Source organism: Rhinoraja longicauda, chromosome 12, assembly GCF_053455715.1.
Source record: "Rhinoraja longicauda isolate Sanriku21f chromosome 12, sRhiLon1.1, whole genome shotgun sequence".
In the NCBI taxonomy this organism is placed as follows: domain Eukaryota; kingdom Metazoa; phylum Chordata; class Chondrichthyes; order Rajiformes; family Arhynchobatidae; genus Rhinoraja; species Rhinoraja longicauda.
Window position 1 is genome coordinate 33,562,028 of NC_135964.1, and position 237,152 is coordinate 33,799,179.

A 237,152-nucleotide genomic window follows, 5' to 3' on the forward strand; every position below is an offset into this window, starting at 1 on the left:
GATCTGTTGGCCGGTGGTCGAAGGCGGGCCACGTGGGAATCGGAGGATGTGCTGCCAGGAACAAAGGAGGACCCAGCGTGGGGGACTGCCGTGAGGAGGGAGGGGGGCGGGGGAAGAACAATGGAGGACTGGTGGGGAGAACATAGGTGGATCTAGTGCGGGATACTTTGTAACTTTGTCAGGTCCCCTTATGTGGTGACTATTTCATTAAATCTCAAATAATTTTACTGTGACTTGCCACATGTGTCACATGTGACAAAAAAGTATTCAATTCAATTCAATTCAGTTGTTGGATTGGACATCGCTGATAAAATGTGCTTGATAAACTGTGGCTATTTTGTGTGTTCCCGGACAGAGTTCATCAAAATTAAGAAGGGTTTTGAAGGGGCAGATGTGGAAAGATGATTCCACTTATGACAGAAGGAGTGGAGAGCAAAAGCCCGAATCATAGCTGCAGGTAGTTAGGAATAACCCCAATAGGGGATGTTTGTGGAGAAGCTGGGTGAATATTGCGTGTTTGTGGAGAAGCTGGGTGAACATTTGTAGGCAGAAGGCAGCAGGGGAAAATAAAGCTGAAAACTTTCTGAAAAATACTCTCAATGGGTCAGGCAGCTGGTCAGGAGAGAGAAACAGACTCAGGAGCACAGTAGGCATGCATTAAACCAAATGGAGTGGATAATGTATTTAAATAAAATCTCCCCTCATGTTTTGTAGAAGAAAGCCAACTTATTTTTTGAATATTGTTTCTTTGACTGGGTTTGTTTATTAACTTGAAACATATAATTCAGTTGGCTATTTAATTGAGCACGACAGCTTGGAGATGGAGGTCTTGAGGTAGAACCACCTGGGCTGGTGACTAACGTGATGCCTCCACAATCCAAGCAGCGAGCAGGCAGCTGGGTTCATGTTCCCTGCCTACGTTGTTCCACTCTCGTCCACTAGAGGAGGCCCTGGAGCAGCATGAGCACAGATTGATGCCTGAATATGATGTGGATTACAAACCAGACTAATTTTGCAGTGGGGTTGATCCAAATAAAAAAATTATGTTGTCCTTGGACATCTCAGACTTTTGAAAATGTGAATTAAAAACAGGGAATCTGGTGAAAATGGGTGCCTCAGAGGGCTTGTTCAGTTCAAGTTTCTCAGGCTGAGTCCCACAGAGATCATTATCCATCCCCTCTGTAGCTACTCCAGTATCCTGCACCCAGGACTTACTTGACAGTTGATGGTGTTACAGATGATAGACACAAAAAGCTGGAGTAACTCAGTGGGACAGGCAGCATCTCTGGAGAGAAGGAATGGGTGACGTTTCGGGTCGAGACCCTTCTTCAGATACAGATGAGCTGCCCTGCAGAAGTGTGACCTGAATTTGTCAATGAGATAACATAACATAACATAACATAACATAACAACACTTTATTGTCATTCGGCACAAACACCGAACGAAATTTCAGCAGTCACAGCAAAAAAGAAAAGAACACAGGACACACGACCCCAACACAAACATCCATCACAGTGACTCCAAACACCCCCTCACTGTGATGGAGGCAACAAAACTTCCACTCTCTTCCCCCCCGCACCCACGGACAGGCAGCTCGACCCCTACCGAGGCAACCGACACGCACAGCCCCCGCAAGAGGATGGAAGGCCCCGCGGCCGAGCCGCCCCAGGCACCGAAACGTCCCGCGGCCGCACCGGGCGATGTTGTCCAGCGGCCGAGCCGCACCGGGCACCGAAACGTCCCGCGGCCGAGCCGCACCGGGCACTGAAACGTCCCGCGGCTGAGCCGCGCTGGCGATGTTAAGTCCAGCGGCCAAGCCGCGCCGGGCACTGAAACGTCCCGCGGCCGAGCTGCACCGGGCACTGAAACGTCCCGCGGCCGAGCCGCACCGGGCATTGAAACGCGCGCGCTGGCGATGTTAAGTCCAGCGGCCAAGCCGCGCCGGGCACTGAAACGTCCCGCGGCCGCACCGGGCGATGTTAAGTCCAGCGGCCGAGCCGCACCGGGCACTGAAACGTCCCGCGGCCGAGCCGCGCCGGCGATGTTAAGTCCCGCAGCCGAGCCGCGCAGGGCGATGGAAGGCCCCGCGGGCGAGCTGCGCCCCGGGGAAGAGACCTAATAAAAGAAAGGTTTCCCCCCACCCCACCCCACACCCCACACCCCCACCACACATACACAGCCAAAAACAGAAACAAAAACCATCCCAACACCGACACAAACAAAAAAAAAGAAAAAAAGACAACAGACTGCCAGAGAGCCGCAGCCGTTAGGCGCAGCCAACTCCTCAATGGCAGGTTTCCAATGCCCCCTGGGCCTCTTAGTTTTGGACACCATGATGTGGTTTGAGCTGACATTTCCATTAACTGCCTGAAAATTTTCACTCCCTGACTCACTCTAACCTCTCTCCTCCTGAACGTACAGCCCTCTGCTCACTCTGCAGCAACCCCGACTTGGTTATCAAACCCACCGACAAGGGAGATGCCACGGTAGTCTGGCACGCTGACCTCTACCGGACTCCACCAATTCCGGCACTCTGCCCTCGGATGCCTCCAAACGTATCGTTCCCCAGCCCCGCACAGCCCGATTTTACCTACTACCTAAAATCCTAACCGCCTCCAAGCCTTTTTCCATGGGAAGGAGTCCTCACCCCCCAGTGATGACCCCTTCTCCCGTCTCCAGCGGACCCCCTCCTCTTGGACTCCCCCAGCTGGACAACTACCCTCACTAGAACCTTTCATCTCCAACTGCTGTCGTGACATTAACCGCCTCAAATTCTCCACTCCCCTGACTCACTCTAACCTCTCCCCTCCTGAACGTACAGCCCTCCACTCACTCTGCAACAACCCTGACTTAGTCATCAAACCCACTGACAAGGGAGGTGCTGTGGTAGTCTGGCGTGCTGACCTCAGACACCAGACCATGACCCCATAGACGAGCACCAGGCCTTAATCTCAAACACCAGTCCTGATCTCATAACTTCTGGCTCTCTGCCCTCAAAAGCCTCCAACCTAATTGTTCCCCAGCCCTGCACGGCCCGATTTTATCTTCTCTCCCAAATCCACAAACAGAACTGTCCTGGCAGACCCATTGTTTCTGCCTGTTCATGTCCCACCGAATTAATTTCCACCTACCTCGACTCCATCCCATCCCCTCTGGTCCAATCCCTTCCTGCCTATCTCCAAGACACCTCACATGCTCTCCGTCTCCTCAATAACTTCCATTTTCCAGGCCCCCACTCCCTCATCTTTATCATGGATGTCCAGTCACTCTACACATCCATCCCCCACCAGGAGGGTCTTAAAGCCTTCTGTTTCTTCCTCGACTGCAGAACCAGCCAATTTCCATCTACCAATACTCTCCTCCGCCTAGCAGAGCTGGTCCTTACCCTCAACAACTTCTCCTTCGACTTGCATGGGCCCTAGCTATGCCTGCCTCTTTGTAGGGTACGTCGAACAATCCCTGTTCCAGGCTTACACTGGCCCTATCCCCGAACTCTACCTCCGCTACATTAACGATTGCATTGGTGTTACCTCCTGTACCCATGCAGAACTCACTGACTTCATCAATTTCACCACTAATTTCTATCCTGCTCTTAAATATACTTGGACCATCTCCGACATCTCCCTACCGTTTCTGGATCCCATCATCTCCATCACAGGAGACAGACTAGTGACCGACATCTACTACAAACCTACTGACTTCCATAGCTATCTTGACTACACTTCTTCCCACCCTGTTTCCTGTAAAAGCTCTACCAACTCCCAATTCCTCTGTCTACTCCGCATCTGCGCCCAGGATGAGGTTTTCCATACAAGGACATCGGAGATGTCCTCATTCTTTAGGAAACGGGGATTCCCCTCTTCCATTATAGATGAGGCTCTCACTAGGGCCTCCTCAATATCCCACAGCTCTGCTCTGGCTCCCCCTCCCCCTATTCATACAAGGATAGAGTCCCCCTTGTCCTCACCTTCCACCCCATCAGCCATCGCATACAACATATTACCCTCCAACATTTCCGTCACCTCCAACGGGATCCCACAACTGGGCACATCTTCCCATCTCCACCCCTTTCTGCTTTCCGCAGAGATCCTTCCCTCCGAAACTCCCTGGTCCATTTGTCCTTTCCCACCCAAACCACCCCTTCCCCAGGTACTTTCCCCTGCAACCGCAGGAGATGCACCACCTGTCCCTTTACCTCCCCCCTCGACTCCATCCAAAGACCCAAACAGTCTTTCCAGGTGAGGCAGAGGTTCACCTGCACCTCCTCCAACCTCATCTACTGTTCTAGGTGTCAACTTCTCTACATCGGTGAGACCAAGTGCAAGCTCGGCGATCGTTTTGCTGAACACCTCTGCTCAGTCCGGTTTAACCAATCAGATCTCCAGGTGGCTCAGCACTTCAACTCCCCCTCCCATTCCCAATCTGACCTTTCTGTCCTGGGCCTCCTCCATTGTCAGAGTGAGGCCCAGCGTAAATTCGAGGAACAGCACCTTATATTTCGCTTGGGTAGTTTACACCCCAGTGGTATGAACATTGACTTCTCCAACTTCAGATAGTCTTTGCTTTCCCTCTCTATCCCCTCCCCTTCCCAGTGCTCCCACTGGTCTTCCTGTCTCCGACTACATCCTATCTTTGTCCCGCCCCCTCCCCTGACATCAGTCTGAAGAAGGGTCACCTATTCCTTCTCTCCAGAGATGCTGCCTGACCCGCTGAGTTACTCCAGCATTTAGTATCTACCTTCCTTTATAATGCCATGTTGCTTTAACCTCTCAAAATGATAATCCATTGTTATGGTCTGTCGATTATTTCCATAACTTAATTCATTGTGAATATTCCAGTTGGGTGCAGAAAGTGACCTGCATTTCTTCCTCCATCTTCCAGTGGTCCCCCTCAGAAATCATTGTAACCTTTGTAGTCCCATCACCAGTTCAGCTTACTCATAACCTGATCTCATCTGACTCACTCATCCACACGATTGCTTTGGCAGAGAGCAGCTGACGTTTGCATAGAACGATCCCAGCAATAATGGTTAGTCTGAGCCAGCATGAATGGAGGAGAATTTTGGCAGGGGTTCTTGCTGCTATCCTTCCCAACTCCATCACATGATCAGTTGAGAGGCGATGATGCAGGACCTCGGGAATGGGGGAATGGAAATGTAGACAAGGAAGAAAAGGTCTTGTTCTGGGTGGAGCTAAAAAACACTGGTAGGAGTAGTTTATGGGGTTCCTAATGGTCGTTGTAACGTTGGGCAGTGCGTTTATTAAGAAACCAGGGAAACATAAAAAGTGTTATACAGTAATCGCAGCGTACTTAGTTTTCTTGTCAGCAAACAAACCAAATTTGCAAAAGTGGTGTGGCAAGTGCTCACGAGAAGGCAGTCAAGGTAGTTTTCAAATTTAGTAGATTAGATTAGTTTAGTTTAGAGATACGGTGTGGAAACAGGCCCTTTGGCGTGCTGTTTTACTGTGAGGTTAAATATGAAAGAGGTCTTTTTTGATCGTTATGCATATGAAATGGTTTATTAATAACATTGTTATAAGTGATCATGACGTGATAAAATTTCGAGGGTAACCTTAGTTTTTCAAAATTAGAGCCTTAAAATAGAACAATGAAAATTCTGGGATGAATTCTTAAATCCTCAGCATGACGATTCCTTTTCAAAACATTATGACCACCGTCATTCACTCTAGTAATAGTAATACCTAGTATTTCACTAATCACAGTTGTATCCTCTTGTTTCCCACAGGATTTTTATTCCTTACATTATTTTGATAGAAAACTAGGATTAAAAACAAAAGTTTGCCTTTCCTTATCTACCCTTGTATCTTTTCATCTAACTCTAACCCTAACCCAATCTGCATATGTGCCTCCAGATATGAAAGGAATCTGTAATCTTCAAAAAGAGCACATTCCCCTCAGGAGTAAAGATCCCCTGGGAAATGGATGAGGCCATGGCAAGTAAAGTATCAGGTTCATCATAGGACTAGATCAAAGAAGGAGCTAATAAATGTCATTGAAAAGGTTACGCCAAGGATTGTGATGATTATGGAGTGTATAAAGTATGATTGACAAATTGATTAAAAACAAGAAAATGGACTATGAGAATAAATTTATATTAGTCATAAAAACACAATGTAAACATTTATTTTGTTATTTAAATAGGAAGAGATTAGCAAAAAATGTGGACCAATCTTTCTGTTGTTTTATTCACCAAATCGACAGCTGGCTAACTGGTCGTTATGTGGAACCCTGCACATCTCTTCCTTGAGCAAAGGGCAAACCTGTCGTGTTGCACAGTCTGCCCTTCACCACAGTTGTATGTCTCGGGTATTTTAGCACCGCCCCATTTTACCATTACCCACCAACTTGTGTAGGGGGTGGTTGGAGTCTTCTATGACTTCCTTTTCCTATCGGGCTGGCACAGTGAAGCGGCGGTAAGTTGCTGCCTTACAGTGCCTGAGACCCACGTTTGATCCTGACCACAGGTGCTGTATGTCTGAGGTTTGTAAGTTCTCCCTGTGACTGCGTGGGTTTTCTCCGGGTGATCCGGTTTCCTCCCACATCCCAAAGATATGGAAGTTTGTAGGTTAATTGGCTTCTGTAAATTGTCCCTCGTGTGTAGGGCAGAATTAGTGTACGGCTGATCGCCTGGTCACCGTGGACTCAATGGGTCAAAACCTGTTTCCATGCTGCATCTCTAGAACTAAAACAATGTGCCCATTTACCCTCTGATTCTGAAGGAAACAGCAAGATGCTTGAATGCCCATGCAAGTTGAAGGAGAAGTAGTTTTCCACTGTGATGTAACAGTGCAGAAGCATGTCTGCCATCCTCAATGCTGCTTCCTCTCATCCTGCCTGACCGATTCTCTGCTGTGATACACTGATGAGATGCAAACATTGTTGGCTGAAGGCACCCAGCGATGATATCATGGCTTCACTCAGCACTGGGTGAAGGAACGGATAAGAAAACCGCAGAGATATTTGACAAATATTTTGTGTGTTTCTTGACAGGAGAAAGCATGGACATCATTCAGGAAAGAGCAAGGGACTAAGAGCAAGGGACCAAGTGAAGCCGAGGAACCAAAGAAAAAAATTACTATCAGTGGTAAAGTAGCACTGGAGACAAAAGCCAACACGTTCACTGGGTACGACCACATGTGAAAGGTGGCCTCACCAGATGCATAAGGTTCGATCTTCCAGAATTCTGTAGATTTTCAAGTAGCCCATAGTATGAAAAGAACAAATCTAGCAGTGTAACATTTTCAAGAAAGTTGGGAGAGGGAAAACAAGTAACCAAGGGATAGTGAACTTGATATCAGTAAGAGAGGAGATGTTTGGATGAAGTATGGGGAAAATGATGATAAGGTATGTGGAAATTCTAACATGATTGATACATCGCATCTTAATTCTGTTGATGCTCCTGAATTGTCCAACAGTGAAAAGGTTCCAACCCTCGAATCTGCGTGTGTGGCCAAACTTATGTGTGACCTGGACATTGGTTGGTGGAGATACTTCACAGAGTCTCATGGTGGAGCCCAAATCGAGTTTCATCTATATCATCTTTATATCATCTTTTGTGGACAGGAAGTAAGAGCAGGACATTCACCCCATCCACTATGGCATCCTGTTACACCATTGCTGATCTGCCACTTGCACAGCACCATCCAGGACTAGCCTAGGCTACTCCGACACCACCTCCCAAACCTGTGACCACCACCAAAGGCTGCAGGTTCATGGTACACCATCACCCGCAGATTTCCCTCCAAGTCATGCACCATCCTGATTTTGAAAAGTACAGATGCTCCTTTATGAATGAATGAATGAATGATTGAATGAATGAATGAATGAATGGCACATTATTGTCATATGACAAGTCACAATGATATTCTTTGTTGTCAATGGGTATAAATCTTGGAAGGTACCAAGCAATAGCACTTTGGGACAGTCATCACCATAAGGAGTGAAACAGTTCAAGAAAGTACATGACCATCACCCTCTGAAGGTGGTCTATCACAGTGGAGTCCAATACTGGAGTCCAACAGTCACAGATTGCATGCTTGGGTGAGAGAGGGAGACTTAATTAAGTATATCTTGAGTTAATAATCAAACCCAGTATTTTAAAAAAAAACCCAGATTAAAATACTCAACAGGTCAGACTGCTTGTGTGGGAAGAGAAAGAGTTAACTGTGATATTTTGGCTTAGTTTCAGCGGATTGGACCAATGTTGTTTGCGGGTACAAAAAGGGAGGCAGAGACACATGACAAGGTTCTTCTAAGTGGATCTTGGAGGATGGGTATGATGTATGCATGTTATTATGTTGCATTTATCCTCATGGTCACAGCTATTAATTTCTCCACTTAAATCTTTACAAACTGTTTTCTTTAAATTGAACCTTGCTGTTTGGGGTGAGCAGGGTAAACAAAGTATCTTGGGTCTGAGAAGCCTCCCAACTCCTTGGTAAGTGAACTTGTGACCTTTTCAATAGAGGTCAATTAATTAGTTTCAGCTGATTTGGGCCAACAGGATAAAAAGAAAGGCAGAGAAACACACTGTTATTTTTCACAGCAGATGGCAGAGAGTGTGAGTGTGAGTGAGGCCTTAGTGGGGGATGATGGTCTGTCACATTGCCACAATACTGGCCTTTGGTTGCAGTGTGATGTTGGTGCCAGCCAGTCAGATAGGTGGTGGGTGAGTATTTTCATTGTTTTATTCTTCATATAAAGTGTAGGAACAAATTGAAGGGGTGCTCTCAAAATTAAAAGTGTGTCAAGTGAGCTCAGTCCTGGATGTTTTATTGCTGCCTGTATGGATAAATCCTTGGATGCCCCCTATGGTCTGGATGACTGTCTATGGCTGGTGCCTCCAGCTTGAGCAACAGGTTTCTGAGCTTGAGTGTTGGCCAGAGGAACTGTGGTAAAGTTACCTGGAGAGCAGGTTTTTCCAAGTTGTTACCTTGCAGCTTACAGTGGTCAGGGAACGAATGTGTGATTATCAGACAAAGGAAGGAAAGCAGCCAAATTGCCTGGAAAACGTTTGAGTGCATCTTGCTCCAAAACCATTACTCTGGAAAAGTTGGAGGTGAATATCTCAGAGAAATTGAGCCAGAACTAAGATCACAGTATTATTGGTGCACAAAGGAGGAACGATGTAAATCTCCAATAGTGGTAGGAGAATCAATAGTGGGGTTGTAGATGTGCCTCTGCATTAGTTGTGAATCCATGATGGCATGTTGCCTCCCTCATGCCAGAGTCAAGAACGGTTGTAGGACATTCTAAATGGAGAGGGCGATCAAAGGCTGTGATCCACATTGGTAAACAAATGACATACGTAAAAGAGGGAGGAGGTCCTTCAACATGATTTTGGTGCTGCAGATGAGAGAATAGATTTAATATAATAAAAATAATATATTCCTTTATTCATCCCACACCGGGGAACTTCACAGTGTTACAGCAGCAAAGTGGATAGCAAGAGAGCAAGAGATCATTCATTATAAATAAAAGATACATAAATTGTCATCAGTTTTCTGTGTGTTCTTAGCTGTTATTGTTGACTCATCTGCTGGGAGCAGTGCTGGTTGTGCAGTCTCACAGCAGCGGGAAGGAAGGACCTCCTATATCTCTCCTTCACGCACTTGGGGTGAAGGAATCTGTCACTGAAGGAGCTACTCAGTGCAGTGACAGTGTCCTGCATGGGGTGGGAGTCGTTGTCCAGCAGCGATGTTAGCTTTGCCATCATCCTCCTCTCTCCCACCACCTGCACTGAGTCGAGGGGGCAACCCAGGACAGAGCTGGCCTTCCTGACCAGTTTGTCGAGTCCCCTTCCGCCGCTGAGATGCTGCTGCTCCAGCAGACCACTCCATAGAAAATGGCTGATGCAACCACCATGTTGTAGAAGGTCCTTAGGAGTGCCCCCTGCACTCCAAAGGACCTGAGTCTCCTTAGCTGATAAAGTCTGCTCTGGCCCTTTCTGTATAGCGCATCGGTGTTTTCAGTCCAGTCCAGTCCAGTTTATTGTTGTGGTAGACACCCAGGTACTTATAAGAATCCACCCTCTTGAAGTCCATTCCCTGGATGTTCACCGGTGTCGGGGGGACCTGGCTGCGCCTGCGGAAATCTACCACCATCTCCCTGGTTTTCCCCACGTTGATCCGGAGGCAGTTCCGCTGGCACCAGTCCACAAACTCCTTGATCAGTTCTCTGTACACACTGTTCTCGTCCCAGCGATGAGACCGACGATGGCAGAGTCGTCAGAGAACTTCTGTAGATAAGAATCTGCAGAGCTGTGCCTGAAGTCCGCTGTGTACAGGGTGAACAAGAATGGAGCTAGCACTGTTCCCTGCGGAACCCCAGTGCTGCAGACCACCCTGTCCGAGACCAGGTCCTTTGTCCTCACATTCTGTGGTCAGTTGGTGAGGTAGTCCAGAATCCAGGATGTGAGGTGGTGATCCACTCCTGTGCACTCCAGCTTGCCCCCCAGAAGCCCCGGCTGGACGGTGTTGAATGCACTGGAGAAATCAAAGAACATGATTCTCACAGTGCTATCCGACCTCTCCAGGTGCGAGAGAGCTCTGTTCCGTAGGTAGATGATGGTATCCTCCACCCCGATGCAAGTCTGGTAGGCGAACTGCAGCGGATCGATTGATGGTCTCACCAGGGGGCAGAGATGGGTGAGGACCAGACGCTCCAGTGTCTTCATCAGGTGTGATGTCAGTGCCACCGGCCTGTAGCTGTTGAGTTCCTTCGGGTGCTGCGTCTTTGGTACCGGTAACATCCATGCAGGATGTTTTCCACAGCTGTGGAACTCTCCCCAGTTTCAGGCTCAGATTGTAGACATGCTCCACTATTCCGCACAGCTGGTCTGCACAGGACTTGAGGAGCCTCGAGCTGATGCCGTCCGGACCAGCCGCCTTCCTCGCATTGATCTTCCTGAGTGCTTTTCTTACATGGTCTGTGGAGAAAGACAGACTGGAGCACAAGGGCTGGGTGCTCAAGGGTGTGAGAGGAGGAGGGGGTGTGGGGGGGGGGGGGGGGGGGATGATGAGGGGGGAGGAGGTGGGGGTGGTGGGGTTGGGGCAGGAGAAGCAGAAGCAGTGGGTGGTGACTGACCCAAGTGCTGGGGAGGGGAGGTGGGGCAGTGTACTGGACATGCAGACAAGGGGGGCTGCAGCAGGGGTGACTGGACCAGGAGAGGGGTAGGTGACTGATTGAACCTGTTGAAGAAAAGGTTCAGATCGTTCATTCACTTCTGGTCCCCCACGGCCCGGGAGTCCGGTTCCTTGTACCCAGAGATGGTTTTGCGGCCTCTCCAGACTCCACTAACGTTGTTCCTCTGCAGCTGGTCCTCCATCTTCTTCCAGTAGCTGTTCTTCCCCTCTCTGAACTTCCTCCTCGACTCCTTTTGCACAGCCTTCAGCTCCTCCTGATTTGGATAACCTTTGGATAACCTCTGGTGTCGTAGGCTAAATCGCATCTTTTATAATACAAGGAGTGAAGTAGATAAACTTAGCGTGTTCATCAATATATGGAAATTTGATATCGTTACAATCAGAGACCTGATTGAAATGGGGGCAGAACTGGTAAGTTAAAGCACCGGAGTACAGAATCTTCAGTCAGAACACGTATGTTTATGAGGAGGTGGAATTGTAATATTAATTAAGGAGTTCATTACTATGGCAATGAGAGAAGATATCTGAGAAGACTCTTTAAGTTTGGCTAAAAACTAGAGCTTGAAAACAAAAAGCCATGATCACTTTGCTGGGGTGCGTACTATAGGCTGTCTAGTAGGAGGAAATAGTGGAGCAGGTATGTATATACATCAGGTGTATTAGGAATAGGATTACAGTAACAGAGGCTTTCAACTTCCACAATATTAACTGGGTGGTTTTATTCTGGAAAGATATGGAGGAGATGGGATTTTGAAAGTACATTCAGGAGAGTTTTTTGGACTGATATGTAGATGGGTGCATTACTGGAGCTAATCCTAGGGAATGTAGCTGGGCAGGTGGCTAGAGTGTCAGTGGGAGAACATTTTGGAGATGGTGACCATAAATTTCCAGTTGGTTATGGAAACAAAATAAGGATGATCTGGAAATTAATATACTGAATTGGGGGAAGGCTACTTTCAATATTGCAACACAGAACTGGCAACCGTAGACTGGAGACATCTACTTGCGGCTGAGTCTGCAATACTCAAATGGGAATCATTCAGAAGTGAATCAACGAAGGTTCAGGGTCAATAATTCCCAAAAAGCTAAAAGGTGAGGGCAGCAAGTCCAAGGAATCCTGGACATCAGGGGATTTTGAGGGGTAGGGTAAGGAAGAAAATGGAAATGTATGGCAGGTATAGAGAACTGAAAGCAGGAGAGACCCTTCAGGAATATAGAAAGTGTTGGGGCTACTTGTATAAAAGAAAATTGGGAAGGGATGCAAAATATAATTGGCAGATAAGGCTAAAAAAATCCCAAGACATCCCAAGGCAAGATGGAAACTAGGGAAAGAGTAAATGACAATCTGTGTGTGGAGACAGAGGACGTTGGTGAGGCCTTGAATGAATATTTCTCCTTGGTATTTACCAAGGAGAAAGATGTTGCAGTTGGAAAATTCAGTAAGTGGACAATGAAAGTTTAGAACACACAATCATCAAAAAGGAGGAGGTGCCAGATGTCAGAGTGGGCTTAAAAATGAATAAATCCTCATGGTCTAAGATATATCCCAAGTTGCTAAAGGAGGCCAGGGTGGAGATTGCTGGAGCAGATATGTTCATTGACTACAGGAACGTGTCAATGTGCTACCTTTTATTCAAGAATGCCAGCAGTGATAAGCTGGGTAATTACTAGCCAGTGAGCCTTGTGACACTGGTAAGGAAATTATAGGCAACAATTCTCAGACAAGATTGATCGACACTTGGAACAGTGAGGAATTAGTCAAAGATGGTGTGGTTTTGTCCACAGAAGATCCTGTCTGACTATTTTTTCTCAGCTAACAAATGTATTGATGAGGGCAGTGCAGTTCTTGTCCTCTGCATGGACCAATAAGGTATTTGACAATGTTTTACATGGGAGAATAAATTGGATCCAATAAATGGGACTACATGGGATACAAAATGCCTTGGTAATAGAAGGCAGAGGGTGATTTGTGGAGAATTGTTTGGTGATAGGAAACCTGTTCCTTGTAGATGAGGGGGCCACTGAAAGAGGTGTACAAAATAATGATATGGTGGATAGTGTTATATTATTCCCATAGAAGTGCTAAGACTCTAAGTTTGTTGCATGCATTAATGGTTGAGTATGAATATAGGAATTGGAGATATTGTTGACAGGGAGAAGGATAGTTGTCGGCCACAGGTTGATATTGATGGGTTGGTAAGAATGGCAGAATAATGCAGATGGAATTTAACCATGACAAATTTGAGACAAAACATGTTGGGAATACTAAGGGCTTGGACTAACACAATGAATGGTAGGGACCTAAGGTATATTGAGGAACAGGGATCACGGTGTTTAAGTCTAAGAAGTCTAAGCATCTCTGAAGTTGGCAGCACAGGTTGATAAGGTGGTGAAGGCACACAGGATGCCTATCTTCTTTAAAACAGGACATAGAATGTTAACAGAGGGATTATGTACAATTTTATAAAATGTCGGTGAAGCCACAATTGGTGGTCACCACACTATGGGAAGGATGTATTTGCACTGAAGAAGATGCAAAGGTGGTTCACCAGGATGTTGCCTGAGATTAAGCTTTTTAATTATAAGGAGAGACTGAACAGGTTGTGCCTGTGTTCCTTTGGAGCGCAGGAGGTTGAGGGGGAACCTGAAAGAGGTGTGCAACGTAATGATGTGGTGGATAGTAGTAAATTATTATCATAGAAGAGATATCTGAAACTAGAGGGTGTAGGATTGCAGTAAAGGATAAGAGGTTTCAGGGGGATCTGAGGAAGAACCTTTCACCCAGTGGGTGGGTGGAATTTTCAATGCATTGCCTGAGGATGCTGGAGGTACTCTCTCGATGATTAAGAAATATGGGGGTGGGCACTGGAGGTACCAATGTATAGAAACTGCTGGACTAAGTGCTGGTTAAGTGGGATTAATCTATATATATAAAATTAGAATGGTAGTAGTGAGCTAAAAGGCCTGATTTTCTGCTGGATGACAATTTGGGAAGGGCAATAAATGTTGTTACCTGGCAGGAATGCCCAAATTCCAGCAAGTGAATAAATAGAAACCCTTTTTTTTCCATCTGATTCACGAACTGTAGCTCAGCTTTCAACCCAATCATCAACCCCTACAGGCATCACCAAGGGGTCTGTAACTACCTTTGCAATTGGATCTTTGGCTTCCTCATCAGCAAGCCTCAATCAGTGTGGATTGTGAATAACCTCTCCTCCTCACTAACCATTGGCCCAGCTGTATCTCAGGGCTGCATGCTTAAACCCATGCTCGGATCTCGTTACACCTATGTTTGTGTGCCTAAGTACATCTCCTATGGCATCAACAAATTTGCTGACGGCCCCATTGCTGTTGGCTGAATCACCGGTAATGTTGAGTCAGCGTCCAGGAGAAAGATAAATCATTTGGTAGAGTGGTTCCATGACAACAACCTCTTTCTGGATGTCAATAAAACCAAGGAACTGATAGTTGACTTCAGAAAGGAGAAGTCGGGAGACCGTGTGCCAACTTTCACTGGTGAGTCAGCGGTGGAGTGAGTTAGCAGCTAGATTTTAACATCTTGGATCACTTGTCATGATGCAAAAGTTTTTTTTCACACAGAGAGTGGTGAGTCTGTGGAATTCTCTGCCACAGAAGGTAGTTGAGGCATGTTCATTGGCTAAATTTAAGAGGGAGTTAGATGTGGCCCTTGTGGCTAAAGGGATCAGGGGGTATGGAGAGAAGGCAGGTACGGGATACTGAGTTGGATGATCAGCCATGATCATATTGAATGGCGGTGCAGGCTCGAAGGGCCGAATGGCCTACTCCTGCACCTATTTTCTATGTTTCTATGTTTCTGTCATGGGCTGAGTAAATCGACGTAATCACAAAGAAGGTGTGCCAGTGCCTCTACTTTCTTTGAAGTTTTAAGAGAATCAGCATGTCACTGAATACTCCAACAAACGTCGACAGATGCACTGTAGAAGTATCCTGACTGGTTGCATCATGACCGGGTACATAATTTCCTGTGCACAGGAATGGATGAATCTGCCGAGAGTGGTGGACAGCCCAATCCGTCACAGGCACTGTCCTCCCCTTGATCAAAAGCATCCACATGAGAATGCAGCATGTTATCAAGATGAATCTGCATCATCCGGCCCATGCCATCTTCTTAATTGCTACCATCAGGCAGGAGGTACAGAAGACTGAAGAACCATACAACCATGTTCAGGAGCAGCTATTTTTTTTTGCAACTATCAAGTTCTTGTACCAACCTGAACTCTAATCTTACCTCGACAACAGAACACTACTGTCCATAATCTTGGACTACGATGGATGTGTTTTGTTTTCCAATTTAGATTTTGCACTAACATCTTGCTTTTTTGCCAGTCACCTTTTTTTTAGAAATGTTATGTGTCATTTATGTACAACTTGTTTTGTGTGTTGTCTGTGTCTATGTGCCTGACGCTGTTGGTTTTCATTGTACCTGTAGCTTGCCGCACCTGCACAAATGACAATAAACTCAAATTGACTTAATCCACCAAGCCAGAGACAGCCTCTCCCCAGCAAAGATGAATTGACTTTCAGTGCATGAGGCTTTTTGGATCGGAGAATTTCACACTTCCATTATCTCTGGGAGAATGTTTCCTGATTTTCCTCCTTTTAGCTTTCTTCGTTTAAGATTGTGTCAACTCATCAGTAACTCCTGAAATAGAGGACGTAGTTCCTCTGCCTCTACCTTTCGAATCATTTCTGTATTTTAACCATCTGGATTAGATGATTGCCCAATATTCTATATACACTGTTAATATGATGCATATTGTACTGCACTTTAAAGCATTCTGTTTCGGGTAAATATCTTTTCACTGTTTTCCATTTTCACCATTTCCTCGCTGGCTGGAGATATTGGCAGAATATGAATATTTGGCATTGTTGGGTCCCTTACATGTATGCATCAGGAGCGCCCCAAAGCCCTGTGTATACAGCAGAGGCAGCACAACACCGCCTAGCCATTACTTGCCCACCTGCCCCATCTGTGGAAGAATTTGCAGTTCCCACAATGGCCTTGTCATTCACCTCACAAACTCATAGGCCCAGAGTGGTTGTTGCAAGGTATCATTGATCCCGAATGACTGCATGAGAAGCAGGTTGTGGATTCCAACCAGAACCAATACTGAGTTCAAGTCTACATCTCTCAGCACTGTGAATGAGATGTTAAATCAAGACCCAGCTTATTCACTCTGGTGGATGTAAAAGATTGCATGGCAGTATTTCAAAGAAGAGGATGTTGTCCCCATGAACCTGGATAATGAACCTGGACAAAGAAACCAGTTATCACATTTGCAGTTTATAGGAGGTTGGTGTGCACAAATTAATAGTACAAAATAAATACAAAAATATTTAATTGGGTTGCCCTGCCTCCAGTTTGTGCAAGGTTCCATATAGATGTAGAGTTTTCTTTATTTCATTCAGTAAAACCCACAGCCATCCCATCGGTCACACCTAGCCTGCTGGTTGCGTATGCATAAATGCCAATCTTCTCCATCACATACTAGGAAACTAATCCTGGTGCTTTGTAGATATAGATACTGGGTGTGCTTCATCAATATTCTTGCCATCGCATCTAATTGCAAACCCTTTTTGGATGCAGAAGACAAAAATAGATTTGGGATGTGTTAGCTTTCCTCGAAGGATATCCTGCAGGCTAGAGAGGCTGAAGAACCTGGGAAGACAGAGTGCTGGAGTAAATCAGCAGGTCAGGCAGCATCTTAGGAGAACATGGTAGGTGATATTTCAGGTCGGGACCCTACCGCAGACTGCTTGTAGGGGTGGTGGTAATAAACTTAAAAGGAGAAGGGAGGGGCAGTACAAAACCTGGTAGGCAATAGGCTGACACAGGTGAGGAGGGTTATTTGACCGGCAGATTATTGGCAAAAGTCAGGGATGAAACAATAAGGTTTTAGACAAAAGGATTGAAGAGGTACAAATTGTGAAGCTAGAGGAAGCAATGTAGTTGGGAGGAGAGAAACAGGTGAATGGTCCATGTGGGAGAGGGGGGTGGGGGGGGGGGGGTTATGTGGGAAGGAGAGGGGGCGAGTTAAGGTGGTTACCTAAAATCGGAGAATTTTATGTTTATATTGTTGGGTTGTAAACTACCCAAGCAAAATATGAGGTGCTGTTCCTCCAGTTTGCATGTGTGCTCGCTGGCAATGGAGGAGGCCCAGGACAGTCTGGTCAGTATGGAAATGGGAAGAGGAGTTAAAATGGATAGCAACCGGAAGATCCTGCAGGTCTTGGCAGACAGAGTGTAAGTGTTTGGCGAAATGGACACTGAGTCTACGCTTGGACTCACTGATGTACAGGAGGCCACATCGGGAACACTGGATGGATTAGATGAGATGCACCTCCAATATGATCCCACCACCAGTCACATCTTCTCATCCCCACTCTTTTCCGCCTTCTGCAGAGACTGCTCCGTCCACAGGTCCTTGGTTCCTCTCATCCCTTCCCACTAAAACCACTCAGGCCCCAGGTACTTTCCGCTGCAACTGCAGGAGATCATGAGATGTAACACCTGTCCCTACTCCTCCCTCATCTCCATCCAGGGACTCCCAGCATTGCTTCCAGGTAAGACAGATGTTCATGTGCACCTCGATTAACCTCACCTACTGTATCTGCTGTGTCCAATATGGTCTCCTGTACATTGGCGAACTCAAGCGTAGACTCCATGACCATTTTGCTGAACAGTTGCTCTCAGTCCACCAAGGTCTGCAGGATCTACCAGTTGCTTTCCAATTTAAGTCCCATTCCCATACCGACGTTTATGTCCATTTCTTCCATCCCCCTTCCCTTACATCTGTTCCTTCCTCTAGCTTCACAATTTGCACCAATCCTTTTGCCTCACACCATCTGTCTTTTCATCTCTGGTATTTGTTCAGCCATCTGCCTATCAAATAACCCTCCTTACCTGTGACAGCCTATTACATGCCAGGCTTTGCCCTACCCCTTTTCTCTTCCAGTTTCCCTCCCCCCATCCACCCCACAATTGGTTTGAAGAGGGGTCCCAATCTGAAACATTGCCTATCCATGTTCTCCTGAGATGCTGCCTGACCCGCTGAGCTGCCCCAACATTTTGTTTTCTTTTGTAAACCAGCAACTTTAGTTCCTTGTTTCTACTCTGAAGAACGAGGGACTTTGGGTGTTGAAGACATAGCCTCCATTGACCAAAGGAGGCTGAGGGGTGATCTTATAGAGGTGTAAAAAATCATGAAGGTAATAGATAGGGTGAATGCAGTCTTTTACCCAGAGCAGGGGAATCAAGAACCAGAGGGTATGGTTTTAAGGTGAGAAGGGGAAGATTTAATCGGAACCTGGTGCAACTTTTTTACACACAGGGCAGGGATATACGAAACAAGCTGCCAGATGAGGTAGCTGAGGCAAGTACTATAACATTTCCATTTGGACAGGTACATGGATTGGAAAGGTTGAGAGGGATATGGGCCAAATGCAGGCACATGGAGCTAGTGTAGATGGGGCATCATGGTCAACATGGAGAAGTTGCGCAAAGGAGCTTGTTTCCACGCTGTATTAATCTATGATGGTGTGACAATAACTAGGGATCATCTGAGGATTCACCACAACACAATAGGGGTTGTAGCGCCACTTTCAAAATGGTCTTAATTGTATCCCCTTAAGTGAAGATATTTGATTTGGGGGGCATTGGACTTGGAACAAAAAGTTGCATTTACATGTAGGTGTGATGTAGAAAAATAACCCAAGGTGTTTTGCAGGGCCATTATAAAATGAAGTAGCAAGACATTGGGTCAGATCACCAAAGGAAAGAAGTATAAAGGCAAACTATTTGTTGAAGGAATTCTACTTTTAAAGAAACACAAAGTACTGGAGGAACCCAGTGGGTCAGGCGACATCGGTGGAGGAAATGGATACGTGATGTTTTGGGTTAGAACTCTCGAAATAGTGCCTATCCATTCCCTCCACAGATACTGCCTGACCAGTTGAGTTCCTCCAGAATGTTGTATTTTACTCGACACTCTAGCATCCGTAGTTCCTTTACGCCTCCAGATTTAAACAACATGGCGGTAAAGGTTCAGTCACCGATGGTGGAGTGATTGAACATGAGGATGGTCAAATTTGGAAAAGCACAGATCTGATTATGGTATTTACAATGATAACTGAGTCTGATAAGGGTAACTAGAGGATGGCTATTGCCTCCTGATGGGGGAATCCAGAATAAGGGGAAACCACTATAAAGAACCAGGTCATTTAGAATGAATTCAGCAAGCACATCTTCAGTCTGAAGTGCAGGGCATTAATTGTAATGTTAAAGACGGAGCTCAATTGATCATCTTTATTGAAGACCCAGGACTTACATAGGATGAGTAGCCTTTCAATACACATACCTGATCTTAATTTTTTCCCCCCCATCTCTTTGACAGTAACACACCCTCGTGACATTGAAATCGCAAATGATCACAACAGCTTGTATTTCTGCATGTGCACAGGTAGTTAGTGATGCTAATATGGGTGTAAGGTTGCAAGACTGTTCACTTAATTATTGCTTCTGGATCATAAAGGAAAAGATTCAACTCCCAAGCATGACTGTCCTGGTTATTGTAGGAGCAGAATGTAACAAATGGTTTCAGTTTGTTGCTGTGCTGTACCTGTCTGAATGTTCCGAAAATAGATTAACAAGCAAAGTTTGGCACAGAACAGGTTTATGGTGCAAAAGGGAAAAAAAAGAGTCCGTTTGTTTTCAAAACATTGCAAACCATTTGAAGCAGCGATCAAACCAAGAGCGGTTCTATCAAGTATGTTTTTCTGGAAATAAAATCACAACATATTGTTCTGCATAATACAATACAATTTCTGTGAAAATTAAGACAACAATGAAAATCAAGAACAAACAGCATGTATAAGAAAATAACTGCAGATGCTGGTACAAATCGATTTATTCACAAAATGCTGGAGTAACTCAGCAGGTCAGGCAGCATCTCGGGAGAGAAGGAATGGGTGACGTTTCGGGTCGAGACCCTTCTTCAGACTGAAGAAGGGTCTCGACCCGAAACGTCACCCATTCCTTCTCTCCCGAGATGCTGCCTGACCTGCTGAGTTACTCCAGCATTTTGTGAACAAACAGCATGGATTGCTAAATCTGATATTTCTGTTTTGGATTACACCGTCTGGTTAACCTGTAACGTACAGAAAATCACGGACAAATAGAATGCCATCCAATGGTGTGGAACACTTGTCGGGGTGATGGTTTTAGGGGCTGCAGTCATGATGGAATGGTCCCACAGAAATATGTTTCCAGAGTGCTTGAGACCTGCTTCTACTGACTGGGGTACCTCCCTGAGCCATGTCCCAGACTACATCTCAGAAACTCTCAGTTAGGTCCTCCTTAGGTTATTTAATGAATGGCTCATCTTCCGGCCTTCCACCTAAACCCCTCCTCGCCCCCCACCTAGCCAATGGCACTGACCACAATACACCTCCTCCAAATTCTTGCCGACTCCAAACACCCATTCCACCAATCAACCAACTTGATCCACAGGCAGTAGTCACTGAGCACCTGGCCCCTCTCTCTGCCCCCACACACTGATCACATGACCACCAACCTCACCCTGACCTTCCAAGTGGTGATTTAAACCCCTAGATCTGCCAACCCACACCCTCAAAGAGCAAGAGCAGGGTTCCCATCACACCAATTGGACTGCCATCAACCAAACCCCCCACTGCTGGTGCTTGGCCTTCATCTTCGCATCCCCCCCCCCCCCCCACCAACCCTCCACCCCCCCCCACCCCCCCCCCCCCTCCCTTGGATGTCTCTCCTGCGAATACCTGGGCCTGGACAAAATTTCCAATGCACTGGGGAAAAGGCCTTACCTTGGGTAAGCCAATTCAGTAGCGTCCGAGGCCTTGGAGCTCGGGTGCTATTGAATGTCCAAACGATTGTTGGCCCAGACAGTTTAATCTGCCGTTACAAACTAAGAGGAAGTTTAGGCTAACTGGATTGTAAAGGAGACCACATCTACACTTAGACGTACTCCACTTTATACCACAGTTGTCTCCTCGCAGTTTGTAATGGTAGCTTCAGTTGAAATTTGCTCTTGGGTTTTCTGAAGCAGCACTGGGCAATGATCAGCAAAAGACCACCGGGCAACAGAAGAAAGCCACCAGCCCAACCAACAAACAAAGCCTGGCCAAACTCCCAACGTGGGACAAAATCGGGGATGTCAGCACTCCAGAACTTCAGCACTGTCAAGTGAGCTACATAGGACACCGGGATGAGGGTCGTAACTCCAGCCAGAATAGCGAGAACTCCACCGCAGACCATTAACCTCCCCTTTTTGACATTATCATCATCATCACCACAGCAGGTGACAGACGTTGACCCGGATAGCGAGAGCACCAAGCTCAGCAGGCCAAAGGCAATGGACGTGCACATGAAGATTCGAGCCAGTTGAATGTCCTCTGGTAATGTGAAGAGACTATCATAGCCCTTGCACTGGACATTTCCTTCCTCTTGAGCAACGCACGTCTCCCAGATGCCAATGGAGAACTCCTCCGTCAACACTAAGTCATGGTTCATTGTCATCCAATCGCGTAGAACCGTGGTTGCCAAAGAGCACATCCAACCAAGGAACGACAGGCAAAACCCTATACATTGAAATACACAACTTCTTGACTTAATCCGGTTGTCCCTATCTTCAATGAAAGGCTTTTTAGCATCATAGATTCCTGCAAGGCATGGCTCAATGACTGTGTACATCCGCTCCTTATTAGAGGACAGCACTTCTGAAACTTGAACCCGAGGAGGTGGACTGAGGTCGCTGCGAGCTCTTGACATTCCCTCTTTACTGCTTCTACTGTATGTACACATGGTGCGTCTAGGGGAACTTGGAATGGAGGACCTGCAATCAATAGAAGACATTAGTGTTAAACAACACTTTTGCTTAAATTAACTTTATAAGATTAATCATGAACACTAAAGAGAGACAGCTCAATATCTGTGTGGTATGAAGTTGTTCAAATTGGGAATTGTATTGGAATTTTTTAATTGACTTACCAGACATTGTATTATTTATACTTCCTTAACTTGAAGTATCAATTTCAAATGAGTTTAATATAATAAAAAGAACTGTGGACCCATGTCAAACCATGGTTACAAAGGGCATACCCAACCAAGGGACAACAGGAAAAACCCAACATGTAACTTTGTTACTTCAACCTGTTGTCACTGTGGCCATTGAAATACTCCTGCAAGCAGCGCCGACCAACCAGCAGTAATATTCACAGACATGTCCTCTAAACTTACAACCCTCCCATAATATTTGGGTTCTTTCAATTCTGGCCACTAGGTCATCCCTGATCTTAAACAGTCCCTGATCTTAAACAGCTTGTGCCCTCAATTGCTAAGGACCTACAGTAAGCTCTGGAATTCTCTTCTTAAACCTGCAGCTCTCTACTTCACCATTCTTAGGACTGACATTTTTGGCCAAGGGCCTGATCATCCACTATTTCCTGGGGGGACAGGGCTTTCTCCATCGCTGCTCCCACACTCTGGAACTCACTACCCCAAACCGTCAGAGACTCCTCCTCACTCACCACATTCAAAACATCACTGAAGTCTCACCTGTTCAGCACTGCCTTCAATCACTGACCGTTACCTCGCCTTCTGTCTCCTTTTCTCTTCGTTTACTTATTTATCTATTTATTTTCTTTTATGTTTTAGCAAACCTTGTAAAGCGTCTTTGAGTGTTTAGAAAAGCGCTTATATAAATGTAATGCATTATTATTATTATTATTATTATTATTATTATTATTATTATTATTTCCTGATGTATCTCACTGTTCAATTTATAACAAATTAATCTCTATGAAACACCGTTGGACTTCATTGCTTCACATTAAGAAACCTGCAAATATATTCATTATTGCAAGTAAATCCCTGTGGGAAGCTTTAGAGCAAGCTCTTGAGCTGGAGTGGGATGGTTTCATACTCGGTTGGGTAAGTGAGGTAAACATAAGCAGGAGGTAATTGTAGCTTTTCCATGATGTGAAATTTGGAAGGTTAGGAGTCTGACCTGAAAAGTTTCAGAAAGGTGTCCATGCACTTTGTCCATGAGGGAAAGGTGTTTTTCTTGATTCCACAATGTATTGTACTTGCCCTTTCCCACCCCAGCAACAAGGCAGAGTTAAGATCCAGATGTGTGTCAAAGAGCCTGGGAATGTCAAGGAAATGGAAAACAATAGTGGAGAGTTGGCAATTATGTAATGAGAATAATGCATGGCTCATTGCCATTGCTCCTGCCTCTGACTCAGAGGATTTAATTCTTTCATTCATGGGTTGAAGCTTCACTGACGAAACCAACAATTGCTGGAAATCCCTAGCTGCCCTTGAACAGAGCATCTTGCTGGACCACTTCAGTCAGCAGTTGAGTCAATCATTTGGTTATAGTTCGCAGTTGAAGAGCAGGGTGGCAGATTTCCAAACCTGCAGGTTATGATTGAAGTAGATGGGTCTTCATGACAATGCAGATCACTTTCTCCAACTAGATGCAAGGAACTGCAGATGCAGGTAGGTCTCTGCAGTCGGTCGGGCAGAATCCTGACTTGATGCTGCCTAACCCACTGAGTTATTCCAGCACTTTGTGTTTTTTAAACTACTTTCTCCAATGATACTTTTATTAACCCCATTTATGTTTCTTTCCCATTTGAACCCTTGCCCTTGGGTTACAAGCTCATTCACTTTTATACCATATCTCCCAAGATCAAGCATCTACCCTCTCAAGACTGCTCAGGATCTTACTTCTTTCCATCATATCACTTTCCACTGTTCTCTTCTTCCAACGAATACAAGCCCAGCCGATCTAACCTTTCTCTATTAGACAACTTACTTATTCTGAGCATTGGTCGAGTGAACATCCCCTCCATACCAATCCTCTTAATACCTGTAAGGATCTTATATCTTTCAACCAAGTCTCCTCTAACTTTTATGAAACCTGACCCTTCCTCATAAGGCACCCATTCCAGATATTAGTTAAGTAGAGGATTTCAATTCCACAAATTTAGACGAGATGCACTCAAATGTATGAGAGACAGAATTTGTTCATAAAATGCCTAACTGTTTAATGACACAGACCCATCAAATGTTGTGGTTCAGCTTTTGTAATTGTTGCTCCATTTTGTAATTGCCCCTTCTAGAGAGAGGCAGAGACATCGCCAGGTGTCTGCAACCATAAGATAAACTAATATAATACTAGTTCCATCCTTGCTTGGGCCAAGACCTGGGTATATGATTTATAAAGTACAATCATAAAAAAGACAGCAGGAAGAGATAAAGCTGATCAAAGGAAGAAAGTTGTTTGGCAAAACCTCAATTAAAAGTGTAAACGGAATAACTTCCAAAGCCCTTTGTTCAAGTGAAGGACACATGGCTTTCAATAGAGATGTTCAGCATCATGGATGGTTTTAATAATTAAGGATAAATTGTTTCCAGTGACAGAAGGAATGGTAACCAGAAAACCTGGAAGGCTGGAAATAGAATCGGGAAACATGAGGGAATACTTCTTTAACAGAGTAAGTTTTTGTAGAGTGTGCTGCCTGAAAGGGCAGTAGAAGGAGATTCAATGGTTGTTTTCAAGACAGAACTGAAATACTTGACGAAAAATGCAAGGATCAAAAAGCAAGGGAATGCGATTCATTAGATAGCTTGTGCCAACAGCGATGTGAAATGGGCTGAATGGGCTCTGGTGTTATTTGATCCATGATTCATAAATTTTGCTTCAAAGTTGTACAGGGAGGTGAGTATTAAAATCAATTAAGTGCCCAATTATCAGTTGGCGTGGATAATGTCTGACCAAACCCTGTCAAAGCTAAAACTCGTGCTCTTACTTTAAAAGGGGGGTATTTCCAACACAGTGATAACCTCGGATAGGCAGGTTCTCAGATACAGAACAAAGGGTAGAGACTAAGACATCCACTGAAACACCAGCAGTATATTTTAGGGTTCAATCCTGGTGAATGATAACTTAGACCTCGTGATAAGAAGGACCTTTGCATTGGGAGAGAATTTGCAGCTTGTGACATACTCCATATGCCTTCTGCCCTTGTCCTAATAGAGAGTATGCTTTTACAATCCAAATCTCTTAATGGTGGAAAGGCTTTGGGAATTCAGGAGGTGAGTCATTTAAGGAGTCATTTCAGTACTGTACACAGGCTCTGATTTGTTTTTGTAGCCATAGTGTTGAAGTTTCTGGTTAATGTAATCCTTAGGATATGGACAATGAGGAATTTTGCAATGTCAACTGAAAGTATTCACTCTTGTTTACAGGCAGTGGTTATTACTTTGATTTTGTGTCGTGTGATTTATGTTCTGATGAGCAAAAGAAAAGTGCTGGAGAAATTCGGAAGGTCATGCAGCATCTGTGGAGGGAAATCAACAGACAATGCTTCATCGGGACCGACTCTAACAGCGTCTGAAGGGTCCTAGTCTGAAATATTATCTATCCATTTTCAACTACAAATGTTGGCTGGCCTGCTGAGTTCCTCCAGCAGTTTGTTTTTTTGCTCAGAATTCCAGCATCTGCAGTCTCTTGTGTTTCCGAAGAAAGTATGAATTTGCTTTAATCAGACAGGGTTGACTGCAAGAGGACTTTGGAAGTTTCCAGTGTGAACTGAGATAACATATTTTAAAACTGCCTTGATTCTTTCCCTCAAGGGTGGAACAATTTTTTTTCATGTTATCACAGATGTTGAAGATAAGTGTAAAATTTACATGAAAATTAAAACATTTTAAAGATGATTTATAACACCTATGAGTGCCAGGGAGAGAGATGCACACTGGCAGAATGAGAAGAACTGTGAACACTTAGCTCGGCAGATTTGAAAATGTCAATTGTTCCACCATGAAATTTACAAAGGGTTCAGATATTTGAAGAGGTGCGGGGAATGTAAATCTTATTATCCCTCCACGTGTTTACATTCGTGCCAGATGTTGAGTTTTGCACACCAAATAGGTCTGAAACATGAGCTATCTCCATACTTGGAGAATCTTTCATCTTATCTGGCTCACCATGCAGTGTGTTTTTCATTTGCTGAAGTAGAATTGGTCAATTACAATTGCAGAAAAAGGTACAAGGAGTTACAGATATAGTTTGAAACAAAATAATACAGGAAAGTTGGTCTATGTATACTTTGCAAGTCTCCATTATTAACACCACTACTTATCTGCGCAATATACCAGGTTCAATCCTGCCATCAATACTATCGCGTTGGATATCACGACCAATGCTCCATCCCTCAACACTCTATTTTGGATCCAACAACAACATTCTCCAGTAAACCTATTTCTTGAATCACTTAGTATTCTATAAGTGATCCACTTGGTCTCACAACATTCCACAATGAATCCACTCAATATCCTAATATTTCGCTCAATGAGGTAGAGCTCAGCCCCCTTATCCATCCGAAGCACCACACTTTCAGGGGGACTTCCTGGGGGGAATTTCAAGTATGCTCTCATAATTTTGTCCTGATTAAAGGATGCTCCAGACGATGAATTCCTGGAAAATCGGTGGTGGGCCTTTATTGATTTTCAGAATGTGAATGTAGCTGACACGGCTGATGTTTAAGGTCATCCCCAATTCTTGAAACTGGTGTGATTTTCGTTCACTTCTGAGGCATGTCAAGATCAACCATGTTGGTGTGAGACTGGAGTAACATAGAAGCCAGAGGACAGCATGTTTCTGTCCCTGAAGAATGTAAGTGAAGCAATTAGAGTTTTATGACTAATGGACAGTTTCATTTAATGGATACCAGATTGGGTTTCTAAATTTAACAAAAACGAAGTTTAAAATCCCAAACTGTTGCAGTGGGAAATTGGACTCAGCAGTTTCTGGATTACTAGTCAAATTATTTCCAAGACTGACAGACAATGACTGGAAGTGGGTTAGAAAATATTGATGGGGATCGGGCAGAAAAGTGGACGTGGCCCAAAACAGCTATGATACATGGAGTAAGCTCGAGTGGGCACCTGGCCTCTCGCTGCCTTACATTCCTGTGTTCATATAACTGCTACAGCATTGCACGTATGACAGGATCTAGAATGGGGTGAGTAGAATTGGGTGGGTTTGGCAATACAGATGGAAATGATAACAATACGGTACAGAAGTCTGACGTTCCATGCCACCAGGTTCAGGAACAGATTCTTACCTACAACTATCAGGTTCTTGAATCAACACACACAACCCTAATCCAACTTCTGTTTTCTGCTGCACAACCGCCAACAGCTGGGCTATCTTCGACAACGGAACACTACCTACTATCTCCTGCACTGCCGTGGACTTGTTTTAAAAAATATATAATTGGGGTTTTCACAAATGTCCTGTTTTTTAACATAGTCTTTTTTTCTTTTTGCTGTTGTACAGAATTTTAAGTGTAATTTATGGATAATTTATGTTTGCTGTGCTTGTCTGAGTCTATGTGCCTGTGATACTGCTGCAAAGATTTTCATTGTACCTGTACCTCACCTATACTTGTGTATATACCAGTAAACTTGACTAATGCCCATTATCCAAGTGCTTTAGTGCAGGCAAAAGATCCATCACACTTTTTCTAGTGTACATAAAGCCAGTTTGCCCCCTTCATCCTACCAGGCTAGAGCAGCAAGGACTGTATAGACTCCAAGATCAAATTCTATGTTGGGTTATATCTGCGGTTGAATATAATAGTTGGAAATGCAAATTTAAGCCAATTATCAATGCATTGCTACATCAAATGCTTTGGGATCAGATAGATTCTCAAGGTAGGGGATGAATAGAACCAGAAATAATGAGAGTTCATTCTATCAGGAGGAATAGTAAAAGGCTAGAAGTGTAAAGAAGATTGGATTGTTTTTTTGCTGCTGTCATTAATAATATAAAGCAGGTTGCATTCTGAGCCACATGGTTAATATCAAGATGATCATATGTCATCAACCAACTCACAGTGTTTCACCATTGTGTAAACAAGAGTTTCTTTCTGTTTAGGATCTTCCGTTCTCTCTAAGTTTACATTGAGTTTTGGAACTCTTCAATCAACCCGTGGGTGAGTATTGAACAAATCATAAATATAACAAGGCTATTATTTAAATATTTAGGAGGAATTCCATTGCACAGGCTGAATATGCTGTTTGAACATTAAGTAGATAAGAAATGATGAATTTATAGGAAAGGCTGCAGAGGACGAAAGGAGATGGAGGGGGCAGCGTGGGGATAAAATAATTGTGTTTCAGAAGATAAACACAATATGGTCTAGATGGGCTGAATGGCTTGTTTCTCCACTGTGGATTCATTGCTTACACCATTTACCCTCATCTACTTAAATATTTGCATTGACCATCATTTGTCTAAAATACATTAGTTGGGGGAACCCGCCATCTTTTAATTGTCTGTAAAATTTGCACCCTCTTTTAAAGAATCTAAAATTAGCAAAGGACTTTTAGAACATTTTGTTTTGCTTTACAAATTGAATGATAAACATCATTACTTTTATTATTTCAAGTGCCTTAGAAGAATCAGAACGACTCTGCACAACAGTAGTGGGAATATTGAGAAGATCCACTTGAAGCAGGTAGGAAGCATTAGATTTTGTCCGATTATCGTTAACAGGCATTGTGATCTGAGTGCTGACCTCTTGTGTATAAGTAAAGCAGTAAAGTGGGAGTAATTAGACAGCTCCGATAAAGAGGCTGTACGGTTATGATGGGCCAAATGGTAAGCTCATTCTGTTTTTGACATGATACGATAAGCGTGCATCGCAAAATAAGCTTTGCATTGCTTGTTGAATCTTACTTCATGTTCATAACTCAAAATAAAATTGCATCTACATATCCTTTCACAATGACTGCAAACCTTTCCAGTGATGTTCATATCTTGTAATTGAATAAAAATAACAAATCGACTATCAGTCATATTTTTTACCCAAGTCCGTATATATTATCGAGCCAAATCATTCCTATCATGTGTCTGAAAGATTTTCTTCCATCAAACAGAAATTACTTCTTTCATTGTTTGAGAAATTCAGAAATGAATAACTATAATGTTAAAGATAACCAGAGACAATTCAACCCTTGCATTCTCTTCATTCTAAGCCGATACTTTCCCATCACCCGTGAATGGGTTATTCCTGGTTCAATTCAATTTTTACTTTGAAATTAACATTCCTACACTATTTTTGATAGAATGTATCCTTTCAATGTATTATGTAAGGGTGCATTAGCCAAGTCCTTGCATGTAGAAAGGTACCTTGTAAAGTTGGAAAATTAGGTTTTCTCTCCTTTGGAGATCTGTGTGTGGAAAATCATGCACAGTTGTCCCGTGATACTTTAATGCCTGCAAGCAGTATGTCAGGAATATAAGACGTACTCTTCCTTTCATAGCCTCAGGGTTTCCCACAGGACTTTACAACCAATGAAGCACTTGTGAAGAGTAGTCACCATTGACAGCATGATACACGGTGGCTAATTTGTCACAGAGCTAGTTCCCAATGCAACATAAGATCGCCTGTTTCAGAGGTTGAAGAATACATGCAGGGGATGTGTTCTTTGTTATTGTGAAACAGGGCTCCAGATTAATGTGCCGTGCCGACAATGGCACCTCTACGCATTGTACCCTGAACCCTGCACTGGAGTATCAGCTTGGGTTATGTAACTGGGTCCTTTAAGATGTGATTGACTAAAACCTGCTGGTTCAGAAGCACGAGTGATATCACCCACTCACAGGAGGCAGCTTCCCTATGTGGAAACACTTGAGTTCAAATTTACCCTGCAAAGATTATTGCACATTTAGCAGATGTGATGGAAGACAAAATTCTAACCCTACTGTCAGTAGTAAATCTAGACAAATGCCTCTGTGAGATTGTATGGCACTGTTGTCTCACTGCTGTACAGGGGGCTTTGACAGACTAGGCGTACATGGGGCAGCACTAGAGCTGCTGCTGCACAGCTCCTGTGACCTGGATTCAATCCTGATCTCGGGTGCAGATTGCACGTGAAGTTGGCATCATTGTTTCCTTACTATAACTTTCTCTTCCTTCCCCTGCCTGTGCACATCTTTCTTTCTAGTTCTCCCACTCCCATCACCCAGTTACTTTCTTCTCCTCTACCTCTTCCTTCCACTCATCTCCCTGTCCCTTTCTCCTCTCCCCCCATTCCCTTCTTCCCACCATTTCTCCCTCTGGTTTTACATTTCACTACACACCTTCCTTTCTTATCAGCTCCCATGATCTTCACCCTTTCCTCTTCTCAACTTAGCACCTCCAACCTTCATTATTATCTCCACACTTCTCTCTCCCACCTGTCTCACCTATCAGTCAATCCCTCCTCATCTTCATTCACCTATCACTTGCCAGTTCTTTTCGCACCTCTTCCCCTCGCCAGTTTCTAGGAACTCAGAAAGAGTTCCCACAGAATTTTTTTTTTCCCTCAAGATTTTACCTTCTGCTGTCTCATTTTTTAATCTATCCTCAATTTCCCCTGAACTAAGCAGCTTGCTGAGCCATTGAAAGCCAACAGCGTTGCTGTAGGTTAGAATTTAATATATGCTAGACAGAGCAGGGGTGTCAGATTTCAATCCCAAAGAACATTCATAAAGCAGATGGGTTTTAAAACTATCCAGTAGTTTCATGGACACCACACTGGCACCGTGATAGAGTTGCTGCCTTACAGCACCAGAGACCTGGGTTCGTTCCTGAATATGGGTGCCGTCTGTACGCAGTTTGTACGTTCTCCCTGTGACCAAATGGGTTTTCTCCAGGCACTCCAGTTCCCTCCCACATTCTAAAGATGTGCAAGTTTTTAGGTTAATTGGCTTCTGTAAATTGTCCCTAGTGTCTGGGATAGAACTGAGTGATCCTCAGTCGACGCAGTCCCGGTAGACCGAAGGGGCTGTTTCCACGCTGTATCTCTAAAGTAGGTTTTTATTGCTTATACATATAATTACTCTAATTTACACTCCCCAGCTGCTGTGTAGGATTTGATAGAACATCACTTAATCAATAGTCCTCACTACTTTATAATAATTCACTGATTTAACTACAATTAGGTGGCAGCATCTCTTAACCCGCAATACTTTCCTCCGAGTGGAAGGGCAGCAGGCGCGAGGGATCCCCTACAGAATCCTCTCTATGATTAAAGAAGGCATCTCACCATCACTTTCTCAAGGGCTATGAGCCAACGACCTCTCATCCACAATTGCAATCCAAGGAATTGATTAGTTCTCCCCAATGTTCTGGTCAATATTTCTCTCTTGGCCAACGCTTGCCAAAATAGGTTGTCTTCCCATTTTATCTCATCAGCAAAGCAGAGGTTCCCAGTCTTCAAAGATTGACTTAGTCTGAAGCATCATCATTCAGAGAATGATGTAAATTATCAATCCACTCATCATCATGATGAAGGGAATACTTTAACACGCTCTGTCATTTGAACGTTGCTGCTACTCATATGTGATGAACTTTAGCAGGTCTGCTACACAAACATTGCAGTTTCTCAAGTAATATGGCACCCTTGCCAAGTATCAAGCAAAGGATGCAACATCTAAACATTTGGCAAAGACATTGGACCAATATTCATACTGGGTAAATGACAGAGTATTTTGCATGTATGAAGCCAGTCTAGAGTTGTCATTGGAGATTACTGCAGGTGACAGTCTTGATTTCCTTGCGATTTTCCTCCTGGGTCAAATAACAAGGGCAAGGTGGATTGTCTTAAAATAGGAATCGTGGCCATTGCGATGTTATTGGAAAATGGCACTGAAGTAGAAGGTCAGTTATGATCTTGCTGAATGACAGTGCAGGCTCGAAGGGCCGTACAGTCTGCTCCTGTTCTTGCGATATTCTTGTGTAGAGGAAAGAGCATTGATCTGTGCAGACTTTGTACAGTTGCTCATGGATTATCAGTACATTAATACAATAGTTGCCATTTCCACTAATGCACCATTATTTTATGCAAATCTATTGAGGCTACTTGCGCAAATGTGACAACCTGCACTTTGGAAGAACTAAAACCCCCCCATAAAACAAGAGTTCCTCATTTGAATAGAGCTTGTTGTATACAGAAAGAGTGCTAAAGTTGCTTGCTTCTCTCGCAACTGACACGTCAGTCGCCTGCCTGATACATCTGCGCAAGGCAGATTTACTGATGTCTACCGTGGAGTTGAGAGTAAGTGTGAGGTTAAAATATTTAGGCTTAAGCTGATACTGGTACTTATCGACATTTCCATATCTTATCTTGAGGTTTTCCCATAGATTGGCTTGAGATGCTTGTCACAAATCTGTAAATTATGTTATTTCTCCCGATCTATATTTTTGCCTTATGTCTGCAATGCAAGGCAAATCATGGAGTTCTTTTATATTTTAATCCATCTTGGCTTGCATTATTCATAGAACATAGAATAGTTCATCATGGGAACAGGCCTTTCAACCCACAATGCCGAACATGTGGTTGTTAAACTAATCTCCTGTGCTTGCATGTGACCAATATGCCACCATTCCCTGCACATCCATGTGCCTATCTAAAAGTTTTAATGTCACAACCATTTCTGCATTTACCACCACACCTGACAGTGTCATCCAGGTGCCCATCACTCTCTATGTAAAACAAAAACCTGCCCCGCATATCTCATTCAAACTTTCCCTTTATGACCTTAAAGCTATGGCCTCTAGTCTTTAATATTTCATATCATATCATATCATATACATACAGCCGGAAACAGGCCTTTTCGGCCCTCCAAGTCCGTGCCGCCCAGTGATCCCCGTACATTAACACTATCCTATACCCATTAGGGACAATTTTTACATTTACCCAGCCAATTAACCTACATACCTGTACATCTTGGAGAAAGGGTTCTGACTGTCTATCCTATCTAAACCCCTCAAAATGTTATAAAGCTTTACCAGGTCTTCCCTTCAATCTTTGATGCTCTGGGGAAAACAATCCAAGTTTTTCCAACCTCTTCTTATAGAGTAATACCCTATAATCCAGGTATCATTCTGGCTCTACCTCCTCCCTCGACTCTGTCCAGGGACCCCGACAGTCCTTTCAGGTTAGGCAGAGGTTCCCTTGCACCTCCTCCAATGTTATTTACTGCATCCGTTGTTTAAGATGTGGACTCGTACATCGGCGAGACCAAACGCAGACTGGGCGAACGTTTCGCGGAACACCTTCGCTCAGCCCGCCTGAACCAACCTGATCTCCCGGTTGCTGGACACTTTAATTCTCCTTCCCAATCCTACACAGACCTTTCTGTCCTAGGTCTCCTCCATTGTCAGAGTGAGGCTAAACACAAATTGGAGGAACAACAATTCATATATCACTTGGGTGGCTTATAGCCCAGTGGCATGAATATTGATTTCTCTCACCAGGTAGCCCCGACATTCCCTCTCTCTCTCTCTCTATCCCTCCCCACCCAAGTCGTACTAGCTTCTCATTTTCACCCTACAAACACCTGCTTGCTTTATTATTGTTACTTTTTTGCATATCTTTCATTCATTGTTCTTTATCTCTCCACATCACCGTCTATATCTCTCATTTCCCTTATCCCTAACCAGTCTGAAAAAGGGTCTCGACCCAAAACGTCATCTTTCCTTCTCTCCAGAGATGCTGCCTGTCCTGCTGAGTTACTGCAGCTTTTTGTGTCTATCTTCGGTTTAAACCAGCATCTGCAGTTCCTTCTTACACACATCATTCTGGTAAATCTAATTTTCATCTTCTCCAAAGCTTCCACATACTTCCTGCAATGGGTGGATCAGAACTGCACACAATACTCCAAATGTAGCCTAACCAAGGTTTTATAAAGCTGCAGCATGACTTCCTGATTCATACTCGATGCCTAGACCATTGAAGGCAAGCATAGCACGCACCTTCTTTGTTGCTCTACAGTGTGAGGCCACTTTTTGGAAGCTATAGACTTGGAACCCAAGATTCCTATGTTCACCAATGCTCTGAAGGGTCTTGTCATTAACTGCGTGCCTTCCCCTTACATTCGACCCAAAGTGCATTCACACATGCTTGGATTAAACTCCATTTGCCTTCTGCCCTCCATAGCCTAATAGTAAAGTGTGCTTCTGTAATGGTCGCCAATCATGTAAAGGGATAGAGTGCATCGGAAATGGATGTCCTTGAAGGTTCTGAAACCCAATATCCAGAACAAAATGAAAACAAAAGGACCAGCAAATGTAGGTAAAAAACAAATCTGACAGAAATTGCTAATCCCTTTAACTACGTTTGCATTAAAAGGCACAATCTAGTAACTTGAAATTGGCAAGGTCAAGAAACCATTGAAATCTGACACCAAGGTAAAGAAATACTGTTGTCATTGCTTCTCTCGTATTCCAATTTCATGAAGAAACATTGTCCCAACACAAGTTGATCTTCAGCTTTCTTAATGGAATTCAATTTCCAGAAATGTGGAGTGGTTGAACCTGGCTCTACATTTTGTCCCCACATCGTCCTCATTACTTGGGAGTCAAGAAGGTCAAAAATTGCCTTCCTTCTACCTTGTGATTTGAATGAAGCAATTCAAGTTTGCATGATACATGCAAGTAAATGTTCTACTAAATATCATGAAACTGTTCCACGCTGATGTCTAATAGTGTATTTTACAAATGTAACAAGTAAATTTACATTTTGAATATATTTCACCAGACATTAAATAATGTATATGTTTACCTAAAGCTTAAAAAAAATTAGAACCATTAAATGGAGAGTGTGATTTATAGACTAGAATTTATAGTGCTTATTACAATTGGTAAATAATTAATGACACCTGGAGTATTTTGCAATCTGATTTCCCACAGAGCAATTTATGGGTCTGTAAGGCTCATGAGTACAAATGTGTGTTGGCACACATCCAAGTTACTGTCAAAGTACACAGCTTAAGTCCTACAGCCTGGATACAATTCCTCAGACCCATGGTTATTGAATAACTGGATTTGCTTACATATAAAAATAAAGATCTACTGATGAACAATTGCAAAGGTAAACTAAGGTCACAGAATTCTGACGGAGTAGGGAGGTGGATACAGGGGCGTTTGGTCATAGTGGGGAAAAGGGAGTGAAAGATGGATTTAGCAAATCACTGCCATAGTGATTCTCTTCTCCATAATTCTCAAAGGTAGTCTTTCATTTGCACTCCTAATTCTAAACTAGATGAGGAAGAAATATTGGGGACTGGGGGATCGATGTGATGAGGGTATGAATTGAGACTTTTACATTTCTGCTAAGCCTGCTATCCAAATTTGAGCTCTCCTTGGTTGTGCGTCAGGTTGCAGGTGCTGACCCTGACCTTGGATCACCTCCCAGTGGAGGCTCAACACTGCTTTAAAGGGCTTCTCCAGATTATGAACACCCCATTTATGTACAATCCACACATATGAAAAAGTGTTTGGAAGTCCGGAGGGATGGATTTACCAGCTGCTGAGGGACTGCAGACATCTTCCGCTGTGTAGGAACTTGGTTTATGGCATTCTGTCCTTGATTGGCCTATGTTCTCCCTAAAGATATTTCCATGGTGACCACATTTCCGACTTGCGAACTATTCGGGCTACAATCAGTTCTCAGGAACGGAGCTCCGCCGTAACCTGGGGTGGACCTGCATACAGGTTTGTGGGGTTTGGATGGCTTTTGTGGTAGTGGGTGCTGCACTACATGCAAAATTTCCTCCTAAGGGTTTAAGGTTCCTGGGCAATTCTGCTTGCAATGTTGTTTCTGTGAGAAATGTGGCACCGCTGCATACAAAGCCGTATACTTACAGAACCACTGGGCCAGTTCTTGCCAGCCCACTTCCTCCTCCTGGAACCATTGCCCCACTGGCCTCTCAGCTCACAGTGTCTGTACCTACCTTGCTGGATGGGCTTGGCTAAACTCACTGGCCTGACACCTCCCGGACTCCAGCTGCAATTGTGGCTGGAGTGCCTGCCGTGAAACAGAGATACCATGCCCCCAAAATGCTTTGAAAACTTGGGCAGCCAACAATGCAGATTATTGACTATAAAAGCTATAACTGATTAAAAAAATTGTGTTGAACATCTCTGATAGAGATATTTACAATTGTAGACATTTAAAAGGAATAAACAAAATTGCAAATAATATTAAAGTTCACTAAAATACTTAAAACTACAAATAATTAAAAAAATATTAAAATAAAGAAAAATAATTTAAATTACCTTCCCTTTTTGCACATTTGTCCAGCACTGCAATCCCTATGGTAATCAAAAGGGTCTTGTTGGGTTCTTAATTTCTTGTTCTACTGCCTTCCCTCCCTCTGTTTTGGGTGTTATAGGCCTCCATAATCACTGGCAAAGAACAGCCTGAACTGTTCTTACAAGTGGAGTTGTTCTTCATTAATTTAATATGTTCCCTGTCATTAAGAAGATATTTGCTGGCAGACACTGCGGAGCAATTATAAACAATTATATCCAAGTACATACTTCCTCCCAGAAGTCGGAATATTTGGATGTGAATATCAAATATTCCAATAGCATTTCACTCACATGTCTATTTGCCTGTCTGACAGATATTGTGCCATGTTTAAAGTTCTGAAAAGCACACAGATACAATAAAAAGTTCTTACCTCCATTGTAAGTAAATTATACGGCTTTAAGGGAAGTTCAACAAAATAGAAATGGAGCCTGCACGGGCATGATGGGCCTAATAGCTAGTCTCAGCGCTGTGAGATTGTGTTATATGAGTGGAAATGATATTTCAGATGAATGTATACCTTTCCACTTTGTTTCATAACATGCACATTATGGAGATAAAACAAATATTGACTCTGTTATAATTGGAAAGTAATATTGCAACTATTACCACAGTCTGCAAGGAAAAACACACAAACTACAATGAATTTGAGATATTGCAACCCATTAGAGGAAAATACACGGAATGGTTAAGGAGGAAAGAAGGCAACCTCAGTTCACTCAATTAGGGAGATCCTGCCAATGTGACTTCCAGTTACTCTTGCAGCTACCTTGTCTTTATACCACATGACTACCAGCAAGACAGTAATAAACATTATCAATTTCTTATCAAGCGATTCCTACATTTCTATGTTCTTAGCTTCCTCAGTGATTCCAGAGAGTTTACTTCTGCCAATTTATGAGATACTTATTTCACGCTTACATTTATGAGGATGTTGCCAGGACTTGAGGACCTGAGCTATAGAGGCTGGGCAGCCTAGAATTGTACTTCTTGGAGCACAAAGACTGGGGTGATCTTATAGAGGTGCATAAGATCGCGAGGGGAATAGATAGAATGAATGCACAAAGACTCACCCAGAGTAGGGGAAATCAAGAACCAGAGGACAAAGGTTTAAGGTGAGAGGGGAAAGATTGGAACCCGAAGAGTAACTTTTCACACAGAGGGTGTTGGGTATAAGGAACGAGCTGCCAGAGGAGGTAGTTAAGGCAGGTACAACATTAAAAGACATTTGGACAGGCATGTGGATAGAAGGCTATGGACCAAACGCGGGCAGATGGGACTAGTGTAGATGGGGCATCTTAGTTGGCATGAGCAAATTGGGTTGAAGGGCCTGTTTCCATGCTGTATGACTTTGTGACTCTGTCTTGACTTTTCTCACACCTATCTTAAAGTCACGTTGAATGGCAGAGTAGACTTGGTAAGTTTCATGTAATTTATAATTTTCTCCTTCTGTTAATTTAAATGCATTGAATGGATTTTAAATATTTTCTCGTATTTTAAAAAATATTTCCATTTTCCCAAATTGTTAAAAATTAAAAATATTTCTGAGTATGAAAAAAGGTCTCAACCCGAAACGTCGCCTATCCATGTTCTCCAAAGGCGCTGCCTGACCTGCTAAGTTACTCCAGCACTTTGTGTCCTTTTCCATTTTTAACAGGTCTTGAGGTGTTGAAACTGATTGATGGTCAGTTCAACCTGAGGCAGGTGATTATAGTCAATTCCACTCCAGGAGTCCTGTCCAATATTGCTCGAGCTGTTTGGATTGGTGGCTGTTTCCCTGTCGAAGTTTGTACCAGCCTACCCACTCCAGGTAAGTTTAGATTGGTGAGCAAGGGCAGCAACTCCCCAGTGGCTATGCATTGAATACCTTAAAGGCTTTCTTGATCACTGCTGCTCAGTGGTTAAATATATTTAGTGTTGGATCCATGAAGCTCGGCCTGCTCCATTGCAAGAGAGAGGGCAAACACATTGTAAGAACAACATCTTATATTCCGTTTGGGTAGCTTATGACACGATGGTACGGACACTGGGAACATAGAAATTTTAATTTCTTATTAAAATTCTAATTAGAAAAATAGAATTTTCTCATTTCAGGTAGCCCACATCGGTGTTGTTCTTTTCCCACACACAATCACTTGTTCACCTTGGTTTCTTCTCCGTTTCTTCACCTTTCCCATCCCGTCCCCACTTTGCCACCTGGCTCCATCTGCCTATCATCCACCCGCACCACCTCATCTGATTCTACCCAACACCTCCCAGCCTCTGTGCAATTTCCCCACGCACGGCTGTATATTGGCAACTTTTCCTCATCCCAGTCAGTCCTGAAGCGAGGACTCTGCCGAAAACATGGATACGTACCGTTTCCCTGCACAGATTCTGTCTGATCTGTTGAGTTCTTCAAGTGTTCTGTTTTTTGTGTCAGCAACTGCAGTTTCTTCCTTAGCTATTTGAGCTATTATGAAACATGTCTTTTATTTATTTTGTTCTTCTGATGTGTGGGACTTCTACTGGTAAATTCCATCTGCCATTATCCTGCCCACTTGCATTCCTCAATGCATTTTGTAATTTTTTTTAAACCACCTCCTCTTACTACATGACATCTATCCCTGCAAAAATAACCACTTAGAAAAAATTCTATTTTTCCAATTAGAGTTTCCAAACCAAGTGGTGCAGATTTAATGCTACCCCATCAGCTGCAATGGAAAACTAGCACGTGGTTGCTTTCAACACTGAACAGCTTTCTTAACTACACATATCCTAATCATTTTTTATTTAAATCCATAAGATTTTGCATGTAGATGAGTGTCCACTTAAATTGATCCCGTGTCTTATTAATTTGTGCAGATGTGGGTCCAGTAATGTCAGTCAGTCGTTAAAGAGACTCAATTTAAAACATTATTTCATGAGGGTTATAAGGAGCAGGATTGGGAACACTGTGGTCTTGTCTGTCTCTGACTCAAGCTGTTGAAACCCCTTCTATGTCAGATGGGCAGCTAAAGGCTTTCCGACCTTGGCCAGTCTGCAAGTGCTCTGTGGCCTCTTTGGGACATTCTGGGTAGGAAGTAAACAAACAGCAAATAACTGAGGCCCCTTGGACTTCTGCCATTGAAAATCCCCAAGCCTGAAAGTTAAGTTTGTAAGTGCTCTTATCTTGGCTCTCACCTATGTTAAACCGGCTTCAGGTTAAAGCTAATCTCAATAAAAATCATAACTAGTTTGACACTATTCTCCACTCCAAAGTAGCATGGCATGTAGTTCACCTGACACAAATAATCATTCACTTTTTTTCTGCTGCTCAGCTGAGCTATTGTTCCCTGAATTTCCAAACATTTGATTCCCAACTATTAGTCTTTGCATGGATCTTTGTCAAAAGCCAGTTAAATATCAAGGTACACATATCACAGTGCTTCCACGTCTAAGAAGGTGTGTGCTTCCTCAAAGAAACCAGGGGGATTGACCAGATAGTTCCTGCCCCTTCTAGATCCATGTTCGCTGCTATTAAACGATTGTTATTAAGAGGTGGCCCACTCGATTAGGTCAGGTCATAACAAAGAGTAATTGGCCCATTTTGCTTTTGCCTCCTGTCATACTTTATAGAAAATAGGCACTGCATTACCTTATTTGCAACCTATTAAAACATCCCCAGTCTTCAGTGACTCCCTCAAAATGAGATCGGTGCCACAGGTCCTCCCCCTTCTTTTGCAACAATCCAGAATGTTAACAATATTTTAACAATGATGTTTGAAGGATAAATGCTGACCAAGACACCGGGACACACTTCCTTCCCTTTAAATAATACAGTGGACAATTTATATCCTAGTAGGAGGAAAGAGATGCCCCAGTTTGATGCGTAGGAAGGAACTTCAGATGCTGGTTTAAACCAAAGATAGACACAAAATGCTGGAGTAACTCAGCGGAACAGGCAGCATCTCTGGAGAGAAGGAATGGGTGATGTTTCGGTTGAGATTCTTCTTCAGACTAGCTAGTTAGTGAACCAAGAGCTCAGGTTATATGCTTGGACCATAGGCTTAAAGGCAGACATGATTTCAGTGACTGAAGCTTCATTATATGCTCATAGTGAAAGCAATGCAGTAACTGTTATCAAGCAGGAAACGCAACATCCACAGAAGCATTGAGGTAGATTATCATATAATATGTTTAACGATTAGCTGAGAGCCAGACACACACAACGCTGCTCCTGCTTTTACTTGAATGTAACTCTGGCATCCTTTGGGTCCACCTGAGAGGCCAGATGGAGCTTCCGATTGACATCCTAACTAATCCGAGATATAGTTCCTGTCTCTGTTATAAACTGTTTTCAGAACTGTTCCTTGCAAAGTGGGTACATAGAACATTGCAAGATGGAATGTTAATGTCATCTTTCTGGCAAGGAGTTTCATTTCAAGAGAAGAAAGCATGTTTAAATGTACATCTGCAAGGGTTCACATCAGCAGTTTGTCCCTGCTAAATTCATTTTGTATTTTTCTGGTCTGCTTGATAACTCAGTGATTATTTAATGAGGAATTGCATAGCCAAGAAGTTCCTGTCCTAGAAATTCTTTACCGCCACAAAAGGTATGTTAAATTGCCACAGCGCAGGAAGCCCACACCCATAGTTGTGCTTGGCAGCCTGCCAACTATTCTATCACAGGCAAGGTCCAAGACTTTTCCATTGAAGAGCAAGCAGTGGAGAACTGTTAGCCCTTAGATAGCAGACAGGAAGGGTGGGTGTTGTGTGGGAGGATGGGGAGTGTGTTGGGAGAGTCCTTTGGAATGGAATGGGCAGAGTCACACCCGTTGGGACTGAGTAGATTGGAAAATCAAGGGTTAGGTCAAAACTTCAAGGGTCATGGACATGACTGGGTGGGGATGAGAATAGTGGGGTAGTAGGTAGTGCTACTGCTTCACAGCGTCAGCAGCTCCTGTTAAATCCTGACCTCTGGGGCTGTGTGCATTGAGTTTGCACACTCTCCCTCTGATCACTCAAGTTTCCCCTGGGTGCTCTAATTAGTTTAGTTAATTTAGAGATACAGCACGGAAACAGGCCCTTCAGCCCACCGAGTCTGCACTGACCAGCGATCCCCGCACATTAACACTATCCTACACACACTAGGGACAATTTACACTTATACCAAGCCAATTAACCTACAAACCTGTATGTCTTTGGAGTGTGGGAAGAAACCAAAGATCTTGCAGAAAACCCACACACGTACAAACAGCATCCATAGTCGGGATTGAACCTGGGTCTCCGGCGCTGCAAGGCAGCAACTCTACCGCTGCGCCACTGTGCCACCCCTGATATTAATATTAGGATATTAATATTGTCCCATATTCCAGAGACATTGTATGATGTTATCAATTACAAGACCCCAGCAGCAGCCTCTGTAATTATAGTCCGTGGCGCAGCGGTAGAGTTGCTGCCTTACAGCAAATGCAGCGTCGGAGACCCGGGTTCGATCCTAACTACGGGTGCGGTCTATACGGAGTTTGTACATTCTCTCCATAACCTGCGTGGGTTTTCTTCAGTTTCCTCCCACACTCCAAAGACGTAAAGATATGTAGGTTAATTGGCATGGTAAATGTAAAAATTGTCGATAGTGGGTATAGGATGGTGTAAATGTGTGGGGATCGCTGGTCGGCGCGGACCCGTTGGGCTGAAAGGGCCTGTTTCCGTGCTGTATTTCTAAACTAAATAAACTAAACAAAACTAAATTAGAACAACATATACTGGCATTATTAAGGTAGTTGGCCTATTTCATTGTCCTTAAGTTAAGGATGACTTTTAATGCCTCAGGAAATGTAGTGGTGGTACTAGTCTGTTAAATGAGAGGATTAAAGGGGCATAAATATTCTCAATGCTGAGGCTCCAAGAATTCATAATTTGGGCAACAGCATCAATTTAAATGTGTTGTTCTTGAGCCTTAATGAATATGCAGTATATTATTTTTCATGTGAAAACATGAGTGCCTTTGACTCCATCTCGGTCCAGCTTTGCCATCACTCCTGAGTGACAAGCAGTCAAGAGGACCATATCCCATCTCGAAAATAACAGGGCCTCAGGAGCAGACAGGAAACTATCTCAAATTTTAAAACTTAGCAGCGAAGTGCTTCAGGCACAAATTCATTGTTCATGTCTAGGAAGAGGTGGGTAATCATATGGCTTCAGAGATGCTTTAAATGTCTGCCAAAAGAAAAGTCCAGCTGAACTGTCTTTTCTGGGTGTGAAGTTTCTTTTTGAATCGAACAGGGTAATCTGTACACATTAGGCTCAGTGAACACACATTGTACTCAGCAATAACTCCAAGAGGATTGCAGGCCACAATACCGGCAAGGATACATGGCTCTTATCAATCACACTACAGACTTTGACATCATCAACCAGAAGACATCATAGAGCTTCCAAACTGGGTGACCCGGATAAATTCATCTCCATCTTACTTTTATTTCGTGATGGCATATGAACCCTGATCCTCACCAATGGCTCCACAATGGAGCCAATCTCATTGAGGAGTGGTGGGCATTTCTTTACCCAATACTTGTCTCAATCTTTCCCATTGCAAGTTGCACCACGCCTCCAACCTACCTCCTCAGGGAGTGCAGCTAATCTTCAGAACTAACCATCTCCCTCTAAACCTTTTATATCCATGTACTTGTCCAAATTTCTTTTAAATGTTGTTATAGTACATGACTCAACTATGTCCTCTGGTAACTCATTCCATATACCCACTACCCTCTGTGTGGAAAAAGTTGCCCCTCAGGTTCCTAATAAATTTTTCCTTCCCACCGTAAACCTTTGAACTCTGGTTCTTGATTCCCTACTCTGGATTAAAGATACTGTGCATCTACCCTATCTGTTCCTCTCATGATTTTGTACGCCTTTAAAAGATCACCCCTCATTCTCCTGCTCTCCAAGAAATAAAGCTAAAGATAGACACAAAATGCTGGAGTAACTCAGCGGGACCGGCAGCATTTCTGGATAGAAGGAATGTGTGACGTTTCTGGTCGAGACCCTTCTTCTCCCGAAACGTTACCCATTCCAGCATTTTATGTCTGCCCAACCTCTCCCTGTAGCTCAGGCCATAAGTCCCTGCAACATTCTTGTAAATCTTCTCTGCATTCTTTCCAGTTTAACAACATCTTTCCGAAAGCAGAGTGACCAAAACTGAACAGAATACTCCAAATGTGGCCTCACCAACATCTTGTACAAATCAAAATAGAGTGCTATAATTCAGTAACAAGTTCACCACACCCTCAGTAGTTGAACTGCAATATACATTCACGATTGCTTGTAGGCTGCCATCATAGACTCATTCACTGAGAGGATAGTCAAGAGAAAGGTTGCCTGCCCCACTGAACTCAGCACTGAGGCCCTAATTGCACTCAGTTGGCTACATTGGGCAGTCTATGCTACTCACAAAATGGATATGATGCTCCTTATACTTAATTATTTAATGATTTAGTAGCAGACTAGAGACAGAGAAGGGTGTGACCATGAGGAATATTAAAATGGAGCTTCTGCTTAATTTGGGAGCTGATGTCGGTCAGGAAGCCCAGGGTGAATGGGGCGTAGTGCATGTCCAGACTCATAGATACGTGGTTTGGTTGTTCTTAAGCTTACAAAGCATGGAATAAGAAAAGTTTACAATGATTTGTTTGGACTAGTCAAATATAGAGGTAACAAAGGTATAAGCGATTCAGCAAAAGATTAACTGAGGTAGAAGTGAAGTATGCAGTTGGAAATTGGTGGTCTTAGCATTGTACATGAACTCAATTTGAAATAGATTATGATCATGATAACGAACTGTCATTGTCAGACATTTAGCAGGGATCAGCACAGATTTTTAATGGGTACGGAAGATGATGGCTTTGGTCTTTCCAATTATAAATTGGAGATAATTTCTGCCTATTCATTATTGGTTGTTGGACAAATGATGTGTCAATTTAGAGACAGTGTAAGGATTAGGAGGCATTGGTGAGGTAGAGCTGGGCATTTATCACATGAAAACTGGTAATGTGCACCAAGTGTAAGGAGCACCAAGTGTATGGAGCATCCAATAATAGATCTATAGCAGAGGAAGAGAAGCCACAGAGGGTGATTGCCTGGCCTAGAGAAGGTCGGTAAGGATGGAACCAGTTCCACTCAGCTGGATAACAATGGAAAGGCAATGGAGGAGAATGTGTAGGAAAGAACTGCAGATGCTGGTTTAATTCGAAGAAGTGTCTTGACCCGAAACATCATCCATTCCTTCTCTCCAGAGATGTTGCCTGTCCCGCATCTTGTGCCTACCAATGGAGGAGAAAGTTCTATTCAGAAGTTCCATACTGGTTAAGGAGGGACTGATTACCGTTGTCACAATCAGGCAGAATATCATCAGTGACTTAAATAAGAGGATGTTTGGGGACAATGGAAGACTGGAAACCCGATCGAAGGAATTCTAACAAAGTGCTTTGGAAAAGGGAACTATTTCCCTTTGTGCTGACACAGTAGCCAGGAATGGGATTGGTTGCTCAACTAATTTGAATCACTGGACCGCACAGTTTTACAAGGGTTAAGAACATCAAAACAGGAGATGTGGATGATACTATCCGATTAATATTTGCATGACGTGCTTTGAGAATCTTGAAAGGCATGAGTGTGTTCACAGGTGTTGAATGAGGGATCAATATTGAACTAAAATTTTATGTGTAACTTCCCCTTTCTTGCCATGGGAGCATTCTGGGCCAACTCAGGGGAAACTGTTGAAAGATGGCACCGAGGGCAGTGCTGCAGTCCCTCAGTGTGGACTGAAATGTTAGCCAGCGTTATAAAACCAGCTCAGTAGTCTGAATAGTTGCTGGAAATAAAATTAACAACAGTAATAAAGCAGCAAATCCTCTGTATGCATCAAATAAATTAAAAACAAAACTCCAATGAAATGCCCTGGTGTCCCTTCCCTAAATGGCATTGCAATTTCCAGACAAGACACGTCCAAATTCCAATTTGCTTTTTTTGAGTTTTTCTTCCAAAATGAAGTCTATTTTTTTTTGGTCTTAATAATCGTAACTTTGTATCCAAAGATAATTTAAGACGACAGGAGGATGGAAAAGATGCATTTTGTCAGAAGAAAGGCGGCTTAACAGGAGGCTTTTCTTGCTTTGGGATTGGCTCTGGCAGGCCAACATATTAATAATTAATTACCTCACGGAGAGAGAGAGAGGGAGAGAAAAAAGTTTTATGCAAATAGCCATACCAATAGGGAATGAGGCAACGATCCTGGCCCGACAGCGACCCAACATGGAGGAGCAGGGGTAGAGTGAGAGCGAGAGCCATGAAAGCGGCGTCGGGCGCCTGGCGCGCGCTGAGTGCAGCCTCGAGAGCCGGCGGTTTGGGACGAGGTGATTAGGGGGGGCAGCGAGATGCCGAGGAGGAGGTCGAGCGGCGAGCTGCCCCTGCCCAACGGCTGGGAGGAAGCCCGCGACTTCGACGGCAGGGTCTTCTACATCGACCACAACACCCGGCTGACAAGCTGGATCGACCCGCGGGACAGGTAGAGGCGGCGGCGGCGGCGGCGGGGAAGGGGTTGGCTCGGCTCGGCTCGGCTCGGCCCGGGGTGTGGGGGTTGTTGAGCGAACCCCGACATGGGACACGGGGGCTGATGTCCCCTAAAGTTGAGGTGTCTCCAATCTGGGTATATATGGGGCGGCGGGTCTCGTACACGCGAGCCGACTGGGCGCCAGCGATCGGCTCGCATTGACAACTCCCAGGCTGTCACTGTCGGCCGCTGTCTCTAACTTCTTTTCCAGTCAGACTTCCATCACATTTTTTAGTTTGGCCTCTCTCCCCCTCTCCCCCTCTCTCCCCCTCTCTCCCCCTCTCTCCCCCTCTCCCCCTCTCCCCCTCTCCCCCTCTCTCCCCCTCTCCCCCTCTCTCCCTCTCTCTCCCCCCCCCTTCATTGGAATTTGGTTGCATCACCCTTCCCTTCTAACACTAACTTCTCTCTTCACTTTGGTGCAATTTTTCCCGATTGTTCGTGGCGATTAGCTTCTCTGCCCACTTTTTAACACAAAAATAGTTTCTCTTCCCTGTTGAACAAGTTTCAAATTTTGCTGGAATTGCCCGTTATCACGTTGTCTGATCTGTTCTGCCAATGCTGGTTATTGTTTGAAAATTTTCCTCTTCCCCACTACCCACCCAAATAGAGGAAATTCCACATCCACATCCTGCTATTTAAATTTGTGTGTGTTTATTTTTTCCCCCTTCTGAATTCTGTGCTATTCATATTCAGACTGGTGCCAAAAGTTGTAATGGGATTAGAATATTCTGTAGTCTTTATTGGGAGAAAGATTGGGAATGGCCCACAACAATTCGGGCACATTCTCAGCCTGTCCTGTCCGTTCATTGTTAATTTTTGGATCTAAAACAGATTTAAATTCTTTATGCTGCTTACACTGGCTAGTGTTTTTTTTCCCTGTGGGGTGCGGTGGGGTTGTGCAGAGATTTCTTGTGGTAATCCAATCTATGGAGCTGTCTGGAAGATTCCTGCTATCTGTGTAGGTGCAGATTCTATTCCTGACAGAGAGAATTTATTGCAAAACTGAAGAGAACTATTTGTTCAGAAAAACCAAAGTTATGAACAACGTGTACAAATTGTCTAATGTACATGGAATACTTTGAGCAATGGCAACCTTCCAGCAGATGTTTTCATATCATTTTTTCATGGTGTCAGCTTGTCAGTGTGTAACATGGTACAATCGAATGGTATGTTTAAAAAAATAAAAATTAAAAATAAAGAACTTTTTATCGTTCAACATGACCTTGGGATGGCCTACAGCTCTTAACAGCGAATTATTTTTTAAAGTATGTTTAACTTTTTCTTTTGTTATATGGGTCATGGGATTTTATTGAGAGTTCATATTTAGTTAAATTCTTTTATAGAAGCTGCCTTTCAATATTTTGGAGGAGGTTGTGATTGTTTTCAGCAAGCATGCTGTATATAAATTAGCTTGTGCATTTTCTCCATTCTAGAGCATCATATAGTTGAAAAGTACTTTGTTGGATGTGAAGTGCTTTGGGATGACTTCAGGTTGTGAAAGTTATGGTGCAATAAAATTACTTGAAAATAAAATAAAAATACAAGTTCAAAATAATTCTTCAATTTGCAGCATCATATAACAACCATTCATTATTGTTGCGAACGTATTTCAGTGGAAACTGAGGACATTATATACTATGACCAAGACTGATATCAAGTGAAAAATATATTTTACATTTTATCCCTGATGAAAACAAGTTGTCTCTCCTGCTCATCTCATGTGAAATCCTAATTAATTGGAGATAACAGTTGCAGATAGACTTGGAAAGAAAATATTAATTTAGTTGTACCTTTTGTGACTTTAACTTTTCTGAGTTAAATACAACTTTATCTATTCAACTCTGGTGACTCTTACTATATGCCATCAACTATAATCAACAAGGGATCTGAACGAATTATTCAGATCAATAACTTGCCTAAACTTAGAAATGATCCTGTATTACATTTCAAAAAGCAGATATGTGGTTTGTATGAATTTAAAAAAAACCTGTGTCCCTATTTAGCAATTTAAAAATAATACATTAATCAAATGCTTCTACCCTTTTTAATCATACATATTACAACTATAAAAATAAATCTGTCTTATGTACTTCAGGTTCATGTTATATAATTAGAAATGGATTAGAAGATACTGTAATGCAAAATATAGGCAATGTGCAATACATGATGTGAGCATGATACATGTGTGTAACTCATGTGCTATGAATTGTGAAATTGTATCAAATTACATTCAATTATTTTTTGATATTTGTTTAGCTCTGCTGAACAGAAATAAATTTCCATCACATTATTAACAGTATTTGCAATGAATTATGTTTTTCCAAGTTGCATTAATAAACTGTCTGAAATATTTTGAGGATGCATTGATATGGAGGGTTTTGCATATCACATGTGTACGACTGGGTGAATTCCTGGAAGGGATGCTTGGATCTGTTGTGCTGGGAGCAGAATATAAAGGCCTTGAAGGGGCAACATTGGCAGGGCTTGGACTCTTTCCAGTTTTGCCTTGATTAAGCAGGTGGATAAGATGGCTTCTGGGCCAGTAGCAGGCAATGTCAGCCCATTGTGGTTCAGGCTTGTTTGGGTAGGAGGTAAGAGGGTTATTATATGTTCACTGAAAAGACTGGTTACATTTGGGACCTAAGGGACTTGATAGAAACTCTGGTACTGAGGTGGAGAGGGTGGGGAAACGGGCATGCATTCTGTACTGGCCTAATTGAAAATGGTTAACCAAGCATCAAGGTCCAGAATGACCAGAAGGGTCGATAAGGGGCTCAGCAAGCTGGCTGGGAGTCTCCCTGGTTCCTGATCTGATTGGTTCCAGCTGACCGTGCGGCTGATGAGATTACACGTGAATTAATCAGCAAAGCCCAAGGGGGATCCCTGGTGTGGGACACAGATAGACATTCCGACTGGCAGAAGACTTTCAAAGGGACCGATCTCCCCAGCACCCCTGTGCTGTAATTTGGAAGTTATCAATAGTCTGTTGAGGAATTACCCTTAATTACTTTGCAGGGTAAAAACATAATGTTGGGCGGTGTCTCCCTTTCCATGTCACTTTGGTAGGTGGACCCTTAAGAATACAGTAGTAAAGCCACGCACAAAGAAGTTGTGATTTAATTTCCTTTGTGGCTTGCACTCAGTTATTTTGTAAGCAATTTTTTTCATACATTTTGGAATATTGGTTCCTCAACGACAAACAATTGCCCGTGAGAAGCATTAACCACAGCTTTAAAGGTCTGCTTTACAAATACTTTTACTAATTTGCAGCTTATAAGCAGCAGATGCTGATGAGTGTTCACTGGTTACCAGGCAACTTGATGCATAGTATCTGATGTCATGGTTGCCTGTGCGTGAAGTGAAGTGTGCATTTAAATGCAATGCTTTGGTGTTTGAGGCCATCGGCTCGCTTTGACAGCTGCTAGTCTGGCCTCGAGATACAGATGTCACTATAATAGGCCAGTGTCAACATTTACAATGATCGTAAATAGGTCGGGATATTGGAACAGAAGGCCATTCAGCCTGTTTCCAAGGTGCATCAGCCAGGACCCCATGTGGCAAAGCTGTGCGTGAGGTTTTGTGTTATGATGGTGAAGTTGATGAGGTCGGTTGTAACTGTTCCACAGTAAGGCATCTCAAAAATATTTGGTGTGTTACAACAGCAATAGGTCTTCACAAATACTGTACAGTAGCAATGACTCAGGACATCTTGAAAGGAGCAACATAATCATGACCCCTTTGCCAGAGAATTGCCATCCCTTTTTACGGCCATCCTGCTCTTTGGTATTGGTTTAATATTACAGATACATGTTAAAAGTTAGTCATTTCAACATATTTCAACCTGTTTAGAAAGAACTGCAGATGCTGGTTTAAATCGAAGGGAGACACAAAATGCTGGAGTAACTCAGCGGGACAGGCAGCATCTCTGGAGAGAAGGATCAGTATGAAGAAGGGTCTCAACCCGAAACGTCACCCATTCCTTCTCTCCAGAGATGCTGCCTGTCCCGCTGAGTTACTCCAGCATTTTGTGTCTACTTTCTATTTCAACCTGTTGCAGTTAGTGATTTGCTCTATCAGGACATTCTGTCTCCATTAAATGCCACATATAGTAGACATTGTTGTTGAATTAAATGAAAAAAAAAGCTGATATGAATGGCTTCCCTTATCCATTGCAAATGATCCCTTATCCATTGCAAATGATCCTTTTTCCACATTATGCAGTTCTGTCCACTTACATCCATCCTGATGTTCTGTCCGTTGTCACATATCCCAGTCTTTCATTGATCATTATTTGCATTGCTTTTGCCAAATCTACACATGAATATCTTCATTGGTGCACGTAGTTCAACTAATATCTTTGAAGATTTTTTAGGCAATTTTTTTTTGTGGAAAATGCTATCTTAGTTCAAAATTTAGCAGTGAGTGCTTAAACAAACCTTTGTAGGATTCTTCCATTTTCAAAGGCAAAATAAAGTTTTTAAATAGAGCATTTTCCAAACTACATGACTTTAGTGTAACAATGGAAATGTATGGATTTTTCTTTAATTGTTGACTGTAATTGGAGCTCCTGTTATGTTCTTTTACTGGAACATTTCAGGTGAGTTGTGGTTGCGTTTTGCCTAATTCAAGAACTCTTTCACTTGGTTTTAAAAGATGTTTGTCCACCGAGGAGATTCTCAACTCCTCCAGGTGTTTATCCCCACAACCAATGGCATTTCATTACAGGCGACCCCTGCATGATGGCCTTTCGGGAAAATCGCGCTTCCTTAATTCACCAGTCTTTAGTTACCCTGATATTTATTAGATAGAATAAAGTTTACTCTCTCAGAATTTGGACAAAATCCTTTTTTCAATCAGTGTTTCTTTTGCATATATGTGCATATGTGTGCATTGTTATGAATGGTGGGCTGGCCTTGGGGTACAATCTCTGCACCTGAAAAGTGAGGTCCAAAGCATCTTGCATGTCCACTAGTGCAGTTTAGAAATAAATCACTTAACACATTTATTCAGTACAGTTAAGATAGGTTGGTGTGTACATGGAACGAGCTGAGAGATGAAGTGGAAAAGGCAGGTACAGATTATGGCATTTAAAAGGCAAGGATGTTGTGAGGACTTGAAGGTCTGAGCTACAGGGAGAGTTTGGGCATGTTTTATACCTTGGAGTGCAGGAGGATGAGGGATGATCTTACAAAGGTGTATAAGATCATGAGAGGAATAGATGGGGTAAATGCAGAGTAGGGGAATTAAGAACCAGATGACATAGGTATAAAGTGAGGGGGGGCAAAGATTTAATTGGAACCTGAGGGACAACTTTTTTTACACAAAGGGTAGTGGGTATATGGAACGAGCTGCCAGAGGTAGTAGTTGAGGCAGGTACTATAACAATATTTTAAAATTTAAAAAAACATTTGGACAGGTACATGGGGAGGATGGGGCTAGAAGTATATGTGCCAAATGCAGGACTAGTGTAGAAGAGGTATGTTGGTCGCCATGCTAAAATGGTGCTGAAGGGCCTGTATCACGGTGACACTTGAACAAGTACATGGATAGGAAAGGTTTTGAGGGATATGCTCAACAGGGACTAGCTTGGTAGTGAACATGGTAGCATGGACAAGTTGGGCAAAAGGGCCTGTTTCTGTGCTTTATGGCTCTTGGATTATAAATAGACCTCTTAAACTTCCTCTGTGGTTGATGAGGAATCATTTATTAAATCAGGAAAAACATACAGCATGGAAATGGACTCCTTGGACCACTGGTCATTGGTATTAGTTTATTATTGTCACGTTAAAAAGCTTTGTTTTGCGTGCTATCCTATCAAATCATACTATACAATGAGTACAATCAAGCCACACACAGGTACAACATAGTGCAATGAGAAAAATGACTAATGTGCAGAATATAGTGCTACAGTTTTACAGTATTGCAGCTGTAGAGCAAATGTTGAATAAAAAAGTGAAACGACAGCAGTGAGGTAGATTGGAATTAAACTCTTGGATTATGAAGATTGGAAGTTTGAGATTCCACTCTTAGTTTATGAAGATTGGGACATCGGGATTACACCCTTAATTAATGGGTTAAATGATCTGTTTGCACTGTACCCCTCTGCTGTCCAGTGAGCTGGATTTGGCTTTCTTATGATGGCAATGCTCTTTGCCCATGCAAGTGAGAATTTGATGTTGGTTTGGATGCTCACTAAAACATTGTTTTGTTCCAAAGGTACTGGTTGCATTCAAGAAAATCAGGTTTATGTTTTTTGTAGAGTTTCAGTTTTGGGGATACGGCGTGGAAACCGGTCCTTCGGCCCAAAGAGTTCAGGCTGATCATTGATCACCGGTTCACACTAGTTGTATGTTAACTACTTTCGCATCCACTCCCTACACACTAGGGGCAATTTACACTGTCAAGTCAAGTCAATTTTATTTGCATAACATATTTAAACACAACCCACGTTGACCAAAGTGCTGCACATCAGTCCAGGTACTAAAAAAGAACATACAATAGCACACAGACCTAACAACACAGACATAAACAGTTTACTGTGCCCCTTCAGAGGGCCTCAAACGCTAGGGAATATAAGTAGGTTTTGAGCCTGGACTTAAAGGAATCGATGGAGGGGGCAGTTCTGATGGGGAGTGGGATGCTGTTCCACAGTCAATAGACAATAGACAATAGACAATAGGTGCAGGAGTAGGCCATTCAGCCCTTCGAGCCAGCACCGCCATTCAATGCGATCATGGCTGATCACTCTCAATCAGTACCCCGTTCCTGCCTTCTCCCCATACCCCCTCACTCCGCTATCCTTAAGAGCTCTATCCAGCTCTCTCTTGAAAGCATCCAACGAACTGGCCTCCACTGCCTTCTGAGGCAGAGAATTCCACACCTTCACCACTCTCTGACTGAAAAAGTTCTTCCTCATCTCCGTTCTAAATGGCCTACCCCTTATTCTTAAACTGTGGCCCCTTGTTCTGGACTCCCCCAACATTGGGAACATGTTTCCTGCCTCTAATGTGTCCAATCCCCTAATTATCTTATATGTTTCAATAAGATCCCCCCTCATCCTTCTAAATTCCAGTGTATACAAGCCCAATCGCTCCAGCCTTTCAACATACGACAGTCCCGCCATTCCGGGAATTAACCTAGTGAACCTACGCTGCACGCCCTCCATAGCAAGAATATCCTTCCTCAAATTTGGAGACCAAAACTGCACACAGTACTCCAGGTGCGGTCTCACCAGGGCCCGGTACAACTGTAGAAGAACCTCTTTGCTCCTATACTCAACTCCTCTTGTTATGAAGGCCAACATTCCATTGGCTTTCTTCACTGCCTGCTGTACCTGCATGCTTCCTTTCATTGACTGATGCACTAGGACACCCAGATCTCGTTGAACTCCCCCTCCTCCTAACTTGACACCATTCAGATAATAATCTGCCTTTCTATTCTTACTTCCAAAGTGAATAACCTCACACTTATCTACATTAAACTGCATCTGCCATGTATCCGCCCACTCACACAACCTGTCCAAGTCACCCTGCAGCCTTATTGCATCTTCCTCACAATTCACACTACCCCCCCAGCTTAGTATCATCTGCAAATTTGCTAATGGTACTTTTAATCCCTTCGTCTAAGTCTAGGAGCTGCAACCACAAAAGCGCGGTCACCCCTGACCTTAAGTCTAGACCACGGGACAGTCAGTAGTCCCAAGTCGGCCGACCTGAGGGACCTGGAGATAGAGTGGTGGGTTAGAAGATTTTTGATATGGGAGGGCAAGCCCGTTTAGGGCTTTGTATGCAAATAGGAGGAGCTTGAAATCGATTCTGTACGGTACTGGGAGCCAGTGGAGAGAGGCCAGAATCGAGGTGATGTGGTCCCTTTTACGGGTACCCGTCAGAAGTCTTGCAGCGGCGTTTTGGACCAATTGCAGGTGGGACAGGGATGATTGGCTGATCCCAGTGTATAGGGAGTAGCAATAGTCCAGGCGGGAGGAAGTGAATGCGTGGATGATTTTTTCTAGATCTCTGGCCAATTTCCTAGATTCACTGGACAATTAACATCCAAACTTGCTTGTATTTGGGATGTGGGAGGAAAAGGTGCACCTGGAGCAAACCCACACGGTCACAGGTAGAATTTGCAAATTCCATGCAGACAGTACCCGGGTTCAAGATTGATCTCTGGTCTAGCAGCTCTACCAGATGCACCACTGTGCCACTCCTATGTGTGGCCTTACAGGTAGATGAGACTATTTGAAGAGCCTACTAAATCTCTCTGATTGATCAGGTCAATTTAAAGTGTGTAAATAAACTGATCCAAATGAAAAGCCAGGAAGATCAGATGTACTCATTTCACAAAGATGTCCAGTATGTAACTAACCTAACCGAGACTGCATTCAGTAATCATATAGCATTCTAAGTTCTTTGTGTTGGAAGGCAAATTAGAATGTGGAAGTTACTGAAACCGTGGCACTCTGAATCTGCTGTGTTCAATCTAAATGGGATGTCAGTGAAGTTAAAGGCTCCAGAGAATGCCTTCTGTGAGTTGCAATAGTTAATTGCTTCCAACCTGAGAGGGAAAGCAGGTAGTGTCGTCTGTCTGTCTGCGAATGCAGTACCTTGAAAGCAATCTGCCAGATTTCAATCGCGCTTTCAGCAAGGTTTCAAGAATCAGAACCTCAGCTAGGCATGTTACTGGACTGTGTCCAATAACAACGCCATGGCATGTGATATCGACATATACGGGAGGTTATTGTTTCAGTGATTAATCAAATTTTGAGTAGTGACATGTTCTTATTACCTTGTTAGTGGTCCTTAATCTTTTCTACTCTTTTTATTTTAATAAGGGAGTACTTGAAGATATGTTGAGAATGTTACCAACCCATCCATGACTGATACCAAGTGGCATGGATGCTGCTCTAAAGCCTGTAACAAACATTGCATTGACTTTCGTTGTGAAATGTCAGTGGTTTTAATGCTGATACAGGCCTTATCCATTTACATATCAATCCTCAACCATGACATTACATGAAAATGTTTAAAGTTTAAACCTTTTTCAAAATACCCATATGCTGAGAGAATATTTTTTGCATCTTTTATTTTATACATACTAGTTGTATAAAGCTACCGTTACGGTTTACCTCACCAGTTTATACTTAAGCTTAATTTTATTTGCACATTAGATGTCAGCCTAGACCAAATGGCTAGACCCTTTTTCGAGTCGCAGAGAAGAACAGCATGGAAACAGACTCTTCAGCCCACCAAGTTCGTGCCCTCCCCCACATTCCCATCGTCTCCCCTGGATTCTACCACTCGCCTGCACATTAAAGACAATTTACAGGGGCCAATTAATCTACCAACTTGCACATTTTTGGGATGTGGGAGTTTGGTGGAGCACCCTGGGGAAAGCCACTCCATCACGGAGAATGTGCAAACTCCATGCAAGCAGTGTCTGAGGTCAGGATCGAACTTGGGTTTCTGACACTGAGGCAATGGCTCTACTCGTTGTACCATTCTTCCGCTTTGAGTTAAGAACAAATGGGAGTAAAACCTCTTTGATTAACAAGCTCATATTCCAGACTGAAACTCCAGTGTTGCACTCTGACAAGTGATGCTATCCGGAGAAGGTTTAAGGTAAATGTTTCCTCACCACAATCTGGAGTGGGTTTGGTGTAATTCAGTGCCTGAGATAATATTGGAATAGGCAGCAAGGCAACAGATTGGTCCATTAAGCCTACCTATACTTATGAAGTCTAGGCCATCATGGCAAATGTCTCCTCTCTTCCACAGTCATCTAGTCTCCAAGAAGGAGCAGTGGAACTATTTAAAAAGTGAAGTAATTAAACTTGGTGCAGATGGAGTGAATTTCCGACAGGCGTAGGTGATTACAACCAAGCCAATCGATAGTTTTGAAATATAGTAGCACATATCTATTGCAATTCATTTCATAAGTTATTTCTGATGATATTTTGATATCTGTGGAGACCATTCAGGCAATAACCTTGCATTTATTGTTCTAGTCAGATATTTTATAATTTAAAAAAAATGTTGTAACCTAAACAATACCTGCAGCCAAAAGATGCTTTGATCAGGAAAACTTTGTAATTGGTTGATTAATGGATGGTCAGATTGTTTTATGATCAATCATCATTTTTTTGTGTTTCTGATTCTTTTGGTAAACCATGATCTAATTCACTGCGTTTCTGGCCCAAGAGTCTGAAAGCTTTGGGGAAAAAATACCTGCCATAGGATATTGATAAACCCTGTGGATGTAACTCACTCAGGACACTTCATGGGTAAACTGACGTATAAACCTTTTGTAGAATTTGAGGGATTATTTTTTTTTTATCATTGTTGGCGGACTGAACACTTCCAGCTGAAAACTAGTGTGGTTTAAGGAGACACTTGTCTGTGTTTTAGATTCTGATCTTTATGTTATATTTGCATATGTAATCGCACACATGCGGCACACAAATGGCTGTTATCAGGTGCCAAACCTCATTGCAGTTCAGCAGCATTATGTCATTTGGGACCATGCAAACTTTTGTCAACTTTGCGTCCCATCACTGCAGCATTAATAATAATCAGAATAAACTGGAAGCCGCAAGATATGTGTTAGACTTGAAGAGGATCCGCCTATGGAGTGTGTCTAATATTTTTGTGTTTGCACGCACTTTGTCAGATAAGAATGACACAGGATCTGACTTTCATAGTTCCTTTTATGGCTTTGGTGTCTCATAGTGTTTTGCTTCCATTGAAATATTTCCAGCGTTGAGTGGCAGTTGTAATGTTAGAAATCTGGTAATGACTTAGTGCACATCAAAAACTGCAATGAGCTAAAGACCAGTCTTCAACAGGGAAATGCTCACCACAGGATAAAAGATAAGGGATTATTTGAGATTGGACAGAGGTGGGCTGCTAAATTGTTTCCAGCTAAATAAGACTTTTCTTTCCCTTCTTGCAGCTTCAGTTATTTGGAGAACTAACTTCGCGCGCTGTCTTTTTCTCTAAATCTAATCTTTTATCCAGACTCTCAACTGTGGAAGACCTTGTCTCCCTCAAATTTACTTCCCTGTTTGCACAGGTTGTGTGTACAGGAAAACTTGCAAATCTCTTGGGAAATTACGGACTTTCAAGGAAGGAATGGGAACAGCCTTCTACCTCCACCAAGCTCTGCCATGGCAAGAGATTTCAATACAGTGTCTATTTTAGAAGTCTGCTGATGTGCAAGCCGGCAATGTGGTCTGCTCATCGAACGTCAACTGAGTGCATGTAGGATCCCTCTGTTGTTTCCACAGTTGGATTGCCTCCTTTCTTAAAGGATGTGGGAGATGAGGTTGTGTTTCTGCGACTGAGGTTCCTCTCTAAGGTTTTAGATCTTCAGCCGGAGTGCTCTCTGTTCTTGAAGCCTTGTTTCTCATGGTGCAAGGTGCTTCCATGAGGTCTTATGCTTATCAAATTATGCACCAAGCCAGGAGGTAGATAGGGGGGTTAGGAGTGCTGGTGTATGTTCTCCACCCAGTTACTGTCGGGTGTTCTGGAACACAACCCAGGGAATGCCGCTCAAAGATGGCACTTGGCTAGAAGATGGGCTATTGATGGAGAGTGAAAGATGACTTGCAGAGGGGTGGGTTGCTGAAGTGGGACACAGAAGGTGTGGTGGCTTGACAATTGTACTTTAATTGTACTTGTACATCACTACACTTGTGCAAAAACCTGACGTGGGTGTTGAGAGAACGTGTGTGTAAGGTTTGGAGGGAGCAATCTGAGGGAGGGTGAAAGCCGATTTGGGGGCGGAAGGGCCCCCCTGTGGAGAGATTCGGGGAAAGGTTTGAGTCAAAGAAGGAGTCCAGCGGTAATGGTTGAGAAGTGGGTTTGGGGAAGCTGGGAGGTTACATGCCTACATGTATGCACGTGTTTCTGAGGGACTGCATGCATGTACACATGCCTACATAAAGGTTAATGCCCATGGAGCAATGCCTAATCTGCAATCAATCTCCTTGTCAGGGGACCTGACCTGACTCTGTCAAGCCTCCAACTAACAGACATCTTATGCTAAAATAAATTGCCTACAGGAATCTTCCTGTCCGCCGTGTGAAGATCAGTTGCCTTGTGGATAGTCTCAGCAGAGACAGGGTTGCACCTGCCTTTGTTACTGTAGCCAAAGAATCTGGATATTCTGGCCTCAGAACGACCTTCTCAAAGGAGTGCACCTTCTGGAAGGATAAACTGGAAGAAAGACTTGTGCGGTTAGTTTTGCTATCAACAGTGATCTAAACTGGCATTTCACAACCTCTCTCTGTGGGATGTGAATGACATGTACAGTCAAGTCAAGTCAAGTCAAGTCAATTTTATTTGTATAGCACATTTAAAAACAACCCACGTTGACCAAAGTGCTGCACATCTGATTAGGAAAAAAAAAAGAAACTTGTGTATATTGTGTAAACTTTTTTACTTTGGCAGCACCCTTTTGTGGCAACTATTTGCATACCTTGTGTATGCAAGCAAAGAATCTCACTGTGACTTGTCACATTTGACAATAAAGTATTCAGTAAAGTATTAATTCATTCAGTCATTGCATCCTCGTCCCTGTTCACTCTAAAATATGGATCAAGCATTTTAGTGCCATCAGTAGATCTCCAACTCCTGATATACAGATGTGGTCAAGGAGGTCTTCTGTCCTGATCCACATCCCAGAGAGCAGTGGACTGACTCCTAAGGTGGACCCAAAAGCTGGAGTAACTCAACGGGACAGGCAGCATCTCTGGAGAGAAGGAATGGGTGACTCTCCTTGCTTGCTTCATCGCCAGGTTCAGGAACAATCTAGTGCTCCATGACATACCTGCTTTTGAATCATCTTTTGAATGAGGTTGCTTAGTTCCTAACAATGGGTGGAAAAAAATTGATGGGTTGAAAGTCATGAATCATTGACATGGATTTGTAGAGAACTGAATCAGTCCTGTTTGGATTAATTTCCTCACTGTCATTTAAGAGACTAGTGTTCCACTGCTCCGGGTTGATTTTCTCCCAGGGATTTGCATTAATACATCATTGAATTTGAAGTGAAATAGCTGCCACTTGGTTAAAGTTTGCAGGACATTGCAGGCTGTGCACAAGGTAGAAACTTTTATTTGTAAAACTACATGGTTTTAAATGGGAAATATTTGGATGGAGAGATGAAGATGTTGGGAATCTGGAATAAAAATGAAAAATGTTGGAAGTGGAAGTGCTAGTTAGCGTATGTGAGGAGGAAGATCATGCATCTCCTGGTCAGATTAATCATTGTGGTCTGTTTTTCCTCCTCCCAGCTGCTATGCATTTTCACTGTTTTATGTGTGTGCTGCAGACTTTATGTACATTGTGAAATAAAAATATGTTCCGGCATAAATGAAGAATGCATCACTGAGGAATATAATGGGTGAACAAAAATATTAGTGGTAGAAAGAGCAAAGGTTAGGAAGTTGCATACATACTGGAGACAAGGAGATATACCAACAGATTTGCAATCACCGGATTACTGTTAAAAGAGGCAAGTATAGCAAAAATCACAAGCAACTAATTGCATCATGGGGGGGGTGTCATAGATTCATTGAGTTGTACAACACAGAACAAACCCTTTGGCCCAATTTTGGGCCATGCTCATTGTGGTGCTTATCTATGTTAATCTCATTTGCCCAAATTAGGTATGTAGTCCTTATCCCTTTCCTTTCCAGGTAACTGTTCAAATGCTTTTTAAACATCGCCATTTCCTCTGGTAGCATGTTCTATATTAACTGTTCTATGTTACTGTGGGGAAAAATTGCCGTGAGATCTCTTCTAATTTTCTCGCTTTTCATTTGTCCTCTGGTTTTAGATTCCCCTATCCTGGGATAAAGACAATAGCTATCTATCCCATTTATGCATCTCATAATTTTATAAACCTCTATAAAGCCACCTCACCTGTGCTCCAGTGAGAATAATCCAGCTAACCCAGGAATTCAGTGAGTCAGGCAACACTTGGAAAGAGGAACAGACAGTTGACTTTCAGGTCAAAATCCTTCATCTAGACTGTCTTTTAAAAAATATTAATTTATTTATTTTTAGAGATACAGCGTGGAAACAAGCCCTTCGGCCCACCGAGTCCGCGCCGCCCAGCGATCCACGCACACTAACATTATCCTACACACACTAGGGACAATTTTTACATTTACCCAGCCAATTAACCTACATACCTGGCTTTCCATACCTCCAATTTCCATCCTGCCCTTAAATATACCTGGACTATCTCTGACATCTCCCTCCCGTTTCTGGACCTCACCATCTCCATCACAGGAGAAAAACTAGTGACGGACATTTATTACAAGCCCACCGACTCGCACAGCTATCTGGACTACACTTCTTCCCACCCGGTCCCCTGCAAAAAGTCTATCCCCTACTCTCAATTCCTCCGTCTACGCCGCATCTGCGCCCGGGATGAGGTGTTTCAGACTAGGGCTTCCGAGATGTTCTCGTTTTTCAGAAAACGGGGCTTCCCCTCCTCCATTATAGATGAGGCTCTCACTAGGGTCTCTTCTACATCCCGCAGCTCCGCTCTTGCTCCCCATCCCCCCACTCGCAACAAGGACAGGATCCCCCTCGTTCTCACCTTCCACCCCACCAGCCAGCGGATCCAACATATCATCCACCAACATTTCCGTCACCTACAACAGGACCCCACCACTGGCCATATCTTCCCATCCCCTCCCCTCTCTGCATTCCGCAGAGACCGTTCCCTCCGCAACTCCCTGGTCCACTCGTCCCTTCCTACCCAAACCACCCTAACCCCGGGCACTTTCCCTTGCAACCGCACGAGATGCAACACCTGTCCCTTCACCTCCCCCCTCAACTCCATCAAAGGACCCAAACATTCTTTCCAGGTGAGACAGAGGTTCACCTGCACCTCCTCCAACCTCATCTATTGCATCCGCTGCTCTAGATGTCAACTCATCTATATCGGCGAAACCAAGCGCAGGCTCGGCGATCGCTTCGCTGAACACCTGCGCTCGGTCCGCATTAACGCAACTGATCTCCCGGTGGCCCAGCACTTTAACTCCCTCTCCCATTCCCAGTCTGACCTCTCTGTCATGGGCCTCCTCCAGTGCCATAGTGAGGCCCGCCGGAAATTGGAGGAGCAGCACCTCATATTTCGCCTGGGCAGTTTGCGGCCCGGTGGTATGAACGTCGACTTCTCCAACTTCAGATAGCTCCTCTGTCCCTCCCTTCCCCTCCTCCTTCCCAGATCTCCCTCTATCTTCCTGTCTCCACCTATATCCTTCCTTTGTCCCACCCCCGACATCAGTCTGAAGAAGGGTCTCGACCCGAAACGTCACCCATTCCTTCTCTCCCGAGATGCTGCCTGACCTGCTGAGTTACTCCAGCATTTTGTGAATAAACCTACATACCTGTATGTCTTTGGAGTATGGGAGGAAACCTAAGATCTCGGAGAAAACCCACGCAGGTCACGGGGAGAACGTACGAGCTCCGTACAGACGGCGCCCATAGTCAGGATCGAACCTGAGTCTCTGGCGCTGCATTCGCTGTAAGGCAGCAACTCTACCGCTGCGCCACCGTGCCGCCGTCTTGACCCAAAACGTTGTCTGTCCATTTCCTTCCATAATTGTTGCCTGACCTGCTTAATTCCACAAATGGTAACTTTTGTTGCTACAGATTCCAGCATTTGTAATCTCCCAGCCTAACCAATACCTAACCTTTAACTAAGGCCCACTCCATTCCTGGAAACATCCTGGTGAATCTCTTTGGCACTCTTTTGAAAAAATGTTACTACGTCCTTTCTTTAATGTGGTGATCAAAACTATATATAATATTCCAAGTGCATCCTAACCAAGGTTTTGTGCAATTGCAACATGACATTGCAACTCTCATACAGTGGTCTGGCCGATGAAGGCAAGCATACCATGTGCCTTCTTCCCTACCCTATCCAACAGTGTCGCAATTTTCAGGGAGCTGTAGACTTTCACTCTAAGGTCAATGCTCCTGAGGTCTCTGTCATTTGCTGTACATGTACTGCCAGTATTTGATGTCCCAAAGTGCATTACCTTCCACTTTTCTGAATTAAATTCCCTGCCATCGCTCTGTCTAATTTTCCAGCTGATATACCTCCCTCTGTATCCTTATTCAACCTTCTTCACAATATACAACTCCATCTCTTTTCATGCCATCGGCAAACTTACAAATCAGACCACCTACATTCTCATGCACCAAACCTTGCTGCAAATCTATATTTACAGACTTTGCATCAGAAAAATGCTCCACCGCCACTACCCTTTGACTCCGATCAACAAGCTAATTTGGATCCAGTTTGCCAACATACTTCAGATCCTACAAGCAATCTACTGGAGGAACCTGAGAGGTCAAACAGTGTCTGTGGGGTGGGGAAAACCCCTTCAGGTCAAAAGCCTTCAACGGTACCTGAAATGTTGACAGTACCAACCCCCACACCCCACAGATGCTGCTTGACTCTTTCAGTTCTTCCAGTAGACTTTGCTGCAAATTCTAGCATCTGCAGTCTCTTGTGTATCATATGCTTTAATCTTCTGGACCAGCCTTTGGTAGAGGACTTTGTCACAAATCTATGCTGAGTGTTTCTACTACTTTATGTTTATAATGGTGGTGCATCCAATCCAGCTATAATGTGCGGGCACTTAGATTGGGAAGATGTGGAAAGGGCAGGGACGATTTTCTGAGCTCCACAATGTTGGGTATGGTAATAGGAGAAATGATGTGAAACTTCAGAGTCAGGAGATTCTTTCTGGATAGATTTGATATCTGTCTGTATTTTGACAATATGTGTTGTATGAATGGCTTACACACCTGTTGGTTTACATTGCATTGTGCAAGTCTCAACCATTCCGATTGCATAAATCACTCCTTTCTTTTTGCACTGATTTGTACTGTACTGATTTGTGAATGTTTTTTTAAACTTTATTAGTACCTGTATGAAATGATATTCCATATAGCTCTGGGAAATTTGTAGTCATCCTGCAAGAATGTGGTCAAATAGGATTGTATCTCTTGTCCACAGTTGCAGTATGTGTTGTATTTGCTTTGCTTGCCAAGGCTGTGGTTGTTACTCTAGAACATGTGCGTCACAAGGACATAACCAAGTTATGATTTCAGCACCTCTGCACCTTAAACAATTGCTCATTGTCAGGATGTGGTTAAATCAATGATTCACCTCTAGAGGTATATTTGAAATAATCAACATATTTAAATGTGCAGGTGCAGATGGTTCCCAAAATATTTTCCTTGTGAAGACCATCTCTAAATGCCCATTTACAAATTGGGTCTTATCAGGCTGCTAATCTGGTAATAGAATGGTGTACGGTTATGTAGAGTTGCCAGTGATCATACAGTGCTATTAACCCAGAAAGACATCTCATTCAGATGAGGTGCAATAAAAAAGGAATTAAAAAGAGGACATTAAATTAGTGAAGCACAAGTACTAACTGGTTTCTAAAATATCTTCTTAATATATGCCCTTTCTAACTTCTAACCGTACACCTTTTTTAAAAATTTGCTGGCCGGTTACATTTTGTTCTGAGGCAGTAAAGTCAGTCCCAAGAGGCAAAGCGAAAATGGAAAAATTAAGCCCAAATACCAATGTGAAAGATGAAGCAATTATAGCTGCTGGGACAATGAATAACATAGAGAACAATAGTTGCCTGGAAATTAAATACAAGTGGTTCCGGTAATATTGTAAACAGTCGGAGTTAAACTCGGTTGCGTGTGTGCATGCTTTCATACGATTGATTTAAGCGGTGGTCAACTGAATAGAGGACAATACATTTAGTTTGCTTGACCTGCATCTGATCAATTTTTCATTTTGTGCAACAACTTGACTGAGTATATCCTTTAGGTCAACATGAACTCCAAGATTTCAAAGTAAAGACTTATTAATTATGCTTTGTCATCAATGAGATAACATTGAACAACTGTTATACTGTGGGACTGGCCACAAGGACTGGCTTGGTAGATTAATTGGTCACTGTAAATTGCCACAAGTGTTTGGGTGAATGGTAGAATCTGGAAGAATCAATGAGAATGTGAGTTGAATAGAATAGAAAAGGAATGATTATAAACCGGGTGGTCAATGATCAAGCTGGACTGGATGGGCCATAGGGCTTGTTTCCATGCATCATGACTCTGTGACCTCTTTCTACCCTCTGAAGTAGATCTAATTGATCCAATTGCGCTCTTCAAAAAAAGAGAAGAGTTAACCAGATGCCCTAGCTAACATTACAAATCATTGAAGCAGTCTTGTGCTACCAATTTGCACACAGGCCATTTGTGGATCTTTGCTGTGTGGAAATTAGCAGTGTCATTCCTAGTTTAGTTTATTGTCATGTGTACGGAGGTGCAGTGAAAATCTTTTAGTTGCATGCTATCCAGTCAGCGGAAAGACAATACGATTTACAGTCAAGTCGTCCACAGTGTATAGATACAGGATAGTGCAAGATAACATCCGATTAAAGATAGTCCGAGTATTTCCAGTGAGGTAGATGGTAAGTTAGGACTGCTGACTAGTTGGTGATATGATGGTTTAGTATCAGTAGCCTGATAACAGTTGGGAAGAAACTGTCCTTGAATCTGGAGGTATGCGTCTCACACTTCTGTAGCTCTTGCCTGATGGGAGAGAGGGGGTGGGAGTGTCAGGGTAAAACTCGTCCTGATTATGCTGGTGATCTTGCCGAGGCAGCGTGAAGTGCAGATGGAGTCAATGGAAGGGAGAATGATTTGTGTGATGGTCTGTGTTGGGTCCACAATTCTCTGTAATTTCTTACGGTCTTAATCTGGGGATATGCTGAATTTCTATAATTCTAGAACTTTTACAGTTTGAAATGATCTTTTTAGAAAATGCATTGGGTATAGGGAACTTTATGATTGTAAAAGTTGTTCTATAAAACTGAATGAGCAGTAAATTATACATACCAACACTTGGCTGTGTGGTCAGGGCTGGCTCCTCAGCGTTTGGATCTGAAGTGCAAGTTAGCATCCTCCATTGCAGGTACAGTGTTTCTGCTACATTTTTTACAGTAAAGTGCAATTTAATCAGATCTTATTTGCTTTTCTGTTAGAAGGTGTAGTCATAATGTACTTTGGTAAGAAGAGTTTGTTTGGTTTAGGTTTGGATAACAAAAAGAATGGCATTTGTATGCTGTTATGAGATCACTGACACGACCTGAAAAACTGTAGATCACAGACACGACCTGGACGAGTGACTGGTTTGTTCATTAATTGTTAATGTCCACATGTTAACATTGCTCAGCAGAAATGTCTCTTTGCAAATGTCTTGCGTGGGTTAAGCATTTAATAATGTTATGTTTGCAGTTGCAATCAGGAACAAGAATAGAAGCCTGAATCCTGGTGTTTTGCAAAAGGCAAGTAGTGTGCTGTTCCAAACTAATCTCACACAGTGACGCACAGAGATTTTGGGACTTGAATCGGTATTTGTGGGATATTGCTATTCAGTACCCAATTGTGTTCCAGCTGTTTTCTACATTTTGAGCAATCGGTTTTGTTTAAGTAAAATTTGTATTTGAAAATCTGGCATTAAATTTGGCATTTTAAACTAAATGTTCATGTAAGTTTAAGTTTGAATAGTTTTAAGCACATCGTACTGCATTCATTTGTGAAACTGTTGAATCTTCGTAAATCCCCTCCCAGCACAATCTCAGGCCCGGATGGAAGTGTATGACTTGCATTCTTGAAACACTGTAGGGGTGGGCGGAGAGTTGAAACAAATGTTTAACTATTTGAGAGGAGGATTAAATTAATAATTTAAACTTTTTAAAAAACCTACGAAGTTCTAGCCTCCACAATCCTCCTGGATGGAGAATTCCAAAGATTCGCCACTCTGCAACAGGTTGTTCCTGCACAGTTTTAAATACACAAATAGTAAAAAAATGTGGTTAAAGCAGCTTTATTTATAACAAATGTAGTTGTCGTCACAGCAATCAGAAATAAATTGGATTTGCATTTCATGATTGTATAATTTTGAGGCAGTTATATTTCAGAGCAGCAAAGCAACAATGCTTACCCCTCCTTTCTAAAAGAAAATGCGTTCACTATTTATTTCAGGATATTGAACATACTGCAACAATTATGGTGAATGATAAGTGCAATTATTGGGCAAGGAGGTGAGAACAGAATATAAGAACATTAGGAGCTTTAGTAGGCCACTCGACCCCTCAATCCTGCCCTACAATTCAGTGTGATCGTGGTGGATCAGACCTAGGCCACATCTCCTCTGCGCCTGTTCCCCATCGCCTCAATTCTTTGACCGTTCAAAAATGTATCAATTTCCTCTTTAAAGTCCCCAATGTTCTAGCCTCCACAACTCTCCCTGGTGGAGAATTCCAGAGATTCACCGCCCTCTGTGTTGTTTTTCCTATGTTGGTTTAATTGTCTGATCTTGTGTCTCCTTGTATGAGATTCTCACACAAGTGGAAACATTTCAACATGTAACCAGTTGTTGACCTCATCCTGGGTCCTATAGGTTTCAGCAGATGTGCTGAGGTACTGGATAAGTTCATGTGATTGTGATATTATAGCTATTACGGAAACATGCTTGAGGGATGGGGACTTGGAATACTGTGTGCAGTTCTGGTCACCAAGCTATAGGAAGTATGCCATTTAGTTGGTAAGCGGACAGATGCGATTCACTAGGATGAACTTGTTATTCATTTATGTTCTGCTAATTTCTGCTGACTATCTGGAGGGCTTCTAAAATAAAAAGTGATCACTCCTTTTATATCTGCTCTATCCACATGACACCAAAAGAGGAGACCCTTCGTCAGAACTAAAACATAAACCTGTTATGCTGCAGTGAGGTTGGGTAGGGGGATGTCTCTGACAGGGTAAAACAAGGGTGACCAACGTGACATTGACCAGCTAGACATAACCATTTCTCCATTATCGTCATCCAGACAGCCATGGACCTCATTTCATCACGTGGCCTTCCCTCCACAGCTTCTGACTGTGTCCCAGCTCTGCACAGCCTGTTTCCATCTCTTGCCCAGAATTTATTTCTTCCGATTATCTTTAAGTCTATCTTTTCTCCTCTGGACCAGTCATGGAATGTAGAATAGTACAGCGCAAGAACATGCCCTTTGGTCCACAATGTCTGTGTTGAACATGATGTCAAGAACATTCTTAACTGCTTGCACATAACAGATATCCTTGCATATCCGTATGCCTATCCAAAAATCTTCTAAATGCCACTCTAGTATATGTCTCAACCACCACCCCTGGCAGCACATTCTAGGCACTAACCACTCTGTATGTTTTAAAAAAAACTTGCCCTGCACATCTTCTTTAAACTTTGCTCCTCTTATCTCAAAGCTATGCCCTTTAGTATTTGATTTTTCCATCCTGAGGAAAAAAGTTATGATTGTCGACCCTATCTATGCCTCTCATTTTATATACTCATATCAAGTCTTCCCGCAACCTCCGGTGTTCAGAGAAAACATTCCAAGTCTTTCCAACCTCTCCCTGTAGCTAATATCCCCCAATCCAGGCATCATTTTGGAAAAACTTCCTCTTTCCAATCCTCCACATCCTTCGTGTAATGGGTCAACCAGAACTGCACACAATACTCCAAATGCGGCCTGACCAACATCCTATAAAGCTGCATGACTTCCTGACTAATATACACAATGCTCTGATTTATGAAGATAAGCATACCATATGCCTTCTTTACCACTATCTAATTTATGCAGCCACTTTCAGGGAGTTAAGGATTTGGACCCCAAGATCCATCAAGGTACATAAATGCTGTTAAGGGTCATGGCATTAATTGTATATTTCCCCCTCACATTTGACTCCCCAAAGTGCAACGTCCATACTTTCTCGGATTAAACTCAACCTGCCATTTTTTTCTGCCAATTTTTGTAGGTGATCTTTATGTCCTTTCCACTTGTATCCATTACACCCCTGAGTCTCCTGTTTCCCACCACTTTAATTATCCAACCCACTCCCACTCTGATCTATTGGTCTGTGGCCTCTGTGCAGTGAGGCCCAACGCAAGCTTGAGGATTAGCACCTCATCTACTGACTCTGCAAGTTGCAGCCTTCTGGGCTTAATACAAGCTCTGGTAACTTGATTCCCTGGTCTGGATCAATTGGCCATCTCTCATATTAGCTCAGCTTGCTTGTTTCGTTCCATTTTTTATCTTCTGTTTTCTCTCTGGGAGAAGAAGACATGCCCAGTCTGTCTTCCACATTTTGCAACTTTTACATTCATTTGTCTGGGTTCTTCTGTCTGTGCTCTCGATCTCAAACTGCTCCCATTCACTAATTGATAAGATAACATTGTTAACAAGTTATTCCCATGGTCACCCGGTTTCACTCTGTCAGAGGCACTCTCCATCCCCGCCTTCCCAGCAGGTTAACAGCTTTTTTCTCCTTTTCAATTCTGACAGATGGTCCCTGACCTGAAATGTTGATTCTGTTTCTCTTCCCACAAACACCTGCTGAGTATTTCCAGCATTTTCTTTTAGATCCTGTTTTCATGCCGTTCTGGTATAGTTCTTACTGTGGTTAGTACTAGTAGTGTAGAAAATTAATTGGATATGTCCTGTTTACACAAAGCAGGACAAATGCAATATCATCAATCATCCATTAGTCTACATTCAGTCATCAGCAAATTGATGACAGTGTTTGTTGACAGTGCCACCGAGTGCAGCCCATTCACTGTAAACCTGCTCACTAATGCTCATCGAGTGTCCCCAGGACTTTTCAGCACCATATTACATCTACAGCCTTGGAAAATTTGGAGAAAGGCGCTACATTCCAGAGTGAGATCAAAGTGGCTGCCTCTTGACATCTGTAGCAACAGGAGTCCTGGTAAATCTGATCACTGTGAAACGAGGAAACATTCCACTGGCTGATGCAGTGTCTGATGTGGTTGTGGATATTAGTCCTCTTTGTGCTAGATCATTACTATGGGCTAAGACGGCCATCTTCAGTGCTTCATAATAACCACAAGCAAAGAAAATAGAAGTGGAGTGTTTGCAGCCAATTACACAATGTTCAATCCCTTTCACTCCATCTCAAACAATGAAGCAACGGTAAATAACATGTGCAAGTGATAGGAAATGCCTGTCCCCCACAAGGTTCTGATCTGAACACCGATTTTGATTGTTATTAGCATCAGAGTATTCAGTGCCATCAATGTTCTAGGGGTTAATGTTGACCAAAAGCTTAACTGCACCAGCCACACACATACTGCTGCTCTTGGAGCATGTCGGAGGCTTTAATCTGTAACTCGTTATACCACCCTCGAGGAGTCTGACACCAGCCAGGACATGGTGCTCACTTAACTGGTCATACATTCATTGCCCTGAACGTTCACTCTACCATTGCTATGTCATAGTGTATCATCTGTTTGGCACCTTCGAAAAACCTCAGTTTAAACCAGCATCTGCAGTTCCTTCCAACACACCTCAATGACCTAAAAGGACAACAGCAGCAGGCACACAGGAGCACCAGATATTCTGGCAATTCATACTCCATAACTTGGAAAAATATTGCCACCAGTTCATTGATGCTGGGTGTGAATTTTATGGCTCCTACCAGTGGGATCTTCATCATAAGGATTATAACGGTTTCCAATCCCTTATTGAGTGCATTGAGCATTATACGATGGGCTTGCCTTTGACACCTCATCCTGTAACTTAATAAAATTACATGCAGCAGTAGAAACTATTTAATTTCTACCTTAAGACCTTGATCATTGGACTTGTTTTACTACTGAACCTTAGCTTGGCACCGCAGCAAAACGATAAAGGGACTGAGAATATTGAAAGCAAATACTGTTTTGGGGTCACTGATGTTGCTCACATTTGCACTGGCTGCTTGATTTACTCATTGAGACACAGAAAGAGGCTGTTTGGCCTTTCAGATCTATGCAGGTTCTCCACTGAGCAATCCCATCAAGCACATTCCTCTGCTCCTTATTTCCATACGATCTGACAACTTATTGTCTTCCACACATGCCCATCAACGCCCCTGTGATTTGTTTTGCCACCTGTCTCCACTAAGGGATGTTTTACAATGGCCAAATAACCTACCATGTGGCAAGAGATGAGAGATCCCAGAAGAACCCCACACAGTCGTAGGGAGCAAATGCAAAGTCCACACACAGAAGGTCAGGATCGAACCCATGTCCCAAGAGTTTTGGGCAACAACTAACTGCTGTGTTGTTCTGGTGATAGTTGGAATTAAAACTCTTTGAATACATCACATTCTTGTTTTAAGTTATCTTTGTTGTACAATAAACCACACAAATGCATAATTTCTATATGGTATCCTATTTCAATAAAACAAATTGAAGCGATTGTATTGTTCAATGGTTTTTGTCCACTCCTTATTAAAAGATTAGACATTGTCCAGGCATCCTGTGATAGGTGTTTATGTTTGTTAAATATGTGCAAATTAAATCACATTCTTGAGGGCAAATTAAATCACATTCTTGAGCGGCTGGCCTGATTTACATACTCATCTCCATTGAATTCAAACTTAGACAATCAAATAATAAATCTGCTGATCAGCTCTTGTTTAGATATTCAGCATGGAATTATAGGCCCTTCGGCTCACCAAGTGTGTGCTGACCAGCGATTTTTTTTTTCCTCCTCCCGATACACTAGTTCTGTCCTACACACTAGTTTTATCCTACCCTCCCTTGAGGGACAATTTACAGAAGCTAATTAGCCTACAAACCTGCACGTCTTTGGAATGTGGGAGGAAACAGGAGCACCCAGAGAAAACCCAGGGAGAATGTAGAAACTCTGTACAGACAGCACCCATAGTCAGGATCAAACCCTGGTCTCTGGCACTGTAAGGCAGCAACTCTGCTGCTGCGCTACCGTGCTTCTCACTCTGCAAGACCGCAGAAGTTGAGATCTGCTCTGTGGTGTTGTGGAACGGGTTTGCTTGGGACAAGATGAGGCCATTCAGTCTCTCCAGCCTGCTCCTGTACGTGGTTAGATCACATTCCTGGAATTCATTCATAAACTTTGCTCTGTACCCCTTAATATCTTTATCAAGCATACTTTTGAAGTCATTAGTAATTGTCAACGTAACTCAGGTGGTTTTGAATTAGTTTCATTCTCATTGTTTTGCGATTTGCCTATTTATAGAAAATTGTAAAATGCAAACTTATAATTTTCCAGGTAAAAGCAGGAGTACCCTGTTTAAATAAAGTTTTGTTTAACAGAAGCCTGGATTTAAATTTGTTTGTGATTAGCTATTGTGGGTTTATTAAGGCCTAATTCAGCAAGGCCTCTGAGTTATCCATGCTTTCTCATAACTGCAGCATTTAATACAATTTATTTGTGCAGTCCAAAGCCATATGGTTTGCACTTGCCTCCTACTAACTCCCAGCAACTATGCTGGAATAGTAGCATGGATACAGATGCACTAACTCTGTTTATGTGTGACTGAATCTTTGAAGAAATGGTTAAAAAAATTTAAGGAAGGAAATTGTGGAGTCAAAATGCTTTAACTAGGCAATTTTAGGTCCATGAGATAACTGCAGGACTTCTACATTAAAATGGAAAGTAATTAATACTGTGGAAAGTCTCAAAGTGATTTGCAGATAATGGTTTAGTTTAGAAGTGTAGTTGTTGTAATCATGCAGGAAACTTGACTGCCAGTTTGTACCCCGGAAGGGAAGCATACAGGAATCGGATACTTGTAGGCAATGGAGATCGGTGGGTATGTATGTTATGTAACGTGCCCCAAAGTAATCCAGGACTGAGAATGCTAGATATTTTGGAACTTGGCTTATTTTTATTAATAGGTGTTTAATATGGTATATCTTCTGTTTTTCTAAAATTTTGAAAATAGATTGAAAGCAGGCCTATTATTTCTTTCATGTTCCTATACTGATTTAATTAAGCTTTGTGTTAGAGCTGAGGGGATTATCATCAAGTGCTGAAGGATGGGTGCTGTAGATGTTTGTGAAAGCTGGAATTTTACTAAGAGGACTTGCTTGCCAAGAGAGCTAGCAGATGTCTCCGGCATTTAGTGCTACAGGTACTGGTTGGGGAATGTTTAGTAATGCAATCATGCAAAAACCCACTACTTTACTGGGAGATTTTTTCTCCTATTTCCCAGACATTATATATATTGGTTGTACCACTGCCATTCTTTCTAGTGATACATAAGCTTTAACTTTTCAATATAGTGAAAGACTGTTTTACCACAGACTTAACAGGGGGAACGGAAGACTTAATTGACAGGATTGGCTTCCACGAGTAAGGTAATGCTTTCATTATCATTATGTCATGCATCTGTCAGGTGAATTAGGTGCACAAGTATTTTTATGTCAACCATTAACACACAGCTGTACTTTCCACCATTGTGCCAAAGGCCTGTTTAAAACCCTCGTGTACCAGGCAGCAATGCTGTAGCTTGGCAATGATGGAACTGAAGTTGTTTCATTTTGCTCCCCAGTGGAATCTCTAACATTCCATTCCATTCATTTTGAATTCAAATCCAAAGGTAGATTGCCATGTCAACCTTAACACCAAACAGAGCCTTCACATCTGTTTCAACTGGACTTCCTCATTCCATCTGCATTGCATCAGCTATCCAACCTAGCTCACACCATCGGCCTTTTTGGCAGGCAGGCTCTTCCTTCTACTCGAAACCCTATCCTTCACCATCCCTATCACCATCATTTAGTCAAGTTCCAACAAGCTTGGATACCACTGCTTACATTCTTTTGGTATAAAGCCATGTCTTGTATCATATCAACCCTCTGTGGTTGTCAGGAGCATCCTAAATATATTTTTCATGGACACATTAACTCCTCTTGCATTCTTCTCCAGTCACCAGTCTCTCTATTTTATCTCGTGCTTTAGGATTGATAAAGACTCTAGCTACATTGCTCATTTATTCACAAAATGCTGGAGTAACTCAACAGGTCAGGCAGCATCTCAGGAGAGAAGGAATGGGTGACGTTTCTTCTGAGATGCTGCCTGACCTGCTGAGTTACTCCAGCATTTTGTGAATAAATACCTTCGATTTGTACCAGCATCTGCAGTTATTTTCTTAAGCTACATTGCTCATGAGCTTTGGAATATATTTCGGAAAAGCTCATGGCTTGTAGTCTTCATTCTTCCAAAGCTTTTCTGCAGCCACCACAGTGTGTGTATGTCATATGCTGGACTGAATCTCCAATAATTATGTGTCGTAAATAAGGATGAGCAAATTTTAATTGCAGATTCAACATTTTAAATATTCTGTGATCTAATAATCTGTGATCTAATAATCAAAAAGAAAATATTTTCTAAATTGAGAATAAATTTGTATCTTTGAAATTTGTGTCTATGAGCAAAGCAACAATCTACAATAGTTGTGGATTATGTTATTGAACTTGTTCAGTAATTAGTATGAGCTTGCATTTTAATTTCTGATTTAAAATAACATGAGAAAATAGCATTCAGGGAGAAATGGGATTTGTACATCTTGCAAACTAAAATACTTGAGAAAATGCCACATGTTTTGTAAACATGTGGGATCATACAGATTTTAAACAGCCCTGTCATTTGTGATGGAATGTTTTTGTTATTAAGGTAACGAGGGAAAACTGAACAAATATGCTATCTGGAAGACTTTCATTGACAACACAAAATGGAGATTTTCTTATCCAAATATCTCATACATATGCTGTAATAAAGTTTGTTTTTAAGTGTAATGGGAGAGAGAATCACTTAGTGAACATTTGTGAAAGGTTCGCAGCAGCCAGTCAAACGTGACACATCTATGTTAATTCCTCTACAATCTGTTTCACATTTTCATGTCCTAACAGTGACAAACTTAGTGTGTGCACAGTTCAATGAAACACAGCTAGATTATCTAGGATAGACACAAGAAACTGGAGCAACTCAGCGGGTCAAGCAGCATCTCTGGAGAAAAGGAATAGGTGATATTTCGGGTCGAGACCCTTCTTCAGAGGCCCTGAACTCCAGTATAACCAACCTATTTGCTGAGGAAAGGTGATGTAGAGTTTGGCTAAATTTGTATGATCTATTCACCCATAAAATGTAATTGGGATAAATGCCACAATGCAACTTCAGATGGAACAAAGAGTACTTCAAAAAGTATTGCAAAATTAATGATTTCAGAATGAATCACCCACCAAATGTAGATCTCTTGCACAGATATTTTACAGCATATGTTGGTATTTTAAACAGTTCTCACTGAAAGCTGAGAATGTCATTAAATGTGAAGCTGTTCCAGACTACAGATTCACAGTTATCCAAACCGCACTGGTTTTATCCAAACTTTCATTCAGCCCTGTTTCAGCCATTGCTGCTGTGCTCACTAGGCTACATTGGTTCAGCATTAAATTGATTAAAAAAAATCTCATTCTTTTTTAATTCTTTTTTTTTTGTGGCCTTGTAACTCCCAATCTTTCACTCAGAAATAAATTGAATTTGCATTTTGTGATTGTATACTTTGGAATCAGTTGTATTTCAGGGCTGCAAAGCAAAAGTGTCTACCTCCTTTTCAAAAGGATAGGCGTTCACTATTTATTTCAGGATGTTGAACATCCTGCAACAGTTAAGCTTGATGACGAGTGCAATTGTTGGGCGAGGACAGAACATAAGAAAATTAGGAGCAGAAGGTGACTCGGTTCCTCAAGCCTACCCTGCAACTCGGTGTGATTGTGGTCAATCTGCCCCAGGCCTCATCTCTTCAGCGCCTGTTCCTCTTCACCTCAATTCTCTGATCTTTCTAAAATGTATCAATTTCCTTGTTAAACCCACAATGATCTCACCTGCATAACCCTCCCTGGTGGAGAATTCCAGAGATTCACCACCCTCTGCGACGTTGTTCCTACCCACTTCAGTGTCTATGCCCTCCTAATGTTGTGTCCCCTTGCTTGAGATTCTTGCACAAGTAGAAACATTTCAATTTGTAACTCAATGTGTCCCCTCAGGGCCTTGTATGTTTCAGTTGAGGTGTGAAGAGGTACAATGTTGTGATGGTATATATGATAGCTATTTATTAAGGAAATATGTCTGAAGGATGGAGACTTGGAGTACTCTGTGCAGTTCTGGCCACCCACCAATACAAAGTTGAAAGGGTGCAGAAGAATCTGGCCTGAAAAGCTTGAGTTATAGGGAGAGATTGGGTAGGGTGGGAAATGTTCCTTGGATCACACTGAATCGCAGTTGGGGTGTGGATAAAGTGAACGATCGGTCTTTTTCCCAGGGTAAAGGATTCTAAATCTAGAAGGCATAGGCTTACAGTGAGAGTGGAGGGATTTAAAAGGGACCTCAGTGGCAACTATTCCACTTAGTCGTATCTGGAATAAGATGCCAGAGGAAGTTATAGAAGCGGACACAATTACAACGACTTTTAGCTGACATTTAGACAGATATATGGATAGGTATATGGGACCAGCCCAGTATGGCATGGACAAGTTGGGTCAAAGAGTCTGTTTCCATGCTGTATAGCTCTGACTCCCTGATTCTATGACTGTAACCGCTTCCAGCCCTAAAATCTTTGAAATACAATCTTTTTCATATATTATCTCATTTATAGTTTATCTCATTTCTGTTATTTTGTTTGTGTCCAGACCTACAATTCTAGTGGCCCTTCTAATATTTGTTTTCTCTGCTTTTTAAAACCTGTGTTATATGTTTTTGGTCACATATCCTAACACCAGTTTTTGTTTAACATTGCTCAAGTCAAGTGCCTTGGGGTATTTTCCTATATAAATAAAGCTATAGCTATGCAAGATGTTTGTTTCAACATGTCAGGATAAAAAGAGCATCTAAACTTTATATTTTTGTGTATTGGTCAATGTGTGTATTATGGAGTCAAAAGACCATGGAGGAGCAATGGAAAATACTCCTATCATAACGACTCGGAGACGTTCTCCTCCATTCTCTTCTCTCCCTGTTCAGATTAAATGGAACATGATTCCATTATCCAATTTTGGTTTTCATTGTGTCACTTAACATTAAAACAAGTTCTTCCGCCCATCAAGCCCTCATCAACCAACAAACACCCACTTCCTCCAATCCTGCAATTATCCTATTTTATTCAATCCATACTTTCATCAACTTGTCCCAGATTCTACCACTTGTCTCCCCACTAGGGGCAACAGGAACTTACAATGGTTCATTAATTTACCAACCTGCACGTTGAGATGTGGGAAGGAACTGGAGCCCCTGGCGGAAACCCATGCAGTCACAGAAAGAATGTGCAAACTCTGCACAGATAACACTGGAAGTCAGGATTGAACTCGGGTTACTGAGGCTGTGAATCCGCAGCTGTTAGCTGCACCACTGTGCCACCACATTTTTCTTCTTATTACTTCCATTTTTCACACTCCTGGCCCAGCCCAATGAAAGTTGAGATGAAAATATATAGTTTTGGTGTTATTCCTTAAACTGTAGACTTTTGGAGATATAGCATGGAAACAGGCCCTTCAGCCCACCGAGTCCACGCCGACCAGCGATCACCCCATACACTAGCACTATCCTGCTAACTAGGGAAATTTTTCATTTTTGCCAAAGCCAATTAACCTAGAAGCCTGTGCGTCATTGGAGTGCAGGAGGAAACCGGAGCACCCGGAGAAACCCCACGTGGTCACAGGGAGAACGTACAATCTCCATACTGAGAGCAGTCATAGTCAGCATCAAACCCAGGTCTCTGATGCTGTAAGGCAGCAACTCTACTGCTGTGCCACTGTGCCGCCCAATGTTCTGGTTGTATTTGCTGATGGAGTAAAGGTAAATGTGTTGTCCAAATTAGGTCTAGCCTGTATTTAGTTTGGACAAATGCTTTTATTCAGAAATGTGAATGGCAACAAGATGACAGTGGATTCTGCACCTTTCTAAGTCGATATCATCAGCTGATATTAAACCGAGGCTCAGTTCGTCCCCTGTGAGGTATACAAAATGTCCCATGGCACAATTCAAAGAAGAGCAGGGAAACTCTTGCTGGTGGTCTTGCTAATATTTATCCCTGAATTAACACCACTGCAACAATGGAACAAGCACAGTGACGCAGCTGGTGGAGTTGCTGCCTCACAGCCCCAGAAACTTATAATAATAATAATAATGCATTACATTGATATAGCGCTTTTCAAACACTCAAAGACACTTTACAGGGATTACTAAAACATAAAGAAGAAAATAAATAGATAAATAAGTAAACGAACAGAAAAAGGAGACAGAAGGTGAGGTGACGGTCAGTGGTTGAAGGCAGTGCTGAACAGGTGAGACTTCAGTGATGTTTTGAATGTGGTGAGTGAGGAGGAGTCTCTGACGGTTTGGGGTAGTGAGTTCCAGAGGGTGGGAGCAGCGATGGAGAAAGCCCTGTCCCCCCAGGATCTGAGTTTGGTCCGGATGGGGGGGGACAGGAGGTTGGCAGCAGCAGAGCGGAGGGTGCAGGTGGGAGTGTGCCTGTGGAGGAGGTCAGTCAGGTAGGATGGGGCCAGGTTATGGAGGGCTTTGTAGGTCATGAGGAGGATTTTGTACTGGATTCTCTGGGGGATGGGGAGCCAGTGGAGCTTGTAAAGGACGGGGGTGATATGGTCACGGATCGGGGAGTGGGTGAGTAGACGGGCAGCGGAGTTTTGAATGTATTGAAGTTTACTGATGATTTTTGAGGGTGAGCCATAGAGGAGGCTGTTGCAGTAGTCCAGACGGGAGGTGATGAAGGCGTGGATGAGGGTTTCTGCAACTGTGGAGGAGAGGGATGGACGGAGACGGGCGATGTTTTTGAGGTGGAAGAAGGCTGTCTTTGTGATGTGTTTGATGTGTTTGTCGAAGGAGAGGGTTTGATCAAAGATGATTCCAAGATTCCGGATGTGAGGGGAGGTGGATACTGGGAGACCATCAATATTGAGGATGAAGTTTTGGGTGGATTTGGTGAGCGTTTTTGGACCAATGATGATGATTTCAGATTTGTTGCAGTTGAGTTTGAGGAAATTTGATTGAAGCCAAGATTTTATTTCAGTGATGCAGTTTGTCAGTGTAGAGTGTGTGGTGGTGAAGATTGACTTGGTGGAGATGAGGAGCTGGATATCATCGGCGAAGCAGTGGAAGTTGAGACCATGACGGCGGATTAATTGACCAAGGGGGAACAGGTAGAGGATGAAGAGGAGGGGGCCAAGGACTGACCCTTGGGGGACACCTTGGGGGAGGGAAGCGGTGGGGGATTTACAGTTGTTAATGGAGATGAACTGGTGCCTGTCAGAGGAATCGTGAGCATGGGTGCTGTCTGTGGGGAGTATGCACGTTCTCCCTGTGACTATGTGGATTTCTTCAAGGTGCCCCAGATTTCTCCCTCATCCCAAAGACATGCAGGTTTGGCCTCTGTAAAAAAATAAAATTGCCTCTAATGGGTAGGGAATCAATGAGAAAATGGGATAATATAGAACTTGTATGACTGGCTGATCTGTGGCCAGTGTCGATACAGAAGTGTAAGAGATTAAAGGAAATGGTGTCTCTAACAGTTTTATTCTTGTTTCTCAGTCTCATAATGGCTTCTTTGACTTTCATTGGCACAACTTTGGTCCTCATGTTAATAAACAGCAATAAAAGTTTCCAAAGGATGGCAAGACTGGAGGAAAGACTAGGTGGTAAGAGCTCTCTTATACCTGCATTAAGGAGGCATTTAAACACATCTGAGCAATTACAAACACCTGTGAAGCCATGTGTCCCAAACATTATGGTTCCCTGAAATGGAGGGGACTATGTTTCAACACAGCTATAATTTCTACATGGTGAAACCAAAATGTATAAAAATGCCCTTTAATAAAATCTGACAATGTGCACTTTAACCATATGTGATTTTTTTCCTATTACAAATCTCAAATTGTGGCTACAGAGGCAAATAAATAAATGATGGGTCTTTGTCCCAAACATTATGGAGGGCACTAAGTACAGGGATGAGGGATTTCAGCACCACTATTAGAATGGAGAAGATGGGGTCGTTCCCTCTGGGGAAGGGAAGGTTGATAGGGGTTTTGACAGAGATGTACATGATACAAACCTAGTTGGAGTAATTTATGATCTGGAATTCACTCAGAGTGGTGGACACAAAATCACTCTGGGGTTTCAAAGGGGAATACAATGGATATGTGAGAGGGAATAACTTGCAGGTTTATGGAGACAGAATGGAAGAAGGGACTGACAAGACTGGGATGTTAAGTGTTGGCATAGATTTGATGGGCCAAAGTACTGTCTCCTGTACAGTAACCACTCTTGAATATTCAAACCATTGTTGAATATTTTTGGCCTCATTATAATTGATAAACTTTAACTCGCGCAAATCAAATAGGGTGAATTTTAAATTGGTCAGGTGATATCCGGGAAGGTTGGAGCTGTGGGATGTTGATTTTCACCCATAGTATTTACTGATCTCTTCAACCACTGCCATCAGCATTGAGCCTTATTATCCAGTTCATTGTAATGTGCTTTCTTGGCTGTGCTCGTGTCTCAATACCTTTAGGGCTTGATCATTTTCATTTCTTCTGTGTGGGTTTTTTTGAGAGATTTATGATGTGCCTTGACAATACTGTTCGGATTAACAGCTTGCATACCTTCAGGATCATATTCAATTTTGGACACACTTTGGGACTTTTCGGTAGGTTGAGTTGTGTGTGTAAATGTGTGTGTGTGTAAGAGTGTGGGTGTTAATAAACAGCTGTTTGCTAATAAGCTATCTTTTGTTCTGTGATGGTTTGTTCCAAACCTCTTAAATCAAATAGTGAGTGATGTTTTGTCCACTTAATCAGAAGGCTGGTGTTGTATGCACAATGGACTGAGGAAACTCTGGAAACCAACAGCTTGGATGTATGCAGTGATCAAAACAAAGGAAATTCCAGCAGTGACTTGAGCATTGAGGCTTTTTCAGGTCAAACCTGGAATCATTTTTTTTCTCAGCTGTAACAGCCAAGAAATGAAACTCCTCCCCGCTCCAGACTGCTTCCCTGACAGGCAGTTTGTTGATGACGCAAAGCCAATTATTTTGCATTTAACAATGGAATTGTGCAGTTAGCAAAATAAACAGCTTAATAAAGTTGAAAGGTTGGGCAACGTGCATGTTTGTGTTTAATGAAACTGGCTGATTTTATACGTTGAGTGAGCAACTGCTTTTATTTTGGGATATCATATTTCCGTTTAGTAAGAGCTTCCTGTGAGATGGTTTGAGATTCTGAGCAGACAGTGCACACGAGGAAATGGCCATAGTATTGAATTATTGCGGAATTGGTGAGGGCAGTGGAGGTGCATGAAGTGCCTCTACTCCTTCCTGTTCGGGGAAGGGGGGAAGAGGAGTAGGAATGGAGAAATAAAGGTGTTCTTCAAATGTGAATGTAGCAGAAAATTGTTTGGAAGTCTTCAGTCTTATAACAATGAACGAAACAAAATAATGTGCAAGTTGGAACTGCAGATGCTGGTTTTCATCGAAGATAGATGCAAAATGCTGGAGTAACTCAGTAGGTCAGGCAGTTCCTCTGGAGAAAAGGAATAGGTGGTGTTACAGGTCGAGACTGATGAAGCCTGATGAAAGGTCTCGACCCAAAAAGTCACCTATTCCTTTTCTCCAGAGGAGCTGTCTGACCTGCTGTGTTACTCCAGCATTTTGTGTCAATCGAACAAAATAATGCTCAGGTTTAAACTAGTTGCATTGGAACTATGTTTGGTTTTTTTGGCCTTATGATAACTTCCTAATGTTTCTCAGACAAGCATTCTCAGTGGTACCATTTTCTTGTTCACAGCTCTGCTGCAGAAGAGTTCATTCAGGTTGTTAATCCCAGTGTAGCATTGAAGATTTGTGAGTTCTGGCTTCATCTTTACTGAGATATAAAACTGAGATCCGCAAGTCTTCTCAAGTGGTTACAAATGATCCCATGGCACAGGATATTTAATTACTTGACGAGCAACATTGCTAACTGTGAGAACATTGTGTGTGTTTTTTCATTAAAGATTGGGAAGGGCATATTATGAATTCAAGCCCATTCCTCATGCGCTGCAGTTTGGTGGAACAGCACCAGAGAATGCAACATTTGCAATGTTCATCCAGTGGTGTGAACAATGAATTCTATTTGCCCACACCTATTGGACGTTAATTAGCAATGAAATTGACACTGCTCGGGAGTTTAGTTTAGAAATACAGCACGGCCAACAGAGTCCGCGCCGACCACTGATCTCTGTACACTGACACTATCCTACACACGGGACAATTTACAGAGGCCAAATTAACCTACAAACCTGTATGTATTTGGAGTGTGGGAGGAAACCTGAGAACACGGCCACTGGGAGAAAGTACAAACTCCGTACAGGCAACACCTGTAGTCAGGATCAAACCCGGGTCTCTGATGCTGTTAGGCAGCAACTCTACCTTTGCCACCCCATCTGCTGTCACAGTGCATTCAGAAAGTATTCAGAACCCTTCATTTTTTCCACATTTTGCAACGTTACAGCCTTATTTCCAAATTGATTAAATTCATTTTTTAAATCATCAATCTATGCACAATACCCCATAATAAAAAGCAAAAACAGGTGTTTAGAAATTTTTGCAAAGTAATTAAAAAGAAATAACTGAAATATCACATTTATATAAGTATTCAGACTGTTTGCTATGACACTCAAAATTGAGCTTATGTTCATCCTGTTTCCATTGATTATCCTTGAGATGTTTCTACAACTTGATTGGAGTCCACCAGTGGTAAATTAAATTGATTGGACATGATTTAGAAAGGCACACACCTGCCTATATAAAGTCCCACAGTTGACAGTGCACGTCAGAGCAAAAACCAAGCCATGAAGACGAAGGAATTGTCCGTAGACCTCCGAGACAGGATTGTGTCAAGACACAGATCTCGGGAAGGGTATAAAACAATTTCTGCAGCATTGCAGGTCCCGAAGAGCACAGTGGCCTCCATCATTCTTAAATGGAAGAACTTTGGAACCACCAAGACTCTTCATAGAGCTGGCCGCATGGCCAAACTGAGCAATCGGGGGAGGGAGGTGACCAAGAACCCGATGGTCGCTCTGACAGAGCTCCAGAGTTCCTCTGTGAAGATGGGAGAACCTTCCAGAAGGACAACTATATCTGCAGCACTGCACCAATCAGGCCTTTATGGTAGAGTGGCCAGATGGAAGTCACTCCTCAGTAAAAGGCACATGACAGCCTGCTTGGAGTTTGCCAAAAGTTACCTAAAGGACTCTCAGACCATGAGAAACAAGATTCTGTGGTCTGATAAAACTAAGATTGAACTCTTTGGCACCACTCATCACCTGGGCAATACCATACCTACGGTGAAGCATGGTGGTGGCAGCATCATGCTGTGGGGATGTCTTTCAGTGGCTGGAACTGGGAGACTAGTCAGGATCGAGGAAAATATGAACGGAGCAAAGTACAGAGAGCTCCTTGATGAAAACCTGCTCCAGAGCATTCTGGACCTCAGACTGGGGTGGAGGTTCACCTTTCAACAGGACAATGATCTTGAGCACACAGCCAGGACAACGCATGAGTGTCTTCATGACAAGTCTGTGAATGTCCTTGAGTGGCCCAGCCAGCACCTGGACTTGAACCCGATCGAACATCTCTGGAGGGACCAGAAAATAGCTGTGCATTGTTGCTCCCCATTCAACCTGACAGAGCTTGAGAGGATCTGCAGCGAAGAATGGGAGAAATGACCCAAATACAGGTGTGCCAAGCTTGTAGCGTCATACCCAAGAAGACTTGAGGCTGTAATCGCTGCCAAAGGTGCCTCAACAAAGTACTGAGTAAAGGGTCTGAATACTTATGTAAATGTGGTATTTCAGTTATTTCTTTTTAAATACTTTGCAAAAAATTCTAAACACCTGTTTTCACTTTTTTATTATGGGGTATTGTGTATGGATTGATGATAAAAAAAAAAAGAATTTAATCAATTTTAAAATAAGGCTGTAACGTAGCAAAACGTGGAAAAAGTGAAGGGGTCTGAATACTTTCTGAATGTACTGTATTTGAGTTATAGAGTCATAGAGTGATACAGTGTGGAAACGGGTCCATGTCCCGGCTATCCTCATCCCACCCACCAGCATTTTGGTCCGTATCCCTCCTGACTTGTCCTATCCATATTGCCTGTCCAGCTGCTTCTTAAATATTGGGATAGTTCCTGCCTCAACTACCTCCTCTGGCATTTTGTTTCATACACCTACCACCCTTTGTGGGAAAAGGTTTTCTGCAGTCTTTCGTCTGAGACTCCCTCTTTGATTTATGATCTTTTCGGGTATTCAGATGCTCCTCGACCTACGACTTGCGATATTTCGACTTTTCGATGGTGTAAAAGCGAAACACATTCAGTAGAAACCGTACTTTGAATTTTGATCTTTTCCCGGATATGCAGTACGATACTCTCTCGTGATGCTGGGCAACAGCAGCGAGCCGCAGCTTCCAGTCAGCCACGCGACTGCTATGATGTTTGGTAGGTTAGGTGTATTAAATGCATTTTCGACTTACAATATTTTCGAATTTTTACGATGGGTTTATCGGAATGTGATCCCATCGTAAGTCGAGGAGCATCTGTATTGGATGGTTGGAAATACAGTAAGATTCCCCTCATCCAGCATTCGATTGTCTGAAATTGTGATGGTTTGACACCTGGCTCACTCGTTAATCCAGAATATCAGCAAGAATGCAAGTCGGGTTTGCGGCCTGAACTGGAGATACAGAGTACAACCGGGGCTGGAGTCCGGACAATGGGATGGATGTACGGCTGGAGCCGGGGTTGGGGTCTAGAACAACAGGAATTGGGACCATGGGGTGTTTTGCAGCTGGAGCCAGGGGATGGAGTGTCATAGAGTCTGACAGCTCAGAAACCGGCACCGGCCCAACTTATCTCTGACAACCAAGAGGCCCATCAATGCCAGTCCCATTTACTCATGTTTGATCTGTATTCCTCCAAATCTTTCCTCTCTGTCCAAATGCCTTGTAGATTTATTTATTTTTCCACACCTTTTAAATTTGCCAAGTTTGCTGGAAAGTTTAATGTTTTATGCTACTATAAAACATGTAAAAAGAGTGGAGTGCAATAACAGTGTGTTTGCGTTTTAAGAGGAGTGACATCCAGATGTCCAGAAAAATCTACTACCAGTGGTCGACATGGTGGCGCAGCGGTAGAATTGCTGCCTTACAGCAACCGGGTTCAAACCCGACTATGGATGCTGTCAGTACGGAATTTGTACGTTCTTCCCGTGATCTGCGTGGGTTTTCTCCGAGACCTTTGGTTTCCTCCCACACGCCAAAGAGGTACAGGTTTGTAGGTTAATTGGCTTGGTACAAATGTAAATTGTCCCTAGTGTGTATAGGGCGGTGTTAATGTGCGGGGATCGCTGGTCGGTGCAAACTCGGTGGGTCGAAGGGCCTGTTTCCTCATTGTATCTCTAAACTAAACCAGTGTCCCAAGGGTGCCTGATTATCAGGGTTTTACTGTACTTTGGATGTGATTATTAAATTTGCCCAATTGGCTTTCTGGAAATTTGGGCCAACCTTTTTGGTGAAGAGCAGAGTCCTTGCCAGTTAATCTGCCCATTCACTCCCACAACCAAAAGAGTTAAGAAGGCTGCTTGGTCATTCATTTGTTAGTGTAGAGTTCAACTGTGTGTCGAGACCTGAAACAGCACTATCTACGTTTTCCAGGGCCTGACCCATTGAGTTACTCCAGCACTGTATCTTTTTCTGTTACTAGCATTTGCAGTTCCTTGTTTCTGCTCGTAAAAATAATACATTAGTCATAGAGTCACACAGTGTGGAAACAGGCCTTTCGGCCCAACTTACCTAAACCGACCAACATGTCCTATCTACACTAGTCCCACTTGCCTGCTCTAAACCTGTCCTTTCCATGTACCTATCTAATTGCTTCTTAAACGTTGTGTTAGTCCCTGCCTCAACTACCTCCTCCTGCAGCTTGTTGCATACACCCACCACCCTTTACGTGAAAAGGTTACCCCTCAGATTCCAATAAAATCTTTCCCCCTTTACCTTAAACCTATGCCCTCTGGTTCTCGATTTCCCCCATTCTGGCCAAGAGACTCTGTGCATCCACCCGATCTGTTCCTCTCTTGATTGTATACACCTCTATGAACATTGTTAGTGAAATTCTTTGGGATCTCCTAAAGATGTAACATGGTCTTACTAAAAGACAGGTTTGTTTGTTCCTTGGCTGAAGTATTCCATTAGCTAATGACAAACTAATCACCATGGTTAGATGATTGTTTTTTACATCAGTATTTATGGTATTTCGAAATTCCTAAACTTTATGGGTGTGTGTACAATGCAAGAGTTTTAATGGTATAGATGCAAGATAGGTTGATGTAATAATAATAAGCAATGGGTTATGTAATTAATCAATCTGAACTGCACTGATAATCATTTCCAGCTAGTTCATTTATTACCTTGGTGCCACTATAAGGTCAGGAAAGGGATAATTCCGCTCTTTTCATAGCTCCACGAACTGTCATGTCAACAACAGGGCTGCAAGACTTGCAGATTTTACTATGGGTCCCTCAAAGTCTATCGACTGTTTGGAGTGGATGGTTATAACTTTTCTTGGTGGGGGCATCTAGGTATTCTGAATCCTTTTACACAAAATCCTTGATGGATCTTGCCACTTTCATTCTGATCACACTCCAAGAGCAGACTCCTCATACGGTGCTGTGAGGTGGAGCACCAACTTCCTGCAGCAGGAAATCTGTCTGCTATGTTTGCTTCAAGGGAGAATGGTGGCTTTTTTTTTTAACTCATTGAGTTAATTTTGTTCTATTAAAGCATGTTCGATGTTTTGTTTCAAATTGATCTGCAGTGCTTATAAGCGTTTTGAGGCTATTAAATTTTCAACAGCATTTTTGATGGTTTTGGTAGGATTTTCATGCATGTCAGAGATACACATCGACATCCATTTTATTTGACAGCCAGTAAGCTGAGGGCAAACATTAATTTAGTGATAAGTCTTTCTGGTAGGTGATGGGGACCTAACATTTAAATTGGAAGGAACGTTGCCAATTAGAAGCTAAATTCAAGGACCACATTGCCACTGCAGATAAGGTCGGGGCAAGTGTGGGTGGCTCATCTTTTCTGAAACAGACCAGATGTAAACATTGTGCCATCTGTTGTGTGGAGCTGGTCTGCAACTGCACAGCCAGTTACATGGTGGCATGGCTCAAGCCATTAGGGATAGAAAGCTCAACACAGTACGAGATGACTAACAACAATGCCTTGATCTATGTGGCTGCAGTACTGACACAATGCACTGTGGCAGTTTGACAAGTTCACTCCTTGGGCAGCAGCAAACCCAAGCACAATAAGAAGTGAAATGGAGAGTGGGAGACCTGTCTCTGATTACACCTGCAAGTTCCCTCCCAATTCACACACCACCTTATTTGGTATGTGCCTCAGTCCTGTGTCAAAGTGATGGAAATCCCTTTAGATTTAGAGATACAGCGCGGAAACAGGCCCTTCGGTCCACCGAGTCCGTGCCGCCCAGCAATCCCCGCACATTAACACTATCCTACACACACTAGGGACAATGTTTTAACATTTACCCAGTCAATTAACCTACATACCTGTACGTCTTTGGAGTGTGGGAGGAAACCGAAGATCTCGGAGAAAACCCACGCAGGTCACGGGGAGAACGTACAAACTCCGTACAGACGGCGCCCGTAATCAGGATCGAACCTGAGTCTCCGGCGCTGCATTCGCTGTAAGGCAGCAACTCTACCGCTGCGCCACCATGCCGCCCTACTACTTTCTACTACTATGGTGGGCAGCAGGAGGTTAAGGAGCATTACCAGCAACTGAGCCAGACCATCAGTGGAATACTGTGAGCAATTTTAGGTAACGTACCTTTACAATAATACATTGGCCTCGGCAAGAGTGCAGCTGATTAACTAGAATGATACCTGTACTCTAAAGGTTAAGTTACGAGGAGAGATTACAAAAAGTCTAGTTTTATTCTGTTAAATTTAGAAGTTGATTGAATTTTTGAAGATTATGAAGGACTGCTAGAGGAATTGAATCCTTTCCACTGTTTGGTGAATGTAGGAGAAAATAATATCGTCCAAAAAAATTAGAACCAAGCACTCGAGGTATGAACTTGCGTGCAAACCGTGCAGAGTGTTGGAAAAAAATAATAACTGTTACGCAAAAGGCAATTGATACCAGGTCAATAGTTAACCTGGGCCATCAGCCTCGGTTGCAAGTTATTACAGGATAGCGAGAAAAGTGGGTACATGGGGTTGAGTCGCAGGTGAAAAATCATCTCTCAGTAGCAGAACAGGCTTTGCTTGGGGTCGGGGGCTTCTGCTCTCCATCATCATGACTATTGATAGACTGTAAGACTGGGGTTTCCAGAATTGCTTACCGCCCAAGATTAACTCTCATCTGCCGATTGAATTGCTGACCTAAACTATCAATCTAGAAAAAAAACTCTTTGAAGTTCTGTTTCACATATCTACAAGATACTGGCTTAATATAACCTTAAAGTGCCTCATGTGGACTCATAATAAAGCAATCATGTATAGCACATGGAGTAAGGTCAGGGTGTTGCAGGCTGCTTTCTCCTAACTGAGTCAGGATGTTGTTGGATCATGTCTTCGTAGGGTAGAAACAAAGAACTGCAGATGCTGGTTTACTCAATAGAGATGAGTGCACAATCCAGTGGATTATTGAGGGAAAGCTTAGTCACTGTACTTGAAAAGGTTTAATGTTTAAAATGACAATAAATTATTGTGTCCAGCTTAGAACTCTAATAGAACTGTTTAAGTTTAATTTGTGGTTAGGACATTGTTTATCCACAAATTTCTGGTGTTCATCACATCTTTTCATTGCACCAGCTGTGTATTGGTTCCAACAGGGATTTCCATTTCTTTGTGCTGGCTGTCGATCACAGACATATAATTGGGAGGTTGGACACAACAACACCATTTTCCTGAAACCATGTCGGAAAAATATAGGTATGTCGATGTTTCTTGGAATGTCCAGAATTCCGTATAGAATCAATATCAGTTCTAACACAAACTGTTTTCCCACAGTTTGCGTTAAAACAGATATTGATTTCATACAGAATTCAACACATTCTAAGAAGTCTCGACACACCTATATTTTTCCGACAATACAATAGAATATAATACAATACAATAAAATACAATATATCTTTATTGTCATTGTATAGGGGTACAACGAGATTGGGAATGCGACTTCCATTCGATGCAATAAATTAATGAGCTAATCTTTAGACAGTCCAGAGAAACAAAATTAGAAACAGTTAAAACAGTATAAAGTGCAATTGTCGCTGTGCGACGTGACCATTCGAAGGAGACTGGTCATGGGGGACGCACTCAGCCAGACCGGTTCAGAACAGCTATAGCTCTGGGGATGAAGCTGTTCCCAAGTCTGGAGGTGCGAGCGTAGAAGGCCTTGTAATGTCTTCCGGATGGTAGAAGTTCGAACAGACTATTGCAAGGGTGTGAGGAGTCTTTATGAATGCTGGTGGCTCTCCTGAGGCATCGTGTATTGTAGATGCCCTCCAAGGCTGGAAGCTGCATCCCGATGATCTTCTGAGCTCTGTAGACTACGCGCTGAAGAGCTCTCCTCTCCGCCTCCGTGCAGCTGAGATACCACACAGAGATGCCATGCGTTAGGATGCTCTCTGTGGTGCAGCTGTAGAAGGTTGTCGGCAGCTGTTGGGGCAGATCAATCTTTTTCAGTGTTCTTAGGGTTCTTAGACATGGTTCATGTTGAGGTGGATGGGTCTGCGGTTGGGTCATGAGTATGTGAAAGGAACCATCTAAGGATAGTTCCACAAACCTGGGTACAAATGGGCCGGTGGAATGCTGGTTGCTATTGCTTGCTAATGGGAAGAACTCTTTACTGTAAATAAAACTATCTGCTGCATGGTTAATGCCCCAATGCTTTTTCTCTTGATCATTTGCTTTTATAAACCTATATATCTGCCATAGTCTGTTCCAAGTCTGCTGAATGGTGCCTGTTTACTTGCTCAAAACCAAAATACTGTGAATGTTGGAAATCTGAAATAGAAAATTCTGTTCACAAGGAACTGGATGTGTGGTGTCTGGTGGATCTGCTAGAGCCACTTGCACATCCACAAAATCCATTTTTGTTTCTTGTTTGGATTTTTCAGTCTTGCACCAGTCTTGTATTTTAATCGGCATCCCTGGCTCCTGTGCATTCATAAAAGCCGCTCAACAACAATTGGCAAACATCTTTTAATGCAGCAAAACCGAACAAAAAATGTTTTACAGACGTCCTGGAAAACCATGACACTGAGTCTTGTAAGGAAGTAGGTACAGGATCGATGAGCTTCTCAACAAAATCTCAATGAACTTCTCATAGGAGCAATGGGAGAGGTTTAGAAAAATGCATTGGGACTGTGCACCCCACCCAGCATGTTTGTGAATAGTTCAGACTCAGAATAATTCTTTTTGGCATCTGGCCACATTGTTGAATTGGCATTTATTTTTAGTATAAAATAATTTTAAACTTTGGCATTTTGCACGGTTTCATTTATTACATTACAGTTAATGAAGTAAATTTGAAACAAAATCAGTTCTGATTAAGGTTTTTCAATCTGAAAGGTTATCTCTTTTTATAGATGCTCCCCTGCATTTTCTTTTTTTATTTCAGGCTTGTGGCATCCAAAGTTTTTATGATATTATGTAAATCCAAAGGGTAGTGGTTGCCATAATTTGGGGAACACAAGGGTCAATTTGCTCAGGAAGACCCCTCAAACAGAAACGTGATGGTCAGATGTGAGCACACAGCTACAGACCATATCATATCATATATCATATATATACAGCCGGAAACAGGCCTTTTCGGCCCTCCAAGTCCGTGCCGCCCAGCGATCCCCGTACATTAACACTATCCTACACCCACTAGGGACAATTTTTACATTTACCCAGCCAATTAACCTACATACCTGTACGTCTTTGGAGTGTGGGAGGAAACCGAAGATCTCGGAGAAAACCCACGCAGGTCACGGGGAGAACGTACAAACTCCTTACAGTGCAGCACCCGTAGTCAGGATCGAACCTGAGTCTCCGGCGCTGCATTCGCTGTAAAGCAGCAACTCTACCGCTGCGCTACCGTGCCGCATGTTTAGCTTCATCTGTTAGCTCCATGTTCTGCTGATGTGATGACTTGGATTTTGTGCCAAAATCTCTGGCTTAACAAGACAAATAAAATATGATACAGTCAAGTGTTAGGGAAGAGTACCAACTATTTTGTGAAAAGCACCAAAGATGGGAAAGAAGGGGAGATGTTCACGGAGAAAGATCAATGCTCGGAAATGGCAGCCTGTATTGTGATTGTTGTAGATTTCATAGTTTGGAGGGTATAGATTCGTAGTTATACAGCACAGAAACAGGCCCTTCTGCAGAACACGCTTGTGAAAAACAATCCCATTTTCCTGCATTTGGTCCATATCCAATTGAACCTTTCGTATCCATGTACCTGTCCAAATGTTTTTAAATGTTTAATTGTACATGCCTCTACCACCTCCACTGGTAGCTCATTCCATATACACAATTGATTAAAAGATACAGCATGGAAACAGGTCCTTCAGCCCACCAAGTCAACGTCGACCGTTGATCACCCATTCACACTGAGCGAACTCGGTCTCTGGCGCTCTGAGGCAGCAGCTCTACCAGGCGGCACCGTACAAGGAGGGCATTGCTGAAATGCAAATCCATAGAAGTAATGCCTGACTAGGTGCTGTGTGTGACATTGTGCATGAGCCGAAGGGTTTACAGGACCTGAACTTGGGCAGGAGAAGGCAAGATTTTATAGGCTTGCTGCTGCTTGGATGTCCCACTCTTTACCACTGTGTTGATATTCTAGGATTTTCAACCAGCTGCCTGCCTTCTCAGCCAGTTTCACTGTGTGGGAAATGGCAGCTTGACCAGACATCTGCACAGTTCCCCCAGCGTTTCAGAGAGCCTTGAGGTCTTCGGGCTCTGTCAACAAATATATTAATCTTCTTACAAAAATAAATTATTGAGCAATTCGAAATGTGCCAGTTGTAAATACTATTCATAGAGCACGCAGAGTGCTTGGATGGCATGACAATCTTGAAATACAGAACATTTCTGGAATTTAATAATATCTAGTGTGAACGAAGCCAAAAGGAGAGAGATTATTTTTGGGACTGTTACAGTGCAGGTTACCAATTTTGTGTTGACAGAACAGTGACTGTTGGCGTAATGTCATTTGTGCAATAATGTTGAGCATTCATCGATAGCACAGAAAGAGACCTTGAAAGAGCTATGTACTTTGTTCCACTTGCCCCTGTTCTTTCTGTATAGCTATACAAATGTTGTCGGTTTTCAATCGAATACTCTTTCAAAAGTTACGGTTGAATCTGCCTCCGCCAACCAACCCTTTCATGCAGAGTATTTCCAATCATAACAACTTGCTTTGTAAACACATTTTTCCTTGTTTCCCTTTGGGTTCCTTTGCCAATTATGTTAAATCTTTGCCCTCTGGGTTACCGACCCTGCTGCTAGTAGTCTGAAGAAGGGTCTCGACCTGAAACGTCACCCATTCCTTCTCTCCTGAAATGCTGCCTGACCTGCTGAGTTACTCCAGCATTTTGTGAAATAAATACCTGCTGCCAGTAGAAACAATTTTACCTTATTTACTCCATCAGAATCTGCTATGACTTTGAACATTGCAGTTAAATCTTCCTTTAGTACGGAAATCAATCACAATCTCTGTAAAACTTCCTTTTAAACCAACCTTCAAACATAACTCCATCTATTTGGATTTTTAACAAGTTTGAAATTATTTGGCTTTTTTTTTAGAAAGTCTAGGAACCATGTTGATTTTCACCAAAATAATTTCATATTGGGCACTTTTATTTTGCGAATCGGGAAGATTTTCATTCCAGCATCCTGTGCGCAGTTGTATTGACATTGTACACTTGATAATATGGGTTGATGCGCACATGTATCCCCGCTTATAAAATGTGGTATGAAGTGACCGAGATTCAGGAACTTGCATATCCATCCATCATATAAAAAATGAATCCCGGTGGTCCTGTGAAATGGTCCTGTTTGGACCTTTCATGATGTAGCTGGAATACTAGAGAGCATTCATCTGGTCTGTCTCAAAACACTGCGATGGGATAGTTTGCACGCCAGCAAACGGGAGTGAATATTGCGCTTCCCAGCAATGATCACATTCCCAACGTGAACAAAGGCATGGATGTTAGTCCAGGCCTGATTACTAGATTGGCACGTGTATATATATGTATGTGTATATATATATATGTACATATATATATATCGCGTAATGCATGACTGACAGATATAGCAGAATTCTCCACAGCCAATGGTTTATTTATGATGTGCAGCCTCTGAAGTAGCAGGGTAAATTAATGCACAGCAAGATCGGACAAGCAGAATCGTGGTCCTGTTTGGACCTTTCCTGATGTAGCTGGAATACTAGAGGGCATTCCTCTGGTCTGCCTCAAAATACTGCGATGGGGTAGTTTGCATGCACCAACTGGAGAGGGCAATGGAGGGTTTCTGTTCAATGTAATAAAGGCCCCTGCGACAGTACTTTTTTCTGGGCTGTAACAGTGCTGTGACAGCCCCTTGTTACTGGGTAGAAATATCAGCTTTGAATTAGTTTCTTGTCCCTGGAATGGGCCAAAACCACTGAGCTACTACAGAACATTCTGGCACCCAAGGGATATTGAAATAGCTAGTTTTGTCTTACAGCTTTCCTGAGGTTCAGAATACTGCTGTACAGAAAGAGGTAGGAAATAGATTGGAAATGGCAATAAAGTTACATGGACCTTATCTTGTTTCAGCTAGAGCTTGCTGTTTGGATGGTGGGAGACACCAATTTTAGAACATTTGCTGTCTCTCCTTCATAACATGAATTAATTGTAACAAAGTTGACCCTCTGCGCTAAACGTACAACCCAATTGCCTCGGACCGCCAAGAGTTCTACATACACTAACAACACAAGGTCCACTATTTTCCAGATATCACAATTCTCAAATAAATTGGATTGATCAACTTACTGTTTGCAGCTGGTTGAACTCTCTTCACCTCTGCCACGGTTTCTGTTTTTCTCCATAATTGCAGTGATTGTGGCTGAATTTTTTAGTCCCTGTATCTTACCGTTCTTAGAGATTTATGGTATTCTCAATCTCTCAACTCTGCACTTTGAGTTGGAATAGTAGTGTGTGAGTCAGTATCGGTGTTCCTTGTGACACTGATTGATTGACACCCGTAACACTGTATCCCAGTGCATTATTGGTTACACTAAGTTTTTTGACCTTGTTAAATCGTGATTGCTCTGTTGTGATGCAATATTGGTTGCCTGTGAATATATGACAAGGTAACTGCATTTTGTTTTTGCTTTTGGGTTTCATTCCTTTAAAAAAAAAAAAGTTATTTTCTCGATTGTTTAAATGATTATAAAACATGATAATTTATGTATATTTTTTGGTACTAGGCACAACACTCCAAAGGTGCATGACAATGCTATGATATATCTCCAAAATTGAGAATAAATTGAGATTTAAAAGATTTATTTTCTCGTTGGATTCTTTGAATCAAATATCAGGAAAAGCAGTCGGAGAGGTAAAAAAATAATGGAGTTACTTTTACAATGTTAGGATGTCCCAAAGTGTTTGAAGCACTTTTTGCAATGTAGATACTGTTAGCGTGTTTAACAATGCCAATTAGCACACAGCAGAGTTCCACAGTCGATCACCAAAGAAAAACTGTAATGATGAAGTTGGTGAAGGAATAGATACTGACCTGTGAGAATCTCTCTGCTCTTCTTCAAAATGATCTGTGTGAATATTCTTTAACATCGTTGAGGATAAATGTGGTGTGGGGATGATGGGTATTGTAATGTTATACTGTGTGGATACAATCTCACCCGCTCACTGACCACCACGTACACATTTATGTTTAATTCTTTCATACTCTACTGGGGCCAAATTACAATGCCCATTAACATTACAGCAGGTTTTTGGAATATGGGAAAAAATCAGAGCACCCAAAAGAAACCCACATGGTCAAATGGCAGGTATTCCTGGGAATAATGCAGAGGTTGCAGGATCAATTTATCCCAAAGAGGCGGAAAGACTCTAAGGGGAGTAAGAGACACCTGTGGCTGACAAGGGAAGTCAAGGACAGCATAAAAATTAAGGAGAGGAAGTATAACATAGCAAAGAAGAGTGGGAAGACAGAGGATTGGGACTCTTTTAAAGAGCAACAAAAGTTAACTAAAAAGGCAATACGGGGAGAAAAGATGAGGTACGAGGGTAAACTAGCCAATAATATAAAGGAGGATAGAAAAAGTTTTTTTAGGTACGTGAAGAGGAATAAAATAGTCAAGGCAAATGTGGGTCCCTTGAAGACAGAAGCAGGGGAATTTATTATGGGGAACAAAGAAATGGCAGACGAGTTAAACCTTTACTTTGGATCTGTCTTCACTGAGGAAGATACACACAATCTCCCAAATGTTCTAGGGGCCGGAGAACCTAGGGTGATGGAGGAACTGAAGGAAATCCACATTAGGCAGGAAATAGTTTTGGGTAGACTGATGGGACTGAAGGCTGATAAATCCCCAGGGCCTGATGGTCTGCATCCCAGGGTACTTAAGGAGGTGGCTCTAGAAATAGTGGAAGCATTGGAATTCATTTTTCAATGTTCTATAGATTCAGGATCAGTTCCTGTGGATTGGAGGATAGCAAATGTTATCCCACTTTTTAAGAAAGGAGGGAGAGAGAAAACGGGTAATTATAGACCAGTTAGTCTGACATCAGTGGTGGGGAAGATGCTGGAGTCAATTATAAAAGACGAAATTGTTGAGCATTTGGATAGCAGTAACAGGATCATTCCGAGTCAGCATGGATTTACGAAGGGGAAATCATGCTTGACAAATCTACTGGAATTTTTTGAGGATGTAACTAGGAAAATTGACAGGGGAGAGTCAGTGGATGTGGTGTACCTCGACTTTCAGAAAGCCTTCGACAAGGTCCCACATAGGAGATTAGTGGGCAAAATGAGAGCACATGGTATTGGGGGTAGGGTACTGACATGGATAGAAAATTGGTTGACAGACAGAAAGCAAAGAGTGGGGATAAATGGGTCCCTTTCGGAATGGCAGGCAGTGACCAGTGGGGTACCGCAAGGTTCGGTGCTGGGACCCCAGCTATTTACGATATACATTAATGACTTAGATGAAGGGATTAAAAGTACCATTAGCAAATTTGCAGATGATACTAAGCTGGGGGGTAGTGTGAATTGTGAGGAAGATGCAATAAGGCTGCAGGGTGACTTGGACAGGTTGTGTGAGTGGGCGGATACATGGCAGATGCAGTTTAATGTAGATAAGTGTGAGGTTATTCACTTTGGAAGTAAGAATAGAAAGGCAGATTATTATCTGAATGGTGTCAAGTTAGGAAGAGGGGATGTTCAACGAGATCTGGGTGTCCTAGTGCATCAGTCACTGAAAGGAAGCATGCAGGTACAGCAGGCAGTGAAGAAAGCCAATGGAATGTTGGCCTTCATAACAAGAGGAGTTGAGTATAGGAACAAAGAGGTCCTTCTACAGTTGTACCGGGCCCTGGTGAGACCGCACCTGGAGTACTGTGTGCAGTTTTGGTCTCCAAATTTGAGGAAGGATATTCTTGCTATTGAGGCCGTGCAGCGTAGGTTCACTAGGTTAATTCCCGGAATGGCGGGACTGTCGTATGTTGAAAGGCTGGAGCAATTAGGCTTGTATACACTGGAATTTAGAAGGATGAGGGGGGATCTTATTGAAACATATAAGATAATTAGGGGATTGGACACATTAGAGGCAGGAAACATGTTCCCAATGTTGGGGGAGTCCAGAACAAGGGGCCACAGTTTAAGAATAAGGGGCAGGCCATTTAGAACGGAGATGAGGAAGAACTTTTTCAGTCAGAGAGTGGTGAAGGTGTGGAATTCTCTGCCTCAGAAGGCAGTGGAGGTCAGTTCGTTGGATGCTTTCAAGAGAGAGCTGGATAGAGCTCTTAAGGATAGCGGAGTGAGGGGGTATGGGGAGAAGGCAGGAACGGGGTACTGATTGAGAGTGATCAGCCATGATCGCATTGAATGGCGGTGCTGGCTCGAAGGGCTGAATGGCCTACTCCTGCACCTATTGTCTATTGTCTATTGTCTATAAGAAGAGCATGCAAACTCCACAGAGATGGTACCAGAGGTCAAGTTTAAACCTAGGTTGATGGACCTGTGAGACAGTGGCTTTACTAATTGTATCTCTGTGCCATCTCTGACCATGAGGAAACTTGGTTTAAATTCGCACCTTAAAGACAGTATCTTTGAAGTATTGTTCTCCCTCAGTAGTATACGAGAGTGTCGATTTAAATGTTGTGCTCATGAACAGAGTAAGCGCGACGCATGCCTTTCTGATTTGGAAGTGAGAGTGTCACCATTAGAATCTCTTGGGGAACCTCTGAATAGTTCTGTCGTGCTGCATTATCAGTGACTCTTCTTTTTCCCTTGCGTCTTAGACAGGAGTTAGTCCTTGAGCAGGTATGGGCACTTGAAAGCTTGTGAGTGACATAGAAGTGCAGTGGACTCTTTACTCTTTGTTTTGTTTTAAATCCCATGTGATGCTCAGGGTGTGAAAGTTGTGAAGTTGATAGACGTAAGAGGAGAGATCAAGAGATGAGAGCAGTAGTAGGTAGGATCTACATAAAGGAATCCAGTGACCTCCTGACATCTAGACTACACTTCTTCCCACCCTGCCTCCTGCAAAGATTCTATCCCCTGCTCCCAATTCCTTCAGGTACACCAGGTACTTTCCCCTGAAATCGCAGGAGATGCAACACCTGTCCCTAAACCTCCTCCCACGAATCCATCCAAGGACCCTGACAGTCCCTTCAGGTGAGGCCGAGGTTCACTTGCACCTCCTCCAACCTCATTTATTGTATCTGCTGTTCCAGGTGTGGACTCCTATATATCGAGACCAAGCACAGGCTCGGCGATCATTGTGCTGAACACCTCCCTCAATCCACCTAGGCCTACGCCATCTCCCAGTTGCTAAACACTTTAACTCCCCTTTCTCCACCATTCTCAGACTGACCTTTCTGTCCTGGGACTCCTCCATTGTCAGAAGCCCAACGCAAATTGGAGGAACAGCACCTCATATTTTGCTTGGGCGGCTTACAACTCAGTGGTATGAATATTGATTTCTCTAACTTCAAGTAACCCTTGCTTTCCCTCTCCCTCTGTCCCTCCCTCATCCTAGTTCTCCGACTAGTTTCACTGTCCTTCTGATTAATTTTACTGATTGTATGCCTCGAGCTAACAATGAACCATTCTACATTTTCTTGATCATCGTGTGGGAAGGACCTGCAGATGCTGGTTTAAACCAAAGATAGACACAAAATGTTGGAATAACTCAACGGGACAGGCACCATCTCTGGAGAGAAGGAATGGGTGACGTCTATCATATTCCTTGAGCATCGCCTGCTTTGATCTGTCGTTTTCATACTTTACTCTTCCACATCTCTAGTCTCCCATTCCCCTGATTCTCAGTCTGAAGAAGGGTCTCAACCCACAACGTCACCCACTCCTCTCCAGAGATGTTGCCTGTCCCACTGAGTTACTCCAGCATTTTGTGTTGACCTGCTGACATGGTTATTCTAATGCTTCTCTGGCAAACTTCCTACCTTCCACCCACTAAACCCCTGTAAAACTGTTGCTGAATTCTCATTCTTGTTTGCTTCTCCCAGTTATATGCATCATTGCAAGTTGTAATAATTTCACGGGATTGTTGAGGACAGAATATAGAACAATAATCAATAAGGGCAAATGTGCCTGAATGGGTAAGGAGACCAAGAGGGAAGTAACTGCTGGAACCTTGATAAATCCAATAGATGTTGGCGGTCACGGTGGCACAGCGGTAGAGTTGCTGCCTTACAGCAAATGCAGCGCCGGAGACCCGGATTCGATCCCAACTACGGGTGCTGTCTGTATGGAGTTTGTACGTTCTCCCCGTGACCTGTGTGGGTTTTCTCCAAGATCGTTGGTTTCCTCTCACACTCCAAAGACGTACAGGTTTGTAGGTTAATTGGCATGGTAAATGTAAAAATTGTCCTTAGTGGGTGTAATATGGTGTTAATGTGCGGGGATCACTATTTGGTGCGGACCCGGTGGGCCGAAGGGCCTGTTTCCGCGCGCTGTATCTCTAAATGTCAGTGGGGGAGACTTCGTTGGTGTGTAAATCTTGAACCTCACGCAGGCTACGACCCATTTCATTGTCATTTGCATTGAAGCAAAACTAAATCTGTCTTGGAACCCCAATTTTGAAGGTAGGTTAACCCCACGTAAACTCGTTCTGGCAAACAGGCTGCTTGCATGCAGCTGGATAACTGAGAGCAAGGCAAGTCGTCTAATCGTCATAAGCCTACTGTTAGGGTCCAGAAAGTGTGAAGGCTCTGTTTCCATAATGATTTTCTATTTGTGAAATTCCAGCGAGCTCTGTTACAACCAATGAGAAGAGCTGTCTGCTGCTGCCAGGTGCATTTGAATCAGTCAAGCTTGCCCTGTTCCGCAGTATACAGCTAACACTGGTGGTGGTCGAAGCAGGCCATCGTATGCAAAAATCACCCACTGGCAACATCAAATGTAGCTCCAACAGTTGGAAAATCAGACATCTAACTGCAGTGGCGAAGGACTTGCAAAGGAAAGATTGACTTGACTTTGTGCCAGAATTTTTTAACCAGTGGATTCAATACAGAACTCCAAACAGGATAGTGTTAATTGTTCTCTGATGAACAAACAATGCCGGCTGCACTACTCCGAGATTGAGTCCACGTTCTTTTTCCTCCTGAAATATAGCAACACAGAGAATTAATGCAGTGTTTTGCAGTTCATCCTTTCGATCGTGGTGTTGAGAAAACCAAAAAGGATAGAATCATTATAGGCAGCAGATGATCTGGATCCAGTGAGAGGGGCCTTGTGCTGTTGGCTCAGCCTCTTTCCAGTGGGATAAGGAATGACTGAGCCAGGAATCATTGTTCCACAAGCTTTTCAGGAATTGTTTCACTTTGCAACTATTGCAACATCAGATTAAAATAGAATGTCCCAGAAATAGGATGGATTAATTCAAGACCTCTTTGGCAATAATCATTTTAAAAATATATTATTAGCCTGGGTATATTATGCTTATGATTATTTTTTTGTATGAAATTTGCTTATTGGAAAATTGAACTAGATACTTCAAGAGCACTCCTCATTAGAGCGTTTAACATTTGTCTGTGTCAGACTCGCTCTGAGTGACATTACTGTTTGCCTTGTGCCCATTTCTTCCTTTCCCAAAGACGGTTGTAGTAGGAACTGAAAGGCCAGTGCCTGCAGTTGTTTATTGTCAGGAGTTAAATACTTGACAATACCTACTCTCGGAGTCTTATAGAAATGCCTGCTTGACTCTTGGCTGGACTCTTGTACTGGACTGCTCTCTCTGTGCTGGCACATCACATCTTGCTGCTGTTTGGCTGGCACTTGCGATTGTGTCCTGTCGGACTGATTCCCTTTTCTCCGCAATAATCCGAACACCATTGTGCATCTTCACTCAACTGTGTGTGTTGTTGTTGGGAAAAGCCCCTTTTCCCCTTGTTACAAACGATTCTGGTATAACCTGCTCTGTCTGCTTCACATATCTTTTTTGGCGAATTTCCCAATTTTATCTGGTGGTGGACTCAAATTAGTAGTCAAGCTAAGAGCAAAGACTGTTTGGTGTACCAAAAATAGGGAACCAACTTCCAGGCAAAATTTGAATAAACAATGTTAGTAACAGTGTACAAACGCATTTGGATAGGTTGAAAAGATACAAAGTGCTGGAGTAACTCAGCTGGTTAGACAGCATCTCTGGAAAACATGGATAGGTGACAATTTTGGTCAGGACCCTTCTTCAAGCTCTCTGGATAGATTATTGGTTTATTGTATTTAAATGAGTTATTCTTATATGCATGAATATTATATCTAGAAGGGCACATTAGCAGGTTGTGCAAGATGTATTTTATGCACAGGAAGATCCCTGTAGCATATGAATAGTTGGGATGGTCTTGCAGTGCGTGAAGTGGTGCTCTCTAGGCACAGACTCCACATGGGCATGAACTATCACTTTCTGTACTGCCTTGCCATCATAACCATCTTGCAGTACAATCAGAGGCTGGTGTAATGCTAGCAGTCTGCCTCTCTGCTGGACATCTTGGTCTCCTGAAGCAAATAAAATGGCCACCAGTGACTTCTGTGGCCAAGTCTTCAAGCAGAAAATTCCCTTGCTTCATCTTGTTGTTGCATTGTTTTGAAATCTTTCCATCCTGTTGACATTAGGTCTCATCTGGTAGAACACTCATTTGTCAGTTTGGAAGTCTGATTATGTTAATTGTGGATGAAGTTCACTGGTAAATTGCCAATTCCTCAAGCTTCGATGTAGACATGATGTTGCTATAACTGGGAGGTAGCTACTTATTTAAGCAGCTAGCAGCTGTTGGCTCATAACTATTGGCAGCTATTAATATTGGCATAGTTTTGTCAGTCCCTGGAGCCACCTTCTTTTGTCATTTATCATGGGCAGATTCCTTTCAATTTGGAATTTGCTATCACTTGGTGCAGAACCGAGTTGGATGCAGACAACGGTAGCTTCATTTGTGCTACTCCACATCTTCTGGACCTTCCTCCTGATACCAGCTTCTGTCATGTTCAGAATTATATTTTTCTTTTCTTGCCAGGCCTTCCATTTCCTTGCAGTTTTTAGTTGAGCATCTTCTGCTAAGTATTTTGCAGTATTCTCCAAAAGTATTGCAATCTAAGGTTGCAGGGATGTAACTCTCTTGTAGATCCTTAAGGTAGCTGTTAAGTCCTGCAGAGGATTCTGATTCTGGATTCTGATGAAAGATTCTGAAAGGTTTTAACTCTGATTCTCCTCCTTAGCTGCTGCCTGACCTCCCAATCATTTCCAACATTTCCCAGTAATTGGAAGGTTGAAAGCTTGGAAGGTGAGAAATTTAAAATGGTGGACAAAGAACAAGAGGGCGAGAAGGAGACTCCTTCATGTGGAAAGCTGTTACACTCTGACGTGAACTGCCTGGTGGTAGCAGATTTAGTAGTGACTTTCTAAAGGCAATTAGATTGGGATTTACAGAAGAGATATGTACAGTGCCAATGGAGAAGATGAAATGGGATTGATTTGCCTTCCTCTTTCTAAGAGCCAACTCTGGCAAAAATGGAGAAAGACTGAAAGTTCTGATTTTATTGTTATTAAACCACTCTGCTTGTGCTGTGCCTTAATGGTGTTATTATTCAATCTTTAAGCATAATCTGAATGGGGTTTGAGACACGACTTATTTGTGAGTGTCAGGTTATTTCACAGAGTAAATAGTCCTCTTGTCATAGCATTGTATGAAAACTTTCACAACTACTATTTTAATTTCTACCTTAATTGTTATTTTCCTTCTGGTAATTCCCCGATGCTACTTCCTTTCAAGTTCATGTGTGTCCTCTGCTGACTCTTCAGAGTAAGATTCGTTCCCTTCCTGTGCCTCTTGAAATTGCTCCACTGCTACTACTGGTCCGTGGCCAGGTCCGTTCTTTTATCAAGGAAAAGTTGCTGTTTAGCTCGTAAAGGAGACCAGTATTGCACCAGAGAATGGGGTGCACAGACTAGGCCTCGGGTTAAGTTGAAGAACAGTTTAATTGAGGAGTTTAAAATGTTAAATAGGGCAAAATAATCCATTACAAGTGGACAACATTTAAAATGGAGCTAAGCTGTTCAGAAGAAAAGCAGGAAACAGTTCCTTAAACAAACAGCGTTGGATGTTTCGAATGCTTTTACCCAAAGGACGATTCACTGGGAGTCAGAGCCTTCATTGAGGACTGAGATTGATGTACTTTTACTCAGGCATGTATGGATGTGGGGCAAAGGAGATTAAAGCTAAAGAGTAAGCATGATGTGTTGGAATGTTGGGGCTCCTCTGAGGGACTAAATGGCCTACCTGTGATTTGTAAGTTATCTATGCGTAGGAAGGAACTGCAGATGCTGGTTTAAACTGACGATAGACACAATATTCTGGAGAAACTCAGCGGGACAGGCAGCACCTCTGGGGAGAAGGAATGGGTGACTTTTCGGGTCGAGACTCTTGGTCTCCCGTTCCTCTCTCCAGAGATGCTGCCTGTCCTGCTGAGTTTCTCCAACATTTTGTGTCTTGCAAGTTTGGTTACTTGGAAGCTGACCAGATTCACTGCACCCAGTTTTGAATCCTGCATTTGGAATTTGCTCAGGTATTCTCTGGAGGTTTATTCACTTTGCAATTTGGTGCAAGCAAACATTTCAATATCAGAGTTGCATAGCGCAAAAACAGGCCTTTTGACCCATCTTGTCAATGCCAATCATCAACCATCTATCTCTACTAATCCCGTTAATCTCATGATGGATGGCTGCAATTTATGCTGTTGCCACACTACTTGGCTTTATAAAATTTAGTTGAGATACAGCTCTGATATTATTCTCTTGGTGGTAAACATTGGCTAGACCATCCCTGCATTTTAGTGAATGGGAAGGGTCAGGCAAGAGTTGTGCAATCCCATCTCTTAAGTAATCCCATGTTCTAAAGCATTATATTAAAAATCATATGGTTTAAGTCTCTGCCATACAGGGTGGCTGATATAAGCTGCAGACACCTTTATCCAAAGGCGGCATTGGGGTTGCAGGCTGACCCAACCCTCCACAACCTGTCATCCAACACATGACATTATATTGAATTGTTGGGGGCCAGACGAAGTATTTTCCCCTCCTTCCCATCCTGTTGAAGCTTCCGGGCTTCACTAGCCCTGTTCCCTCTCCGCACATCTATCTGTACACTAAAACTCTCATTTGTTTATTTGTTTGTTCCTGAACAACAACCAAAACGGCATACAATAGTGCGACAATTTTAGGCCCACCTTACTCACTGTCGTCCCTTTGGTGCTAATGGAAGAAGTTTCATTGAAATTGGTGTTATATTTTTAAAGCTATTCACAATTTAAAGTTTAAATCTATCTCCTAGGGAGGAGGGAGAATGAGGGGGATGGAGTGGGGGGAAGAGGGGAAAAGGGGGAGGGTGGTGAGGACGGTGCTGCACCATGCAGGCGAGGTTTGAGTCCAACGGGTCCACTTGGTCTAGTAAGCATTAAAGCTGAGTACTGGATTATCCCAAGGGTAGCTCATTGGCCGTGTGTAGGATTGACGATTGCTCCTTGGTACAGGAGAGATGCCACATCCACCAACTTTTTTCAGTGCAGCTCTTGCTTTCGAGGCCAATGTGGACCCTTCCCACGTTCCCAACCTTGTCAAAAAACAAGCCCTTATATATCAACAATCCAGTCGCATCTAAATGATGTTATTGTGTTAAAGTAAACTTTTCTGGTTTGCATTCATTTGAAGCGAATATGCAAAGGTGTTGTGAGGTGTGAGAATAAATCATCTTGGAGTCATCTCGCGCATGTAAACTGCAGTGTCAGACTCCTCACTGCATATGTAGCTGGAGGTGAATGTAAATGAGAGTGGGCACAGCAAAGATCAACCATTTTACTATGGCATGGAAGGAGCGCTGCTTTAGTAGTTTGAAAAAAAGGTTTAAATGATTAAGTGCATAAAAGAGCAGACGCAAATTGCTCTGAATGAAAAGGTGCTGCTTTCATATGAAACATGTATCTTAAACCGGGATGGTAAACTGTTGCTGAGTGTGACTAAAGCTGAGAGTTTCCTGGACCATGGACTCAGTATTGGGAAGAGTAATTGTGCGTTCATCGAGCATGAAGCTTATGCTTAGATGCGCTGAAGCGATAGAATCTTCCCGATCAATGGGCGAGACTAGTGCTCTGTGACTATCAACGCGTCTGTCGAAGTGCAGAGAAGGGCAGGTGAACAGCCCAAGGTCTTGGTTCCTGTCAGTCCAGCGACCAGGAGGGGGTGGTATGGAAGGATGGTTGAGATTCTGCAGTCGGGGAATATCGTGGGCTAGGACAAAGTTAATATAGGAATTCGAGGGCAGTAATCCCTGGATTACTCCCTGTGCTGAAGGATGGGGCCAAGAAAGAGGTGGGTAAGACTGCTATATTGGTGCAGCAGGGTCTGGTGTCCAATCGTCCTGGGCCTCCGTGCCATTAGCCCAGGTCCTCAGTCTGTCGGGCCTTGTGGTACAACGCCAGTCCCACATTAAAATAATTTGTGTTCAGGCGTCTTCCACTGCTCTGAACTGGAGAGTAGGTGAATGATTCTCGCTGCAGAGGGGCAGTCTCCGAGAAGATGAAATGTGAGACCAATGGATTTCAGTAGCAGGAAATGGGAATCTGGGGCGAGAAGACAGAATGGAACCATTATTTATTTATGTTTGTGCCAAAACCTTCAGAATATTCAAGTATGTGTGTAAGAGAGAGAGAGAGAGAGAGAGAATGCTTTGGACAGCTTTTAGAAACACAATTAAAAACAGCTGTAAATTGACGAATATAAATGATATAATAAATAATGGTCTTTGACCTTCCAGGCCTCCCCTAATCAAATCCTTGCTGCTCAGAGCATTTAATAAGGCTGTAACATGGTCTGGAATGTGAGGTATGCCAAGCATTCCTTGCACCAACACCCCCAGGCTTGGGTATTTCCAATGTACCAGACAGAACTGCTGCAGACACTGTCGTAATATATCTCCTGTGTATTGGCTGGGGCCAGAAGGAAGGGGGGCTTGGTAGTGGGGGAGCGTTTAAAATAATTCCAAAAGCCTAAAGGGCAGCTTCCACACTGGGTGGAAGGGGGGAGGGGGAGTGAAAGTAGAGGCATAATATGTGCTGTGAGGACCGAGTGGCTGGAAACTCTGCACAACACAGTAATCCAGTCGTAAGCAGAAGATGCCTGGACTCTATTGGCGGGGCAGGTTGCCTTCTATCGATGTGGGTGTTGCCAGAAGTAACCAGCTGCTAAACTCGGTGTGCCATGTAAACGTCCCGTCCAGGCGCACTGATGGGAAACTCAAATATTTTTTTGTTTTGCTCGGCGTTGTAGGACAAAGCCGACTTCACCAGCAGGGAAAACAAGCGAACCTCTGTTGTATGGCAGCTGGCAGAATCTCAGCAATGTGCACTGCAGATTGGGCAGATTGTACAAAAATAAACACCCAGGGCACGTGTTAACCCAGGCTGCGCCCAAGTCCCTGTTCACTCAGTTCTAATAATGGAAAAGAATGGATGGGATCGAGAAAGAACTATCCAATTTTGTCCTGTTGTAATTGTATGTTATTATTCCTGTTTTCATTGTTACTTTGAACGAGAAAACCACTGTGATCCCTCCTTCCTCTGGGGAGGCGAGGAGGAAGAAGCTGCCACTCAGCCAATATTTAAATAATATTATAGTCTAAGTGAGTTTTTAACGACCGAATGACTTTTTATTCAAGGGACCGGAGTAAATTTTGGTGTAGATGGCTTCTTGCCAAAGTCGTAATTCATATGTAAAATCGTGTCTCTTAGCGTAACATTTGAATTGATGTTTAAAATCTCTCTTTCTCTTTATTTTTCTCTTTTTCACTTTCTATCTCCCTCTCTTTCTCTTTCCATCTATCTCTCTCTCGCTCCCTTTCCCTCTCGCTCCCTTTCCCTCTCGCTCCCTTTCCCTCTCGCTCTCTTTCCCTCTCGCTCTCTTTTTTCCATTCCAAGGACTTTATTCAACAAATACATCATACAGTGTGCCAAAAAGTAAGTAAACACTCAATGGTCACAATACATCAATCAACCATTACAGTACAATGGTGCAATCTCTATTTACAATAGCCTCGACGACCCCCCCCCCCCCCCCCCCCGTGGCGACCAGCGATCACAGAAGGCCTCCAGTGTCCCCATGGACACCGCGTGTTCCCTCTCTAGGGTCACGTGAGCACGGACATAGGCCCGGAAGAGGGTCAGGCAGCCGACTCTGGTGCGACCATCGACCGCCCACTGCCTAGACCCACGAATGGCCATCTTGGCCAGGCCCAGGAACAAACCAACAGGGATATCCCATCCTCCCGATCGGCCCTCCTCACTCTCAGCCCTGTGGCAAAACACCAGGATCGTAGGACTGAAATGCAGCCAAAACTTGAGGTGCAACCCCTTCAGATACTCATACAGGGGCAGCAACCTCACACACTCCATATACATGTGGAAGACGGACTCTTCCTCGCTGCAGAAAATACAAGCGGCAGCCAAGTCTGTGAACCGGTTCAAAAATTTATTACAAACCATGGCTCTGTGCAACACTCTCCACCCCAGGTTCCCGATGTAAAGGGGGAGGACTCCCTTGTAGAGAGACCTCCACTGGGGACCACCCCTACCGTCAGCCGTATCCGGACGAAAGACAAAGACGAGGAGGTGCAGAGTGTGTAGGAGCATCCTATACAGTAAACGTCTGCCTGCATCACGAAACGGCACGCTGGGCATCTGGGAGAGGCTCAAGTTATGTAGGGCTGGCTCCCAGGAAATATTCTGGAGCCTGGGCCCGATGAGCAGTTCCGGCGGAGCAGGGGTAAGCTCGGCCGGAATCACTCCAAGCACACGCCGCTCCCCGACACCCACCGCAACAGGGTGAGGACCGGCCCCCCTCACAGCCACAGCACCCCCCTCCCCCTGAGGAGCAACGCGCTGACTGAAGCTGACCAAATTCCTCACTCTTAACACATCGCGTTAAAACCTAGGGATATCCCTTGTGGCGGGGTCGACTGATGCCCGCCACCGGGAGCCGCAAAGCCCCCCTTAGGCAATGGCCCTGGCGGGAAAAATACGTGGCCAGAGCGTGCCATCTGGGAGGGTGCTCCGCACACACATACCTCCACATAGTCCTGAGACGGAGAGCCGCCACCTGGGTACGCACGCATACCAAGGACTGGCCACACTCCTCTAACGGGAGACTCAGGACTGCTGCAGAGGCCCAGTACTTCCTCTCTCCCCAAAAGAAATCCACTAGCCTCTTCTGTACAGCAGTTACAAAGATAGATGGCGGGACAAGAGTTGGCAGCCAGTACCATAACATGGAGGCCACCAACTGGTTTATGACCAGCACCCTACCTTGGAAAGAAAGAACCCTAAGCAGGCCTGACCAGCGTCCCAGCCGGGCGCCCTCTTGCTCTCTCTCTCTTTCCCTCTTGCTCTCTCTCTTTCCCTCTTGCTCTCTCTCTTTCCCTCTTGCTCTCTCTTTCCCTCTTGCTTTCTCTCTTTCCCTCTTGCTCTCTCTCTTTCCCTCTTGCTCTCTCTCTTTCCCTCTTGCTCTCTCTCGTTCTCTTTCCCTCTCACTCTCTCTCTCGTTCTCTTTCTCTCTCAATCTCTCTCGTTCCCTATCCCTCTCACTCTCTCTCGTTCCCTTTCCCTCTCTCTCGTTCCCTTTCCTTCTCTCTCTCTTTTCTTTTCCCTCTTACTCTTTCCCTCACTTCCTCTCTCTCTTTCACTCACTCTCTTCCTTTCCATCATTCTCTCTTTCCCTCACTCTCTTTCCCTCTCTCTTTCCCCTATCTCACTCTTACCCTCTCTCTCTCTTTCACTCTCACTTTCTCTTTCTCTATCCATCGTTCTTTTTCCCTTTTCACCCCGCTCTCCACCCCTCTTTCCCCCCCCCTTCTCCCCACCCCCTCTATCCCCCCCCCCCACCAGCTCTATCCCCCTCTCCTGCGGGCCTAGCAACCCTCCGTGCAAACCTCTCCTGCGGGCGCTGTAACCCCCCGTTGGGTGCAAGCCTCTCCTACTCTCAGCAACCCTCCCCCAACTGACGATCCATGGACCCGATGCCAGCCGTGGGCGGGCGAGGGGGGCGAGGAAAGGGGGAGAGGGAGGAACTCACCCCGGCCCCAAGCGGCCAGCATGGCGGCCATAGCGAGCCGTGGAGCCATTGGGTGGAAATCTCTTCTGCAGCGGCAGCTGGATGGCGATGGCCATCTTTTTTGACCCTCCTCCGCCGCGCTGCACCACGGGAGGAAGGTCAGGCGCGGGGCGCGCCGGTACGGGCGCCGGTCCTCCTGGCGGGGGGAGCACATTTATTAAAGTTTATTGTTAATTGCTTTTAAAATGTAACAAAATATGATCGATCGAGACCGCAGGCGAATGGTGAGTAGGGTGGGCCTAAAATTATTGCACTATCGTGTAACGTTTTGACGGTATTTCGGGTACGTACAATCAAACTAACAAAACAACAAACAAACAAACAAGATGAGTTTTAGTAATATACTAGACCAAATGGACCCATTGGGTCCAAACCTTTCCTGCATTGGTGCAGCACCCTCTCCTCCCATTCACCCCTCCTACCCTTGACTCCCCCCACCCTCTCCCCCAAACCCTTCGCCCCTATATACTCGCCACTGCTGACAGGGAGCACTTGCCGTTTCAGAGATGCTCTGACCCAGTTGTCTGGCCATAACAATTTGGCCCTTGTCAAAGTTGCTCAGGTCTTTACTCCTGCCCATTTCTCCTGCATCCAACACACCAACTTCAAGAACTGATTGTTCACTTGCTGCCTAATATATCCCACCCCTTGACAGGTGCCATTGTAACAAGATAATCAATGTTATTCACTTCACCTGTCAGTCAGTGGTCATAATGCTTTGGCTGATCGGTGTATATAGATGAACATGGTTGTTTGTTGGTAAAATGGATGCTGTATTATTAGTAACAGTTTCCTCTGAGTCTGCAGATTAAATCCTTGCTCCCAGATGAATGAGCGACAGTTTTTGCTGACTGAAAGATTGGCGCCAACAGAAAGTTTGAAGTGAGCTCTGTGTGCTTCTGCAATGAGACGTTCCACATGCTTCCATCAGATCTGTGACAGATCAGCCTCACTTCAACCACGTGCAGAGACGAAAGAAAGTGGCTGTATTTCTCTTTAGCGTGGGGAAAATTGAGGGGAAATTGAACAGGGGTGTTTAGATTTCTGAAGTGTTAGAGTAATTCAGGTTTCCACTGATAGGGAACTTGTTGATAAAGATGGAAGATAAGTGGCAAAAGAACGAGAGGGGTGGATTTTTCTCCTCCAAATTGGTGAGTATTTGTGATCTGGAACACACTGAGCTGTTCCAAATAAATTCAAATATATAGATAGATTCTTGAAAAGGAAAAAGCTGGGTGCGTATCAAATTAGATAGAGAGAACACAGACATGGGCTGAATGGTCTCTTTTATTTTGATTCAATATTTTATATTCTTATTGCTGCAACTTTTCTGACTCTCTCAAAGCATCCCCAAAGATAGAAGATCTGGTTATGGATGCAAAATGCTAATATCCTGCTGCTCAGTTTCAACTGCAGCTCAATGGGTTACAACTCGAGCCTTTCCGTAGCTGTAAGCAAGGCCATTTGCAACAGTCTTGTTGAAGGTATGGATGAGATGAGATGCCTGGGCGCACCATTATATTCATGATGTCAGAGCTTCCCATGGCACGTGTAGATTTTTGCTGTGATCCTTATTCTTCATTTGGTATATCTGTAAAAAAATTATTGCAATTATTTCCATCACTTTCAAAGTTTAGAGGCTGCAAAGACTCAAAAATATTCTTATTTCTCTATGGGATTCAGCAAGTTTGCAAAGATGCACTTAAAAGTGGTTTTATGAAGCATAGTTCATGATCAGGAAAGCTTTTGGTTTCATAAATTGCACTCTATCCACTCCCGAAAAACGTGTAAAAGCTTCACAGATCCTCAGCTCCAGCTCTTCCCTCAGTGTATGAGAGAGAGAGAGAGAGAGAGAATATCACACTCCACTCAGCCCAAAACTCTGTAGTAAAAGAATCTCACCCCCATGTCCCATAGACAAGATAAAAGAATGTTTGTCATTAATTGCGTGTAATAATTAAGCTAAACCCCACCATAACAAGGACTGTATGAAAGTCAGTTCTCATAATCATATCTCGCCTCCCACTATCCACCACCTTGCATGCAGCCATGTAAAAGAGATTCTACAAATGTTGGTCTGAAGCAGGGTCTCGACCCGAAACATCACCTATTCCTTTACCCCAGAGATGTTGTCTGACCTGCTGAATTTACTCCAGCTTTTTGTGTATAATACAAATTAATGCATATTGGATTCCTCAAACCCTGAATGACACCTATTACATCCAAGGCTTGAGATAAACATTTTTAATTTTAGTTTTGAAAATGCAGTCATTTGAAAAAGATACAGTTTGTGTCACTGAGATGACAACATTTTGAGCAGGTACTTCCACTTTTTACCCGTTGCTAGAATTTGGAGAAAGTGCGGAGGAGAGAGAGAGAGATAAGATGCGTGAATGGCCAAAATCGGGTGAGTGGGCAGAAAGAGGCATTCCAACAATGTGTTGAGTGAGAAAAGGTGGATTTTCTGAAAGGATTGAACAAGGAAGGATAGAGTTATACAGTATGGAAAAAGGTTCTCAGGCCCAACACATCCATGCCCACCACAATTGAAACGGCACAATCCAATATAAACAATTTGAAACCAAAGTCATTTAGGGTCAGGTTTCTAAATTAATTTCTTGCCAAGTTTATTTGTAGTTATATTGAGTGTAATGAGCTGTTATCTGTTGCAAATAAGGAAGTTGGTTTACAGAGTAAAAGGTGCCAGGTCTGTGCAATAGCCTATTACTTAATTGTTTCCAGTTGAATACGTTTATTGTTTTACCACTCCTTCTGCACAGGTGCCAGTGGAATATATAAGAGCAAACCATGGCTTAGTGAAGGAGTTGTACAGGCATGGGTGGGAGTGGAGGGAAGAACAATTGAGCTGAACTCTTGTGCCTAGTTGAGAGGAGAAAGTGATCGACTTCAGGAAGCGTAGCGGCACACAGTTTGCATAGACTGCGCCGGAGTAGAGATGGTTAAAAACTTCAAATTCCTAGGAGTAAATATCACCAACAACTTCTCCTGGACCACCCATATTGAAGTAACAACCAAGAAAGCACACCAACGCCTCTACTTCTTAAGAAGGCTTAGGAAGTTCAGCATGTCCCCAACAACTTTCACCAACTTTTAGGGGTGCGCCACAGAAAGCATTTTATCGGGATGCATCACAGCATGGAACAGCTCCATCCAAGACTGCAAGAAATTGTAGCGAATTGTGGACGCAGCCCAGACCATCACACAAACCAACTTCCCTTCCAGTGACTCAATTTATACCTCACGACGCCTCGGCAAGGCCAGCAGCATAATCAAGGATGAGTCGAGCCCTGGCCTCTTCTCCCCTCCCTTAGGCAAAAGGTATAGAAGTGTGAAAATGGACACATCCAGATTATGGGGCAGTTTCTCACCAGCTGCTATCAGGCAACTGAACCATCCAACCACAACCAGAGAGTAGTCCTGAACTATTATCTACCTCATTGGTGACCCTCCGACTATCCTTAATTGAACTTTGCTGGCTTTGGCTTGCACTAAATGTTATTCCCCATTTACACTGTAAATGGCTCGATTGTAATCATATTGTCTTTCTGCTGACTGGATAGCACGCAACAAAGGCTTTCCACTGTACCTTGGTACATGTGATAATAAACTAAACTAACAAACTAAACTAACTAACTAACTGCTTTTGGTGATGCTAGTTGGGGAAGTAAAGATTCATCAGGGTATCGAGGACATGGCCACTCGGTGCGTGCGTTGTTTAAGGTAAATCTGGGGCAGTACTTTCCATTGAATTGGGCATGTGGGACAAAGACATGGGTGCAGGCTAGCCTAAGTTACCCTGTAACTTAGAAGTAGTGACTTCCGAACAAGCAGTTCCAATTTGTATGAAGATTATTCAATGTGAGGAAAAAGGTTACAAGAATAGATTGGTGATAAAACACCCTGAATCACTTCAAAGTAAACAATACCACATTGGGGCAGGATATTTTGGGTCTTTTTTTAAGAGTTGGTAAATTGCAATGCTTCTTGATATCTCTATGGTTTCCTAGAAAAATACAGACCATAGCACATTGTAATTTAAAACAATTTCAGTGTACAGTGCAAATTTTCCAGGTCAAAACCTAAATTCTCAAGTACCTTTTCATTCTTTATTTGTATAGGTCTACATTACAAATCATGGAGGATAGAACCATTTATCCCATTTCCTTTGCACATCAGTCTTCTCTAAAAATTTCAATAGACAATAGGTGCAGGAGTAGGCCATTCGGCCCTTCGAGCCAGCACCACCATTCAATGTCATAGACAATAGGTGCAGGAGGAGGCCCTTCGAGCCAGCACCGCCATTCAATATGATCATGGCTGATCATTCTCAATCATTCTAAATCAGTTCCTGCCTTCTCCCTATACCCCCTGACTCCGCTATCCTTAAGAGCTCTATTCAGCTCTCTTGAAAGCATCCAGAGAATTGGCCTCCACTGCCTTCTGAGGCAGAGAATTCCACAGATTTACAACTCTCCGAGTGGAAAAGTTTTTCCTCATCTCCGTTCCAAATGGCCTACCCCTTATTCTTAAACTGTGGCCCCTTGTTCTGGACTCTCCCAACATTGGGAACATGTTTCCTGCCACTAGCGTGTCCAATCCCTTAATAATCTTATATGTTTCAATGAGATCCCCTCTCACACTTCTAAATTCCAGTGTATACAAGCCTAGTCGCTCCAGTCTTTCAACATATGACAGTCCTGCCATTCCGGGAATTAACCTAGTGAACCTACGCTGCACTCCCTCAATAGAAAGAATGTCCTTCCTCAAATTTGGAGACCAAAACTGCACACATTACTCCAGGTGCGGTCTCACAAGGGCCCTGTACAACTGCAGAAGGAACTCTTTGCTCCTATACTCAACTCCTCTTGTCATAAAGGCCAACATGCCATTAGCTTTTATTACTGCCTGCTGTACCTGCATGCTAACTTTAAGTGACTGATGAACAAGGACACCCAGATCTCTTTGTATTTCCCCATTTCCCAACTTGACACCGTTCAGATAATAATCTGCCTTCTTGTTCTTACCACCAAAGGGGTAACCTCACATTTATCCACATTAAACTGCATCTGCCATGCATCTGCCCACTCACACAACTTGTCCAAGTCACCCTGCATCCTCATAGCATTCTCCCACAGTTCACACTGCCACCCAACTTTGTGTCATCCGCAAATTTGCTAATGCTACTTTTAATCCCTTTATCTAAGTCATTAATGTATATAGTGAATAGCTGCGGTCCCAGCATCGAGCCTTGCGGTACCCCACTAGTCACTGGCTGCCATTCTGAAAGGGACCCGTTAACCCCTGCTCTTTGTTTCCTGTCTGCCAACCAATTTTCTATCCATGTCAGTACGCTACCCCCAATACCATGTGCTCTAATTTTGCCCACTAATCTCGTATGTGGGACCTTATCAAAAGCTTTCTGAAAGTCCAGGTACACTACATCCACTGGCTCTCCCTTGTCCATTTTCCTAGTTACATCCTCAAATTCCAGAAGATTAGTCAAGCATGATTTCCCCTTCGTAAATCCATGCTGACTCGGAATGATCCTGTTACTGCTATCCAAATGTATCACAATTTCTTCTTTTATAATCAACTCCAGCATCTTCCCCACCACTGATGTCAGGCTAACTGGTCTAAAATTTCCCGTTTTCTCTCTTCCTCCTTTCTTGAAAAGTGGGATAGCATCAGCTACCCTCCAATCAACAGGAACTGATCCTGAATCTATAGAACATTGGAAAATGATCACCAATGCATCCACGATTTCTAGAGCCACATCCTTAAGTACCCGGGGATGCAGACCATCAGGCCCAGGGGATTTATCAGCCTTCAGTCCCATCAGTCTACCCAACACCATTTCCTGCCTCATGTGTATTTCCTTCAGTTCCTCCGTTACCCTAGGACCTCTGTCCACTAGTACATCTGGGAGATTGCTTGTATCTTCCTTAGTGAAGACAGATCCAAAGTACCTGTTCAACTCGTCTGCCATTTCCTTGTTCCCCATAATAAATTCACCTGCTTCTGTCTTCAAGGGACCCACATTTGTCTTAAGAGCGTACAAACTACCTTCAGACAGCACCCGTGGTCAGGATCGAACCCTGGTCTCTGGTGTTGTAAGGCAGCGACTACCGCTGCGCCACCGTGCTGCACGCCCCAAGTGATTTTGTTTGTTTTTGTAGGAGATGATACTTGCTGTATATGGGTGAACAGCCTTCGCATTCATCACTTTAAAAATACATTTATTGGATTCCAGCCTGCTTTAGTGAGTGCCAGCCGCCAACAGTCTATGGAGGAAATAGGATCGCAGCAACTGGGCATGCTGATTGACTTTCAAACTATCCAAATGTTTGGCTGACCTGCTTTTGTCCCAGAGAATAGGATTAAATCCACCCACTAGATATCAAAATTGCTGTGGGATTTGCAGTTCCTAATTACATCATTAGCACAACCACAAGTTCTTCAGCTGGTTAGTCAAGTCAAGTCAAGTTTATTTGTCACATACACATACACGATGTGCAGTGAAATGAAAGTGGCAATGCCTGCGGATTGTGCAAAAAAAATATTACAATTACAGCATATACATTAAAATTAATCCAGAAAAGAAAAGAAAATGTAGTCCCTGAAGTTATAATAGTTAACAGTCCTGATGGCCTGTGGGAAGAAACTCCGTCTCATCCTCTTCATTTTCACAGCATGACAGCGGAGGCGTTTGCCTGACTCTAGCATCTGGAACAGTCCGTTGCTGGGGTGGTAGAGGTCCCTCATAATCTTGCTTGCTCTCGATCTGCACCTCCTGATGTATAGGTCCTGCAGGGGGGGAGGGGGGGGTGTAGTTCCCATGGTGCGTTCAGCCGAACGCACTACTCTCTGCAGGGCCTTCCTGTCCTGGGCAGAGCTGTTCCCAAACCAGACTGTGATGTTGCTAGACAGGATGCTCTCTACAAACCCCAGAATTAGAAGCATTGAAGGATCCTCGGAGACACTCTGAATTTCCTCAGCTGTCTAAGGTGGTAAAGGTGCTTTTCTAGTATTTTCTATTATGGTGTTTGCATATTCAGGCTCCCATGTTGCCCTTGTTGCCAATGGTGGGTGCTGTTAAGAATAGTAATTAATTCTTCTGAAACATCATCCCATCAGGATATTCTTTGATCCTCTTTTCCCTTGGAGTTAGGCAGCTCCTGTTTAAATGCAATAATGCCCTTCATATCAACAACTCAATCTGGTATAAACTAGAACATGTTGTAAATATTCAGCATTTGACTGAAGTATAAACATACGTACAAATTAGGAGGAGGAGCAGGCCACTTGGTCGCTCAAGCCAGCTAAGATCATAACTGAACTGATTTGTCATCTTAACGTCTGTTTACCCACAGTGCCCTTTCCAACACTTGATATCTGTCTACCCGTACCTTAAACGATTCAAACTCTGCACCAGTAAAGTCGGTGGAGCTGGAATGTGGATTGATGTTCTCTATAGATGTTCTCTACTAGATGTTCTCTATTGGAGGGTTACCAGCCCTCCAAAGAGCTGATTATTTTACTTCCCAACTTTGCCTTTTATAACTGGCTGGAGGAAAATAAATTCATAGAAGTATTCACTGGGAGGAGAGTTGGCTGGTTCTGGAACCAAGCTCTAGTTGGAAAGTGCCAGGGGATGGGTGGTCACTGGAGGTGTAATTGAATGACCTGTATATTGCAGAGATGGGAAAACTAAGTTGAAGTAGGGTCTGTAGAGCCATTCCAAATGATGTGGAAGTTTTACAGGCAAGGAGGGAGAAACTTTCTGTTGTCAGGGGGACAGAAGCTTTCCATTGTCAGGAGGGCCTATATGGACAGCATAAACTGAAGGTAATTAGCAAAAGCACCAGAAAGAGAAGATAAGTTACACAGAAGCTTGTTCATATCGACAGTACACTTCCTGATGGGACTGGAAGCAGATGCAAAAGTAAGACTGAAAAGAGTTATATTTGCATTGAATTGAAACTCCAACCCATGGCATTGAAACCTCGGAACAATGAAATTCTTACTGTAGCTTAACAGGACCGTAAATGCAATACTGCACAGACAATATGTAACAATTAAAAATACAATAAATTAATAATCGTAATATTGCAAAGACTGAAGAATTTCGCAGTCTGAAGCCCAGTTGTTTTGTGCTTATTGTTTGCCGCTGCGAGTCCAGGTATGGTGTTTGATGCACTTGCACGCGTTGGTTGTATGAGTCATTGTATTGGGAGAGGTGCCAGTGGATTTGATGCTCTATCGTGTTGGAAGTGCCAAACTGGCTCACAAACAGCAGTGTAATAATGAACACCATATAATACTCTTTCCCTACGACTGAGGCACGGGAAAGCAGTGAACTCTGCCCACATAAATCTCCCAATCTCTGCATTTAAGACAGAATGTTGTGGATTTCCCCCACTTCCCGCACCTTTATTTTCTCCAATTTTATATCGTGTTTTCACACTCCATGATAATGTAATCGAAACAGATTACAAGTTCTCGATGTATAAATTATAATTGTTTTGCAGGGCTGTGGGTGCTGGTGATAATAGACAATAGACAATAGACAATAGGTGCAGGAATAGGCCATTCAGCCCTTCGAGCCAGCACCGCCATTCAATGCGATCATGGCTGATCACTCTCAATCAGTACCCCGTTCCTGCCTTCTCCCCATACCCCCTCACTCCGCTATCCTTAAGAGCTCTATCCAGCTCTCTCTTGAAAGCATCCAACGAACTGGCCTCCACTGCCTTCTGAGGCAGAGAATTCCACACCTTCACCACTCTCTGACTGAAAAAGTTCTTCCTCATCTCCGTTCTAAATGGCCTACCCCTTATTCTTAAACTGTGGCCCCTTGTTCTGGACTCCCCCAACATTGGGAACATGTTTCCTGCCTCTAATGTGTCCAATCCCCTAATTATCTTATACGTTTCAATAAGATCCCCCCTCATCCTTCTAAATTCCAGTGTATACAAGTCCAATCGCTCCAGCCTTTCAACATACGACAGTCCCGCCATTCCGGGAATCAACCTAGTGAACCTACGCTGCACGCCCTCCATAGCAAGAATATCCATCCTCAAATTTGGATCAGCACTCTTTGATTCAAAAGGTTACAAGTTCAAATCCTATTCGAGACCCTTGTAGACAGGATGGTAGTTTTAATGCACTACTAAATTTCTGCACTGTTGGAAGGGCTTATTGCACTATTATGAAGTGGGATGAGTAGTTAAAAACAACTCATTGATGAATGTTAAAGATGTAGTGTCATGATTTTTGAGAACAAGAGGTCTCTCTTTGACCGCAACCAGTATATATCTCAACTAACATCTCAACGAGTATTTGGGGTCACTTTCACATTGTTTATGGGGGCTTCTTCACAAAGTAACTGTGGGGTGAGTTTTAAATGCACTTGACTGGCACTAAAGTGCTTTGGAATGACTTAAGGTTGTGAACTGTCAAAATAGTTGAAAATAAATCTTCAAAACAAAACAAATCTAGATGTAGATCCAATTACAACATTTTACAAGGCATTTGCAGAGGTTGATAGATAGGAAAGTCCAAGCGGGATACAGGATTAATGCAGTCAAATGGTATTAGCATAGATGGGTATCACCCATGGCATGGATGAGGTGGACTGAAAGGGCCGGGTTTTGTGCTGTGCGTTTATATGATTTCATGAAAACTGCCCACGTTGGCTGCCTGTCCCCTCCCAAGCTTGTTTCAAATTTTGTAAAAGATAACCATCTCATACATTTTGCTCTTGTGTTCTATAACCTGTCATTCAATGAGCAACATATTTAATGTCTATTCCTCTGCTTGCAATGTGTGCTTCTGACTGATTGTCAAATCCTTTTCTGCTGCTGAACTGATTATGATTTGGAGCCGTCACTTTACAATTAATATTTAGTTTGATTGTGTGGCATAAAGACATTTGCCTTGTTCAGGTCTCTCTGCTACAGTGCTTTCAGAAAGTATTCAGACCCCTTCACTTTTTCCACATTTTGCTTACGTTACAGCCTTATTTTAAAATGGATTAAATTCATTTTTTTATCATCACTCAATACTTCATAATAAAAAAAGCGAAAACAGCTGTTTAGAAATTTTTGCAAAGTAATTAAAAAGAAATAACTGAAATATCACATTTACATAAGTATTCAGACCCTTTACCCAGTGCTTTGTTGAGGCACCTTTGGCAGCGATTACGGCCTCAAGTCTTCTTGGGTATGACGCTACATGCTTGGCTCACCTGTATTTGGGTAACTTCTTCCATTCTTCTCTGCAGATCCTCTCAATCCTGTCAGGTTGGATGGGGAGCATCGATGCATAACTATTTTCTGGTCCCTCCAGAGATGTTCATTCGGGTTCAAGTCCAGGCTCTGGCTGGGCCACTCAAGGACATTCACATACTTGTCACGTAGCCACTCCTGCGTTGTCTTGGCTGTGTGCTTAGGGTCGTTGTCCTGTTGGAAGTTGAACCTCTGGCCCAGTCTGAGGTCCAGAATGTTCTGGAGCAGGTTTTCATCAAGGATCTCTCTGTACTTTGCTCCGTTCATCTTTCCCTTGATCTTGATACTAAACAAAATGGCGGCACTGCCCTAGCAGCTGCCGCTCACCTGCGGTCCATTTGTCTTTGTGTTTTTGTTGGTTTTTTTTGGTCTTAATTGTAGTTGTGATGTGGTGTTTTTGTGTTTGTGTACTATGTGTGTATGTGTGTATGTGGGGGGGAGGGGGAAACTGTAACACTATAAATATGTGTCCCTTCAGAACGGAGACCCGACCTTTGTTTTCTGGGCCGTGTCTCCGTTCCTGCTGCGGCCTACCATCGGCCCAACTCCTGGAGCTGTCGGCCTCCAGGGCTCTGGTTCGCAGAGCCCGCGGATCGGACTTACCACCACCGGAGCCGGCCGTCTTCGGAGGCTGCGGGTGCGGCTGCGACTCGCCTTAGGCTCGGGCCGCGTGGATGCCGACATCGGGAGCTCCGGCAGCGGCAGCGTGTTCGCCCGCCCCGAATCGCGGTGCTTGGGGCGCGGACATTTCACCGTCCGGCGCGGCCTAAGATGGCCGCGGGATATTTCTCTGCTGGGCGGGGGTTTCAATGTCGGGAGCCACGACCGCCCCGACGTGCAACAACAGCGACAGCGACAGCGTGTTCGCCCGCCCCGGATCGGACTTATCATCGGTGGAGCCGGCCGTCTTCGGATGCTGCGGGAGTGACTGCGACGCGACGCGCCTTGGGCTTGGCCCGCTGTGGACCGTCCGGTGCGGCCTGCAACCACAACAACCTGACTGCGGGCGAGGACAGCGGGAGAAGGGAAAGACATTGTGGCCTTCCATCACAGTGAGGAGAGGACTGGAGGAGACTCACTGTGATGGATGTTTCTTTTTTGTGTGTTTTTTTGGGGTTGGGTGGTTTGAGTGCCTGTTTGATGTTTTTATTGTTGGACTGTGTTTTTGGGGGTTTTAGGGTGTGTGATTTGAATGCCTATTTAATGCTTCTATTGTTGGACTGTGTTTTGGGGGGTTTTTGGGGTTGGGTAATTTGGGTGCCTGTTTAGTGCTTTTATTGTTGGACTGTGGGTGATTGAATTAACATTTTGTTCAAGATGGCCGCGCCGTTGTGTTTGGCTGCCTGCCACTGTATGTTTCTTTTTTTCCTAGTCAGATGTGCAGCACTTTGGTCAACGTGGGTTGTTTTTAAATGTGCTATACAAATAAATTGACTTGACTTGACTTGACTTGATTAGTCTCCCAGTTCCTGCCACTGAAAAACCTCTCCACAGCATGTTGCTGCCACCACCATGCCTCACCGTAGGTATGGTATTAGCCAGGTAATGAGCGGTGCCGCTTGGCATCCAGGCCAAAGAGTTCAATCTTGGTTTCATCAGACCAGAGAATCTTGTTTCTCATGGTCTGAGAGTCCTTTAGGTGTCTTTTGGCAAACTCCAAGCAGGCTGTTATGTGCCTTTTACTGAGGAGTGGCTTCCGTCTGGCCACTCTACCATAAAGGCCTGATTGGTGGAGTGCTGCAGATATAGTTGTCCTTCTGGAAGGTTCTCCCATCTTCACAGAGGAACTCTGGAGCTCTTTCAGATTGACCATCGGGTTCTTGGTCACCTCCCTGACCAAGGCCCTTCTCCCCCGATTGCTCAGTTTGGCCGGGCGGCCAGCTTTATGAAGAGTCCTGGTGGTTCCAATGTTCTTCCATTTAAGAATGAAGGAGGCCACTGTGGTCTTTGGGACCTGCAATGCTGCAGAAATTGTTTTATACCCTTCCCTAGATTTGTGTCTCGACACAATCCTGTCTCGGAGGTCTACGGACAATTCCTTCGTCTTCATGGCTTGGTTTTTGCTCTAACGTGCACTATCAACTGTGGGACCTTATATAGACAGGTGTGTGCCTTTCCAAATCATGTCCAATTAATTTAATTTACCACTGGTGGACTCCAATCAAGTTGTAGAAACATCTCAAGGATATTCAATGGAAACAGGATGAACATAAGCTCAATTTTGAGTGTCATAGCAAAGGGTCTGAATACTTACGTAAATGTGATATTTCAGTTATTTCCTTTTAATTACCTTGGAAACATTTCTAAAAACTGGTTTTTGCTTTTTTATTAAGGGGTATTGTGTGTAGATTGATGATAAAAAAAAGAATTTAATCAATTTTAAAATAAGGCTGTAATGCAGCAAAATGTGGAAAAAGTGAAGGGGTCTGAATACTTTCTGAATGCACTGTAAGCTGCCACTGGGCATTGGATTTCTTTAGGTCTCTGTTAAGCCAACATTTAAAAAAGTCTCCTTTCTTCTATGCTCCATGTTTGCAACGATGTTCCCTCCATAGATACGCTGTAACCTATTTTCTTCACGATCATATCAACTCCCACCAGATGGTAACATTCATCTGTACCTTCGGGGTGAATTTACAATTGATCGACCAACTAAAATGTTCTTGATAAGTTGAAGGAAACAGGAAAACTCACACAAATCCAGTGAGAATGTGCAAACTCCACCGACAGCTCTGGAGGTCAGGATTGATTCTGAATCACTGGAGCTATGAGGCAGCAGCATTGCTAGTTGAGACACTGCCTCTATATATTCCTCTGATTCCATGTTATGAGATGTGAACAGGATTAATTGGATAGCTGTTTTGGAAAGCCAGCACAGACACATTGGGCTGAATGGCCTCTTCCTGTGAACTGTTTTGCATGGTGTCCAACACTAATAATGTACAAGGGCTGGATACTAATTTTTTAACTGCACTTCTGTGACTGAGCTGAAACTGTAAACAAGTAACCAGTTAAATTTATCTTCTGTCAAATTCTTATTTTATCCTCAAAGTTTTGCTCTCTGAAAAATTATCTTTTCCCAAAGTAATCATTGATCAATGTCTTGAATCTGTCAGAATTCCAAACATTAAAATGAGTGCCATCACTACAGCTATTAGATCTATGTTTCAAAAAGCATTTAATATCCTTTTTGAAGGGTAAGAAATTTAAAACTGAGCACAGTGGTGTAAGAATTTTTCTGATCTAAATCATCCACCACAGCCCCTCTCCCTCTACATGACTTGCATTCTTCACATTACCTGGAAACTTTCATTGGCTGATCAACAATGATAACCAGGTCCCCTCACAATTTATTAATTTTTTAGTTGAATGCTTTGTGGATACTGTAGCGAGAATATCAACTCGCATTTACATTTCATGTTAATTTTTTACCCACCCACGTAACTAATCTCGATTCCTTTTAAATCTTGACCTATCTGTAGAGTGTAGTGTCGACACCTTTGATTATTCTGAAAGTATCTTGGGACTGTCGAAACCTTTAAGGCAGAAATTGATAAGTTTTTGTTGGCTAAGCGTATCGAATGACTTGAAGAAAAGGCAGATAAATGGAATTGAGGCATGGGTGTCAAAGGGCCTGAGCAGCTGAAAGTCCGACCTACCTGTGTGAGTGAGCAGCCAGTGGATGTGCAATAGGCTGCCACTGAAATACACCACCTCCACCCAGCCCTCTGTTGCTCAGCCAGTGGATAACTTGGCTGGAGTCGTAAGACTCGCTGAATTCTGAGCAAAACCAACCTGCTGGAGGAAACTGCTGAGTTTGTATTTTACGTATAATTCCACTGGCTGACTTGTTGCTAACATAGAAACTTCTATCACCATTTGCAGATCTGCGTCAGAACTGAATCTCCAAGCAGGTTATTTTTGCTGGCGAGGTGCCAGGTGATTATCTCCTTGGAGATTTCCAGTGGGTTTGTGAGCTGCAATCTGTTGCTCCAATAGCCACTGTGACTTCTCTTTATTGCACCTGGCTCTATTTTAGTGCCCATAAAATATATTCATTAATTGCCTGTGCTACAAATTTTAGTCCACATAGTTTGCAATACTCAGCTTCCTGTGGATTTTTTTTATTTGTCAATCTAAATTTTTGCTATTCTTCAGTACTCATGCAAACCCACCTGGAAATCTGGTGTGGACAGCTGCAAACTGGAGAATGTTTTAGCAGGGTCCACGTCTTTGGAATTCATTTGAAAAGGAGATCCAGTTGTCACATGCAATGGAAGAGGGTTTTCTCATTCCATGTGCTCGCAGGACTCTTGCCGCAGTTTCGTGGGGTGAGCAGAGGAGCACTGATAGTTCCAGTCTGTGGGTGAGTAGGGGAGTCTGCATGGGTGCAGTATTTAGGGTTAAGGCTGGGACATTGGTCAAAGGAGATCAGGCATTGAGAGTCAGGTTATGGCATTGAAGGGATAGGTCCGTTTGTGATTACTGGCGGCTGAGGTGTTTGCTTGCAGTGAATGATTTGGGTGTATGCCCGTGTCACAATTGGGTTGGAAGTAGGTGGGCTATGAACCCAATGGGGGGATATGTTGGGATGCTAAAGGAGAGTTGCTCAGGGAAGCAGGTTCACAGATGCACAAGATGAGGTAGTCTGGAGAAATTCATGAGTTGCTCCTAATTTTGTTCAACTGAAGGAACTGAACAGTGGGCCGCAATGACCAGGTCCTTGAGAATCATCGATGAAAAGACTTCTCAAAAACTGTGTTGGAACGTTTAGATGTTAATGACAATTTAGGAGGTGCACTGGAGATTTAGAATTCTCACACTGCTGGACATTTTGTGCAGCTTTTTGTCAGCCGTTCATAAAACTGAAACTGGCTCCAGGTATGCCCTGCCCAACATGTTGTGATGTTTTCTTCACAAAATGCTGGAGTAACTCAGCAGGTCAGGCAGTATCTCGGGAGAGAAGGAATGGGTGACGTTTTGGGTCGAGACCCTTCGTCAGACTGATGTCAGGGGGGCGGGACAAAGGAAGGATATAGGTGGAGACAGGAAGATAGAGGGAGATCTGGGAAGGAGGAGGGGAAGGCGGCACGGTAGCGCAGCGGTAGAGTTGCTGCTTTACAGCGAATGCAGCGCCGGAGACTCAGGTTCGATCCTGACTACGGGTGCTGCACTGTAAGGAGTTTGTACGTTCTCCCCGTGACCTGCGTGGGTTTACTCCGAGATCTTCGGTTTCCTCCCACACTCCAAAGACGTACAGGTATGTAGGTTAATTGGCTGGGTAAATGTTAAAATTTTTTTTGTCCCTAGTGGGTGTAGGATAGTGTTAATGTACGGGGATCACTGGGCGGCACGGACTTGGAGGGCCGAAAAGGCCTGTTTCCGGCTGTATATATATGATATGATATGATGATAAGGGAGGGACAGAGGAACTATCTAAAGTTGGAGAAGTCGATGTTCATACCACTGGGCTGCAAACTGCCCAGGCGAAATATGAGGTGCTGTTCCTCCAATTTCCGGTGGGACTCACTATGGCACTGGAGGAGGCCCATGACAGAAAGGTCAGACTGGGAATGGGAGGGGGAGTTGAAGTGCTCAGCCACCGGGAGATCAGTTTGGTTAATGCGGATCGAGCGCAGGTGTTCAGCGAAGCGATCGCCGAGCCTGCGCTTGGTTTCGCCGATGTAAATAAGTTGACATCTAGAGCAGCGGATGCAATAGATGAGGTTGGAGGAGGTGCAGGTGAACCTTTGTCTCACCTGGAAAGACTGTTTGGGTCCTTGGATGGAGTTGAGGGGGGAGGTAAAGGGACAGGTGTTGCATCTTGTGCGGTTGCAGGGGAAAGTGCCCGGGGTTGGGATGGTTTGGGTAGGAAGGGACGAATGGACCAGGGTGTTACGGAGGGAACGGTCTCTGCGGAACGCAGAGAGGGGAGGGGATGGGAAGATATGGCCAGTGGTGGGGTCCCGTTGTAGGTGACGGACCTTGTTAGTTAACTTGGAGCCAATATTTGTGATTCTTTGAATTTTCCGGTGAATGCTCATATTTAATGATGTTAAAGTGTACCTGTGTTCATAATTTCCTGGACAGGAAATAACCAGCATATCCAGCAGTGCCACAGCCATGATAGTTAAAACATTAAACCTCATCCCACAGCCTTTGAATCGCTGGAGAGAGGCACCAATGCAGGGAAAATGCTTGGAGGAGAAAATAAATGCATTGAGGAATTTTCTCCCTATTATCGAAGGGTAATTATATTCCAGGAAGTCTTGTTGACTGACTGTTATCTGTAAGTTAGACTTGTGTCTGATGTGTGTCTTGCCCCAGTCAAGATCAAGCTCATCCTTGCCTCCCCCATCCATTAACCTGTCTAACTGTTTCTTAAATGTTGCGATAGTCCCTGCAGCAACTACCTCCGTGCTTGTTCCATGCACACATCATCCTTTGTGTGAAAAGGTTATCCCTTCGATTCTTATTAAATTTTTTCCCCTTCACCTTAAACCTATGTCCACTGTAAGGGGTTTCTGCGCCGAGCTTTCGCCCGACCTAAGGTCCCCGTGCCTTGCTCTGATCCCTGGACCAGGTTCCCCGTGAGTGGTTCGACCCACTCACCCCTTACGGTTCTAGACACTGGACTTAGATGCAGGAGCGTTTATAGTGCAGAAAAATTCAACCAGACCAGATTTGAAGACCAGGGGCTTTTATTGAAACGCTTGGGACTATTGTCCATGAATACTTATAGTTCTATAAGACATATCTATAAGACACATACCAAATTACATGAATACTTTTGACTATGAATCATAAAACACACAGTTCTACAAGACATATACATGAATACCTTTTACTCTGAATTCTAAAACGCACAGTTCTACAAGACATATACACGACTGTAAGATGGGGAACGTACGACACATCGCAAAATTGACCAACACATATTCCTTTACACACCCACGTTTATTCAAACCACCCTCCCCTCTACACTAAACTATGTCCAGGATATGCAGGATCGGAGTACATGCTCACCATGGGGCTATTACTGGGGTTACTGGCTGTTCGTGCTGCTTCTCCGCTGCTTTCCGTGAGGGTCGTGCTTGTCCCCTGAGTTTCTTCCTTCCGTTTCTTGCGTTCCTTGCAGGTTTTCTTGCAGTATTTCTTCTCGAGTTACGTGCCGGTTCCTCTCTATTGCACTTCGCTTCTTCTTGCCTGTCTTTTCTTCCTCCTGCATCCGTTTGACTTCCTTCCTTGCATGAGTTTAAAACCCAAAAGTCGTGGCCAGTTATACTAATTCTGGCCCGTCCTATCTCCCGCCAGATCTTGGGATCTCTTTGTTTAAAAGATATGTATGAGTTTTCTCTCTGATCTGCGCTTATGTCCGGGGGTACCGGGGATGGCCAGACGGTGTTAATTGGTATTTCGTTGCGAGGTGATGGGTTTAACTGGTTTCCCATCACCTACCAGGTAGTTTTCTATGGGCTATTGTGCCCCCTTAACGAGATTAACTGTGTAGGTCGGCTTGGGGCATTGTGAGTATGCTGATGTCAGTGCCCCAGTGTCTGGACTTCGACCTGGTTTCGCAGGTTTCTGCATGGCCAATATCCATCCATTGTTCTGGCCGTGGCTTTGCAGAAACCTAGAGACTGGGCTGTAAGGTTTTTGCTTTTTGTGGCTGGTCACGAGGTCCTGCGGCCATCTTAGGACCCACGGATTGTGACATCCCCTGGTAAACTGACCGCAGCCTTTCTCCGCTATCAGCCCCAGTCTCCCGTTTAAAATGTCCAAACTGCAGCTCTTTGGTTTGGTGTTGCTTGCAGAATGAGGGAAAACTTCTCAAATCTTACACCTCTGGACCTCGATTCACCTACTCCGGGCAAGGGACTCTGTCCATCGACCTGATCTATTCTTCTCATGGTGGTCCCATAAAGGTCCAGATTTTCACAGAGGACTGTCGTTGGTTGTACCTGTGCTGTCAGGGCAATGCAGTGAGCTTTATTGATCTAGTGAAACTTCCTGCAGCCGCTGGGGTTTTCCTCACACTCTGCACTCTGCTCTCAAAACTGGATGTACCACAGAGCAAGCAGCACTCTTCCAGCCACAGGGGAGGATGTTACTTAACAAGAACACAAGAAAAATGGGAGGAGGAGTTGGCCACTTGGCCCCTCGTGCCTGCTGTATTCATTGTAATCATGACTGATCTGCTGCAGACCTCAATTCCTCTTCTATTCCCCATTGCCCTCACTGCCATGATCTTTCATGAATGTATCTTGTTCCTTGTTAATTATCTCCAATTATCTAGCTGCCAGAGGAGAAAAATCCAGAGATTCCCTATCATCGGCAAGTACAAATTCATAGGCACCTCCGTTTTAAATAACCAGTCCCCTAATATTGTAACTACGTCTCCTTGTTTGAGATTCTTCCATTAGTAAAAACATCTTGATATTCACGCGAGATTCTACCTCTCAGGATATTGTTTGTTTCAATAAGCCCCTATTCTTCTAAACTCCAAAGAAAATAGATCTAATTTTGTTACCTGCTTGTGATGGGACATGCTGTAACATGAGGAATGGGTGGGAGAGGGAGTGATTTGGACAGTCTAGTGAAGATCTTCAGCTATACACAGCCTTGGATTATACTGAGGCAAGTAAGCTGAAGTGTCCATAAACCCATTCCCGATGGGCAGAAGCATAGTCCAGGCTAATTTTGAGATCTCACCAGATCATTAATTTCTTGGGGTGCAAAGAATGTAGTTGACTCTTTAGCACAGGGTTAGTAAAGCCTTATTATTCCATGAGTAAATAAGATCCGTCATTTTGCAGAGAAGTGAAGTTGAAAATCATGCTGTAGATTAATTTTGGTCATGGAGAAATATTTGGCTGAAAACAAAGGAAGGAGTACAGATGAAATTCTAACAGAAGTTGATTCTGAACTTTCCCAGTGGGTGTTAAAATAGCCTAAAATGGATATAATATTGTTCTACTTGACTTCAGCCAACTCTCAAATGCACAACTTTGTTTTGCAGTTGTGCAGAGGAATTTCTGGGCCAGAATTTCTGGCACATGGTTGGTTGTCCTGACAATCCAGAGTTAAATCCATTCCCAAACTTAGCACTTCTTATAATTTCCATTTTTACACTAAATGATGACTGAAAATAAAATATTACCAGTTACTGCCTTGCCACAGATGCCAACTATTCTGCATTTGTAAAGATGGTGATATTATTGTTGTTTGTCATGATTACTATGTGCAACTGGCAGCAGCATCTGTTGATGTGCATACGATATCCAGAAGCTGCTATCAGTGATTTCCATCGCCTTTGCGGTGTGCTATTTGGCACGCTTCACCAGAGGAATCGCCAATAATCGGAGATATGAAGTGAATCCAAGCTATTTACAAATCCTCTTCTCTAAAATATTCAGTAATTAAAGTTTTATCATTTACACTCGTCAGTAAACACTCATGAAATCTTTCACTCTGTCGGCTTACTATTTTGCAACAGACAAGCGAAGGAGACATGGTTGCATGTGTATCATGTGTGAATGTGGGCATTGAGATCTAAAGTCCAGCACATACTTGTACCTCATGGTTTGTTTATTGATCAGAAGTGCAGTGGGAGCTACCTCTAAATTCCCAGTTATATGTAACTAACATATTGGACCGCTGTATGGAGTTCCTTCCAATATTGAAGTGCTGTGACTTTGTTTATGATGCACTAAGTTTTGCAATTTTGTTTTTTAGTGTAGAGATTCAGTATGTAAATGGGCCCTTTGGCCCACTGAGTCCACTCCGACCATCGATCACCCATTCGTATTAGCTCTATGTTATCCCAATTTCACATCCACTCCATACACACCAGGGGTAATTTACACTGGCCATTTAACCTACAAACCCCCACATCTTTGGGATGTGGGAGGAAATCAGAGCACTCAGAGGAAACCCACACAGTCACAGGGAGAACATGCAAACTCCACACAGACGGCACCCGTGGTCATGATTAAACCCAGGCCTCCGGCGCTGTGAGGCAGCAGCTCTACCAGCTGTCCCACTGTGCTGCTCTATTGATTGACATTTAAATGGGCATGAATACTGAGGAGGTCATGGATTATGCAAAGAAACAATAATTAGGTAAAAATAAACGGAATATTCATAATGCTGTTATTTCCTGCTGAAAAGGGTTATTGCACCAATTGTTTTTAGTTTTATGTACAATGGAAAAAAACTTTCTCACTGTGCTAATTCACAACTTTATTTTTAAAATGGGGATGGGGATTGAGAGTTTGAGGAATGTTGTGCATGTATGGGGCTGCTGACTTTTTAGAACATGCGGTTGTACTTAAATGGAATCCTGCTGCATGCATTGCAAACAGACGAAAAAATCATCTCTATTTGCATCCAAACTGCATCAATACCACATGTACGCGCAAAATACATTGTTTAAATTTCTCCCATGCTCACTGAAAGAAACAGGAATAAAACATCTATCACATTGAAGGCTGCAGAATGAGCCTGCATCTGCTCAGCTGAAACTTTCATGCTCTGTGCCTTACAATATTAGGAGAGGTGGTGACACAAGCTATACAGGGTTGTGAGGATAAGAGCACAAAGAGCGGCACCAGAGTGGTGCAGCAGGTAGAGACACTGCCTTACATGCCAAAGACTGGGTTTAATCCAGACCTCCGGTGTTGTCTGCGTGGGAGTTTGCATTAGTTTCCTCTGGATGTTCCCACTTTCTCTTAGCAACATGCTGGTGGTTTAATTCATGGCTGTAAATCTGGTGGGAGAATCGAGGAATGGGTTATCGAAAAATTAATTGGGAGAATGGTCTGATCGCATTTCTGTGAGAGCTATGATAAGCTTTACCTATCTGGGTAGTACACTCTCGTGAGTGGTGAACATTGACGCTGAGGTCAACAACAGGATTGCCAAGGCCAGCGCTGCCTTTGGGCGACTCCGTGAGAATGTTTGGGAGCGGAGAGGACTCAGCCTTACCACCAAGCTGAAGGTCTACTGTGCAGTGGTACTCACCACTCTTCTCTATGCCAGTGAGACTTGGACTGTCTACAGCAGACATGCCAAACAGCTCAACCACTTTCACTTGAGCTGCCTACGCAGACTCCTTCACATCAGGTGGCAGGACAAAATTCCCGACACAGAGGTCTTGGAACGGGCCGGAATCCCCAGCGTCCACGCCCTCCTACGGAAAGCCCAAGCCAGATGGGTAGGCCATGTGGTCAGAATGCCCGAGAGTCGACTGCCAAAATAGCTTCTGTATGGAGAACTGTGTCAGGGCAAGCGCTCAGTAGGAGGACAGAAGAAACAGTTTAAGGACTGCCTCAAAGTGTCCCTCAAAGACTTGGACATCAACCTCAGCACTTGGGAGTCTCTTGCTCTGGACCGTCCAACCTGGCGTAGCAAGCTCACCACAGGAGCCCGTGCAGCAGAGAACAGACGCACTGCAGAGGCCCAGAGGAAATGCACCGCACGCAAGGCTACCTCCACTTCCACTGCAGCACCCATCCACTTGTGTCCGATGTGTGGGCGTGCATTCCAACTGAAAGTGAAGTCATGGTCATCTTCGAACCCGAAGGACGAACAACAACAATGATAAGGAAAATATGAAAAAATCGAAGTAATTTGAAGGCACTTTTAAATGGTTAGCATTGGCGTTAACAATTGAATAACTACTTCCTGTGCTCAATAATCCTATGACAAGTGCATGTAACGTGTGAAGGAGAAGCCATTTGCTTGCTGGATAGGTTGGACCATTACAATTCTGATTCTTTTTTGTCTGGATTTATTTCTGACTCAGCTTTCTCAGTAGTAGATCCCCTTTCTCTAGTTCTAAATATCTTTTAAAAAGTGGTAAATATTCAGGAAAACAATTGCAAATAACCCCAATATGAATAATAGCGCTATAATTGTTTTAAATGATTAAGTTGGCATGGACCTGGAATTTGCACTGTAAATCTTTTCAAACTGCTTATGCATGATAGCTATTGAATGGTCACCCACTTGAAACATTATCCCTGTTTACCTCTCCATTGGTGCTGCCTGATCTGTAGACTATTTGCAGTATTTTCTATTTGAGTTTACATTGATCAATTTTTGCCTCTTGATTATTGGGCATTATCACCAAATTAAACATAATGGGATAAACATACTGGCTAGGAATTCTAGATTTGGCTAGATTTGTTATATACATCAAACAGCATGCTTTATTGCAGATTTATTATGGTGGACCGTTTGGCCCTTTTGTGTCTGCTTCATCAAGCAAGGCATTAATGTCTCATTCACTCTTCCAGTATTACATTCCTGCTATCTTCCCATAACTCTTGAAGCCTTTTGTGTCCAGTGGAAACTAGGAACTATATTTATGTGCCTGGGTATGCCATGCATTTGAGATTATGGAACACATTTAATGTGACTGATCAGGAATGAATTTCTCGGTAACTTTATCAAAGTGGCTTTGTGGTGGGTTGTTGTGCACAGGGAAGAGATTGGAGTTAGGTTAAATCTTCAGCTATGGCTCTTTTGCTGTCAGCCATGATTCTTGGCGCACTCTTGAAATAAAAACAAAACGCTGGAAACACTCAAAACTACTCTTTTGGAATAAGAGCACTGAAAATAAATTTAATAAAATTAACGTGTGTTCTCTTGGTGTCTTGGGTAATCTCTCAAACCGTACCATTCAAACTCATTATTTGGTCAGTATTTTATTGCTGTTTTTGAAACGTTGCTATCAGATTTTATTCATTTCCTTGTCAGAAGTCATTGGGCATTCTGAATTTGTAAAAGGTATTACAGAAAGAAAAGTATTTCTTATATTCCCTTCACTGAATCCCTTTCACTTTGCTTAGAATCTTTCTTAAAATTTGTCCATTTGACCAAGCTTTGGAAACTTTCTGCAAAACTGAGTGTTGGTTTCAGATCTCCTCAGTGGAGTCTCCTTGTGTGTTTTCCTTTACAACTTCTATATAAATATCCTTTGTGGTTGGATCAAGTGTGTTAAACAAATCTGTCTTTGGGATTCTGCCTACTTTTGATGTACTTCGTGGTTGGATGCTGGTATGGCAAGCTGTTTAAAGGAACATGAAGAATAGGTTGTCTGTAGCCATATGTTTTTATCATTCATCCAGAGCTGCCATCTTCAACATTGACCTCTTAATCGTATTCTTCTTCAGCCCTCCATAAATTTGCATTTGTACAGAGCGACTTATATGCCGATATGGCTTATTCACGAGTGGCACTGTGATGCAGTAGATAGTGCTGCTGCCCCACAGAACCAGAGACCATGCTTCAGGAATGGGGTACTGATTGAGAATGATCAGCCATGATCACATTGAATGGTGGTGCTAGCTCGAAGGGCCGAATGGCCTACTCCTGCATCTATTGTCTATTGTCAATCCAGACCTCGGGTGCTGTCTGTATAGAATTCCTACGTTCTCTATGTCTGCAGGGATTTCCCTTTGGTGATCTGGTTTCCTCCCACATCTCCAAGATCAGCTATTGCATGGCTAATTGGCCTCTGTATATTGCCCTGCGGTGTGTGGGTGGGTGAGTGAAGAATCTGGAGGGTGGGAAGTTGATGGGAATGAGAGGATAATAAAGTGGGACTAGTTTGGAATTAATGTACATGAATGCTTGATGGTTGGTGGGGATGGGGGGGGGGGGGGGGGCTATGCTGGTGCTATGACATCCATTACTGGTGTGGGTTGCTGATTAAGATTGCCTTTGACCAATTGACCATTTGAAAAAAATTAAAGTCGGCTTGAGTTTATTGTTGATATCTCAAGTATGATGAGTTTCAAGTAAAATGAAAAACTTGCTTGCAGCTGCGTCACAGGCACATAGACCAGTGTACAAGACCAAATCATACATAAATTATACATAAATTACACATAACATTTCTAAAACAAATAAGACTGCAAAAACAGGACATTAGTCCAAAACTACGTAATGAAGAGGTAGAGTGTAATGTATTCCATTGTTGAAGTAGGATTAGGGTTGTTTAGATTGGTTCAAGACCCTGATACTTGTAGAAAACTCGTGGTTTTGAATCTGGCAGTGTGACCAAAGACCAGTGTTCAATCTGCACTTCCTATCTGAGGGTAACAATGAGAAGAGGGCATGGCCTGGATGGTGGGGATCCTCTGAGAGATGCCGTCTTGAGCCAGCACCTTTTGTCAATGCTTTCGATGGTGGGGGAGTGCTGTGCCTGTGACGGACTGAGTGGTCCATCACTCTCTCGCAGTCTCTTGCATTCCTGTGCATTGCATTGCTATGACACCCTTGTCAAAATCTTCTATGGCTTCACTACCTCTCTATTTCTGGTATACATCCAGTGTTCCTACTTCATAAGAATCCGTTATTTTTGCACCTTCAGTTGTTCATGTGTTGTAAACTTCTCAGACTTTCTGCTTTACTGTTGCACACCTTACATTGAACTCTTCAACCTCGCATTTGGTTACCAGTCTGGCCACTCTATATGGCACGGTGTGGGATTGTTTGTACTGATGGTCCGGCGAAATGCAGAGAAGCTGTGAAAAGGCAAGGTGTTCACTGAAGAAAAAGAGAAAATTGGTAAGAAAGGAACAAAGGTTTCTCCTAGCCCAGCAGTTGGGTCATTGCAGACAGAAGTGAACAAACCAGTGTCAAACCTTCCACTTTGGGTGGTTCAGGTGCAGTTATCTGAGTTCCCATTGAAAGACTCAGGCAGCTGCTTGCTGAGCAGCGGGAGGTAATTTGAGGGAATGGAAAGGTGCAGGAATGCCTGGGTAACTGAATCTTCTGCAATTATCAAGACAAAGGGTCAGGCTTTGGTTGCAAAAACAAGGCTCTGCAGATTGACGGTCAGCCCAAGCAATGCGAGGACTCCCTAACTATCCATTTCACCGGTTAACATTAATTGAACTCCACATTTTAATCTTCAATTGCAAACAGCAGTATCCGTGCAGTAAATTAGAAATCACATTGGTTTTGTAATTCTAAATGGCCGTACATCTGCACAGTGTTCCACAGGCTTTGGGATTGGATGTTCACTTTGTTTCTTATGTTAGTAAAGTGAAGGAGCTGGTCATAGACTTAAGGAAGTGGGGTCGAGTACATGCCCTAGGCAGTATCAGTGGTGCTGAAGTGGAGATCGTTGAGAACTTCGTTCCTATTTATAAACATCACCAATAATTTCTCCTGGTCCAACTGCATTGACGCTAAGGCCAGGGAAGCACACCAATGCCTCTACTTCTTCAGAAGACTCGAAGAGAATGTGTCATATCTCCAATGGCTCTTACCGATTTCTACTGATGCACCTATCCAGATGCACCACAGTTTGATATGGTAATTGTGTTGCTCACAATTGCAGAAAGTTATGAACGCAGCCCAGTCCATGATGCGAACCAGCCTCCTGCCCATCAACTCCATCAATGCATCTTGCTGTATTGGGACAGTAACCAACATACTTAAGAACCACTCACCATCGCAGTCATTCTTAATCTTCCAATCTACCTCGGTGCGGCTCTTACATTTTTTTATTATTTGCACTTTCTCTATCACTGTTACATTACATTATAAACATTACTTTCTCTTTTACACTATTGACGTACCTGTATAGTATGATCAGCCTGGTCAACATGCAAAACGGTATCTCGGTACATGTGACAGTAATAAGCCCATACCTTCAACAATTCCAGCTGGTTTTAATAAAGATGTTAACCCGCTTAAATTGAGAAATGATTTTGTTACAATCATAGACAAGAGCTCACAGAAACACATTCCTAGGGTTGCCAGCAGCGTGCAGTGAGATTTGACTCTTTGATAGAATACGTTGATTAAAATGTTTATATTAAATTAAGGCATTAGGAAATTTGACACCAACCATTGAATCCTTTTGTAAAATAAACTGGCTAATAATTCAGTTAAAGTACTGCAGAAAGGAATTCCAAGTAAACCTAATAACTAGTGTGTTACCAAATATAGTTCTTTATTGCTGCATGAAAAGTTAAACCTATTACCTTAGAATTTTAAGTATGTGGTTTACTGCTTAACTCGTGAGCTTTCATATTGCTCTTAAACTTTTCCAAGTTGCCGTGTGTTGTCCTTTATACATTCCATGCTTGTCTCCCTGTTGGCGTGAGACCATTCTGTGATGCTCCGTTAATACTGCAGCATTTGAGTTCTGAACTTGTGCAAGAGAGCTCTGAACCGGCTTTCGGTATTGGTATTAACATCTGAGGGAACATTTTGCTTTGCCCTGTCATTGCACCAGAGAAGCCATGAGTAGACATAAATCAATTCCAATGCAGCAAGTTGCTTACAAATTTTACATTTTTTGGAGAGTAATTATGATGCAAAAATAATTGATGTTGTGATAATGGAGGATCCTGAAATGTGCCTGCATAAGAAATAGAAACAGGATAGGCCATTCTGCCCGTACCTCTGCTCTACTATTCATTAAGGTCACTGTTGACCATGTTCCGCATTGCAATTTCCGTGCAATAGCCCCATACCATTAATCCCCTTAACATCTAAAAATCTACTGATTTCTGTCTTTTTACACACTGTGACCTATCCTACAAAACCTTCCTGGGCAGAGATTTCCTAAGATTCGCCACCCTCTGGTGAATCTTTGGAATTTACCACCTATGGAAGAAATTTATTTCCTTCTCTCCATCCTGAATATCCAACCCCTTATTATGAGAGTGTAACTCCTGGTTCTGACACCTAGCAGCAAGTTCTACCCTATGAAATCCATCATGAGTTTTCAGTAAATTCTCCTCATATTCTTCTGCTCATGAGAGTATAAGCCAAATCTACTTAATTTGCTCTTGTATAATTCCTTTCATGAGTTGAGGGTGTCACAAAGCTCGTTAGGAAGCACTGAAACACAGGGAGGGAAACGGCACGCAGCAACCCCCCCAGATATTGATGGGAGAAATGGACAGATGATCTGCTTTTAATAAGGTCGCTGGGGGAAAACATCCCCTACCCTTCGATAGAAGTAGTGATTTGTGAATCTTTTGCAGCATTCCCATCATCAAGGACGGGTCGCATCCCAGCCACTCCCTCTTCTCTCTTCCATCGGGCAAAAGATATAGAAGTGTGAAAATGCACACCAGATTCGGGGACAGTTTCTTCCCAGCTGTTATCAGGCAATTGAACCATCCTACCAACAACTAGAGAGCAGTGCTGAACTACTATCTACCTCATTGGAGACGCTCAGACTATCTTTGATCGGATTTTACTGGACTTTATTTATCTTGCACTAAACTTTATTCATGTTATTCCCTTTATCATGTATCTGTACACTGTGGATGGCTTGATTGTAATCATGTATTGTCTTTCCGCTGACTGGGTTGCACGCAACAAAAGCTTTTCACTGTACCTCGTTACACGTGACAAAAACTAAACGAAGTAACTAAATAACTAACTAACTAACCAACTACCACCCTTTTAAAAGGGAGATAATATTCAGTCAAAATGTGAACTCCCTGAAATTGCTAATCTAATGACCTGTTGTTTGAGGCAAATTGTTACAGTGTCAGCAAAAGCCAAATTCCAAAGCTGCAGGAGCTTTAAATTGTGATAGCAGAGGTGAAGGAAGTAATTTTATTGCTCCTTGAGGAATGGAATGTGCTTTGACATTTTCTTGTAAACAGACTTCTCGCTGCCTCGGATTTTGAACCTTTTCTTTCAGTCGAGAGGGAAAATGGTTTATTTTAGGAAAAGGAGATAGATTGAAATGCAAACAAATGCTTGGATGGGTGGAGGGAACAGACAGTGAGGAAAGTCCATGTTGTGTGCTCTGTGGAGCACAAAGCGGTCTTTCAGCAACGGGCAATGTGGAGAGACCACCTCTTTTCTCCCATCCCCCCCAGCCTCCTCCCCTCCCTACCACCTCCAACTCCACCTTCATGCTTTGGATTGGAGTAGATGAGGTCAACACTGTCATGAGGCCTGCCTGGGGGCTTGGCAGTGCATGTGTCAGGAATGATGCAACGGCTGATCACACATGGTAGCCATCAGCAACCTGCTTTGGCTGCAGCCTTTTGTAGTTATTGTTCCTTTGCAATGTATCCATTCTTGTCAGCTCAAAAATAATGTTTTACTCTACCGTGGTTTCTCTGTATACCGTTCCCCCTCCCCCATACCCACCCTGTCTCCCCCATCTTATCAAAACCCCTGAAGATTCATGCTTGGCACCACTTAGACAAGCCTGCTTGATGCAGCTCATCTATATACTAAAACTATAGTTTGTTTGTTCCTGAACTACAGCCAAACCGGTACACGATAGTGCGACAATTTTAGGCCCACCTTACTCACCGTCGTCCCTTTGGTGCTAATGGAAGTTTCATTGAAATCGGTGTTATATTTTTTTAAGTTAGTCACATTTTAAAGTTTAAAGTTATCTCCTAGGGAGGGAGGGGGGAGGGAGAGGGAGGGGGAGGGAGGGGGAGGGGAGGGAAGGGAGGAGGGAGGGAAGGGAGGAGGGAGGGGGCAGAGGGGAGGGGGGGAGTAGAGGATGCTGCACCAATGTAGGAGAGGTTTGGGCCCAATGGGTCCACTTGGTCTAGTTGTTTATAAATGCACCTGAGCCCTGAGAACACAGCTATCAATTTAAAAATAATCAGGCTTGGGGTGGAATGATTAAAGCACCATTCGGCAGCCTTTTGGCTCTTCAGCTTGAGTACCAGTGGAAATTTGCTTGATGTCCAAATGTTAAGTGGGGCTGCATAATAGTGCGACAGGTAGTGCCACTGTCTTGCAGCTCCAAGGGTCTGGGTTCAGTTGTAACCTCTGGTGCTGTCTATGTGGAGATTGCACGTTTCCCTGCGATCACATGAGTTTCCCCCCCGGGTGCTCGGGTTTCCTTGCATTCCCAGAAGATACGGACTGGGAGGTTGCTGGGCATGGTAGAGAAAATAAGTTGCTGGGCTACAAGGATATAAAAAGTGTGATGAGAATTATGCCATTGTTCTGCTCGGAGGCAGAATGGATCCAGTGTGCCAAATGGCTTCCTTGTGTTGTAAAAAGTAGGCAGGTGAGTCGCCATAAAATATTGAGGTAAGTGGATGTTGCTTAGTGTTAAGGATGTGAGATTTTTCTAGTTCATGTTACCAGCACAGTCTCTTTATACAGTACTAACCTGGAAATTTGTTTAAAGAGGGCTGCTGGGTCCAATTTGCACAGGGTAAAAAGGCAGATAATTGGAGCGATCTTAAATTGTGTCTTTTATAGGAAGCTAACTCTGCCGTGAGGGCCAGAGAGACTGCTCAAGGGTGGTGTGACTCAGTGATAATACTTTATTTCTGATCTATTCTCTCACTCGGGAATGGGTTTGGCAAAAATCAGAAACTAAAAGCATAATCAGATGTGAGAGTAGGAGGTGTCGAGGGCATCTGTAACCCTAATGTCATTGTCCGTGCGGCCAATCTGGTCTGGCTGTACATCACAAAGAGGTCTTCCCAGTCCAGGAATGATTTATCCAAGCTTTACCTTGTGGGTCCCTTGAAGACAAACAGGGGAATTTATTATGGGGAACAAAGAAATGGCAGACGAGTTAAACCGTTACTTTGGATCTGTCTTCACTGAGGAAGATACACACAATCTCCCAAATGTTCTAGGGGCCGGAGAACCTAGGGTGATGGAGGAACTGAAGGAAATCCACATTAGGCAGGAAATGGTTTTGGGTAGACTGATGGGACTGAAGGCTGATAAATCCCCAGGGCCTGATGGTCTGCATCCCAGGGTACTTAAGGAGGTGGCTCTAGAAATAGTGGAAGCATTGGAGATCATTTTTCAATGTTCTATAGATTCAGGATCAGTTCCTGTGGATTGGAGGATAGCAAATGTTATCCCACTTTTTAAGAAAGGAGGGAGAGAGAAAACGGGTAATTATAGACCAGTTAGTCTGACATCAGTGGTGGGGAAGATGCTGGAGTCAATTATAAAAGACGAAATTGCTGAGCATTTGGATAGCAGTAACGGGATCATTCCGAGTCAGCATGGATTTACGAAGGGGAAATCATGCTTGACAAATCTACTGGAATTTTTTGAGGATGTAACTAGGAAAATTGACAGGGGAGAGTCAGTGGATGTGGTGTACCTCGACTTTCAGAAAGCCTTCGACAAGGTCCCACATAGGAGATTAGTGGGCACAATTAGGGCACATGGTATTGGGGGTAGGGTACTGACATGGATAGAAAATTGGTTGACAGACAGAAAGCAAAGGGTGGGGATAAATGGGTCCCTTTTGGAATGGCAGGCAGTGACCAGTGGGGTACCGCAAGGTTCGGTGCTGGGACCCCAGCTATTTACGATATACATTAATGACTTAGACGAAGGGATTAAAAGTACCATTAGCAAATTTGCAGATGATACTAAGCTGGGGGGTAGTGTGAATTGTGAGGAAGATGCAATAAGGCTGCAGGGTGACTTGGACAGGTTGTGTGAGTGGGCGGATACATGGCAGATGCAGTTTAATGTAGATAAGTGTGAGGTTATTCACTTTGGAAGTAAGAATAGAAAGGCAGATTATTATCTGAATGGTGTCAAGTTAGGAGGAGGGGGAGTTCAACGAGATCTGGGTGTCCTAGTGCATCAGTCAATGAAAGGAAGCATGCAGGTACAGCAGGCAGTGAAGAAAGCCAATGGAATGTTGGCCTTCGTAACAAGAGGAGTTGAGTATAGGAGCAAAGAGGTCCTTCTACAGTTGTACCGGGCCCTGGTGAGACCGCACCTGGAGTACTGTGTGCAGTTTTGGTCTCCAAATTTGAGGAAGGATATTCTTGCTATGGAGGGCGTGCAGCGTAGGTTCACTAGGTTAATTCCCGGAATGGCGGGACTGTCGTATGTTGAAAGGCTGGAGCGATTGGGCTTGTATACACTGGAATTTAGAAGGATGAGGGGGGATCTTATTGAAACATATAAGATAATTAGGGGATTGGACACATTAGAGGCAGGAAACATGTTCCCAATGTTGGGGGAGTCCAGAACAAGGGGCCACAGTTTAAGAATAAGGGGTAGGCCATTTAGAACGGAGATGAGGAAGAACTTTTTCAGTCAGAGAGTGGTGAAGGTGTGGAATTCTCTGCCTCAGAAGGCAGTGGAGGCCAGTTCGTTGGATGCTTTCAAGAGAGAGCTGGATAGAGCTCTTAAGGATAGCGGAGTGAGGGGGTATGGGGAGAAGGCAGGAACGGGGTACTGATTGAGAGTGATCAGCCATGATCGCATTGAATGGCAGTGCTGGCTCGAAGGGCTGAATGGCCTACTCCTGGCACCTATTGTCTATTGTCTATTGTCTACCTCACAGTATGTACCGTTAACAGCCCTAGATTCACTGGCACACAGGTGATGTCCTCGGGGCCGTAAGAAAATGAAAGTGAACGGGATGAAGTCAAAATTCATCGCATTCATGAGACGATGCAAAAGTATGTTGGGTTCCGACACATTGCATAGGGTAGAAGTTTTCAATTGTCACTCCGCTCAATCTGTGAATAATAGACCTTGTTTTGATGGTCACATAACTATGGAAGAGGGGCAGTGTGTGTATGGACCTGCAGAATGTTGCAGCTAAGAGCTGAGGGAGATCTTGACTTTGACGTTTATTTTGCCGAGACTGCGGGCAATCATCCTGTGACTCTCTGCATGCTACTCCTCACAAAGAGAAACGGGGCTTTCTAGCGGGAGAGGGGCCATAATGTTAAAATTAGAGTAAGGAACATTCTGGGATACTTGCTTTCACATAAAAATGGTGGCATTCTCAACCCTAACCCAAAATAAGGCTGAGGGGCAGAGAACTTGATTGGAAAAAAAAAATCAAAACTCTGAGAAGTGATATTTAAGGTTGGTTGAGTTACGATGGAGATTGTCCATAATCCAGTTGAATGCTGAAAATACTCGGGTCAAATGGCTAATCTTGTCCCTGTGAAGCAATGTAACCTTTTGAATTGATTAAGGTCATAAGGAATAGTATTAGGCCATTCGGCCCCATCAAGTCTACTCCGCCATTCAATCACGGCTGATCTATCTTTCCCTCCTAACCCCATTCTCCTGCCTTCTCCCCATAACCTCTGACACTTGTACCAATCAAGAATCTATCTATCTCTGCCTTAAAAATATCCTCTAACTTAGCCTCCACAGCCTTCTGTGGCAGAATTCCACAGATTCACCACCCTCTGACGAAAGAAAATTTTCCTCCTCTCCTACTTAAAAGAACTTCCTTTAATTCTGAGGCGATGAACTCTAGTTCTAGACTCTCCCACTAATGGAAACATCCTCTTCATATCCACTCTATCCAAGCCTTTCACTATTCTGTATGTTTCAATGAAGTTCCCCCTCATTCTTCTAGACTCCAGCGAGTACAGGCCCAGTGCCGATTATGTTTATTTTGAACGTGAATGGTTGGGACAATACAAGAACCCCGATGTTTACTCTGCATGTCTTTCTCGTGTTTTCAGACTGACCAAGCCACTGACGTTTGCTGACTGTGTTGGTGACGAACTGCCACTGGGCTGGGAAATAGTTTATGATCCACAGGCTGGCATTTACTATATCGACCACATCAACCGTGAGTATAAGTGTGCATTCAACAGTGAAGGGCAGTGTTTCCACAGTGAATTGTAATGGCAGAATCTATACTGCCTTGCCTTAATCTTCAATCTGCATCCCTTGAGCTGTGCCCTTCTTTAAGGCAACACCTTTGCATTTACCTTTTAACATTGTGAATGCTTGTCTATTATAGCTTGAAGCTGAAGTTTAGAGATACAATGCGGAAACAGGTCCTTCGGCCCACCGAGTCTGCATCGACCAGCGATCGCCGCACATTAGCACTATCCTACACACTGGGGACAATTTTTACATTTACCAAGCCAATTAACCTGCAAACCTGTACGTCTTTGGTGTTTAGGTTTCCTCCCACATCTCAAAGACGTGCAGGTTTGTAGGTTAATTGGCTTTTCCAAATTGCCCCTCGTGTGTAGGGAACAGATGAAAAAGTGGGATAGCATATAATTAGTGTGAACAAGTGATCAATGGTCACCGTGGACTTGATGGGCCGAAGAACCTGTTTCCATGCAGTATATCTAAACTAAATATAGAGCCATAGAGCTGTACAGCACGGAACAGTCACCTTGTCCTTACTGACATTTGCCTCCATTAGGGTCATATCCCTCTAAACTCTTCCTTTCCAATATCTGCCAAAGAGTTAAATCACTTCAGAGAATAATCAGGATGCACATTTCCGCATACAAGTCTCAGCAGTCTAAAGTTTACTTCCATAAATATTTCAAGGTATCACAAAATGCTGGAGTACCTCAGCGGGTCAGGCAGCATCTCAGGAGAGAAGGAATGGGTGGCATATTTCAAAATCAACATTGCTAGATTTTTTAAAGTTGGTGGGGTAGGGGAATTGCGACGATGAAGCAAAGGTGGATAAATAGAGCCGAGGTACAGATCAGCCATGTTTTGCGGACTGCTGGTGGCACATCTGCTGAGTGCCCCTGAAGTTTGAGGATATTCACCAACATGTATTGCGGTAAGGAGGATGATGGAGTGTGAGGGAAAGGTTTCCAGCAGACAGCTCCAGAGGCTGAATGGTCGACCACTATTCTGAATGCGAAAAATCTCATGATCAGCTTCGTTATCAGTCAGCTGCAAATGGTTTGACTCGTACTCAAGCTTAGTCCCCCAGACCTGTGGTGGAACTTGGGGGTGACATGGTGGCGCAGCGGTAGAGTTGCTGCCTTAGCGCTTGCAGCGCCGGAGACCCGGGTTCGATCCCGACTATGGGTGCAGTCTGTATGGAGTTTGGATGTTCTCCCCGTGACCGCGTGGGTTTTTTCTGAGATCTTCGGTTTCCTTCCACACTCCAAAGACGTGTAGTTATGTAGGTAAAGTGATTTGGTAAATGTAAAAATTGTCCTTAGTGTGTGGTGGATAGTGTTAATATGTGGGGATCGCTGGTGGGCTTGGACCCAGTGGGCCGAAGTGTCTTTTTCTGCGCTGTATCTCTAAATTAAACTAAACTAAACTAAACTTTAAACACCACACACTTTGATATTTCTTGGAAAAAACACCTTTTCTTTCTGTTCATTTTTCCCTGAGCATTTTACTCCTTTTTAAGTGGTTTAAGCAGGCTGCAATTAAAGAGGCTCCTCTGTTTATCCCTTTTATAAACCATCACTTGAATTATTTTTGCCCAGTGCTGTAATATCTCTCCAAAACTTTGTGACTAGTGTAACTAAAATGATTTATTTTCTTGTGCTTTTTTGAAGTAAAATTATGAATTTGATGTTTATGATAATTTACTGTTCTTTCAAATTCAGAGGATTTCAATGTTTAAAATATTTTCCCCGCTAGATAAACCAAGCTTAAAATGTCAACCTACTGTTGAATTTTATTGCACCTCAGCACTATGCCTGGCTGACGCCATGTCTGTTTGTCTATCAAGATGATAAGATCCAAAATAAACTTAATGAATTGAAATCAAATTGCCAAGCAATGCCATGAGAAAATCCGCCTGTGCACTGTAGATTAGACACCGTAGCCTGCAATCAGTAGATTAGCCTTCTTTTGTGGTGCACGTTTAGGCTCGACTTTTGGGTTTTGTGCGTCAGCTGAGTGTAATCAGAAGTGTCGATAACAAAAGCAGCATTTTAATAAATCATTTGTCCTTGGGATCCATGTTCAAACACAATGGGGTTTTGACAGTATTCGGGTATGATGAGTTGAGTGAAGGGCTGATACTTGTCCTTTCACTAGTGACTGAACAACGCAATGTAGATTCTGCAAAGTTCAGAGGGCCCTTTTTAAACCCCTTCCCACCTCAGCCCACAGAAAGCCTGAGTTTATTGGTGCGAGGGTTTGTGATAATTTGCCACTTCACGCCCACCATTTTTGTTTGCCTGATCCCACATATATGAAAGTAGTTACCTCCTTTGGAGAATGACCTCATTTAAATGGTGATGTTGCGGGATGTACAAACCATTTAACTGGCAGCTGCTCTCGTTTTCAGGGCAAGGAGTAGGCATCGATGTTGGAAATGATCAAATGTCTAAAAAAAACCTTTGTGTTTCCATATGCATGGGAAGGAGCGAGAGGTTGCATTGTAGCTATAACAATATTTGCCATTGTGTGTAAAAAAGCCACATGGACATTGTTCCCTTGTTGGTGGTTTCTGGGCAGATAACTGGGCTTCTCCTATGGTACATCCTCTGAAATATTTGAACATATGATTGAACTGGACCAGGGGGAGTGAATCATCAAACAGAATGCTGGATAGTTTTTTTCTGATAAACCTGCTCTGTTCTGTATCAGGTCAGTCTGCGTTCTTAGCATTAGAATTACTCTTCTTTAGTCTCCTATAATTTTTCTTGTCTGTCAGGTAATGCGATAAGATGTGATAAATACATATTTCCTGATTTTGCTGAACCCAAGCCTTATTTATCCTGCCATCAATGATAGCTGAATGTTCCCCCAGCCAGCATGGAAGCAGGCCTTCGGCCCAGCACCGATCACCTATTCACACCAGTTCTGTTATCCCACTTCTGCATCTATACCCTACACAATTTTTTATAGAGGCCAATTAACTTACAAACCTGCAAGTCTTTGGGATGTGGGAGGAATCCAGAGCACCTGGAGGAAACCCATATGTTCGCAGAGAGAAAATGCAAACTCCACACAGGCAGCACCTGAGGTCAGGGTCTCGGGTACTGTGAGGCAGCAGCTTGACCAGCTGCACCACTGTGCCACCCCCTTAAGTAATCCTTTTTTAAATATGTTGCAAACAACAGCATCATTGGGTTAATCACTTTTTTAAAAACATGGTTGCAAATGGCACCATAGACATTAGTGTGTTGAGCTTTAATTGCTTCAAGGGTTGGGGTGAGTGGGTGGATAGGTAAAAGGCCGAACCATTCAATTAATACAAGAATGTGATAATATCCCATACTGATATTCATATAAAGGTCACTGTGCCGGTGCTATCCGTGAACAGCTGGGTCTGTATTTTGGTGTAGGATTCTGTAACAGTGGTAACTGATTCACGGCGACAGGTCTTGCAGGAAGAAAACTCATACCTTACTGCCTCATGACCTTGTGAGCCCACATGTAGCTTTCAGAGGAAGCTAATCTGCCCTGGCATGAAAGTTTTTTTTGTTTTTAAAAATTTGTGTGTACATCAGATAGATGTCACAACTTCTTTTGTGGCTACATATTTATGAAATCACCCATTCAATGTTTCCTTCCTCACCTCATTTGTCCATTCCCAGTCATCCGGCTCCATATCTTGCTCGTGCACGCATCTGTTACTGATATCAAGCATCTGATAATCTCTCCTGCTCCACAAGCAGTGAAGACAGTTTTAATTCTTGACCACCCCCCACCCTGTAAGTTAATTCACTATGCAAGTAGATCCCCATTATTTTTTAGTCAATTTAATTTAAATAGCTTCTATCATTTTTCCCCATTATAGACAATTCAATTGTCTATAACAGGGGAAAATGATAGAAGCTATATTTTAAAAATGTTATCGTCGGGCACTTGGAAAGATTCAAGGTAATTGTGCAGAGTCAACATAGTTTGTGAGTGGGAAATTGTCTTTAATCAATTTATTGGATTCTGTGGAGAAGTTGCACACTGTGGATGAAGTGGAACAGGTGGTCGTACAGGTCCACCATCGATTTTCCGGCAACTGATGGTTTGGCGCCTTTTTTAATCTGGACATAATTACGAGAGCTCACTTGAAATCCCATCCCTGGAGGTCCCCCTGAAAATGTGGCGCCTAGGCTAGGTGAAGTGGCTGATCTCGACCTCATTAGGACTTCTGCGGCCGGACTTCCAATAGGGGTTCGAATTTGCCTCCTGCGTCTGGGGCTCTGGAACTTGGGCTCAGCCGGAGCCGGCGGATCCGTTCCAATAGCTGACTTACTAGGCTGATTTTACGGGGCCCCCAGTAGCCTAGGCAGACAGTTCCAGTACCTCTCGACTCCTCTTGGAGGCTGTGACCTCTGTGGGTCCAACTAACCAGATAATCCGGCAAGGCTCTGGAACAAAGGATGCTGGTTAATCGGTGGGTGATCTGTACCAGAATTAGATTTCTAGAAGGCATTTGAGAAAGTGCCATATTGAATCTTATAGCAGAAAATTATCTTGCCTTCGATGAAGTATTAACTGGCTAAGGTTGACATATATTAGTCTATTTCTGGTCAGCAAAATGTAAGGAGCACTTGGAATGTTGCTGGGACCCCTACCTTTTGCAACTTATAACGATGAAAGCACTGATGACCTGGTTGCTAAATGTATTTCTGCCAAAAAGGTAGTTAGGGGTGTAAAATAATATGTTTAAATGCACATTCTAGTAGAAAATGCTAGAAGCACTTGGCCAGTTGGGCAGTTTCTATGGAAAGACAAATAGTAAACTTTTCAAAGACCATTTGTCAGAACTAGGAAGGAGAAAATAATAAGTTAGTATTGTTAGTAGATGTCACCGCCCAGAAATTTGAAGCTACTGATTCTCTCCACCACCGATCTACAAATAAAAACTGGATTGTGATCTCCTGACTTCCCTATTCTGACGTCAACGACAAGTTACTTAGTTTTCTTGAAGTTGAAGGAGAACAATTAATTATGATCACATTGATGGCAGAGCAGTTTGCAAGTCCATGGACCCAAATGCTTTTTTCTGATAAAGGAGTAATTTATTCTTATCTATTTAGGTCGCAATCATCTTTCCTCTGCACCGGTGGATGTAAAGCTCTTTGAAGTGCCTCTCCTTTCACTCACCGGGATGACCCAGTTGTTTGTCACTTTAATTCTTCACCAGACACCTGAGCTAATGCTTCTGTCTTTGGTCTTCCCAGACCTCCCAACCCTTCCGAATTTGGCGGAAAGTTTCAGCTTTCTTATTTCACTTCTGCCATTCCGATTTTGCCTCCATTTTTCCGCAAATTACATGCCTTGACACTTGCCCCGCCGCTGGCCCCGCCCCACCGCTGGCCCGGCCTTGCCGCTGTACTCGCCTCGCTGCTAGCCCGGCCTCGCCTCGCCAGCGTTGGTCTCGCCTCGCCACTGGTCTCGCCTCGCTGCTAGCCTGGCCACGCCGCCGGTTTCGCCTTGCCGCTGTACTCCACTCGCCTCGCCTCGCTGCTAGCCTGGCCTCGCCGCTGGTTTCGCCTTGCCGCTGTACTCCACTCGCCTCGCCTCGCTGCTGGCCCGGCCTCGCCTCGCCGCTAGCCTGGCCTGGCCTGGCCTCGCCGCTGGTCTCGCCTTGCCGCTGTACTCGCCTCACTTCGCCGCTAGCCTGGCCTGGCCTCGCCGCTCATCTCGTCTCGCCTCACCGCTGGCCCGGCCTCGCCGTTAGCCTCGTCTCACCTCGCCGCTTGCCCGGCCTCGCTTTGTCGCTGGCCCGGCCTCGCATTGCCCTCGCCGCTGGCCCGGTCTCGCCTCGCCGCTGGCCTCGCCTCACCTCGCTTCTCACCGCTCGCCCGGCCTCGCCGCTGGCCGAGCCTCGCTGTGGAGCGTGTGGCCCGTTGATGTTGAGTAGGGATGGGGGGGGCAGTGGAGTGGGAGGAGGGAGTGGGGGTTGAGGGGTGGAGGAAGGGAGGGGGAGAGTGGGGGTGGGAGGGGAGTGGAGGAGGAGAGGTGGGGGAGTGGATTTGGGGGGAAAGGGGGAGGAGGGGTGGAGGGGAGAGGTTGGGGCAGTAGGGGAGAGTGGGGTGTGGGGGAGGGGGATGGGGTGGGGAGAGGGGGGTGGGGAGAGGGGGTGTTGAAGACCACTGGAGCAAGTATGTCTTCAATTAAATTAGGTATGTGCAGTTTTAAATGAAACTCTTCATAACTTAGTCATACATTTTATGACCATTGTTCTTTTATTCAATACCAAGAGAATTGGGATGTGTAAGGAAAAATCAAAATAGAAAAAACAAAACAACAATTTTTTCTTTGTTGTAAAAATATTTCTGTTAAATAACCTTTCTATAATAGTGGAATATACTCATGATTGGCCTGACATTGTACATGTAGTCCAAGAACTGCAGACTGTTGGAAATAACAGTCGTTTTTCACATGTGAATGTAGCGCAACGCTCACGCGCATTTGACATGCATACTTTTTTTTGCTGAAAAGTTGCATTACGCGCCGTATTATGAATTTTGATGTAAAATTCTGAATTTTGGACATCAAAATTCTGAATTTTGGACATCAAAATTCTGAATTTGTAAAATCAAATGTTGGGAGGTCTGTCTTCCCCACTTTTCCAGTGAAGTTTAATGTTAGCACAATGACCAGCATCTCATATTGTGCTTTGGCACTCTCCAACCCTCGGGATTTGCTACTGAATTCAGCCATTCTGAAAAATGGCCTTTCCAGTCTTGAATCTAATATCTAGCGTTTAGTTTTTTTTTCTTCTGGTATTTCTGATTTTGATCTTCTCCTTTCTACATCTCCTCAGACATACATCTCCCCCTCTGCAGGTTCCACCATCTTTTGCATCATTCAGTGCCACCATATCACAAATTTTTCACTTTGTTATCTCCTCTGTTTTCTCTGCAATCTGAAACTTGTTTTGTTTCTGGCTGTCCCACTTCTGAAGACAGATTGTCTATTGGAGCCATTAACTCTGTTTCTCCTCTTCAGATGCTGCCTGACCTGCTGGTTACTTTCACCATTCTCTGTTTTTATTCCATCACACTGTTTTTATTCCATCACAGTAATGGCTTGCTGATAATGTCCATAAATACATTGACTCTAATTTTAAAATTTGGCCCCATCACCACCATATATAGTTTCTTCTATCTCCTATTCAGTTCCTTTTAAAGATCACCCAACATTTATTGACCTTCAAGCAAACATAAATGTGGACTGCACAATCTGACCATGTAATTCAACCCCTTATGTTATCTGGTGTATTATAACTTCACCTCTTCCCATACCCAGATGGCTTCTCCTAAAGTAAATGCAAACTGGGTCTAATCAGAACTGTGTGCTGCTGAAACTCGCCTTCCAGGCCTCTTTAGATGTAGCTCAACATTCCATTCATCTTTTTTGAAATGTGTTTTATATCTTTCCAGTAGCTTTCATTGAAATATCCTTACTCTGAACCTCTGTCACAGGAACTATCCTTTGCTCCCATGCAAATTTTCATTACCTTACAGAGAGCACTAATCTTTCGACGGAGGTGGACGAAGGACTTTCACTCGTATATCATTTATCAATTCAACAGTTATCATTCTTGTAGTTAATAACGTTTTCCTGCATTCCTCAGTAAATGAAAGTAATAAGTGGACTACTTATACCAGCTTATCACTTCAAAGCTAAGCTGATTCAGGCTTTAGAGGACACGACCTTTGGATGATGTTGTGAAATCCAGACACACGCACACCGAGACTAGTACAACCTTCAAAGTTGAAGTCTCTGTCTGCTGAGTTGTCGATCAGAGTGGGTTTGAGTCACTCGGGTACCTGTCGCTTTCTTCAGACTGGCTCAAGGCAATAACTATCTCACAATGGAGTCACCTTTCTTTCTGAGGTTTGGCCAAAATGCCTCAAATGACTGAACTCAATTAGTTTTGCGATCAGTTCCAGTAGATGGCCTTAAGATGCTTGAATGTGAATGCATTCCCAATATTTGGCCCTTGTTATTTGTTGTTGTACACTGCTTCATCAATGTGTTGCTACATCCAGAGAAGAATTCAAGCGGGGAACCTTGCGAGGAACCTTGAGTAAGATCTCTGGTACTCCCAAATGAAAGTGACCAACTCGGTTTCTAAATACCAATAGAACATTTTGAAGAAGCTTCTTTACCTAGAGTGTGTCCAGAATGTGGAAGATGCTATGACAAGGAATGATTGAGAGAAATAGTAAAATCCAAAGAGAGATGCTGGATAAATGCAGGAGGGAGAAAGGAAAAGAAGGATGTGCTGGTAGGACTGTTGAAGTAGGTTGGAAGGATGCTTAAGTACAGTATGACCTTTGCAAATTATTTCTGTGTAAAACTAAGTTGATTTATTAGATTTTGCTTATAATAGCACAGAAATAAGATGTTTGTTGAAATTAACGTAAATTATTTCCAATTTATCATGTTGTTGCTCTTTTATGGGAAGCATGTTTTTTTTATCCAGAGGCTGCAGTTTTTTCAGCTGTTGGGCATGTCCATCAAAGGAGTGAAGGATCTGTTTGAAGTGACGTGCTTTGATCAGAAGCAATCTGCCTAGTTATTGCCCTGTAATTTATTCTCCCTCATGTTCCTGTTCTCTCTTTAATGTCACCCCATTCCCACACTGCACCCACCAGTATCAGGGCACTTTACATCTTTACATTGATCAATTGACCTACCACCAGCACATCCTTCTGATGTGCAAGGAAACCAGAGCATTCTTCAGATCAGACGAAGAACATGCAAACTCCATAACTGCAGTACTAGGGTTTGGGATAGCATCCACATCTCTGAAGCTGTGCGGCAGCAGCCCTGCCAGCTGAGCCATTCTGCCATTTCAAAATAATTCATGGTGCCCTTGTTCATGTTTCATCCATTTATATTTCTGTGGCACAGAACTAATAGTTAAATAGCATGAAAACAAGCCCTTCAGCCCACTGAGCCTGCACTGACCATTAAGTACCCATTTTATTCTTTCGCATACCCCCCATCCCTTGGATTCCACTACTCACCCACACAATGACCAATTTACAGTGGCCAATTAACCTACCAAATTGCTTGTCTCTGAGATGTGGGAGGAAATTGGCGAACCCGGAGGAAACCCATATGTTAAAGAGGGAAAGTACAAACTTCACACAAACAACAGCAGAGGCCGGGATTGAACGTGGGTCTTTGGAGCTGTGAGGCAGCAGCTCTACCAGCTGCTCCTTAAAATCTTAAAGAGTTGGTGCTACGGTTGGGAACTCATAACAAAGAAGAATGAAACTTCCTACACTCACCATCGCAAGTGCATTTTTGTGAGTTGTTACTGTGTAAAAAGAGAAGTAATCTTCTCCATCAGCAAATCAAGTTTGAACAGACTATGGCTCATAACATAAGGTCCAAAAAGTATGTGAATGGTATGCTGCTGCAGTATAGCTAGTCAGTCAAGCAGAGCTGGAGTACACACTTAAAGAATAGGGATGCTGGGTTCTTTAATGTAAAATTACAAGCTGGCTTCATTTCCAATCCCTGCAATGTTTAGTGAGGACTATAACTGCAACATAATATAACTTCAACAAAATATCTTGGACAAAACCTAATGTATACTCCTACAGGAAAACTTTCAAATATTTTATTACCTTGGAAGTCTTATCACATCATTCTTGTAAATAAGTATGTAAAGTAAAATGAGGGGGAAAGCACTTTGAGGAGGCAGTGATTACTGCAATGCAGTTGCCAGAAGTTAGTCTGTGCTTGATATGTGCAAAATACCTAATCATGAGAAAACCCATGCAGTCATAGGGAGAATGTACAAACTTCATACAGATAACATCCCTAGTCAGGATCGAACCTGGGTCCCTGGCCATGTAAGGCAGCAACTCCACCACTGTGCTGCCCATGGTCTTGCCATTAACTGTATACTTTCCCCTTGCATTCAACCTCCCCAATTGCAACACCTCACACTTGCTCGGATTAAGCTCCATCTGCCATTTCTCTGCCCATTTCTGTTGCCGATCTATATCCCAAGGTTATCATATCATATATATATACAGCCGGAAACAGGCCTTTTCGGCCCTCCAAGTCCGTGCCGCCCAGTGATCCCCGCCACTATCCTACACCCACTAGGGACAATTTTCACATTTACCCAGCCAATTAACCTACATATACCTGTACGTCTTTGGAGTGTGGGAGGAAACCGAAGATCTCGGAGAAAACCCACGCAGGTCACGGGGAGAACGTACAAACTCCTTACAGTGCAGCACCCATAGTCAGGATCGAACCTGAGTCTCCGGCGCTGCATTCGCTGTAAAGCAGCAACTCTACCGCTGCGCTACCGTGCCTCTGATTCTTCTCAGTAGAGTTAATACAGAAAACTGAGGTCTTATCATCATAGTTATTTTTAAGTTGCTTTTGTGACCTAGAAATATGATTATATAAAGGGACGCTGTAAAACATTATACATATGGTGATCGATCGTTCCTTTGAGCTATGTTGGTGTTTAGGTCCTGAGTAGTTGCTCTGGAATTGCAGGCGTGCACTTTCCACTGTGAATCATGGACTGGCTGGTTTCAATATTGGTACACATGTAATGACATTACTCAGAAACGATGCAAAATTACAAGCACTCATTTCTTCAGACAACAAAAACATTGGAAGGAGATGTTAGTGTAAGGGGTTCCAAGTTATTGGGGCGCTCGTTACAACCGGGCTTCGAACTCTGCTTGTCAAGCACCTCCCCGACTCAAGTAGGAGCTTTATTTACTGCTGAGCACTCCTTGGGTCCTCACCACTCCACAGGTTGAGGAGCCAGCTAATTGATCTCCCATGCCTCAATCGTCCAGAACCAACTCTCAGATCCTCGACATGCCACTCCCCTCGCCCCCTTTATTCTATATTTTTTGTTTTGTATTTTTCTGGCAAAAGGATAATCTTATTGAAGCTAATTAACTGGTTCCAAAATCCAAGAAAATTAACAGAAATACTTGTTTGTTAAGTCCTTCAATAAAAGCACAACTATGTTGTATTGATTGAAATGGGCATCGGAATTGAAAATGTCTTGATTGAGAACAGTATTCGCAGTAATATGCAGTGAACTACTGATCTGAGAGTGTCTGGGATCAATTTCCTCCCAAGGATTGATCTTGCTCTAAGGTTGTCAAGCATCTTTTGTTGATGCTGCAGAGAACATGCTTGACCTCCCTTCAGCCTGTGGGAAATATTGTGCCCGACCAGTAATGCAACTCGTTGCAGTCATCTTTGATCTCTATTCCTGAATGCACTTTCCAAGAACAGTCTATTCATCCCGTTTCATACAGTATGTTGCACGTGGCTTCATCAATGGGAGTGTAAAGCTAATAATTCCTAACCCTTTCCTCCCCACGGTTACGTTGAATCTACGCATATCATACATGCTAGACTTTTGACTCATTTCAGTGTAGTCCTCCCAGCTGCTCTTGTGCCCAAAATGATAAAGAGTGTCTGCATTCTTTTGCTGCCAGACAGAGAATGAGATCAGAATTCTGCCTGAGGCTTTTAGTTGTACATTCATCCCTTGCCTCACCTCCTTCAAACTCTCCCCAAAGACCTGCTCAATAGCGTATGCAGCTGTTTAGTATTTGAACACTCTCCAGGTGTAAAAACGAAAACTTGAGGCTCTCTCATTTATAAACTGACACAACCATAAACAATTTGACATGTTTGTGGTCTTGCTTGCTCCTGAATGAGTTCAAGTTTGTGATGCTCATTCGGAGACCACGCAGCCTGTTTATTTACCTGCAGTCGGGTTCTTTTCTTGTAACGTGGCATGAGCCTATTTATTGTCACTCCTTCATCATTCTTGAGAAGGTGGCGAGCTGCCGCAGTAGACGGCACTCCCACGGTGATGTTGGGTTTCTTGTCGTGACTGACAATGAATCCTTGAGCAATTGGTTTATGCACATACACGTATGTTAGAAACCTGGATTTATTTATGCACGTAGCAAATTCCTTTAAATATTTGTCCATGAGCAGTACCTAACATAATTCAGCAGAATGAATGTTGTTTTGTTGTCCACCATCCTTTAAATATTTGTGATGAAGAGGAGGAAGCACATTCCCTACGTGTTTCGTACGTTTCTTCTGCAGAATCACCTCTGCTGGCTGATCAAGGTTGGGCAAGGGGGAAGGAAGAAGCACTCTGATTTGTTGTTTGCTGTCTAAACCTGCGGCATAGTAGAAGCCATTTGCCCCATCAAGTCTGTGCTGTCCCATCTATTCCTTTACCTCACTTATTTCCCTGGAACCTACTCTCTCTGAGATGTACATGAACTCCCTCAGACTATTCTTGCACCCCCATCCAGACTACAACTGATTTACAGTTTGCCTAGCAACCCGCATGTCTTTGGGATGTGGGAAGAACCCGGAGCACTCAGTGGAAAGCCATGCAGTCCCGGGGAGAATGTGTAAACTCCACACAGACAGCAGGATCAAAGCTGTGTCGGTGCAGCCATGATGCAGCAGCTCTACCTGCTGCACCAAGGTGCCATCTCTTTTGTGCTTTAATGTCACATGTGTGTCCTTCAGATTTCTTCACTGACAAAATCGTGTTTCGCAGAGGTGACGCAGATTGAGGATCCCAGGGCACAATGGCGGCAGGAGCAAGAACGCATGTTGAAGGAATACTTGGTGGTAGCCCAGGAGGCTCTGAATGCCAAGAAAGAGATCTACCAGGTGAAAAAGCAGCGGCTGGAACTCGCCCAGGAAGAGTACCAGCAACTGCATGACCTGTGCGAGAACGACAGCATCTCCTACGTCAGCAGTGAGTACTTTCCACCGGTATAAGTAGCAGCCACTATCGGGATAAATGTTAGTTGCACGTGTTATCAAAGGTCTCTAACTTCCAAGTCTCTAACTTCATGTAACCCTTGCTTTCCCTCCCTCTCTCCATCCCTCCCCCACCCTAGTTATCCGACTAGTTTCAATGTCCTCCTGATTAATTTTGTTGATTGTATGCCTTGTTTTCACATCCCCTTAGCTAACAATGAACCATTCTACATTTCCTTGATCAGCGTCTGCTTTGATCTGTCGTTTTCACACCTTACCTTTCCATATCTCTAGTCTCCCTCTCCCATGACTCTCAGTTTGAAGAAGGGCCTTGACCCAAAATGTCACCCATTTCTTCTCTCCAGAGATGCTGCCAGTCCTGTTGAGTTACTCCAGTATTTTGTGATTATCTTCAGTATAAACCAGCATCTGCAGTTCCTTCCTACACATTATAGAGTCATAGTCATAGAGTAAGAAAATAACTGCAGATGCTGGTACAAATCGAAGGTATTTATTCACAAAATGCTGGAGTAACTCAGCAGGTCAGGCAGCATCTCAGGAGAGAAGGAATGGGTGACGTTCCGGGTCGAGACCCTTCTTCAGACTGATGTCAGGGGGGCGGGACAAAGGAAGGATATAGGTGGAGACAGAAAGATAGAGGGAGATCTGGGAAGGGGAGGGGAAGAGAGGGACAGAGGAACTATCTAAAGTTGGAGAAGTCGATGTTCATACCACTGGGCTGCTAGCTGCCCAGGCGAAATTTGAGGTGCTGTTCCTCCAATTTTCGGTGGCCTCACTATGGCACTGGAGGAGGCCCATGACAGAAAGTATAAGAAGATAACTGCAGATGCTGGTACAAATCGAAGGTTTTTATTCACAAAATGCTGGAGTAACTCAGCAGGTCAGGCAGCATCTCGGGAGAGAAGGAATGGGAGGTGGAGTCATGACAGAAAGGTCAGACTGGGAATGGGAGGTGGAGTTGAAGTGCTCAGCCACCGGGAGATCAGGTTGGTTAAGGCAGACTGAGCACAGGTGTTGAGCGAAGGGATCGCCGAGCCTACGTTTGGTTTCGCCGATGTAAAGAAGTTGACATCTAGAGCAGCGGATGCAATAGATGAGGTTGGAGGAGGTGCAGGTGAATCTCTGTCTCACCTGGGAAGACTGTTTGGGTCCTTGGATGTGTTGAGGGGGGAGGTAAAGGGACAACCGCAGGAGATGCAACACCTGCGGTTGCAGGGGAAAGTGCCCTGGGATGGGGTGGTTTGGGTAGGAAGGGACGAGGGGACCAGGGAGTTACAGAGGGAACGGTCTCTGCGGAACGCAGAAAGGGGAGGGGATGGGAAGATGTGGCCAGTGGTGGGGTCCCGTTGTAGGTGATGGAAATGTTGGCGGATGATTTGTTGGATACGCTGGCTGGTGGGGTGGAAGGTGAGAATGAGGGGGATTCTGTCCTTGTTACGAGTGGGGGGAGGGGGAGCAAGAGCGGAGTGATACACAGAGTGATACCGTGTGGAAACAGGCCCTTCGGCCCAACTTGCCACACCGGCCAACATGTCCCAGCTACATTAGTCCCCAAAATCAATCATCATCGTAGTTCACTATACCTTTAAGCTGCCCTGAATATGGATTCAAAATAGCCTGTGTCCGAGTGTTTACATTTATGGATTAGTAGTTTGAGATATGTACACACACTCTCTTCCTACACCACCCCTCCCCTGCAAGCCATTCCATCATCTCCACATGTGGTTTTTTTCTTGAAGGTAGACACAAAATGCTGGAGTAACTCAGCTGGTCAGGCAGCATCTCTGGAGAGAAGGAATGGGTGACATTTCGGGTCAAGACCCTTCTTCAGATCTGTTAGCATTTTCTTAGTTGCATTTTTACTCTGGGGAGTTTCTGGGAACGGGAATTGTTCAACTGCAATGGTAGCAAGCTGGAATGTTGAGGCTTACTACACAAACAGAAGCATGACTTAGGCCCAGCATGTTCAGATTGGCACTAAAAGGAAACAATGTAGCCATTTTAATGCCAGTAACATGTGGCATTTATTTCCAAAGTCTTTTCTTTCAGGCATCTCGCTGTACGTTCTAATGCTGGCAGGACTGCTCCACATTGCAGGCTCTGCTTCTATCTTTAGAGTCATTTAATACACAGCGAAGATAGAGGGACTAAGTTTGACTGGATTTCACAGTGACAATCTTAAAATTGTACAGGTTCAGCTATAAGGATTTAATTTTACTTTATTTAGATAGGTTTAGCCATTTCTCATATTCACGCATTTGACTTTTCTCTCCGCCTCTCTCCTGCACTGCTTGTCTCCCTTCCTCCCTCACTGCCTGCCTCCAGTGCTGACTGCCTTCCTCCATCCCTCCCTCCCTACCTCCTTGCCTGCCTCCATTGCTGACGACCTTCCTCCATCCCCCCCTCCCTCCCTGCCTCCCTCCCTACCTCCCTCCCTGCCTGCCTCCAGTGCTGACCGCCACACTCCATGCTTCCCTCCCTCCCTCCATGCCTGTCTGTGTCTGTCCCCATCTTTTAGATCTGAAGTCCTAATTTTTTGATGTTTGCTTAAAAAAAGTGTGCGCAATGGCTTCATTGTGAGAGCTTCCCATTGTTTTTTCAATTGCTTTGATTTGCTGCTCATTGTAATCACAGATGCACACCCCTGGGAGTGAATTGGGAGGTGATGGCAGTGGATGCCAGTGATGTTGGGCATTAAATGACATCTGGTCCATCCAGCTTGCTTGTTCTATGCAGACATGATGCCAGTTGGATCACAGTCCACTACCCAACCCATCTGGTGCAGTGTCGTTACCAGCGAGAGGCAGAAAGCTAGATAAACATCGGCTAAGTAGTCAGAACGTGAATTTAGAGGAAAGGATGTTGATCTGAAAGGATAACTGTTTCTCACATTGCATTTTTTTTTGCAATGATACATTGGGCAGCACAGTGGCACAGTGATAGAGTTGCTGCCTTACAGCGCTAGATACCTAGGTTTGATCCAGGCTATGGGTGCTGTCTGTACGGAGTTTGCATGTTCTTCCTGTGACCGCTTGGGTTTTTTCTGGGTAATCCTGTTTCTCCCCACAATCCAGACATACAGGTCTGTAGGTTCATTGGCTTTGGTAAGTAGTTAAATTGTCCCTAGTGTGTAGGATAGTATTAGTGTACCTAGTGGGCCAAAGGGCTGTTTCCGTGCAGTATCTTTAAAGTAATTCCACAGATGCTGCCTGAACCCACTGGTTATCTTCAGTATTCTCTGTTTTTAGTATTAATGGGGGTTACATTTGGGCAATTCCTGTGTGATTCTCCCAGTAGATAATCAAAGCTGAGGAGAGAGGCCACTCTGGTCTGCAATATCATCAAACAATGCCTACGTCTCATGAGGTGATTTGTATCCGAGAGTTGACAAACTGGTTTCACTCCAGCTTGGAGAAATCTGCATCCACTTGCTGAGCTGGCAGCCTCCTCCATTGGCCCCTTTATACTCTGGAAAAGAAATGGCTCCTGGCATCTAATCTGGCTTTCATATGACCTGAGATTGTGATTCCTAACCTGTCCAAATAAAAGAAGGCGGTTGTGAAAGCAATCTAATCCCTTCATTTTGAAGAAGGCCGCTTTCTGTCAGGTGGTGCTCTCGTTACGCTTTACATTATCTAAAGGTGCATTTGGAATGGTGTAGCTACACAAACTACTGACAGGCAGTGCTCCCACTTTCACCTTCTCTCCTCATTAATTTATTTGCTAGAAGTCCAAGTATGCTTCGATATTGACACAAGGAACTGCAGATGCTAGTTTACAGAAAAAAAAGACACAAGTTGCTGGTGTAACCCAGCAGGTCAGGCAGCATCTCTGGAGAACATTTTGAGTTGGGATCCTTCTTCAGACACGATTATAATAGGTGGAAAATGCTGGAAGAGACGTGGGGGCAGGAACAAGTCAGCAAGTGATAGGTGGACACAGGTAGGGGTGGTTTAATTGGCAAATGAGTGGTCAAAGGCCAGGAATGAAAAGAAGGCAGTAGTCCATGAGATAAGGAGAGAAATATGAAGCTAGAAGGAGGGATATAGGTGGAAAGGGGTGGGACAGTGGGAAAAATGGGTGCATATTCAAGTGGGGCACAGGGAAGAGTGGGGGACAAAAGGAGGGTTATTGGTTAGTTACCTAAAATTGGGGAATTCAATGTTCATAAGCTACCCGAGCGACTCAGTGGTTTGATGTTGCTCATGTCAGGCTTCAGTAGATGTTAGGCAGTGGGCAGAGCATTTGCATCCACTTTTAAGCCTCCATTCTCACCGTTTTATGAACATCCCTTCAGACACCTCTCCGTGACGTGGATGAGAATGTGGTGTCAAAAAATTGTTCATTCTTTATCATTGATGTGGAACTGAGCTGAAGAAATCTTATTTCTAATTTATGTGGGTGTTGTGTTGGTTTGACCAGAATTTGGTTCCTCTCCCTAGATGCTTTGAGAGGTGAACAGTGGAGGTATCTACTCAAATCATTTTAGTTGTATGTTGAGGTTCCTCTACTGTGCTAATGAAATCTGTAATCTGAAGTATTTGTTTATTCTGGTGGAGCAATTAAGGAGTCGTGTATAGGCCAGATGGGATAAAGATAAGAGATTTTCTACCCCGATGAATGTTGATGCACAAACCATTTGTTTACATTAATCGAGTCTCACCTGACTTGCTTAAACTGATACAGGAATTTCATTTCCGAAACCACTAAGTCACGCATAGATCTCTGGCGAAAATTGTATTGTGGCTGAATTTTTTTTTTTTAAAGCACCAACACTTTAAATATTGTAGAGCTACAACTCCAGATGCTGTGCAAAACAAGGTGTTCTTGGTTGCCTTTTAACAGAAGACCTCTGTTAAGTTATTGTGCTGCTTTGCAATGGTAGAGCCAGAGTAGAGGTCAGATGAGTCATGACCATTTTCCCTCTTGCACCCACCAGCATGGCTTTCCTGAACCTCCACCTTCCCACCTACCTCTCCATGTAAACAGCTCTCTCACTGCCTTGATCACTTTCACCTTGTAAGTTGTTTGGTCTTCAAACTGGTAGCTGTGATATTCTTTGGATCTGTTGTGTAATTGGCCATTTCTCCCATTCCTCCTCCAGTCAACTTGACACATTCCCTAAGAACTGGACCAGTGTTACCAAAGCTCTGCTTTATAAGTTAGATTTTTTTTTCAGGTGGTTGGAACTTCATCTGTTCATTAATTCCATATTGCTGATTTTTTTCCAAACAGTGTATTCAAGTTCATCCTCCAACACAAAGTATGATCCTGATCAGATCAAAGCAGAAATTGCAAGTCGAAGAGAAGGGGTAAGTGAGTGACTGAACGTGGTTATGGTAGTAAACCAATCGCTCTGTCTCTGACCTCTTGTGTCAAATCTGTGGAAATGCTTAGAGAAGGTTAAAGTTTTATAATCTTTATCTTTACTACATATTTTCACCATATATTTAATAATGCTGCAAATAATACTGCAAACCTCACTGTTTGCCTCAGTTTTGTGAGTTAAGAGGAGGATGTGAGTCAGTTCACAAGATTGTGAGTCAGTTCACAAGATGGATCTCTTGGCATTCTCCTGCTACAAAGTGCTGGGATTTATGATGAAAGAAATTATTACGGAACAACTGGAGGAAGTACCAAATTAAAGCCAAAGTGCGTTAGTAAAATGAAAACAAGCCACCATTGATTCTGGAAGACTGAAATAAAAGTAGGAATTGCTGTTACTCAATAAGTCATGTAGCATCCATAGAGAGAGAAATGGAATAATAGTTCCAAAATCAGGAGTGAAGATTGTGGAGGAAAACAGCATTTGAGCAGTGGCAGAGCTATGGAAGAGCAAGGCGGTGATAGGATGGAAGGAGGTGTGGTGAAATTGCAAAAGGGTTGCTAAAGTATGGCAAAACAAAGTGAAAATAAGTCACATTTGGCAGCGGAAGATGAGTAAAGCTGGGCTAGTTTAACTTAACGGCATTCTTTTCATGAGGTGAATGTAGTTTTGTATCCTTATTTAATTTGGTAAACTTTATTTACCTTTACAAAAACTGGTAAATGAAGTAAAGGGTTACAGAATTAAGCTGGACATATCTGCTTCATATCAGTAGGAACACTCTATAGCATTGGTTCATGTCAAGTCAAGTCATTTGTCTATCCACAGTACAATGAGGTGCAGGCACAATGGAAATCTCACTTGCAGCAACATTACAGGTGCCTAGGGAAGAATGAAAATTGATTGGTGTTGGGTGAACTGTATGAAATGGTGTATTGTGTTATGAGTAATAAGCAATATATAAAATACATAAAAGCAGGATGATGGACAATCGCATGGTCCAGTTCTCTCTGATGAAAAGGCAAATAGTATTGACAGGGTGAAAGTTATATATCAAGTTTAACAAAAGGAATTGTGAAAACAAATGCAGCAGTTAGTTACCTGAGATCCAGGATGGGAATGATGCAATGGTGGCACAGTGGTGCAGCAGGTAGTGCTGCTGTCTCACAACACCAGCGACCCAGGTTCAATCCTGACATTGGGTGCTGTCTGCGTGGAATTTGCACATTCTTCCTATGATCTTATTGGTTTCCTCTGGATGATGTGGTTTCCTTCCACATCCCAAAGATTAAGTGGCCTCATAAAAAAATATAAAAGTGCCCTCGTGTGCAGGGAGTGGATGCAAAATTGGGATAACATAGAACTAGTGTGAAAGGGCGATCGATGGTGGGTGTGGACTCACTGGGCCAAATGAGCTGTTTCCATGCAGTGTCAACCCCTCCCTCCACCTCTTCACCCACATCTCCATCGCTTGAGGGAGATAGCATCTTTCCTAATGGTTTGCTGTATCCACTAGAAAGTCCTTTATATTAAATATTAACTTTACCTCAAATTTTAGTCCCATGAAAGTGGTCATTAACGGGCTCAGGTTTAAGAGATAAGATGAGGTGGATTTTTTTAAATTGTGAGATGGAATATGCTAAGGGCAAGGATGGTGGAAGCTGATGGATATTATATTACAAAATGCAGGGTGAGAAATGTGCAGAGCTAAGGGAAAGGCTTGGTCATCGGAACCAAATTGGATTGGTCTTTCAAAGATCTGGGCGGAATAAACTCAGTGCTTTGTTGGTCCTCTGTGAATACTGTACCTCCACAGATGTTAAAGGTGTTTTTCTCCAAGGAGGAGAGAATACCATGAGCATCTTTTTAAAAGTTTATGTGCAATTCTGGATGGCATAATTTTGCTAAGTTTTTAAAGTAATGTGACATCTTAAGCTAATGCTGATACACTTCTACCTCTCACTCTTGTCCAAGTAACTTGGTTCAAGGTTATTAACTATTTAATACATTTCCACCGGCTGATTTTCAGAGGAATGTCGCTGAATTAGAGTGTTGCCAGTAAAATTTTAATTCCTTTGGGGTAATTTGTTTTTCGTCTTATTATTGCTAATTCATCAGGCTTGTTAAACATGCAGAAGTATTAAATGTTAAAGAATTTCTTCCCCTCTTCCTTCCTTTATTGAGTTGCACAGTTTGCTAACTAAATTAAGACCCTAATAAGATTTTGATCTCTCTAGGCTATTGCAACTATATCTTCCATTTCTCCATCACTGGCCTCTGTGCATAAAGCTGCCAATTGTTGGCTTCTGCTTAATACCAATATTTTAACCCTCCACCTACCTCCCCACCCATCTTCAACTCTACCTCCAGTTAACCTTGCATTATTTCCTACCACACATCCATTGTTCGTTGTGAATGTAACTTTATCAAGGAGTTTGGAAAACTAAAGTTACTGACAAGGGGCAATCCGGTTGTGCAATCTGTGCCAAAAGACACAACTCACAATGCTTGCAATGTCAGCTTCTCGTTAGTCAGAAAATTGTCTGGGTGCCAGTGGACATATTACTCTGCCCCACCCAAGATCAGTTGGAAAGCTGCCAGCACCCTTTACTGGCAGAAACTTATGGAATTTGGACAAATAAAGCCAACTAAATGGTCTCACTTACTCATGATTGCCCAAACTCTATTTTTTGTACAGTTAATGCAGCCAGGAATCTTTGCTGAACAGTTTTGACATATTCTTTGTCACTACGAATGAATGCTGTTGCACTGCATTGAGGCATCGGTGAAACGCGAGCACTGCAATAGTTGTCACGATTTGCTTCTTAGGCTGCAGAATGTTTTGATTGCTATGGCTGAAATTAAACTGAGGGTGGATGGTTTTTGACATCCCAAAGATGAATGAACGTGGCTGTTTTTTACTCGCATCCCAAAAATTATGAAGGTGGCTGTTTTTAGCTCCCATTCCAAAGATGTATGAGGGTGGAAGGTTGTGTAAACTGCACTCACCTAGTGTGCAAGAGGATGGCAGGATCTAAGGGGAGTTGATGAGAATAGAAATAGGATTAGTATAAACGTCACTTGATAGTCAGCACAGGCACGAGCTGAACGGCTTGATTCCATTCTGTATGATGCAATGAGCATGATTACTCAGTAAGTTCTCCAAATCTGGTAGTGTTTAATGGAAATAACTTTTTTTGCTTTTAGGTTTCCAGATTGAAAAGGGAGCTGGCACAGATGAAACAAGAGTTGCAATGCAAGGAGAAAGGCGTAGAGACATTACAAGAGTAAGTGTGGTATTTAACGAGTTACTAGACCAAGTGGACCCGTTGGGCCCAAACCTCTCCTGCATGGTGCAGCACCCTGTCCTCCCCTCCTCCCCTCTCTCCTCAACCCCCCCTTCCCATTTCCCTTCTCCCCCACTCCCCCCTTCCCCCCTCCCTCCCTCCTCCCCTCCCCCTCCCCTCCTTTTAAACTTAAAAATGTGAACAACTTTAAAAATATAACACCGATTTCAATAAAACTACTTGCATTATCACGAAAGTGACAATGGCGAGTAAGGTGTGCCTACAATTGTCGCGCTATCGTGTACCAGTTTTGGCTGAAGTTCAGTCACAAACAAGATAACAAATGAGTTTTAGTATATAGATAACAAATATTTTTTGAAAGATGCATTTTATTTTCAAATCAACTCTCCGTTTAAAAATAAAACCCTGTGGTCACATGTGACCGAACGAAAATTAGACGCAGTTCTTCTACAATTGACTATCATTAAAATGGAAATAGGACCTCAAGGTATTGAAGGGATTAGTATTTGGAAACACAGAACAAAAATGTCACGAGTATAAATTGTTTGTCCCTTTCATTTATTTTTTCTCAACATGCCTTCTTGTTTTGTGATGTGGTCCATTTTGCACTTTTTAAAAACATTTTTATGCCAGATCATGGGTTGGTTCACTAAATTTGCTTTAGAGTGGTGGATTAGTGATGACGCTGAGTTGTTAAACTGATCATTCACTTGGAAATCGTATTAATCGCTGATGATATAGTTGCCAGAAAATATTTTTCATTATTGTCGTAAAATTGAATTTCTCCCTTGCTGTATGATTTGAGATGATCTTCATTGTTTGTTCCTTGCATATTGATTATCCATCAGTCTAACATGTTGTAATATTACAACTAAACCTTTCTCACCAGCAGTAGTTCTGATTTGCCGTCACGAGTCACCTAAACCTGGCGGTACTTTTCAGTCTGAGGGAGGCTGCAGATGTTAATTTTAATCCAAACACTTTCTTGTCTCCAGAGTAAGGGAAGTGAGTAAAGAGGCTGGTACATTTTTCTGTTTTTAAGATTCTGGCACTGAATAGTGCCAAATATTTACCGAAAGGTATAATAGGTGACATTCCTGCCATCCCTGTCATCTCTGTCATGTTTAGGAAGGAACTGCAGATGCTGGTTTAACCCGAAGATAGACACAAAAAGCTAGAGTAACTCAGCGGGACGGGCAGCATCCCTGAAGAGAAGGAATGGGTGACGTTTCGGGTCGTTCCCTTCTTCAGACTGGTTAGGGATACGGGAAACGAGAGATATTGATGATGACATAGAGAGATAAAGAACATTGAATGAAAGATATTAAAAAAGTAACGATGATAATTGAGACAGGCCATTGTTAGCTGTCTGTTGCGTGAAGATGAGAAGCCAGTGCAAATTGGGTGGGGGAGGGATAGAGAGAGAGGGAATGCCAGGGTTACTTGAAGTTACAGAAATCAATATTCATACCACTGGGCTGTAAGCTGCCCAAGCGAAATATGTGATGCTGTTCCTCCAATTTGCGTTTAGCTTCACTCTGACAATGGAGGAGATCTAGGTCCGAATGGAGGAGATCCGCCTTCCCTCCGCAACTCCCTGGTTTCCGCCTTCCGCGGAGACTGTTGCCTCTGCAACTCCCTGGTTAACTCATCCCTTCCCACCCAAACCACCCCCTCCGGTACCTTCCCCTGCAACCGCAGAAGATGCAACACCTGTTTCTATACCTCCTCCTTCGTTGACTCTGTCCAGGGACCCCGAAAGTCCTTTCAGGTTAGGGAGAGGTTTATTTGCACCTCCTCCAACCTCATCTACAGTATCTGTTGTTCAAGATGTGGACTCTTACACCTCTGCGAGACCAAACGTAGACCGGGGGATTGTTTCGCTGAACACCTTCGCTCAGTCTGCCTGAACCTACTTGATCTCTCAGTTGCTGAACACTTTAATTCTTCTTCCCATTCCCACACAGACCTTTTTGTCCTAAGTCTCCTCCATTGTCAGAGTGAGGCTAGACGCAAATTGGAGAAACAGCATCTCATATTTCGCTTGGGCAGCTTACAGCCCAGTGGTATGAATATTGATTTCTCTAACTTCAAGTAACCCTGGCATTCCCTCTCTCGCTTATCCCTCCCCCACCCAAGTTGCACTAGCTTCTCATCTTCACCCAACAAACAGCGAACAATGGCCTGTTTCCTTCTCATGGTAACTTTTTTGCATATCTTTCATTCATTGTTCTTTATCTTTCTACATCATCGTCTGTATCTCTCGTTTCCCTTTTCCCTAACCGGTCTGAAGAAGGGTCCTTTCACCGTCCGGCGCGGCCTGGCAACTTCAACTGCCTGACCGCAGGAGAAGACGGCAGGGGAAGAGAAAATACATTTTGGCCTTCCATCACAGTGAGGAGGTGACTGGAGGAGACTCACTGTGATGGATGTTTCTTTTTTTTGTTTTGTGTTGGTTTGTGGTTGTGTAATTGCTTATTTTATTGCTCTTACTGTTGGACTGTGGGTGACAAAATCTTGTCCAAAATACTTTTTTTTTTGGATGACAATTAAGGTAATTCTGATTCTGATTCTGAACCCAAAACATCACCCATTCACTCCAGAGATGCTGCCTGTCCTGCAGAGTTACTCTAGCTTTTTGTGTCTCTCTCTAAAATGTTGCCTGATTCTGCTTCTTGTCCCATTCTTCTTGCCAGGTTAGTTGGCATCTTTGGAGAGACATATTAATGTTTAGAATAGCAGACTTCATCAGATTCTTCTTACTTCTAAAATAACCCCTTTTACTTCTTAAAATAACCCACCGTGTTGGAAATTCATCCTGTCAACTGCAAACAAAACACAGGCATTGTGCTGCTGAAAACTGAGAGCGAAATAATTCTGTGCACGGATCCTGATGTCTGTGCTCACTCCCAATGTCTTCTGTTTTTAGGTGAGATTTCATAGTTTCAGAATGTGTGAGCACATTATGCCCCGAGTGGAACTATGGCCAAAAAACAACTGCAGTGCAATGCCAAAAAATCTTCCTTCAGTGAGATTTACAACCACTCACGCTGATTCCTCCGAAACATTTAAATGCAAGTTGCATTCAACCTGCACTCGAGACAAACTGTGTGCTGCACACCACTCCATACACCTCCTCCAACCTCATTTACTCTCCGCTGTTCCAGATGTCAACATCTCTACATCGGCGAGACCAGGCGCAGGCTCGGCGATCGTTTCGCTCAACACCTCCAGTCAGTCCGTCTCAACCAACCTGATCTCCCGGTGGCTCAGCACTTCAACTCCCCCTCCCATTCCCAATCTGACCTTTCTGTCCTGGGCCTCCTCCATTGTCCGAGTGACGCCCAGTGCAAATTGGAGGAACAGCACCTTATATTTCGCTTGGGTAGTTTACACCCCAGCGGAATGAACATTGACCTCTAACTTCAGGTGGTCCCTGCTTCCCCTCTCTATCCCTTCCCCCTTCCCAGTTCTCCCACTAGTCTTCCTGTCTCCGACTACATCCTATCTTTGTCCCCCCCCCTCCCCTGACATCAGTCTGAAGAAGGGTCTCAACCCGAAACGTCATCCATTCCTTCTCTCCTGAGATACTGCCTGACCCGCTGAGTTACTCCAGCATTTTGTGTCTACACTCCATACCCATGGTCTACTCTGGGCACTGCTCACTCTGAGGGAGTCCATTGAGGAGGACGAGAGGATCATAAACCACAGTGAGGGAGAGTTCATGTTAGCTTGGGATGTGCATTGCTATCTATTGTGTTTTCCAATGACACTGGTGGCTTTGAGTCTCTTAGACACTCAACTCCCTGAAAGATGGCTTCAGTGAAAGAGTTTAGGAGTCTATGAATTATATTAGCTTTGGTTTGTTTTTATTGATGATATTTATAACATTTGCTATTATTTAAATGAAAATCACAAAGACTAGTCAGAACTCTAATCAATAGTGTTTTGTTGAACCAGTGGAAAATACGGTGTTTTCTCATTGCAGGGTGTGTTGTAGAAATAGCACAGAAGCTGTTTTCATTTAAACATTGCATCAAAACTTTCCATTCTTTGATTTATGAATTGTGATATTCTGCATACTTAAATCACAAAAACAGGCATTCGGGACTGGATGAAAATGCGACATTCCCGAATTTCAAGTAGCCCTTGCATTCCCTCTCCATCCCTCCCTCACCCTAGTCGTCCCACTGCTTTCACTGTCATCCTGCTTAGTTTCACTGTTCGTAACCCCTCGTAATCTCCTCTTCCACAGCCAACAATGGACCATTGTGGGCTCCACCTTTCCTTGATCATCGGTGGTGGCTTTGGTTTGTTCTTTTCATATATTTCATTCATTTGTTCTTTGTACCTTCTTGTATCTCTAGTTTCTCCTCTCTTGAGCCATTCAACTAGAGTAGAAGCAATGACATTTGGGAAACAGTGGGGAGATGTGATGCAGGTAGTCATAATTTGAGAGGTGGCACCTGATCAAAGTGATCAAATATCATATGATCAAATGTCCAGGAAAAGTATGCTTGCACATATAGATCTCTGATGACCTCTATTTCAAAGTGCTTTACTGCTCGGGAAGTACTTTTGAAGCTAGCCTCTGTAGCACAGGAGTGCAGACAGAGAAGATTCACCGGACATTGACTGGATTGGATGACGTCAGGTAGCGGGGAGAGATTATATAGATGTGGCTTGTTTTCACTGGACCGAAAGAGACAGAGGAGTGACAAGACATGCATTTATGATTATGAAAAGCATAGAGAGAGTAGATAGTCACGATTTGTTAAAAAATTAAAAGGTGATAGAATGGAGATTTAAAAGAGATCTCAGGGGTAAGTTTTTTTAAATTTCCAAACAGTGGTTGATATCTGGAACATGCTGCCAGAGGAGCTGGTGAGATCAAATACAATTATGTATTTACTGTAAGTACTGTAATTACTGTAAGACATTTAGACAGACACTTAACTAGACAATTCACAGAGGGATATGGTCCTCGTGTGGGCAAATGGGATTAGTGTATCTGGGCAAAATGGTCAGCATGGACATGTTGGGCTGAAGGGCCCATTTATGTACAACTCTATGACTCTTTGGTTGTCACAGTGTAGCAAGAGCATGATTATTCTCTTGGAGAGGATGTAGCAGCGATTTATCAGGATGTGGCCTGGGATGTGGTCTCAGTTACAAGGAATGACAGGATAGATTAGGTTTGTTTTCCTTGGAGCAGAGGAGGATGTTGGGCAACTTGAGAGAGTTGCACAAAAATATAAGGGGTATAAAAAGGATAGACTGTAGTAAACATTTACCACATTGCCGAGGTACCTATGACCAGAGGACATAGATTTAAGGTAAGGACCGATGAAGCGGCCGCTGGAGGAGATGCGGGAGGAGGAGGAGAAGAAACTGCCCGTTGGGGGATGTATTCCGGTGATGGTGCGGGGCACTGGGCACTGGGCCCCGGCGGGAGGGGGGATTGGACGATGCCGTTGGTTGCAGCAGGCGCTGGAGGAGACGAAGCTGTAACGATCAGACAACGGGGTCGACGACCATCTCCTTCCTGCTCGGATTCTCCCCCGGGGCCGGTTGAAGTGGTCGTCGTCGACGATGCCGTCGGTTGAAGCGGCCGCTGGAGGAGACGCGGGAGGAGGAGGAAGCTGCCCGTTGGAGGTTGTATTCCGGTGATGGTGCGGGGTGCTGATCCCGGACGGGAGCGGGGACTCGACGACGCCTTCGGTTGAAGCGGACGCTTGAGACGGAGGGGAAGGTTCAGTCGGCGGGGTGGACTTCCATCTCCCTCCTGCTCGGAGTCTCCCCCGGGGCTGGGTGCAGGCGAGGGGGGAGAGGAAAGGGGAGTGGGAATCACTGACCCCGACCTGCCAGCAACCGTCTTCTTTCTCTTGTCTCTGGCGCCGTGTTGCTCGGGGGGGGGGGAACGCAATATTGTGACGTCACATGCTGAGGACCTTTAAGAAGTCGGATTGAAAGGTGATTTTTAAACTTTAAAATCTCTCTAACTTAAAAAATATAAGACCAATTTAAATTTAAACTTTCATTAAGAGTACCAGGACAATGGTGATTAAGGTGGTGGTAGAATTGTGGCGCTATCGTTTACTGTTTTGTCGTAGTGCCACGACCAAATCTTAGAAATATATATATATATTTATACAAGACCAGAGTTTTAGTAATATTAATATATATAGATATATATATTGATAGATATAATGAAGATTCTTTTCACCAGAGTAGTTAGAATTTGGAATACTGTCTAAGATGGTGGTGGAGCCAGGTGCTTCATTATATTTAAGAAGAATCTAGAGGTGCTCTTGGATCACAAGGACATAGAAGGTTACAGATCAAGTGGTGTTAAATGGGATTAATATACTTGTGAGTTGGCATGACTATGGTGGGCCAAATGGCCATTTTCTGTGCTAAACTATTATAACCAGGGTGATAAAGACCACATGATCTGATTTGTTTTTAAATTTTGTTTTTCTGATGTTTATTGAGTGATAAATACCAGTCAGAATTCTGAGATTAACCCCCCTCCTCTTCAAAACAATGCGATGGGTACTTTACTGTTGCCTGAGAGGCCAGATTAGGCCTCATCTGAAAGGAGGCTGTCCAGCTAGAAAAGTTATTGCCAACCATTCTACTTACCTAGGTGGCAGCCAAGAATGTTATGCTCAAGTGTCTGGAGAGGGGTCAGTAATAACTGACAGGTGTAGAAGTGCAGTAGTTAAATTACTGGACTAACAGCCCTATACGAGGTCCAATGCCACCAGAGCACCCTGAAATAATCAGTGATAAAATATTAGTATCAGTAATGATTACCAGATGGTCATAGTCACCTATCAGATTCACTAGCTTGCTTTCAGACAAGGACAGCTTCTGCCAGGGCTTGGCCTGGTTCTAGACTTACCAGTTCTACATTTGCATGTCCTCTGAAATGATCTAGAAAGCGTTAACTCTATATTTAAGTAACATTTGGCCAGGTACATGGATAGGATAGGTTTTGACGGGTATGAGCCAAACGCAGGCAGTGGGACTAGTGTAGATGGGGCATGTTGATTGGCTTAGGCAAGGAGGGCATGTTTCCACTCTATGATTTTTATCACAAAAAGGTAATTAAGGATGGACAATAATGAGAAGGACTGTCGAATTTTGTGAAAGGTCGTTCTAAGTTGGAGAAGCTCACAGAAACGTCAACGGCTCCATAAAACCTACTTTGTGACGCTATATTATGCATGGTTAGGTTGTACTCCTGTCTGGATGTTTTATCTGGATAGCGCACAAAATAAAGATTTTCACTGTATCTCCGTACATGCTTCAATAATATACCAATGCTGTCTGGTGTAATGCCTTGCAAATAATAGGCCGAGATTCGGAAGAAGCATTCATTCTGCTTTTTTTTAGAATTACTTCCCAAGTGGTTGAGCCAACCCTTACCCCATCTGACCTCTTACCTGCCACCACCCCCCACCCACCTATCCCCTATTTTTGTGAAATAGGTTGTACTGCAGGTTTGGCCACTAAATGCGAGGATTGACATGTTCAATTTGCTTTTTGTTGCTGGTCTCCATGACTTACAGTTTCAGCTGTAGAAGGCCATTCTGCCCTTAATGCCCTTGTCAGCTCTGTATGGGCTGCTCCCATTTACCTGACGTTTTCTGTTTAGCCCTGCAAATTTCTTCCTTTGACATTTTGTAGTTGATTTTCTTTTTGTCCAGTCACTAAACTCAACAGAACTGGCAACGTTTAAGCTTGTGTGCAATCCCCTCCCCCTCCGCCTTCCACTGCTGTAAGGTTATTCAGTCTTGAAAATTCTGACATACTTCTCAGACAGAATGCTATTGTTAGTTGGCACCTCAACAAACCTCGATTAAATATATAATGCATGAGGCAAGGGCAGCACAAATACACAGAAATGGGAGGAGGGGGTGGGGAGTGAGAGAAGAAGCTAGCATGATCTTAAGATGACAAACATTCATAAGTATTTTAGAACAAAGAGTGAATTATTTTTGGGTCCCGGGCAGGGTTGAGTAAAATCTGGCTGCTCGAACAGTACCTGCTGTTGATGGAAAGCTTTGCAGGAAACAGGCTGTGGTTAAGTAAGGGAACATAGCCAGCAGCCGATGATGCAAAAGGCAGCAACCGTAACAGAACTTTCCATTCTTTCAGGATATGCTGCATATCTTTTCGGGGAGGATGGTTAGGACGGCTGGTGCTCGCCTTCCACAAGATGTGAAGTAAAATAACATTTTTCCTTTCCTGGTCCAGTTTGCTTAGCACACTGAGACTTCATTAATGCCACTGAAAGCCCTGTACAGATCCCAGCATCCTGCCTCCAAAATATCCCATTACCCTGGGAAACTGGCAGTTGCTTCTGAACCTCCCCGGCACAATTTTGTTTATTACTCCCCAGTTATATCTGTTCTACAACCTCTTGCACCCTACAATCCTTGGAGATCTGTGCACGGCCACATCTGGCCTCTTGCATATCCCCACACTCCTTCGCCCCACCATTGGCAACCGCGCTTTCTACTGGCTACATTCTAAACCCTGGAATTTCATCTTTAGGTGTCTCTGGCTCTCCACCCCTTCCTCCTTTGTGATGTTCCTTGAGACCTTTGTCCTCATGTGACTTGGTGTTAAATGCCTAACTACACTCCTTTTCAATTTCCCTAGGATGTTTTCCAAGGATAAAGACACTGTACAAACAGAAGTCAGTATTTTGCCTGGTGATTTGGTCCAGACTGTGACGTGTTTCCGATTATGTGTGTGGCGTGTTTACACAGTGTGGTGGATGGAAATGGATGCCACCCACAATATGATTTCCCAACCCCGCACCTCCAGTTTTTCAGATTCAGTGCCGGGTTGAAGTGGAATTCTGAACTTTCCACCTTTTAAGTTTAGGTTTATTATGCTTGTGTGTACCGAGGTACAGTGAAAAGCTTTGTTTTGCAAGCCATCCAATCAGATCAGATAATACCATAGATAATTACAATGAAGTCAAACTCAGATGCAACAGGTAGGGCAAAGTGGCACAGTGATGCAGCGGTAGAGCTACTACCTTACAGCGCCAGAGACCCGGGTTCGATCTTGACTACGGGTGCTTGTCTGTACAGGTTTGTAGGTTCATTGGCTTGGTAGAAATGTATAATTGTCCATCGTGTGTGTAGATAGGATGTGCGGGAATCTCTGGTCAGTGCAGACTCGATGGACCAAATGGCCTGTTTCCGCACTGTGTCTTTAAACTAAACTAAACTAAAAGGGGAAGGAAGATACAGAGTGCAGAATATAATTCTCAGCATTGTAGTGCATCAGTTCCATAGACAAAGCTCAATGTCTGCAATGGGGTAGAGGTGAATCAGTCACTACTCTAGCTTATGGAAGGATTGTTCAGAAGCTCGATTCAGAGGGGAGAGGCTGTTCCTGAGACTGGTGGTGTGTGCTTTCATGCTTCTTTTCATTTTGCCTTGGGAGAAGGAGGAATGACCAGTGAGGGACAAGTCTTTGATTATTGTGGCTGCTTTTCTGAGGCAGCGTGAGGTGCAAATGAAGTCAATAGTGGGGAGTCTTGTTTGTGTGATGGACTGGGCTACATCTACCACTCTCGGCAATACTTGCGGTCTTGAGAGGAGATGTTCCCAAAACGAGCCGTGATGCAAAGGAAAGTCTGGAGTTGGCAAATCAGTGAATATCCCAAAGCACACACGGCCTGTCTCTTTGGAAGGTAGCTATTCTCATTAACAAGATTTACAAAATCCATAAACAGAACTGCCCTGGCAGACTCTGTTTCTGCCTGCTCCTGTCCCACTGAAATCATTTGCATGTACCTCGACTCCTATTCCCCTGGTCCAATCCCTCCCGACATGTCCAAGATACCTCACGCACCCTTCGTCTCTTCATTGACCTGTTTTCCAGGCCCCCATTCCACCATCCCTACTATGGACGTTGAAACGTCTACACCTCCTTCCCCCCACCAGGAAGGCCATAAAGCCCTTTGTTTCTTCCTTGACCGCAGAACCAGCGAATTTCCCTCTATAAACACTCTCCTCTGCTTAGCAGAGCTGGTCCTCACTCTCAACAACTTCTCCTTCCACTTCCTCTAAATCAAAGGCGTAGCTATAGGCACTCGTATGGGCCCCAGATACGCCTGCCTTTTTGTAGGGTACGTCAAACAATTCCTGTTCCAGGCGTACCCTATCCCCGAGCTGTATCTCCGTTACATTGACGAATGCCTCGGAGCTACCTCTTGCACCCAAGCAGAACTCAAAGACTTCATTAACTTCACAACCAATTTCCATTCTGCACTCAAATTCACTTGGACTTTCTCCGTCATCTCCCTCCCCTTTCTTGATCTCACCCTTTCCATCACAGGAGATAGACTATCGACTGGCTTCTATTACAAACCTACTGATTCCCACAGCTATCTAGACTTCTGTTCATCCCACCCTGCCTCCTGCAAAGATGCTATCCCTACTCCCAATTCCTCCGTCTAAGCTGCAACTGCACCCAAGATTAGGTTCCATACCAGGACATCCGAGATGTCCTCATTCTTTAGGGAACAAGGGTTCCCCTCTTCTGTCATAGCTGAGGCCCTCACACAAGTCAAGTCAGTATCCTGCAGTTCCGCTCTTGCTCCCCCTCGCTCCGTTCGCAGCAGGGATAGAGTCCCCCTAGTCCTCGGCTTTCTCCCCATCAGCCAGCGCATACAGCACATAATCCTCTGACAGTTTCGCCATATCCAATGGGATCCCACCACTAGTCACATTTTCCCATCTCCACCCCTTTCTGCTTTCCACAGAGACTGTTCCCTTCGTATCTCTATGATTCACTCATCCCTTCCCACCCAAACCACCCCCTCCCCAGGTACTTTCCCCTGCAACTGCAGGAGATGCAACACCTGTCCCTATACCTTCTCCCTCGACTCCATTCTGGGACCTCGACAGACCTTTCAGGTAAGGCAGAGGTTCACTTGCACCTCCTCCAACCTCATCTACTTTATACGCTGTTCTAGGTGTGGAGTCCTATTTATCGATGAAACCAAGCGCAGACTGGGCGATTGTTTCGGCAAACACCTTCACTCAGTCCACCTTTGCCTACGCAATCTCCCGGTTGCACTTTAACCCCCCTTCTCATTTCCATATTGACCTTTCTATCCTGGGCCTCCTCCACTGTCAGAGTGAGGCCCAATGCAAATCGGAGGAACAGCACCTCATATTTCGCTTGGGCAGTTTACAACCCAATATGAATTGCATTCCCTCTCTCTCCGTCCCTCCCCCACCCTAGTTGTCCTACTAGTTTCACTGTCGTCCTGCTTAGTTTCACTGTTCATATCCCCTCGTTATCACCTCTTCCACAGCCAACAATGGATCATTGTGGGCTCCATTTTCCCCTGATCATCGGTGCTGGCTTTGATGATCTTTTCATACCTTTCATTCATTTGTTCTTTGTACCTTTTCATACCTCTAGTTTCCTTCTCCCCTGACTCTCAGTGGGAGAAGGGCCTTGACCCAAGACATCACCTATTCCTTTTATCCATAGATGTTGCCTGTCCTGCTTGGTTGCTCCGGCATGTTGTTTATCTTTGGTGATGCAGATGTTGTTCTGCACTGATATTTACACTGTCTATACACTTGTGATAACTGTTTTAGAACATAGAACCGTATAACACAGGATGCTGTGTATTTCTGCAGTGCCTGTACCAATCACGATACCAATGGAAATTAACTACATCAGCTTGCACTTGGGAGATATATATTCCTCCTATCCCAGTTATTGTATGTGCCTGTTTAAATGCCTCTTAAATGTTCCAATTGTATCTTTTTCTATCAGTTCCCTTGGCAGTGCATTCCAGGCACCTAATGTTTCATGAATCTCCTTTAAACCATTCTCCTCTCATTTTAAAGCTATAACCTTGATTCATGTAGGATGTGGATGAGGAGTAAACGGAGGCAGTTGCAGGGAGAAGCTGCAAACTCCACACACATCATCCAAGGTCCAAATTGAACCCAGGCTGTTTGTGCAATGAGGCAGCAGCTCTATCAGCTCTGCCACCCATATTTTAATCTGAACTTCTTTGTAACCTTCATACTTCCCTCACTTTCAGATCTAGTAGTATGAGGCTTGTAAAAGTCACATTTAATGTTTTTCTTACCACATTCTAATATTTCCCCTCATCCCTAAGAGATCATATTTTGTGCTATTAATGAAGGCTAAAACATATTACAAATGCTTTTGTCATGTACTGATTGATAATCAAATAGATCTGAAATACAGCCCAAAGGGAATAGTCCCTTTCAGATAATAATTGTGGATGATTGTTTATCGATAGTTAACATTTGTTCTACATCAACAAATCAAGTAGGCTGCCTGTACTCTGAGAACATCATAATTAGAAGCTAACTCAAGCTTGGGGAGAACAAAGACAGCGAGATAGAGAAGCCGGCCTGTTCTACTGCCTAATGTGGAGATCTCCTCCAGAATGGCCAGATGGGTTGAGTACCATTTCTCATGGCGAGGGAGAACAGGGTGCGGTGAAAGATCCGCCTAGACAGTGGCGACTGACTCACCGTCTGAGGTCGCTCCCTAATAGTTTTGACAGTTAATTTGAAAAGTAGATCACCTGGAGTGAGCGACCCTTTCTGATGATGCAATGAATCAGCTGGGAATGTCTCCTGCTAATGCTTCCATCCAAGTACAAGTCTAATCACAGTCATTTTTTTAAAAACTCACTGGCTCAATGCTACCATATTTTGTCTCAGCTGTTCGATTAGCCACTTAGAATTTAAAAGTCCTCAGAAATTTGAACCGTGTCATTCGCGGCTTACTTTATATCAGTCTCCCCATATATTCAATGCCTTGCTTTGCAACTATTGGAACATTCCTGAAGACCCCATTCAAATACAGTGATATTCCTGGGAATCCATTGTGGTTCATTCCAAGAGACTGTGCCCGCTATCTGACGGAAACCTTGTTATTCTGTGGCAAGTTTCATTAGTGCATAATGATAGGAATGAGATGGTGCAAAGGAGAAATTGCCAAAAGCACATTCTTCAGACACCATTCACTTGTCATTTTTTTCCTTTTGATAAAATCTGATCTTCTTCAACTCACATCTTGTAGCCCAGCTTTAGTCTCCTCGCCATCAAAAATCAGTGAATGTTGGTTTGAAAACTTAAAATTTAAAAGAACCACTGTGTATTCCACTTCAGTTGGTCGTTAACTGCCCTCTGAAGTGCTCCAGTATTTGGACGCAGATAATATTTGGACGCAGAGTGGCTGTCCACAGTTTCAACAACCCATATTCAATCCTGACCTCTGGTGCTGTCTGACTGTCTCATTATCAGAGGTTGCTCCCTAATAGTTTTGAGAGTTAATTCGAAAGCTAGATTACCTGTTGGTGACCCTTCCTAATACCGAGTCTGGTGATTGCCCCTGCATACTCCGTTTTCCTCCCACATCCTAAAGAGGAGCTAGTTGATAGATCAATTGGCCATTGTAAAGTGCCCCTATTATTTCAGTGAGGGATAGTGTCTGTAATGGGCCAAAGGCCTGCATCCATGCTGACCATCAATCACGCATTTACAGTACTTCTACACTAATCCCATTTTTTATTCTCCCCACATTTCCATCAACTGTCCCCAGACTAGACCCCTCACCAAAATAACAGGAGCCATTTACAATGGTCAATTCATCTTTGTGTCATCTGACCCGCTGAGTTACTCCAGCACTTTATATCTATATTTGATATAAACCAGCATCTGCACTGTCGGAAGAAGGGTCTCAACTCAAAATGTTACCTATTCCTTTTCTCCGGAGATGCTGTCTGACCCGCTGAGTTACTCCAGCTTTTTGTGTCTATCTGCACTTCAGATAAAAGGACTTTGCAGAACTAAATTAATTCATTTATTTTGCCCTCCAATTGTTATTTCATTTGGTCCTTTTTGTAGTTTCTTCACGACCTCTGCAGCCCTAACAGAACACAGTGTGCATTTAAAAAAATAATTGTTTATTTCAAGGAGCTGGCTTACTCTGGACTCTTGAGACTTTGATCAGTCCTCAAAAATAAACCTTTTATTAAACCAATTACATAAACAAAGTTGCAAGTAAAATCGCAAAATCTTTGTTCCCATGCTAACACTTATATTGTAATCTGTTGTGATTGAGTTTAACTTGTTGACCCCTAATTCTGCGTTCAAACACATGGTGGTAATGCCAGACAACACGTTATCAGCATCTTTATGATCAAACGGTATGCAAAAAAGTATCAGTGCATCAACATCCTAAGCTTTAATTATTAAAATTTGGTAAACCTGTGAATGTAAATGAATTATTTTAATATAGTTAAGTAGAAATCTCAATCGGGGTTTTGTTTACCATGGTCTGAAAATATCACCCAAAACCCGTGCTGATTCACAAGGCGGGGTAAAGTGAACCGCACCATTGAAGCATTTCATTCTTTCTTTTGGCTCAGGATTGACCGAAAAATGTCAGATAGTCAAACCAACTATAAATTGGATGAAGCCCAGGAAATAATGAATGAGCTGAGAACAATCAAGAAATCAATTACTTTAGGAGAAAAGGAAAGGCAGGACCTTATTCAGGTAAGGCATTTCTCTTTGCATAACGTCAAAGTTCGCAAACAACCCAGATACATAAACTAATAACATAGTGAATGTGAGTTAAAATGCCACCATGGCGATTTGTGAAGTAGAATGCAACTTGTTTTGTTTTAAATTCCAAGCTGGTTTCAATTAAGAAAAAAAAGTGGGTTGTCATAAAAAACATAATTGGTTCTCTGATGTCCTTTTAACTAAATCAAATTCCATAACAACCAGTATGTCCTGAACTGCCCCCTAAAGTGGTCCAGCAATCCACTCAGGAAAATAAAATGGTCCTGAACCACTGTCCCTGTTGAAGACAAGATAAGCTTCCAGTCTGAAAATGAACTTTCTTTTAGATAGTAGCCTTTTTCACTCATTCATTAATTCATTATTTTAAGGTGAGTAATGGGACTATTGATGGGAAGAAGGAACAAGACTACTGGGACATGCCTTGCCTGCAGGATAGGGTTGTAGTTTTTTTTAAAGAACAGAGTAGAACAATTTCCAATCTGCATTGTTGGATTTAACATTGTATTGCACTGAGTTAGTTGTATTGGAGCCTGGGACATTTTAATATCCTGCAGTGTACTGCATCAGTGGGGCAGAATTCAGCTATGGGCAGTGGCTTCTGATATAATGTTGGCATATGTCGCACTGAGTCCCAACCAGCTTGATCCCTAATAGTGAGACCCGGTAAGGTATCAAGAAGCTTTTAAGCTAACTTATATCAATGCAATGCAATTCACCCCATTCCAGGTCTCACCAGAGCAATTCCATAGGTCCTCTCCCCTCTCTTACTTTCCTGTACAATTTCCTGTAATTTATTGTGTCTCACATACCCGCCAAACACCCCTTTTTAATTGATTGCTTTGTCACATACATGCACTCAGCATGTGGCACAGTGGTGCATCTAATAGAGCTGCTGCTTCACAGGAGCCTCGCTGCTTTCAAACCTGACCTCGGGTGCTGTCTGCGTTTGCACATTCTCCCTGTGACTGTGTGGGTTTGCTCCGAGTGCTTCAGTTTCCTCCCATATCCGAAAGATGATTGAGTCATTGGGCCCAAGACACTCTCCTGAATAGGTTCTGCATGGATGTACTGGGACAGGGATGATTGACATCCAATAAACCACAACCACCTTCCTTTGTATGACAAATCTGTGCTGGTGCTCACAGCAATTGCATCAATCCCCTTCCCTCATTTATTTTCCTAAGTCCTCAACTCCCACCTTCCCCTTCATCACCCAAATTTCTCTGATGCCATTCTCCACTGGGAGTAATGTGCAGTGAGAATGGACCAGCAGCTTTCAGGTCTAACCTGTAGATGTGCCTAGATTCAGTACACAAAATACTGAAGTAAAATGGTTGAAATTGTTCACTTAAAATGTTAAAAGTTGTAACAAATGTGACATTGGAATGGTTGCTTTGTGGGTGTCCCTTTGCTGTAAATGATGCTGGAGCCAAGTTGAAATCTGTGTTTCTTTCTTGCTGCTTTTCAGAGCCTGGCCAGGCTAACAGATGAGTTCAGGAATAGCTGTTGCATTGAGAACTCTCTGCAGGATCTCCAGTCAAATGCCGGCTTGTCTTCCGACTGTCTATCACGGCTGTACTGTGAAGCGGGTTCACAGACTGACATCATTGGAGAGGTATGTTTTTGAAACGCTTAGACCTATTTATAAACCCTTTGGCTAGCAATGTTGTGATTTCAGTCCACATTGACAGAATCCATGGTGGTTATGTGCTTGGAGAAAGCAAAAGTAAAAACCTGCGTTTCTAATTCCCTGACCACAGGAGAAATTCGGCGAAAAGTCGGCCATTTTCATTCGAATCAGATAAATCTTTCCGAATGTGATCTAATAGTAGAACGGCTCTACAATATTATCTTCTCGGGAAATAACCATTTCTACAATATTATCTTCCTGAAATAAAACACAGTAAAATCTGCATGGGAATAATGGTGTTTTTATTAATCCAATAAAAATCCAAAGACCCAGACTAATAATGCATTAACCAGTTCAAATCCCTGTCTGCATATTTTGGGAATTTTAGTACAATTTTTCATAAATGTGGACATAAAATTCTAACACCAGTGAAGTTGCAACATCCCAACTTGTTGGTTGATTTCCTTCTGGGGAAGGGAACTGGTCATCTTCACAAGTCCAGTCTATTTGACTTGGTCTCACAAAATCGTGCCTTTTGGAATGAGCTAGGAAGATGTTCCTACCCTTTCCCGAACTCTGCAGGTTATCATATACTGCCATCTTTTACCATGTGTGATCTTATTGAAATATATCTTAAGGGTGCTTGAGGGATAGATACTGGATTGTTTGTCCCCCTTGCGAGTATAATCTCAGGATGACATGTGATTAGTTTTCTCTTGGGGTTATAAAGCTTTGACATATTCTACCTTATTGACGCTGCTTAAGGATATTCTTACCCTATTGATATCCTTAAGGATATTCAAGATTTATATAGATTGTTGGACAATAAAGGAGTTAAAGCTTGTGGGAATGGGGCATGAAGGCAGAATAAAGGCTATTGATCAGGGCAAGTATTAAACAGTGTGGGAGTGTGAGGGGTGATTAGCCCTCCCCTGCTCCTCTTGGTGGTGGTGTGTCCTTATGCTCTTTGCTGGAAGGTGGAATCAGCAAATTTACCTACGGTATGATTTCTTCCAGCTGCAAGTTCTACACCCATTCATGTCAACACATGCATGAAAGTTGCTATCTTGATATCTGCATACACTATTTGGGTAGGTTACAGTGACATGCAAAGCCAGGAGAAGCATTGTCTAAACTGCCATGCTGTTGTTGAATCTGGCACGTCTGGATAATAGGGCCCCAAACTATGCACATTCGCTTTGATGGCTCGCAGAGTTATTTCCTGCTTCAATTACATTATGAAAACAAAATTACCTTCCAATCAATAGTGAAATGTGACCATGGGAAGAATACAGAAAACCAGCATGGACGGCAGTGTGGTGTAGAGATTATATGAAATGAAAGTGCCCAGCACTAAAGTTGAGAAAGCATTGCAACTTTATCCCAATTCCTTGAGTAGAAATGGTACAATTTACTGTTTAATTATGTTGTTGTAATTCATCTGAATTTAAAGATGTTCTGAAGTATTTATTTTGTGCACACTGTGCCAGTGTAGGGGAGGGTGAAAGGAGGTTTAGCAGTGGCATCGGAGCAGTTAATCATCAATTGGGGGCACTTGCATGGGAATCTGCTATGCTTGTTTTTTTTTGTGTTGGTAAAATTGTACACTCCTTGTTCCAAATATACACTGGCATTATCCCCCAACTCTTTTTCTGCAACATTGGTGACTGTATCAGAGCTGCCACCTGCATCAATGCTGATCTCATTGATTTCATCAACTTTACTACTAACTTCCATTCTTGCCCTCAAATTTACATGGACTGTCCATGACACCTCTCTCCCCTTTCTCGATCTCACTGTGTAAATCACAGGGAACAGACTATCAGCTGATGTTCACCATAAACCCATTGACTCCCATATTTACCTTTTACTGCATCTCTTCCCAGCCTACCTCTTGCAGGGACGCCATCCCTTTCTCTTAATTTCTCTGTCTGTGCTGCATCTGCTCCGAAGATGAGGCTTACCATTCTAGGACTTCCAAGGCATCCTCTTTCTTCCCCCCCTGCCCTCACCCATGTCTTCTCTGTGTCCTGCAATTCTGCTCTCATGCAGTTCTTCCCCTCACCACAGATGGGACCAGGATAGAGTTCCTCTGCTCCACACCTTTCATCCCACCACCCTGCACAACCAACCCATCACTCTCTGACATTTCCGCCACCTTCAAAGCAATTCCACCACTAGTTACATCTTCCTCTCTGCTTTCCATAAAGACTGTTCCCTCCACAACTTCTTGTTTCACTCATCCCATCCCACCCAACCCACACTCTCTCCTGGTACATTTCCCTGCAACCACAGAAGCTATTACACCTGTCCCTGCACCTCGACTCACACTTCTATCCAGGGACCGCCAGCAGGCCATCCAGATGACACAGAGATTTACATTCACCTCTTCCAACTTGCCTCTTGCAATTGTTGCTCCCGATGTGACTTCCTTTACCAAGCGTAGACTAGGTGACCGTTACTCCAAACACTTGCACTCTGTCTGCTTAAGCCTGCTGTAGCTCCTGGTTACTAACCATTTTAACTCCCCTTCCCATTTCCAAACTGATCTTTCTGTCCTGGACCTCCTCCATTGTCAGAGTGAGGTCACACACAAACTTGAAGAATAGCACCTCATATTCCGCTTCGATGGCTTAGAACCCAATGGTATAAACATTGGATTTTCCAATTTCAAGTAATACTCCCCACAACCTGCCTCCCTGTCATGTGTGTGCTCATATTAACAATAGTGCTCGTTCAATTAATTGATTTATTCACAAAATGCTGGAGTAACTCAGCAGGTCAGGCAGCATCTCAGGAGAGAAGGAATGGGTGACGTTTTGGGTCGAGACCCTTCCTCAGACTGATGTCAGGGGGCGGGACAACTAAGTGATCTCAGGAGGGCAGAGATGTTACAATTAATTTAATTCAGACACATGAGGCACTTTCAACTAAGATCTAATATTTACCAATGTTCTTGATAAATTTGTTGTTCCTTTACAGTTTTCATGTGGCGGGAGATCCAAGCTTGCTGACAAAGTTCGACTTAGTTGGCAGTATGAAGAAGCCAAGAAGAGGTGTGTAATAAGAAATATCTTCTAGATACCTTTGCTTATTGATTCTTAATTCTTACCTGATCTTATCTTTTTTCTCCTTTTTGCATGTTTACTTAATGTACTATTCTATTAAGTTGTATTTTTAGCAAAGATGTTACTGCATAGTTGCTGGTTTTCTAGTTCTGTGCAGTTGAACACATGATAGTTAATACATTGAGTTCAGTCTCTGTGCATTCTGGGTGAATGCATGACAAAATAGAGAAAGGACCATTTGGTTCTGCAGCTTGCAAACCAAGAATGTAGAATATTGCTTTAAAGCACTCATAGTTGCACCTGCCATAGTTCATGTCATAGGAGCCATAGTAGGCCATTTGGCCCATCGAGTCTACTTCTCAACTAGTGCTCCAGAGGTGCTTTACAGGTATCTCTTCTGAAAGGTAGATCAAGTTTGTCGTAGTACTCCAGATTTTTGAGTCTATCTTCGGTTTAAACCTCATCTGCAGTTCCTTCCAACACAAGTTGGTGAGTACTTGCAGGCTATTTAACTCTGCAACTGTCCCAGCTGAGTTGAGGTAGGGAGTCATCCATTGCCCAAGTAGGTTTGAAGCCAGGGGTTTCTTGGTACTGCCAGACTCACTACTACGTGTTGAGTGTCTGCATCTACCTATTTAAAAAGCAGCAGTATCATTTGGATGACTGAAAAATACATAAAATGCTGGAGTAACTCAGCCGCTCAGGCCAGCGGTAAACCGACATCTGCAGTTCCTTGTTTCTCCAATCTAGATGACTGATACTGATTTCCATTTGTCACGATAATGCTGAACAGTCATGCAATGCAGAACCAGGCTCTTTGGCACATCGTGTCCATGGCAATCATCAACCACCCATTTACACTGGTCTTGCATTAATCCCATTTTTTATTCTCTCTACATTCTCAATAATTCCAGATCCTACACTCTAGGGTCAATTAATAGTGTCCAATTAACCTATCAATCTGCACATTTTTTGAGTTGTGGGAGGAAACCCATGCGTCATGCTGAGGACATGTATACTCCATACAGACATTACCCAGGATTGCAATTGCGCCTAGACCTCTGGCACTCGGAGGCATTGCTTCTCCTTGCCACTCACTGTGCAACCACTAGATAGATCCCATGTGTAGTAACTGTGCTAGTGATGGGAATGTGATGCTTATCTTTTTGCTGTGGGGAAGTAACAGAGAACATCAAAAATTGATGGATCAAAATCCCAGAAAAGAATGAGTGGCTGCAATCAGAAAACCACAGCACCATAGTATGCTGTTCTCTTGGCTTGGGATGTAGACCAGCACTGTTGCATTGAGCATGTCTGCGTCTTACACAGTGTGAAAAATGCTTCCATTCTTTTGTAATGATGGTCATTACTCAACAGAATTCATCAAATTACAAGTCTCGATCCGAAACGACACCTCTCCATTCCCTCCACAAATACTGCTTGATCACTTAGTTCCACCACCACTTTGTGTTTTGCACAAGAAGTTTAGGATCAGCATGATGGTGAATTGGGTTAAAAGACAAATTGTTTGCCCTTCCTCGTGTCTGGATGGATAACTGCTTTGAAAAGACGTGGTGTTGTGCTGGAGGAAAGTTGCAATGATGTGTGTGGGTAAATGCATTGAATGCTTTGCCATAGCTATTATCTTTGTGGTCACATTCTTCATTTATCTTGCATTCCTGTCCTTAGCTTGTTGGTATTACTGAAGAGCCTTTGTGTTTACATGCAATGCAGTTTTTTTCTTTATTGCTTAAGCTCTCTGTGCCCAGAGTTAGTTACAGCATTCTGTGGGCAAGAGAATTTGCTGTGTTGTACAAATCTTCTCACAAAAGAATAACTCTTCAGTTGATAAAAAGCATTTTTTTGCTTGCCTGCTAGGTTTGCTGTACTAAAGGTTTAACTGTACTTTAGGTCAGAAAGAATTGTTGACTGGTGTTCATTTATTGTGAATTTTGATTTTTGTTTAAAGAAACAATTTCTTAAGATGGTGGTAATTAATATGAAGGAAATACATGGAACAGAGGAAATATTAAAACCTTAGTGTCTATAAACCTGTCAAATGTTTAAAGTATTTGGAAAGTGTATGGTGTACATGAAGACTTGAATTTAAACAGTGCAGTTCACAATCCTGGGGCACCCAGTGTGTTTTACAGTCACTTTTGAAGTGTAATCACTACCACATCATAGGAGGTTAATTGCAAACAATGTTGGTTACGCGTTGATGTTGGAACTCATTATCTGGTGAGCTGGTTTCCTTTTTAGGAACCCAAAAACCAATGTGTTAGATCATCTGAGCAATGAGCAAACCTATCAAAACACAAATTTCTGGCTTCAGGTCTCGTAACTGCGTCAGATGCACAGGAGGCATTGGATAATTAATGTTATGGGATTATCGTTATATAACAACAGTGACTGAGTCCAAAAGAAACACTCCCATCAATTATAGGGCAATTTGAACCAACATAAAGCTGTGAAAGATGCCAGTTGCTTCCACTCCATTCTGTCAGTGTATTCCTTCCGTAATTGATGGGTATATTTGTATTCATTGTGGGCCCATGTGGTTTTGTAGTCATTATGCACCTAACTTGGTTCACTGCTCCAGTGACCCGGTATCGATCCTTGCCTCTGGCGCTGCCTCCGTGTCTGCACGTTCTCCCTGTGACTGCATGGAGTTTCCTCCTTGTGCCCTGGTTTCCTCACATATCTCAAAGACCTACTGGTGGGTAAGTTAATTGTCTAATGTAAATTGTCCCTCATGTAGGTAAACACTAGGAAAAATATGTGAGTGTGGTGGAGGGGGCAGGGTGGGAGGGGGGGTTGTTTATTTGCATTTGAGAAAGAATAGGTTACAAGAAAATAAGTGGGGGAATATGACTGACGGAATTGACCTAGACTGGATGAGTGAAGTTGCCTCCTATGTTATTATTGAAATAAAGAAAATGAAAAGGAAATAAAGAAAACATCTGAAGAAGGGTCTTGACCCAAAACGTCACCCATTCCTTCTCTCCAGAGATGCTGCCTGTCCCGCTGAGTTACTCCAGCATTTTGTGCCTACCTAAACAAAAAGATAGATGTTTAGTTTAGTGATATAGCATGGAAACAGGCCCTTTGGTCCACACCGACCATTGATCACCTATTCACACTCTATATTATCCCAGATTCGCATCACCTCCCTACACACTAGGGGCAATTTACAGAGGCCAATTAACCTACAAATCAGCACATTTTTGGGAAGGAGGGAAACCAGAGCACAGGACGAAACCCACATGGTCACAGGGAGAACGTGCAAATTCCACACAGACAGCACCCAAGGTCAGGATAGGACCCAGGTCGCCGGTGCTGTGAGGCAGTGGCTCTAGGGACTTTGCCACTGATTATGGTGAGGATGAATTACCAGGTGTTCTTGACTTCAGTACATTCTCTCCATTATCTGCATCTCCCACTTGCAAATGATTGCAGAGACAATATCACAGCGCTTTTGTTGTATTTCTGCAGAGCACATACTCTACAAAGTCGGCACTCGTATCAGACCTACAGACCTTGCAGCATGCCTTGTGGCCCTGACGTAATGTGCCAAGGTTTGGTTTCCAATATGACCCTGTAATCAGGGGGAAAGCTAATTAGATGAAAGGTTTCAAGGCGATAAGCACAATAAATCTTCTTGATTATTGTTGGCAGAAGGGCGAGAATTATGTGCCAGGATCATAACAGATGCAGGCACCATCTGCTGGTCATGTAGGGGTTCTGCCCATGGACTGTGACACCCTTGAAGCTCACAACAAAGTTCAGGACTGTGCCAAATTCAGTGACCCCAATTACCTGCTCCTTTAAATACCTGCTTTATTCTCTATTAAAGTTCAGCACTAAATCCAATAGATCTTGATTTTTTTTTGTCATGGTGCAAATACTCTTCAGATTATAAATGCCTATCTTGTGTACATCTTTTTCACACAGCTGGCATCTGAGAGAGGGTGAATGGATTTGCCAGTTGCTCTGGGGCTGCAGGCATTTTATGCTTCAGTTAATGAATCATACAGGTGTACAGATTGGGAAAAGATCCTTCGGCCCAACTCCTCCATGCTGACCAAGATGATTAATGCTGCCCACTCGCCTGTGCCTGCCCCGTATCACTTCTATATCATTGCAGCAATATCATTGCAATTTGCTGAGAAATCTGAATGGTTACGTTAAATGCCCTGTTTAAGCTACACACAGCCGTTGATCTTTATTTAAATGTTAAATTAACTGTTTCAGTTGCAAAAAATTATTGAGAACAGAACACATTGTAACCAGAAGAGTTCCTGCATTTTAAGCTGTAGTCTTGTGGCCCTTCACAAATTCTCTGTATTTCCTGCCTTAGAGAAGACCCGAACTGGGCACAATATTCTAACTGATGGTGGATTAAGTTTTTTTAAAAGTTTTAGAGATACAGCACAGAAACAGGCCCTTTGGCCTACCGAGTCCACGCCGACCAGCGATCCCTGTACACTAACACTATCCTACACACTAGGGACAATTTACAGTATTTACCAAGCCAATTAGCCTACAAGCCTGTACGTCTTTGGACTTTGGGAGGAAACCGGAGCACCCGGAGAAAACCAACGGAGGTCAACGGGAGAACGTACAAACTCCATACAGACAGCACCCATAGTTAGGATCGAACCCGGGTCTCTAGCGTTTAAGGCAGCAACTCTACCACTGTGGGTCTTGTGTAAAGTCAGTAATAATTGGTTAGCAGTTAATTAATCTGCTCCCAGTTTAAGTTGACCTGGCCTGCAGATCTGCATAACAATCTTGAAGCAGTCAGTGTGCTCCTGCACGTGGTATATGGCGGTGTACTGATCATGTTGCCCTCCATCTCCCCATCCGTCCCGCTTCACAGAGTTTCCAATATCCAGCTGCAGCTTGCTCAGCTGGACAACGAGACGTGGCCGGGAAGGGCAGAAGTTGATTGGGACCGGCTCCAGCTGATCCGAGAGAAGGAAGCGTTGCTCCAGGAGCTGCAGCTCATCAGTCCACAGAAGCGCCTGCCCGAGGCACTGGCTCGCCTCGAGACCGAACGCCAGCGACTGGAGGATGACATCCATCGCGCACAAGCCATTCCTTGCCAGCAGTTTGCTGAAAGGTTCGTGGTTCATCGGTTCATTTGCAGCACATTTCATATCCAGCAAGTATAATCTAAACCCCCTTTATGTTGTTCCCAAGGCTTGATTAAACTGTGCAGTGCTATCTGTTGCTGAATGGTCACTATTATTCTAGCCCGCCTTCCGCCTGTGGACATGCCTCTTTCTGTGGGTCAAGTGGACCTCCATTGCAGCACATTCTATTGTTTGATATCACAGCTTGTTGTTTTGCTCCATGGTTTCCACGTGCAGGATACTGTCTGCTGTATCCGTTGTGTGAGGTGGCAGCATATCCTTGTATATCGTCAGGTTGTGGCTTCAACCCCATTTTTGAACTCGAGTTCAAAACTTGGACCACACAGGAGATGTGCTGTAGATAAGGTTTTTTTTTTACAGTGTCCCAATCAAAATTTATTCCATTATCACATCAGTGTTTGAGTGCTTGCTTCCTGTAAATTATCTGCTCCATTCACTGCATTACAAATATGGCATTACTTGAGAAGAATTGCTGAAGGGAGTGCTCTGGTCACCATCTTCCATTTTCTTTAACATTCTGATAATCTTGCCTGCCTTTTTCTGGTATCAGCTGAGGTGAGTTAGAGTTACCGTGTATAGACTGTCCCTATTGTTCCTTTCAATGGTAATATATAAAGGTTGCAAGGTGCCACTGAGCTGATGAAATGGTTTTATTTGACACCTGTCCTTTGTTTCCTCTGCTCAGTCTCCACAAGGGATCTTTGAAAGGCTTTGTGTAATCTGCAAGCTATATTTTCCTGTCGCGAGACAGTAACGTAGTTTTATCTACAATTGTTAATGCAGATAAATGTACTTTTGAGGTGATCATTCAACAATGTAATACTGTGAAAAGGGACTAAAGCACATGCAATGATCAGAATATATTTACACACTCACACTATTGGGACATGTTGGTCAGTGTGGGCAAGTTGGGCCGAAGAGCCTGTTTCTACGCTGTATAACTCTATGACACTCAGCATGTTCACATGCACACAAGGGTAAAAATGAATATTGAAATCATCATCTTAGCTCTAAGGTAGACACAAAATGCTGGAGTAACTCAGCGGGACAGGCAGCATCTCTGGATAGAAGGAATGGATGACATTTCGGGTCAAGACCCTTCTTCATGATGTCAGAGGAGTGTGCAGGACAGAGATAGAATGTAGAGATGGGGATAGTAAGACTGGTAGGAGAACTGGGAAGGGGGAGGGGATGGAGGGAGAGGGAAAGCAAGTTAAAGTTAGAGAGAGACTTTCATGAAGTGCTTTGAAAGGCTGGTCCTCTCACACATCAAATCCAGCATCCCTGCCTCACTGGACTCGCATCAATTTGCATACAGGGCAAACAGATCCACAGAGGACACCATCTCTCTGGCTCTTCACACTGTCCTGACTCACCTGGAGAGACAGGGCACGTACGTGAGAATGCTATTCATAGACTACAGCTCTGCCTTCAACACAGTCATCCCCACCAAGCTCATCACCAAACTCCACCAGCTAGGCCTCAGCTCGTCGTTATGCGACTGGATCCTGGATTTCTTGATGGAGCGACCGCAGGCAGTGAGAATGGGCCCGCACCTGTCCTCCACTATCACCCTGAGTACCGGCACACCACAGGGCTGTGTTTTGAGCCCCATGCTCTACTCCCTATTCACACACGACTGTGTTCCTGCTTTCGACACCAACACCATTGTCAAGTTTGCAGATGACACAACGGTGATTGGGCTGATCACCAATGGTGATGAAACACACTACAGAGCGGAGGTGCAGAACCTGGCGGACTGGTGCTCAGATAACAACCTGTCGCTAAACACCTCCAAGACCAAGGAGCTGATCATCAACTTCCGTAGGTCACATAATGGGGAATACGCTCTAATCTTTATCAACGGGGACAGTGTGGAGAGAGTGTTCAGCTTCAAGTTTCTGGGCACTCACATTTCGGAGGACCTCACATGGTCCACTAACCGCTGCGCTGGTCAAGAAGGCGCAGCAACGACTGTTCTACCTGAGAACACTGAAAAAGTCTGGTCTGCCCCAACAGCTGCTGACGACCTTATAACCACTGCATCATAGAGAGCATCCTAACGCATGGCATCCCTGTGTGGTATCTCAGCTGCACGGAGGCAGAGAGGAGAGTTCTTGAGCGGGTAGTCTATAGAGCTCAGAAGATTATCGGAACACAGCTACCAGCCTTGGAGGGCATCTACAACACACGATGCCTCAGGAAAGCCACCAGCATTCACAAAGACTCCTCACACCCCTGCAATAGTCTGTTCGAACTTCTACCATCTGGCAGACGCCACAAGGCCTTCTACGCCCGCACCTCCAGACTCAGGAATAGCTTCATCCCCAGGGCCATAGCTGCTATGAACCGATCCTGCTGAGTCGGATGGTCACATCGCACAGCGAACTGGCACAGACCTATTTGCACTTTATTCTGTTTTAAAACTGTCTCTAATTTTGTTTCACTGGGTTGTCTAAATTTATGCTGATTAGTTAATTAATTTATTGCATCGTATGGAAGTCGCATTCCCAATCTCGTTGTACCCCTGTACAATGACAATAAAGATATATTATATTGTATTGTATTGAGAAGTTAATATTCATTCCTAAAGAATGAGGAGACAGGAGTTTCCCTTTTCCATTATAGATGAAGCTCTCACTAGGGTCTCCTCGATATCCCGCAGCTCCGCTTTTGCTCCCCCTCACCCCATTCGCAACAAGGACAGTGCTCCCCATGTCCTCACCTTCCACCCCATCAGCTGTCGCATATAGCATATAATCCTCCAACACTTTTGCCACCTCCAACAGGATCCCACTACTGGCCACATCTTCCCATCTCCACCCCTTTCTGCTTTCCGCGGAGACCGTTCCCTCCACAACTCCCTGGTCAACTCATTCCTTCCCACCCAAACCACCCCCTCCCCTGGTACTTTCCCTGGAAACCGCAGGAGATGCAACACCTGTCCCTTTACCTCTCCCTTCGACTACATCCTAGGACCCCAACAGTCTTTTCTGGTGAGGCACAGGTTCACTTGCACTTCCTCCAGTCTCATCTACTGTATTCGCTGTTCCAGGTGTTACATTCTGTACATCGGCAAGACCAAGTGCAGGCTCGGCAATTGTTTCGCTGAACACCTCTGCTCAGTCCGCCTTAACCTACCTGATCTTGCGGTTGCTCAGCATTTTAACTGCCCCTCCCATTCCCAATCTGACCTTTCGGTCCTGGGCCTCCTCCATTGTCAGAGTGAGACCCAGCCCAAATTGGAGGAACAGCGCCTCATATTTCGCTTGGGTAGCTTACCCAAGCAGTATGAACATTGATTTCTCTAACTTCAAGTAGCCCTTGCTTTCCCTCTCTCTCCATCCCCCCCCCTTCCCAGTTCTCCCACCAGTCTTACTGTCTCTGACTACATTCTATCTCTGTCCTGCCCACTCCCCTGACATCAGTCCGAAGAAGGGTCTCGACCCGAAATGTCACCCATTCCTTCTCTCCAGAGATGCTGCTTGTCCTGCTGAGTTACTCCAGCATTTTGTGTCTACCTCCGATTTAAACCAGCATCTGCAGTTCTTTCCTACACATCTTAGCTCTTGGGATGACTCGGTTTCATCTTGGTTCTGGGCTGGTTGATGAGACCACTGTGGGACCATAGGCTCTGGCAAAGATGAGATGGACAGGTATTTGACTTGCGATGTTCTGCTGCCGTTGACTCAAGGTTCACACTGCCATTGCAAGTGTTCCTATTCCATCTTGAGTCATTGTAGCCCAAGCAGTGGTGAAAAATTACAAAATTTGAATCGTTTGCAAAGAATGTAAGAAATTGACGAAGGAGAAATTAATTCAACAACTTGTCTCAGTTCCGTCGTTCAATAAAATCATGGCTGAAGTTTGGACTCCTGTAGGTAGCCCAAGCCTCAGAAGTACATATGGTAGCAAAGATTGTGGCTGCCATTAGCTTATGACCTTTTTAACCAGGTTTGGGATCGTGATCTTCAGCTGGTCAAAGACTATGGAAGGTGATGGTGAATGAAGTGACAGAGTCATGCAGACAGCCAGATCACTCCAACCAACAGGAACCATGGAGGATCCCCACATCTGGACAGGCCTAATGCCCACCATCTGTGAAGTGACTCTTGGCTTCCCAACCAGAAGATACCTGTTCTGGTTTCATGAGGATGACTAGGAGATCCAGGAGTTAACTAACCACAAACACAAGGAAATCTTAGATTGCGAACTCTACTGTGCGCAAAGGGAAAGAAACTGATCTACAGATACGTGAAAGTCGAGGTCCAACAGAAAATCCATGACCTAGAAAATAGATGGAATGAAGGAAGAAGCCAAGAGATCCAGCAATGTAATAATAACCGTGAGGTGGTTATTATTTTTGCTGAAGGACACAAAAAGCTGGAGTAACTCAGCTGGTCAGGCAGCATCTCTGGAGAAAAGGAATAGGTGATGTTTTGGGTCGTGACCCTTATTCAGACTGTCTGACTCGCTGAGTTACTCCTGCATTTTGTGTCTTTCTTTGGTGTAAACCAGCATATGCATTTCCTTCCTACATATTTTTGCCGCTCTGAAATACATCAGCGGCCTGAATCTTCAACAACTCTCATCTCTGAGAGCCAAGAGTGGGGGTTAATTTACCAAGCAGATAGGCTGGAAGGAGTACCTTGAGGATCAACAATGATTCTATCCTTGACATTTGCACCATCCCATAGTAGAGAATTAGATCAAGCAGCCTATTTCCCTGCCGAAGTATTAAAATTTAGTGACTTGGAGCTCTGTCTCACATTCACAATCTTGCCATTCCTGCATGGGTAAAGATATGCCAAGGATATACCTAATAATGGGGTCTCTTAACCAGTAATTATGTGTATTCTTTGGTTACTGATCAGAAATGCTATTTGACAAATCTGGATTTCCAACTGGCTGCACAGTATGAGGGTATTCCGTCCAATCTTGATTTCCCCTTCCTGTTTTAAAGCAAATGTTTTCACTTGTTTTTATCTTGGGGAAATCTAGCATGTGAATGCTGGTATTTGGGATATTTAAATGGTATCAGATATGAATGGTGGAATGTGAAATATTCCTTTCTTTATCCTGGCAGCCTGTTCACACATGATGTTTCACTTCAGTCCTGATGTTGCAAGTTGCTGCTGTGTAATTTAGTAGTGGCCTCCTGCAGAGTCCGTGGGCAAGCAGCCTCTGAGCTGAGCACATGCTGCATGTGTGAGAATTTGCAAGTCATATAGTTGCATGCAGCCTCTCATTGCCCACACCTCTCGGTTTCCAACATGATGCAAATCTTGACTGAGGGAGTCTCCTACGTAGTCAAAATATTCAACAGTTTGACAAAGAAAAACGGGTGTTCGAGTTGCTGTTCACGGACGCCTTCTCAACTTACTTCAGCAGAATATCCTAAACGTCCTCTTCCCTAACCATGCTGTAAGGCCAGTGCTGTGTGAATCATGCTTTTAAAATCTTTGTCTCCTTCAGGGGATATGGACAGAAGGGACATTCTGTCAACTAAGCAAAGGGTTAGCATGATGGATGTACTTTTGGTCAGGGAAACTATGTTGAAATGCCAAGCTGTTAAGGTTCTCAATTTCAAAGCAACTTTTAATTCTTTTTTTGTTTTGCAGGCTGCTATTGCAAGAGAAGAGAAGCTGTTTGCTGAAACAGTTGGAGGAAGCTACACGTTTGACCACGTACTTGCACTCCCAGTTGAAGAGGTTAGCTGCTGTGTCATGCAATACTTGCTTGATGTACTCTGGATGGATCTATTTAGTATTAACCATATTATGACGTTTCTCCTTGTGCAGTGAGATATATGTACATGTTATCCATATCTTTTGTGTACACGAGTATTGGTTATGGTCCGGGATAAATACAGAATGTGAAATCCAGAAGCAGTTTAATAACTGAAACAGCGGGAAATATTTGGTGAATTTTCCACGTTTCCGCTGATTTCTGCTTTTTAAAAATCTATTTTCCGCGCTTTTTGCATGAATTTCACGTTTTTCACTTTGCCAAAATCGCATTTACCAACGGACAAAATGAATCGAAAAAAAGAAAGAAAAAAAAAGAAAAGAAATGATGTATAGACTTGTAATGAACACTAGGGTCGCTAGGGGTTCCGCGAGAAATCCCCCGCGCCTTGGATGTCTCCCCGAAAATGTGGCACCTAGGCTGGGCAAGGCAGCCAATCTGGACCTCATCGGGACTTCCAAGGCCGATCGGTGGGTTGAATTTGCAACCTGTGGCTGGGGCTCTGGAACTCCAGCCCAGCTGGAGCCAGCACATCTATCCCCGTAGCCGACTTCCTTGGCCTGCTGGATAAACCAGCAAAGCTCTGGAATCAAGAGTGCCAGAAAATCAGTGATGGAACTGTAATGAGTAAATATTAAATTTAAGTGCAAGATTATATAACCAAATTAATTAAGACGGGGTTAAAATATAAAACACAGCAGAAAAGCCAATTACCACCTTTTTAGGCTGATTATCAATTAATGTGCGAATTTACCTCAAAATGTTATTAGTATACAGTGACATATTAACACTATTTTGTAATGTCCGTTTTTACTTTGAAATGCACTAAAAGAGGCTTGAAACTGGTAATTTTGTGTATAAATTCTCAAAAATGTTCCAATTTATGGACCCCTGCTGTACGCCTCGCGCAAGTGCTTGGCTCTTTTCCTCTTTTTTTTTAACCTCACTCACATGCCTGCGGTGGGTGGTTCAGCAGTTCCTGCTGCTACTTCCCGGGGGTCCGTGTTCGATCAAGACATCCAGCACAATTTGTGCAGAGTTGGCGCGTTCTCTTCCTGACCCATTAAGTTTCCTCCCACGCCTAGAGCCTTGCTGGCAAATTAACTGTCTGCTGCAAATTTCTTCTTGCTTTACTGTAGTTTAATGACAAGGGAAGAATCTCGGGGGAGTTGATGGGCATATGATGGTGGCGCAGTGGTAGAGTTGCTGCCTTAGAGCGCCAGAGATCTGGGTTTGATCCTAACTACAGGTGCTGTCTGTATGGAGTTTGTACGTTCTCCCCGTGACCACGTGGGTTTTCCCCGTGTGCTCCGATTTCCTTCCTCATCTCCAAAGACGTGCAGATTTGTATGTTAATTGGCTTTGGTAACATTTGTAAATTGTCCCTGGTGTGTAGAATAGTGTACAGTATCGCTGGTTGGCGCAGACTCAGTGGGCTGAAGGGCCTGTTTCCGCGCTGTATCACTAAATTAAACTAGTATGTGAGAGAAAATAAGTTGCGAGGATACAGGGAAATAGGATATTGGTTCGGCCACATTTGGAGTATTGTATGTATTTCTGGTCGCTCCATTACAGGATGGATGTGGAGGCTTGGAGAAGGGTGCAAAAGAGATTACCAGAATGCTGTCTGGATTAGAGGGTATTAGCTATAAGGAGATATTGGACAAACAGATTGTTTTTCTCTGGAGTGTCAGAGGTTGAGGGGAGTCCTAATAGAAATTTATAAAATAGATAGGGTTTACAGTCAAACTTTTTTTCCAGCATGGAAATGTCAAGACTAAAGGGAATAGCTTTAAGGTCAGAGGGCAATGCTTAAAGGAGATGTTATTTTTTTTTTACAGATGCAAGTTTTTTTTTACAGAGAATGGTGGGTGACTGGAATGTACAGACAGGTGTAGTGGTGGAAGCAGATATGATAGTGGCATTTAACAGACTTGTAAGTAGGCACGTGGATATGTAGGGAAATGAGCAAAATGATTCACATGCAGGCAGAGCAGATTGAATTTGGCATCATGTTCGCCATGGACATTGTGGGCCGAAGGGCCTGTAATTCTGCTTTACTGTTGTACATTTAATGAAATAAGAGGGGGGGGAAGGTTCTGCAGTAAACTCCAATAATCCAGCAGTCTCCAAACTTTGGTGCCAGACAAACAGTTATTCCAAACTGTTGGATGTTATTTCTATTAATATCCCTAAGCATTTTTAATTCACTTTTTAAAAAAGTTTTATTGTGAAACAGATAACCCATAATATTTCCAAACAATCAGAATGCGGGTTATTGATTTTATTGTCGTGGGATTGCTGCCCTGGCAACCGGAAAGGAGTATGGGCCGAATTGCCTCCTCCTGTGTCATTTTAAAGCACAGCACAGTACAAGATAAGAATTTGGGGTCAGGAACAGTTGTTGGATTGTCTTGCAAAAACTGACTCCCTTTGTAGGAGGAAACCTATCCTTACCTGATCTGGCCTTTGTACATTCAGACCTACAACAATGAGAGTTAAACCTTCATTGCTCTTCGACTTCAGCCAATGAAGCAGGGCAGGTAGACTTGTTGGCAGACTTGTGGTACAGATGCTGCTTGTCTCGCTGAGTTACTCCAGCTTTTTGGATCTTGGATCAACAGGGTAATACCTCCAGCTGCATGGTAAGCAGACCGTAAATCGGGGAAGGCAAAAATATGTCAAGTTGCATGTCTTAACCGCTCAATTCTTGCAATGTTATTTAAAGCATCCAGTTACTCTGTGCTGAAAAATGATGTAGCCTGCCCTGTTGCCATTAAATGACATTAGATGTATCTTGATGCAAATGACTAATCCCTGAATTCCTCAGCAGAGTGAAAGGATGTTGAATAAGTTATTATCCATTGAACTAAATGATATTCTTCTTGTTGCAGCTTAACAGCTAGTTCTCTCACGGTCTCATCTGGTAGTAGCAGAGGCTCGCTTGCATCCAGCTGTGGATCATTGGCTTCCAGCAGAGGCTCTTTAAGCTCAGTCAGCTTCACTGATATTTATGGGCTTCCACAATATGAGACTGACCCATCGCTGGATGTGGGATGCTATCTACAGTTTGATCTACTTCCGCTCGATACGATAACGAAGGACCCTTCAGTCATCGACCATTTTGAAATGTCTAACTCGAACAAGCCAAGGAGAACGCTAGATCCCCCGCAGTCCTTGGCATCACTCTCCTCCAGGTCTTCGCTGTCTTCCCTCTCCCCGCCAAGCTCCCCGCTCGACACCCCGTACTTGTCCGTTTCTCGTGATTCTCCACTGGCCCAGATGAATGAAGAGTTCGAGGAGCTGGTCGGTAGATCAGGGTCGAACAGTCTCCGAATACAAGCCCAGGCTGTCTGTCAAGATTTGCAGGAGGCCGCATCTGGAGGTGCCTTGGGAGATATCAAGATATCACAAGAGCTGGGCCCCAGAATGAGGCCACCAGTACAGGGTAAAGTAACATTTTTAAGTTGTTTGAATAATGAGTTTAGACTTTAGTTCAGACTTTATAGAGTGGAAATGGGCTCGTTGGCCCACCAGGTCCGTACCGACGAGCAATAGCACTATCCTACACACTCGGGACAATTTACAATTTTACCAAAACTAATTAACCTACAAACCTGCATGTCTTTGGAGTCTTGGAGGAATCCATAATACCCGGAGAAAACCTGTACGGTCACAGGGAGAACGTACAAACTCCGTACAGACAGCATCCGTAGTCAGGATCAAACCCAGGTCCCTGGCACTGTGAAGCAGGAACTCTACTGTGCCACCCCCTATATTTTTATTTGAATTGTATTTTTATTTGATGTGGACTTTCCTTGTTTGGCAATACATTAGTTTATTCATTGAATAAAATCCTTTGAGTTCACAGCTACTCTTCTGGGTCCACTCGTGATTGCTGCTCTCATGCCAACACGTTATCCCCGCCACAGTAAAATTTCACTCCTGGAGGTGGGGGGAATATTCCAGTATCTCCAGGCTTCCTCCGATTTCCTTCCCAGGTTTTTCCAGTAGAGAATGTGGCGATGGATGTTGGATTTCTAATTTGTATTTCTAACTTGAGGGCTGCAGTCTCACAGCTTGGGGGAACAAAGGGATGCTAAAACCTTTGATGACAAAGTTGGCTCATTAGAGCTGATGACCAAAGATCCAAAATGACAAATTTAATATTGCCTGTTTCACAAATCTCCTAAACTCTAAGACCCCATGTTGTGTTGTCATACTGACTGTAATTTGTTGTATCCTTAGATTCTCATCTTTTTACTCAGCAAATCAGGTGGTATCTGTGGAGGGACATAGTATAAATATATTCTGGGATCATGACTATGCAACTAGCTGTGGATCATTGCCTTCCAGCAGAGGTTATTTAAGCTCAGTCAGTTTCAGGGAAAGAGGAGAGGGTAATAGGATGAATAATAGGAGAAGAATGAAAGACATAAGTGGTAGTGGTTGTGGCTCAGAGAAAGAGGGAATTGTATTTGGTTTATCCTCTGAACATCTGGATGAGGTGTAAATAGAAAGAGACGATTGAAATTTAAAATACCAGAAGTGGAGGGACAAAAAATGATTCTGGAAATGACAGATAGGTTTAGAATGGCAGATCAAAAAATGTAGATGATGTACTGTGTCAACATTTTAAAAGATAAGGTGGTGTTTCTTCAACTTGCTTTGAGCTCCACTGGGACAGTAAGGAGGCCAAAAACTGCACAGTCTGAGTGTGATGGAGAATTGAAGTGGCAGACAATTGGAAGCTCATGCTCACAATTAGTGACCTTTTCTATGTCAGACGGAAGAAGGACATCGTCTGCTCAATTCTCTCCCCAGATGCTACCCGCTGAGATCCTCCAGCACTTTCTTTTTCGCTCAAGGTTTCAGCATTTGCAGTCTTGTGTCTGCATGGGTTTACGCTGTGGACAGGAAATCCCACTCTGAACATTAAATGCAGTTTACCAAACTGGAAGTAATGAAGTGAATCGCTGCTTTTTCTTTTGAATTTTCTGCATCTGTACTAATTTGCTTTAAGTACTGAGTGGAAGTATCCAAGATATGTGTACCAAAAGTGTCTATGAAATGAATGTATTGTCAGAAAACACTCATTAGGAGACATGTCTCGGTGACTTGCAGTTCACAAGGGAAAGCATTGAAACAAATTTGATCACATTTATACATTCCTGGTGCAGTAAAAGCCCCGTGACCCGGCAAATCATTAGCTCTCTAAGAAGCAGCGTTGCACGAGGAACACCTGGGGCAGCCAGGTCACCACTGGGGAGGACCCTGGCCAACATTGGAACACTGTTCGGGGGAGAACCTGGGGCTGACATGGTCAGGTTAACCACTTTATTCCATTAACCAGCACTTGTCGAGTCAGACACCAGGTAGCTAAGCATTTGACTGTGTACACAAATGGTCTGAAGAAGGGTCCTGACCCGGAATGTTACGTATCCATGTCCTCGAGAGATACTGCCTGACCCGCTGAGTTACTCCAGCATTTTGTCCTTTTGTCATACTTGCAGGTTTGTTGCCACCTTATATCATATCATATCATATATATACAGCCGGAAACAGGCCCTTTCGGCCCACCAAGTCCGTGCCGCCCAGCGATCCCCGTACATTAACACTATCCTACACCCACTAGGGACAATTTTTTACATTTACCCAGCCAATTAACCTACATACCTGTACGTCTTTGTGGCGATGTTCTGCACAACTGTGAGCAGTGAGGCCTGATTTTGATCAGTTCCTACAGAAGGTGCTGGTTGGTTAATGTAGTGATCGAATGTAGGACCAAGTGGGGGGGGAGGAAGCATTTGAGAGAAGACAGACTGAAGCTTGAAAACAAACACCCTGCCATTGCTGCGAGCAAGGAATAAAACCGAAAATGCTGGAAACAATCATCAGATCAGGCAAATCAGTATAGTGTTGGGGAAAACATTAGTTGGTGTTTCACATTGATGAAAATCTGTGGATTTGAAACATTAACTCCTCTCTTGGCCATTCTGTACCAGCTGAAGTCAATAGTTTCTTCATGGATGCTCTGTGAAGTACATGTGACCAACCTGTTACTACAGTTGGGGCAGGCCACATAGACATGTTGTATTGATGCACGGATCCCAACGTTCAGCTGCTGACATTGTCACTGATGATGTGGCTTCTTGATAACCAAATGGAAAAGATTTGAGCTGCCATGTGTTTCTGCTGAGACTGCGTTAACATGCTGTGTCTCCTTTCTCTACTCCAGTGGTAACTCTGCGTACAGACAGTGCCACCAAAGCAGGCAGAAGAATGAGAAGAGTCTCTACAGGGTTATCAGACGATTCTCTCGCTACAGACAGTGGAGTCTTTGAAGCATTAAATAAAAGGTGATAATATTTATCTGAAAACTTGGGAAAGGAATGAAGGGGAAGGATTGAAACGAGCATACGGCTGGTATTACTTGTATATACTCAGGGTGCTTTACAAATGTTTTGCGCTGAATTTTGATTACTTATGGAAGTGTCGTGGTGAAACATCTTCAAAGAGCAGTTCACAGTGCAAGCACACAACTGTTAAGAGTCATTACTCTAAATATGTAAATTTGTGCTTTATAATTATGTGTATTAATGTTCAAAATGTTTTTATTTGCAGGCCTGAGGATACTGAAGAAGCTGTGTACAATAATAGTTCCACCACATTCGATTTGCCACAGATAAAAATGGGACTTGTGTAAGTGTCTGACTTAAGTGGGACTCCCTAATGATACCCATCTGATTTCTTAATACCCTTTAGGGAACGAGATTTGTCATTTTGTTTTGTGACTAACCCCTGATACTTCTCATCTGCATTACTGACTGGAGTGGGCAGTAAATACCAGCCTCAACAATGGTGCCTACATCCCACGATTGGATGTATTAAAAAAAAATCTCCATTTGATTTTCAGACAGCTGGGGAAAAAAAGATACAAAATCAAGCAGAAGTTAGAGTCATAGAGCACGAAAACAGGCCCCTCGGCCCTAGTTGCCCGTGCCGATCAAGATGCTCTAACTACACTAGTTCCACCTGCTTGTGTTTGGTTCATCTATATACTAAAACTCTTGTTTGTTCCTGAACTACAGCCAAAACGGTACACGATAGGACGCCAATTTTAGGCCCACTTTACTCACCATCGTCCCTTTGGTGCTAATGGAAGAAGTTTCATTGAAATCGGTGTTATATTTTAAAAGTTATTCACATTTTAAAGTTTAAATCTATCTCCTAGGGAGGGAGGGGGAGAGGAGGGATAAGGGGGGTTGAGGGGGATGGAGTAGGGGAGGTGGAGGGGAGGGGGGGGGGAGAGGGTGCTGCACCAATGCTGGAGAGGTTTGGGCCCAACAGGTCCACTTGGTCTAGTATTCCTCTAAACTGTTCCTATCCATGTACCTGTCCAAATGTCTTTTAACTGTTGTTGTTGTACTTGCCTCAACTACCACCTATTGCAGCTCATTCCATATCGCACTACTCTGTGCGAAAAAGTTGCACCTCTGGTTCCCATTAAATCTTTCCTCTCTCACCTTACACTATGTCCTCTGGTTCTTGATTCCTCTACTCTGCGTAAAAGACGCTGTATCTATTCCCTCATCTATTCTCCTCGTGATCTTTTACACCTCTATGAGATCACTCCTCATTCCCCTGCATTCCATAGAATAAAGTCCTAGCCTGCCCAACCTCTGCCTATAGCCCAGGTCCTCAAGTCCTGGCCACATCGTTGTGAATCTTCTCTGCATTCTTTCCAGCTTAACAACATCCTTTCTACAGCAGAGTGACCAAAACTGAACACAATACTCCAAATGCAGCCTCATCAATGTCTTGTACAACGGTAACATAACATCCCAACTGCTATACTCAATACCCTGATTGATGAAGGCCAATGTACCAAAAGCCTTCTTGACCACCCTGTTTACCTGTGATGCCAGTTTCACATCACTATGTATTTGCGTTCCTAGATCCCTCTGCTCTACAACGCTCTCTAAGGTCCTGCCATTCACTGTGAAGGTCCTGCCCTGGTTTGACATCTGAAAATGCAACACCACGCACTTACCTTCATTAAACTCCATTAACAATTCCTCAGCCCACTTACCAAACTTTCAAGATCCTGCTGTAACTTTTGATAACCATCTTTGTTTTCTATGATACCATCTATTTTAGTGTCATCTGCAACTTACTAATCATGCCATCAACATTCTCAGCCAAATCGCAGATATAAACTACAAACAGCAATGAGTCCAGCACTGATCTCTGAGACACACCACTAGCAACAGGCATACAGTCTGAAAAACAACTTTCCACCATCACTCTCATTCTTCCATTAAGCTAATTTTCTGTCCGTTTGGGTAGCTCTCCCTTGATCCCATGTGAACTAACCTTCCAGAACAGTCTACCATGCAAAACCTTTTCAAATGCCTTGCTTAAGTATGCATTGACAACATCTACGGTTTTGCCCTCAATATGGTTATTGTAGGAGGGATGTATTTGCACTGGGGAGTGTGCACTGGAGATTCACTAGCACCTTGCCTGGATTGAATGAGTTTAGTTGTCAGGAGAGATTGGATAGGCTGGGATTATTTGGCCTGGGGCAAAGGAGGCTGACTGAAGACCAGGTAGAGGCGTATAAGATTATGAAAGACATTGATAAAGTAGATATAATAGAAGAAAATAACTGCAGATGCTGGTACAAATCAAAGGTATTTATTTACAAAATGCTGGAGTAACTCAGCAGGTCAGGCAGCATCTCAGGAGAGAAGGAATGGGTGACGTTTCGGGTTGAGACTCTTCTTCAGACTGATGTCAGGGGGGCGGGACAAAGGAAGGATATAGGTGGAGACAGGAAGATAGAGGGAGATCTGGGAAGGAGGAGGGGAAGAGATGGACAGAGGAACTATCTAAAGTTGGAGAAGTCGATGTTCATACCACTGGGCTGCAAGCTGCCCAGGCGAAATATGAAGTGCTGTTCCTCCAATTTCCGGTGGGCCTCACTATGGCACTGGAGGAGGCCCATGACGGAAAGGTCAGACTGGGAACGGGAGGGGGAGTTGAAGTGCTCGGCCACTGGGAGATCAGTTTGGCCAACACGGACCGAGCGCAGGTGTTGAGCGAAGCGATCGATGAGGTTGGAGGAGGTGCAGGTGAACCTTTGTCTCACCTGGAAAGACTGTTTGGGTCCTTGGATGGAGTTGAGGGGGGAGGTAAAGGGACAGGTGTTGCATCTCGTGCGGTTGCAGGGGAAAGTGCCCGGGAATGGGGTGGTTTGGGTAGGGAGGGACGAGTGGACCAGGGAGTTACGGAGGGAACGGTCTCTGCGGAATGCAGAGAGGGGAGGGGATGGGAAGATATGGCCAGTGGTGGGGTCCCGTTGTAGGTGACGGAAATGTTGCCGGATGATTTGTTGGATCTGCTGGCTGGTGTGGTGGAAGGTGAGAACGAGGGGGATTATGTCCTTGTTGCGAGTGGGGGGAGGGGGAGCAAGAGCGGAACTGCGGGATGTAGAAGAGACCCTAGTTGAGAGCCTCATCTATAATGGAAGAGATAGATAGTCAGAATATTTCCAATTGTATGTGTAAACAGGAGGGTATAGGTTTAGGGTGAGAGAAAGGAAGTTTAAAGGGGATTTTAGGGGCAAGTTTTTTTTTAACACAGTGAGTGGTTGATATGAGGAGCACACTGCAAGACGAGGTAGTGGAAATGTATACACTTAGTACGTTTAAGAGTCATTTAGACACATACCTAAATTGACAAGCAAATAATATGGTTCCAGTGTGGGAAAATGAGACTAGTGTGGATGGACATAAAGGTTGGCCACAGATGTGGTGGACCAACGCGGCCTTTTCTATGTTGTATGACTTTGTGAGAGAAATTCTCCATGGCATTGTGATCAATTGTTCTCCTTCCATCACTGAAAACAGATGATCTAGTTATCAACAGGAGAAAAACTAGTGACGGACATTTTCTACAAGCCCACCGACTCGCACAGCTATCTGGACTACACTTCTTCTCACCCGGTCCCCTGCAAAAAGTCTATCCCCTACTCCCAATTCCTCCGTCTACGCCGCATCTGCGCCCGGGATGAGGTGTTTCAGACTAGGGCTTCCGAGATGTCCTCGTTTTTCAGAAAACGGGGCTTCCCCTCCTCCATTATAGATGAGGCTCTCACTAGGGTCTCTTCTACATCCCGCAGCTCCGCTCTTGCTCCCCCTCCCCCCACTCGCAACAAGGACAGGATCCCCCTCGTTCTCACCTTCCACCCCACCAGCCAGCGGATCCAACATATCATCCACCAACATTTCCGTCACCTACAACAGGACCCCACCACTGGCCATATCTTCCCATCCCCTCCCCTCTCTGCGTTCCGCAGAGACCGTTCCCTCCGCAACTCCCTGGTCCACTCGTCCCTTCCTACCCAAACCACCCTAACCCCGGGCACTTTCCCTTGCAACCGCACGAGATGCAACACCTGTCCCTTCACCTCCCCCATCAACTCCATCAAAGGACCCAAACAGTCTTTCCAGGTGAGACAGAGGTTCACCTGCACCTCCTCCAACCTCATCTATTGCATCCGCTGCTCTAGATGTCAACTTATTTATATCGGCGAAACCAAGCGCAGGCTCGGCGATCGCTTCGCTGAACACCTGCGCTCGGTCCGCATTAACGCAACTGATCTCCCGGTGGCCCAGCACTTTAACTCCCCCCCCCCATTCCCAGTCTGACCTCTCTGTCATGGGCCTCCTCCAGTGCCATAGTGAGGCCCGCCGGAAATTGGAGGAGCAGCACCTCATATTTCGCCTGGGCAGTTTGCGGCCTGGTGGTATGAACGTCGACTTCTCCAACTTCAGATAGCTCCTCTGTCCCTCCCTTCCCCTCCTTCCCAGATCTCCCTCTATCTTCCTGTCTCCACCTATATCCTTCCTTTGTCCCACCCCCGACATCAGTCTGAAGAAGGGTCTCGACCCGAAACGTCACCCATTCCTCCTCTCCCGAGATGCTGCCTGACCTGCTGAGTTACTCCAGCATTTTGTGAATAAATCAATTTGTACCAGCATCTGCAGTTATTTTCTTATACATATGATCTAGTTATCAAATTGGTTATGGGTCAGTATGCAAATAAGCACCTTTATTACATCACTTCTTTGACTCGCATTAGTTGCCAAAGAAACTATATAAATACAAATGCCTCATTTGCCAAACACACTTACAAAATCTTTGGATCTGCAGGTACGATGACCGTGATGAAAGCTTGCTCATTCACGTGCTGCAGATGAGGAACCTTGCTGCTCTACAAGTGAAAGATGGGAACAGAATGTAAGTTTAAAAATTATAGCAACAAACCTGTGAGTCTTGAGGCCCATGTTCTATCACTGTTGTGTTTTATAAAGCTCTCCATTCTGTTTGTATTAATCAGAGCCAATTTCAGTCAGTTGTCTATTCAGCAATGCTGCAGTTCGTAGTGCAGACTGGGCGATCGTTTCGCTGAACACCTTCGCTTAGCCCGCCTTGGCCTACACTATGTCCCGGTTACCAAACATTTTAACATCCCTTCCCATTCCCATACTGACCTTCCTGTCCAGGGCCTCCCCCACTGTCAGAGTGAGGCCACATGCAAATTGGAGGAGCAACATCTCATATTTCGCTTGGGCAGCTTGTAACCCAGCCAGATGAACACTGATTTCTCTAATTTAAAGTAACTGTTGCATTCCTTCTCTCTCTATTTTTCTCTTGGTCTTGACCCGAAATATCACGTATTCCATTTCTCCAGAGATGCTGCCTCACACGCTGAGTTAAAGCAGCATTTTGTGTCTACAACCTGTTCATTGCTGGATGTATGGGTGAAGCGTTCAGAGCAAATGGAAGTTAACTGAAAACTTATTGGCCTTGAGAGAGCAACTGAGAAAGGGGAGAGAGAGATTGGGTGACAAAAAGTTCATGGTGTTGGGATGGATTTGGCTTTGAAACTCTAAATGTCAAAATGTGCTCATGTTACAGATACATCAGGATTTCGTTGCTCCCACTTGATCCTGGCACAACATTTACTTTCTGCTCCAAGGCTGGAGATTTCCAGCCAGTCACGACATTCAATGAATCGTTCCAAGTGCCAATTCCACACAGTATGTTGAAGTTAAAGACTCTGCAGTTGGATGTCTGTGCCATTGACCAGCAGAGACAGGAGGAGCTATTGGTGGGTACCTCGCTGTCTGACATCCTCGTTCGCACTGCAAGTTTGGAGCAACTGTGAAATTATCTTGGTTTTGTGTTGATATTGAACTTGTGTAAACCCGATGCTAAGTCTTAAACTTTAGATTTTTAGATTTAGAGATACAGCGCGGAAACAGGGCCTTCGGCCCACCGGGTCTGCGCTGCCCAGCGATCCCTGCACACTAACACTATCCTACACTCACTCTCTGTACGTCTTTGGAGTGTGGGAGGAAAACGAAGATCTCGGAGAAAACCCACGCAGGTCACGGGGAGAACGTACAAACTCCGTACAGACGGCGCCCGTAGTCAGGATCGAACCTAAGTCTCCGGCGCTACATTCGCTATAAGGCAGCAACTCTACCACTGCGCCATCGTGCACTATATGTTTGAAGAGCCACTGCCTCCAGGCAGATTCTTTCCGCATGCAATCCTTTTGCTGCATTCAGACACTATTTGACTCCTGCTGATGGTTATGGTGGGAATTCATTCCATATTGTACATTATATGCAATAACAAAGCAACAGCGGTGATCTGCAAGTCAGGATAGTGTGCAATTTGGAGAGAGTGGTATTCCTACGTACTTGCTGTCTTTTACGCTCTAGCTGGTGGAGGTGTGGGATAGAGTGCTGCTAGTTTAGTTTATTGTCACGTGTACCGAGATACAGTGAAAAGCTTTTGTTGTGTGCTAACCAGTCAGTGGAAAGTCAGTACATGATTACAATCGAGCCATTCACAGTGTACAGTTACATGTTAAAGGGAATAACATGAACAATATTTAGTGCAATATAAAGCCAGCAAAGTCTGATCAAAGATAGTCCGAGGGTCTCCAATAAGGTAGGTGGTAGTTCAGGACTGCTCTCTAGTGATAGGATGGTTTAGTTGCCTGATCCGGCAGGAACATAGGAATGTCACTCTCCAAATTGCTAGAAACATAGAAAAAATAGCTGCAGGAGTAGGCTATTCGGCCCTTCGAGCCAGCACCGCCATTCAATATGATCATGGCTGATCATCAAAAATCAGTACCCCGTTCTTGCTTGTTCCCCATATCCCTCGATTCCTTTTACCCTAAGAGCTAAACTGACTCTCTTGAAAACATCCAGTAAATTGGCTTCCGCTGCCTTCTGTGCCAGAGAATTCCGCAGATTCACAGCTCTCTGGGTGAAAAATCTTTTCCTCATCTCAGTCCTAAATGGCCTACCCCTTATTCTTAAACTGTGACCCCTGGTTCTGGACTCCCCCAATATCTGGAACTTTTTTTTCTGCATCTCACCTGTCCAATCCTTTAAGAATTTTATATATTTCTATAAGATCCCCTCTCATTCTTCTAAATTCCAGTGAATACAAGCTCACTTGACCCATTCATCGTATGTCAGTCCCGCCATCCCGAGAATTAACCTGGTGAACCTATGCTGCACTCCCTCAATAGCAATAATGTCCTTCCTCAAATTAGGAGACCAAAATTGCACACAATACTTCAGCTGTGGTCTCACCAGGGCCCTGTACAACTAGAGTAGGACCTCCTTGCTCCTAAACTCATATCCTCTCGCAAGGAAGGACAACATGTCATTAGCTTTCTTCACTGTCTGCTGTACCTGCATGCTTACTTTCAGTGACTGATGTACAAGCACACCCAGCTCCCCCAACATCGGGAAAACCCAGGTCTCGTTGCACCTCCCCTTTTCCTAATCTGACACCATTCAGATAATAATCTGCCTTCCTGTTCTTGCCACCAGTGTGGATAACCTCACATTTATCCATATTATACTGCATCTGCCATGCATCTGCCCACTCACCCAACCAATCCGTCACCCTGCAGCCTCATGGCATCCTCATTGCAGCTCACACTGCCACCCAGCTTTGTGTCATCCGCAAACGGAGATGTCACATTTAATTTCCTTGTCTAAATCGTTTATAGATATTGTAAATAACTGGGGTCCCAGCACCCAGCCTTGCAGCACCCCACGAGTCACTGCCTGCCATTCTGAAAATGACCCGTTAATTCCTACTCTTTGCTTCCTGTCTAACAACCAGTTCTCTATCCATGTCAATACCCTACCCCCAATATCATGTGCTCTAATCTCTTGTGTGGGACCTTGTCAAAGGCTTTTTGAAAGTCCAGATGCACCACATCCACTGGCTCTCTCTTATCCATTCTACTTGTTACATCCTCAAAAGATTCCAGAAGATTAGTCAAGCTTGATTTCTCTTTCATAAATCCATGCTGACTTTGACCGATCTAGTCGCTGCTTTCCAAACGCACTGCTATAACATCGTTAATAATCGACTCAAGCATCTTCCCCACTACCAATGTAAGGCTAACTGGTCTATAATTCCCTTTTTTCTCTCTCCCTCCTTTCGTAAAAAGTGGAGTTACTTTGGCTACCCTCCAGTCCACAGGAACTGATCCAGAGTCCATAGAACATTGGAAAATGATCACCAATGCATGCACAATTTCTAGGGCCACCTCCTTGAGTACTCTGGGATGCAGACCATCAGTCCCTGGGGATTTATCTTCAGTCCCGACAGTTTACCTAACACCATTTCCTGACTAATGTGGATTCCCTTCAATTCCTCCCTCCCACTAGATCCTCGGTCCCCTAATATTTCTGGGAGATTGTGTCTTCCCTAGTGAAGACAGAACCAAAGTACTCGCTTAACTGTTATGCTATTTCCTTGTTTCCCATTATAAATTCGCCTGTCTCTGATTGTAAGGGACCTACATTTGTCTTCACTAATCTTTTCCTTTTTACATATCTAAAGAAGCTTTTAGAGTCCGTTTTTATATTCCCCGCAAGCTTTCTTTCATGCTCTTTTTTCCTCTTAATGAACCCCTTTGTCCTCTGTTGAGTTCTAAATTTCTCGCAATCCTCCAGTTTGCTGCTTCCTCTGGCCAATTTATATGCATCTTCCTTGGATTTAACACTGTCCTTGATTTCCCTCGTTAGCCACGGTTGAGTCGCCTTCCCTGTTTTATTTTTTCGCCAGACAGGAATGACCAATTTTTGAAGTTCATCCATGAAGTCTTTAAATCTTTGCCATTGTATCTCCACCGACAACCCATTAAGAATAATTTGCCAGTTTATCCTAGCCAATTCCCATCTCATACCTTCAAAGTCTCCTTTCTTTAAGTTCAGGACCCCAGTCTCTGAATTAACCGTGTTACTCTCCATCCTAATGCAGAATTCAACCATATTATGGTCACTGTTGCCCAAGGGACTTTGCACAACTGGATTGCTAACTAATCCTTCGTCAATACACAATACACAGTCTAGGATGGTCTGCCCTCCAGTTAGTTCTTCTACATATTGGTTTAAAAAAATCATCCTGTATACATTCCAGGAAATCCTCCTCAGCGCTGCTACCAATTTGGTTGGCCCAATCTATATGTAGATTAAAGTCACCCATGATAACTGCTGTACCTTTGCTACACGCATCCCTAATTTCCTGCTTGATGCTATCCCCTACCTCCCTACTGCTGTTTGGTGGTCTGTATACAACTCCAACGAGCGTTTTCTGCCCTTGGCTATTTTGCAGTTCTATCCATACCGATTCTTCGGCATCCAAGCTAATGTCCCTCCTTGCTATTGCATTTATCTCCTCTTTAACCAGCAATGCCACCACCTCCTCTTCCATTCTGTCTATCAATAGACAATAGACAATAGGTGCAGGAGTAGGCCATTCAGCCCTTCGAGCCAGCACCGCCACTCAATGCGATCATGGCTGATCACTCTCAATCAGTACCCCGTTCCTGCCTTCTCCCCATACCCCCTCACTCCGCTATCCTTAAGAGCTCTATCCAGCTCTCTCTTGAAAGCATCCAACGAACTGGCCTCCACTGCCTTCTGAGGCAGAGAATTCCACACCTTCACCACCCTCTGACTGAAAAAGTTCTTCCTCATCTCCGTTCTAACTGCGTGGGTTTTCTCCGAGATCTTCGGTTTCCTCCCACACTCCAAAGACGTACAGGTATGTAGGTTAATTGGCTGGGTAAATGTAAAAATTGTCCCTAGTGGGTGTAGGATAGTGTTAATGTGCGGGGATCACTGGGCGGCGCGGACTTGGAGGGCCGAAAAGGCCTGTTTCCGGCTGTATATATATGATGATATGATATGATAAATGGCCTACCCCTTATTCTTAAACTGTGGCCCCTTGTTCTGGACTCCCCCAACATTGGGAACATGTTATCTGCCTCTAATGTGTCCAATCCCCTAATTATCTTATATGTTTCAATAAGATCCCCCCTCATCCTTCTAAATTTCAGTGTATACAAGCCCAATCGCTCCAGCCTTTCAACATACGACAGTCCCGCCATTCCGGGAATTAACCTAGTGAACCTACGCTGCACGCCCTCCATAGCAAGAATATCCTTCCTCAAATTTGGAGACCAAAACTGCACACAGTACTCCAGGTGCGGTCTCACCAGGGCCCGGTACAACTGTAGAAGGACCTCTTTGCTCCTATACTCAACTCCTCTTGTTACGAAGGCCAACATTCCATTGGCTTTCTTCACTGCCTGCTGTACCTGCATGCTTCCTTTCATTGACTGATGCACTAGGACACCCAGATCTCGTTGAACTCCCCCTCCTCCTAACTTGACACCATTCAGATAATAATCTGCCTTTCTATTCTTACTTCCAAAGTGAATAACCTCACACTTATCTACATTAAACTGCATCTGCCATGTATCCGCCCACTCACACAACCTGTCCAAGTCACCCTGCAGCCTTATTGCATCTTCCTCACAATTCACACTACCCCCCAACTTAGTATCATCTGCAAATTTGCTAATGGTACTTTTAATCCCTTCGTCTAAGTCATTATCCCTTCGTCTAAGTCATATCCTTCCTGAATATCGAATATCGAATATCCTTCCTGAATATCGAATACCACTGCATGTTTAGCTCCCATCCTTGGTTACCCTGGAGCCATGTCTCCGTAATTCCAACTATATCATATTCCTTAAATACTAACTGCACATTCAATTCATCCACCTTATTACGAATGCTCCTCGCATCACGGCACAAAGCTTTCAAGTTTGTTTTTCTTATCTCTCTTCTACCTTTTGCTTCTGTCCTAACCAAAGCTTGGAGCTGCTAACCAAAGCTTGGAGATTTGCTTCAGTGCATCCTGGAAGTAGTACACACTGTAGCCATGGTAAATGGAGTGGAGTGAGGGAATATTCATGCTGGAGGATAAACTCCCAGTTATGTAATTGCTTTGTCCACAATGTTATTAAGCTTGCTGAATAGAACAACTAAAACTTGCCATTTTCATAATACCTTTGGTGTCTTTCTTTTGACCAGGGAGTCCTTCAGATAAGTCTAGCTGACTTTGAAAGACCGAGTGAAATGCTGCTTCAGTGGTATCAGCTGCTCATCTTCAGTGGCAGAGGGGTAAAACCCGAGCGGAATAGCAGCCAATTCAGCGGCCCCACAGCTATTGGAAATCCATCTGACAGTCAAACCAAGGTATAACTGAATACACACTAATTTGTTTTGAAGGATATGTGCACTAACCTACAAGGTACCCCATTGTCTCCTTTTTTATCCTGAACCTTTGTCCATCCATCTGCCAATCAAACCTGCTCTCACCTGTATCCACCTATCACTTACCAGACTTTGTCCCACCCCCACCCCCACCTCTTTTCCAGCTTTCTCTCCCCCTCACCCTCCCCTTCCCCTTCTACAATAAGTCTCAAGAAGGGTTTGACCTGAAACATTACCAATCCGAGTTCTCCAGAGATACTGTCTGATCCTGTGTTGCTCCAGCAATTTGTGTTTTGTTAACAGTAACCATATTGAGTGTAACAAAATTGAAAATGCTGGAAATGTTCAGCAGCGCCCATAGAGGGAGAAATGGATTGAAAGGTTTTAGATCTGTGACCTTTTCTCAGAACTGACTCTTGTTAATTCTGTATGTATCTCCATAGATACTTTCTGGCCTGGTAAGTTCCCTGCATTCCTTTTTGGCATTTGCACATTTTGGCTTTGCAGTGTGGATTGGTTGCTGTGCTTACAATCGTGCAATAATTGTTTAGGAACCGAAGATAGACACAAAATGCTGGAGTAACTCAGCGGGACAGGCAGCATCTCTGGAGAGAATGCTGCCTGTCCCGCTGAGTTACTCCAGCATTTTGTGTCTATGCAATAATTGTTCATGTACTGCATTGGACCTGCAAATGTGAAAATTGATGCAGATAAATGGTCACACCCCCTTGATCTCAGTTCTGCTTTCTCGATGGAAACTACCTGTGTGTTAATGTATTTGTTTTCTTCTGCCGAAGGTGTCAATGCTGTTAGCAAGAACCACCGCCCAGTTGGAGGCAGTGGAGAAACAGTTAGCAGAGGAGAGAGTGAAGCTGGAATGTAAGGAGGAGGAAATGAAGGAAGAGAAACTCGAAGCAGTGTCAGAAAGGTACTTTATTTAAAGTTAGGAATTGGTAAAAACTCTCGGGCAGTTAAACAGCATCTATACAGTTTAAGACTGATCATTTTAGTTTGATAACCTCTTATCAGAGGTGGTCAGTGTTAAAGATAGATAGTTATTAAACAACTATGGAATTGCGTACAGAGTCTGATGATGGGGGTGCTGTTTTTACAATTGTAAGGGACTATTTTATGTTGACCCTCACAAGCCACTTCAGTTTGCCCACAAAACCGCAACCAGAGGAGAGAGACTAGAGTTGGTGGGTAAATTCAAAATTAATCTGCGTGAACATTTTATTGAGTGAGTGATTAACCTACAGGATAGCTGCGCTGAAGTGACAGTGGAAGTACATGCTGCTTATTTATTCAAATTCAAATGAGAAATTAGCTCTCTAGAATACTAATTTAGGAAATTAGCTCTCTAGAACATTTGGCTGGTAATATGAGGCATAATGTGCGTAGCATGCTTGGGAGAAATATTTATCTCGTGGTTTCTGAGATTCTACACAGTTTTTTGTTTGTAGAGTGATAGATTGAGATTTGATCATTTGCCATTTACGATCAAGGACTATTGTTATGGCATCAATCAGGATGGTATGTGGTGAACACGACCACTGTAAAAATGATCTGTCACGTGCTAGAATGGACAACACAGGTTGGGGCCTTTGTTGCTGTACAATGTTGTCCTGATGCCAGCTCTGAAGTGGTGGTTACTGTAGCATGTGTTAGATAACTGGCTTTTACTGTACTTTGATCTATTCTCAGTAAATAATTACTAATAATGCACAGGTAACCAATTCCAGCTAAACTTCCTCAGTTTAACGGTGCTACTGGTTATTGACACCATGGTGGCATAGCAGGAGAGCTACTGCCGTACAGTCGCGCCAGAGACCCGGGTTCGATCCTGACTACCGGTGCTTGTCTGTACAGAGTTTGTATGTTCTCCCCATGACCAGCATGGATTTTCTCCGAGATCTTAGGTTTCCTCCCACACTCCAAAGATGTAGAGGTTTATAGGTTAATTGGCTTGGTATAAACATAAAATTGTCCCGCATGTGTGTAAGATAGTGTTAGTGTGCGGGGATCGCTGGTCGGTGCGGACTCGGTGGGCCGAAGAGCTTGTTTCCGTGCTGCATCCTAAAACTAAACTAAACTAATAGGCTATTTTGTAGTTCATTGAATTGTGTTAATGCCATCAAGTGGATGTTGACCGTGGTGGTGATTTTCCTTTCTCCAGGAGCTGGCAGGCAGAGTCGGTTGATAGTGGGTGCAGCAATAGTGCCCAACTCAGCCCGCAGTACCCTCAGGTGGAACAGTTAAGCTGTGTGGACGGAAATGTGGGCCAGTTGCATGAGCTTGTGGATAAAGTGAGCCAGTTTGCTTCCATCAAAATGAGAGTTCCACGAATGAAGGTAGGCATTCTTCTTACACCATGAATAAGTTTGCCATTCATGTTATCTGCTTTTCCACTTCCAAAGGTCCAATTAAGACTACTACAATTTTACAACAGTGAACTTGGAATGGTGTACCTCTTTTTAAGATAGAACCTGAGGGTGGCACTTGGTAACGTTTCAAAATGTCCTGCATGCAGAGCATTAATTAGCCACGAACATAATAGCCAGTGAATCTGTTTAGATGGTGTTAGTTGAGACAGTAGGAGGTGGTCAGTGAGTCTCATCATCCACAACAAGACGCATTGCTCAGCATCGTTTCCTGACTCTCTCTGGGTTGCTCTGCCCTCTCCAGGGCCAGAAAAATCACCTGGACTACTCCATTCATGCGAGCTTACTATCTCATCTTCTGCTACCCTTTACAAAATGCTTAAAAGTGCTGTCATTTCCAGAATGTGTGTCTGGCTTTTTAGCAACTCAATTTTTGGATCCCACTAATCAGGTTCCAACACTTCCACAGCACCAAAATGAATTTTCTTGAGGTAACGTGACATTCCTTGTAAGGGCAGTCTATTTCTCAATATTCAGTCTGCTATCTTCCACTCAGTTGCCCTTGTTCTCCAACTCCTCCGCCATCATCCATCCATCTGGCGTCTTGCTTTGTGCCGTTTCCACCCTTGGAGCCAGAAAATTCTTGCAATGGTTTCTATTCCCACAGTTGCCTCTGGAATTTCCCAAGGATGTCTCCTTGGCCCGTTCATTTCTTCTCTGACTGCTTTCCTCAGTTTTCCTGTGTAAACATGGCACCAATTTTCCTCAGGTACATTGACAACTCTCATTCACCCCCAGCATCAATTCTCTTGAGCCCTCTGCGTCTTGAATCTGCTGATCAACATGTGGTATGAGATAAAGACATTTGTCTCCAACCAAAGCTTGGGATGATCAAACACCATTCATTTCAGACCCTGTCCCACACACTACTTCCTGGCTACCAACTCCATCCCTCACCCACTGTCTGAAGTCAAGCGATGGTGTTTTCAATCTGGAGCAGGTATTTAACCCTGAAAAGACCTTTAGACCGCTCCATTCCCTACTTCAGCCCATACGCTGCTGAAATACTCATGCAAATCTTGGTTTGGTCTGTTGCATGACTATGGCCGCTTTTCCATCCTGCATAAATGTATCTGAACCCTGCTACCTGCATCTGATGAGCACCAAATTAATCTTCACTCCATGCCGGTGTCTTATATTGACTCTTGATTAAGCAGAAATTCACTTTAAGTTTTCATTATTGTTTTCCAGTCTTTCCATAGCATCAGCTCCTCCAGAGCATAAGCCCCACCAGATTTTTATCTTCTCCCCTCACCCTAAAGCCATCCAGTAAGTGAATCTTCTAATTCCAGCCTCTTAAGGGTTCTCAATCTCAGTGACATTAGTGCCATGCCTTCACTGTCAAGCCCTTAACTCTGGAATTCCCTCCATCAACCTATCCATGTCTCCATCGCTGTTCCTTTCACACACATTAAAATCCTCCAACTTCTGATCACCTATCTCATTTATTTCCTCTGTGTCAAGTTTTGATTGATGATGGCTTGGGGTGTTCTACTATATTAAGGCATTATACAAATACAGGATGTTGTTTGATCCAAATATGCCACAGCGCTAATCAGCATTGTTTGTCCTTTCATTGTTCGAATGAACTGGAGGACCAATTGAAGAAATGATTGGAGGAAATGACCATAAACACAAATTTGGCACTGCATGGTCATAGTTCCACAAGGGTAGAGGTTTAATGGAAAGAGGCCAGTTTAATTCCTGTTATAGTTGGCTGCTGTTATGTAGACAATCCTTGTGACCTTTCTTCCTCTCTATCTCTGCATTCTGAGGGAGCTGATGAAGCCAATGTGCGGCCTTATGGTCTCTGCCACAGGTGGGGCAGGAGGTGCTTCACCTGGTTTGAGGGGCTCTTTCTCCATTGGGCCAAAATGTCCCATGAGTTAGTGAGATTGTTAGATTTTTTGAAGGAGAATTTGAGAACTTAATTGGAGCATTTTCTCTGTCCTTTAGCAAACATTCTGGCATGATTGAGCTTGAAGTAGAGGGCCTGGTTAGGGGGTATGGTGCCCGGCTTGCTGAAGCCTCATTGTTGACCTAAGATAACTTTAGTTCATCTATCTTCCCAAAGGATTTCAGTTCAAAACCCTGCAACAGATATCAAGATATCCTGAGATATCTTGCTCCAATTGCAAAGGCCCCTGATGTGACCGATGTGCAATATAAGATTCGAGGGTCTGCATCTAAGGGAGGACATCCTTGGAACTAAGAACATAAAACATAGGTTCTACAGATTGAGTTGTGGTATGTCATGAGCGGAAAGATTCAGCATACCTGGCCTGTGGTCTCTGGAGAATAGAAGAATGAGAATGAAATGTACAAAAAAAAATCTTCAGGAGCTTTGCAGGGTAGATACAGGGATAATGTTTCCACTTGGTGTAGTAGTTAGAAACAGGGGTCTTTCTCAAAAGGGTTTGGCTGCTGGACAAATGGGAAGAAATTTCTTCATCCGGAGGGTATTGAATCTTTGGGCTTTTCTACCCGAAAAGGCTGTGAAGGTGAAGTTGCTGAGATTGATAGGATTTTGGGTGCGAAGGGAAACGAAGGGTGTGGGGTTAATAGAGAAAAGTGACACCTTGAGGTAAAAGGTCAGCCATAGAACAGGTAGGAGGCAACAGTTCATCTGCACCTGATTCTGTTTCTTTTATCAAAGACTGATGGTTGTACTTTACACACTACTACACATTGACCCTTGGCATCTCTGCGGCCATGATCAGAATCACAAAGTTTACAATTTTGTCTCAGCGACACTGTAGGTTACAGTCAGAAGCAGCAAAATAAAATCAGTACCACTTTGTTCTCCACCAATGTTGACAAGGTAAAACTGGGTGACCTATTTCTTGCAGGTTGATAAAGAGACCAACACTGAAGAACCTTTTCCCGAAGAGGTTATGATTCGATCGAAAGAAAGAAGCAGCCGTCGATCACGGGGATCTCCTTTTGTTCGTAGCAGCACCATTGTCCGCTCACAGACATTTTCACCAGGCGCACGGAGTCAGTATGTCTGCAGGGTAAGCAACCCACCCCTGCTGTAATACCACCCCACCCCACCCCTGCTGTAATACCACCCCACCCCACCCACGCTGTAATACCACCCCACCCCACCCCTGCTGTAATACCACCCCACCCCACCCCTGCTGTAATACCACCCCACCCCACCCCACCCCACCCCTGCTGTGATACCAAGCAACCCACCCCTGCTGTAATACCACCCCACCCCACCCCTACTGTAATACCACCCCACCCCACCCCTGCTGTAATACCACCCCACCCCACCCATGCTGTAATACCACCCCACCCCACCCCACCCCTGCTGTAATACCACCCCACCCCACCCCTGCTGTGATACCAAGCAACCCACCCCTGCTGTAATACCACCCCACCCCACCCCTGCTGTAATACCACCCCACCCCACCCCTGCTGTAATACCATCCCACCCCACCCCTGCTGTAATACCACCCCACCCCACCCCTGCTGTAATACCACCCCACCCCACCCCTGCTGTAATACCAAGCAACCCACCCCTGCTGTAATACCAAGAATGCACCATTCACCAACTTTAGCCTGAAAGGATATGCTACCACTACTTGTTGTGGGGAATGAGCAAAGTTGTCCTACCTCTCCCGGGCTGTCCTGAAGTCTCCTTGAATAGAAAGTTAACTCGAAGGGAAGCAACTGAAGAAATACAAATAATATGAGGGAATAAATTCTTACTCATTTCTTATTTAATCCACCTTCAATATTTTCAGCATGACCATGACATCATTTATCCCTTGATCACACAGGTGAGTCTGTTTGGTATCTAGTTGCATCAGAGGATGGTGTCCATTGGGAATGGATGGCCAGCAGACCAATGAGGCAGGGTGACTGCTCAGCGAATAGGTCTTCGGGGATTGTTTAAAGTCCTCCCTAAATCTTCATTTACTAAAGGCTGGAAGTGAAGGTGGAGAAAAAGCTAGGAAGAATTCAATGCTAGGGAAGGTTACGGAACCAGAAAGGGTCAGGGTCATATGGACATTTGAACACTTACACTTCAATTCCATTAAGTCGGGTCATGCACCATTAGGAGCATTTCAACAAATTAACTCATAACCACTTGAAATTCCTCTCAATGAGGAATGAGGATATGTAACCTGGTGCTCTCATTTCCACATCAGAATCAGAATAACCTTTATCGTCATCCAAAAAAGCAAGTCTTTTGGACGAAATTCCATTACCCACAGTCCAACAATAAGAGCAATAAAAATAAGCAATAACACACACAATCACAAACCAACATAAAACATAAAAAAAAGAAACATGCATCACAGTAAGTCTCCTCCAGTCACCTCCTCACTGTGATGATAGGCCAGAATGTCTTTTCTCTTCCCCTGCCGTCTTCTCCCACCGTCAGGCTATTGAAGTTGCCACGTCGGGGCGGTCGGGGTTCCCGACATTGAAGCCCCTGCCGGGCGGAGAAAATCCCGCGGCCTGTTCCAGGCCACGTCGGGCAGTGAAAGGTCCGCAGCGGGCCGACCCAAGCCCCGCGTTTCGGGGCGGGCGAAACATCAGAATATAACACCAGAGGAGTGCAGTTAGCTGCTGGAAAAATAATCATTTCATGAATGAAATTAAAAATGAACCTTAACTGGTGTATTAAGCCTTAACGGTGGTGTTGTAAGTAACTTTGCTCCTGGTTACAGCTGTACCGAAGTGACAGTGACAGTTCAACACTTCCAAAAAGATCACCATTTATTCGAAATTCATTGGAGAGATGTACTCTGCGATATAAGCAGGTAAACAGTCTGGATAATTTGGGGCAATTGGCTCTTTCAGAACAAAATCATTGTATTATATCGTTTTTTTAATGTGCGTACGTACATTCCCTCCACTGTCACTAGTGGTGATGGTCTCAAATGGATGATAGTCCTCCTTTCCTCCACCACCCCTGCCATTGGAGCACATAACTCAGTTGGCTTGAACTCTATGGCCTAATCCTGCATGCCCCCCCCTCGTGTCAGAATGACAGAAGGTGGGAACTGAAACTTTCTTTTCATGAGTCAAGATTGTCAGGCTGCTAATAGTAATGATCCCCAGTAATGCATCTACGTTTAAGGTAATGGGGTAAATTTGATTGTTACTGAGAACTAGCTGTCCTGCTGATAACATCAAACGAGCTTTTACAGCCACTTGATATGGTGAATGGGACTTCAGCTTAATGTTTTATCCTAAAGATGTCACTGCCAACAGTTCAGCATTCCTTTGGCTCTGTGCAACTAAAATATGTGTTTCTGGTCCTCTGCTATCTATAGCTATGAAGATACATGCAAGTTCACACTCCCATCATTTTGCAGACTTGTGCTCGATTGCCTCTTATCCCGTTGTTCCTTGAAAGTAGATCAGTTCTTTCAAACTATTAGGATAACTGAGATTCTCTAAAATAAGTGTTTGTGTGGTTCTTTCGTGAATATTTTGCTAGATCACTACTTTTTAGCCGACACGCGAGGCAAGATTGACTTGCTTCCACTCTACTGAATTTTTGTTGCCATTTTTCAGCCATCCTTCAAAACCCCACTAGTTGAACATCCCACACGGACATCCCTGGACTTGGAGCTGGATCTCCAGGCATCCAGGACAAGGCAGCAGCGACTGGATGAAGAATTGAACGCACTGCGGGAGCTGAAGCAGCGACTGGAGGAGAGCAGGAGTCGGGGGCAGGTCGACCTGCCTCAGTGGATCTTAAGAGACGAGCGATTCCGCAACCTATTGAAGGAAGTAGAGAGACAGGTGTGTGGAAATTGCTTCATTAGTACAGTGGGTCTTGCTTATTATTATTTCTTGAAATGGATTCAGAACGGCACTGCGGTGCCGCGGTAGAATTGCTGCCTTACTGCGCCAGAGACCCCAATTCGATCCTGACTTTGGGTGCTGTCTGTACAGAGTTTGTACTTTCTCCCTGTGACTGCGTGGGTTTTCTCCAGGTGCTCCGGTTTCCTCTCATATTCCAAAGACCCGAAGGTTTTGTAGGTTGAGGCTTCGGTAAATTGTCTCAACTGTGTAGGCTAGAACTGATGGTGGGCCAAAAATTCCACACTGCATCTGTAAACTAAACTGGCTTACCCCTAGAAAGCAGAGCAGGGGTGTTATTCTGGCTGGAGGTCTGTGACAAGTGATGTTCCGCAGGGATCTATGCTGGGACCTCTGTCGTTTGTGATAAATATAAACAGCTTGGATGTAAATGGAATTCTGCCTGGAATAGAGGTATTAACTATAAGGAGATTGGATAAATTAGGATTATTTTTTCTGGAGCGTCAGAGGTTGAGGGGAGATCTGATACAAGTATATTGACTTGTGAGAGGCATGGATGGGTCAGACAGCCAGAACTTTTATCCCAAGGTGGAAAAGCTTTAAGGTCAGAAGCGAAAAGTTTAAAGGAGATGTGCAAGGCAGTTTTTATACACAGAGAATGGTGGGTGCCTGGGACATGCTGCCAGGGCTGGTGGTGGAAACAGATATGAGAGTGGCCTTTGAGAGGATTTTAGGTAGGCACATGAAAATGCAGGGATATTGAGGGATATGGACCATATGCAGTCAGAGTAGATTAGTTTATCTTGGCATCATATATATATATATATATAAGCAAGACTTGCAAAAGGGTGCAGCCCTGTCCGGGTGCAGCCCAGTGAGGGAAGTGCCCTGTGAGAAAAGTGCGAGTCTTTGGCTGAAGTGCCCTGTGAGAAAAGTGCGAGTCTTTGGCTGCGAGTCTTCGGCGAGGAGGCTGAGGTGAGGAGGGTACAATTGTTTTAAGCCTGAACTGTTTATAGACACAAGGTAATGGCGGAAAAGTGCAGTGTGTTTCCTGCAGGATGTGGGAAGATAGGGACGTCGCTGGAGCTTCTGGGAGCTACACCTGCAAGAACTGTGTCCAGGTGCAGCTCCTGAATGGACGTGTGGTGGAGTTGGAGAGGCAGTTGGATGACCTCAGGGCCATCCGGGAATGCGAGAGTTTCCTCGACAGGACCTATTGTGAGGCTGTCACGCCAAGGGTCCAGGTCGAGCGAAGGTGGGAGGCTGTTTCAGGGGGGAGTGGACGTGGACGTGGACTACAGGAGACCCCAGTGGCTGTGCCTATTGCAAATAGGTATACCCTCTTGGGAACTGTCGGGGCAGAAGACGTTTCCAGTCCGAGTGGCGGACCTGTTGGCAAGGATACTCGACAGGGGAGACCGAAGTCAGGAAGAGCCGTAGTGGTCGGTGACTCCATCGTCCGAGGGACGGACAGAAGATTCTGTGGCAGCAGGAGGGACTTGAGGATGGTCTGTTGCCTCCCTGGTGCCAGGGTTCAGCACATCACGGACCGGCTTCAGAAAATCCTAGTGAAGGAAGGCGATCAACCTGAAGTCGTTGTGCACGTGGGCACGAATGACGTCGGGCGGAAGAGGAAGGAGGTGCTACAGCGGGAGTTTAGAGAGTTAGGAAAAAGACTGAGAAGTAGGACGTCGAAGGTGGTTATCTCTGGACTGCTACCGGTACCTCGTGCTGGTGAGGCCAGGAACAGAGAGATAGAGGGTATGAATTTATGGCTGAGGGGCTGGTGCAGAGAGCAGGGATTTAGATTTCTGGACCACTGGGATCTCTTCTGGGCTAGGGGTGACTTGTACAAAAGGGACGGGTTACATCTTAACAGCAGGGGGACAAACATTCTGGCAGGCAGGTTTGCTAGTGCGACACCTGTGGCTTTAAACTAAGTAGTGGGGGGGAGGGGTTAACAAATCGGGAATATGAAGATGAGGTTAAAGGGAATACAGGAGATATTGCAGAAGACTCTCGGAAGAATGGGAACAGAAGTTCTAGAGGGGAAAAGAGATTAAGGGCAGGGCCATTTGTGACCAATGTGAGAGGGGAGGTAAATACAGAAGTTAAAGTGTTGTACTTAAATGTGCGTAGTATAAAAAATAAAGTGGATGGAGCTTGAGGCTCAGTTAGTCATGGGCAAGTATGATGTTGTAGGGATCACTGAGACATGGCTACAAGAGGACCAGGGCTGGGAACTGAATATTCAGGGGTACACAATGTATAGAAAAGACAGACAGGTGGGCAGAGGGGGTGGGGTTGCTCTGCTGGTAAGGAATGATATTCATTCCCTTGCAAGGGGTGACATAGAATCAGGAGATGTTGAATCAGTATGGATAGAAATGAGGAATTGTAAGGGTAAAAAGACCCTAATGGGAGTTATCTATAGGCCCCCAAACAGTAGCCTCGACATAGGCTGCAAGTTGAATCAGGAGATAAAATTGTCGTGTCACAAATGTAATGCTACGGTGGTTATGGGAGATTTCAACATGCAGGTAGACTGGGAAAATCAGGTTGGAAATGGACCCCAGGAAAGAGAGTTTGTAGAGTGCCTTCGAGATGGATTCTTAGAACAGCTTGTACTGGAGCCTACCAGGGAGAAGGCAATTCTGGATTTAGTGTTGTGTAATGATCCTGATCTGATAAGGGGACTAGAGGTAAAAGAGCCATTAGGAGGCAGTGATCACAACATGATAAGTTTTATTACTCTGCAAATGGAAAGGCAGAAGGGAAAATCGGAAGTGTCGGTACTACAGTATAGCAAAGGGGATTACAGAGGCATGAGGCAGGAGCTGGCCAAAATTGACTGGAAGGAGGCCCTAGCAGGGAAGACAGTAGAACAGCAATGGCAGGTATTCCTGGGAATAATGCAGAGGTTGCAGGATCAATTTATCCCAAAGAGGCGGAAAGACTCTAAGGGGAGTAAAAGACACCTGTGGCTGACGAGGGAAGTCAAGGACAGCATAAAAATTAAGGAGAGGAAGTATAACATAGCAAAGAAGAGTGGGAAGACGGAGGATTGGGACTCTTTTAAAGAGCAACAAAAGTTAACTAAAAAGGTAATACGGGGAGAAAAGATGAGGTACGAGGGTAAACTAGCCAATAATATAAAGGAGGATAGCAAAAGTTTTTTTAGGTACGTGAAGAGGAAAAAAATAGTCAAGGCAAATGTGGGTCCCTTGAAGACAGAAGCAGGGGAATTTATTATGGGGAACAAAGAAATGGCAGACGAGTTAAACCGTTACTTTGGATCTGTGTTTACTGAGGAGGATACACACAATCTCCCAAATGTTCTAGGGGCCGGAGAACCTAGGGTGATGGAGGAACTGAAGGAAATCCACATTAGGCAGGAAATGGTTTTGGGTAGACTGATGGGACTGAAGGCTGATAAATCCCCAGGGCCTGATGGTCTGCATCCCAGGGTACTTAAGGAGGTGGCTCTAGAAATAGGAAGCATTGGAGATAATTTTTCAATGTTCTATAGATTCAGGATCAGTTCCTGTGGATTGGAGGATAGCAAATGTTATCCCACTTTTTAAGAAAGGAGGGAGAGAGAAAACGGGTAATTATAGACCAGTTAGTCTGACATCAGTGGTGGGGAAGATGCTGGAGTCAATTATAAAAGACGAAATTGCTGAGCATTTGGATAGCAGTAACAGGATCATTCCGAGTCAGCATGGATTTACGAAGGGGAAATCATGCTTGACAAATCTACTGGAATTTTTTGAGGATGTAACTAGGAAAATTGACAGGGGAGAGTCAGTGGATGTGTACCTCGACTTTCAGAAAGCCTTCGACAAGGTCCCACATAGGAGATTAGTGGGCAAAATTAGACCACATGGTATTGGGGGTAGGGTACTGACATGGATAGAAAATTGGTTGACAGACAGAAAGCAAAGAGTGGGGATAAATGGGTCCCTTTCGGAATGGCAGGCAGTGACCAGTGGGGTACCGCAAGGTTCGGTGCTGGGACCCCAGCTATTTACGATATACATTAATGACTTAGATGAAGGGATTAAAAGTACCATTAGCAAATTTGCAGATGATACTAAGCTGGGGGGTAGTGTGAATTGTGAGGAAGATGCAATAAGGCTGCAGGGTGACTTGGTCAGGTTGTGTGAGGGGGCGGACACATGGCAGATGCAGTTTAATGTAGATAAGTGTGAGGTTATTCACTTTGGAAGTAAGAATAGAAAGGCAGATTATTATCTGAATGGTGTCAAGTTAGGAAGAGGGGATGTTCAACGAGATCTGGGTGTCCTAGTGCATCAGTCACTGAAAGGAAGCATGCAGGTACAGCAGGCAGTGAAGAAAGCCAATGGAATGTTGGCCTTCGTAACAAGAGGAGTTGAGTATAGGAGCTGAGGTGGCTTTCCTTCCTCAGAATTTTGGTTGGGGGGGTGGAGGTGGTGGTGGTGGGGGGGGGGGGGAAGAAAGATTACGTAGATTACAGGCCACTGTAAAACCTAAAAAGAATTGCATAGCCCTTTAACAATACGGAGGAGTATGGCAGGATTGTCTGCAATGCATCATCCTCCGTCAAGTGTGTTTTATTGTCAAATGTCTCAGATAGAACAATGAAATTCTTACTTGCTGCAGCACAACAGAATATGTAAACATAGTACATTGTAAACAATATGATAAACGAGAGAGGAAAAAAAAGGAAAACAAAACTGTGTAGCCAAGCCAAAGCTATTGTAGTTGGCATAAAAATTGGATTCCATTTCAAATGATGCATTACAGTGTGTTTACTTGCAGTGAAAGAAGTGCTTTCTCCTTTAAAATTATTTGCAGGCAAAACAAACAAAATCGGAACAGCGCCAAGAGCAAGCAGCTGAAAAAATGTTGAAAAAAGCAGCAAAAGAAGTATATCAACTGCGAGGACAAAGCCAGAAGGAACCTTTGCAGGTTCAGTCTTTCAGGTATGAAGGAGCACACTTTAGTGAATGGCTTTGTGTGCATTTGCGGCACAGTATTTGTTACATCGAGGCATCACAAACAGTTCCTGAAATGGCAAAGGTTTTGGTCTTGGTGGGGTTGACTAAGGTTCAGTTAACAGCATTAACATGCTGAAGCAAAACATCATTTCCGTGCTGTATGTAGCCAACATAAAGGCATGCAAGTGCCCGTGGCTACACCTTTGATTTGTAGAAAGTGGGAAGAATTGTTCGATATGATACAATACAATAGAACTTTATTTATCCCAGGAAGGAAATTAAAGTGACGAGTGGAAAGGCTTTGGGGATGTGCAAAGATTGAGGAGGTGGGGAAAGAGAGTCAGTGTCAGTCTATCCCATGACATAAGGGGGAGGAGTTGTAAAGTTTGGTAGTCACAGGGAAGAAGGATCTCCTGTGGCGTTCTGTCCTGCATCTTGGTGGAACCAGTCTGTTGCTGAAGGTGCTCCTCAGGTTGAGCAGTGTGTCTTAGAGGGGGTGAGCTGTATTGTCCAGGATGTTCTGCAGTTTGAGGAGCATCCTCTCCTCCAAGTCCACCTCCCTTGAATCCAACTCCGTCCCCAGGACATAGCCAGCCTTCCTGATGAGTTTGTTGGCATCCACAGCCTTCGCCCTGCTGCCCCAGCACACAGCAGCGAAGAAGATGGCACTGGCAACCACCGATTGGTAGAACATCTGCAGCATCTCCCTGCAGACGTTGAAGGAGCGGAGCCTTCTCAAAAGGTATAGGCGGCTCTGTCCCTTCTTGTACAGGGCCTGAGCGTTCCTGGACCAGTCCAGTTTACTGTCCAGGTGCACTTCCAGGTATTGGTACTCCCTGGTAAACTGCATATCCACACCATTGATGAGTAAGAACAAGATCTGCCAAGCGGATGAGAGAGTTAGTGGAAAGGAACTGGATGGGTCTTTGTCCCAGAAAGAAGAAGAGAGCTCTAAAACCTTTCTGGTGGGGATGAAGTGGTATAGAGACTTTATTTATCGCAGATTCATTGTAAAGATGAGGCAGTTGCGACCAGGGAATTGGACATTGTCAAAACTGGGGAGCCCACAAGAGGTGATCCAGATATAGGTGGAAGAGACTAGACATTGAGAGATAGGATAGAATCATGATTTGAAGAAATAGGTTCTTGTTCCTTTTAACTCTGGGTCCTTAAATTCTTGGTCACGTTATCTGAATGGATTGGCATTCATTTAGATAACGTCCGAATAAATGCCAATCAGTCCAAAGTAGGTTGCTGACCCAAAACGTCACCTATTCATGTTCACCAGAGATGCTGGCTGGCCCACTTTTGCTTTTCATTTTGTGTCTTTGTTTGGATTGGTTGTTTTCTTGCCTGAGTTTCTGACTGGCTTCACATCACAGTAGTACTGGATCTGATGCTCACTACACCCTTGCACAACCTGTATTATTGAATTATGGACCCACTCCTTAAACTGCAAACATCTTGAGCTTTAAAGATGACTTAGACTTTTGTTTTACCACAGAGAGAAGATGGCATTTTTCACTCGAGCTCGAATCAACATACCTCCTCTGCCAGCGGATGATGTATGACACTTTACTCTATTTTAACTATGAAGTATTTATCGGTCTCAATTTTACTTATGTGAAGTTACTAGAAAGAAACAGTTAAGTGATTTTTATTAAACACTTGTTGCGAGGGTTATTCCTATACACAATTTGTAAAAAGAAAAAAGGAAAAAAAATACTATATACTTATAAATATATATATATATCTTTATATATATATTTTATATTTCTAGAAATGCAGCAAGGCTCTTTTTTTTTATCCTTGTTGTGGAATTAACATCTCTGAAGGAATGGTATGATGTAAAAGATCTAACTAAGCTGTTGTATACTGTTTTTCAGTTTCTGTGCACTCTGATGTATGTGAGCTTAAAAGGCTGGAAGATAGAAACAAGGTCAGCTTAATCATATCCATTGTAATATAGGTTTCTTATTTAAAAAATATTTTCCTTGAAGGAAAAGTCTCAGTTTTAGGTGTATTTTAAGACTATAAAGTTCTGCAGTATTTTTGGGTGCACTGGAATGAAATCTTAAGCTGGCTTTGTTTCTGTTACCTGATGTGAAAATACTGTGCGCTAATTATTAATGTTACTTTAATATGTTTCAAGCCGCACGTATTTCTTCAGCGTTTTATATTCCTCTGTGCCTTTTACACTATGTTGTAACATTGTAATCTTTACCACAACTGTTTATTGTATAAAAAATTCAGTAGTAACATCTTTCAATATTTTTACTATTAAAATAAAAAAATCCTTTATCAGTGATTGTGGAATGAATTTTACTTGCGGAGCGCAGCTTGGATATAAAAAAAATGGCTTTTTCACCTTGCTACCATTATTTACACACTTTATGCAAAATATTTATTTGGCATAATATTTACTGCCTTTTACTGTTGTCATTACATCCATTGGCAAATCACACTATGACAGTACTTCAGATAAGGCACTAGGCTAGATATTTTTAATCCAATATCTCCATCGTTTTATCCTTTCCTGGGATTATCCATTCCTATCATTGTACCCTCCTTGAACAAGGAACAAGAACTGAGCATGTGCATAAATGACATACCCATCTAGAAGTCCCAGCCAACCTAAGGCATTAACAATGGTTGTCAAGTATGTTTTTGATATTGGTCAACCAGTAAAATCTTGCACCTGAAGTGGAGAATGTGCTCCTCTCTTCCGTACCCCCTCCCCTCCTCCCAACGCTCCTTTTTTCCCCAAGCCATGACCGGAGATTGTCTTTGAGCCCATGGTTGAAACCTGGGCAGATGGAAGTTGGTGCTGAGGTTGCATTGGAAGTCTGATGTTGAGGGAGCATATTGGAGTGGAGGGCCAGGCGACTGACAGAAGGGGAGGGGATGATCCACCAATTGGACTTTGTGGGTGGAGGGAGGTGGGGGGGAAATTGTGACCGGCGTTTTCAATGGACTTAATTGGAGTGGGTGGGAGACCAAAAGCAGCAGAAGTAAATTAACTTTGTTGGAAGAATTCAACGGGTCAAGCAGCATCTGTGGAGGGAAGGGGATGATCACGTTTTCGAGTTGAGACCCTGCATCGGCAATCCCTTTGTGTTCACAGATGTTGCTTGACTCACTGAATTCTTCCAGCAGTTTGATTTTTGATGGGAGTGGGTGTTGGACTGGGGAGATGGAGGGTGACGTTTGGTGTACTGAAGACAAAGATGATTTAAATACCGACCAGAGCTGCACAGGCACGACTGTTGTCCCTGGAGTACCTGAGGGTCAAATCCCCAGGACATCCTGGTCCAAGTCTACCCATCCTGGTTGTTGGAGGCCTTGCGAAGAGTGATGCCAGTCACGCAACACTGATTTTAGTTTAATTTAAGAGGTACAGTGCGGAAACAGGCCCTTCGGCCCACCTGGTTCGCGCCGACCAGCGATCCCCTCATATTAACACTATCCTACACCCATTAGGGACAATTTTTACATTTACCAAGCCAATTAACCTACAAACCTGTACACCTTTGGTGTGTGGGTGGAAACCGAAGATTTCGGAGAAAACCCACGCAGGTCACGGGGAGAACGTACAAACTCTGTACAGACAGCACCTGTAGTCAGGGCCACCATGCCAATTGTTGTGGAAGACACATCAAAACATGAGGACTCGCACCAAGATGTACCCGATCATTTATTTGGAAGAACGTAAAAAGCCCAAAAATGGTAATTATCATTTTTGACACTTGAAAACAAAATCTATCTTTTATACAGCGCAAGGAAGAGTAGTTTAAGCAATTGAATTTCTTGGCAGTCTCTGCCTTAAAGCTTGTACTGAGGCAATGTGGCTTATTGCAACACTTATTTAATAACTTTCTGTAAGTGAAGGCAAACAAAGAATGCAAACTGTTGCTTCCCCTTTTTCTAATGTCATGCTCTACTTGTTTAACAATTGCCCATTTGCTTTATTGAATTAGGTCATTCAACATGATCCAATTTAAATTCAACCTGAGAATATCCATTAATTTAAACAGAGAATTAATCCATTGAAATATGCATTTTAATAAAGTCAAGGAAATATTCCTTCCCAACTTTAATTCGCAGCCTCTAAACTAGCTCCAAACTTGAACTCCATGTTGTTTGTTGGTCCATGAGGAGAGTTCAAGAGTGAAGTTAATGATTTTGCCTTCAGTGGGCAACTTAGGGCCCTGATTCCTCCTCACGAGGCTGGCAAAAGTCCAAACAGTTTGCTGTCAGACTCACGGTTCAGAGAGCTCCCCAATAGCTTTTAGGTTTAGGTTTATTATTGTCACGTGTACAGAGATACAGTGAAAAGTTTTTGTTTGCGTGCTATCCAATTCAAATTAGGTAACACTGTACATGAATACGATCAAGCCAACCACAATTACAAGAGTTAGAGCGAAGAGGAAAATACAGAAGTGCAGAATATATTTTATTAGTGATGTAGCATAATGGTTCCAGAGGAGAAAGACCCATATCCACGATGATGTAGGTTGGAAAATTAGGGCTGTACCCTGGCTTACGGAAAGGACGATTCTGAAGGCTATTTATCGATGGGACGAAGGTGTTCCTATGTCTGGTGGTGCGCGCATTCAAACTCCTACCCGACGAGAGTGGGGAGAAGGGTGGGAAAGGTCCGTGATTATGTTGGCTGCTTTCTTGAGACAGCGTGAAATGTAAATGGAGCAATGGTGGGGAGTCTGGTTTGTGTCATGGAATGGGCTATATCCACAATGCTGTGCCATTTCTTGCAGTCTTGAGCAGAGCTGTTTCCAAAGCAAGCTGTAATGCAACCTGACAGTATTGATGCAACCTTCCTATGGTGCATCAATAGAAATTGGTAAGAGTTGTTGGAAATATGCCAAATTACCTCCTGAAGAAGTAGAAGCTTTGGTGTGCTTTTTTAGCTGTGGATTCAATGTCGTTGGTCTTGGGCAGATTGTTGGTAATATTTACGCCTAGGAACTTGAATGGACAATCAGTAATTAAAATTTGATCTGCATGTTCAAGAAGGACTCTAGTAATTTCAGGGAGGTGATAATCCTACTGCTCAGAAGATCAAGATATCAAAGACCTGTGGGGAAGAAAGCAGAGTGATGGTGAGTAAATCTTTCAGGTGCTTTATATTATGCCCAGTACATGCTCCTTATTATTCTGCTTTGCCTGACACTGTCGCCCTCAATTCAGCTAAATTTTCTCAACTGAGGTATTTTGGGCATTCTCTGCCAAATGGCCTATTCATTAAGGTTTGGTCAAGGTTGTGTCTTCAGTTGTTACAAGTGGCAGGACTACAGTAAGTTTATCACAGCCAGGGGGCGTGGCTGTGTTCTGCAGCCGCGGCTCACCGGCAGTCTCTCTGTCTTTTTTTTGTTTTTTGTCTATTGTCATCGTTTAATGTACGTTTTGTTCTATTTTTAACTCTGTTTATGTGGGGGGTGGGGGAAACATTTTTTTTCTAATCTCCTCCTCAACGGAGATGCAACCTTTACCGTGTCATATCTCCGTTCGCGCTACGGCCTAACATCGTGGAGTCGGCGGCCTCCAGCTGGGATCGACCTTGAAGACTCCGGTCGCAGGGCCTGGACTTACCATCTCGGAGGCTTCAGCCGTGGGCCCTGCAGACCGCAACATCGGGAGCTCGCAGGTCCCTGGCTGGCGACCGGCTTTCAGGAGCTCCAGCCGTAGCAGCTTCGACCGCCCCGGAGCTATAATCAACCCGTTCGCAGGCCCCTCATCGCCCTGCGTGGCCTGGCCGCGGCACTTTCCATCGCCCGGTGGGGGCTCAGGACCTTCATCGGCCTGCTCGGCTCGGCTCGGCCCTCGGACTTTCCATCGCCCGGTGGGGGCTTCAAAAGTTGGGAGCCTCGATCGCCTCGTGGCGCCACGGGAGAAGAATGAGGAGGAGATAATGACTTTTCTTTGCCTTCCATCACAGTGAGGGTGTGCCTGGAGCAATCACTGTGATGGCTGTTTGTGTTAAAATTGTATCTGTGTGTCCTGTGCTTTTTGTTGTCTACTGCCGGACCCTGACGTGAGAGGACGCTGGCGCTGTTTGTTCGCCGCTTCTCCGTCAGGATAGTTTGTCTGTTTGTTTTTATGTTATGACTGTTTTTGTAAAGCGCTTTGAGCACCTGGTAAAGCGCTATATAAACTAAATGCTTATTATTATTATTATGTTACAAGTTCTTGATTATGCTTTTGATAGTGCAACCTGGGAGAGCATCGGAGCATTGAGTTAGAGGGAAGATAAATACTTATTCAGTACTTCAAGCCATTTGCTTTGCTTTAAGTAAACGATCTCTTTTAGTCCCAGCTTCTAGCTGCCATATTTCTATTTCTTTGTTTTTATAACTTTTGGGTTTCCTTTTATCTTACTCGTTAATCTCTTGTCATGGAATCTTTTGCCCCCTCCCCTCTCCCTCTTATCTCATTTAATCGTGCTGTTAGTCTGCTCCAGAAAATTCTCTTGTAAATGTCATGGAAATTCTTCACCCACTTTTTCCTTCGGACTGTTGGTATCTCAGTGTACATTGGGATAATTGAAGTGCCCCTTCAGAGTTCTTGCATCTTTGTCCAGCTTTTGTTTGTATTATCACCTGTCTCCTTCCCACTATTTGATCTATAATCTGCCAGTGTACATTGTGCACCATTCTCATTTGTGCCCACTCAAGGTGATTGTGTCAGTTGGTGGTTAAGGTTCTACATATTTTACTTTGGAAAATATACATAAAACTCCAATTTAAATATTGACTTTGCAAAAGTCATTTCTTAAAAAACAGATTAATTGATTTATTTTACTGGCACTTGTCTCTTGTGCTAATGCATGCTGTTTTTAAGAAACATATAGGTAAGTGGATTAAAAATATTTGGTCCTAACATTATTCCAGATACAAAATATAGTCATTGATGTATTTTAATTGTGTCTTCATTTTCTCCTGACATGCTGGTGTAAATGATTTTGGATATTTCTGGTGCACTGCTTCAAATTGCTTTATCCAATTAAAAAAAAAACAGTTGTCTATTCTGGAGATATGATTAAATGCATAATGCATAGTTCCACTTATGATAGCACTCCTCATGAATGAAGATCTCTGGTCCATTTCTGGAGATTAGATGAACTCCAAATGTCCTTCCTTATCCACATGACATTAGGCACCAGATATTTCCATCCTCTTAGTACTCCCTTACTCAACTGGATGAGTGTTGGAATCCGTTAAACCCGTTAAACTTGTTTGCTTTGCATGGGAGTCCAGCCTCCAAGGTAAAAACGTGGTTCCACGTGGGAAAGTCGGACCATCCGGTATTTGCATCCCTTCTTAAAGGTGAGTCTAAATTTACTCTTAACATTTGTGCATGGTTATCTTAATCGGATTCACAGTGTACTCCCATTTCACAGTAATCCAGCCTTTCATCTTATGGCTTTGCAAACTCCTGTACTTTTTGATTATTAATACAACTCACTGGGAATGAAAGAGCTTTCCGTAGGCTGTGGTTCCCTTCTGCTGAGGCCATTCCTAGCCCCATGTGGCTGAACTAATCGTTTGTTCTACCAAACCATTTCAGAGCAAATTCTGCAGATGCAGAAAATCTGAAATAAAACGAATTCCAGCAAATTGGGTAGAGAAAATGTTGATGGTAGGTCATTGACCTGAATAGCTAACTCTGTTTCTCATTCCAAGTGCAGCCTGGCTGACTGACTGAGTGTTTCCAGCATTCTCTGCTTTTCTTCAGGGCCTCTTCAGAAGGTGGTCTGAAGGAGAGTCCCAATCTGAAACGTCACCACTTCATGTTCTCCAGGGATGCTGCCTGACCCACTGAGTTACTCCATCATTTTGTGTCTTTTTTTGTGATCCAGAACCCACATGTTGATGTTGCCTGAAATATTAGGAAGCTTCGTTCTTGTTCGTGAACCAATTTAATTTTTGTGACCATTTGTTAATCTAATGCTATTGCTAACTAATGCTAACTAGTACCAGCTTACATGCCCTCCATTTCATTTTTAAATTGACTTAGACTCTCAGATTGGTCTGGTCAGATTTGAATTTATATTCTCAGTGTCATTAGTTCAGGGTTCCAGATCAATAGTCCTGTAACATCTCCGATACTACCAGAGCAACATCAATTGATTTATAAGATATATTATTGCATCTTTTGAGTGTTCTAAAGTATTTCATAGACTGAGTTATTTTAGAAAGTGGTACATTTGTACACACGGTAGCGCAGCGGTAGAGTTGCTGCTTTACAGCGAATGCAGCGCCGGAGACTCAGGTTCGATCCTGACTACGGGTGCTGCACTGTAAGGAGTTTGTACATGACCTGCGTGGGTTTTCTCCGAGATCTTCGGTTTCCTCCCACACTCCAAAGACGTACAGGTATGTAGGTTAATTGGCTGGGTAAATGTAAAAATTGTCCCTAGTGGGTGTAGGATGGTGTTAATGTACGGGGATCGCTGGGCGGCACGGACTTGGTGGGCCGAAAAGGCCTGTTTCCGGCTGTATATATAGGATATGATATGATATGATATGATAAGAGACCTTGGATGAAGCTCCAATTAGTCTGGCTTTGTAGACCAGATTAAGTGTAATGTCTTGGCCAGACACTGATAGAGCTGTCTGATTTTGTTTCAAATAGAACTCCATGTAATATCATGCTTCTTCAATGGTTCAAATGTTCCTTATTGTCATGTATGCACTGCAGAGTGAGATTCTTGCATAGGTCACCATATTTTGGTGCCATTTAAAAAGAAAAAGTCGAATCTCCAAATTCCGGTTCACATGCTGGATGTACTGGAGAGCCTGTGATTCAAGTAAGCCCCAGGCTGCTGCAGGGCCTCCTCCATTGCCCTTGACTGGCTCGTGTCCCAGGGCATCTCCTGCAGCCGACCTTGAAGGCACTGGAGGCAATAGCCTGGTCCGTCTCTTACTGGCCCACTCCTCACGTCTTGTCGATGTCAGCGGATCCCTCCTCCTCGATTCTCCGGTCTCCGGGGCTGGGTTTGGTGGCTTCCGAGGCAGCGGCTCACTTGGTCCTTCCTTGTAGCGGCAAACCAGGCCTGCGACCGCTGGCAGCCCACTAGGGCTACGTTCACGGTGACCCACCGGGTCTGTTCTTGTTCGGCTCCGTGGGGCCTCCCGGGAGCTTTCTGCCTCCGCCGCAGTGCATCCTGGGAGATCATGGTGAACAGATGGGAATAGTGACACGGATAGGTGATTCAATTGAATCAGTTGGTCTGTATACAGATCTCTTTATCTCCACTCTATATCTTTTGATATTCTTACTCAACTAAAATAGATTATTAATCTCAGGATTTGGAAAATATAACACAGAATTACAGAGATTTTCAGCACAATAGCTTAATCTGTTCATACCAGCATATAAAACAAATCTATTGCTATATTTCTGTTTACCTCGTGTTCTATCTTCCAGATATTTTGTATGGTTTTCTATTATTTAAATACATGCATGTTGTTTGCTTGAACTCCAGCATTCTCACTGGTCTCTGCAGTTTCTTCTGATGTCCTTCTTTATTCTCTGCCCTATATTCTATCACTCCATTCTTGCCAAAAGCTCCAATAACTTTAACCTCCTCTAGATCAGAGCAGCACATGGGTTGGCAATCAGGATTTTATAATTGATCTCAGCAGCATTGGGTTGAGCTGGACAAACTGGATCAGGCTCATGTTTCTGATATTACCCAATGTAATTATAATGCGTGGCTGGCAAATGAAGCCAAGAACATTTCTAATATCCCCAAAGGCTGTAAACCCATTATCAAGGCTAACAAGTGAACAACGGCTGCTTGTCTGAGGAGGATTTGAAAATAATTGAATTAGAATTCCAAAGATTAATCAGAAAAGATGTAGACTATGGATGCTTTTATTTTACTAGCATGTATTTCCTCTAAAAAGAAAATCGGAGGTTTATAACTCATGAAAGAGCTCCTCATCCCTCCGCTCCTTGATGTCTTTTCTGTAGTTTGAAGCTAGTACTTGCTCTTCCATATCCTTGCATCTTCCGCTAATTCAGATTCCCCCTTCCCTTGTCCCTTTGCTGCAATGCTGCTGGTGGTGTGGTCCAAATGATACTGCAGTAGTCAACCCATCAGACCAATTGTTCTCTATCAACTTGTTTAAATAGAACTCAAAAGTAATTACCATTGCGGAAAGAGGCTTGTTAAGGCAAATAACAAAATGAGGTGGCCATTTGAAGACAGGTTTTCACATTGTTTTGTCCCAGTACACGGGGCATCTGTTGGTGGAAGAATATTCTCTATCCCTGCCAAGCTGGTGATTGGAAGGAGACTTCCTCATACTCCTGTCCATTGTTATCTGCTGCCATTTTGGCATCTCAGCAATTGGCAAGACTGTTTGTGACTGAGTCTGGTTCACTCAAAATCATCAGATTGTGGATCTTGCAACAAATCACTCCATTTCTGGCATTGGCCGTGGCTTCTCGTCACGTTTTCAGAAGTTGATGCTCGTTTAGTTTGTGGTTTCCTTCCATTGTTCTCCTATTTTAAAAGGGTCGCTTGGCAAAGCCACAGTGACCAAACAACAGGTTTCTCCTGCATTACTGCTCTCACTCCTTCCACCCAGAGCAAGGATAGGGTACCCCTTGTCCTCACCTTCCTCTCCACATCCGATGAAACATCTTTATGAAGTCTGATGCCAGTAAGACAATGAACACAAATGTTTCGCAAATGGTGTCCCATATAATTATCTCCAAAATGGCTCACCTCCTATGTTAGGCTGACTGGACTATAATTGCATGCAGTTGTTCCTGAGTTTAGTGAATGGGAGACACTGTCCTCTTGTCCAAGGAGGATTGGAAAATGTATCCTGACCTTCTGCAACTTCCATCCTGGACTCCCTCCTCAATCTAGGATGCAACCAGTTTGGGCAGTGTAGTGAGAAGTGCCAACTCACTCTAAATCCATGCTCTAACTGTTAGTATTTCTCTTTGATTTCTCTGATAAAACAAAAGTAGTATCTTGGAATATTTATTATAAACTGTTCACCTCTGCCAATGTCCTGATTTATGTGCATTGAGTCTCATTATTTTATAAAGAGTTTCCAAAATGTATTTTCCACTGTTAACTGAAGCCAAACCAAAGTTGTGTAAATATTGATCATAATGGCTTAGCTCTCTCTTTGTGTGAATTACATATTTAAACCCATTGGTCCACCTTTTTTACTCGTCAACTTTCTTTGTGAGTTGTTGTGAATTACATATTTAAACCCATTGGTCCACCTTTATTACTCTTCAACAGTGAGGAATGTGGAGGAGTCATTGTGGTGGATGTTCATGTTAAAAATGTATTTGGGTGTCTTGTTGCTTTTTATTGGTATGACTGTATGGCAAATCAAATTCCTCGTATGTTGCAAAACATACTTGGCTAATAAAGTACGATTATGATTATGATGCTTTATTGTCACATATACCGAGGCTGACATCAGCCCCAACCTGCATTGCCTTCCAGGCTGGACTTACTACCACCACTGTGGGCCCACGCAGCTTCCTCAGCCGCTCCCAGGCTATGCCTACCACCACCACTGCCGACCCTTACTTGCACTCCGGCTGCCCACAGGCAGCGATCAATGATCCCGCCAATCCTCGCCTCTTCCCTAGCCGACAGCAGCCCGGGGCTGTCAACTCGCCTGGATTCCAACCCCAGTTCCAGACCAAGTGTCCGAAGAAGGATCCCAACTTGAAGCATCACCTCAATAGTCAATAGTCAATTTATTTGTCACGTACACATAAATGTGCAGTGAAATGAAAAATTACCCGCAGTTCAACAATAAGACCAATAAGAATAATCAATAAAAATGCAATAACACATACAATCATAAACCAACACCAAACAAAAGAAACATCCATCACAGTGAGTCTCCTCCAGTCCCTCCTCACTGTGATGGAAGGCCAGAATGTCTTTTTCTCTTCTCCTGCCGTCTTCTCCCGCGGTCAAGCTGTTGGAGTTGCCACATCGGGGTGGTCGGGGCTCCCGACATTGAAGCCCCCGCCGGGCGGAGAAAATCCCGCAGCCTAATCCAGGCCGTGCCGGACGGTGAAAGGTCCGCGGCGGGCCGATTCGGGGCGGGTGAAGTCGCTGTTGCTGCCGCTGCCGGAGCTCCCGATGTCGGCCCCCACCCAGGACTGCGGGCTTCCGACGTCTACGCGGCCCGCGCCGAAGCCTCCGGAAACGAGTCACAGCCGCTCCTGCAGCCTCCGAAGGCAGCCAGCGCCGCAGGTGGTGAGTCCGGGCCGCGGGCTCTGCAAACCAGAGCCCAGGTGGTCCTAGCCGGAGGCCGCCAGCTCCAGGTGCATGGCCGGTGGTAGGCCGCAGCGGGAACGGAGACACAACGCAGAAACAAAGGTCGGGTCTCCGTCCGGGAGAGACAATGTTACAGTTCCCCCCCCCACATAACACACAACCGCAAACACTACACCATATTCAAACTACAATTAAGACAAAAACAACAAAAAACACAAAAGACAACGGACTGCAGGCAAGCCGCAGCTTATCTATGTTTCCCAGAGATGCTGCCTGACCTGCTGAGTTGCTACAGTCCTTTGTGTCTTTTTGTATATTAACTAGCATCTGCAGTTATTTGTTTCTACTACTTGTACAACGATAATCCTTTACTTGATTATTATGGACAGTTGTGAATAATGGACATGATTCCCCCCCCCCCCCCCCCCCCCCAATGGTTCATTATAACGACAGTTTACTGTACTGCTAACTATTCTCTGGTCCCCATGTGACCAGTTAGCAGGGGTCAGCAGTCAGGACAAATAACATGCGGCAAAGCCAGACAATACTGTGAAAAAGTCCAGTCACCCTATTCCAAACTATTAATTTTGATGAACGGGAGTTCAAATCCCACCAGGACCATTGAATTTAAATTTAGCTTTTTTAAAACAAAATCGGAAATCAGAACCTGGTAACAGTAAATGACCACAATGCTGTCGGGTTGCCAGAAAATAGCAACTAATTCACTCATTTTGTTCTGGGAAGGAAACTTCCCATCCTTTTCTGCCTTTAAAACGCACATCAATTGATTGACCTGCAATTTCCTCTTGAACCAGCCTGGACTACTGAATCAAGCAATGATGTTATAAGTAGCAGATGTCTAGAACGTGAGAATAGAATGAATTTGTGTTTGATTAGACAGTCGCACAGTGGAGTCTGATTGGGTGTAGGACACATGAAGTTGCAAGCAACCTCTTTCAGGATGGGGAAACCTTTGCATACTGGTAACCATGTGATCCTTGGCAAAGCTAAAACAAATCTAAATCTGATGGCAAGAATCATGCTGCATTGGCTGCCTACTTCCAGCGTGGCAGCTATTAAGAAGAAGGTCCTTTTCATCCACCGACTTTGCTCTTGTGGTTTTAGAGCAGGATTGTCTTTTTGTCTGTTACCTTCCCTTTGACCGTGCCAACATGGCTGACCCTGGCAAGGGTGCTGGACTCCAGTTGGCATTGCACATGGGTTCATTGATACAACACAAGCCACAAAATTGTGATCCATGTTCTGGCTAGCTAACCTGACCTGATCATGTAGTGACAATTTTATTCAATCTTCAACACTTCTTTAGTCTGGGTAATCTGTGGTTGGGTGAAGTTCTTGAATTTTAAAAAAAAACACACATCCTCTTTGTTTCATGGTACAGAATTAATAAAAAAAACT

The 237,152-nt window shown here is 43.7% G+C and overlaps 2 protein-coding genes across 4 annotated transcripts; one reads left to right on the top strand and one right to left on the bottom strand.

Annotated features, from left to right (window-relative positions):
* Nucleotides 1-20,985: 20,985 nt before the first annotated feature.
* On the bottom strand, nt 20,986-93,247 carry LOC144598890 (claudin-24-like). Of its 3 annotated transcripts, none has more exons than XM_078409452.1 (2): nt 93,066-93,247; nt 20,986-22,076 (listed from the first exon to the last, which is right to left on the bottom strand). In XM_078409452.1, exons 1-2 carry the CDS (start codon nt 93,119-93,121, stop codon nt 21,200-21,202), a joined length of 933 nt encoding a protein of 310 aa, XP_078265578.1. In that variant the 5' UTR covers nt 93,122-93,247; the 3' UTR covers nt 20,986-21,199. The 3 variants fall into 3 exon arrangements, 2 of the variants coding, with proteins under 2 accessions (XP_078265578.1, XP_078265579.1); XM_078409453.1 differs by having other exon boundaries at nt 93,166-93,209; XR_013547922.1 differs by lacking the exon at nt 20,986-22,076 and adding an exon at nt 90,056-90,709 and having other exon boundaries at nt 93,066-93,246.
* Nucleotides 45,639-225,749, top strand: wwc3 (WWC family member 3). Its single transcript, XM_078409450.1, has 23 exons — nt 45,639-45,926; nt 140,682-140,791; nt 153,449-153,652; nt 158,914-158,990; nt 162,212-162,291; nt 176,780-176,909; nt 178,408-178,554; nt 181,552-181,625; nt 186,520-186,762; nt 192,418-192,507; nt 195,439-195,992; nt 198,783-198,903; nt 199,169-199,246; nt 203,765-203,851; nt 204,533-204,725; nt 210,046-210,210; nt 211,026-211,156; nt 212,405-212,579; nt 215,519-215,683; nt 217,355-217,447; nt 218,208-218,438; nt 223,299-223,426; nt 224,946-225,749. The coding sequence occupies exons 1-23, from the start codon at nt 45,796-45,798 to the stop codon at nt 225,010-225,012; spliced, it is 3,474 nt and encodes a 1,157-aa protein (XP_078265576.1). The 5' UTR covers nt 45,639-45,795; the 3' UTR covers nt 225,013-225,749.
* The last annotated feature ends 11,403 nt before the right edge of the window (nt 225,750-237,152 follow it).

Excerpts from the sequence above, each read along its gene's own strand:
- wwc3 (XM_078409450.1), top strand. The coding sequence starts at position 45,796 with ATGCCGAGGAGGAGGTCGAGCGGCGAGCTGCCCCTGCCCAACGGCTGG. Across the intron at positions 140,792-153,448 it reads CTATATCGACCACATCAACC|AGGTGACGCAGATTGAGGAT; the intron begins GTGAGTATAAGT and ends CGTGTTTCGCAG. Across the intron at positions 204,726-210,045 it reads AGAGACAGGAGGAGCTATTG|GGAGTCCTTCAGATAAGTCT; the intron begins GTGGGTACCTCG and ends TCTTTTGACCAG.
- LOC144598890 (XM_078409452.1), bottom strand. The coding sequence starts at position 93,121 with ATGGAGAAAAACAGAAACCGTGGCAGAGGTGAAGAGAGTTCAACCAGC. Across the intron at positions 22,077-93,065 it reads AGTTCAACCAGCTGCAAACA|GTCCTCCATTCCAAGTTCCC; the intron begins GTAAGTTGATCA and ends TATTGATTGCAG.